Source organism: Aphelocoma coerulescens, chromosome 3, assembly GCF_041296385.1.
Source record: "Aphelocoma coerulescens isolate FSJ_1873_10779 chromosome 3, UR_Acoe_1.0, whole genome shotgun sequence".
Lineage (NCBI taxonomy): Eukaryota > Metazoa > Chordata > Aves > Passeriformes > Corvidae > Aphelocoma > Aphelocoma coerulescens.
The window spans coordinates 79,202,012-79,478,314 of NC_091016.1; the positions used below are offsets into that span (position 1 = coordinate 79,202,012).

A 276,303-nucleotide genomic window follows, 5' to 3' on the forward strand; every position below is an offset into this window, starting at 1 on the left:
AAACCACAAAAGATTAGCTCTTGAACTAGGGTAGAACTTTTCTTCTTTTTTCTAATTTAGCTCAAGTTTGGCAAAAAATGCCTTAAATTCTGATATTCAAGGTCAACATATTTTTAAAGCCTTCTTGGCTAAGTTCCACTTGCAAGATTTAGAGATAAGCTCATGCAACACAAGGACTTTAGCCCTAATTAAAAGCAACACTCCTTGACTGGTGTCCCAAATTGCTGTGACATCAGAACTTGTTCAGTAGAATAGTTTAACAAGGACCTTATTTTTCTAAAAAAAAACCATCAGCATGTTTAAGAGAGAGTCGTCTACCTTGGCAGTGAGTCATTGGTTAGGTTGGTAACACCCCAGGCAAGAATCAGTACTGAAGTCAGCAGAAGTGGTGCTCATTTTGAAGAGATTCTGTTTCTTGACAAGGAGTGCCACAAAGAGAATTACATACATACATCTCTGGGTGTATAATTACTGAAGTTAATCTTCCAGTATAAACACACACTTGGTATAGGGGTATAGCCATGGAAATATTTTTAATGGTTCATGTAAGAATCTAGCAAGCAAATGCAAGGTCTTAGCTTTCTGCTGGTTTTGCTATTTCCTGGTGTGTAATGAATGTGCCTTTGTTCTCCCTTCAGTGCCGAATAATGATGCACGATGTACTGGGACTTCCTTTTTTCACTGGCTGTCCTAACATCTGCCTTGACAGAATCTCCAGTGCTACCCAGGTGTCTCAAATTCGGTTCGAACAAAGGATGGAGAAAAGGAAAAGCTATTTGCTTAAGTCATTGAAATCTTAGTAAAATTTAAATGTGCTGGGAAGAACAGTTTGCCAGCTTCACAGATCTATGCAGAATCAGAATTCATTATTTACCACAAAGTTTATGAGACACCCCTGAAAAACGTTCAGCTAATTTGAACATCATGTTGGATCAGCCTGGTCAGATTCTTCTCCTTTTTTTGATACAGTTGTCTGCACTCTGTTCTTTCCTTATTCTTCTGAACAGACTGTTTCACTTCTCTTAATAATGGGGTGCAGAATTTGCTAAAGGTTAAATCAAAGTCCTTTACAGAAGAACTAAATTCAACTTGATTGAGGTAAATAACTGAGCAAATGCTGGGCTGACTTCACCATAGCACATAGAAGAGGTTTTTGATTGCATTTTTAAACAACTTTATGGAGAACATTTATTGAAATATTTCTACTTTCAAGATCTCAACTTATTTTTTTGGCTGTTCTTGCTCTTAGTCCTAAACATCTCAATCAAGACTACTGCACTTTGCAAAAGGGGTGTGTGACTACAAAACTAGAGAGCTCTTGGAAAAAAAAAAAAGAAGAAGAAGAAGAAATGAAGACTTTCTCCCTGTTGTGCTTGTTTTGGGAGTCATATTTTAAAGAGACTACCCAAGCCTTCTAAATACTACTTATGCCTATAAAAAACATTAGTACCCAGTTATGTATTTTAGCAGCAAATCAAGTAACTGGATGTTTGTGTGATGCTTTTTGACTCCAGGTTTTGGGTTTTCTCCTCTCATTCTACTCAGGTTTACTGGGGCTTAATAAATCTCTTCTGGGTTATAAAGCAACACTTATGCACCTACATGTATCTTACCTACTTTCTTCCAAGCTGAATTTCAAAGTGCAACAGAAAATAGTTTTAATGAAATGTAATTAATTCATTCGTAGGGCCTTCTGTCATTGTAACTCACACCTCTGCTCATCCCAAGCAGTCTGCTAGGGAGGGTGCAACGCCAACTCAGTCTCAGTTTCAGAGAGATTGTGTGCTGAGCTGTCACACTGGCTCACAGCTTACAGTGTGGAGGGATTCATAACACAGGTACCCTTCCAATTCTGAGCATTGATTAAATGATAACATATTTAAGAAACAGTGCCATACGTTTTGTGTTTATGGCACATGCTAGCTACATGTCAGGTAGGTTTCAAGTAGCTTGCCAGTAAATTGGCTTTCCTGTTGTTTCAGTTCTTGAAAGGCAGTCTGTGCAGTATATTAAAAAAAACCAAAACAAACGAAACGCATTAGAGACTGTTGTTAAGGAAATAGTGTTGCCTTTGCTTCTAAATTCTGCCAAATAAACTGTAATCAGATTAGTAAATATTTATTTAGGCTTTAGTTGAAGTTCAAGGGTATATTTCCATATCCATGTATTAGTCCAGGGGAAAGACAGGCCCCTGTGCAATAATGTTGCTCTCATTGTGAGGGCTCTCTGAAGTATTTCACAGGTAATCTCCAGATCAGAAACTGCATACATGGAAAGTCAGAACTGATCTTTGCATCATTTCTTCTGCCACTGAAAAAAAGTGGAATGAAAACAAAGGTATATAATCTAGAATTCAGATTTTGTCCCAGTGCCTGCTCCCTGGAAAGCTGACACCTCCCAAAAGCAAAAAATTTTCAATTATTTTTTTATGACTTGAAAATTTGAAGATGCTGGAGCACTCAGTTCAACATTTCCTTAGTGGAAAAATACAATTTTCTAGTTCCAAGTATCTTTCATTTTGGAATTTTTAGTGATTACATTTTTAAAGGATAAATGTGATCATATTAGAAGTAAAAGTAAAGATATCTTAAAAATATCATCAACTCCATGTCTGTTCCCTGCATTTTATTTTCAAAGAAGTTTAGGATTTTTCCCGTTTCGGGATGAAGGTGGTATGGGTTTTTTTTGTTTTGGTTTGGGATTTTTTTGGTTTTTTTTTGGTTTTTTTTTTTTTGGTTGTTTAGTTGGTTGGTTGGTTGGTTGGTTTGATTTTTTTGGTTTTGGGGCTTTTTTCCTTGTTTTTTTTTTTTTTTCTGGGGAGTGGGTAGAGTGTTTGAAGTCTTAACAAAAGCAAAAAATGGGGGCTGGAAGCCTACTTCCTTTTTGGTTATAGCCACAGTTCTTCTGTATGTGTGTTTACTTCTATGTGTTTCTATGAAGAAAAACACACAAACAAGTTTCCAGTAAATAAGAAATAAATGTGAGTTCAAAATGCTGAAAAAAATCCTTGTAGAATATTATCATGCTTCTTCAGGTTTTCTACGTGAGAACTTCAGGATGAGTGTTAAGTAGCAGAAATTCTACAGCTCAAAAGACAAAATACTATATATCTCACATCAAACCACTAATATCAGCATGAGATACTGATTCTGTTCAGGATATTTCACAAAAAAAGTTGGAAAGTCAAAGTTTGATAAGCCTTAGGAATTACATTTGTAGTTATTTTTTCAAATCTGTGAAGTAAATGTACAAATTATCTCACTTTGGCCACATTCCCTCATCCAGGATTAAAAACCAGTAAGTCCTAAGGTCTACCTAAATTTAATAATACATTTTAGAATTCATTAGGAGTTACTTAAACAAGCTTTTTCATAAATTGCAGGATGCCTCTGATTTTTCAGGAACATCTATGCTGTATGATAGTCCCACACTTACAAAGCTTGTAGTTTAAGCACAGCTAGCAGCACCTGTCTAAGCTAATGTTTATCTGGCAGTCATTATTCACATTGTACTTCTACATGCCCCAAGTTTCTCAGGTTTGTTACAGACCACTGGTAAATACAAGCTTTAGTTGGTTGGGCAAGACGTGGTTCTGAGGAATAGGTTACCTTGAATCCCTCAGATCATTCGACAATAGATCACAACACAGTTGGCATGGAGAGTACCAGAGCACTGGATAGGGTACTCCTGGTGAAGAACATGTTTTGGAAGACTCAGGTGGTACCTCCCCTTGCAGTCATCTGATGTGTACTGAACATGTGGCTGAGCACTCAGGCCACCAGAAACCCCAGTGCCTCCTTTGGCAGCATCTTCTGTGCTGGGATTTAGGCAACTGGCCTTGAAGAAGTGGCCAGCAGCACTGATGGTCAGGCATCTCTCCATGGACCTGAAATACTTAAGGATCCTGAGACACATTCACTGGAGCAAGCAGACAGTTGCATTTTCAGTTGGATGACAGCTCCCCTCTTAAAAAAATTAACTCTGATCTCTGCAGATTTTATGTCCATTTCTTTTACCATTAGCTCACAGACTCCTCAGGGGACATAAGAAAAGAAGGGACAAGCAGGCTCTTCTCCTCACCACGTTTTCCCTGTGGGCAGTGGCTGTGCCCTCTTCTAGCCCGAGCAGCTGCAAGCTGCCTGTGTAACTATCCCTTTTTCCAGACAGGAGAAATGTAATTAGTTTTTTTTTTACTATTCAAGGAGATTTCTGAACCTCTCCAAAGCAGAGAGTTTAGCTATGTCTGTTGTCTAAAAGAAGACTGGTGCTGCCTACAGAACTGAAAGTCATGGAAACCTGCAGTATGGAATAATGGAAAAGGATGGCACTATTGCTTCTGTCAATATGTTGGTATAATTGTTCTTCTTTCTTTTGGGCTTTATTAAATATATACATACATATATAGTTTTACACAGTGGCTTTATCATAGTAAAAAGAAAAGGGAAGGAAGTTCCATACTGGATGAAATTCATAATCCAGCCAGCAGTGAAATTATCACAGCATATAAACTCTACAATATTTGATTCCTTTCCAGTCCCTAGTGGTTTGTCCTTGGGCTGTATGAAAGAGCTGTCCCTGTTTCAAAGACAAAATTGCAGCAAGGGTCAGAACAAGGAAATTTTCCAAAGAAATTCAGAACATCTGTTCCACTAAAACCTCAGCACAGCTACAGCTAGTGACATGTCTGACCTCCTAGTTCATCCTCTTTCTTCCAGACATAAAAGAAAAACTGATTTCTGGGCTCCAGAAGGTCATAGGATGAGCATGGGGTAAGATCATAGCATGGAACAAAGAAGTAACATCAGAAGATGCTGTAGGAAAGTTTTACTGTGACATATACACAACACCCCCAAAACAAGCATATATTAAATGCTCTATCCAACATTCTATAAAATTAAACTAAATGCTTGGTTTGGGGTTTTTTTCTCATTTCTTTCTAGCACATTCAACACTGTAGTAAAAGAATAGCAGAAGAACAGCAAGCAGGAAAACAGCTACACCTGCCTTGGTATCAATTCCAAGGCCTTCTTGCAAATATCAGGAGTTGCTCCACCAGTATCAGTGGAATTAAACTGGCATTAGTATCAGTGTAAATGAGAAGATCACTGTGAGTAACACAGTAATTATTAATTGGGGATCATTATGGACAGTGATTTACTTGGCATTATCCATTTAATTGCCTCAGACAATCAAGTAGGTAAGAAAAATTCTTATGTCTTCTCTAACCAAATTTATTTGGATGGCATAAATTGGAATTCTGTTCAGTGTGCTAAAGGTTTTATAGCATTGATCTTGGCCTTGGTTTTTCTGATTACAGAAAATTGTTTTAATGTATCTTTACAAATTGGTGCTTGACAAATTTATCCTGCTCAACATGAGACATTCTAACAAAGCTTTTAATAGAAGTAGCACAGATAAACTTAGGACTACATTGGCAGTTCTGTAAATTTGCAAGTTGACATGACTGTATTCTCTCCAAGAATTCCTTCAAGCCAAGCAAATCATGATGACAAACTGTCAAGCAATGAATTCTTTACACAATCCTTGCAATGACAGATTATCTGTGAACCAATTTCTCTATCTTACTTAGTATGATCATCCTCACTCATCGTGTTCTCATTGACTCTAAAGGTCTGATTTCTTAAATTTGGGAAACTCTTGGTCCTTCCTTCTCTATTACTTAAAATAGTGGGAGGTCAAATAGTATTAAAATATGTTTTCCTGAATCAATAGCATTAATTGTACATCTCTGTTAAATATCACAGTAAATATATGGAATAAGCATGGGATAAAGCATTTCCATTTAAAATTTCCACTCCAAAACAACCAACAATGCTGTCTGAAAAATGTGAGTGACATGAGGAAAAAAGTGATGGCATATTTTTGGATAGCAGCTAAAGTTTTATTTTAAAAGCATAGAGACCTGGACAGCACCTTTTTCTTTCTGTCTTTGTGGAGGATCTAATTCTAGTTTTTCAATAACCTTGATGACTAGACTCTTTTAAAATTGAAGTAAGTCACATTCCTTGCATTGCCCTCAAACAGGTACTCTTTCAACCCAGTTGTGAATTTAGTGCATTTGAGAAAAGATGTACAGTGCAAACCTGTTTTGTTTCTTTCTTTTTTTGTTGTTTTTTAATTAAATGTCATGTTGCTTGCATGAGTCAACCCAATGTTTAGCAGTTTTTCCTGAAGTTTTCATTTAGGAATCAAATATTTCCTGGTCTGGGTCAGCCTGAGGTAGGAAGACCTTCAGTATTTTTTCACACGTGGGAAATTTTCCTGTCAAAAAAAAAGTGGTTATATTTTTTAAGACAGAGTTGGTACCAAGCTTGGGACAGATTAATCAGCAGGAAAGAGGGAATGGGTGAGGCTAAATGCTCTCTCTCTGTTTCTCTCTGTTCCCTTTTACCTGCTCCTGTATTACTGCCATGCTTGATCCTGGCCAAGTGCATGGGCACAAGACCTTCTCATTAACATTAAGGCTGCATCCAGCTCCAATAGCTGAGACCTTTCTCTTTAAAAAACAGCGGCAAAGCAAGGAGATTTTTCACTTTTTTCTTACCTTGCCATCAGGGCCCACTGGTGCAGGCATGGGTAGAGTGAGCCAAATCAAACATTGGGCTGTAGATACAAAAACCTCTGGGGTGTAACCCTTCTGTGCATAATGCAACAGCTGTAGGGCTTCTGAGTCCGAAGGACAATGAAGAAATAGGGAATCAAAGTCCATCTGCATCAAAGGGATAGCTGCACGTTCAGAGAATTAGTCATAGAGCTTGCCACACAGATACTGTAACTTCCCCAGATGCCAGAGAAGTAGGTCCTACTTCTCATTCACTACCCTCACAGTGAGGCCATTTGGGCTTTTTCCCCTCCTCTCCAAAATGTGGAGATCTCTTGCGTTTTCAGAGCCTCTGTGAGGCAATGTCCACAGATGCCACTTCCTCCTTAAAAGGAGGAACTTGTTATCACACCTGCCCCTGCACAAAGCAGGCATTTGCTCTCAGTTCCCAGGTGCTGAGCTGCTGGATGGCTTCCAGCACGCAGGGCATGCCCTTGTCCTTCCTCCCCTCTCCCCCATACACACATGCTAACCCATTCTCTGAGACCATTACCCTTCAGTAAGTACTAGGGCACACTTCTTCTGGCTAAATCCACACCCCAGCCCTGCTACAGGCACATCCCCATGTTATTTTTACAGAGGTGCAGTCTCACGCTGCTTGTGCTGTACTGGAGCTCGTGAGCACAAGGAGCAGAGGACACTTTGGCACAGCACCATACACTGCAGCTGGGCAGCTCCTGCTCAGCAGCAGTAGCAGGAGACTGAATTTTGAAAAAAGGGAAGGCTGGTGTCCAAACAGGAATCTGTTGGAGAAGCCCTCTAACAAAGCTGACAAACGCCTGCTAGATGTGTTAATTGACCATTATCCATAATTTCTACCATTCTAGGTATCTGGTGGAACTCCTCCCAGACATGATCATAGCTCTGCTGTCCAGCAGCATGAAAAGAAGTGGTAGAATTTGACCACACAGGATGTGTTTCTGACACTGCTGACGCGTGCTGGAGATCCTCCATCACTCTCACACCAAATACAAACAAAAGATTCATAAGGCCAATGAGTCAGCATGCCAGACCCCATCCCACAGTGAGTCAAGATCAGTTTAGAGCATCTGGCCTCTGCAGCACTGCTCCTGACTGCTTCTTCTGTATTTGAGAAAGTTCTCTGCTGCCCCCTCTCCAAGGTGAAAATGTAGAATGGATTTGCCTGTTACAGCATATGGAGGAAATATACAAGATTGGAAAGAATACGAAAGTGGTTTTTTTCCTAAGATTTATGGAGGGGAGTGACTGCCTCCCTTGTTTCCTGTTACCTCTCATCCTTAAGGAGTGATGATCAAAATCAAACATATCGTATTTGGTGAGCAAATTGCTATAGAAAAAACAAGGAGAATTATGTTTTTATTTCATTGTCTCAATGAGCAGCAAAGCCAGTTTTACTTCTGTTAGCGGTGATGATGGCTTGCATCCGAGCTTTCCAGAAAAATTACCTGCTGTGGGAAGATTTGAGAGAATGGTTTCTTTGTGAAGTATCTGGCATGGGGAAAAGGTCTGAAAACAGGGATCATGAAAAAAAAACTTATTTCAGTCCCAAATTTTTTTTAAAAAAACCATAATCATCGAATCTTTCTAAGAGTATAATCAAAATCAAATCCATTACATTAGTTAAAATATCGTAAAGCCAAATTCAGCTGTAAAGCCTATACATCCAGTTTCTGAATTCTGTAATTTAAGTCCTCTCTCAAGTGCTTTGTGAGACCCACAAAAGTAATAATGAACGTTAAATAGGAACCAGGGAGAATAATAATACACAGAGTACTGCCAAACCCTAGGTTAAATAAAATTAATAGCAGTACAAAAGGAGTTTTAAAAAATACACATCTCACCTTGCAGGAGATTTTTTAATTGCCACTTCTATCAAAAGTATAATTTGAAGAACATAGTCATGTTTTAGCAGTTATTAGTACCCATAAAATTTTCTTGACACAACTTGTAGCAAAGCATTTATAGGAATTTCAATGATATTCAGAATAGGAGTTTCATAGGACTCTGTCATTTGTTTTGAACAAACAGAACCATGCTTAAAACAGGAGAAAAAAATTTAAAAGGCGGGGCAGAGGACCAAGAAACTGTTAATAAAAATATAAATTAAATATCAGATTCTATGGAAATTACATTTCCATTTATTTCCCAAGTATTTACTTTATTCACTTTCTTACTGGTTGGGAGTCAACAATTTCTGACCCATTACTGCTTCTCTGCTAAACAGCTACCAGCCAACAAGGGTCCCAAATGAATGTTTGCCCACAACTCAAACACATCCACAGCATCATCTGTGGCTCTTTGACAAGCTCACTACACCCTTTCTAGACAGCAAGGATCTTCAAGCCTGAGCACAGAGGTATTTGGATGGACTGCAGCAGTGGTTCTTTGGCAATAGAAACCTCAGGAGCTCAGTGACATTTCCGGGCTGAAACAGCCTCACGTGAGCTGGAGTAATAAAAGAAGAGACAGTGCACCAAAGACTTTCCATTTTTCAGGAATGTGATTATTGATAGAAGAGGGCACATTAGGGGCACAACTCCTCCACAGCTTCAGAGAAGATATTTATTTTCTGTGAAACTGGGAGATGAGTTATAAGGTCTTCTTGTTTTCATAGTGCTTCCGGCTCATCCAGGGGATGAGAGGCAGTAACCTCATCCTCTGACGCCAGATCAGTGTTACTGGATGAGATATTTATATTGATCCATCTCTATGTAGCAGTTCACCATCTTAACTGCATTAGTTTTCCTCATGTTTCAGAGGCAGAGCACTCCTGTTATTCCAGTTTTACAGATGAGGATATCTCGGACCTGCTCCAATTTCACTGGTAAAATGTGGCAAGACCCCAGCACACTTGAGCAGCCTGTCACACCCCACAGCTCCTTCAAGCATCAGCAGCAGGGGTAAATGAACAGAACTTGCTGGACAGGTGCAGGTCAGCCCTGAAGGATACACATAGTCAATAAGATGCAATTAGGACAAATGAATGGGAGGTGTTAGAGATGCCTCAGGCTCCCTGTGGATGCAAAACTGGCCTGATCTGTGAAGACACATTGCCATTTTTCCAAGGAGGCTGGGTGGCAGGTAGCATATCCTCCAAATGTCCCAAAATGGCATTATATCACCAGAATCAAGAGACCCTGTGAAGCTAGAACCAAAATAAAGACACTCAGTAGCTGCTCCCTGGGGCACATTGTGCCCCACCGACTTCTACCTTATTATTAGAGCATCTCTCCTTGTCTTTTGAGCACAGGTCTGAACCTTGGTCACATTACAAAAAGAGCTGTTCTGAGCAATCCCTTTGACACGAATTCCAGGGCTGATTTTGACTTGACTTAGGTGAACTTCAGAACTTTTGAATATTTATGCAGGTGTTTGAGCTGCCTTTTGAAATTGCTGAACTGAGAAAGAGGGGAAAAATATCTCTGTAGTGCCTTAGTAATGGATCTTTCATGAATTCAAGCATAAGTACATGATACCTAAACCTGAGGCAACCTTTCTCTAGAGATTTCAATTTCCCTGGAAGTGTCCAATAAATAAATTAAAATAACTTTAAATTAAATTACTGTGACTTCTATTACCTCTACAGATTTTGAATGAAGGTCCATCAGCTTATCTCCTTTTTTCTATTGTTGCAGTTTCATCAAAAGCTTTTGCTGCCAGGGATCTACTTGAGGATTAATCTGGTTGACATAAAAGTAACCACAAAACTTATGAATATTGCTACATGTTTTTATATAGGACGCAATATATAGTAAAGCAAGAGCAACACATTCAGTTTGTATTTTAAGCAGATATGAATAGGGGCTCTTGACTATGGAAATATTGTAGTTTGATAAGGCCTGAATTATTTAAAAAATCATCCCTCCATTTGTCAAAAGAAAGATTTTAGACTTTAATCACTGAAATGTATCTTGGTACATCCTGAAGACTGGTTAGGACTAACACAACTGAAAAAGGAAAGTTCCTCATAATTACCTTTAAATAAGGAATCCTGTAGTCTCTCTTTTCCAAAGTCCTGGCTGCATCTAGCACGCCCTAGCTCTCTGACTGAGAAACCTCTGCATCATAAACTAGAAATGTTCTCATTGTCTGCTGTTTGCAGAAGATGCTTCTAAAGTTTTGCAGAACCTAAAGCACAAAAGGAGATGGTACTGATATAAATTTCCTAAGATGGATAAGAAATCCTCGAGTAAAGCAATACTGCATATATAGATATCAGGGAAAAAAAAAAAAAAGAAAATAGGTGGAGTGGTAAAGGGACAAAGGAGACATTCTGGTCCTGTGTTTCCCTTTTTTTTTTTTTTTTCCAGCAGACACAATGAAACTCCCTGCTGTTAATTCTGGTGCCTCCAAATACAAGACCAGGATTTTTAAAACCACTGTTTTTCAACCAAAGTTAATGGCAAATTTCTTATCACTGGCTTTGGTAAGAATACCATTAGCCCAGAAGATGTACTTTGAAAGTCCTGTTCAAAAACTAAGAAGCCATAAACTAAGCCAGCCTACGGTGAAGGCAGTGTACATCATTGCCTAGCTGGGTAAACATGTCTGCCTGTGCTTATCTCTGATAACTCAGTGAGATCAGCTGGACTAGTCAAATGTTAATTTGAGGAAAGGCTTACAGATCAGTTTATGCAACCAAACCTTTGTCCTTTTGAGCTGATCACCTGAGCTCATACAAGGTACAGTTTATAAGGCAAGTCATGCATTAAAAAGCAGTCTGTTATTTCTGTTTAACAGCTACATATCTCTTTTGGACCCTGGGCACGTGGTAGAGATTTTCGGTTGGTTTTGCCTTTTGGATGACAATAAAAACAAAACTGAGAGTTTTCCTGCTGGTATCCCGAAAACTCTGGAGGCTGGCGAGTCCCTGGGCGATGGTGTGCTGCAGCTGACCTCTAGTGGAAGGACCACAGCTCAGGGAGACGCCAAACAAAAGCAGGAAAACTCGAGAAAATGCACAGAAAACGCTAGTGAGAGCTGAGAGAACAAAGGCACGGCCTCGGAACCAAGATACTGAAAATATGAACGTGAGCAGATATTAGAGCTTAGTGGGCGTGCGCTGAGCCTTCCTGCTGCTTTCTGTCAAGAGCAAAAATAACACAATCGTATTTTCCGTGATGCAAAACACTGACTCATAGTAGATGGAACTTTCTTCCATGCTTTTCAAGATTTTTTTTTTTACTATTTTTTTACCATTGAGAAGTACATTTCAGTTACCAGGGAAAAGAGGTCCAATCTCATCAGTGAGTTATTGAGATTCTTAAGGTTATAGTCAATATCAAAGTGAGAAAGCAGAAGTTGGAACTGAGGCTTCAGCTCCTTGGTTTCAGTGCTGTGCCAGGGCAGAGTGAAACCATTGTCCTTGTGGCAGAATTCTGGAAAAAACCATCATCAGACCAGTTGGAGAACAGCAATACTTTAAACAACATGACTGCAAGATGTCTGAAAGCAATGCTGTCGGCGCCCTTTACGTTTCATCCACTCAGTGATGTAACTCCTTGGGTTTTTTCATCCTGAAGCAGAAATATGTCAGAGAATGGAATATGATGGCAGGGGAAACCCATGTTGTGTGGATTTTTATTGTTTTCATATCTCTTTTAAGAAAGACAAACAGCTGTAGTGGGTCAAGGCCCCTCCACAGTCCTTGGAGGAGTGCCTATCCTCTAGGAAAGGACATCAGCTAACAAATCCTTCTGCCCGAACAGAGTGCTGCTCAGGCATATACAACATTCTTCTCACACGCACACCTCCTGAATCTTCACATTCCATAAGAACTTCAAGTACGTTACTATTTCAGGGTTATCACTCCTCCATTATCTGATGCTGGCATGATGCTGCTATCATCAGCTTCTGAAACAACAAGGGTGTACTAGGGATGGCTGAGTCTGGCCTGGTATCAGTGTTGAAGAGTCTGTTGGCATCATAACACCCATTTTTAGAAGAAAACTGTTTTCTCCTTCTTCTTTTACATCGTCTCAGGCTTGCTCAAGGCTTTGAAGGATACCAGTGTTACTTTATCCTTGAAGAGCCAAAACTACTGTGTTCCTGTAAGTTTTGTCATATTTTCTTGCCTTTTTCAGCTCTTTGACAGGTATATTTAACACTGGGGGTTTGGTTGGTTGGTTGGCTGCTTTTTGTCTTAGGCCAAACCATAACAAATAGCAGCACTTTTTCTGCTACTACTTTTCCAGAGACTTTTGAAAGACTAGGTGTTAGCTGATTCTTCTTTATCCAGTATTGGTGAATGTTGCTTATAGGTGCAAAGATCCTAACAGGTAAGACAGAATTTGCTAAAGTTAGCAAAACTCTTGGGGTTTACTGGAACTACATGTAATACAATTTTTATCTCATTGTTTCAGCAATAAAGGACCATCTGTTCCATGCTTTATTTCAGCTTTGTTTTTAATGTCTTGTCTAATCATTCAGTTGTTTCATCTATGATGCTCAGATCTAGATAGCAGATGAATGACACTTATGATTGTAAGATGAAACTGTTCCTCAAATATTAGATAACCAGATACTGAAGATCAAAATGATCCAGAGCACATCTGAGTTGCTTTTAATACTAATAAGGGTTTACTCCACAGAGTGGCTCAGGTGAACTTTGTAATGTTGTAGGTCTTGCTCCCTTCTCTGTGCATTATTAGCTCATTGTATCCAAGATCATGGATCATTCCTCCTTCTATCCTGCTAATGTAAGAGAAATGTGGCAGGTTCAAGAGGCTGCATTTGGAACGAAGAGTTTAACCCTGCTCTTCCTGCACTCATACCACCATACTCCTGGGGCAGTGCTGCCGTGTCTCCCCATCGTGGGACCCCTTTGGACTAAGGGGTGAAAAACGGCGGCACCAGCACCCCAAATTAGATCAATCAGAGCTTGGTTCGACCACTAACTAAATGCTACATATCTGTACTTTCCTTAGCACTGTTCCCAATCAATTGTCACTGGTTGGACAGTGCCACTCTGGCCAAGGGCTGTGTCTTCCTCCCCTGTGCCAATCCACAGGTACATCCCATAGGGATTTTCAGTGGAGAAAGGAGACAGGGAGAACAAGTCACAGTACCTTTTCTTTCCTCCACCCCAGGCAGCCCACTCCTCACCTGCAAGGACGAGGCATATGCCAGCCTAGTTCCCAGGAGAGAGGGGTTATACTTTTCCTGTGAGACAATCCTGCGAGCTGTTACAGTTCCACACCATCCCCACTCTGTAACAGCATGAGTTAAATCATAGGTTTTAAACACTCTGCAACAGGAATGCTGCCTTGCTTGCTAAGTACCACTCACACAAGTAACTCAATATGAACAACTCCCTCCCTTCTTTCAAAAGGAAAGAAAACTTGAGAATAACCACAAGCAGATACTCCTTGATACGCAGTCCCAATAGTGAATCTTGCTGGGCAGCTAATTCTGATCATAAGCAGACAGCTTAGAGTGAAAGTCTAGAGACTAGAGGCACTTCAGCATAACCCTTTAAACAAGAATTTTCTTCTCTTAGTATATCCAGAAACAGAAATATTTTAAATAATATTGTTGCAGAAAATTGGAAGGGTGAGTTTTGGGGTTTGGCATAATTGAGACAACATCTTGGCTTCTCCATCAAGTTGATCCCACAAATATCCTTCTGAACTGCCTGTTTCTGCAGTCCAAGGCACAGTAAGGCCAGAGGAGCAACCACTGCAGATTCAAGGCTCCAGACCCTGGAATTTGAGCACCAGATTTCCAGGATTCCTGCTGACTTTAAAAGCCACACTCCAGATTTCTCAAGTATGCAAACCAAGGATGGCAATGTTTGCAGTGTTGACCTTTCTCAGAAAATACATATCAACAAATGCGTTATCTGTAGGACTGTGGTTTTAAAGGAAAGCTGGTAATTCCTCACAATTTTTTCTTAAAACTCTTGAACAGGGAAACACGTCAGTGTTAAAAATAGCTGAATTCCTGTCTAAAGCACTTCTTAATTTTTCCCAGTTGTCTTGAACCACACCAGGATATTTCTCATCAGCCACATTCATTCTATAAGAAATAGGCAAATGCTGGAGAATTGGAGTTAAGAACATATCAGTTATTTTTCTTAGTCATTTAGAAAGCATAAAAAGTGTTCAGTAGCAAATTCAGTAACAAAATGAAACACAAAAGAAAAAAACAAACTGTAGCTATCAATTATATATAATTCCAGAAGTTTATTCACTGTCAATGACACATAGCACTGATAAAATAAAATTATTGAAGAAATTGGATAAAACAAGGAAGCATTCAAAACTATTTTCAAAAGGTGATGCTTAAACAAATACTCCCCAAGTCTGCAGACTTCATTGAGATGTCTCAGTCTCCAACAGTGTCCTGCTCTATCAAAACATCATCACAGTGATAATACAGAAAAAAGTCTCTCCAAGCTTTCTCCTCATCCTAGATCTCCTCAAATCCAAGCAGCTCAATACTACCTACACTGCATGCAGGAAGCTCATTAATTACCTAAATAATTTTTATCATTGTAACATTTCCTTGCTAGTAAAATCAATCTGCTATTAAAGTCACATTTACGCAGCCTAGTTCATTACTTACAAACGTATAGATTTCTTACATTGAATTTTATCTTTCTCTGTTTACTTTTTTGAGTGCTTCATAGTTACCCTTCACTGTTCAAAGAATGCTCATCTTACCTGGAGAAAATTACTTTCAGAGTGTAGGTGACACACTGTAACTACTGGGTATAAATCAACAATCATCCTGTGTCACTATATTCACTGGATTTTTCTTTCATGTTAGGAAAGCCTTGCAGCTCTCTGAACTGCATTGCTGTGTTCCTTCTTGATACGATTAAATTGCTTGTGCTTACATATAGAAGAGAGACTATATATATAGAAGAGAGACTGTTACTTTTGCATTTCTGAATCTTCTTACAGCATTAGCAGTAGAAGGCCATTGCATTCCCACTACATGAAGAATCCTAGCCTCAGAGTAATCTCAAAGGTTTATTTTCTTCCTAAGTGCTTACAAATGTTATTTCCAACCCAATGAGGAAAAGGGAATTTCAGTCCCAATGGTGAATCTTGCTGAGCAGCTAATTCTGATCATAAGTAGACAGCTGAGAGTGAAAGACTAGAGATAAATGATCCTCAATGTTAACAGCTTTTTATTTGGGTGGGAAAAAAGCCATTGCTGACACACTGTTTTTCATGAACAGCTGCTGTGCTACATGTATACATGATAGATCCTAGGTTTGGTTCCCTCCTGATAAAGGGGATAAAACTATCCGATACCACTGCTGTGCATACAAAATCTCTTCCATCTTAGTACATGCAAATATTTACTCTGGACTAGCTGAGTAATTCTGTCTGCAAAAAACTTGAATAAAATCAGAAATAACCAGCAAGTCACACATTCATAAACAATAGCAGCTTGACATAATAGGAAACTTAAATAGCCTATATGTCATCATTAGCACTAAAACAACAGCTAATCAGCCACCAAAGACTACTGTGCTATTAGACTTATTCATCAAGTGTACTTCCCTTAAGTTGACCCAGGGGTATTACAGGTATAAATCCCCACCCCCCTCACCCCCCCAGTCAATACAAGGAGAATGGCAGAATTCAGACCACTGAACCTAAAAATTTGAAACTCACTTAAAAATTGAAAATAAAAACATCCTGCAGGACAGATGTCATAGAACAGCACAAAACCATCAGGGAATTAAGAGAACCTTGGCCCAGCCCATCTGGTCTGGCACAGATTCCTGTCTTTTCAAGAAACAGAAGAAGAGAAAAATTTCATATTATACAAGGGAACTGCAATTACTGGCATTTTCATGCCTGTTTTCAGGAAGGAGTTTCACACTGGTTTTATTTTCAAATGTGCACAGTGCAACCTGCTGGGCCAGAGAGGGCTCCTGGGTCCCCGCAGTCAACGGGAGCCCTACCTGGAGCAGCAGCAGGCTCCTCATTGTGTGCGCCCTTCTCCGGGTTATTCTCAGCTCTCTAACTCCCTCTGCATGACAGCAGCCTGAATAACAAGGGCATTTGCTTCTGGCACCTGCAAAAGGAGCATACGCTGAATAATAAAAAAAAAAAAATTAAAAATTCTAAAGAAGTGGTAAACACGGAAAAATTATTAGGCATTGAATTTAACTGGGAGCTGTCACCTAAATAAACGCTGCAGAGCCAGGTCCACATTACTACTTAAATAAAACAAGGTTAGCTCTGTTACTCCTGTGAAAACAGCATTATGCCCCCTCCTATTCTGTTTTTACAGGCCCAGATTTAAAAAATCTTATTACTTTCTCTGGTTTTAATTTTCAGTTACTTCTTGGCAAAGATTTAAGACTTTTTTTTAAACCACTGTACATTTTATCTACCTGCCCATAAGTCTTTCTTCAGTATTAACTCCCTTTCTTTTCTGAAACATGATGCATCATTTGGAATTCCAACAGAACCATAGACAAAAAAATGTTCAACAGGATGCTACATACAAGCTGGTATAATCCAAACACTCGTCAGGCTCAACACAGCTCAGATGGTAAATTTATGAGTAGGCAAGTTTAGTGATATGAAAAGACTATATTGAAACAGTAGAATTTACTTAATTAGAAGACATTTTTTGGCAAACTCTTGTCTTCCACCTCTTTTTTTTTTTTTGTGTGTGTCAAAGCCCTTAAAAAGCCCATCTGGATACTCGTCAATCCTATAAACACATATTACAATGCACATCTATGCAGTGGAGTTCCTTGACAAGCCTCCTTCACAATTCTGTCACCTTCGTAGTATGCCTGTATCACAGACAGGAGAGCTGAGAAACCTTCTGGAGGAGAACTGGTTTTTAATTCTCATGTATCAACACCGGACACTAGGAAAAGGACCTTCAGCCAGAGGGTGGTCTGTCACTGGACCAAGCTCACAGGGGAATGGTCACAGCACCAAACCTGCCTGAGTTCAAGGAGCATCTGGATGATGCTCTTGGTCATTTGGTTTAGCTTTAGGTAGCCCTGCAAGGAGCAGGGAGTTGGATTCATTGGTTCTTATGGCTCCCTTCCATCCTGAGATATTCTAAGGTTCTACGATGACTTTACTTACAAGAAGCATACATTACATAATTTTTATCCATTCAGTAAAATGAATGCATGAAAATCAAAAACATAGGTGAAAAACTGTGGACCATTAAAAAAGGCCCCCTAGATCTCACCCAAAAGCAAAACATGGCAAACTGCTGAAACACTTCAGAGCCCTAAAGAGGTAGGGCCAGGGAGAGGTTTTATGATCCATCTACTACTTTCACTGCTCTTGGGCAGGAAAAAGTAAATCTGTTCCCTAAAGGTATTTGTTTATCCTGTTCTTAAAAATGGATGGTCATTACAGATGGTCAACAGACTCCTAGCCTAGATGTCAGTGTTTTAACTTACACTACCTTTGGAAAGCTTGAATTTTAGCCCACTATTTTATGTCCTATTCAGAAGTGCAAACAGAATTTTATTCTCTCCACCTTTACAACAATGTCCCATGTTTCTTAAGATTTGTAACCTAGAGAAAATAGAGTAGAGACATAAGTCCAGCTCCTTTCTTTTCTGTCTCAAGTGTCCTAGGGGGAAGTGTTCTTCACCTCTGTTTTTCCTCCACTTATTGTCCAAGTAGTCTGCAGCTTCCTTGAAGTGTAATGCTAAACTTGGATACACCATCTTAGCTTTCACCTCATCATCATGGAGGAAAGTCTCCTATGTGACCACTCTGTTTATACATTGCAGCATTATGTCTGAAGCTGCTTCCTCTTCACTGTAAGAAGGACACACTTGACCTGCCAGGGAAATAAAAAGTTTTGCTTACAATATGCAACATGAAATGAATTTAGTTTATGTTTGGACATTCCATTCCATTTCAACCCTAATTCTGTGGTAAACACACAATGAAAAAGCTGGTATTTCTGGATCCCATGTGTGTATTCAGGTCTCAAAACTGAACAGTTGACACAATCATGACCCAAAAAAAAAAGACACGGGTGCAGCTAAGCCAAAAGTCAGGGCTGGGAAGCCCAAACTAAAGCAAGAAACACCAGCTAAATTAAAAATTGCTAAGGAAAATAAAGAGCAGGCAGTTCTTCAGCTGTATAAATAAGAAGGAACCAAGAGAAAAGAAATGATGCCACTATATAGCCAGTGGAGTTCAGATAAAAATAACACAGATATGGCTGTAAGACTAATGACTAGGCATTTGGGATAAGATTCATCTGACCTGTTCCAGCTGTTCCCTCAGAGTAACACTTTCAGCAATGCTTGTTTCTCTCCTCTCATCTAAGACAGACAGCAGCACTCACATGGGATCCCTTGGAGACTTTCAGGTAAGCACCAGAGCCACAGCCCAAGCAACTTGCAGAAGCTTCAGTAGGGTCCAGCAGAGGACACAGTAGAGGCAGCATTGACCACTTCGGTGCACGCAAGCAGAGGGAAAGAGAACATGCTTCATCAAAAGTAAGAGTGCTTGTTTTATTATCCTCACTTCCTTGGCTTTTTTTTCCCTGCTATAAAATCATCATCTGTTTGTACAATATTCTTATTCTGGGAATGTATTTCAGTCCACATAAACATCTGCACTTAGTTACGTTAGCCAGTGTCCAAATCCCAGCAAGATCCTGCCCTGATTATGTAGCTCTGAGTGTTTTTGCCAGCTTCTATTCCCAGAACACACTGGATTTATAGCTATGTCCAACCTCCAGTTTTGCCGGTTAGAAGATTGTAACACACATGCTCAAACTGAATGTCTTTTGTACTAGGACAAACTCTTTCCAGCAGGCTCAAGTAACAAGCCATTAAATTGTGCTAGCATATTCCACTAGCAGTGGGAAAGTGAACTATTGTTGGATGCAATTTGTTGGTCTGTGTTTTTAATCATACTGTTTGACCTACATCTTTTGTCTACTTTCCTTTATATCTAACCATAAAATATGACCTTTGATTCAAATACCAATAAAATCTGTTGTCGCAATTTTGCATAACTTAGCGTAAAAGAGCCCAGATTTCAAAGTAAATAAACCAGTAAGTCTTTTTTTTTGGGATCGCTGTGTGTTTTTGTCTGCTGCCCTTCAGAGCTAGATCCAAACCATTAATAAAAAAGAGATATATACAGTTTCATCTGAGAAGACAAACAAAAACATGCAGGATATAAATCAAAACAAGGATTTGCAAAAGAATAGAGTAAGCACTTACTAAGCCAAAAACATATTGTTCTTGTGAAGAAGCCTGCTCTGACCACTGTGCCTTCTCCAAATGTACGTTTATGGAGTTCCAGGCCAGAACATTTTTGGAGCATAAAGACAAGAAGCATTTGGATCCCAGCAAAATTCACTGTGATCTGCCTAATTCTCATGGAACTGAACTTCACCACTGTTGTGCACAAGCTTACCTTCCCAATGCAGTTTCTAGAGAATTATTCACTGATGGATATTTCTTTGAAGACTTATTTTACATGACTGACAATTGCCTCAAACTGTGAATATGCTAATAAATAAATACATAAGCTGACCTCCTACCCTACCCCTCCCTCCCAAAATACAACTGGAAAACAAATTTTGTGCCTTTCTTTAAGCAAGAAAACTGGTTTGGGATACACTTTCTTTGTATCTGGTTTGAATCTCTCAGCCAATGCTGAAATGCATCTGCTTTGCTTTGGTATGTGAAAACACATGCACTACAGAAATAAAAGCTTCAGAAAGAAAAAGCAGAAAAGAAGAGAATTATTAAACTGTTTTTAAATCTTTTGAGTTGAAATACAAGTGATGTAACCAGTCAGCCAATGTAAGCTGACATATCATTCATCACTGTTTTCCCCTCTCGAATCCCAGCTTCTGGCTCTGGGCTAGACAGCTTTTTCAGCTCCTCGCCCTACTCTGAAGCAGGCAGAGATGAGAAACACCCAGCCACCAGCAGGACCAGGTTCAGCTGTTTCCCTTTCCCTCCAGCCACTCATCCCACAGAAGGGCAAACACAAGTTTTTTTCTGGGACTGGACAGCCCCTGTCAGCACATACATTTTGGAGACTGACTATTCAATGCTGCCATCATTTAAACTCTGCCCCATCCAATACCTGGTTGATGGACCCAAAGTTGCAGCCCTCCGCCACAGCTCTTGCCCAAGTGGGGAGCCAGGGCCCTACTTCTCCAGAATAACCCCCTCTCCCCAGGATTCTGTAGTCAACAAAAATACCAGGGCAAGGCACAGAGGGAGCCAGAGGTATTTATGTACTGTATCCCTACCAGTATCAGTGATTCCAGTATCCAGAAATGCATAAACCTATCTCAGAAAAGCCATCTGCACCACAGAAAAATACCATGCTTCAAATTTTGTCTAAGCAGCTTTAAGCATACAGTGTGCTTTTCTAAGCCAGAAATAATCTGTAAATAAGAAGATTGGTAACAGGTACACAGCTGAAGGTGTCCTCTATGACAGCTCAGTCACTGCATACTGTGCTAGAAGCAGGTTCTGTTAAAAGAGAAGACAAGCACTCAAGTATTTGGCAGTGTCCCCTCCCATGCACGTATCAAAAACACTCCCATATTATTGTGGCTAAACCAAGTCATGGGTTCTGCATCCAGACCCCAGCTGTCCCTAATGCTAAGACTGTCAATAGAGTTTATAAAGTAATAATATTAATAATAATGAAAACATACATACATACATAATGTGAAAATACCTCTTCTGGCTTATTCACAGTGATCTGAATCTTCAGTTATTAGAGAAAAGGAAGGCTTTTGTTTTAATTTGTACAGAAGCACTAGCCCAAGTCATTCTGGAAAAGCAAGCTCTAAATATCTCCTTGGCAGCCGGGGAAATAGGACACCAAAGATCACATACTATTTTAAGTGTAAAAAAAGTATAAAATTTTATTTGACAAGTTAGCAAATAATAACATTTCATTATTCCATTACAAGGAAGTGTAGTTGAGTTATAACTACACTACATGAAAGTTAATTCTAAGGTGAACAATCTGACCTACTAGAGAGTTTAGAATGTACATGTCTACTGTATCTAGTTTATTTTTAAAAGGTATTTTGTACAACTAAAAGTCTACTAAGTGTCAGACAACTTCAAAAACATCTAACATAGCAAACTTCAGAACTGTTCTTTTCAGATGACATCATCTTTTTTCAGAGATAACTGAAGTTTCCTCACAGCTTTTAGCAGCTGAAGAGAGCTTCGGCTTTTCTGCCCAGGACAAGGTTTAGACATACTTTCTTTTACAGTGACTGCAACCTCCTTTGTTTCCTTTTGTTCACCACACTTTAGTTTGATGTGAGTTGCCCCTTGCTTCAATTTCTCAGTTTTTCTCTTTAATTTCTGCACCTAAGAAAAAAAAAATTACTAATTAGCATGTTACATACTCCAAAGACCCACAGCTGTAGAGCTGACTGGACTTCTACTGAACTCCAAACTACAGGTGTCTAAGGGACATTAAAAAAAAGAGAAAATTTTAAATTTAGTAACCTTGCACAGTTGTCTCACTGTAACAGAAAACTGACCTCGCCCATACAGAAACCTCAGAAAACTGACCTCACTCACACTCAATTGATTTTTGAATCCCATTGCTCCCTAACATAAAAATGCTTGCTTGAGAGAGATGGACTATCATCTCTTAATAGTCTATACTTACAACAGTCTCTTTCCATTTCAGATTGTACTACCCTAATAAAAAAACCAAAGAACAAATAAACCTCTAAAGTGTATACTGTTAATTATTGGTTACTGGATCTAAGCAGCTTATTTTGAAGCCTCCTTAACAGAAATGGAAAACAGAATAAATAGGGTTAATTGCTAAAGAATGTTTTTTAAAATGTCAAATAGTGAGTCTTGACTTGCACTTAGCATGAAAAGGTCACTTCCCAATGACAAAATTAGGCTGGAAGCATTCCAAATGCCAATGTAGGCTTTAAGTCCATTTCTAAAAATAATTAACTTTAATTGCATTCTAGAACATATTATTAACTGTGAAACACAGAGATTAGCATTACACTTTTAGTGTGGCAAGTTCTAGAAAGAGAAATATGCATTAGAAATATTAAGATTGGTCTGTAGAAAATACAAATAGAAATGTCTCTGTGCAAAAGCACCAGAAAAAAACAATATAGGCCAAGGAATTAGAGGAATGGCCTGTATGGATAACCAGGGCATGATGGACAGTAATCATACAGACACTATTTTCAGCATGACCCTAAGGGGTGTGCTCTGACCAGGCTGTACCGGAGCACAGAGGACTTGCCAGAAGATCTGCACTCTGATAAAAGGCAAAGACGATAACAAGGTTGTAGCACATTGTATGTGCTACTCCTCATCATCTCAAAACAAAGGCAAGCTGTAGCCATAAAGATATGCAAAAGAAAGAAACAAAGGTGCAGTTGTTGTCTACTGTCTTAGGTTCCTTAGGATGAAGTCAGCAAGACTTTGAGGCAAGGAGTAACACTGTAATTGTTGGCTCTTCAAGAATAAGAGTTTTATCAAAAAAACCAGTAGACGTTGCCAAGAGATGCAGTGAGGACTTAGCAGTCAACGTCCTTTTGTCCATATTGCTAACGTGCAAGTCTGACACATCTGCTATGACATAAAGCACCTCTATGCTTGCAATTACATGGACAATTAAAAGTTTAAGTGAATAAACTCTATCAAAAAATGACTGGGAATAAAATTGGTCAGATTTAAATTAACTATCACCTCCCCGTTTCATAAAGTCTTACACTGAGTTTTATTTTGTCTCCTGCATAAGCAAAGTTCTCAGGTAAGTCTATTTGTCTTGAAACATAGGATGAAAAAACAGAAAACAATCAGAACTATGGACTGAATGTTTAATCATATGCTCCAAACCAAATTGCTACAAAAGAGTTAAGTGGTTCAGCTACAGAAGAGTGATTTTATGTAGGCATGTCTGAAAAGTTGTTATCTATGGCTCTAAACTAAATACTGACAGAATGAGGACAGTTCAAGGGTTAAACAAAACTGAAAGGCTTGTCCAGCTATTATTTTTGGAGAAGCTCTGGTCAACAGACTAATTAATAAAAAAGCTTCAATGTTTCAGTAATATAAAAGACACTTAATCCAGTCTGTAAAGGAAATACAGCTTCTTTTTTCTCACTCCCCTGAAGGACAAGATACAAAGGAATGAAATTTCAACAGTTTGTCTTAACACAGTGAGCAGAAGTGACAGACAGAGCAACCCAGCTCTGTATTGCAGAACTGCCACAGGGCAAGAAGCTTTCCCACCAGAATACATTCCTAACTGCCAGTTGTAAGCACTTTTTCTTGATTAAATGAAGGAATTGGAGGTACAAGAATATGAGACAGCATTCTAATTATAATCACCCATACTGGAACACGGTGGCTTTAAACCGTTCAGTGACATTCTAGCTGATGACAACAGGAGGCAGAGTTGTGGCAGCCTTTCAACTGGAATGTTACTAGCTAGAGACTTTACATTTCATTCTTACAGTAGCCTGATGCTTTTTCAGCTTGGATATTTGTTTTCTTTTGCTCTCCATTTGTTTTACAAGGCAATCCAGCTCCTGTTTCAGGTCTTCACAAGCTTGGAAGTTTTGAGTCTCCTGTATCTGCTTCAGAAGTTCTTGATGCTCACTATTAAAGACAAGAATGGCAATCTAAGTATTCATGATATGATATCTAGGATTTCTTCCTGCAAGAGTTGCTTCTTCCTGCAAGAGCCATTTTGTGCAGAGTACAGAAATTTAGCATTATTTCTACTCTCACACAATACATATTAATCTGGAATTTATTAACTTGAGAAAAGGAAAAGGTTTTCCTGTGAGTCTGATTTTCTCATTCCAAACTTTTAGCTGATGTCCATCTTACTTCTCCCTCTTCCTACAGGCGTAACAACTACATGTGTAATAGTGTGCAAAATGAGATTTTTGAAAGTGAACGGCACCTGTGCAGTACAACATTTTCACTTCCTGCACAATTTAGCGTAGACTTTGAAGGCTTAGTGTAATACACAAGTATTTTTTAAACTAGTACATTCAAGTTACAATTTTTCTGAAAAATTATTCAAATTAAAATATTCTACTCAAAAAGTTTTACAGCAAAGTGGGCTGCTTAATTAAACTAATCAGATTAAGTAAAAGAAATTGTGTAGATCTTGATACCCAGATACTTGAACAAGTTGAAGCCAGAGACCCCCTCTTAGATAAGTAATCCCTTTACAAAAGACAGAGCTTCTTTTCTGACCTCTGAGTAACTGCTTCTCATTGACAGTTTAATTGAAGAAACTGGTTGTTGCTATAAAAAAAAAAGCCTGTCCTTGAACTGCCATGAGTAAGACAGACATTGCTTTTTGAACATGCGATTGCTTGCCAGTTTAAATTTTGCCACATCAAGGATTTTGAATCAGTGTCAACATCCTAACTGGTTTAATCAGTACATCCTCCTCTGTTCAAACCACAGCTCATCGTGTTGGCATGTCTGCTACAGCCAGCTACAGAGCTTTGGTCCACAGTCCCACAAGCCTGCATTAATGGAAGATGCCTAAGAACACAACAGGTTGTAATCCACATTTACCTGCATGGCTAGAAAGATACATACACTCCCACCTAAAGTGTTAGCTTCTTCCACACCCTGCCCATTTTCTGGCAGGAAACTGTCCCTCTTTCACAACCCCCTTACAGGACCAGCAGGTTCTCCTGCTATCAACAAGCAGAGGGTATGAGCACCAGACTGACTCAGCACAAAGACCCAGCAGGTACACTGGTAAGGACAGATGTTGTGACAGGACTATTCATGCCAGACCTGTACTAACCCATTCCACCACCCAGGCTGACTGCATGCTGCAGGCCTACTCAATATTAGCACCACCTTTGCAGCCTTCTCCAGGAGAAAAATTTTGGTTTACTCTGTATATCTCACAATATGTTTAAAATTTCTAAAAAGCACAGGTCTGAAAGGCTTTTCACTTGCTGCAGCTGTTACTTTAGTAGGAGCCTGTTTAAATACGGGATGTGGAAGCAGAAAAACAAAACCAGTGAAGCACCAGGACAGAAAGAATTTTTTGAAAGAGAAAAATCCTACCAGTCCAGCCTGCTCAGGTCATTCTGTCAACAAGAAGTCCTACAGCTAAAACAGGCTAGGCTTGACTGCAGCACCCCTGTCGCTTCTCAGGGCTACCACTGAAGTCATGGTTACACACAACACCAGGGATGGGTACTCACGAGCTCATTTGGCCCAGCTTGTCTTCTAAGGCCAACAGAAGGTCTGAAAAGCTCCTGGTGACAGTGGGTGATGTGGAACAAGAGGATTTTGAAAGTGCACTGTGTCCTGAGACCCCAGATGTAGCTCCTCCTTGTCTTCGTGACGAGATACATGGATTGCGATGCTTCATAATATGCAACACACTTTGTACATTTGCACTGACAGAATGGCTGGAGCTGACAGACTTAAAGAAGACTTATTAGTGGCTTACAGAAGTAATTAACAACTACAGAGCCTTACTCAAACTGTAGATGCCACTTTAGTGAGAACAGTGGTTTTCACCTACCTTCCCAGCCACAAAAGGTAGTTCACCAGCCTTTACATGTAATTGTGAAAGCTGAATTTTCTTCATTGTAGGATTTCTCTGCCGTAAGCAAATATAAGACAAGAAATTCCAATCTGCTGACCCAAGAGTACAATCTTAAACTTTTTTTTAGTAAGTAAAATTCAAGTAAATACACAGTGAAATGCATCACCTCAGTTTTCTTCTGGTTTCAAAAAAAAATTTTCCCTCCTGTATGTGTAACAAGTAAGAATTTCCAATAGCTGACACATGTAAATTTTATTCCATATGCATGTAGGAGATTGTTTAACAATTAGGCTAATATTAAAGGAATCGAACCTTGTTTACTTAGGTTTTCAAAATCACAGTTGCAAAATTTTGACTGATCTGTAACATGTGTTGCAAAATAAATTCTCTGGATTTCAGCTATCCCCCCAAAACACACCATCTTAAGATGCTGAGCTAAAACTTTGGAAACTAATTTTTCCAGATAAACTGAAAGGCAGCTAAGACAGGACGTGGGGAACGGCAGTAAGACTTTAACAGAGATAATTGTAAAGCTGGTAAGGAAAGGTTTCCAGTGATGTCCTACCAGCCCCAGTACCATTTTAATTAATGAAGGAAAGAAAAAAAAAACGGGGAAAATGAGTTATTTAGCACTGTTTGTCACTTTAGAAGTGGAGTAAAGTGCAGCAGATTAATCAAGTGCCTCTTACATCACCATTTTTCACAAATTCCAGTCTCTGTGCGAGTCAGATGCTATCAGCAACAGTATGCTAATAAAAATTTCCACGTTACCTTCCTAGGTTTTTTGTTCTTCCCATTTTCCTTTTCAGGTTCACATTGAGATGTTACTGAAGACATCAAAATTCTGTTTATATCAAATCCATTTTGAAGCTGTGGCAATAAGCAAAAGAGAAAACAACCATTTAATGTAATATTGGCAGTATGGAATAGCAAGGTTTAATTAATTCTCTCTTTCATGCTTGGGTAAGAACCAATTAAGGGCACTATTAACTGTCCTGCTTGGAAGGCATAAGCTACTCTTAAAAACTAAACAGATTACTAGGAAGGCAGGGTATCAGGCAGATCTTGCAGCTCTTTAGTATTCCTCATTTTCGTATTCAGCTGCACTAGCAGCTGTATTTTTCCACTGTGACAACCAGCAACTGAGATAAACCAATCCTGCCACATGTTGAGGATCTGATAATAAAATCCAAATTATATGAATATTTGGCTCTTACAATCTGGGGACAGAGAGAACTAAGCCTGTCTGTGTAACACTGAGGTCAAACCTGCTGGACAATCCTCAGATTGCTCAGTGGTTCAAAGTTGATATCAAGGCCCATGATAAACAGGATGATAATCATTCCCAATTAAATGTAGGACAAGGACTTTGTTTTGGCATGTACTACAGTTCTGACTAAACAATGCTGGAGTTCCACCACTAAAGTGAGAATATTCTGGCTTTTGTGTCATCAAGGGGAAGTGAACCACACCACACCCTGTGCTTCCCAGCCCAGATCCAACAGACCGAAATGCATCCCACAGTGTACTAAGATGGTACCAACACTAGTTTAGCACTCAGTTTACTGCACCAACGTCCTTTCTTGAGCAAACGTTTAGACCATCTGCTCTGTCATTCATGGTAAGTCATTCTTACCATGTTTTGCAGAAGATAAAATCTCTGTACTAGGGCTTTTGCTCTGCAGCAGCAAGCAGTCTAAGCAAGAAACCAAAAAACCTACCAGTTTTCAACTGTGTCATTCTTCTGGATTCTGGAAGTGGTCAGACATCTGGGCTACAAATCTGCATGTTATTTAAAGCTTCCTGGACTGATGAAAACCCATCATCCTTGGATGAGGTATAAAAGCTGACAGCAGTGATGAATTAAATTAAGGCATCAGCTTTGCTTAGGTTCTTCCAATACTTCTCTTCAGCACTGCACCCCCCACCCCACCTCAAGAGAATTCCCCCACAGCTGGTCTCTCTCTCAAACTGGCTGCTACTTATGCACAAAGTGAGCTTTGGAATATGACTACTTTGCCCCTTTAATAAAAGATTTCTTTGATTTTGCTCTCTTTGGCAAATAGTCCTCTCTCGGATGGTGGCCCAGCAAACTGATTATGTTCACAGAATATTATGGCTTCACAGAATAATGAATTGTACAAGATCTCATTTGATTAACAGCATTTCACTGATTAAGGTTTTTTCAAGTATAACCCTATGGATTAGATTTCTACAGGTCTTAACAAAGGGAGGAAAATAAACATAATAAACAACCGCACTTGGGATATAAGGTTTCATATGTGACCACTTTCGAGTTACTGTAAATTAAGTTTACCTGATTCAGTTACAGATTTTCTAGAAATTAATTTTCTACCTGGGTCACTTAGAGCAGTGTTAAGGCTGATGAACTGTATCACTAATACAAACCCAAGCAGAATCTTTCTTCATTGAGATTTGCAACACACCAGGCAAACATTCTAATAAGTAGTTTATAACTGGTCTAGGTAGTGTTCCAGGAGTTCTGCCTGGGTAGTAAACATGTGGAGTTAAAATGTAATGAAAAAAAGAAGGGTATTTTGAACAAAGAGAATAGCTTTCTTCAGTACTAAAAAATAAGGTAAGATAAAATCTTTTCAGTCTACCTGAGCAGTTTTATCTTGTATTAGCTTATGCTGATGCTCTTCTTTACAAAGCTTTTCTTCTAAGTGTTTGATCTTGTCCTGAATTTGAAGGCAAGAATGATTAGTCCCACTTCAATTTGTCACGCTGAATCAGAAGTCTGAAGGAGCTCGCAATTGTAATGTGGGGATAAAACTGGACTGCAGGAATTTTTAAAGCCCAGATTGAAAAAAGACTCATGCATACAAAGCCAGGGTGGCATTCAGTCAGGTATGCTTTAACAGAGGTAACTTTTGCAAAACTTAGTACTGCTAATAGTATGCCATAAAATTATACCAAATGACTTTCAGACCGTCATTCCATGCATGCTTACTTCGGCAATTCTCTGAGTAGCAGTAAGTTTAAGACATTCTTTTTCTAGCATTTCAAGCTTTTCAAGTTTTGCATGCAGTTCCAACCGGTTCTGATCTTCCTCTTTCTGAAGCTGAGCCTGGAAAAAATAAGCAAGAATGGAGTTGGCAACTGACTGAAATTGTTTCAGACAGCAAAAAAACCCACCAAACCACCCCACACCACAGTAAAGGTGTTTAATTAGTTTAAATTCCATATTTTTTAAATTGCTAAGTGATGAAAAATACCAGGCAGATAAAGACAACTTAAGTTTCCAGCAGCTTTTTTGTCTACCAAGTATGCAAGTAGTAGCATGGTTTTGCTCATTAGGAGTTCCACCCAGGGAGCTTTTCATACAATTCATTGAATGGTTGTCATCAGTCAGAGTAAATTGCTTCTGTTTGCTAGCAGCCTGAGCAGAGCTGAGGAAAAACAATGGCCACAAAAAACTTCGGATCCCGCACATTTCTATACTTTTGAACTACGTTGCTACTTTGTTATTATGCTAAAGGACTTCACCTGTTGTTGTAAAATCATTTTCTTTTCCAGTTCTGCGCTAGAAACCATTTTTCTCATGTAATCCAGCTGTTTCTCCAGCAGGGAGCAGCGGGATTGTGCTGCACTTAACTGCACACTTGCATCTACAGAGAGAAACAAGACATTCAGTACAGCAAAGGGAGCTACACATTTAGCCAGACTGTCATTTCATTGAGGAATTCTGTCTTTGAAACAGGCAAGAATAGTTCTGTTAGTCTGAGCAAGTCATGTGGTTAAAATGTATTTTATATATAATCACAATGTTTTTTCAAACCTAATTTGAATTCCAAAGGGATGAGCACTGCAGTTACTTTGATTTGTATCAGCAGATACCTAACCAGAATCTGGTTTCTTCTCTTCTCCTATCTTTTCTCAAGTTAGCAGTGTTGTGTAAGCATCTGCTTGCTTATTGTAAGAGTTAAACATACCACCTGAAACATGCTTAGTCTTTAAAATTGCTTTATGGCCTATGCAATACTTGGTTTATATATGTAAGAAATATCTCAACTTGATTCACAATTATCAAGCTCCTGTTCCTCCTCAGTTCTGAAGCAAAAAATGAAAGGGGGCTGCATTAATTAGCAGTTTTTCAAAACAAAACACTCCTTAGATTATACAGTCTTAGTGTTGCTGTGGCTACACCTTATCTCTCAAAAGAAATACCTTTCCTCTGTTGCATCAGCTCTTGATGGGCTGTGTTCTTCTCGTAGGATCCGTGCTCTAAGACCTTCTTGTACTGAGCAGCTGCTCTGGAGAGGCTGCACAGGTTATCTTCAGCCTGTGACTTCTCCAGCTCTAGACGGTGGATTTTTTCTTGCAGAGTTTTCAGGGCTGCCACTACAGCTAGCAAACAATGCAACAGCTACACCATAAGTAACAGTTCCTATTTTGATGATGATCATTATTATTAGAAAACACTTCAAATTACAATATACTACCTAAATTTTCTTCCTAGGATCACTCCCAAAATTAATTATATTCCCCAGCTGTACACTAACATATGCAGAGCATACATGGGAGAAAATGGATGTGTTTCCTGCATAACTGAGGTATGAAGCTCTGGCCCTATGAGCAAAACTATTTTCCAAATGGCCCCAAGCACAAAGAAATCATGGCAAATAGAATGTAGTAAACCCTGAGGCTTCTCTTTAAATACAAGGAGAGAACACAGGTATCTAAGTGAAGTCACAAGTTCTGATGTAATGCAACTGGTCTGAACAGATTAAAAAGAGAAAATGTGCTCAGAACAGGGGGAGAAATTAGATACAAAGGGACAATTTAGAAAAGGGTACATTGTTAAATACTTTATTGTTTCCAAAGGTAATGTTTCAACATCTAGTATCTTGTATTTGATGATTCTTTAAACCATAGGAACAAGTCTGCAAGATTTTGCTTTCAGCCTCAAATCAGTATGTGTCAAATTACACCAAAAATAAGAGCTGCAATAATAATTTCAGCTATAAGAAAAAGTTTGCTAGCTCTCCATAAGGTATATACACTTTTGGAAGCTTAAGACATGTTCTGTAACAAGTCAAGCTTATTTTCTGACGTTTTATAATTTATAGCTTCTCTATTCCAAACTCTCTCATCAAAAGAATACCATCAAATATTGCTACCTCCTTAATAACCTTTACCACCTTATCACAGACCTATTAAAAACCAAAAAAAACCCCAAGCCAAACAAAACCACACAACAGCAAAAGACAAACAGCAAACAAAAACTCAAAAAAACCCAAAAAGCAAATACCAGATAGCAGAAAGACGAAGTGGGACCACCTTTTCCATCTTTCTGTTGGTATGCCAAATATTTCCTTAACCACTTAGCTACATAACACTAAACTGATCACTGTAATCCAAAAAGCCCAAGCTCTGTATGACATAAAATTACTACAGAAATCATAGATTTTCCAAGTGAAGAACAATGATCACGTGCACACTCATAGGCTATGTCTGTGCAATGTTGCAAAGTTGTCCATGATAGTAAGTCTGAGTATGGGTATTCTCATGATTCCCCAGGCTCTCCAGACATGTTAAGCCACTGAGCATTTGCCTTGTGAGCTCCAGAGAGCAGTCACCCACTAAAGCACATGAGAACCATATTTCATAGGGACTAACTTTCATGCTGCTAATTTTTGTGGGAGTCTGAATTGTTCAAAAGTTCTCCCAAGGAAACATACCACGCAAAAAAACCCCTTAAAGTGATTTTAAGCTGGAAGGAGTCAAATTTTGCACTATGCAAAGCCTATTTCAAGTCAGGGTACTGTACTAATGATCTTTTTTTTTACTGTATTTGAAATAATGAACGGCTTCTACTAAGTTTGAAGCATTCTCCTTTGCTTTCAGAGGAAGTCTGACTATTTTAATTTAAACAAATTTCAAAGCCATAGTTTACAAGGATGTTAGAAGACTTGCAGAGGTTTCCATTCTAGACGTATGACTTCAGGGAGACTACTCCCTCAGGACACATATACATCCTGTCTCAATGTGAGACTGATAACTGCAGCAAGTCATTGAACTCAGTAGAATAGGATAAGGAGTTTGCTCAAGAGATTTCACATGGAACAATTAAAAAGACCATTTTAAGGACATATTTTGGCTATACCTTGGTTATTTGGGAGAGAAGGCCTGTCACCAGCAGCAGCTGCCAACTTCTTTGATTCTGTATAAACAAAGGCTGCAGGAAGCATCTGATCTGGTGGCTGAAGAAAGCTTCCTATGAAACTGTTCTTTGATTCAAAATCCATAGCCTGTACAAAGAGAGCTATTTAATGCTATTATTTCTTTAACAGTCTCTTTTTCAAAAGTATGTCACTGGGCAGTCCCTGGCTCTGTTTATATCAAACCAGATCATGTGCACCAATATAATAATAATAACAGTAGTAATAACAATAATAATAATAGATAACAACAACAACATCAACAATAATAATAATACCCACACCCCACCAGAAGAATCCTGTCTTTTAATGCAATTCCAAAACAATGTCTTTCATAACACTAAACATAGCTTCCTTTGACTGACCAAAATTTTCCAAGGTTTTTCTAGGTGCTTTCTAATAACTTAGGCTGATTTTTGTCCTTTTAAAACCCAAGTATTAACAGCATTTTCTACCAACTGTTTTACAGACTTCAATGTCTTTAAGTGCTCCCTCCAGAGCAAGCATTCCAAGTTTTACAGCTGGTTTCCATTTGCAGCCTCCTTAGTGCTCTTCCCCCCATCTTTTTTGATGTAAAATCAAATTACATATGGTAAATAATGTATCATTATTACATAACAAAGACATAATTTTCCACATTTAGTGTTGAGATAACAGGAGGATATTTAATATGCAGTATCTCCAGCATTATCTCCATTATTAGGTGCATGTTTTAAGTCCTGTTTCTTCACTCCCTTTCTGTTCCACCCTTTCACATTCTTTATTTTATGAGTAGCACATTTGAGGACAGTTCACACCCTGTCAAATAGCAATTTTTCTTGATACGTGAGACATGGACAGTAAAATGTGCAGAAAGGGGTTTAGGCTAATTCAACCCCTAGGAAGTTAAAGCAAGTTTGAAATCATCCTGCAGCTACCTATCAAAGTAGTATCAAGCATTTCACTTGATACAGTGTAAGTAGTGAAGAGTCTATACAGCTTCAGCTAATAAAAAACCAGCTTATTTGAAGGTTCAGTGATATAACAATTATGATATCACCTGTGTTTAAAATACAAGGCATGCAACTGGAACAGCCTTCCTGCTTGGTAAGGCTATTTACAGATGTTAGTCCCCAAGAAAATCACCCAAAGGAGGTATCTAGTAACAGGAAGAAGAAACAGACAAAGACTGGAGCCTGCTGATGAAGCACACCCCACGAAAAGCCATTCACACTGGGTGGCAAGCAGAGAAAAAAGTTTTCAATAACAAAAAAAGTTTCCAGGAACACTGCTCTTACAGCCTATTTCAAAGCCCATATAAAAAAAACCAAAAAAAATCATCTTCCAGCCACACTGCCTCTTCAAGGTATGCACTAAACTGAAGGCAAGCAGAAATCCGTCCTTCTTCCTCCAAGTTGTCATCACAGAGACATCAACAAGAGCACCTCTTTGCCAGGGCTTGCTTGACTTGGGGCCTCCCAAGCACCACCACTTTTGTGTGCTAACAACCCTGAGGTCCCACCATTCACAGCAGCCCTGGTCCCAAAGAGGGGGGTCTATCCAGGCTACCCTTGTGCCACAGGTTTTTTCCATGGGGTCCCGCCGGCATCCTACCCAAGGCTCTCAGTGCTGTGTCGGCAGCAGCAGCCAGCCAGGCACTCCACCATCTCTTGCAAGACATCCCATCTTGTGACCCCACTGTGTTTATGGCCACAAAAGCTGTTTATGGGCCTCCCTACCTCTGTCCTAAAGGACTGGGAAAGACCATCCAGGGACACCTGACCTTAACAGCTGGCCAGATCTATTGACCATGTCCAACAGCACAAGGGGTAACGGCAGTGAAAGACACAAAGCAGGGAGCAGCAGAAACCTCAGCAGAAAGTCCTGTGGCCACAGAGGTGGTCAGGGCCAAGACAGGAGAGGAGATGGTCCTGGCACGGCACAGTGATCAGCATGGAGTTCCACAAAATAAGAGACAAGCAAGACTTAAAAATTTTCCTGCTGCTATTCAACCCCTTCGCATTGGTGATAAAAAAGACTAGCAAAAAAAAGTCCATAAAAATGAGCATATGCACAGGCAAGAAGTTTCCTACCACTGCTGTGAATAAAGGAAGGCAACTTCAGAAACAGCAGAGGAAGAAGGTGGTTTTTGCTCACACCATCCAACTTTCTGGCAGTCAGCATAAGTGGAGACTTGCTTTTCCAACATCCTCCAGTGGAACGTGGCTCCCCCACATGCCTGCACAGCTATACATCAATTACTTTCCTTATTACTTTCACATAAACAAGTTTTGCTGTTTCCAAGGAGATGGGTCTGTGGACAGTTGTAAGGAGGGCAGTGATCCGAAGCAAATAATGAATAAAGGAGGGAATAAAGCAGCAGAAAATTTGAGAGTTTGTGGACAAGCTCAGTAATACAAAGGTGGGGGGGGGGGGTCACGGGGGACACCTATTTGGCAGAAAGGGAAATAAAAACCCTTTTAGTTCTGCAAGTGAAACCAAAGGGAAGTGAAAAAGGCCAGCTCACCTGCCTGGTGGTGGTGATTCAGCTGATCCGGTGTGGGCTTCAGCACAAAACCCCACAACTTTGCCAGCACAGCAGAGGGTAATACAAACCCTCCAGCTGGAGGGGGGAGCTCCCCAAGCTGCTCCTAAGAGCACAGGCTCAGCAAAGGGTGTGAAAGGAAACACCACAGAACCGAGATACCTGTGTTTGCAGAAACTCTGCTGCAGACACAGTTACAGACACCTTGCTTTACCACAGCTTCCTCGGATACAAAGGCTGTGTGAAGCAGCTGAGGGAATGGTTGCTATAGTGCTTTGAGGCTGTGTCAGCATAAGTACTCTGGTAGAGTTGCTCTGATGTAGATGAGTCCTAATATCTTAGCAGGTAAATAGCAACCATATTGCACAGGAGAAAAGTCTACAACACTGCAGACCTCAGGCAAGGAGATGCACTCCAGGAAAAGGATCAGGTCACTCTACATCAGCATCACTAAACATCCTGGCCTCTTCCAGCCCACTGCAACAAGAAACATATCAGGAAATAATGAAGTAGCTTGACGTCTGTTTGAACGTCAACTGTCCTACCATCAACTTCTTCCCCCTCAAGTATTTAAGCTTCTATAAAACCATCACAACCAGGTTTGCTTTTTAAAGTCTTATACAGCAAGCTTAAACCACTCTCTTATTCCATGCTGCTGCTGCCGTGGACACCTGGTACACAGCCCTAGAGAGGTGCTTTAAAGCAGATATTGCTTCCCAAACAGCAACGTTTGTACTAATGTAACTCCACAAGGCTTAGGGGGATTTAGCACTTGAACAACACTCGTTAAAGCAGCCAGAACATCGTTGTTTAGACAAGCCCTTGGTTGAGGAAAGCAGTGCACTCCTTCAAGTCTGGGCAAGAGCCAAGGGAGAAGTATGCATATTAAACAGAGGCTGACAAAATATCCCAGTTACATGCAGAGGGGAGGGGAAGAAGGAAGAAATGCCGCACTCCCACCTCAGCAGCCTGCACCACTGCGGTGAGCAGGGTGAAGCACTTGTGTTGTGCAGGTCATATCTGGAATCAACACTGGCCCTTTGGGTTTTTTAAAGAGAAATGGCCCAGCCTCTGTTGGTGGATGCAGTAGTGATGCTCAGATACCCGGTGTTATTTTATCCAGAAAAATACAAAGTAACTGGTTCCAACAGTGGCTGCATCAAGCATGGGGCAACTTAGTTATGCCCTTGGGCTTGCCATGCATCTCTTCCAACTTGGAATATTCTGTAATTAAACATCAGCCTCGGCAAGCCAGCTATGTTTTTCTCCAGGTCTGAGCTAGGAGGCTCATGGAGTTCTGTGCCACACATCTGCAACCCTGTGCATGGTGCATGATGCCAGGCACAGCACATTAGATCTGGGACAGCACTGCATTAATGCAAATACTCTGCCTACCTCTTGCCTTGCTGCAGCTGGAGTGCTCATCCCTGGGGTGTGAGCACAAGAAAAGCTGGTCCCTTCAGTGGGACCACTTCTGCCTCTTGGCTCACCACCACATGCAGGCTGAGAGTGAGCTTGCACAAAGCATGCTGGGGAGCAATCCCACCATCAGGTCCATCCCTGTATATGTGACTTTCATGCCTCAGAAGAGAGCAAGCAAACTGGAGTTTGGTACCTAAAGACAAACAGAGAATTTCCCATTTCATCAGAGGCATCTAAGCACTAATATGATTTACCTGTTTACTGTTTCTATTTACTTTTGCTGAATATGGCCTGCACTAAATGCTAGAGTACTGGATTGGGGTGCTGTAAAAATCAACTGACATTTTAGTTACTGCTGTCTGGCCCAAGTAAGCATACCAACAGTGGAGAATTACTGAACACAACTGAATCCCAAGTGTTACAGAAAGACCACTTATGAGTTCTTCATCACCCTTCTCCCCTCCTTTCTGTTTCTCTCCTCCAATGCAAGCCACACCATTACAAAGTTTTAAAAAAATGTCTCCTGAAGTGAAAAGTCCAGAAACATTTTGCCACATATACATCTCATACTGTAAAGCAACATATGGAAAAGCTTTTTCCACATGCAAACTATAGCAGGCTCAGGGAATAATGCTGGCTTAACAGTCTCCCAAAAGATATACACTAAATGAATAATGTGATAATGTAAGGGATACTTCCACTAAATTCTCTGATGTTTGTTATCTCATATGGACACTGGTTCATTCAAATTGCTGTGAGGACAGCCTTTTAGAACCAAAGAAAGAGGTGCTGTCAGAACACCTTCAAAGAGGAAAAAGAAAAAGCAGATCAAAGCATTTTTCAGAAAGAAATACAAAGATGTCGATCTTCTGGCCTGACCTAGTGGGCATGCACAATTTATAGCAGTTTTTTTTGATAACTGAAAACAAAGTCTCAGATGAACCAAAGACTGATTCAGTGTTTATGTGACATAAGAGAAGTTCTAAAGAACTGCCTCAACACGGCTATACCAAGAAGCTCCCAAAATTCTGGCTGCTGCCTTGTCTACTTGAGCCAAGCCTTGCTGGCTAAAGGTTATGTGAGAGGCCATTTTTGTGACACAATCCAAATTGGTCTATTTTTTTCCCCTTTCACTTTCCTTTGTGAACGGGGAGAAAAGCTTGGTCAGCTGTACTAGCTGTGCTGCAACACTCAGCCTTATTCCCAACAGACAAAGAACAGCCCTTCTACAGAGAAAAAAAGAAATAAATAATGTTGTGGGCAAACTGCATCATTGTTTTAGGAACACCCAGTCTCTAGCATCCTGACACAATCACTTTAATCAGCCTGAAACACATGACATCACTCAGAACATATCGGAGTAACTGATACTCCCGTGTCTCCTCTAATCTAAGTGGGTTAGACACAAAATGGTGGCAGCTGCAAAACTAATAGGAAGGGAAACCTCACTGAATCAATAAAGCATTTCAACGTGGTTTTAAAGTTATGTCAAGTTCCACTTTACATAAGTTTAGAGCAAATGGCAAAAATTTATTAGAGAAATTAAGGAACCTGGGAGTGTTGTGAAAAACTGACACAGACAAATCCATGGGAGGCAGCTTGTTGTACAAACTGCGAGAATACACATTGGCAGTCTCAGAACTGGATACATAAAGGTTAAGTTCCCAGCTCCTTCTTTGATACTACTGTAGCAAAGCCCATCCATTCCTGAATATCAAGTCTTCTGCAGAACTTTCATACAATCATTGTTTTTCAAGGAAAAGAAAAAGCATTCTCTGTTTTCTCATGACCGTATGTACTGTCAAGTAGGATAAAACCTGGCATTTTAATGAAAAGCCAAACCACAAACAACCCAACACATGCCCAAAACTCCTAAGACTTTTCACTGTGTCAGCATTTCACTTCTAAGCATTCACACGGATATTTCTCTAGTTCCTGTTTGCTAGAGAAAAAAGAGACAACAAAAAAAAGAGGAAGAAAGAAAACGGAATGAGTTACATGAGTATTTTGTGAACAAGGCAAAGAAACAACCTGGTGGAGAAAAAAACTGTGATTTTTTTAACAATTTTTTGGGGAATAGATTCTAACCTGGCAGTGTATCAAGCATGCAAACTTGGGTCAAAATGTTATTAGAGTTTTGCTGCTTTTTCAATGAGTACAGCAGACCAAATTCCTCATTCAATTGAGCCTTCATCCAAAAGTACATGATACACCCACAATCAACACTTTGTGGGGAAATCAAGTTGGTACAAACTGCTTTAACCTGTACTTGCAGATAATAACTGAACTAGGCATTTAGAGGAGAAAGACTGCAAATTCCTATCTAGTAATAAATAATTCCTGTCTTAGCATGAAAACATCTACCCTGTAATACAATGCTATCAAAATAATTACATTTATAGATCTTTAATCAGTCCAAAGTAATTAAACATAATCTTTTTGTAATAAGCATCAAACAAAACCCAAATACTATAAATGGTCACTAATATACTTCCTCACTTCACCCATAGTTCTGTTCTTATTCTGTCATGTACCTTCTGTTACATTTGGGTTTTGTCCCTCAACTCCTCTCTCTTTATTGTATTTAAATGATCCTATAGCTTTGTTCCTTGCCCTTTGCCATTTGGTATTCTTTTTCTCCCACTCCCTCTTCTAGCATAAAAAGCTAGGATTTTTTTAAAGTAAAAATACCCATTTTCCACCCCTCCCCCCCACTCCCCACTCCAACAAGAGTAACTATCAAGTTCCTTCCCTTTATACTTAAGATCAGGTTCCAACAGACGCTGCTTGCTCTTAGTACACTGACTGATGTGGAAATTGAAGGTGTTCTCCTCAGTATTCCATATGAAGAATGTAAAAACCTACTTTTTATGTCCACTGTTATTTCCTGCTGATGCCATCACACTGTCTTCCATATGTAGTTTGTTTAGCTTAGTGTGTCCTGATAGATTGGAAGGCAGGAAGAAATTACTAGCTTTGGCTATAGATCCTTGACAAAAAAAAAGGAAGGCTTTGCTGTTGTGGAAAGGGAAGGTTTTCAAGGGCAACTGACTCCAGTATTAAAGACTGCATCTGTGCATAGGCACAATAATTAGATATTAGAAAGGCAAATGCAAAAAGGAAAAGGCATATTAGGGTAGGGCAGAGCAAATATAAGGGTGGGTTGAAATGACAATCATAGTGAAGAAATGTAAGAGGTAGGGGATTATTATTGCAGGTGTTGACTCATTCACAGTAACCCCTTTTACTGCATGATAATTTTCACCTTTTATGTCTCAAATATTTATTGGTATCATTGAAAGATGGTTTTGAATGTTGCAACTTGCCCTCTAGGCAGATGAAACACACAGACTGTGTCCCCACCGTTGCCTTGGAATTAATTTTTAAAGTAAACTTCTGTTTTTACCAATATTTTCTCAGGGAAAGTGTCAGTCTCTTCATCCAACATCCTTTAACCTAGCCTGAAGATGGAGTAGGAGGTAGATTTTTAGACAGATAACCGTAAAAGCTTGACATGGATGAGCAGAGAAACACAAAGAGGGTAATTATTCATAGGATTTGTCTCTTCTCACCAACTACCACACCTACATTTTTTCATATATTCCTGTGCTACCAATAGCTAGGCACCTGGCAAGGAACAAAAACTTTATTCTGCATTTGTACATCAGGCAGCCTAAGAAACAGAATGAGAAGGAAAAAAAAAATGTTAGCAAGGAAAAGATAAGTTTTACTCCAGGCAAGAAATTATTCCCAAAATCATATTTTGTCAGAAATAGTTGTCTTTTAATATGCAGAAAAATTGCAAGCAGATCTGAGTTAGAGCAACTCCTCAATCTTATTTTGGAGACCTATTTTGTTGAAGAATAATTTAAAAAAATATCATCTGTTTATATGACTCAAAATAATCATAGCAATTCCAACACATCCACATTGCACATCCTGAACAAGCACAATATCCTAGGTATTAATGACAAGTAGTTTGTATATCATATGGTATAAAGAGTATTCAAAAATGCAGAAATGGTTTTATCACTATTTTTGCCCCGAGTTGCCTGGAGAGACTTAAAACATTCAAAGCCATTACTTGTTTCAAATAATCTGTATATTTAAACTTGCATGACTTCAGAGATACAGAAAATCTGAGTAAGATGCTACAAAATCCTGCACAATGTTGCAGGTAGAAAACTAACTTCAATTGATTATTAAGTTTTTAATAGGCATTTCTTCCCTATTAACTATATGCCATTTCTGAATGCAAGGAAATTTAGTGGATCTCTAGGTTCTTGACTTCAATTCTTGCCGTTGTGTGTGACCTTAATAAATCAGAGGGATGGGACTGATAAGGGACTGATGCTGCTTTCAGCCTCGGGGCTGCGTGTGGTAACGACAGGCTTACATTCCCTGCATGTAAAAGAAATGCAGGTATAGATCCAAAACAAGCAGCCCGCTCAGTGAGGAGCTAACAAGAGCTCCAGTTTGAGGTAAAGAAACTCTATGAACATAGAGGTGTGTGAAGTCCCACCCTGGTGCTTGCCACCTTTATCTTCTTTGGACTCAGAATTTGGAGTCCTCTTCTGGCAGTGAATGCCAAAATCTGTTCTTTAAAACAATGAATAAAGAGTCCCTGTAGCTTTTCTGGTCTGTGACTTCATTTCATGTGGCTGCTGGTCACAGCATTTTTCTTTGTGTTATTGCTGGAAAACACCAAGGTCGATGTTAACAGCCTGCCAAAGGTGCTTAAAGGGCCTTTTGGGCTGTCAGCAGATATAAAATTCCCAATGAGCAACGTTCCTTTTCTTTTAAAGTGCAGCTGGAGGAAACAGTGTCCACCTTCTCTGTGCTGCTACCCAGTGGTCAGAGCATTGGCCGGGAAGTGAGAGTTCCTGAGGAGCGTTCATGCCTCATCCCTGACCAGCATGCTAGACTGGGAGGAGGAAGAGCAGGAAGGAAACAGGGAGTCACCACCTTTTTGTTTGAAGTTATGACCCTGTTCCAAAAAGCATGTAAGTCTCGAACAAGGACAAGGCAGCTGAGGCAAAATGCAGAGTATAACAAGGAGGTGTCTCTCTCATCTAGTTCAATCATCAAAACATAGTCCTGGGGTTAATTTATGCATTTTTGTAGTAAATAGTTCCTGGATATAAAACAGCACTGGCTTGGGAAAGTTATCAGAAACCATGAATAAGTGCCTACAGCTCCCTGTGTCACCTTCCTTCTCATTCACACTAGTGCCACACATTTGCCATCCTTTCCAACAGGGCACAAATTCAACAACTGAGGTGATGGATGCTTCCCTTCCATTTTGCAATCCTCCTGAGCACCTGGGACACTCTCCTGGTAGTTAGGAGGTGATGATGTAAATGCCTTTGAGCTAAAAGGCAACTTGTTAATTCCTGGGTTACTGTACTGAAGGTGAGCACTCTACCAAATACTGCCAGGCACTGAAGCCATCTGTGGCTACAACAGAAAAACCGGACTTGTTGGGCTTGGAGAGGTTCCACTCAGCAGGACCTCTCTTGGAGCTGCTTCACCTACTTCCTAGATCACAAATGGGAACAAAGGGAAGACAGGTTCCAAGATGCACAGTCTTGGGCACTTCTGAACACTTCTATCCAGAAACAGATTAACAAGAGTTCAAGTGGCTGCTCAGAGGAGTTTTTCAGAACTGCACTTGTAGTTTATCCATACTGTTTTCCTAGTCCTCAGTGCTTCAGTTTACATTTATACAGTTAAGTGGAGCGTAGTCAGAGAGTTGGCAAAGCACACCAGGACTTTAAGAGGCCTGTAGTTCTGGTACATCATAGCCCAGCTCTTCTCAAAGCAACCCACTCTCCAGCATAAACTATTCCACAGACTTTCTGCATGGAAGATTTGGTCTTCTAAGAACAAAATGGTGTCTAATTTACCCACCCCTACTGTGTTTGTGACCTCTAAGGAGGCAGGGTGGCAGGGTTTGGTGCATATGTACACCTGCAAGACATAATAGGCCAGAACACATTAGATGTAAAAACACATGCTCAGAAGAAAAAAAAGGCCCCATCTTCTCCCAAACAGAATGGTTTGGGCTTGACACAAAGCTTGAGCCTGGGTTCAAAGGCAGTAGAGGAGTAGCCTCTGGCTTTCTGGTGTCTCTTTGCAAAACAGGAGTTACAGAACTTTGTTTTCTCAGAGGGTAGCTGTGAAGAAAAATGCATTTTACTGTGGAGTACCATTTATTGTGGCAACATGCCAAAACCCAGATCTAAAAAGGGAGGGTAAGCTTTTAGAAGAGAGTCATCCCATCCTAGCTATTTAGCAATTGGAATGAAGTAAGGTGTAAAGGAGAGCAGTTGAAGGAATGTAATTTACAATGCAGTTACTTCTAGACTGCACAAGTTTTACTGTGTTATTATTAGTTCTCCAGTATATCGACTAAATGCATTCTGGAATAAAGTGCTCTTTTGCGACATACAGAAACTGGAACACACTTTTAAAAGTAAATATAATATATTTTAGATCTTAGAAAAGACACTAATACAATTACTAGATATTGTATTTTCAAACATAATTCTGCTGTTAGATGTCATGGCTATAGAAGTCCTTATCTAGTTAAAAAAAAAAAGGAAGTTGATAAATCATGAAGGAAGGAAATACTGAGGTTTAAAACAGCCACAAATTTGTTTTTCTTCAGCTTATCATTTTGAAAACTCAACTGCTGTAATTCTGGATGAGTTGCCAGATTGTTTCCTTCATAATTCTGCGTCTCTCTTATCCGTTCTTCAGGGATCAAAAACAAGCATATTAACTTCAGTCCGTGAACACGCAAATCAAACAAACACATTCCCCTAACTTCGGGCTCTGATTAATTCCACTGGTAGCCTTTGACCTTGATTTCCACGATGTCTTGCAGTGCATAAAGAGGCCTGACCTGGTATCAGAAAACTGCAGAGATTTGGTCTGGAAAAAAATAAAGCCATCCTCATCACTATTCCCTAAGTACTACATTAAAATCTATAAAACAAAGGGCTGAAATCTGAAGTTTAGGCCTTGGAGCCAGTTTCACAATCTGTTTCCTGTAGCCAGAGTTCATTTGGAGCCAGTGGAAAAAACAGCTTCTAAAAGATAAAAGGCAGTACTGTGACTTTCAATCAATCTTAGCGTTCAGTGCATGAATATAGCTGTACCAAAGTCTAAAACACCAAAGCTCCAGTTCTGATTCTGGTTCAGTCTACTGATCTTGGATGTATGTAGTCATTGTCAGAGACACCCAACAACTCATGATGAGAAAAATAAGATCTAGCCAACTTCTGGAGATCAAAATTTAGATAGAAATAAAGCAAACAGATGTGACATGCCCATTCACAGGAAAATGGGAGACCATAATGAGTGACAACAGAATGGGATGGGAAGCTGAAGTGGTAGCTAATGTAAAAACAAAACAAACAAAAAAACCCTCCAACAACATAAAAGGCACTGGCAGAACTATTTTCTTTGAACCCATCAGTTATGATGGGTGGAGGCCTCGAATGCTTAGAGAAGTCAAGACTCATATTTATTACAGGTAGTGATGATTTCAGCAGATACATTGTTCACGAGGGTGCCAAGGGCCTGGAGGAAGCAGCTGTGTGAAGCAGCCCAGGCCTGTCCACCCTACCAAACAATGGCAATGCAGTCTCCTTGCAGAAAGGATTTTATGGGAAAAAAGAGACTGGTCTTCCTTGAAAGGTACAGGTAAATGCAAGTTTTAAAGAAACAGTTCCAGAAAACAAAGGGATGTCAGATGAAGAAACCAGATTCTTTACAAATAAGAGAGCTGTTGATGGATGGTGTTGGGGAAGCCAGCCCAAGCTCTGCTCCTGGACTCAGAAGTGGGTTCTGCATCTTTCTGTGGCATAAGAGTAGCTTGTTCTGCATTGACCTTCAGTTTTGAGATCTGAATTTTAAAATGGGAAATGTGTATGTGAGAAGCTAAAAATAATTGTGCAAGACCCTATGTAGGCCCAGTGTCCTGTTTCTAATTAACTCCTAAGTATTCTTTTGCCTTTCCGTATATTCAAAATGGTAGTTTCATGATTGCTTCAATGTGACAGCTGCAAACAGTTCTGCCCTTGTTTTCCTCTTTTCTCTGCCAAGAGGTGAACTGGATCAAGGAACTGACTTGGCTAAAAATTAAAATTTATCAAAAACAGCACCTTTTTTTTTTCCCTGCAGGAAAAGCAAGGAAAACAGCAATACCAGCCTCTTTAGTGGCAGATTACACTTAATCACAGAACGGCTGAGGTTGGCAGGGACCTTTGGAGACCATCTGGTCCAACCCCTCCACTCAAGCAGGGCCACCTAGGGACAGCTACCCAGGACCGTGTCCAGGCAGCTCTTGAATATCCCCAAAGATAGCAAGTCCACAACCTCCCTGGGCAACCTGTGCCAGGCTGTGGTCACCCTCACAGTAAAAAACGTGCTTCCTGATGTTCAGAGGGAACCCCCGGTGTTTCAATTTGAGCCCCTTGCCCCTGTCATTGGGCACCACCGAGAACACCCTGGCTCCATCCTCATCTCACCTTCCCTCCAGGGACGTATAAATGTACGGATATATACACGGGTAAGATTTCCCCCCGAGCCCTCTCTTCTCCAGCTTCATCAGCCCCTGCACAACTGGGATTTAAAAAAAAAATCCCCTTGGATTAACTTGAATAAAAATACCGCGGAACTGTTGCTCAATGTGAATATTCCGGGGATTTCCCCCCGCCAACTCCTCTTTTATCCCAAGTGATGACGAGACTGCGTTTCCCTAGCACCGGCAGTTTTTCCCTTCCCGCTGACGCGCTAATTTAGGCTACATCCCAGGCTCCGCCTCTGGCACGCTTACGCGGTCGTTCACTACACGTGCGTGCTTAAGTGCTTGCCGGTGCAGGGCTCTGAGGCAAACCCGCTACGGGGACTGCTTCACCCCAGCTGCCGCCAGCCATCGGCGCTCCACAACCTGTCGCGACAGATCGCAAGCCCCCCCAAAAGCCTAACGAACAGGATAACGGGAGTACCGTGCGCACATCCCGCAGCGAACGCTCTCCCTTCCCCTTCCCCGGCAGGATCCTGGCCGTACGCCGCGCTGCCTGCCGGGACACGTAGTCTTCCCCCGCGAGGGCCGCAGGACCGCCTTTCGGCCGGACTACATATCCCAGCACCCCCTCCCGGCACTGCCGCTCCCCGCTGGACTCGGCCTCCCGGCTGCGAGCGCCGAAAGGCGATTGGCTAACCGGCGTGTCTGTCATCCGGGCTCCCCGTGCTGGGCGGGGCTATTTTCCCCCAACCCTGAGTGAGGGGACTGCCGGGGGTCGGTGGCGGTCCCGGCGGGGACGGCTGAGGGGCCGCCCTGGGAGAGGCAGGGTCGGGGCCGCCCCTTCCCTCCATGCCCGGGGCAGGGAGGAGGAGCCGCCGGTGCCGCGGGGTGGTAGCCGCCCCTCTCGCCGCCGGGAAAGGCGAAGCCGCAGCGGCGCCGCTCGCTCGGCAGCCCCGGCGCGGGAGGGCAGGGGCGGCGGCTGTCCGGGGTACCGGCCTGCGCTGCCCCCCATGCAGCGCGGGCAGCGGGCTCTGCGCTCGCCGCGGCCGCGCTCGTCGTCGTCTGTGTGGGCGGGCTGGCTTCTGCCGGGAGCCCGCCATGGGGCGGCCGCGCCGGGGCTGCTGAGGAGAAGGAGGCGGGGGAGCTGCGGCCGGGCGGCCCCATGGAGGAGCGGGAGGGCGAGGTGCGCTGGGACGGGCTGTGCAGCCGCGACGCCGCCGCCCGCGCCGCCGCCCTGGACACCATCGGGCAAGCCGTGCTCCGCCGCGCCGAGAGCATCGCCTCTGGGGCGGCCGCCGAAGGGCTGCCGGTGCCCGCCGCCCGCGACGGGCTGGGCGAGGTGCTGGCCCGCCTGCTCATGCTGTCCAAGAGGTGCCCCTTCCCCGACGTGAGGGAGCAGAGCGAGGCGATCCTCAGCGGGGTGCAGGTGAGCGCGGCAGAACACCCCCTTTGGCTTCGGGACCGGGCCGGGGGCTCTCCCGGCACCGTCCCACGCAGGGCACCTTCGGGTTTCATCTGTGCGACGAAGTGGGCGTCTGATCCACTCTGTCAGATGTATTTGTGCAATTAGTGCGTGCTAAGTGCTCTCCACCCCTACGGCTCTCTCCCCGAAGAAACATTTAGAAAAGAGTTATTAAAAGGCGGCGGGGGCGGGGGGGAGGGGGAATATCTCATTGGAGGCACTCAAAAAACACCTGGGTGCGTTCTTGTATCCCCTGCTCTAGGTGACCCTGCCTTGGCAGTGAGGTTAAACTGGATGATCTCCAGAGGTCCCTTCCAACCCTAACCATTCTGTGAAAAAGCATGAAATCTTTCAGTGTAATCCAGCAGAGAGGATTTGGCACTGAATGGCTGGAAAGTTGGGGCATCCCCAAGGAAGCGCTAAAATGACAACTAACGCTCTAGTTTCAGTCTGTATGACCAGTGCTGTGGTGTTACCGGGTTGGTTTTAATAGAAAAGCAGGAAGGATTTGAGTATTAACATTAGTGGTTGCCAATTGAAAATATAAATGGGAAGTTGTGGAGCTTTTAAAAGCCATATGAGCTGAAATGTTATTAAGCCAGAGCCTGTCAAAGTTCCCTTCGTGTTGTTTATTGGAATCGATAGGATCCAAACTATTTTTTTTTCCTTAGCTCATAGGCAGCCTAGCCAATAGAGGGTTACGTTTACTGACCTAATGCTAACAAAAATAAATGTTACTTTGTACTCTTCCACTCTTACAGTCTAATTATAGTTACTTGCATTGCTATTCTCTTGCTCACCTCAGGTTTTTGCGCAGGTTTTGGAATTCTTGTATCAACGGGTCCATCAGCACTGCTAAAAATACTGCTTGCTGCGGAGTAGGAAAAGGAAATTCGGGTATTTCTTTTAAACACAAGTGAACACATAGAGCTGTGCTTGGAGATAGCTGCCTGATTCTCACTATTGTACTTTTTCTCCCTGAACTTTACAGGTTGAGTATAGGGAAATCCAGGGAAAAAAAATAATAATATATGAAAGTATTACAGACATAATAATTTATACATTATATACATAATTATGAATAACATAAAAAAACATTATATGCTACCGTACATATAGAAACACATTCTGGGCTTGAGTTATTGGAGCTGAAAGAGTGTCTTTATTTTGTCTAACTTCTCAGTAGTCTGCAGCGTGATAAGTACAGTATAACTTATTTTACACAGTTTGGGCTGTGTGGGGTGTTATTCTCAAAGAAGATTTTATCAGAGCCGATGGCTTCACATGGTCTAAGTGAAAAGCTTGACAACTTTTCTGTAAAAACTGAAGCCAGTGAAACAAAGAACCACTCCAAACTTGACTATTAAGTTGAAAACTTAATCTGGCTTCTTCCCTGTTAAAGGTTCACATGAGCAGTGAGTCTGTTACCAGTGACAATGATGAGTCACTGGAACAGACTGCTAAGGGAGGACTTCTTTTTGTCAGGTTCAAGATATCAGAGTCTATTCAAAGGCCAAACAGATGGTGGTCTCTCACCTAAATTTTGAGGGGAGGTCAGAATACAGGACCTGATGACTCCCTTTTGTGTTTTTATGTGTTTGAAGTTAGTGGCATGTTCAAGTCTTAGTCTGGTTTAGAAACTTTGTTACTAGCCTTTTTTTTTTTTTTTTTTAACTAGGCCAAAAGTTCTGGCAGAAAATGTCCGTCTTCATACAGCAAATTCAAGTTCAAATACCCTGGTCATTGGTGGCTTGATTAATAAACATGGATGTGAAAGGTTTAATAGCTGTGAAACCCATTGTATACACACAAGCTGCAGTAAAAATAAAATCCAACAGAACATTATTTTAAGAAAATCTTTAAAAGCTGCTTTTGTAACTTTTCCTTTTCAGGAGCACAGATTTAGGGGAGAAATATTCTATATTTTATGAATTTATAGTGGCACATCTTAGTTCTTGTGTCTGTACTCATAAATGAAAATTTTCATTGTAATCTTTGGCTCTGCATTTGTTGGAGAAATAATCCAATCCAAGTATTCTGTTTTGCATGCTGAGGACTACGGTCAAGCATGAAATCGTTTTCTGTTGATTACATGACCAAGAAAAGTTTTGTTCAGGTCTCTTCAGTGAAGATGGCAGATAAAGCAAACTATTAAATTAAATATTATCACTCCATACAACTTGTGGCTTTCAGCAGTTCTTCCAAAGGTAAATAGCTTAGTGACATAAAGATGTGAAATCCCATTCAGAACAGCATCAGCACTTGTATGACTTTATCTCCCTGTTTTGGGATCTGAAACAATACTGAGGTCCACAGCAATATGTACCATAATGCTGTCTAAAGTTATTAAATGACATATAGAGCCCAGGGCAGGAGAGGCAACTTGGAGCCTAAAAGTTCTCCTGTGAACTGGGGCTCCCTTCTTTTTCTATCCCTTAGGATGGTCCAATCCAGACTAGAAGTCTGAGCCTGGACTGATACATTTCTTTTTATCCCTCCCCACCCCAGCTGCCTCAATGTGGAGAACTGTAAAATGTACTTTATTAATCTTTCAGACTTGCTTCAAGCATAAATCAGTGAGGAAATAAAAGATTAGAAATTTCCATGTGGTCTGATTGCTATTTCTTTCTTTGAGTTAGTGCCCTCTTGCCTGTTGGGGCACTCAGCAAATATTTAGGCATGAGCACCTGTGCTCCTGGTGTTTTTGTAGCTTTGTGTCTGGAGCAGGTTGGTAGAGTGCATTATATGGCTGGTGTAAGCTGCAAGTTTGGCAGCAGCCTGTGTCAGTATGGCATCCCTCTAAGCCTGCCTTTGCTATGTTTTGGGGGTTTTCTTCCCTGGATAAAAATCCCTCTGATAATTGGTGGAATGCTAAGTGTGCAGCTTTCTTCTTTGGTATTAACGAATGGCATTGTTAATAAATAATATTGCTTGTATCAGAATCTATAAAATTAATTATTGCTTAACATAAATTCCTGTTGATTTGACTTATATTCAGGATAATGAGTTTCTCATAGTAGGATATATATTCTTATATAATAATACATACTTTTTCACCTAAGAGAATATATCTATTTTTCCCATTTAGAATACAAGTTGTTTTTGTAAGAGTTATTACAAAGACAGTGTCAGCAAACTACTCCCTTTTTTTCTAATTGAAACGTTTTTGCTTTTATTAGTAAAAGCAAGTTCCTAAAGCCACTTTGACCTCAACAGATAATTTAAAAAGTATTTTAAAGATATTTCAATTGCAATGCTTTAACCAAGTGAAAGCAGTTTCAATGTTTGACTTTGAAAACGTTAGATGAATAGTTTTTGAGGTAAAACTGCAAATATTTATCATAGGTTTTTGATAAATTCTTGTTCATAGGGTATTTTGCATGTATTTATAGCATAGTGCCTGTGACCTTGCAGAATAGAGTGTCATTCCTCCCAGCGTGCTGGGTGTCTGCGCACCAACACAAATATATTGGGAAAGAACAGCAGTGGAATGTCTAAACACATGCTCATTAAAAGTCTTCTGCCAGCCTCAGCTGGATCAATTAGATGTATATGACTGGAATGTAAGTACAAGGTGTCTGTCTGTAGCTGGAGAAGAATCACTGAAAGGATGAGATTGGATAATTAAAATCTCTTGTAACCATCCAATGGAGAAAACTCAGTCAAACAAACAGCTCTCCATGGGTATGTAGATTCATAAAAATAATTTTTTATATTAATGATGAGAATACATAGATGGAGGGCAGGTTCTACAGGTGCAACAAGATGCTAGTCTACATAGGATAAAAGATAACAGCAGCAGAATAAAACCCATAAATGTTAAAAAGCATAGAATTTGGCATGCAGAGCTTGACTGGGGGCAAATATAAGGAAGAAAGAAACAATTTCAACCTCTCTGAGAAGTAATCTAATGATACCAAACACTTGCATTGAAGGGGAAAATTAGTAATGAAAAAAGAACTCCGCTCTTTGTTGATCTTTTCATTGATGTAAACAAAAGAAAGATACAGAAAATTGGAAAGAGTCTGTTGCTGACAATGTAAAGTGCAGAAAGATATATGAGTAAAGCTAGGATGGGCAAAAACATAAGGAGGTGTAGCTAAAATGAATATTGGAAGAAAGCAAGAAATAAAAGATCCACAGATTAATGGATTAACAGATAATGCTGAGGTGATTGAAATGTTTTCTGAAATGGTTAATCCATCCTGTGTAGTTAGTAGCCATGATAAAAGCATAAATAGTACCTTCCTAGGCAGGAGGGTGGGGGGGAAATCTGTAGGTTGCTTGGATAAGCACCAGATTTTCAATCTGGTAGGGCCTGATGAAATTAATTCCAAGGTGCTTAAAAAAACCAATTAGCTGAAGCAATCTCATATAGTGGATTGCAATTTTGAGATAGTGGAGGGAAGTAGCAGACTTAGATTAATTGGTACATACCTCTTCAGTGTGGGCTAAAGGGGATGGAATGAAGAGGAAGCTGATGGATTTTAACTGTAGCTCAAAGAAAAAATACTGGACTAGTGTTGGAACACATTTTTAGTGCCTACGAAAAGAAGTTGAGCAACAGTCAAAGCAGACTTATCCAGGATAAATTCTTTCAAATCCAGCATTGCTACTACTTCTGTGTTGAAGTAACAGGCCTTGTGGTGCAGAGAGATTTATAATGTTAATAGATTGATGTACTGGAGTCTTCAATGTTCACATGAGTGTCTCATTAACAAGCTAGGGAATTGTGATCTATAAACTACACTTTAGTGAGTAAAATTAGCTGGAAAACCATCCCCAGAGTGCAAGCACAGTCAGGTAACAAGTGCTTGGTACGGGCTCTACAAGGTCCTGTCCGGCAAAGTCTTGATTAACAAATTTCTATGCTTTGTTGAATTGCAGATTACAAGATGGGAGGCAGAGTAAGAATACTGGAGAGCAGCCATGTAATTTAAAGTTATGTTAATGTTTAATGTGAGCTTGTATCATATCTTCTAGTCCTTTGGGCTTTTTTGTTAAGAAAGTTTGAAGTACTTAGTGGTGGTATGGTTGGCTAAAACAAGGCTTAAGATAATATGTTCCCAAAGAAGTGGGGATGAAAAGACTGCTGCAAAAACAAATAAAACATGAGCTAGAATGAACAATGGATCTAAATTACAGAAAGACTTGGGATGGACATTTGGGGAAAATTTCAATATTAGGATAGACTATCCAGTCATCTTCATCACTAGATCTCAAACATCAGGCAGGAGCAAGGTGCTTATTTGATCTCTCCCTGGGGAAGGCAGACATTGCTAACTGGATGATTTTTTCTTTCCAGCCTCTTTTTCTGTGTTTTGTATTGGTAAGTGCTTGGAGGGACTTCAAGCACCATATAAGTCCTTTGCCTTTGATCTTCAAGACTGTATTTACCAGACAAATAGTGCTCAAACTTGTGGTCTGAAACCTGTCTCATATGTAAAACCATCAGGTGGTTTGAGGACTTGAGGGGGCAATTATGATTACCCCTTCTTTTCTCAGGCCTTCTGCTTTAGTGGAGAAATGTATCATAATTCCATACTTTGCCAAGGGCTGTTATGGCACATAACATATTTGTCAGCAGCCAAACATATCTTCTTGTCTTAAAACCTTGAGGCACTGATTGGGATCTAGCCTTGCTTAGTAGAGGACATGGAATGGAATATCCTTCCTTTCCAAATCCTGGCAAAACACTTGTATGGTTTAAATTAAATGAGCATCCAGAAGGGATGGGAAGACTTCTACTCACAGCCACAGCAGACATTGTGTCCTCTTCCTTTGCCACTGTGGTAGGACAGATAAAGCCCCTGCCGGGAGAGGAGGTGATAATTCCCGTGTGTGCATCCATAAAGGATAAAACAGGAAGAGTTACTTTTCTGTTTCATTGCTGTATTTGTTCTAGCAATGTGAACTCACATCAGAATTCACTGTTTGCTTTATGAGTGCTCCATGCCTGAGCTCTGTGGTGCATGCTTCTTAAGAGTGATAAGGGTGAAAATTACGCTCATTGCTCCCAAATGGTTTATCCTATGGAAGACTAGCTAACTTTGCAAATCTTTATAATCTTCTTTGGTGTAATCTTCAGTAAATGACTTTATAACTTGTCTAAAGTCTTTTTTAGCCTTCCTGTACAACACAAGTAATTTTCTTTAGTGAACTTTGAGATCTGTAGCTAGGCAGATAGATCTGTTAGGTTGTGGGATTTCTTTTGTCCAGGTTAATTTGACTGTGTCCTGCTGCATGATAGGGATGTTCCCCTGCAATGCTTACTGTTGGTCAGCCACCATGGAAAGGTGTCTCAGTTGAAATTTAAAGTCTGTTCAAGCTTAAGAATTTAAGTATGGTATCCTCACTGGTGGTGGTGGATCTGATCCATCTGGAAGCTGATCAGTCTCTGCACAATGCCAATACCCAAATCAGTCCTGTTTCTCATAGCACTCTTGTATAAAGTGAATTAAAACATCCTTTTCTGTGAGTTCACTTCATAGCAAAAGTAAGTTCTGTCTCTTCCTGCCACTGGATGGAATGGATTTAATTATTCATTGTAGGTTCCTCCCATCAAAATCTACGTGTTGCTTTACCAGATCACTAGTTTAGAAAACATCTATCTGTTAGGAGCTTTTTTGGTGGTGTTCTATACTCTTGCGTTTCTCAATATTGAGAGAGAATACTGAACTAATGACATGATGTTTTTAAATGATTTGTCTTATTTACAGCTTCTGCTGCCTCTGCAGTATTTATTGTAAACATATTCTGATGATGGGTCTGTACCATGTGTGTGGGGCAAGGCTGGCTGGAGATGTTAAGGGTGAAGAATTAATCTTGACATGTCAGGGAATATTCTGAGCAGCGGCGTGAACATATTTTTTAAAAACTTAAATTGTCAATAAAATTTAGATGCCCTTATCTGCCTCTTCCCTCATTCAGCCTACTTGCCTCCTTTCTTAAGGCTTCAGTCTGTTGAGAGAGACGAAGGGAAATTTTCTCTTGTTGAGCTTGTCAGCTGCAGAATTGCCTGACCTTGGGAATGTCTTTGGTTGAAATAAGGAGTTGCTTGAAAACAGTGGAGGTTCTCAAAGTGATGCAAAATAGGGTATCTGGGGTACTTCTAATGCCGTTTCTGTGTTTGGAGCCTCTCCATAATTTTCCATGCTAACAATATGCCATTCTTCTTGTATGGAAATGAGCTTTGCTTAGTCAACTTTTTCTTATAATTGTTCAAAATGACTTGATCTGTAAATTTATAAGTTTATGTGATTCTGCTGAATTGATTTTCAGGACATCATAACTAGAATTTTTATTTTCGAAAGAAGTGAAGCATGAAGCACACATTTGATAATATCTTGGTTGATATTTATTTTTTGTCTGCATTGAAGTGCTTTAAAACTGAAAAAATCAAACACAAATGTTTCCTTATCTCTTACTGTTTAGTAATGAGGTAAGCAATTATAGGATGTACACTGGTGGCTTAGTTAAAAAAGGTTTGCTTCCTGTCTTTTTTTTTTTAATAGGAGCTAATACCAAGAGATCTGCAGAAACCAGAAATGCTTCAGCTTGAATGCATTTTGTAAATAACAGCATCTGTTCTCCTGATCTAGCAGTTGCTAAGTCACACGAGCTCTTTTTTAGACTTTTTTAAACTTTCTTTTGATTTCTGCTTCTCTTTCTAGAGGTAATTTTAGAAGTTGGCTGTTCATTTCAACTCATAACTGGATACGATCCTTTCCAGTCTACACTCATTTTCTAGTGTCAACTTAGGGCACTATCTGAAATAGTTTTTCTTGCTCTGACACTAATAGTGTATGGGTAGCAGTGATCCTTCCCCTCTCTGTGTTGATTTTTCTTGAAGTTCTCTCTAAGTTTCCAAAAAGCCAATTTATTTATCTTTTTTTGGGGTTTTTTTAATCATATATTTTGTTTGTCCTTTTTATTATGTAAATAACTGTCTTCATTTTGGGCTCTTGGCATACGTTTGGATGCTTTTTGTTCACAAATGGGGAAATTTTATGTATCTTGAGGAGATGTTCAAGCAAAGGGAAAAGTTAAGATTTTGGAATATTTTGTAAATTAGCATACAATATTAAGTAAAAAAAAGAAAAAGTATGGACATCTAGGTTATGTAAAATAATGTATCTTCTGTTACCCTAACCTAAGTATATGACTTTAAAGAAAATGACATTGTCTTACTGTGACAAGTGCAAAGCGAGCACTGAAGAAATACTTGCTGTTTTGTCATCTTACTCTTGACTTTTTCTTCAGGTCAGGGTTTCTCCTTTTGAAATAAACATAGTGGAAAAGTACTGAATATACCATTGTGGGCCAGAAAAAATAGTTTTGAAAGCTTGATTATATTTTCCTGTGGATACTGAGTGTTTAAATTTCCAAAAATATGGTTTGCTGTCAGTATGGTTTTCTATTCCAGTAAATTGTTTACAGTTTAAGAGGGATTGGAGGGTGGGAAAACTTAGGTCTCTCTCCAGAAATCAAGTGAAACATGGAAATCTTCACTTGAAGCTACATTAATTAATTAAATACAAAAAGCTAAGTGGTGGCATTTTTTCTTGTTTACTGCTTTCCTGATGTTTTCAGTGACTTAGACTTTTTTTTCTCCCTTTGTCTTTTTTTTTTTTTTCTGGAAAGCTTAGGTTAGATTACTGCCAAAAGTTGGTTTGGGAAGGTGAACTGGTTGAGTTCTATTTAAACCCAGTAAACAATTAACCATTTTCCTTACTTCAGCTTTATGTAGAAACCAAGCTTATTCTTTCATGTAATTTTGAGTTGAAAGTATCACCCAGTGTTGTGTTCTAGTGCAAGAATATTACCCCAAAATACACTGGGCTGGTATTTTAAAAATAGAGGTGATGCTACTTATGTAATCTGATAATGTGTCCCTTCTGTGCAACTGCAAGAACTTACTTTCAATTCAGGCCCTGTGCTATAGAAAAGCACTGAAAACTGCTTCTGAAAGCATGTGGGGTTTTTTCCCCTGTAAATTAGTTAGAAATTGTAACTTTTTTTCACTACTCTATGCCTTCTGGAGTCAGTAATAAAGTTTTCTTGGTTGCAGGTTCCTGGCAAATCCTTTGTCTGCCTAAATAGCTGACTGGCTTTGTGGGCCTTCGCTTTGAGACTCAAGGTGTAACCACCTCTTCACCAAATTTCCCTCCCTGGGATATTCCTGCTTGCTATTGAATTGTTTTTAAACAGTTTTCTTCTGAGACAAATCTTTTTGTCAGGGATTCCTTAACTCCTAGTGAGTAAACATGGAAGAATATGACATTTATTCAAAGGAGGAACAAACTTGAAAATGCAAACTTATTTAAAGCTCTAAAGCCTTTCCTGTGTGCCTTTTTTTTTTTTTTTTTTTTTGGAAGGGGGGATGGTGTTTGTTTTTGGGAGGAGGAGAACCTCTTTTCTGAAAGATTTTTTTCCATTGCAGCTTGTTGCTGGTGTTTTGGTGCAACAAAACTTTAAGCTTTAAATGCAGCCTGTTTGCCAACAGTACATTCCACTCAGATTAAACCGCTTGTTTGGATTTTCCATGTATTTAAATATTAGTTCTAAACTAGTTTCACACTGATATCCACGTAGAAGAAAGACTGAGGAAAGGAAAAAGTTTAAGAAAAACTTTCTATTTCTGTGAATCTCGAGTCAGTTCTGAGTGCAAACTTGGGTCCCTTTAACAGTACTAAATATTTGGCAACTGCTGTGCACAAAATGTTTTCTGGAGCTCATCATGTTATGAAGATAAGTCCTTACCAGGATAAGATTGCTTTTGATATTTGCTGTAACTTCCTTTGTGTCCATTCTGTCCTTCCTACTTGTGTTACAGAAAAGGTTTTGGAAACCTTGTAACTTCACCTAGATTACTTTTTTTTTTTTTTTTAAGAGTTATGTTTGTAATGGTTGCTTATATTTACTCAGAAAGAAATTGATATATAAATAGTGTTCTGTAAGAGAAGTTTAATTCTGGCATTTTTATTACTATTGTTCTGTTCCACGAGGCAGGAAAATAAGCCAAATGGAAATGTTTTTGTCTGGGTTTTAGAAGACATATTGGTATCTTGGCTTGTAGTGTTCTGCTTTTCTAACTATTCAGAACATGGCAGCTCTGCTTGGCTGATACTGTCTGTAATCTGTCAGAAGAGTGTGTGTAAACTGGGAATGTCAAATGTTGCTTCTCTTTCCTTCATTATTTGGTGTCAGGCCTTTCTGTTAAAGGATTCAAGGTTTTGAGTAAGGTTTCACTAGGAATGAAAGTATTTTTTAATGCAGAAGATACCATTTGTATTGCACAATGTAAAATATCTCAATTTTAGATTCTAAAGGTAGTAGTTAACTCTTTGTAGCTTATGCATTAAGTGAATATCTGAGATTGAAGCATAGACTGTTTTGTGTTCTTTCTACTTTTTAGAGTTTTCTGTATGTTTTTGTATAATGATAAAAGACTTGGGAAAAGTGCTGGTTTTATACACTCGGAATTTGGTGTGCAGATCATTACTCCTAGGGGTGGTGGAAAATATGGCTTCTTTATGGTGCTTCCAGTGCAAAAATCAATTTTGTAGTGGTGAGCTGTGGTATGCTTCCCATATATGTGGCTTCCACCTATGATCCTCCTCTTGGAGCCCAAGGTCTGCGGTGCAGTGTGTCACACATCCGTGTGTTTTGGGGAGAGGTACAGTTCTTTTATATTAGATCTCTGGGGTAGGGTAGCCACATGGCTCAAAAGTAATTTCCAGTTGCAATAGATCTTCATGCATCTGCATAAAAACATGCTAAGATGATTGCAAAGTTCTGCTGAAAATCTCACACGGAAACTAGATTTGCTGTCTGTTCCCTGAAAAAAATAGTTGCTAAAAAATACTTGGGAAGATGTCCTGAGGTTAAAAAACCTAAAGCACTTTACAAAGAATAAAATCAGATTTTAATACTATCTTCTAAACCTTTTCTTGATTGTGTTGGGGAACTGAGAATTTCTCCAGATACACATTCACAAATTCCCTGTTTAAAGATGACTTCAGGAATAAACATGTCTTTTGAGGAATAAAATGTCTTCTAAGATATAATCTCAAGAGTTTATGCCAGGGATGCCAGTGTGGGAGGGCTAAAGCTCTAAGTTTTGATGAAATTCTATGGCTTTACTGCAAACTTATCCCAGGTTATCCTTTGCTAATATAACCTGTCTGGTTCTGGCCTGTGTGATGATCTGGTGTGAGAATTTTCTTTTCATATGTAGCTGTTTTAGACAGCTGTAAGGAGACACCTTCTTGATTCCATAACAGAAACAAACATACAAGTCTATCATCATGTGTTTTCAAAACTTCAGCAGAAAAATGAATACTAATTTTTAAAATATTTGCTCTATGTACTTGTTGTGGGTAGAGTGACAAGCCCTGCTGCTGAGCCACAAGGAGCAGAAAGGAACCCCTTGCTTTCTAAACTCCTTCTCAGAGAGGGGTCCAGGTGTGGCTGGATCCAATCTTAGCCCCAGAATTCTTTACTTGGCAGTATTAAAGCTGAAACTACTAGCAATGTATGCATAGGATAGTATAGTGTGCTACTGCAAAGCCTAGCAAGAAGGAATAATTAAGTAGACATGGATGTAACTCACCATACCAATGCTCATGGGCAGATCTCGTAACCTTGAGGAGTATCAAGAAGGAATATGTTAGAGGAACCTAACCATGTGAAAATGGACTGGACTTTCATAGTATAAAGTGATTGACTGCCAGTTGTATGTCTGCCAGGTCAGCTTAGCAGCTTGTCTGCCAAATCTTTGCCTCACTATCAGGATGCTGATTTGGGGTTAGTTAGCCAGACTGGTTTTAGCCTAGTTCAACAGCAAAACCAGCACATGGCTTGAGCTTGGCCCACCACTGATAGTTTTGCAAATAGGACATTGTCCAAGTTGCTTGACCACATTACAGGGCAGAGTATCCTGCTTCAGTACTATTTGAATATTTGTTGAAAAATAAGAGTGGACAATCCAACTAGGCAGGACTTGTAAAAAGCATTTGAGTTCCTTTGTTGTCTAAAACTGCCAAGAAATGTGCAAATCAAATTGGAAAGAGCATGTGATGTAAGTTTTTATTATGTATATACAATATAAGAGACAGGCAATCTAACAAAGAACTAACTCTAAATTTTTAAGCCAAGCATAATTAATTTTGAAATAGAATTAAGTTATTTTCCTAGGGATAGTATCATGTGAAATATCTTCTCCTTCTGTACGTAACAGAAGTTGGGGATAATATAATTTAATAGCTTTATTTGAGATTTGATTCCTTTATCTGGTGCAACACTAGATTCTGATGCTTATTGAAATCAAGCCCTCCATCTCCAACAGACTAAGACAGTATTCACATGGATAATAGTCTGTAAACTCCTTTCTTTTCAAAATGAGCCGTACGTCTTACATAGTTTGTGCTTCTGAATATTGAGCTCTCTTTGAGAAGTCTTGAACCCTGAGACTTTGAAATGGCAAGGGGAAGCTTCTTCTAAGAAGTTGCGTTCTTAACAATTCTGAAGATTATAGAATGATAAAGAATTGAAGCAGCATGCTGTATAATATTCTGTTGCAACAATCTGATTATTATAAGCAAATATAGAAGAGAAACTGCTATTATGTCCTTGAGGCAGTTGCTTTCCTTCACTTAATTAGATGGGATAATGACTCTTCACAGAGTATGGTCTGATTTGGAAATCCAGCATCATCTGCAGGAGAGCATCCTAAAGGGAATGCTCTCATTATTGATGCAAATTCTAAATCTGTAGAAGGATCTGTCTACACTCTCTTGTAGTGGAAATGAAGTCCAGGAAATGAGTGGGGCAGATTATTTAATAAAGAATGAATTTTATATTTTTACCCCCTTGCCTCTGTATTTGTATTGGATTTGCATGGCAAGGTTTTGATTGCAGAGCAGCTACAGGGATGACTTCTGTGAAAAGCTGCTGAAAACTTCCCCTGTGTCCCATTGGCTCCAAGATGGGCCTATCACTGGCTGAGGCTGAGCCCGAGCCCATCAGTGACAGTGGTAGTACCTCTGGGATAATGTCTTTTAAGAAAGGGGAAAAAAACCTGGGCAACAGCAACTGCAATGTGAGAAGAGAGGAGTGAGACTATGTGGTAGAAACATCTCTGCAGACAAGGGCACTGAAGGAGGGAGGGGAAGTGGTGTTTCAGGCACTGGAGCCAAGATCCTGTTGCAGCCCGTGGTCCAGACCATGGTGAGGTGGGATGTCCCAGTAGAGCTATGTGGTGGAGCAGATCTCCGCCTACAGCCTGTGGAGGATCCCACCCCAGGGCAGATGGATGCCTGAGGAAGTCTGGGAGCCTGTGCTGTAGCAGGCTCCTGGCAGGACCTGTGGCCCTGTGGAGAGAGGAGCTGTAGAGGGTTTGCTGGCAGGATTTGTGACCCTGAGGGGGATCCATGCTGGAGCAGTCTGTTCCTGAATGGCTGCACCACACTGGAAGGGACCCAAGCTGGAGCAGTTCATGAAGAACTGCAGCCCCGAGGAGAAGGATGCACTTTGGAGAAGTTCCTGGAGAACTGCCTCCCGTGGGAGGGACCCCTGGAGCAGGGGAGGAAGGAACCGCAGAGACAATGTATCTGACCACAACCCCATTCCCTGTTCTTCTGCATTGCTAGGGAAGAAGAAGTAGAGAAAATTGTGAGGGAAGTTAAGCCAAGGAAGAAGGTGGGGTTGAGAGTATAAGATCTTTGAAAATTTGGGTTTATTTCTCATTACCTTACTCTGATTTGTTAATAATTTAAATTAATTTCCCCAAATCGAGTATGTTTTGCCTGTGATGGTAACTGGTGAGTGAGTGATCTCTCCCTGTCCTTACCTTGACCCATGAGCTTTTTTTGTTACATTCTGTCTCCCTGTGTAGCTGAGGAAGGGAGGGATAGAGCAGCTTTGGTGAGGACCTGGCATACAGCCAGCATCAACCCACCACAATATTGGAACTAGTCCTCTGCTGGTTTTTTTTGAGAGTGAAATTTAAAATTTGCTGGAATAGCAGTGTTTATTTGGTTGTTACAAAGTTGAATGGTGTCTCAAAAAAAAACTTTTTGTGAAAATGTGCTGCTTTTGACAAAGTGCTTGCAGGGAAAGGCTTCCTCAGTAATGAGTGAAAGTCCCATGAAGGATAGGAAGAAAAATACACTAAAAATAGCCAAAAACTATGAGCATGAAGGTCTCATATTGCAGTCTCTGGTTTGCCTCTCTCAGGTAAGCGACTTGAGAAGGCAGTTGAACAGACAAAGTAGATCTTCTCAAGCAGTAGAAATTTAATGTTTTCATTTAAGGTAGTAAAAAACTTAGGGCATTTGCCTTGGGTGTATGAGTATCTCATTCAAGCATGAGTGGGATCTGTACTTAACTGGAATTTTAAACTTGCTCTGCCTCATCTCAAAACTTAACTTGGTCCTAAAGGTCTTTTTTATTGACAAGATGTCACATTAAGAAATAAGTACCTGAGGTCTTAAAACTTCATCACATTAGGAAAAATTCACATTTTGTCCAGATGCGGTGACATTTCTTTACCTCAGTCCAAAAGTGTTTTATATTAAAGCCAAAGTAGTGAGGAAGCTTTGAAGGCCCTGTGAGGTGGGTGAAGGATTTAACTTGAATAGTGGTAATCCAGTTAGAGTAATGAGGTGAGTTGAGCAAAAATTTTGGTGAAGACTGAAATATTCTAAAATACTTTTCCCAATCATAACATTCTGTATTCTGTTTCTTTTTAGAACACCTGTAAATATGTTGACTTTAGAAAACTAGGATGAAGTACATGTCTGTATAGCTTTTTTTAAAGTTCAGCTTCTGGGATCTTTTTTTGAAGAGGGGAAAAGAGTATTTTGTGCTACAGAATTAGGACACATTTTTTTTTGTACCACTAGAGGAAAGAAAACATTTTTTCTTTATTCAGATGAAGCTTATTGTTATATTAAACACATCTTTTTAATTAGATTGTTGTGGATGGATTTGGCAGTTTGGGGTTTTTTCCCTTGATTTTTTTTTCTGAAAATTTTCATTTTGAACTGGACTATTTATTGTCTCAGCAGTAGTATTTTGGCCCTTTACTCTCACATTTGGAGGGAACTGCTTTACTGAGGGTAGTTATATTAATACCATCACATGATATAAAAATTATAGATTCAAAATAAACCAGCAGGTACTTCACTAAAAGTGTTGTGTACCACAGACATCCTGAAGAAAATCACGACTGCTTATTATTCCTGGGAGCACCCCATAACTGCCAGAATGGCTGCTCCCGTGTGGCAGAGTGAAGCATACATGTGCTTGCAGGGTTGAGGCCCTGCACTGGTTGGTCTGTCTGGGAGCATCTTGAAACCTTGCTGCAGGAGCCTGTTTCAGAACTCTCTTAGTACTTCCATTTATTATGAATTTATTATGTGTGTCTCCTTTTACAGGTTTCAGGTTTCCTGGAGCTTCAGTTGCCTTAAGGTTTGTGATCTGTGCCACAAACACTCATGCTTGTCTCTTAAGCAAGTATCTCTACTGTGAGTAGATAGATGCAGGAAGCAAGTTTTGGATGGGCCAAATGGAGCCTGGAAGCACAGTGTCTCTATTTTTTGTGGTGTTGTACCTTTCAGCAGGGCCTGAGAGGTTAAATGTAATGTCACATGAATGCAGCTGCAGTATTTTCAGGACTAAATTGGCTCTGTGTGGGCTACCAGGTGTGCCAGTTACCACAGCAGTAAATAGACTTTCCTCACTTGTACATGCTTCACAGAATTCCACGTGGAATGAACTTAAGCTGGTGCACCTGCTCAAGGAAGATGTAATGAATTTGAAGGAACACTTGGGGGAGACTTCATGTCTCATGTTTGTTTCCAGTTTTTGATTTGTTTGAAGTAACATCAATATGAATTGAGATGTATTGCTCTAAAACTCTTGAAAAATGAAACTTTTGTCCTTTTTGTCTCATGCTATTTCAGGCTGCAGAATAGTAACATGAAAACTTCTTGAGATGGGGCATATTTTTAGGTATTTTTTTGTTGGTGATGATATCTTGCTAATTTTCTTTGGAAATAATGTAATTGTAACTGACTTTAAGGTATGAAAGCAGTGATAATTGACACAGTTATAGGAAAGAGAAAAGAGGAGCATGCATGAATAAGAAGTTTGTGATAGTAGCTGAATCAGCACTTTTTGTATAAATTATGAATGCTTACCACTATATTCAAGTTTTATGCCTATTTCTATTTTAATTCATGATTGTCACTGTTTCAGTTTTGTAAGGCATTTCTCTCCAACTGAAACTTCCCTAATTTTACCTCTGTAGTGTTAATGAAGACTTTACATCAATGTCTTTTAAAAAAACAAAACTGAAAGAAGGAAAGAAGGCACTAACTGCAAGAAGACACCTCTTCTGAACAGAGGAGGCATACGTTCCCACATATTAAAAAAAAAAAAGCCAAAACAACAGAAAAAAACCCTTACCCAACCACAGTGATGTTTAAATAATTGAAAGAGTTGGGGTCAAAAAGCTGAGGTTTGTGAAGAAAATCTGTCCTGAGCATGTATGATGCTGTCTTCTGTTGCTCGGCATAGATGGTGTAGACTTGCCCTGATCTAACTAGAAAATACTAGTATAGGTACTAAGTGAAAATAATAGCCATAATCAGTCTATTTTCTGAAGGATCTAGCAAGGGATCTATATGAAGGACTTTAAGGGAAATGAAATTGTTAGAAAACTTCAGTGAATAACTCTCAACTTTAATTTTGAGCTTACCAGTGAAGAATTTTAAACTAGCACCTGGCAGCTAACCAGTTTTCTAAGAACAGGTCCAACAAAAGAGTAGATTCTAGCTGGGAAGAGAGGGCTGACATTTAATGTTTAGGACTTTTTAGTTCCCATTAAACAAAATTAACCAATAAACATGTTTAAGCTGTCTCTGGAATAAAATAAATTTTTCTGCTGAACTGTATTATCTTAAGTAAAATATTGTGTGGTAGTGTCGCTATTTTCTTTTTTTATTTTTCTATTTCAAGCAGAATAAAACTACTGCATTGTCAAGGCTAAAATCTATTTATATACTGCTAATTGTCCACTGTTATAAAGAGAGATAGTGGAAAATAGAATTCTTTGCTAGAAGAAACTATATTATTTCTTCTATGGTGGTGCATTACACAGGAGTTGCTGGTGTGTGCTCAAAGGAACCCTTCATGGTAAAACTTCCTGGCTGCATTTTAGCTTTTATCCTGCTGTATGGCAAGGCCTCATCCAGTGGGAAAGGTGCTCAACCATGGCTGTAGCAATGACCCAGCAGACTGCGTGTGTCCCCAAAGATTTACTACCAGTGTCTAATGCAGCAGAACATAGGTGGTATTTTTAATGAAAGAAGCAGGGCTGGAGCTTGTGGCCTCTTAGATGCAAATACTTTTCAAATTGTTTCAACTCCCTTACTATATGTATGCAACTGAAGGAGTTAGCTTGTATCTTGGAAGTGTTTTCAGATGCAATGTTCTACTGTTTCTTACATTTTGTTATTTACTGTTTCTTACAGCCTCCTACAGGTGAATGGCAATTCAGCCCCTTAGGGTACATTTAGGTCATGATTGTGACAGATCTTACAATGCAGTATTTTTATTGACCAGTTTGTCCCTGCTTTATCATTGATGTATCATTGACAATAACAATAAAAGAGATGAGGTTCTGCAACAGATGGCACTATAGGAGAAGGTAACCCTAACTATCTATAGTAGAATGTAAACTTAAAAATTGAAAATTGAAATAATGTCAGTAGACTCAACTTCTGGGCGTTGCTAGCATCAGAATGCTTTGCTTTTCAAACCTAATGTTTTTTATAGTACAGCTGGTGGGGTTTTTTGGTTGGTTGGGTTTTGAGGGTTTGTTTGTTTAAAATGGAATAAGATACCTTCAGATTTCTGCACTTACAGCCACCAACATGGGGATTCCTCTGTCCTGTGTTATAATTATTTGTCAAGACAAATGTTCTGGTTTTCACTGAGTCACTGAAAGACAATTATGCAGCCTAAAGACAGGAGCTGAGTTCAGGAAGCTTGTGTTTATGACCCAACTCAGAGCTTCAAAACTCAGGATCCTTCTAACCGTATACCTAAAGTCAGTGAGCATCTAGGCAGAACCTCATCAGATGCTCAGCCATGCTTAAGGGTGTTTCAGGTTTGGAAGTGGGCAGTAGTTTCATGCCTGTGCTAGAGCAAGCTCACTCTGGATCCAGAGATTAAATGTTTCCTTCTATCTCCTCTTGGGTCTTGCAGAACATGGTGTTCTTGGAGCATGTTTACTGAAGACCTATCAGATGGGCTTTGCACAAAACAAACCAGAACTACCCCTCCCACTCCTGAGTAATAGCTTAGTGGTTAGAGCATTCCCAAAGAGTGAGGACTCTGGGTTCAGCACCTTTTCTCCCTGAGGGGGTTCAAAGTCATACCCCTTACATGCCTAGGCACCCAAGGTGAGAGAACTGAACTAGCTTTTGCTCTCATTTCTGGGCCTGTGAACAACTTAAGAATTGCATGTAAAGCAAGACTAATGCAGTTGGAAGTGCTGGCTGTGTTGCCATCATCAAACAACTTAACTTTGTTTAGAGAGGAGGTGAAATCACCTTGGGCCCTTTAATGATTTGGACTTGGCCTCTATCTTGTTAAAGTGATCTCACTGCTGAGGTGAGAGTGCCAGTCTCTGGGCTTGAGGTGGTGGTCATGAGGAGATGCAGTTGCTTTTTTGTGGTGGGCAGAAAGCTCTAGCACAGTGAGAGATGAGACTGATAAGGCACTCCTGTCTTTGATGCTTCCTCTTGGCTAATTTAGGTCACTTCCAACTTGACCTACAGGTTTTGTGAATGCTAGTTAAGGTGCAATACCCTCCTCAATTTCTGTATAATTGTAGTAAATATAACTTTTGTGCTCCTGGGTAATAGAGTGAAGCATGGTCTTTGCTAAGAGATTCAGACACTTAAGAAATGTTGTCTTCAACATCATTGGACTTGTCTGTACAGTGTAAAATTTGACCTTCCACTAAGGTGGTACTTCCTTGAAATACTATTTAGAGGCTTCTACACTAGATTACTAAACTGCCTTTGTTATGTTTCTGTGGTGAGAATGCACATGAAACTTCCAGCTGACAAGCATTTGAAAAGGCAGTTGAAAGTGGAGATGTTTTGTCACTTGTTTCTTGCACACATTTATAGTACACAGTCTGTCCTAATGCATAAGGGCAGTCATCCCCACATGCTGCTAAGCATCTTTTTCTTCAGTGAGGGTCTTTCCTGAATGCTTGAGAACTTCTCTCTCCCTTCCTGTATCTCCAGACTTCTTCTAATTCATATCCCCTCATACTTGTGGGCACCGTAGGTTCATTCTTCCTTTGTAACTGACTGGTGCTAGAAGCCCTTGGTGGAGGTTTGAACCAAAACTGGGTGTCTCTTGGTATTTTTTGTGAGTTTTCTATTTATCTTTAGTTTTGAAGAAAAATGTTTGCATATAGAAGTGTCCATTAAGGGAAAAGAAGAACAGTTCTTTAAAATATCAATCGGTATTTGTATAAGACTTCATAGAACAGTTTGGCACCTAGAAGGGAAATAATTGGTCTCTAGTGGATTTGCAACTTGCTTTCAAAATCCAAGTGCAACAAGTTGTGAGTAACCTGCACTACTGCAGCTAAGTGGCTGAAACAGGGTTACAGAACCAGCAGGACAGTCTGGAAGAAGAGCGAAACAGTGTCAACAAGTATTGTACACTGGTTTGAGTTGAATAGAGGGTGAAGCTGAAATTCTTCTTGAAGAGAACTGTGTATTCTTGTTGCTATTTAAGTTTTCTCATGTCAAGCTTTTTCACTTGACTGTACTATGCAGGAACTAGATCATTAGCATTTAAAGAACCTGAAGTTCTTCCAAGTTTATATTCAGGCCAAATGAAGTAAGCCTCAAGCAAACATGCAACTAGATGACATAATAGCATATATTAAATATGCAGAGGCCTTTTTGTTTCCCCATCTCCTAGCTATATCGAACAATAGGAGATGAAATACATGTCTCTTTAGTGACACTGGGCTTCAAATCTGCTTAATGGACCTTTTTTCAAACATAGATCTGTGCACAGTTGAATCTTGCTCATAGTGGATGGTTGTGGGCATTCTGAAATGCTAGAGGTTTTGTGAACAGTACCATGAAAATCTCACCTTCTGATTTTAGGGTAACTTCCCATGATTGGACATGAACTAAATTACCATTAACTTTGGAGTAGCTCATCTATAAAAACTGACTTGTCTGATTTTCTGTGTAAAATGCATCTACTGGGGAGCGTGCTGTCAATTGCTGTGGCTCAAGTGACAAGATTTAACTCACAAGATGGTGGTAAATTGATTGTTTGCAGTTGTGTGAACTTATTATAGTAACAGCTCTTATTAATGTTTACTTTTCCTTCTGTGTTAAAGCATGCCTGCATGCTAAAGCATATATTCCAGCATCTTCAAAACTTTTTCTTAAAGGATTTTGGAAAGGAAGGAAATGTAGCAAATGCCAAACATCAAGTGGTGCTGTAGACAATTATTGGTTTAATCTATTGGCAGTAGATTAAAGAAGGTGGCTGATGATGGCCTCTTCTTCCTTGTTTTCCCACAAGACTGGGCTAATAGCTTTCACCCTACCTTCCCCAAGTGACATGAATTAGTTATACGATACCTGGGGTGACGTCCTGGTTGTAAAAGCTGTTATGAACATCAGAAACCTAGAGTTATAAATATGGAACTTCAAAATAGTCTGGGATTTCTTTGTTTGGTTCATTGTTGTTTCTGGAATAGCTAGCATAAAACCAAAGGCTGGCCCATTGTCAGGTTAGCAGACTTCCTTTTTGGCGATTCCTTCCCTCTTCTGTGAAGTTTTAATCTTCAAAATATCAAATGGAGAAAGAAGCAACAAAACCAAAGAAAACAAAAACCCCATAGCTTTCCTTTTAAGATTAAGTTATCAATGTCCTTGAAAAGATGGAGTCAGCCCTTTATTGTAGATCATTACATTTTGGGTGTGGAAGCAGGGAAAGTAGCAGTTTGTGCAAAATGGAAGCTGGTAAGGCTGTGCTTGTGTAATGGTCTGCTTGATTTCTCCCTGCTGGAAATCTGGGAATGTCCCTGGCCTAAATGGTGGACATCTGTTAATTTAATCTATGCCAAGTGACTTGCTTCTTGTGGACCCCTTATGCATTGTTAGACCCAATAGTTGGTTGGGAAGGGGGTGGTTTATAGAGGCTTTAGTGACTGTAGTTAGACCTGTACCTGGACCAGATTTCAGGAGTAGCATTGAGCTCCTACAGTTTACATTGTCCGAGTGCTGGTATGTGAGTTTTACCTTTTAGACAAACCACTCTATAAACTGAAGGGGGAAAACAGGTGCTGAACTCTGGCATTAGGCTTTCCTGGAACGAGGACACAGTCCAGGCTCAAATAATGCCATTTCTTCTGGTGATTTCTTTTCTTCCTTCTTAGAGTAGTAGAATTTGAGATGTGTTTTTCAGCAGATGACAGTCTAGCAGGTTGCACCTCTGGCTCAAGATATCAGCCTGTTGAATAGAGGCTTTGGGGCTCACTGCTTCGGGTGAGTTTGGAGCCAGGCAGAGCCTTGTGCAGCCATGCTGGGAGCAGCGCTCAGAGCTGAGCAGTTGTTGTAATGCTTGCTGCTTGCTGGCTTATTTGGAGACAGAGCTGAAACAAGAGATGAAGTCTTGTTACTGTTTCTGGAGTGGGAAAGACAGAAGTACAGGTTGGGGAGGGAGAGCAACACAGTAGCTTGTGACATTAGGAAGACTTTTCTAACAGTTGGTCAGTGTTATCTTCCCTTCACTGGTTCACTCTGGGAAAGGAAAATTCTGTAGTCCGTGAAGGCTGTGAGAACATAAAGCTTTGAGAATATTTTCAAAGCTAAGCAGTATTTTTCAGTAAGAGCTTTGTGTGAGTGTTTATATGGGGCAGTAGAGAAAGGTATTAGGAGAAAGCATAGCTAATAGTAACACAATAAATATTGCTTTAGAATTTATGCACCTCTGGCTGACTGTTAAGTGTTCTTGTCCTTGAAAAGTGCCATGTGAAATATGAAGATTTCTGTAGAAAAAAAGTTTTAGAAACCTTTTTGCCTGTTTTAACCTTTTAATAGTCTGATTACCAAATGGTAGGGAAATAAAAGTTCATTTAGCATTAGATTGTTGAGACAACCAAGTACTGAATCATAACTCTGACGCCTGTTCTGTGCCAACTGCCAAATAAAATCATGTTATTGGAATGAAGTGCATATATCCTGCTAAGGCACAAGAATACTTGGCAGTTAGCAGCCAATCACTTCACTAAACTCCACAGCCTGGGATTGTAAGGAAAGAGCAGAACTTGCAAGTATTAGATTGGCAGAATTTGAAAATGAAAGCAACATGAATGGTAAAATCCATTCAATAAATGTCTTTATTCCCAGGCTAATAAAGATTTTTGACTCTTAGTGTTTTTGGGCAAATTCTCAATTTTCATGTTAATTAAATAATTTTAAGTTAATTGAGTTAATTAAAAGCTGTGGCTTTTTTTACACTTACTCTGCACCATCAAACTCATCCATGTTTTCCCTATTAATTTTCTTAGAGGTAGACCATCTCTGTTCTCTGATTTTCAGATTCCATTTTCTGTCTCAGCTGTCTGGGCATAGATCATATTCATGTCTGATGACTTGATGACTACCTTAGTATATCCTAAACTGAACTCCTTTCAGCTTTTTCCTTCCCTGTTCTGTCATCGTCATCTCACTGATCTTGCTTCCTACTTTGCCATCATCTTACTATTTTCCTACAGTGTCATGTGATGCTAACTTTCATGTTGTGTCATGAAATCAAAACTTTGTTTTTAAAGATCTGTTCAGTTCCACTGGTGCTTACCACATAAAAGTATTGATTTCTGTATTGACTGTACAGCCAGGCCCTGCCCAACTTTGTGTGCCCATAAGGCACATAGGTTGTTTGGACTGTATCAATAACAGCCCTTCCAGATTGCACATTCTTGCATCATGCAGGATGCAGAGCTGCAGGAATGCGTCCCACTGACGCATAACAGAAGGTACTGCTGTGGCAGGACATGGGGGTGGGGAGGTGAGGAAATAAAGCAAACCAAGTTCAGCTGTCTGAAATCTCAAATGAAAGAAAAACTGTCAACCTGGGGGAGGTCACAGTTTAGTGTTGCGGCTTCTTGACAGAGTATGACAATTGAGGATTATCTGCATAAATCCAAGATACTGCTGAAAGCAGGTAAGCATAGTAGACTCTTTCTGGTTTGTTTGGCGTTTTGTTGGTTACTTTGACATGTTTTTTTCATGCTGGTTGTGCAAAGGTTTTTTGCACAATTTTTCCAGTCCTTACTGGTAAACCAAAAGAAAACACCTTGGTAGCGTGACTTAACTGTGTGTGATTCAAAATGTCTACTTTAGGTCTGTGTGAATACAGAAAATTACAGTCCCTGTCCTGAAATTCTCCTTAAAGGTGCTAAGTTTCTCTAACAGCCTTAAAACTGATTTAAATATTAAAATCTTCTGTAAAATGAAACTTATGAAATAATAGAAACTGTACAGACAGTTCTCTAATATAATAATTTTGATTTCTTCTTAAAGGATTAACACTGGGATTGTGATCATTTTGTTGTTCGGTCATTGTATTTGCAAAGTTTTACAGTGAATCTATAAACTTGTCAGCTTTCAATTCTGCTAATCAAAAGATACTGTAGTTAGCCTTTAAGATCATATCTTCACTTCTGAAGCCTTTGCCAACTTGGTGTCACATTCACATTCATGTGTCCTGCTCTTGAAAGGTACTTTCAACAAGTTGCCTTATTGCAAGGAGGGGACAGAAATATAATCGAGACTTTGATCTCTCAAGGACTTGGCACATGAGTGTTCTCTCTGACTCCTTACTAAAAAATCTGCTGGCATTTCTCCCCAAAATGTACCTTCTCATGCTTCAGCAAAAATGAAATGGGCTTAACAGTTCTAGGAACGGCCTAGGAGATGAGTTCTGTTCCTGGCCTTGTCACTCTCTGATTTGCTGTGTGATCTGGGATGAGTTACAGCCCCATTTCAGTTTGCTTATCTGTAAAATGTAAATAATGCTCATGGAACTTCACAATAATTTTGAGTTATGTGAAAAGCTGATAGGATGAAGTTATAGAAATATATTTGGTTAAAGCTGAAATACTTTCAGCTAACTTATATACTACTGCACTTCAGAAAACTTCTAGCGCGTGACATATTAAGGTGCAGAAAATTATGTATAGACAGAATATAGTGGAAATTGTCTAAGAGATGTTGTAATTTCTTTTGAGACTTTGAAAAGGCAACCTACAGTGCTGCTATTTTCAATTTCATTTTATTGCCATCTCACTTCACTTTTCATTTACTTTAATTCAGAAGTGGCTAAACATGTTCAAACTTTCAAAAAAACTGAATTTAAGGTGAGGGAGAGAAACAGAGTAATAGGAAAAGAACCACGTTATGGTCTTTGCATCTACATGTGCTAGCATTCTCCTTCCTTAGAATCCTAAAACATTTCAGTTCAGGGGTAGGGCAGATATTCTTTTCAAGACACATTTGAAATGTAGCTAGCTTTGAGAAGTGCTGCACAGTATGTCAGGAGATAAAGAACAACCCCATGAAAGTGTAAGAGAAAGCAGCATTCGGCCACACTGGAATCTGACCAGTCAAGAATGGTGTTTATAACCAAAGGAAAAAAACACCCAAAGCCATTGCTTGTCTCAGTATGTTTACCAGTCTTTTTAGCTTAAAATCAGTAATGGGCTTTATTGAAAGCATTCCTTTAAAATGGTGACCTTTGCAGCTAGGCTGGATTGGCATACCTTACGTTAGCACAACCTCAGCACAGTTACAAGTAAGGCTTGTAGGTTAAGGCTTTTGTATATTTGAATTGCATATTCTAATAAATATGCTCTGTTTGCATATCACTTCTCCTGCCATCTTACAAGTTGTATTGCAAAGTGGAGCTAGGCAGGAGGAAGAAAGGTGGAGAACACCATCATCTTGAAACCAGCTACGGCTGCAAAGTAGACCTTGTAAAAGCCATAAAATTGAGCTGTGGTTATCTTTTCTGGAAGGCAGATACAAAATAACAGTAAATTTCTGCAGCTGTCTGCAGAAGTTGCAGTGTTCAGTTTGAGAAAGGTTTGTCCTCCCTATGTCATGTTTTCACTTACAGAAATGTTTTCTCTTACGAAATTCACATGTACTTGATGTAGGGTGCCAGGCTGATCACTGCAGCTGTTTAAAATAGAAAAAGCAGATGGAACAAATAGAAAGATTTACCACACAGCTTGATCTCTTCCCCTGAAGCAGCCATTCATCATCAGCACGCTGAGACAAACTGCAAAAACGAGTTTCCTTCACGGCTGTGATTGGGCTCAGAGAGGTGGCAGAGCTGCACAACAGCCTCGGGATTGGCTGGGTGGGAACACACCTCTGGAATCTGTTTATTTCCCAAAAATAAGATACAATCTTTTACATTTAGCCTAGAGATCTTGTATCTTGCATTTAATATCCAAATAAACTAGAGCAAACACAGTTAACCTCTTTGGAACAGATGTAGTACTTTAGATGGGTGGAATAATTCAAGTTTTTGGGGTTTTATTTTTTGGTGTTTTTTTGTTTTTTTCCTCATTTTCTTCTGAGAAAATTATGCCTGTGTGAGTTGTCTAGATCTGTTTTTTGTATTTTTCTGGGTGACTATATATGATATTTGAGAGCTTTCTTGAATCTTAATTAGAGCTGAAAGTTGTTTTCACATTTTATAATGTATTGACTTCAGCTTATACTAAAGGCAGTCATTCTTTTAAAGCTGTTTCTATGCACAGTAAAATGTTTACACTTCCAGTACTGTCTTTCATTATTTTTGTAAATATCAAGTTGCTATTTCTGATCATGTTTTAGTGAGCTATGGCTTCTTTTTATTGTGTTAATCAATTTAAATAGATCTGGAATTTTCTTGGAATTTTTTTTTAAATTAAGGACTTAAACTATTGTGATGCCCTATGTAAAATAACTCCAGACCACAACTGAATTAGAGATTTGATCATCTGCAGTGAATGTTCCAGCTGAGTAAGTATCTGGCATAACTGAATACATCAGAACTCATTAACCTACTTCCTCTCTCTCTCAAAAAAAAAAAAAAAAGGTAGAAAATGATATGGAAAACACATATTACTTTTGTTGTGGTTCTGATGGGATGCATACAGAAGCAGAAGGCTGTGAAAGGCTAGTTTGTGAAGCAGGAACTTGTGGTTGTTACCAAGTAACAAGGGTTTGGACAAGCACCAAACACAGGAATATTGACTCTAGGAGTTATTGCCTTTAGAAGAAGAGGCAAAGATACAGAGGAGAATGAGAATGGAAATGGATGAGAAGGAAGATTAAAGGCAAGAGAGGCTGACTACCAAAAGCTGTTAAAAGCCAAGGTCAGCTTTTTTTCTCCTCCCTGAATTGGCTTTGCTTCTGTTATATTTAAATATGGATAAAGGCAGTAATTAGTAATACCTAAATTGCCAGTCAGCTTTTGAAAAAGCACCTTTATTTTCCTGGTCTATATAGAATTAAGCATTGAGATTTTTAAAAGAATAGCCACTATACCTTATTGGTGTTGCTTAACTAATATTAGACATTCCCTTAAATCTTTGCACGCTCAGTGATGGTTTTATAAGCTTTCACATTATCCTATTAAAATTCCTTGTTCTTCGGAGCAAAGGGATGAGGAAATAACACATGCACTTATGGAGGAATTACCAGCAAAAAATACTTTAAATTCCCTGATGCACAGGTCTCTAATTGTTTGTTTAAAATCTTAACCCAGAAAAGTGACTGAGAAAAGCCTTCTTCAGAAGCTTAAAAAAAACAAGTATGGAATTCAACAGCTGCAGATGGAGGAGTGGGATGGTAATGGTATTGTTGATTTCTAATTTTTTTGTTACTTATCAGCTGGATAACAAGCAAAAGTAACTTTTGCCCTAAAGAAAACTTTCTTCCTGTTGGATAGGAATGGGAGAGCTACCAGCCTCATTTCTTTTATGCTTACTTTCTAGCTGTTAATTGGAGTATTTTAAAATTAGGGTATTTAAGGGTAGCTATGTAAAGGAGGGAATCTTGTTCAGTGCTGCAGGGAATTCTGAAGACTTGCTTTAAGAAAGGGCTTCTCTGGCTGCTTCCCTTTTGTAAGCTGTAGGAAGTCCTGAAAAGAACCTTTTATATCTGTGCCTTAGGGCTGATACAACAAGTTAGGGTTTCTTTGGTTTACCAGCATTATGTTTGCATATCCTGAGACTTAGTGAGACTGAAGGATGAACCTATGCTTTCAGATCAAAATTTGAAAGGAAGTTTCATTATTGTATTATTATACTCTTCTGTGTTGCATATGAAAATGTTGAACTGTGCTCTCCCCTTTACATGAATTTTGCTGCTGTTTAGTCACTTTTGTAGAACGAAGGATGTGTCTCTTCCCTTTCTCCATAGGGGTAAAAGAGCTAGTGAGGCAATTCTGAGAGTTCTTGTTTTGTTATCTTAATTGACACTCTTTTAACCTCCTAAAATATTTGCTGATACTAAGTTGGTTAGTAAAATGGGAAGCTGGTAGCAGAGAGCTTCAAAAAGTGTGATTGAATAGCAGATGACATTTCAGACTGACAACTGCAAGATATGCGTGTAAGGGGAAGCAAATTCTCATTTTCAAGCTTTGCTCTATGTGTTTACTATTCAGAGAATAATGAAATTACAATAGAGCTGTCTGTTCATATTAGAAAATTCTAATTCCTGTTAGAGAGTGGGAACAGTATTTTGCTATTTCCTCCTTATATAAAAGAATAAAAAGCTTTCAATGTCCCTGTTGGGTGGTAGTTTGCAAGCAAAATGAGATGGCTTCTTTTTTTATTATTTTTCTTAAATAAGATGCAGCTAACCTTTGAAACTTTGTTTCTGTAGGCTAATATGTCTCCCAGTAGCTTATACTGATTCACACAACTGCATAGAAACTGGGAGAGGTTTTTGGAAGGGTGTTAAAATGCGCTACCCAACTCAGGCTCTCTCTGAGTGGCAGGTTGCTGGAGGCAGGCAAAGAGTGCCTTAGCAAGGCAAGTGGGCTGTGAGACTTCTACCTCACCTTGTTTTCTGGGCCTCTGGTATTGGTTGCTGTTGTTAGCACTAACCGATGTTATTGTCCCAAAAATAGGAGTATCCCTCCCTCAAAAACACAGTGAGCCATGCTGTTGGGAGAGGATTGCACTTGCAAGGAGAAAGAAGGCCAAGTGTCAAAGATCTACATGAGGGGACAGAGTGAAGCACCTGTTTCACAGGCTGTACCTTGCTGAAGGTGTCCTAAGGACGGTTGTTAGTGGCCACGTCCTTTTTCTCAGTCCTCTGTTTAACATACATGAAATGAGAAGGAGGCAACAAAAAGCAAACCCCTGAGTGGCTGGGATAGCTGTGGCTGTTCAGGAGAACCGTTTCCCCCAATGTTTTAAGTCCTCATGTGTGGAGGATTATAAATAAAAAGAGAAAGGGCGAAGTGAAAAATGTCAAAATTATATTTTAAGGAATTGCTAGGAGATTTGGCTTCTGTTCCCCTCTCAACCTCAAAAAGTCTGGACCAGTATTTATCTGCAGAGGTGAGTATGTTACTCAAACAACATTTTACGATTCTTGGACAAATCGGCAAAGTAAGAAGTTAGTTTTAGCAATTTAGAAACTGGATGATAGATATCTAGAGACACTGATAGGAAAGAGTTTAGTGTTGGTGTGTTTGTTCTTTATTCAGGGAGGCTGTCGCCTCACAGTGACCTAAACAGTGTCACATCTCTGGTTTTAACTGCTTAACTTTGTAATTTTTTTCTTTTCAGTTTGTAGAGTAGTCCTGGATTTTGTCAGATCACCAGTTGTTTCCAATTCTTAAAAGAAGCACAAGGCTTAGCATTGTAAAAGGAGTCCTCGGATGGCAAAAGACTCAAACCCCAAGACTGTGATTGAAAACATAGCAGGGACTTTGGAAGGATAGTGTTATTTATTTTGCAGGTGAGTGTTTGTAGATTATGAATTGAATGCCCATGGGGAAATAAGTATGATCAAGGACATTCCCAGCTGTTGTTTTCCCCGTAAGTGTAAAAAGAAGACATTTAACCTGCTGCTTCTAATTTAAAAAATAAATCAAAAGTTTTATGAGAAGAGAATATTGCATAAAGTAGTATTCCTCTTCCTGGAAAAAGGGTTAAAGAGGAATGTGGACTACTATTAACTAAATTTCATGATACTTTGCATACTGCTGTAAGGCAGTGATGTGCTGGTAATGGCAAAAGAGGACCTTGCACAAAGCAGAACTGAAAGTCTGTGTAGAAATGGTTTAACATCATTGTTTGAGTCAAGTCAGTATGGAATTAGCTGTTGGTATGAGATTTATAGTTCCAGTTGCTCACTGGAACATTCCAATAATAACAAAAAATTCCCAAGAAATACACTAGAATACTTTAGAGTTTGCTCATGTACATTAGTTGCGAGAAAACCAGGAATTACTTAATTTTTTTTTTTACTGTAGTTTAAGAAAATTCTTTTAGGTCTTTCATTTTAATGTAGATCAATATGATAAAATGGTGGGGTGGTTTGGTTTTGAAGCTGCTGAGTCTGCAGTTGGGAAAATTCTGTTCCTCAGTCTGATCTACTGATCCATTCTTGGCTCCTAGCAACTCTCAAAACAGTGAAACTTACAGAAATAGGTTGTAGGCTTTGTTTACTGCCCTCTGGCTCTTCAGCCTGTGGGACTCAGGCACTACTGATTTGTTTTATTTTTAATTTAAGATTCTTATGTTTACAGGTTTGTATAGCCTGGACAATACATGTTGACTAAAATGTCTTATGAATTGACGACTTTGGCTACTGTAGCATCTCATCACACTTACTTTATTAAATACGATGGAAACAGCCTATTGGGTAACACTGCACACAGGCAAAACCAAGTAAATGTTTAACAGTAGTTACAGTGGTTTGTAGGAATGTGCTTGTGTTACTTTTAAATGGCCTTCTTCCTAGTCTGCTTTAAAACAAGTGTTTATACCTACACATATGTACATATAAATGAGGCCTTGCTCTTGGCTTGTCTTTGCATTTGTCTTACTATTTTTTCATATCTTAATCTTGGAAAAACTGGCATGGAGAGTTACTGAGAATAAAACAAAATAAATTTTAAAGTGAAGGAGATGAGCTTTTGCTAGTGGTGTTTCTTCTTATCACCTCAGGTTAGTGAAGGGGAAAAGATGGAGTGATAGAAAAGACAGAAGGCAACCTCATTCAGGAGAGCACCAATCTATTGTCTAGTGAAACTGAAAAGGAAGTTGCTGTGATTGAGGTGGTAAACTAACTCCACAACAAGAACAGCAGATGGGGAAGGCAAGTGCAGATGTTTGGCTAGGAAAATGGGAAAGCTCAGAGAAGAACTGATTAATTCCTTGTGCTGAGAGGATGCAGGAGTTTACAAATAATAAAGATAAACTTGAGGAAAAAAGTTCAAAATCCCCATGTGTAAGTTTCTTCTTTTAAATCTTAAAGGAAAAGGTGAAGTTAAAAAAAAAAACCTTTGGATTTCTTTTGCATGATAAAGGCCAAAATTTTATTCTTGAATGCTGGAAATGTTTAACTTCAATTATGCTCACTTGTCCAGGAGCTTTCATCATGCAGCCCAGGGAATAGGCAGAGCACAAACATTTTAATGAATTCTGGAATTTACTTACATGTTTCCTGGAGGAAGTGGGAACATATCTCTTGTGTTGGCAAAAAAAAATCAAGTCTATAGTGACTTTGAACTTACTGTGAACTTTGTACCAGTTTCAAAGCTCAACCAAAGTAATAGCTCCATCAGCTGGTGCTAATTGTTCCTCACAATGAAGAATCTTAATCTAGAAATGAAGGTAAAAGTGTTCATTTGTTCAGACTAGTTTTTGCAACAGCATATGCACCCCTTTGAGAAGGTGAGACCTGACAGAAGAAAAACCTGGCATTTTAGTAGTATGGTGCAGAGTATACGTGTGTGCATATGTGTGGGTTTGTGTGCATATGCAGCTGGTGTTATATATCAATTGTTCATAATACTGTGGGCAGTCTAACTGGGGGGAATGAGCAGCGGGCAGTAATTCCTGAATACATCAGCAGTCTGTACAATGCTGTGACTAAACATGCATTAACAGTGCTTGCTTTGGCAGGAGAATATTCAGCATTGGAACCCTGTCTTGGTGGCTGTTAGAATTACTTTCCCTTTACTGTGGGGCATCGCTTTCTGTGATATTCTTTTTATCTTGTGTTTCTTGTTAAAATAAATTATAAGCCTGCTGTGATAAATGGCTGAGCAGGAAACACCTTGGTACCCTCAGTGCTTTAAAATAAGAGGTGAAAGAATTCTTTGCCAAAAGGAAGCTGATAAATAATTGCCTTCCACACAGAGGGATTGGACTGAGTTACACCATCCTGCTTCAAGTGGAAGCTAAGGCAAAATATATAAACAGTCTGTTCAATCATTGTAAAAGCCCCAGATATTGTAGCTTAAACCCCCTGCTCTCTGTCTTTACTTTTGCAGATAGGTGTCTATAACCTCTCTGTATTGAACGACTGAAGGAAAAGAATGAAATGCCACAAAGTAATTGTACTTAAGAATAACTAATCTAATGTTTTTGGCACTAAATCAGAGCTGGATTAGATGCTGAATATGGTTTGATTTGGGAGGAAGAAGTGCATGGGTCAATAGTTTTGGTTTGTTGGTTTATAGATCAAATACATTATGGAAATCACCCTTCATCAAGATGAGTTTCAGTATTGCACCTTCAGAGCTTTTTTTTTCCTGTTTCATAGTGCTACTGCTCAGAAATATTTCTATCAGTCTAAAATTTCCACACTACAAACTATTCTCCATTTTATCCACAGCTATAAACTGTAGCAGTAGAAGTGCTTTTGTTTGTCATTAGTATTACTTCATTTGAGAGTTTTATAGCTATACCCTACCCATATATCTTTCTAAACTAGTATTGGTTTGAATTACTGAGACATTACCATGTGCAAAACCTGCATAGATATGCCCTGACTTTTCCTTGGAAAGAGTTGTTATGACCTTTTCTTTGAGAGAGTCTATCCATTTTTTTGCAGCAGATCATCTGATATTTGACAGGAGCACTTGAACTACACAGGAGGCATTTTCTTTTCCCCCATGGCTACCACTCAGATTTGTCAAGCCTATAAGTGTTAAATAGAAGGATTTGTGTTTGTGTAGTTATGAGCCTCTGAAAACTTGGCAGCAGTTGCAGGCATTGCTTTAGGAGTTGAAGAGAGCTGTCAAATCAGTAGTGAGAGTGGAGGTGTAAGGGTAAAACTGGGCTCTGTTGTCAAATCTGCAGTCTAGTCATGTAGATGTGGTAGATTTTCCCTTTCCTTGGAGTTGCAGTGGGGTGCAAATATTACAGTTGGACCATGGATATAATTGTTGCTGTTCACTGGAATTTCTGGACTCTAACAGTCTGCTAAGTGTAAAGAAACTTCTTCTTGTGAATAAAGTTATCCCTGTACCCTGGGGCACCACCAGCAGCAGCATTATGCCACAGTGCCAAAGTGTGCAGGCTTGAAGCTTAGTGGGAGTTTATGCAGGTGCTGTTTGTGTTCAAAATCATTCATGCAACCTGAATTCTTCCCCCGAGTGTTGACATTCTCTTCAACTGCATAGAAATGCAACTCTCACCACAGTCACTGTCCAATTAAATTCTGAGAATATAAACTCAAATTTCAGTCAAGGACAAATTTACCACTTTCCTATGTCCAACTGTATATTATATAAACTTTATGATATAGGATATTCTGTGAATCAGGGACTACCAAGAGTTGAAAAAGGGAAGTTCCTGTGTTTGCACACATTGTCTCAGATCTCTGGTGGAGCTCTGTTTCATTGTTGTAGTCTATTTATGCTTTCCTCCAAGTTCTGGAAATGCTGAAACTGCAGAAAGCAACAGTATGGTTCTGAGCAACTGTACAGCAAGTTCTATTTTAAAAGTTTTCATCAACTTTATCCTACAGTGAAAGCTCTGTACTATATCTCTTCATCATGGGGGGAGGAAGGGGAATTTAATTTGTAATTAAGGCCTATTCTAATATCTGATTTACATATGGAAATAATGAAAATAAATATGTTAAACATTTCCTAGGACTTCCAGAGCCTTGTGAATCAATAAATGGTTGACTGAATAGTTTTGTACCAGCAACTAAAATACAAGCCTATTAGTAATGTTTCTTTGCCCATGGATTCAGGGCATGGTAAAAAGATAAAAAATGTTAGTTTGCTTCTTAGAATAACAGCATTACAACATGAATTTGATGTTAAGTAGAACATTCAAACCTGATTCTGGGGGTCTGAGTATATAATCTCCCACAAATTTTTCTACTGGCTGGTTAAGGTAGTTTGATTAAGAAACAATTATACACTGTTGGTAAAAAATAAACCTATATCCTGTCCGTTTTGCCAAGTTTAGGGCTGTTTTTCCTAGGTAGGTGCACATGTTCTTAGCTTTCATGTGGAAATTAAGTATTGACTGAAACAGCTTGTTCAGCTGACAGATACTTTCCTTTAATACATGTACAGCCTAACTCAGTAAGGAGGTACTGCTGCTAATGTGTCCCTTGGGTAACACATAAGAAAGAATTTCAGATTTAATTTCTGGCTTAAAAACAAACAAAAACGTTTACAACATTTAACTGGAGCTCAATATATACAAACTAATGTTAAATATCTACATTAAATGCAGTTTTCCAAAATAGAGAAGGCTTCTGTTGTAATGTACTGGGCTTTACTGTCATTTAGGCTTCTGCTTTAGTGATACTGTGTTGTACTTCTGTATAGGAAGTACTGTTTATAAGACAGATGAAGTCTAATTCCAGTGTTAAGAACATTTAAAATCAGATTTTTAGATGATTTGATAATCTTAGCAGTTTTAGAAGATCATAGTATTAACTGGCCAGATGTTTAAGCAGCTATAAAGTAGCCAACATTGCAAAGAGGAGCCAAACCTACCTTACAATACTGAAAAAAAAAATCCCCCATCTCCTAAACAAACAGTTTGTCTCAGTACACTTTGTGGAGCATTTTATCTCTCAGAATGTTTCCCGTGTTTGTAAGATGGTTCAGCTCCAGAAGAGCTTTAACATAATCAGCCTGCCCTTTTCTTGTATGCTTTGCTGATGATGTTTTCCTGCTCTTCATTATTCAGGTCTGTAATGAATGCTATATTATAATTACTTCTTCCCTGCATATACCTGATACATGTATATTTCTTCCCATATCTCAATTCTTCTGTGTTCTGTTGTTTCCATATGATATAGAACAAGGTTTTGTCTTTCTGTCCCTGGAAGTCAAAATTTCATTCAGTCAGAAAAGGGACTTCAGGACTGAGCTGCTCTAGGACTGATTTTTAAAGGGCACCTTTCCATGTCACCCTCTGTTCCATAGGTGCCTGGACATACTATTCAGTCAACCATTCATTCATAATGAACCATTTTAGATTCATAATGATCTGAAAGTCCTAGGAAATGTTTAACATATTTATTTATCTAATCTAGTGATTCAAGAATATAGAGTATAAGTGTATTCTGTATCCCTTTAAAGTTAACTTATTCTGACATGTCTTCCAAAAAATGTCTTATGGTTCTCGTGCTCTGTTAGAGTAAATATCTTGGCTCCTCTGGAATCCTGTATGTGTTGGTAGCATAATAAACCTTTCTCATTATTAAATTTTTAAGAATCCTTTCTACATTAATGTCTTAATTTAAAAAGAATAGATATATTTAATTAGGTTCTGTTTTCTAACCACTCTATAAATTACTCTGATATTCAAAATGTCATTGTTACTACTTATTTGGGACACCATTTTGACAGAAATACTGAGACCTTAAGCCTGGGAGTTGTAAGTTATGAGCATGTCAAATACATTTTTTGGCTGTCCCAGAAAAGATCCTGCCTGAACTGGCAATGTTAAATTTTCTTTAGCAGACAGATAGCATGAATTAGTTACATTGCTGAAGTCTTCTGCTGAGCATCCAGTGGCAGCCTTGACAGTATTTTGGAGTACGACTTGATGCATTGCCGGCCAAAGGGAGAATTTGTTCTAGCAATGGCTGCTAGGATGGACTGGAGGTTAAATTGTTATGATAATAACCACACTTGGAGACATAATCTATTATTGGAAATTTCTTTTCCTGGTTGTTACTATAGGGAAGGGAAAGGTTCCTTTGGAACAACTTGTACAGTAATAGAAGTGTAAACAAAGACAGTATGTAATGTACAGGGTAGGTTTAGACATGGATTAATCAGTACAGCAATAACAGTAAAATGCATGCTTGCTTTTTGTAATGTCCCTGACTTTGGAACTGCTTTGTCAGGCAAGTCTGAGTCTATGGAGGGACAGCAGAAAACCTGAGGTGCTATTAACTTGAAATGTGTCAGCCCAGGCTATGGGAGCAGATGGGTTTTACTTCTCTCTGCAGGTGTTTTAAGCCCAGAGCCTTTTCAAGAGGCAACTCACCATTTCTTCTCTGATGGATAGCAGTTATCTTCCTTCTAATATGTTGATTTTTCTCCTTGCGTCTTTCCCTAGGGCTCTTTGAGTTCTCCACTTGCCAAGTCTTAAAACTCCTTTCTTACTTTGTGGAATTTAAGGAGTTATTTTTATATGGCTGTTGCTTTTGAGGTACCTGAAAGAGTATTCTTTCTGCCTGTCTTTGCATCAGGTCACTTTTGTATTCAGTCCCTTCTGCTGCAAAATGCACAGACTAGGAAGCATCTCATAGAAGCTGAGAGAAAGAAGTGTTCAGACTTCTAGGCCAGGATAGAGAATTGTGGTCATCTGATTCAATCTTGTGTATGTAGGTCAGAGAGTTTTGTTTCTCTCCCAGAAGCTGAATATAAGTTATGTTTCTGAAAGGTATCTAAAGTTACTTAAAAATTAAAGCAGTTATGTCCATTTCCTGTAGTAAGAGCTTTCAGAGAGTAATTTTCTTGTTGCTAGGAAGTTATACCTTTGCAAGACACATTTGTGTAATGTCCATTTCTATTCATTGCAGTTTTCTGTGAGTTAATTTATAAATCTGAAAAGATCTTAATTTTTTTCCCCAATCTTTTCTTTCTTCTTAGACATCTTAATGAGTCTTAAAGGTGTGTATATATATAAATATATATGTGTATATGCAAAAATATCAAGTCATCTCTCAACTTTCATTAATTTCCCTATAGTGAGGTTTTTAAGGTGTGTACTGAGAGGCTCCTTTTCTTTAACAAATCAACAGGGGCCTTAAAAATCCTTCCAGTATTTTCAAGTAAATTCTGACACTGGGAAAGTCACCATATTCTTAAACAATCAGATTGGCATAGTGTATGCAGGAAAGGGAGTTGTTTGTTTTACCTGATATTTCTACTTTTATATATTTTAGCTCAAATTAGCCTTCTAGGCAGCTGAACCACAGTAAAAAATACACAGTGGAGCCTGAGCTGCAGTTCCCCATGTCCTTTCTGGAGACAGTGCTTTCCAAATTACTTTCCCAGGTGTGGATGTTGATTATTTCCTTTGTTGTTATGTGTTGGATAGCTAAATTAAAATGTGTTTTCACAGAACCACAAAATAGGGAAGGTAGGGAAGGTGCTGAAGAGAGCTGTTAGGTCTGTTGAGATGCCCCAGGGAAGAAACAGTTATTATATCTAGGCTGTGCGTGAGAAGTTTATCTGACTGTTTTAAAGACTACCAGCAGCATGTGCCTTCCCTTGTTCAAACCTATTGTCTGTTGGGGAAGGCAACTAGAAAGGTTTTAGGATCTGTCCTCAACATTCATGTCAAACTGAATTTTGCCTTTCACTCCATTGCATTTATTGTCTAGGCACTTACAAACTGCATTGCCAAATTTTTTTTCCCCCTTTTTTTTTTAAGAATTGAAATTCAGCTGGCTGAACTGGTTCCTTTTTTGTTTTCTTCTTTAAATGAAAGCATTATTTCTTGTTTCTCTGGGTTTTAGTACTTTGCCCATCCTCCATAAAATCTTGAAAACAACACTAGCCATTTTAGTCAATTCTGTATATATTTAAAGTGAAATGTAAGTAATTTTTTAATTGGCTAAGCTTCTTACTTTTCTCTAGACTGACTTTCTGTCTTCTGTGTTGATGTTGATCTTTGAGGATTAAAAAAGGAAATTCAGATGGTTTTGCATGAGTTATGTTGCCTTTTTGTTGTTTTCCATTCACTTATCCCATAATTTCAAAATTTTTCGTTTTAATAGATGCTGAAATTCTGAGGTTTTAACAATTTTTTTTCTTTCAGTAAGAAAGTAAGTCTGTATTCCATGATATAGCCACGTGACCTGTGTTACAACATCCTATCAGGTCTTAATTGCATATGCTAGTGGAAATAGAAGCTGTACCAAATAATTAAAGTTATTTTTGACCAGTAAGAGTATAGACAAAATACAGTAAGCAAGGAAGGATAATGTTATTTCTAAGAGGAATATGGACAGAAGATCCAGACAAGAATTTCTAAGATAATATCAGATTACCTTAACCTTGATACTTGAACTCTTTAACTGGATGTTAGATGGGTTGTACTAATGTTTTCCTGGAGAAGCAGAAATGTGCACACTTTTTTTTATTTGCCTTGACTTATTATTTAGAAACAGCAGGAAGTCAGCCATGGCTTTTGTAACCAGGTCCTGTTTCCTTGTCAGGAAAATCCTTCTTTTAAAAAATACATGTTGTTCACACATGTTCACGAATTTCGTTGTGGTTAACACAAACACTTGAAAAACAGATTTCTGAAATACAAGCATTTTAGACATTTTTATGAAAGTAAGTCTTCTCAATTTATGACTAGCATTTAAGTAGTGTAGTAGTACCTATATTTTATCAAATAGCTGTGAATTTTTTGCCAAAGTAATTTTACAATCAGATGAATTATAGAAATCTTGAAAGATAATTAATGATTTAGATATTTTTGTTTATGCAGGTATACAGGCACATTTAAAAAGGTGAATCTTTGGATTTTAAAAATCAATTTAATTTTCTTGGTAACAGACTTTGACAATTTTTGTCTGATTAAGTAGAAAATGAAAAGAGAAACATTCAAAGTGAGTATAAAAGTTATATTATAAAGGTATGATTGCATCATGTTAATTTAAACTATGAATAAAACTGTAAATATATTTAACTTTTTGAGATATCACTCCATATTTTGCCTCTAATCTGTCATGTATTTCTATTTATTAAGTAAAAAAAGAACATATCTTTTCTTAAAAGAAGATGAGTGAAGCCTAACAGTGGTTCTTTCCTTACTCATTTTCTGTAAGTCCCCTTCTCATTCAGAATTAATTCTTTTTATAGTCAATCTTTGTTGTAATTGTCTCCTTTTGCTTGCCCAGATGAGTATTATTCTCCAGCAGTGAAGTCGTGTGCCCTAAGACTGGACCAGAGGACCAAAGAGTCTGGAGGAAAGTGCCTTGTCAACAAGGCTGACACGTAAACCAGGGACGCTTGTACTTGCATGCCTTTGTCACAGCTGGGCACATCTGGTCTTGGGAGGCAGGACCTGAGCTACTACTGGGGCTTCCCTCATCAAAAACAAAAGCCTGGAATTCTACTTGTGATCCATTAGGCAGGTGTGCAAAAAAGATGATATTCCTGGAAATAGGCTGATGAGCAGGGCCTTTTAGATGTTAAAGCACAGTTGCAAAAGGAATGAGTCATGCCAGCTGAGCTGTATCCACTGTAATTTATGGCCAGAGCTGAACTTGCTGAAAATTGCCATGTAGCTGTGCTGGTTCTCTAGAGTCTTGGGTGAACATACCTGAATTTCTAAGATTTTAAAATAAAACTTCCTTTACCTCTCCTATTTCTTTTTTTTTTTTTGGACAGGGAAAGAGCAGCACATCACACGGGATTTCTTGGCTACTTTAAAGACTAGTGCAGATATATTTAAACTTTTGTGCTAGACTCATAGAGCAATGAAGCATATGTTTTTGCAATAATATGACCAATGTCTCCATTGGTTGCTTTGAATTGGTTGTCTCCAACTGATGTTTTCAAAAAGTATATGTATTAAAGTATTCTTATTAGATAAGTATTTATCATAGGAGAAATATCCAAAGGTTAATTACAGAGTATACCAAAATTTACTGGTTTGAGCTCTTATCACACAGACTATACAACAAGCAGGTTTCTTTGGTTTTGAGGTTTACGATTTGTCAGTTTGAGAACTTCCTGATTGAACCTGAAGATACCTGAAGCAGAGAGAGCCATTTTCTCTTCATGCTCTGATTGCACATCTCTCTGAAACCATGTTACTACAGTTCAGGTAAAAATTCTGGTTTAGAAGGTGTATTACCATATTTGAGAAATAAACGAGGCTGTTTCTTCAATATGTAGACTTTTTGGATGTCCACGTAATGGCTGAGTGATTCTTGTGAGAGGACAGAAAAGAAACTCATTTATACTCATTGTTTGAAATTAGCATTTCGATGCTAAATTGACATCAGTAATCCAGTACAATCTTTGGAGACCAGTTACAGAGAACTGTATGCTACTTTTGAATTACAAGTAAACAACACTCAGATATTTGGATTATGTGTATTTAACTTTGCTATTTTGGAAGCTAAGTTTTTCATAAATTTCTTTTTTGAAGCTGAAAAGGGGACACAGTTTGAAACCTTGTTTGGCTCATCCAGTATTGATAGGTAGCATCAAGTGCAACTACTTAAGCTTCAAACCTGTAGTTTTCATGTTTAAAGCCCAGAATTACTTGCACCTGTGTCACATGGGGCTTTTGTTACCCTAGTGAATTTATGAGGATGAAGAATTGGAACTGAAATTCTGTCTTTATTATAATATACTCCTACAGTGTCTCTTATCAGATCATAAAGTGCTTATACTTTCACAAGGAAACCACACCAGTAGCTCTTCCCAAGCTGACTTGACAGTACTGCAAGAACAGTGTTTGCATAGTTTTGTCAGTAGTCTGTTTTGCAAATGCTGTTCCATACATAACCATCAGTAAAATGTAAGCTGGTTTGAGTCCTAATGTAAATAAATGTACACTGGGTTATAAAAGCTTCATTTTCATTTTCATTTTCTTGTTTAAGCCATTTGTAAACAGTGTTTAAAAAGGTATGGACATAGCTTGTGGCACTTCAACCAAACCCATTTTAAATAATCAGTAGCAGTTTAGCTACAAATACTGCATATAGCTAAGGCCGTGGAAAGACTGCTTTCTCAGCAGATCTTGTCTCACAATACAGCTATCTGCTGAGCATATCTGCAGGAATGCTCACTGCTTTTGAATCCTGTTAAGTCAATGAACTCTCCAATAGAGTAAGAAGGAATCATCCAGGATTGAGCAGCATCAGCAAAGCCATTTTAGCTGCTTGAAATCTGATAACATTTCTAGTTTTGTATGGTTGTTAATGACGTGAACAGAGTGAAATTACAGTCTGGGGTATAACTTGACCTTCATTACAGCTGAATGTCTTCCAGGAAGTATTAGACCTGTTTCTCACTTTAAGAGGCAGAGTTCATTAGCTCTGAAATGGTGAAAACAGTGTCACAGTTACGTGGTTTCTGCACTGAAGCTGGCTTGTGTTCAGACACCTTCTTGCACGGACGGTCTGTAGAAGTGCACTTTGTACTTTTGGACCTGGATGAATTTGCAAGCTCAGCTGTACAGCTGTAGAAAACTTGTTTTAAAAAACCTTTGTTTATGGACTAAGTATATTTCCTATAGAATCATTCTGATATAGTGCAAGGGCAAAGAAATAATACTGATGGAACTCAACTACATTTTTAAGCAGAAGAGAACTCTTTGAGACATAAACTGTAGGAAAAGAATTACCTCTCTTGATGGTAAGCTTTCAGTTTCAGATAAGTACAGCGGTTGAATAAATAAGATCAATGTATTTAAAGATGACAATAAATAATAAGTATCAGATATCTGTAGATAGGGATTTCACATTGAATTTGATCACGTATGTAGGCTCTTTTTCCTTCATGGATTGCTATACTAATTCGTATTATAATTCAACAAACAGCGGGTTTTAGTCTTTTTCCTTAGCTATTAATTTATTGTTACTATGTTGTGACAGTTCCCAGACATCGCAGTCATTGACTGTTTCCACTGTGGTAACTGCTCTATCATGATGTTTTCTTTTTGCTGCTCTCCAATGAGATTGTAAGTTTTAAAGTAGGAAAAAGTGTCTAAGTCTTTTCATATAGACTGAAGTGCCTGATCATTGCCTCAAACTGAGCCATAATGGTGAATAAGACGCCAGTTTAACAGAGAAGAAAATCTAGCACTGATTGACAAATAGAAGTGGAAATAGGGCTTGTGTGCATGACTACAGGCAAAATGTTTTTATTTAAGGAGTTCTTGAAAGGAGACAGGGAGTCCTAGGTTACATGTAGGATAAAAGGAAAGGGATATTGGATGTTAAGAGACCAACAGTTTTCCAGCCATCTTCTTTCTGTCTTACTGTGCCATTGTATACACACATGTCTAAATGTTCACAAATTAGGGTAGTCCAAGGCTCCAGTGGAGAGAAGGGTGCTCATACCAGCTACACCACTGTCTTTCAGAGCTGCACTCAGCATTGTTTACTCCTTTTTGTCCTGTAAGTTTGATTTTTGTTGTTGTGTAATTTAAAGTGTCCTTTAGCCCTTCTACCATGAATTTCCTTTATAGTAGCATTAGACATATCCTTTCCACTGACTCTGTAAAACTCCTGCAAAAACCTACTGTTATCCATCCATCACCTACATCTTACCCTAGCTGTGGTCTGGACTTCCATACTTTTGTTTCACCTTTACCCATGAAAACTTGAAAAGAGTTTCCATGCATTCAACTGTGACTAGTTTTTTGAAATCTGACCATCATGCACTTGGGAGAAGTCTTGTGTGGAGACTGACTGATTCTGCTTTGGTGTGAATTTTTGTAAGTATACTGAGGGTCCTCAACAAGACTTTTATTAAACAGCTGTGTGGTTTTGTTTCCCTTTGTGTGTGCCTTGAGAGGCTTGCTGATAATCATCTCTGTTCTTTGATGTCATGACATCTGTTGTGTGAGGGAAAAACTACATGGGCCTTCCAGGATGTAGGATAGGATTGCTTTCTGTTGGCAGAGTTCGTGTGAGCAGGGAATAGGGATATAATTGTAGTAAATTGCCACTGAAAGAAACAATAGAGGAGTGCACAGGCAGAAAGTTCCTTTTGAACTTAAGGCACTGCTAAGGAAGTGCAGAGAGGGATCTCTCACTGGGCCAACCAGGCAAGGGAGGAGATTGTCCCGCTTTACTCGGTGCTGGTGCGGCCTCTCCTAGAGTCCTGTGTGCAGTTTTGGGCACCACAATACAAGAAGGATATAAAGCTATAAGAGAGCATCTGGAGGAGGGCCATTAGGATGGTGAAGGGCCTGGAGGGGAAGCCTTACGAGAGCTGAGATCATTTGGCTTGTTTAGCCTGGAGAAGACAGCAGTACATTAGCCACTACTTGTTTTCTTCAGTAACAAAGGTTGCACAGAACAAGTAGAAGGTTTTGTCCCCATCTTCTGAGGCAAAGATGAAGTAACAAACTTGCTGTCCAAGGTCATTACTCACCTGTCTCTGAAGAGGTAACCGCTCCCTGCTAGAGTAATTAATAGTGGGGCTGCTGGAGAAGAACAAGAAATTCTCAAAAATTAGCAAGAGCTGGTGCAAAAGTGGGGTTGAATAGAGATGGCATCTAAGGCTTTTGAACCACCCTTGCCAATGGTGTACTGCAACTGATTTTATCATAGAGTAGGAATAGACCTCTCTTAATCCCCCATCCTCTGCAAAGCATTGTTCTAAGGTGCAGTAAGATTGTGTACTACTGCACTTCCTAGGAGTTTCATTCCCCTGCTCTGAAAAGTTTATCACAAAACAATTCTTTAGAATTTTTAAATCACCCTATTCTTTATCCTTGTCCCTCTGTTTCTCAGTCACAAATCGACTGTAGCCATAAAAGAATTGAGAACAACAAAGAACAACAATGCCTTGAGCCACACTTAAGTTGAAATACCTGCTGTCAGCTCTGCTCTGTCATGCACTGTATTTGATGCTGTTTGCTTCTAGGCTTGAGTTTGTTTTGCTTTATATCTAAAGCAAAAAGACAAGGAGCAGCTGAGTGACTGCAAGAACATAGTAAAAGTTTTTCTTAGCAATATGGTCTTTGAGAACTGGTGGTGTGTTAAATTATTCAGCAGTTAGAGAAGATTTTTTTTTTTTATGTAACACTGGAGAGTCATTCTATGTTCACAGATTAATTCAGATAATGGTACCAGGTAAAATACAGATCTTAATAAGGTTACTTGAGCACTCCTTTACTCAAGAACTTCTGTCACTAGAAGCCTTCAAACAGGTTAGGCAAACATCTGTCAGGATGACAAAGCTGTAGTTGATTCTGCTGAAACAGGGGGTTGGTCTTGAGTAGGCTTTCAAAGGTCCCATCTGTCCTTTTTCTACAGCTGGGATAATTTTGTAATTTCCTTGTGACTGTTTCCTAAGTATTTTGCATGGTGTGCTGTACAACTTTCTTTCAGGTGTATTTCTCTTAGTGGTCATTAAGATTAAAACATTGAAGAATATGTAATAATTTTCTGCCACTTGTCCATTAGTTTTTGCACCCATCAGGTAAGCCAGGCGAGTTCAATACTATATATTGAAAATAAATAGCTGCTCATTTTACAAAGTTGCATGAAAAAACATCAAAGCTGTTGGCTAAACCTCTCTATCATACAATTTTTCTTTGAAATCCCACATAATGCAGAGTATATATATCTCTAAAATAAGCTGTCTGACCACTATTTCTTCTCCTGGTATTTGTAGCAGTGGAGCTTTTAAGAAAATAATTATTTGCTGTTTAGATAGGTAGGAAAAAACCCAATTAAAAACATTTAGCAAGTTTTATAAACTTGTTCTTTCCTTTTTGAATAAAAATAGTGTTGTAGCTGTTGTAACAGCAAATCAGACTTGTTGGAAGAGGTGCTTGCTTTTCTTAGATGAGCTCATACAATTGATAAAAGTAGATAAGCTTCTAAGCCTGATCTGAAGTAGATCTTGCCCCCTGTAGTTTTCCAACAGGTTTAGTTGATATAATGAAATATGTTATTTAAAAATAAACTTTATTTTCTTACAGGATTATTTGGTAAATATTTTGCAAACCAGAAATTTCATATAAAGTGATATTCATATTTACTCTGGAATTTCTGTTCTATAACACTGCTCCACGTGAAATAGAGTTCTGTTTTTAAGTATTAATAATGGAAGATGTAGTGTAGAGGAGATTAAATGCTGATAAATAGGATTTACCCTCTTCTAATCTGGACAGAACTGGGGTTTAGCTCTTTCTCCGTGAGACCATAAAACAGTTGAATCTACCCATTCTTGGTTTTAAATGGTAGATCTTGTGAATAACCAAAGACTTACTTTTCCTACCAGTTTGCCAATAAGTAAGTAACATCAGTTGATTTAAGGTAGAAGGTAACAGATATTTACAGCTTCTTTCAAAGGGTTTGGACGTTTTTATCTTTCAGAATTTAAATTTAGCTTCACTGTCATGTCCAGGAAGCTTTGAAAAGTACTTTTCCAAAATGCATTTATGGGAAGAAGTGGTCTTAATTCTAGCAGTGTGCATTTGTTCACACAGGCCACTGGAAGTGCCCTCAGTTCTTGGCTGTAACAGCAGAATACTTTCTAATGGAAATAGGCGTTCAGAAAAGAAGATTGCTGGGTTTGGAAATGCTGTTTAGAAAAGTTGATCTTCAGAATATGGTACGCTAAATTACCACAATAGCAAGCCCCTTCTTTGAAGGAATTCTTGGTCTAAATTTTCTTCATAAAAAATTGGGGGGGAGCTCCCAAAAGCCCTATTTATGTGTTTCCAGGCAACACAGTAAACAGTCTTCATGGAATAACCTTAAGCATGCTCAGAGGCTTGTCATATTTCTGTGGCTGTGCTGTGTTTACACAAGCTGCCTAGGTGAGGTCACTTGCTTTGCAGTGTGATTGGTACGTGCCATGCAGCTCAGCCCAAATAACATCGTGAGGTTACAGTGAAGGAGCCAAATTGCACATTTTTAGATCCTAATCCTCTGAGGTACATGCATTGAGGCAGGGGACCTGTGACTGATACTCTTGATGTTTCAATGAGGCAGCTGCCTGACTACGTTCAGATGCAAGGTGGTTTTTAAACTTTTAAGGTTCACCTCATCTTTCACAGCCCTTACAGAATGGCAATCCAGTCCTTTTTAGTGTCATATTAAGATGGTAGGAACCCTAACAAATAGGGAAACCTGGCTATCTTACCTATGCTGACTTTGCAGCCCAAACAGAAGAAAGTACCAAGAAACCCTCCTTTTTTCAGTAGGAACTACATAAAAGGGTGATGAGATTTAACAAGGAATTGGTGTTGCTAAGTTTATTTCTATCTCCTCAATGAGGATTCCTTGGGTATGTCATTCAGAGTAAGGACTGAACAATGAAAACATTGCTGCAAAATGAATAGTCACAAATGTATTTTGAATGACAATATACTTCTTACTCTAAAGTATAAAACTATACTTATTAAATAAAAAAGTGTATTTCCTACAGGATTTTTTATACAGGTTTATACAAATACAGCTGATTGAATATAAGCTCATTGAATCTCCCTAGGGCAATTGTATATTGATGATCTTCATTTCCACCCTAGATTTGCATGGAGGCAGTGTACTCACACGTATCTGTGGCTTGTTTGTTTGTTTCTTAAATATTACTTCCCAGTGGAATAACTGTCCCCTTCTGCAAGTAATATTCTGGTTATGTTTACATAATGGTTTCTGCAATGCCTTGGAAAAAACATAGGCTGATAAATATCACAGATAAGTAATTGGAATATGTTTACATCATGTTTTGTGGTGCAGTGTTGGACACACCTGTACTAGCTCTGACAGGCCTGTACAAAGAGGTGAAGAACTGTGCTAGGAGATAACCTCAGGTCCCAGAAGCTGCCCAGCTTTGCTGCTGAGCACTGCACTCCTGTTAAGAGCCCTGTGCTGAAGGGGCAATGCTGCTTCCAGAGCTGGCATGTTGAGCAGCTCTCTTTGGTGCTGTGTGTCATGGCTAAATAGTCCTTGTTCAAATCAATGGCCCAGATTCTTACAGAGCTTTTTCATAAAGCTCTTATTGTATCCTGGACAAGACCAAAGGAAGCAAATCAAATGTTAGGCTATGTTACAGGCAAGGGAAACCAAGACAAGACGTGGCATTGTACATTTTCACCTTAAATGCTCTGTGGCTTTGGCCGTTTTACAAAAGGCACGTCAGAAATAGGCAACTTATGTTACCAGAATAGGCTGGATTTTGGATGGGATGAGAAGGTGATAGGGGAGGGATTAAGGACTGAAAAGAGCTAGGTTTGTGTTCCTGTCTGTTGTCTTATTCTAAGAAGTGATAACATAAATTAAAAACTATATTAAGTTTTGTGTAAAGCAGGATTTACAGGATATTCTGGAGGCAAGAGGAAAAAACCCTTAAAAACAAATTCTCATCTCCCTCCTTCTTCTCCCAGAAATCCCCACTTGCCAATCTCCATTGTCAATATTTACACTAGTTTATATTGAAGGTGTATGGTTATAAAAGTCTAACAGAGAATAGCAAGATCATCAATTACATAAAGGAAGGAAAAACCTAATCATTATAGCATGCCTGGACAGACTGTTGCAATTTATGTGTTTCTTTGGTATCTGTTAAAGGTAACTGGTGGGATGGTAAATGATGATTTTTAGTATACAGTTTGAAGAAATGGGGAGGGGGAGAGTGAAGGGACAGTACAGCTCAAAGCACTGTACAAACATTAAATAGCCCTAATGCAAAGCCCACCTCACCAGCTATGCATAAGGCAGCCTGTTTTACCCCTGCTGTGTGCCAGGAGACGAAGATAAGGTTAATCACTGTGTACAGAATTCAAGGGCACAGTTTCTTTTTGCTTTCTTATCTGTACAGACTTTTCAATTGACTTTTAATCCTTCTTACACAGGCTGTTTAAATCCCATCAACACTGTTTATAAATGGAGATTTCGTTAATAACTCAGCCTTACCCAAGCAGACAGTTTTCAAATTGCTGCTGAATGCTGTTGTATTCATTAAATCTCTTAGTGTTGCCAGCTGGCCACTATTTCTTGTAGTCTGAAAGGCTTTGAATCCCTCTTTGCTTTGGGACTTGACTGGTTTTGTTAAATTGTGTTAACAGGTACTCCTACATCGTTTGTCACTGGCCTGTAGTGTTAATTGCAAAGTCGATGATAATTTGATGTCTCTGAAAATCCGTGTGATAATTAGATGCTCTGTGGAACTTTGATTTATTGAATTTGTTCTGAAGATGAAAAATAAAAGCATCTCAATTTTCTTTTTCAGATGCTATGGATATAATAACATACAAGGTTGTCTCTAATGCTGGAGATTTTAGAAGGAAATTCTAATAAAGTCCATAGAGTAATATGAAGACTAGGTTTTGTCTGTAACTATTGCTGTATGAACTGCTGATGTAACCATCTGGAATTGTCCCAAGTTTGGGTGAGTGTTTGTCCAAAGAGAAAAAACAAATACAGTAGCCACAGTGGAAGGAATAGATAGGCTACCATTTTATTTTCACATCAGATTTGTGTGTTTCTGTTTGCTAGCAGCTGTGCTTAATAATAAAACTTCAATTCTACAAACTGAATCCATCTGAACAGGTTATATAGCAAAGCTCCCAGGCCATTAGGAAGGATTTAGTTGCATTTTGGTCACAGATAAATCCATGTTTTCCATTAAGTCCCTGCCCTGTCTTAAACTTCCACTGTTGGAAACTTTAATGAAGTTGAATCACACCAAATTTCACTCCCAAAAGCTGCTTTTAGTCTGAGAGACATGGTTCCCACTTGTTGCTGATATACTATGCAGCAATTTATGAGGCTGCTGCCCTGGGTGAGTCCCCACCAAGGTGGGGCTGTCCCTAAACCAGACAAGTAGAGGAATGCCTTTCCCTAGTAGTCCTTGGGCCTGGATGCTCTTTCTTGCTCTTCTCACCTAAGCCTCTGGTTTGCCATCCTTCATTTCCAGAAACTGCCTTTTCTGGCTTTGCTTTCTCCCCTGTTTTTAATGATCAGTGGATCCAGCTGTCAGGCACTGGGGAGGGGTGCAGCCTGTTTTCTTCTACTTTTACATTTGTACTTTGTACAGGGAGTGTTCAACCTCTACCTTCCTAGTTTTTCCAAGGCAGAAGGAAGTTGTGGTGTGATACTAGCTGAGACAAAGCCTGTATTTCTAGAACTTGTGCAAGTTTCAGCTTCATAACAACAAGCTCAAATTTAGATAAATTCTCCTAGACTTTGTTTTTCCTGGGGCAGACCAGACATTTTCAATCTGCAGGTGGCTTTGATAAAGAGACATCAGCAAAGTAATAATGAGCTCTTGCAGAGCTAGAATTTTTTTTTTTAAACAGCAGCAACCTATAGCAGAGCAGAGATGAGATTCTTCCATACCATGAAAGAAAGTCTTTGCAGGCGGACATTTAGAGGAGTACTGGGGGCCTGCTTTGGTTGTGGGGCGTTGTCCTGGAACCTTAGTACATTGCTCTAGCTCCTTGTAGTTCTCATGTCATTGAAAAGCTGAGCTAGTTTGGGAAGCAGTAGGGTCAGGAGAGACTGAAAACAATAAAGCAGCAGTAAACTGGCTTTTGTGTTCTGAATTTTGAGCCTCTATTTGTTGAAGGGGCTTCCGGAAGAACTTGGTGTACAAGCCTTACTGGCACATAAGAGAGCCACACATAGGTTGATAGCATCTCAGTGTGAAGAGTTCTTATATCTCCATTAGAATCATATTTAAGCAGATTTCCATTACATAAAATAGGTCATGAACCCAGGGTTCTGCTGAAATGTCTTTCACTGTGCACTCTTCTGAGTTGCCTAGATGTGCTTGGCTGTACTAGTCAGTTTGGAAAAATACTGGGCAAAGGAAACAGTTGGAAAACGAATTCACAGTATGGAACAGACGTGCCGATTCTTGGAAGTGCCACTTGGAAGTTAATTGAAAACCTTTGAAGCTTTTTTCTCTGGGTCTTTCTCCACCTACTTTTCACATAATTGCAATGCTGCTTTAATAAGTTTTCAAATTGGTTTAAGGGCATCTAACCCAAGACACTGTTTGATGTAAACTGTTTTTTGTAAGCAGCAAACCGTGGAGGTCAAGTGCCCTTCTACCACAAGAACTGTAGGCTTTCCAGGGTGATGTACAAATACACTTATGTAATGTTTGAGGTTGTTACCAGACTAGAAATTTGCTGTTTCTTCAGGCACTTTGCTTAAAATATTCATATCCAGTTTGTTGACTTTAGTTCCCTCCACATTACTTTCACAATGTTCTGTTAGTTACAAACTTTCTGAGTAGCTGCCCTACTCTCTTTGCCTCCTGAGACAACTGGGATAAAGGTTGTAGACAGTCTGATGAGGAAATTCATATTAGTGTCAAATGCAGTTGGGGAACTTCTCAGTTGGTGGAAGTTTTGTATGGTGAGAGGAAGAAAACATTTAGGGAGACACTGGTGTAAAACATATGGGAAAAATGGATGCAGCTGTATTCCTTCAAATCTGATGGTGACCAAAATAGCAGGATAAATGCCATTTAGTTGATACTTTGCTAGTTGACAGAGAAAACATGAAATACATTTGCTTTTAGAGACTTTACTGTTTGAAAACTATAATGTAAATGCTGTTGCTCTAGTCTGTCAACAAACTTCATGAAAAAAGTTACTATATTCTTGTATTTTATAAAAAGTTTTAACCATACCTAGCTCAGTTAAGAATTTAATAGGATGCCCAAATGCAAAATTCAATTCCTTTAAAATAGACAACTTCCGTCAAGGAAGTTTGTCTAAAAAGGAGTGGAAAAGGCATTTACTTGCCAAGTTCAGACTTCTGTTTCTGCTGCAGCTTTTTGATATTCCTGACTTTTAAATAGACCACAGTCTTTCCCATGCTCTAGGTGCTTGGAATTGAATGTTTTTAGCTACTGTTGACTGAGAATTGTTAGCCAGTAACTCTCAATGTGAGGCTGATTGCTTTAAGACTAGCTTGGATACCTCTGTGTCCAATGTTCCTTAACATTGTACTTGTAGAAAAAAGTTTTGCATAGTGTCTTTTTTGTGGTTGTTCTCTCTTTTTTTAATAGCCACATAAATGTCAACAAGCTGGCACGCAAGGCAGCATAGCAGGATTGTAGGATAACTGTTTCCAGTACTTTTCTGCCATTCTTGTATCCAGATACCTTCTTAACTTAAACTCTCTCTTGGCCAGTATTCTTGTGATTCCTCTATACTCAGACCTGGATTTGTGCCATCTATCCCATACATGCTGGTTACTTATTACCAGGCAGGCCTGTCAGTGCCTGAGGATGTAGTGTCCCTCTCTTGGGAAACTTGTGGCTGGTAAGGCTTTCTCAGAACAAAGGATCGTTTGTTGATATGCAGAGCAACAATTCAGAGACAAGAATATTGAGCCAAAAATCTAAATGTGTGTTTTGTTTTATGTGAACGTCTGTCTTGTTATGAGGCAGAGCAGGCAGTTGTGGGTTGGTTTTTTTCATCAGTGAGTACCCATGCAGAGAGTTTGTCTGTTTTTAGGACTTCATAAATAGTGCTGCCATTACCCACACACATTCCTGTCCCTTCCACCCCTGCCATCCCCTCCCCTCCTGGAAGATTGCATAGACAAGGGAAAAAAGGAATTTGGTCATTTGGGGCTTCTGGTAGCTGGTTACAGTCTGTAAAATGATGACTGTGTGCATATGCACAGCTGTCTGATGTACTTGGAGCAGGTTCAGACCTGTTACACAAATGATACCTGGGAGGTCACTGGCAGTACCCACTGAACTAAGATGGTTCTGGATGCACTGCAATTGCATTTCATGTTTTTTCAAAATTTGTTGATTTAACATCATGTATGCTGCCCACCTGGGCTGTGCCCACATTGCCATGCACAAACATCGTAACCCTGTCCTGTCATTTCTTTTATGGAGTTTCTCCCTGGGAACCAGCTCCCCAGCTTGCCCCTAGCTAATTTCTTCTTCCCTCTGAACCTCTGTTAGGAGAATTATCCAGTTGCTGTATCATGTGAAACAGGGCAAAGTCCTCCACTCCTAACCTACTTGCTGTACAAGCTTATATGGGGGTTATCTTTCTTTCCTCTTCAGGTCAGCTTAGGCGTGGTCAGATGATTAATTTTGGTTGCTTATACAAGACCATTTCCCTTAGCAGGGCAATGTGTTGCCAGAAACAACCTGAAGTCTCAAGTGATTCCAGTTTAAAACATTCCCTCCCAGCAATGTCTTGATTGTATTTCAACAAAATAATTAGTGCAGGACAGCTGTTAAGAAAGTGCCTGCCTGTGTGTGTAATGCTGTGTTATTGTTCTATAGCCTCGAGAATGAATTCATTGAAGAAAATGTGGCCCTTGCATGTGGAAGGAAGAATATAGATAATAGTGCAGTGTGAATTCAGGTACACAGGGTTTTATTTATTTATTCTTTAAGAGCAAAGAATCAGCCTCTTGTTGTTACAAGAGGGGACACAGGAAGTCCTCTCATTTGCCACAATTGAACCTCCCTTTCTCAATCCTGGTTAGAACAAGTTCTACACTTCAGCTACTGGTTGTGGATGTGCAAACACCTTGCCTTAGCAAAATGACTCCCACTAGGCTTGTTTAAATCTAGAGATGATGCTCAGGAGTTCTCTCTTTCCGTAGCCCAAAGCCTGAATTCTGCCTTGCCAGTCTTTGGTGGTTCAAATCCTAATGCTGATCCTGACTCTGGTTTCTCCTGGTGAACCCCTGGTGTAAGCTCACCAAAATTATTTCTCTGGGACTCATCTCAGTCTTGTTTGTTTTAGGCATTGTGCAGTGATCCTTGACATCTCCAGACTTATGCTTTGCCAAGTAATTCCTTATTTGCTGCAGCTCTAAAGAGTTGGCATCTGGACTTTGTTTGCTACAATCCAAATTTGGTTTAGTCTCATCCCTACTAGCTTCAGAGGAGTTTGATGGGACATGTAAATTTCTTTCAAGTCACATTTCACATTAAGTTATAACTTGTTACTTGTATGAAATTTACATTTACAGAAATAATAGAATGCATTATTTTTGCGGCAGTCTTTCTCAAGAGGACTTCTCAGGAAGATGACAAACGCACCCTGATAAAGAGAAATCATCCTCTCTGCTGTTGTGAGTAATATGGGCAAGTTAGCAAATGAACCAGAGTTTTTTGCTAGCATTTTAGTTTACAGGCTTCAGTGATCATTGTTGCATCTTCATCAGTAGTGAAAATGTGGTCCAGTTCTGCCTGAGTTTTCATTTGCTCTATTTTGCTGGTTTGGAATCCCTGCTGAGTGTCCAGAGGGCTGGTGAGGAGCAGAGGGACAGGTATGGATTTGTAGCTTTACTGACAAAATGAGAAGGAGTTTGAATGCTTAGAGCTTCATATCCAGATTTATAAGCTCCTATTTTAATACTATCTTAGTAAAATTGTGTATGTTTAGTACGGCATGTGTGCGTTTTCATTTACTTACTTGTACTTTATTTACTTACTTTTCATTTGAAAATTGCTATTAATCAGGCTTCAATGGTAGCTTGATTACAAGATACTGATTCTGATAAGGAAATCTGAGAGCATTGTGTCTCCTACAGCACATCTGCTGTATGTATTTTGTGTGTGGTTTCAGCATGTGTGAATCTGAGAGACTACACAGTCAGTGCTGGCCTTTCCCAGGACTTTGGCAGAATCTATCGTGGGTTTAAAATGCTGTATAGAAAGTAGGCAGGTAGGCAGTAGTAGGTGGCCTTTCCTCTCTCACAACAGCAAGTGGTGGTTGATCTAAAATTATGATTGTAACAAACAGTGGACTTAAGGCTAAGTTCCAATACTGTGGTTAACTTAAAAAAAAAGATACTTAACAGTATTTGAACAGAAAGTGCTAGAATTGGTTTCAAGCCTGTTCCAACTCGGTTGCCCTAAAAAATATGCTTTTGAGAAGGTAGGTGGGGGAAGGTATTAACAGTTGCATGGTTTAGATGTCACTATTGCAGACAGCAGTGTTACAAAGTCCAGAAGAGTATGTAGGTTTATTCAGATCCTGAGCAGCTCAGTTGCAGAAATCTCCTGTGACTTTATAGTTGTCCTGCAGGGACCCAAAACCTTTGTGGCCAGTGGAAAAGTGCCAAGGTGGCAGTGGCAGTAGGAGGATGGTAGTCCTGCAGGAGCTTGGTGCCAGGCCAGTTTGTCCCAGGGGTCTTGAGGGAGCTCTCCAACCTCTGAAGTTATCCAGGACTTAGAAGGATGCAGAAGTCGTGCTGTGTTAAACAGGGGCACGTGTACTGTGTCCTTGAAGCATGTGTTGGCAGGGGCAGTGCAGTTTGCTGGGGCTCATCAGAGTGGATGTTGGCTGGCGCTAGTCACAGGGCAGGGGTGGCTCCTGATGGGCTGGGAGGCTTCTGCTCCCTGCTGTACCCCGGCAAGTGTCAGTGACCTCTTAACTCGCTGTAAGAGGAAAAGGTGGCATATTGCTGCAAGTGGCAACATAGTCAGACTCACTGTAGGAAATGGTATCAATTCCTGAGTAGGAGACAGGCCAGATCTTTTAGGATTTGTATCAGCAGGAAAGCAGTGCTTTTCTCAGTTCTTCTGTTTTAGAAAGCAAAGGCCAAAAAAATTATCTGTTTCAAAAATCTTAGCCATGTCATCTTCTGAAAATGGGAAGAATGAAGACTAAAGTGCTGTCTGAATTTAACAAAACACCAATAAAAATTGACAAAAATGACAAGAAATACATGATTCATCTTGGTATTTTGTATGATTCTCCTCAAGCAGAGGTCTTAATGGGTTTCTAAGTACAGAAGCAAAAAGAAACAGATCTGTTATGAAAATGACAGATGTGGCATTATCTCCTTAGCTTATAAAAATCAGTTGTTGAGTAGTACCTAGAGGATGATCTGTTTTCTTAATGGCTATCATTAAATCAGTTATGTGGGTTGCTCTTCTATGATGATGCTGTTAACTGTTGTACTTAGCTTTTTGCCAAGATAATGTTCTAAAGGAGTTGACAAATCCTATATTATAGTATTGTACTTGGCTCCATATATTAGGTAAATAAGGAGAGAGATTCACTATTGAGGAACTTGCAACCCTCCTGTCAAGATAGATCATTACAGACAATGCAAGGGGAATACAGCTTTATAGTCATTTGGATATTCTCAAGATCTAAACTTCAGCAGGGATTCCAAACCAGAAAAATAGAGCAAATGAAAACACGGGCAGAACTGGTCCAGCTGGGTCTGGAGGGACTTGTTAACCAGAGTATTCTTGTGTGGTGCATGGGCCTGGAGCCACCTCAGAACAGCAGCAGAAGAACCCACAGCCAGCCAGCCAAACAACTTCTATAGTTCAGCTGCTTTCTATCAGCCTAGGAGGAGCTGCATACCCTCACAAAAAAGGGGAAGGATAATCTGGTAAGACACTCTTTGAATCTTCTAAGCTTTAGATATGCATCTTTAATGTACCTATTTGCAGTAGTCTTAGAAACCATACTTCTGTTTTCGTGTCCTTGCTAAATCATAAATAATCTCAAGATCTAGACTTCTTATAGTTCCCTAAATTAAACTTTGTATTTCTGCTACCTAATAACTGCAGAACAGAATGTTAAATTTGGACAAGCCATGCTGACATTAAAAACAAAGCAACTTGTGGCTTAGAGGTGGGGGTGAGCTGTAGAAATCTTAAAGGCAGAAATTACCAGAACGAGGACTCTTTGGGGGGAGTAAGAGTCCTAAGTGATGAACCAAATAGTTCAGGGAACAAATAAAGCCACTGGAGTTCTTGCAACTTGGTGAGTTCAAGTTAGTCAATTGTGAGAACAGCTCAGGTGAAACAAAGGAGACTCACGGCCTCTGGCACCTCTGAGAGAAAAGATGGTGTCTTTGGTGGGAAATACAGTGGGCTAGGAATGACCTGATTTATAATTACTCACAAACCAGCATGATCATGTGCAAGTCATTTGCCCATTAAAGCTGAAGATGTGGCCTTTGAGAAAGCAGCATGTAAGCACGATCTAGAAATAGAAAAATAGCATTTGAAGGACAGATAAGGTTTGAAGAAAAGACAATAAATCTAATGTATGAATAGGGTAAAATGTTCAGTCTTAGCCAACCTTACAATCCTAAGGACCACAAAAGGAAAGCTTCTGTATATTGGTCTTAACTTATCTCCTGATGTGGCCAATTGTCAGCCCTCCATTCTAATAGACAACTTGTTTTTGTTATTACTATAAAAGTATCAAGTGTAGTGACATTCCTAAAGGGCTGATCCTTTTTGACACATACAGCAAGAATTTAGATTGTACAAAGAATACAGTTTATTCTCCTCCCTAGAACTGTGTACCAATTCTAAGAATAGAATGAGTTTTTGAAGATGGACAATCAGATTAAGGTTAAATCAAGAGGAATGCTTTGACATACTGGCCATTTTACTTGATGTTATGATGATATGTTCTTTTTAATTCAAATTCTTGCATCACTGTAATGAATGGTTTGATTGCTGTGCCATATAGTTATCATGATAAAGATTTTTTGTTGTTTGAGAAATAACAAATGTATAATCAAAGGATAGAAGAGATTAATAGACACATATGAAATTTGTTATGAAAAAGATAGTGGCTGTGGACAGCAAGGAACGAGAGGAATTCACAGGAAAATGTTCAGTGGCCAGCGTAGGACTGCTTAGTTGTTACTGAAACACCTGGTAACTTCCTTGAGGCATCGTATTAGTTGCAGCTAAAACTAATACAAATCAGCTCAGAGCCCCAAAGAATTACCTGGTTTTATTTGTAAATGTTCCTGGGAAAGGATCATTTGATCATCCTCTGAGATACTAATTTGATGTCCAGGGCATTGCAGTAAGAGGTGTTTCAAGTGCTCCTGCCTGGCTAGCTTTTCTATGGAAAAAAATTAAGATTTAGGTTTGCCAGTTCTTTGGAGTCATATGTTTGTGCTGAACTTGACTCAAAAAGTTGCCCTATTGGACTGAAAGGGAACTGTTTCAACTTAAAGCAGCGAAGTGCAGACATTTTTGTTTGCAGGATCAGGATTTTCTCTCTGTAGCTGGTTGGTCTCCTTTTAGCTTCCCCAGGACACTTCCTTTAAATGTAGCAATAAAGAAAAATTGCATTTCTGATAACTTAGAGTGCACAGATGTTAAATGCCATTTATGCAAGCAACTTTTATGGAAGTGCTTGCTATGAAGGAGTATGCTCCCATGCTTTAGCTGGTGTTTGCCTTGAGTATCTCTCATGCACTGGGTGAAAGGAACTTGGTATCTATCGATATTTTCATGTTAAACATCTGTTGCTGTGTTTTCCCATAGGAGCATTTCACTAGATCTCTGTTTACTTGCATCAGTACACGGTCAAACACACTGTTGTGTTTCCCCAGGGGAACACTCCAGTTATGCAAACCAAACCATGATCTGTCCCCGTGTTCCCCACCTGTGCTGTGGTTTGCACTCATTAATACCCCAGTGAGCTCTGTACCAGTCTCAAACCATATTCTCTCATGAAATTGCTCGTGTAAGTGATCATATGAGCTCACAAATAGGAATAATTTCAGTCTGCAATTGTGTACTGATTTATAGATGAGCAGATGGCTCAGGTTTGTTGTGCTCTTTAGTTTGGAGGAGTTAGGAAATACTTGTGTGAGGGCTGGGATGGAGAAAGGGCTTGCCGCAAGCTGGGGTGATGGGATTCTGCTAAGGCAGAGGCATACCTGGGGCCTGAGCAGGGCTTGTGTACTCTGGCCATATGGGAGAGCTTTTAAGTCCATTATTATTTGTTTGCTGTGGCTGTGCAACTTCCTCTTCCCCTTTGTACACAGTTTTTCTGACATGCTGTCATTGTCTCCATCTCTCCTGATAGAGAAAGTGAAGAATACGATACAATTTCCTACCTTCTGTTGTTGAGTTGGTTGTTTAAAGAGAGAGAATTTCCCTTGGATGATGCCAGAAAATAATCTGTATCTGCCAAGGTTCTTTGTACAGGAACAACTGTTAATATAAACAGGCTTCCTCACAAATACCCAGGCAGAACAAATGCCCACAGCGGGACAAAAACACTTTGGAAGTGAGGGAGTGCTGCCCTTCCTCCCTCAACCCTTCTTCCAAGGGTGTTAACAAATTCGTGGAAGGGGATGACCATTCATCTATCATCCAGGGAGACTTTTTATGGTGAGGTATCTTCTTGCATTTTTGCTTTCAGGTAATTACTCTCCTTTTCAACAGTTTTTCTGAGCGCAGGCCAGTTCTTTGCCTGTGTTGAAAGAGCAGCCCATGCCACCTTTTTGTTATACCTTGGGCTGAAGTAAGGAAGTAAGCAGTGGGAATTAAACACTGTTCTTCATTAGTTTATTTTATTAGCTCACAAAATGCAACCTTCCTTGCCAGTATTGCATTATTCTTTCTCCATGCTTCTATTGAGAATTTTATAAAGTTCAAGTAAGTAGTAACAACACTCAGTTTCTTCTGGAGAAACTTACCAGCTTCAAGCCAAGGCCCCAAATAAGGATGGAGCTGTGATACTTGGGCATCTCTAGGTAATTTAACCTTATGACTGCTGCTAAGCCTTCAGCAGTAGAGTATCCCTTGGTTCTCCAGAGTTAATTGTGTGACCTAGAGAGAGGCATGGTGGTATTTGAAAAGTGGAGACGACAGGAAGCCTTTAAGGCTCAAGAATCAAGAGATGTGCAGAACTGCTGCCTTGCATCATGTTGCCATGTTTCCCTGACAGCACTGTCCTCAGTGTTTTCTGCATTTAGCTGCAAGGTTTGATAACAGGAACAGGCTGTGAGCAATTTTGCAGCGTTCAGTTTTACATTTAACAGAAGTTTAAAGTTCAGTGTCATGGAATTTCCCTGCTTGGTTGTTAAGATAACTTGGTACGGCTCAAAACCACACAGCCTGAATTACAGGCAGAAGCCTTCCTCCCCCAGGTATGTTCAGGAGTTCAGGAGTTCAGAGCTGCCCTGGTCCTCCTCCCATGAAAACTGCAACAGAAGTTCTCCTCTTGGGGTCTACCGTATTTTATTTTAATTCAAATTATTTGAAGGAAAACAATCTAACAGAATGTAACTTTATGGATCTTATATTGTTGTGAAAGAAAAAAAAAAAAAAAAGTAAAAATCACGTGGGCCAGCTCAGGGACTTGTTTCTTTTAAAATAATCGATGATGTAAAATCCCAGACCAAAAGAGGTGGGAGATGGAAGGCATCTGGCAGAGTTTACAGCCCTGGGGGGTCGGCAGGCACAGCACAGCCTGCTGCAAACAAAGGCCGAGTGTTTTGCTGATGCGATTGCAAAACATATGTTTGCCCAGGACTGTTATGATCTTGGGAATAGGCAGGAGGCCAGATTTCTGCAGCAGCAGCGCACTTAGTCACACAAATATCTGCAAAATGTGAACCTCCTGCGATTTCTCGGTTTAAAAGCCGTAATTACTTTGTTGCTTAAAGAGAAGGTAAAAACTCTTGCATAAGGAAGAGGAGAGGGGGGCGGAAAGCATTGTCCAAGGAGCGTCTCTGTGCCGGGGAGGAGAGCGGAACGGAGCCGAGGGGTCCGGGGCTCGAGGCTGTCCTGCCGAGCCGGGGGCTACTGCCCCTTGTGCCCCGCCCGGGGCATTTGCTGGCACTCCCAGGGTTAGGGAGCAGCCGTGGGGTCGCGGCGAGCGCCGGTGCCCCGGCGGGGCAGCACTCCCGCAGCTCCGCCCCTGCGCCGGGCGGGCCGGGCCTGGGACCGCCCCGGCGGTGCTGGGGCAGAGCCCAGCGGGCTGCGAGAGCGGCGAGCCCGGCCCCAGCTCCGCAGCGAAGCCGGGCCGGCAGCACCAGGTACTCGCGGGTGGCCGGGGTGCCCCCGCCGCTTGTCCCCGCGGCGCTGAGCCTCCCCACGGGCGGGGGTCTCTCTCCCCGGGCGCATCACCCAGAGAAATCCCTGCTGGAGGGAGGGGCGGGGGCCCGGGCAGCCCCCTGCGGACCATCCGCGGGGCTGCGAAGGCAGCAGCGGCGTTTCCCTGCGGGCTCCTCTCTCGGGGGGTGTCGTTCCGGGGTTCGCGGGATATGTGGCTGCTGCCTGCGGTGACAGTGCAGATGCTGTCGCGGTCCTCCCCGACGCCTCTGGTTCCAGAAGGGCTGTGTTCCGCTGGTGTGTGTGGTAACCGGGTGCCTCTGCAGGGTTCTCAGGCTCGCTTAGGTGGTTTTTGCCCGGCGTTTACGTCGTTCTTGCATAGGTTTGGATTATCCTTTTGAAACAGTAAGGCTGTTCTTGTGTTTCTCATGGAGAAGAGCAGGCTATAATTATAAACAAGTGCAAGTCGAGTATTATTTTGGGCAGGAGTAAACTTGCTGATTTGGATCCCTCTTACAAATTCCTTAGTGTCACCACGTTAAGATTCTTCTTCTAAAGGAAATTTTTAAATCCTCAGAACTGCTGCAGGTAGTTAAATCCTCAGTACTGCGCAACCTGTTTTGTATTTGTCTGATTTAGAGTAATCCAGTGTTTCATGGATACATATACATAGATATATGCTTTGCTTTGACATAATCTAGTAGTACAGTCTATGTAATGCAGTACTGTCACATTTAGACTGTTTCCTTCTGTGTCACCAATTTATTGGTATTTAAATAGTGTTTACAGTAGGGAAATTGCCGGGTTGCATTCCAAATCCTTTGCCCTTTACTGCTTTCTGTTTCATTACAGAAGTGCCATATAAAAAAAAGCTAGGCACTAATCATTGAAACTCAGCCTCAGTTTCAGTGAGCTCATATCAAAAGTAAATTGGGTTGTGGACTCTAGGCAGTTGTGTCACAAAACCACTTCAGGAAGAGCTGTTAATGCTGAGGAAGAGTAGGTAGCACATAGGCACCTTGAGACCACTGCAGTTGGACCTGCTTGTCCTGCTCAGTCCTAGAAAATGACCAGAGAAGAGGTCCTAGAGATGGAGACAGAGGAGTTTGGGCTTTGCTTTTATTCCTGCTGTTGTGAACAAGGTGTGTGATCTTGGGCACATTTTCCCTTGCCTTGATTTCTGTCTTGAATCAAGTCGGATAAACTAGATAGGGTTGTTTTTAAAATCAGGTATTTCAAAGGACTTTGAGACATTCAGAGAAATGATATTGAAATTAAAGTAATTTACATCTTTAAATTCATATAAGAATAACATACTCTATATGAAAAGAGAAACAGTTCAGCATTTGCCATGCTCTAATTCCAGTGAAGAGTGGTAGGTCTGTGTAACAAAGTGCTTTGTAACAGAAGGGGAGTCCTTGTTCTCAGTTCTTTAAATCCATACAAGTGGAGACATGTCTGTTGCTTCAGCTGAATGACAGTCTGACATACCCAGCAAATGGAACCAGTGCAAACATTTAAAGTACATGAGCATTTCTAGGATAATTTTTTTCTGTCATTTTAATGGGAATCATGGTTTGTTTGAGAAAGCCACAACAATTGCAGCTACATCAGGATTGAGTAAACAAATAAAATAGGCCAGTTCTGCATAGCCCCACGTTTAGAAAAGATGCAGGATTTCTGTGTGTGTAGGAAAAGAAATATATTTAATCACTAGTCTTTGTTTTTAATTCCCTCCTTCCTAAAAGTTCTCTGTCCGATATGGAAACTACAGTAGCTACTGCATTTAGCAGAACTGAAAATACAGCTTTTAAGCTGAGTATGTATTAGTTGGGGACAGCCTGTCCTGTGGGGCCAGTTGTGCCTGTCCTTGTTTTTAAGGTCCTAAACAAGGAAACTCCATTTGCAGCCTCAGTGTCACCACCAGTGAGGTTTTGCTGTCGGTGGCCTTTAAAGGGGAAGTAGGAACCAGACAGTTCACAGTGAGCGAAGGAGCAGCAGCAGCATGAAGCCTCTTAAACTGGTAAGTGCCAAGTCTCCCTTGGAAATGCAGCACAGCCTTCTTGGACACTCATGTGCTTAGGGGCATTTCATCCTATAAGCTTATAAAGCCCTAAATGAGTATTTTTGATGCCCATGCGTCAAATGCTCATTATATTCTACTACGCTGAATTTTCAGCACTGGCATGCTGGAGGAGTTAATTCTACTGGGAGATTGTGTTGAAGAGTTTTTAACTCACAGCTCATGCCTTTCTTCACCCTAAGCTTGGGCAGGAGTGCACTTAGATTATGTAAAATGATGACTAGTTGTCTAGGAAAATGTTACCTCCAAAAAATTCACCTCAATCTCATTTCCCTTTTTTGGTTCTTTACATTAGATTATTTTATATTGTATTATGGGGTGTGGTTTTCATATAACTTTGTTTGAGTCTAGCAGCACTTAGTGCTTAATCAGGACATAGATGATTCAGATAAAGAAGTTAATTCAAATGTAGTTTACTGAAGTAAATTGATAATTATAATTTTACTTCGCCTGTGGCTTGTCTATGATAAAATGTTCCCTTTGCCATTTAGAGAAGGCCTAAGGAAGTATGTAAATAAGTCTTTCTGGTAGATACAGCATTTGATAGTGGTACTGACTGTACTTGAGTGGAGCAAAATGGCTCACTGTGCTAACACCAGAGAAGCAGTCTGAGTGAGCATTGTGGATCATAGCTCATGAATCCTGTATGACTGAACATTAGCAGTTTGGTAACAGTCCCCAGATTCATGGGACAAAACTAGCATTGAGTTTTGGGAGAGGTTTTGTGGTAAGAGACAGAGCTCTAGCTGCAAGGAGCCAGTAGTGAGAGACCAACAAGGAGCTGAAAAAGCATTTTAGGCACACAATGGAGGAAGAACTGTAGCTTAGCTTAGATAGCTGTTCCTGTTCCAGAGGCTCTGGGACCTGGTGTGTAGTTTAGTTCTGTTTTCAGTGTTTCTAGGTGAAATTTCTGATACTGGGTGGCTGTTTAGCCTGTGACTTCTTTTTTTTTCTAATTTACAATTTAAAGAGATTCAGAACCAAAGTGGATAATGTTTTATTACTAGCAGATAATGTGTGTTGTACTTTTAAGTATTTACAAACCTCTTCTACACAAGTGCAGTTCGATTTTTTATCCCAGGCTTTTACATAAATTTGACAGGAATAATGTTCCTGTCTAGAGGCTTAAAAAAGCTACCTAAAAGTTAGGCTGGATTGACATCTGTGAGATACAGAAAAGCTCTAAGTTGTATGAGTTTACACATGTTTGAGGCTTTAGAGTGATCTTCCCTGAGCTTGTATGTACAGGCAGTACAGACTTTTTGGTCTGGTTGTCCTTGTGGAGTTGGATGTGCTAAGTGAGCCAGACTGGTGAGAGAGAGTGGTAACTGGGAAGTATATAATTAAGCTTGCAGACTTGTCTCATTAACTTTTCTGTCTCAGCTCTGTAGTGCTGTTTCTTGGTGTAAATTTGCATAAAGCATTTCCTGGCTGAGAAGTCTCTGAACAGGCACACAGTCTGATGGTTAGGGCATTAACCTGTGACTTGAGAGATCTCAGCTGAAGCCACCAGTCTTCTAAGATGTGTAGCTTTTCCATTTCTCTGGGATTTTTTTTTCCTAGATGGGAGATAATATCCTACCTCACAGGAATCTTGCAGTATCTAAATCCATGAGATGTGATGCTGGGCTGATATGGCAGTGGTGAGGGATGTGTAGATTGAGAAATGATAGGTACCTGGGTAAGCATAGTTCCCATGGAAATAATAATAGTGGCTGTACAGAAATACAAGTTATGTTACATAAGGGGGAAGAGGAGGCTTTTCTGTGATTTCCGAGGTTGTCTCTGCCAGCATAGCAATACAGCATTTATATGGCTAAAGTCTTATGTCTCTGTCAAGGTATGTCTGGAAGGTGTGCAGTGGAGTGGATTGCCACCCAGCAAGGCCCACCTCCGTCCATTAGCTTGAGCTTCTGGGTGTTGAGGGTGAAATCTTTTCCACCCTTGGTGCTCAGCTTTGCAGCCACCCAAGTTTTATGTTCTGGCTTTGAAGATGGAGTGCCTCTGATGCATCATCATCAACATCATTATTGTTATTATTGTTACTGTTATTATTTATTTACACCTAAAGCCTCAGTTGTGGTTGGCTTTCTGCTGAGCTTTGAGCTGTATTCAGCTGCAGAGTTTCTGGACTGAATGAAAGTGGTGTGGTGAGGTTGACAAACAGGAGGAAAGGAGCCAGGAGAAGTTAGATGCAGAGAATGTGTCACTAAGTAGGTCACTTTGGTGCGCAATTCTGTGGCCGGGAATCACATGAAAGTTGCTTATACTTTTGTAATAATCAAAAGCAATACAGGCTTTTTCCAGCTGCTGCTTGTCCTAGACAGAGCTGCTTCACCAAGTGCTTGTTGGTGCTTCAGGTGAGATGGTGCTTTAAGAGAAAGGTGCAGGAGATAGATATAGTGGTATGTCTGCTCAGGATGCAGGTCTTGCCTTTGAAAAGGGAGAGTGTTGCTCCCTGAGTTGAGTGTATTTGGAAGATGGAGGTTTAGTGAACGATATCGTGAAGCATAGAATTACACTCAGGACAAAGGAAAGATTCACTAGGACTGTTTTGAGAATTATTACTGTGTTATTGAGTATTTGAAATGCTGGGATGCTGGAAGCACATGGCTATTTCTGAAGTACTAGGAGAATTTGATTAACTGGTGCTTCCAAAAAAGAGAGGAAGATAGTTTTTAAACGGTCTGCCACGGCTTGTAACTGAAGAACAAGTTTTCAAAAGGCTTCTAATGGGTCAGATTTTACCCAACTCTCATGATGGTGTTAAGTGTACCTCTCATGGCAAGCTGCTTCTGTTCTCAGCGCCATCTGGAAGAAACCCCCATTTTGCAGATGGGAAAGGGGCTCATCTTCACAAATCTTTGTTACATCTCTGTCACATCAGAGCCTTGACCCTAGGCTTCTCAAGTACTGGGCTGGTGCTATGATATCAGGGGGGTGGTCCTTCTCCTGATGGAAAACAAAGGAACTTATTCAATCATTAAAAAAACCTTTTAAGTCACTTTGCAGTGAGGGTTTGTATAGTTGAGTAATGTGCTGTGTAATCCTAAGTTTGACCTCTGCGTGCTTTAAGAAACAGTAGTGTATTGATTGTAATGTATTTTAGATTGTGAAGCAGAATACATTAGCAGCCTGCTGATCTCAGGTTCTTAAATCTGGGTTTGGTTTTTTTTTTTCTTCTTCTAACTGTTCTGGGAAAAGGAAAGACTGAAAAATATTTGTTCAAGAATTAAACTTCAAGGTATTTGTCTTGGAGTGCTTGATCTGGCAAACTGCAGACATCTGCTAAATTAAATGCTGCTTACAATTTAAAGGATCTCTCTTTTCGCTTGCTGTTGTTTGGCTGTAAGATGTTTCTCTAGTGTAGCTGTAGCCAAGATGAGAAGCTGTGCTGGAGTTTTAAAGAGAGATGCTGATAAATTCCATCCTACAAGTGGCATTGCTTGACTGACAGGCAAAATTTGCTTGTGTATGTTGGGACCCATAGCAGGAAAAAGCTACACTGAGGAGAAAAAGTGAAAAGACTAGTAGTAAGAGGTGCCCTTTGATCTTACTTTATCCAAGTAGGACTTGAGAAATGAAGGCATCTGACTTAAGGATTTAAGGAGACTCTCATAGTCTGAAGGGTTTGGTAGTTGCCACTTAGGCCTGCACTCATTGTTTCCAGCTCTCTGAAGCTGTGTTTTAATCTTAGGGGAAAGTTCAGGAAACTGTAACTGATTAATAAAATTGCTTCTCATACAGTGAACTCATACAAATAGAAACCTCAGCTAAAGAGAGAAAAAGTGCAATAGTGAGTGCAACCAGTATTGCATGTTTATAAGAGCCCTTCTCTATGTGGGGAAAATGTGGTGAAGTTAACAACTGCATTTGGCAGGCAGCTCTTGGGGCATCATCTGCTCTTGAGGCTTAAACCAGCTGAAGGTGCCCCTCTGCTCTGTGTGGCCTGAACTGGCTCAGTGCATGGTATTTATTCATCTAAACCTAGTTGGTATCGTCACAAAATGGTTGGGTTTGGCTATGCAACAGAGGCAATGGATATGTTCTAAAAGATGACTGGGAAAGAGGGCACAGATAAGTAGCCCAAACCTTTAGTTTTTATATAGCCTAGTGTTTAGCACTCAGCTCCATCCTCAGCTTTAATCCCAGGCCTCCCTCTGTATATAAGAGCGCCGTGCCATCAGCTGGCAGGGCTCCCACCTTTCCTGGGGAAGCCAAGCTGCTCACTGGGGAGTAATCCCCTCAGGAGAGCTGGTTTGCAGTGAGTGCCGCACGCACAGCAGAGGGAGCCTCTGAAGCAATGGGATTGGGGGGCATGTGTGAAGGTGTGAGGTGAAGCCATGTCCTGCTTTGGTACCTGCCCCTGGAACCTGGTGTGCCTTCTCAGGGGGCTGCTCTGTGCCAAATGGAGAGACTGCCCTGGAGCACATGGCTTTCTGCCTTCCAAAGGGAACCGTGTTAAACAGGCAGGACACAAATGCACCCAAGTCTTCTATGTATTTGCTCCTTGGCTGCAGGAAGGGCCCAGGATGCCACAGGCCTGTCAGAAAGCTTCATCCAGCTGAAGGAGAGGGCAAGTAGTGAACTGCCAAGGGGTATCCAGCCTCCACTTTACCTGCAAGGCAACACATCCACACAAATGGGTGCAAGGACGTGGCTGCTGCTGTTCTGATGGAGCAAATTCTCCTCCCTCCCTCCTTCCCTGCAAATGTGAATAGCTTTTATCCTATCTTGAAAAGAAAGTAGATGCAAATGTAGATCAGGTACTTTCAGCAGTTTAAGTGATCTTTGAGGTTGGGAAGAAGAAATCTGATTAGGGTTACAGCTGTTTCATTTCCTGACAGATGCACAGGGTGTTGTGTGCTGGCGAACTGCGGATGTACACACACACAGCAGCCTCGTTTTGTATCAGTGGCATAACCACACAGCAGCCAGCATGTTCGGAACTCCTTGTCCTGGACACCCTGCCAAAATATGCTGTATGCAGAATTTTCTGTGAACCAGGCTGTAGTGTGTCTGTGTGTGTGTGTGTGTGTGCATATAAATTTGTGTGTGTTTTCTTTGGTTGACAGGGCCTTTGTTGTTGAACTTTTTGTTGCTGGAGTGGGGCAGTGTGCTGTAAACAAGCACAGCTAATTATAAAGCACTTGTATAAAAAAATGATTTGCATTTGTACAAACAGTACTAGTAAAAGTGCCCGTGTAAGAGTACCACAAGTACCCAAATAAGTCCAGCTCTGAACGGAGAACTCTTTTCTTTCTTGCAACCACAGCTAAAAAGCTGTTTATAACTAAATGCTGAGGTGGTGTAATTTTCTTTTCTAGGAACTTGGAATAAGAATTCCTAGACCACTGGGACACGGACCAAGCAGATTCATCCCTGAGAAGGAGGTGTGGTAGTGTTTTCAAGTACATAGTGAACTTTACGCTTTTAAGGAACATCCTTTTAGCAGTAGCCCACATTTGGTTTCAGGACAGCTGCTGAACTGCAAAACATTTTCAGTCCTGATCACATTCAGTCCTGAGACTTTGGACACAGTTCTAGTGTACAGAACAGTGAGAGCCTTGGGGAGCTTTGTAATAGTTATGACCCCTCCCATGCTGCTATCTAGCATGAGAGAAACCCAATACTGTTTCCTTGTGAACATCCGGATGTAATTTCCTACTGGTCCACAAGGTACCTGCCCCTCTGCTCTGGGATTGCTTTTTCTTGAGCTGCCTCTAGCACTCTGCAGAATCTGAGAAGCTTCAGAGTGCTGTGGATGAGCATTTCTGGTGCTTCTCGCCTGAGCATCTGGTAAGAGAATTTGGAGCAGAGAAAAAGTTATGCCTGTGGTTTTCTAGGAATTTTAGAGTCTTTTTCAATTTCCTTTTTTTTCTCTCTTGTCATCTTAGCTAGCCTTTTACTTCTTTCCCTCTTTTTCCCTTAGTAAAAGTGATGATTCAATTAGCTTTTAATTATAATAAACTATGATCAACCTGGGGTATTCAAGAAAAGTGAAGGTGAGAGTTAAAAATGAGAAGTCAGTGTTGTATTAGAGAGACTAAAGCCAAAAATCTCCTTTTACTGACATAACCACTTGTGATCTCCTAAATGAGAGGTATTACAGGGATTTAATGTGCCTCATGTGCACTGATTTAATGCCATTAATAGATTTATAATATAATTCCTTTCACTTGGGGCCTCTGGGTGCTGTGGTAATATATTTATTTGCTATTTTATTGGTGGTACTTGGACAATATTGCTCATTGCTCTTCCTCTTCAATCAGACAATTCAGGTGGGAAAGGAGGACGCCACGATGCACACGCTGTTTGCAGAGTCTTTTGCCACGCTGGGCCGGCTGGACAATGTCACCTTGGTGATGGTTTTCCACCCGCAGTATCTCGAAAGCTTTCTAAAAACTCAGCACTATCTCCTGCAAATGGATGGTCCTCTCCCGCTCCATTACCGGCACTACATCGGGATAATGGTACGCACCAGGCAGAAACAGCCACGCTGGCAGCGCCTCGGGCCCTGTCTGAGAGCAGCTATTGCTGTGCTTTGCAGTTTCTAGGTGGAAAGGCATTTCACCAGCAGCTAAGGGAAGAGCAGAGTATGTTTGTTGGTGTCTGCTTTACAGATGGCTTCAGAAGATTAGCACTTCACGTTCGTAGATTCAGTAGGACTGTGAGAAAAAGGGGGAAAACCTGCTATAGAAATGAGACAATTGTTATTGGCTTCCTTAGTATCTCAGAAACTGTGTCTCAAGAAAATTTGTTTCCGTGTGTGTGTCCTGTCACATACATCTCCCTCCAACTCAATAGTTGGTCCCATCATGCATTTCTGAATATGTAAATTCTAAGCCAATTTTCTGCCAAAAGTGGTTGATTTCTAATTTTTAATCTGCCAGTTCAGTGATCTTTGCTTGCTGAAGTTGAATTAAAGTTTTGGGCTGTGTCTTAATTTGATGCAGAAAGTATTAGTGTTCAAGTAAATGATACTGGGCTTTCTTTGCTGAGAAGCTGCCTGTAGTCTCTCTTGCCATATGCAATTTAAAACCTGCTTTCGATTGTTGCTGGTAAAGATGCAGTTAGAGACAGCTTCTTCCCCCCTGGGGAGTATGAGGCAGTATGGATTACTTGCTTCAGGACATGTAATAATTCCATGCCTGTACTTCTCCCTGGGTATAGGCATGTTGCACCTGTAGCCAGCATAATGAACAAGGGATATTTATGTATTCATATGTGTTCATACATATTTATATATGTATGAACAAGGGATATTTATGTTGTGAGAACAATAATCAGAACAAGCTGATGTGTTAATCTCAGAAATGTTTATTTACTTGAGTCTTTGATCAGTGCAAGTCATATTCTTGGGTGTTTTGAGGAAATGATGACTTACGGTATTTGTCATAAAGTACTAACTTTCTGTAATTGTTTTCTGTATCACATTGTTTTCCTTTCTAGGCTGCAGCACGACATCAGTGCTCTTACCTTGTTAACCTCCATGTGAATGACTTCCTTCATGTCGGTGGAGACCCTAAATGGTTGAATGGTCTGGAAAATGCACCTCAAAAACTGCAAAATTTAGGAGAACTGAACAAAATGTTGGCTCACCGACCCTGGCTTATCACCAAGGAACATATCGAGGTAGGTCTTTCATGCAGTAATGTGAATGTCCCCTTTTTTCAGTAAAGCAATCTCAGCTTCTTGGGTGAAAGATGTTCTGTGGTAATGACTTTAATTTCAGTGCTACTTCACTGCATGATACAGTATCACTTGTGCCCTTGTAAAACTAACAGGATCATAACTGCTCTTAAATGAGTGACAAGTTTAATTTACAACGTACTGAAATTTCCGTGTCATGTTGGAATTCTGTTGGTGCGATGACAATGTGCTCAGGTGTGCACCTCCCTCCTCAAGCTGTGTGCTTTCAGTTTCTGAGATGCTGCCAGAGGTCAGGCAGATCACTAGCCATCACATTTTTGTATGGCTTGCTGCCAGTTCAAATGCTGAGTTTTCAGGCTGGGATGGAGGGAGCAGGCTGGCAGAGCTGCCCAGGGGAGCGATGGTGGTACAGGACAGCCAAGACTGCAGCACCAACAAACCACCAAGGGGCTGCTTCTTTCACCCCTTCTGCTCTCCTCTGCGCTCCTAGCGAGGAGCACGTGGGTACTGGGACTTCCCTCGGTGCTGCCTCGCCTGGTGAGAGGTGGTGGCAGGTCCAGCTGGGAGACAGGATGCTGTGCTGTGGGGGAGGGCACATGCTCTGCCAGAAGGCCCCAAACCTCCCACACTTTCCTGCCTGAAGGGGAAGTTGGGGTTTAAAGCTTCTTGTCAAATCTAGAGCATTCCATCCACAGGGACAAGATGGAGGGAGCCTGGTGCCAGGTTTTTACACAGTTGATCTGCAAGGAGTTGCCTGAGTTTTCTGATACTGTAAAAACTGTTTGAACAAACATGGAACAGTTGTGGTTGCATCTTCGTCAGAGGTGTGAAATTTCAATGCAAGTCAGTCTGGCCTCGATAGAAACCACATGGTGCAAAAGAGAAACCCCAACTTACTCAATTGCTTAGGGACAGAGAGGGGAGAGAAGCTGCCTCCTTTGTGGCTTAACCACGCAAGTCTGTGTCTGGCAGGTCACCTGGTAACAGGTCACTGAGCACACTAATGGCAGCAGAAAGTTAGGAAGCACATTTGGATGTTGGAAAAATAATTTTACCTGGCAAAGAAATGTGTTGATAAACTGCATTAAGGTGGGTCAAGTGAATTACTTTCATATTTTTGTCTTGTGTTATTTTTAAAGCAACTTTTGAAGACTGAAGAGAACAGCTGGTCCCTGGCAGAGCTGATCCATGCAGTCGTCCTCCTTACACACTACCACTCCCTTGCTTCCTTCACGTTTGGCTGTGGGATCAGCCCAGAGATCGACTGTGAAGGGGGTCACACCTTCAGGCCCCCCTCCGTCAGTAACTATTGCATATGTGATATTACAAATGGTTACCATGGGGTGGATGAAATCCATGCCAGCCCAGCTGGGAGTATTCCAGTAAGTGTCTGTCTGAACAATCGATCTCTTTCAGATGCAGTCATTTCTTTGTAAACTTAGTATGTGGAGGGTGCCTGTTTCTTTTCATTCATTCAGAGTGGGATTGACAAGCCTAATCCAGATGTGGGTATTGAAAAAGTGCATTTAGGAGGAGCTGAAATGATACTGATAAGCTGGGGAAAGCTACCAAAGGGAGAAACAGGCACAATCTCTATTTGTTTTTTCTGCCTGTCATTCATAAAGGTGAACTGAGATGAGTCCCAGCCTCAGCTAGTTCATGATATGTGTCCTGAGCAGCAGTGGCCAGGAATGCTTTTTTCAAGGGTGCAGTGGAAAGTTGGCTCTTCCTTTGATTCCAAGCTCTGACTTTTTTGCCTTGAGGTGTTTGTGATGCATCACACAACAGATGATTCTTAACAGATCATTCACAACTTTGTGCCTGTCTATAAAAAACACTCTCTCCTGCCTGCAGCAGTTATGGTGATCTGGACTTGTTTTCCCTTGGTGAAAAGCATGATGTGAACTAAGTGTTGGTTTAAGAACAGCCATGAGGGTGTTCCCACTGCAGGATCCTTGCCTTCGAGATTTTACTGCAGTGGTGTGGGTGGCATTTAAATTTGTTTGATGGAGCTTGCTGGCTCTCTGAAGGAGGAAACTGCAAAAGGCAGGGAGGAAAGGGGCAAAACTGTATCAATTAAAGATAATTTTACTTTCCTTCGTGCTGATGAAGTTTTACAAGACCGATTACTGAATTAATACTGTCTTGTGGTGTTAAAACAGCTCTTGTGAAAGACTATTATCTTGCACAGGCTTTCTTTTGAGGCTTCATTAAATCTGCATTTACACTCACTCTTCCTTTTTCCTTCAATGTTTCTTCTCTGTGAGCAGAGGAGGGGAAAAATACAGTTGCGTGGTAAATTGTGGTTACTTCCTCTATCAGAATTTCTGTTACAGCTCCTTGTTTTTCAGTTGCTGAACATTTAGACTAAGAGAAACTAATTTTAGTGTGAGAACAACTTGTTCCAAAATGCTGTGATTTTTAAATCATGCTAAAAATACCAGGGATCTAATTGAGAAAAGATGATGACTAAATGTAAGCCATTGGGTCAGTACAGGTTTCTTTCAAAAACTGTGTTCCTTGAAAAATCTGTATTTAAAGATGTAAAGGACTTAAGTTGTGTTTAAACTTTCTGGCTTGGCCATTTCTGCCATCCTTGTCAGTTCCTGTTGCATGAAAATGAAATGTCTTTCTCTTCTTTTTAGTCTACAGAGTCTGTCTGTGAAGTTGAAGCTCTTATGGAGAAAATGAAGCAGCTGCAGGAGTGCAGAGATGAAGAGGAAGCTAGCCAAGAAGAGATGGCCACGCGTTTTGAAAGAGAGAAGAGAGAAAGCATGTTCGTGTGTTCTTCAGGTAGTGCAGATGTGGTCTGTATATGTATTTATTAAGACTTTCCCAAATTATTTGAAGAAATACTACTGCAAAAGGGGAAAGAAGTGCTATTAGCTCTCTCACAAACATTACCATTTCTTTGAAGGAAGCAAGATTAGGGATGCCTTGTTTTCTTCCAGGAACACTTAAAAGCCAAGTAGTGCCAAGATTTGTGGCTGCTCACAAGCACTCTCTGACCAATATTGTGTTTAATAGAAATCTCCAGAAGAAATGGAATCTCTCTCTTGAGAGTTTTAGAAATTTCACAAGTGACTTAAGCATCTTGCAAGATGCTGTAAAACCAAGATACTTGACATGCTTTGCTATTTAGGTGTATGAAACATTACTTTTCAGATGACTGAGAGACAATACTTAATCTCTTGTAAGTTTAGGGTTGTCACGGGCTCTTCAATACAATTTCTTCTAAAACAAACTTGGCATGGAAGTCTCAGAAGTCTCTTTTTTAATAAGCTCTCTATTCCAAAGCAGGTTTTTCCCCTGACATTTTTACAGACCTCTTGAGTTAGGGGGAAAATGTCCCCTGCATTCAGGGGATAGGGTGAAGACTGCAGCACAGCAGAAGGGAGAAAAATATGTTTGTCTGTAAGAAAAAACCTGAGTGTTTTTCATGGAGTTGCCTCTGAACACCATAGCTGCAGTCACAGAGCTGTACTAGAGAATCTTAATACAGGTAGTCCAGTGAAAATGTGTTTCCTTAAAAAGCACAGAGACCCATTCTTGTGCAGGAGTTCTGCTCATACACCTCCAATTTGTTCTTACCAAAATTGTGTGAAATTCTGTTTGACATTAACAGAAGATGAAGAATCTGCAGCAACACGAGATGTGTCTCGTCACTTTGAGGATACCAGCTATGGTTACAAAGACTTCTCCAGACATGGAATGCATGTGCCCACCTTTCGTGTTCAGGTAAAAGGCTGGGGGCTGGGAGCTTAGGGAACAACCTGTTCATTGTGCCAGATACCAAACCTGGAAATGGCTGTGCCCTCACTGCCCTGTGAGTGAGGCTTAAAGCCAGCAAATGAACAACCCCCACCCCCCAGTGGATTATCTGCCCTGGGATCTATTACTGCATTAAAGCTCTGGGTTGTCACAAGTTCATTTCTGAAATGCTCCATTCTGCATTTTTACTTATTCTAAGGATTATTCCTGGGAAGACCATGGCTATTCCTTGGTTAATCGTCTTTATCCAGATGTGGGACAACTACTTGATGAGAAGTTCCATATTGCTTATAATCTGACTTACAACACAATGGCCATGCACAAAGATGTGGATACCTCAATGCTGAGACGAGCTATTTGGAACTATATCCATTGTATGTTTGGAATAAGGTCAGTTTCACTGTTTCCGTTCTAAACACATTGGCTTTTCTTTGTCAGGTTGAACCAGAACTGTTTGTTAGGCAAACACACATGTGTTTTTTAAACATGTTTTTGTTTATGGGGGAGGGCAACTAGTGCTACAATTACCCAATAATTTATTTTGCCATAGGAGCTTAGAAACAATGCAAGTGAAATAACTGCTGCTTGAAAATGAAAGTGTCTTTTCTCTCAATCCCACACAGATACGATGATTATGACTATGGTGAAATTAATCAGTTGTTGGACCGCAGCTTTAAAGTTTATATCAAGACTGTGGTTTGCACTCCTGAAAAGACCACAAAAAGAATGTATGATAGCTTCTGGAGGCAGTTTGAACACTCTGAGAAGGTACAGTTGGCATGCGTGCTGAGGGACAGCCACAGCCACCCAGCTTAAGCTTTACCCGATGCTACTGGGGTTCTGCTCACACTCAGTCAAGTCATTAGGAAGTGTCATGTTTCCAGGCTGAAATAATTTCCCCTTTCCTCCTGCATATTTGCTGGCTAACAGCTGACATGGATTGGGCAAGCTTTGACAAGTTTGGGGCGTTAGACAGGACAATGGTACAGCTTCACCTCAACTGCAGTCAGTACTGCCTGGATCCCAGAGAGGCAGGGAAGTGGTGCCAAATCATCCATTCCTTGCCAGCAGACCTGGAACAGCTCTGTGGCTGGCCCAGGGTCTTTACAGTCCCCTGGTCCTTCTGGCATGGATAGCCCCAAAGCAGTTTCTTTGTGAAAGCCTCAAGCTTTGCTGCTGGGTTACAATCTGAATTGCACCTCCCAGTCACATTGCCTGTTGTTAATAACTCTCAGATACCAAATCCATTAAGTCTATATCCTTCAGTTTTTCTTTGGAAAGGTATTTCTTGGCCTCACTTAATGCTGAAACATAAAGATGCAGAAATCATTAGTGTTCGTATCATTAGAGGCTCTAGTTGTTGATTAAACCCCTTAAACCAGGGTCCTGTAACTACAATGATTTAAGATGGTTCAAGTAAAACACTGCCTATGTTTTGGCTGGACTAACTGTAATAGATGAGCTTTTCAAGCACACAAATCCTTCTTTAAAGCCCAAAACTTTGCAACTCCATAGCCATCAAAATCCACGACTCATTCACATACGTGTCACTGAATGCAATAACTGTACATCCTCATGGAGATCATGCAAATGAAACCACACGCAGCCCTTACATGCCAGAGCAAACTTACAGCAACCTGCTGTCAGTGAGAAAATACTTTCACACCCTCCCCCCGCTTTGAGGATCTCACCCTCAAAGAAATGCAGTAAAGGCATTGAGAAGATGAGCTGGAGAACTAAAATTCTTACCTCTAGTAGCTACTGAACACCTGTGTCTCAGTAGAGATAGTAGGTTTATGGCACTTGAGAGTTTTTCCGGTGCTTCACCTTGGCCAACCACTCTTTGTTGTTCAGGTGGTAGCTGCCTGTGTGTTTTCTCTCTCAGTCCCAGGGGCAAATGGCCTTGTCACTTTTGCCTTTGCTAACACCCTCCTCTGCTCTGCAGGTGCCCACTGCCCTTTAATCATTAGCCTCATTAAACTAAACTTCAACAAGCTGTGCATAGTATTGCTGAAGAAGGGCTTGTGTGCTTGAAAGCTTCTCTTGTTTTACCCAGCTAAACCAGCTGGTCTGCTGAAGGATGATTTCCCCTTCCTATGGACCTGGCCCTGCCTAAGTGTGCCTGTGTGCCAGTGCCACGCTGTGCTGCAGTACGGGGTGTGGTGTTGGTTCCTCTGCCCCGCTCAGTGAGCTCCACAGCGAGATCTGGTGGGCTGTGTGGTGACACGGGCAGTGCTCCCCTGCTGCTGCTGCTGCTGCACCAGCGTGACACCCGCAGCCCCGTGGCTTCCTCTGGCTGCAGCCTGTGGTGGTGAGCACAGTGCTGAAGTGTAACTTCTTCTCTCTCCTGAAGGTCCATGTAAATTTGCTTCTGGTAGAAGCTCGGATGCAAGCCGAACTACTTTATGCTCTGAGAGCTATTACTCGCTATATGACCTGATGTCTCTGGCTGCCTGTCGATGTCGGAATGTTCTGCAGCTGCAGTATGGCAGAGGAAGATACGAAGCCTCAGGACCAACAGTAGCTATAAGTTAAGATGCCCATTGTGCCATAACTCCTTTAGTTTCAGCTATTTCCATGTTTGGAATATCACTGCTGCCACTGGGCAGCAACGCTTGGCAGTTGACAGACAGGGTTGTGCGGAAGTGCTGCCTGCTCATGGTATTTTGGCTTTAGACAGCCCGGGACATTCTCTGAACTTGTGGCAATATAGCAAACGATAGATAAATAGATCTTGTGATAAGGCAAATACTGCGGGAGTCGGAGTGCAAAAAGAACTGGGACTTGATGACATTTGCTTTCCCTATGAGAATAATTTTAGAAAATCTTGATGCTGCTATTTGTGCAGGTGGAGTGAACAGACCCAGGCTGTTCCAGTTGAGCTAGAAGTGAAAGTGAGCACTGCTATTGTCTGAGCCTTTACTCTGTGTGGTTTCAAAAAAGCCTTGTTATTTAGATTCCCTGTTTAATCAGAACTAAACCTCTTCTGTCCACACTGATAATTCAAAAGGTAGCAGTCAATTTTCTCAACTAGTTTAGCCTTAAAAACAGGATGTTTGTTCAGCATTATTTCGTGAGCTCCAAAGTGCAATGGTCTTCCTATGGAAAGAAGGGGACTGAAGTCCTCAGACCTTCTTAAGAGATCTACCTACACAAAGTGTCAAGTAGCTTCTTGTCCTCCTTTTCACGGATGAACCAAGAAGGAGCTAGGACAAGGTGTGGGAATGTTGTTCTAGACTGCCAAACAGTCCTACTGTATTACATACCCAACGCTGGTCTTAATGATTTTTGCAGTTGCTTAAATAACTAGGCTAAAAAACATCTATTTTTAGTAAATCAAAACGTGATTAAAATGCTGACGTTTAATATACAGTGGTTTTGGAGAACACATGAATACTTTTGTATGAGTGTGAATTGCTTTTTAAATTTGTCAGTATTACTGGTATTTTTGAAATAAAGGTAACAACTTTTTCTCTTCGTGCTTCTGTGTGGTTTTAACTTGAAGCTTCTGTTCTTACTGGTTCGAAGACCATTTAAAAATGTTTGAAACAGTAACTGAGCAAACATATTTAAAATCACCACCTGTGAATTTTCTGACTGAGTCTAAAATGATGGGAGAAAAAAATTTAAAAACACAGATCTGGAGCTTCACTAATACTGTCATGGGAACACCTCTTCTGTACTGCTGCTATTCTCACCCATTTGGACAAAGCTCTCAGGCACAAGGTGTGATTCTTGGGGTGTCTGGTGCAGGGCTGGGAGTTAGACTCGATGATGCTGATGGTCCTTTCCACCTCAGCTGATTCTATGAAAAGGATTGTCTGAAGCCCACAAGCAGAATTTAATTTCTGTCTCCTGGCCTGGGTCTCAGCTCAGACTGGTTTCTCTTTCTACAGAACCTTCTGAGAACAGTTTTAAGTTTACAGTCCAAGAAGCTAAAATATCTAAAAAGATCTAGGGGAGAAAGATTAATAAACTGTCAAAAATTGTGACTAACAGGAAGCATCTGGTGCTTCCTCTTAACTGAAAATACAGGATTTTTAATGTTCCAAAAACAGAGCAAAACTTTCCTGTCTTAAGGGCATTGTACAGCTGAGCTGTGCCTTTCCAGTCTGTGAATGGAGTTTCTGCAGTGCTTGAGTCGCCTGCTGCTTTCTGAGGTCAAAGGTAGACATGAATTTTTCCAAGAAACCTAAACTGGCCATTTCCATCCTATGCTCTCCGGCCACATCCATGTCCCCTCTCACTTTTCAAGCAGTAAACACTGAAGCATATCAGTGTGTGAGTGGCATCATCTGGTCACAGCTGCCATCAGAGCACAAGCAATCCTGACTACCTCTCCTGTACTCCTGGGCAGCTCCGGCAGAGCCCCAGCCCGTGGCTGTGAAGTGCAGCATCCTCTCGTGTAGCTCAGCTGCAGTGCTGGCAGCTCTCCCCAAGGAGAACAGGAATGGGCTCCTGGACATGAGAGAGCTGCTGCACTGAGGGCTGTGGCTGGGATACTCAAATGGTAAACGATGCTGTAAGAACACCTGAAATCCAGCATTCTGGGGCTGCTTCTTACTACCCGCAAGTTTTTCTCCAGAGAAATACAGAGGCTGGTGTAGCTCAGCTGGAGGGGTGAAGTCCTGTACCGTCCTCTCTTCCCAATCCAGCTCATCTGAACGTGCCTCTTCCTGCACAAAGACCACAGCTCACACACAGTGAGTGGCTGCCCCGGGATCCCCAGCTGTGCCCTGTGCTGCAGGACACAGTGCCTCAGGCCCTTGGTTACAGCTTGACCAGTAATAACTGACATAATTAGTGTTGTATTTGAACAAATCTTAAACTGCCCAAGCACCACCTCGAGTTGAGCCAGCCATCAGTTTCAGTTGCCTTCTGACTCAGCCCTTGTCCATTCTGATTAGTCCTGCTGACCACAGGGCCTTTTCCAGTGCCCCCACCCTGCCCTGCACAGCTGGCTGTTTGCCTGCCTTGCCATGACACAAATGCCAGGAACAAATGCCTCCAGCTCCCTCCCCACAGGGACTACTAACCCATCATCCTTTCTCTAATACTCTCCCGAAGCAAATCCTTTCTTTTCTCCCAGGAACAAATGGGACATTGAGGCCATTTATCTTCCCTTCAACTTCAGCTACAATTAAAATGGCAAAAGAAGGGATGATAATTGAGATATTTTTGAGCACAGCTCTTGTTGGAGTCAAACCACACTGAACTGCTGAGCAGTTCTCTCCTGTGGATTGCAGTGACAGAGGCTGCCACCACACAAGCTCCCAGAGCCACTCACTGCAGGGCTGAGCCTTGCTGGGCTCAAGTAACACCTGAACTGCTGAGACACAAAGAATGGAGCAAATTTTACCACTTTCACTGAAGTTTCCTTCTCACCACTCCCAAAACCTGGACTATGAAATCTCCCCTCCCCGCCGCATAAAAGCAGGGATCTAAACTAGGAAAAAATCTCGCTGCCCTTCTACTCTGTCTCTACTTCTGGGCCTCCTCACTGCCACTCCTCACCTGGAAGCAGAGGTCTGGGCACTACCAAAGGCACAGAGAACGGTGCCACTGAGGGAGCTCTGAATCGCTGCCTCCGAACAAATTCCTGCAGCCTCTCCCAGGATTGCCATGCTGGAGCCGCTCCTGCTGTGCAGAGCACAGCACGATGCCGCTGACCTGCAGGAGCAGGAGCCCGGCAGCCCCTGCACAGCAGTTTATTCTTAGTAATCTGAGGTCAGGAAAGAGAGAAATAGGTCAGGTCTGTAAAGCTCGCTGTGGCCAACTGGGCTGTTAATGCTCAAGGCCAGCAAAGCGCCTGCTGGGCTAATCCATGGGCTACAAGCAGGGACTTTCACATGCTGGAAGGATGAAAAGGGAGCAGTAAACAAGGCAGCAGCAGTCAGGAGGAACAGGGCAAAAGAGGCCTGTTTCGGCCCCATGGATGGAGTCACAGGTTCAGGGGAGACAGCTGGCCAAGAAGTCTGAGAAGCAGAGGCACACAGGTGGCTCTTGGGAGTGTGGGACCAACTGAAAGAAGGTAAAATCTTCTCTGACATCAGGGATATGCGTGTTCTGCCTTAAGATGTGAAGTCCCAATTCAGGAAAGACCAGCACAGCTGGACTTAGATCCCACAAGTGTCAAGGCAGCAGCTGGGTTAGCTGGGATACCCCAGACCCTAGCCCACAGTGTCAGAAGAAGGAAGGGGGATCGCCCAAGGAAAGAGGGGTGACTTTCCCCTGACCACTGACAGCTTTAAATCTGAAAAGTGAGGCTCATGAAGGAACACAGGTCAATGGCCCAACAGCACCTGGGTTACTCTGTCACAGAAGTTCCTTAAGGTAAAAGTGTGTCAGAGTCTGTAGGTGAGATGTGGCTCCTGTCACGTAACATTCTTTTGGACTGCACAGCATTTTTGGTACCACAGAGGTCCAAGTACTCACTCATAACTTACCTGTTAAAAATCAGAAGTTCAACAAATACTTTTGTTTCATTTTTCCAGTCAAGAAACGATGCAATTACTAGACAAGTCACATGGAAGCTGCTTCATCAGCTCAAGTACATTGTAAAAAGTAATTACAAAAATTTCATACAAGCTCTTCAAAAGATAGCAACCATAAATGCCAGACTTTTCTGAATTTTTTTTAAAGAGTCATGCTCTCCAACAAGCTTACCAATGGCGATGTGCAGGTATATTAGAAATATAAAGCTATACAATTTACACCACAAAAGAAACCCAACTCATTAAAGTGGAGTGATGGGCTCAGCTGGAAGAGTGATGACTTTGAATTCTGTCAAGAAGTTTTTCTGCCACGGGTTTGAACTCTCTTTCCCAATATAGTCTTTGGCAGTCCTTTATATCTCTGTCAAGGCTGCACTCCAACTCTACCTCTTCATCTGTAATCAAGAAAAATATCATCATCAGTTCCAAATAAAAATATACTCACCTACATATTTTGTGACACATACAGCTTACCAGCTGTGTATGCTGATGGCTTAAAAACAACTGCACCTGAGGTAAGTTAAGCATCACTGTCTGAGGGTCTTAGATTTAATTGAAAATAAAGGACGGTAAGGTCAGTAAAACAGTGAAAATGGTACTGCAGGTTCTTTTATTCTCACACCTCAGAGGTGTCTTTGAGACAAAAACTGTCTCTGAGATTGAGCATTTACTGTGTCTGTCAGTCTGGAAAGCCCCCAAGGTTTAACATTACCGACAGCAATTCTGATAAGGTAAGCAATCCATTCATCTAACTACAACTATGTTTTTCCTGTCACAAATTGCTCTGCTAATCTGGAGACTCTTCCAAACTATCTACTCTCATATACTGAAGGAACTTGAACCACACTAGTTATTGTATTACTAATGCCCTCCCTTCCTTGCAAATTTCAAAAATAAAACAGGACAGTCTGTATTAAAGACAAGCAATGTTAGGAATGAAAGGAAGCCATCATTCATTATTCCCTCTCCATTTTGCTTGGCAGTGGATGTGGCAAAGAGACAAACTCTTAGAGAAAATAGCAATCAGTCTGCAATCAGAAGCATTCTCCTGAATCAGGACTCCACAAACACAACTGATAATGCTGAACAAATGTTTTCACACAGTTTAACAGAAGGATATTTGACAGCCTTTAGGCCATAAACAGACCTAAAATGAAGGTGGAATCCTGCTCCAAATGGGCAATACTTAACCCTTGGCCTACACTACGAAAAAGCACCAGACTCACAGCGTGTTCAAGAAGTAACTCTGTAAGGGAGCTTATTGCACAGTCCCCAGCAGGTAAAGGCAACTTGGGGCTGAAGAGAAACTTCAGTTACCCACATTTTGAGTCAAACTTTGTGCAGAAAAGAGATGTTCCAACAGCACTTATGCCCATCCAAAAGCATGCCAAGGTGCCTGTGCAGAGCAGATGGCCTGAGCTGAGACAGGTACGAAGGAGGAAACGACATTCCTGTGTGTGGAGATGGGCTCCAGCTCATACAAAGTTACCAGCAACTGCAAACAGTACTTGGCTCCTGTGCCACTACACTGTAACTACCAAAATTAAAGAGAGGCTGATTGTGAGAGGTTCCAATCGGGGTTCTTCATAAGGAGATGTCATTTAGAGTCTTTCTGTAATAAAATAAAGAGGACAAGAACACCCACTCTTTCAGAAAGGATGTCATATCTGCAGGAAGAAAACCTGTAATCAGAGATAAAATCTAGCGTCTGACATCAGATCTATATTTGATGATGTCACAGGATAATTTAGGTTGGAAAAAACCTCTGGAGCAAAGTCACCATGTAACAGTTTGCTCTGGTCCATGTACTGTTGAGTATTGAACACCTTCTAGGAAAGCAGCCTGTTCCAGTGCTTAACCCTTGCCATGATGGAAATCTCTTTTCCTAATGTTTAATTGGAATTTTGTCTTACTGCAGCCTGTGCCCATTAGCTCTTATCCTATCAATGGCACAGTAACGCAACATACCTAAAATCAATCTCAGCAGCAGAGAAGCCAGAGACCCTGAAGTGGAAAATAAGGGATTGTGGGGTTTGTTTTCAAGGAGGATTGCTTTGCCTACTCCTGTTTTTTTCTACCCAAATTAACTCTGTTTTAACACAGAGCGAGAGACATTTCTCCCTTTTATTAGACAGCTGTGCTCCCCAGAAGTCGACTGAATATTTACGGAATCACTGAGGCTGAGAATTCCAGCCTACAAGAACAAGGGTCAGAAGCAGTTCAAAGCTGAAGTGTTGAACTGAAACAGTAAACTTCCCAAAGCAGAACGTGAGTAACGCTGTGGATCAGCGAGGATCAGTGTTCCGCATGCAAGCTGTGCATCCTCAGATAATTTAATTTTCCCACGACTCTCCTCAAAAACTAGCAATATTGGGTCCTGGCCAAAGAGCATATGTGCTGGCTGCAAGCCCAGGAACAAGACAAACACACTGGGCCTGGATACTGTGGGGGAAACTGGAGACTGGAGTGCAGACTCCTGCAGTCTGCAAGGGCTGCCCATCCTTGAAACACTGGCAGGACGGGGGCTGGGAGCCCTGGAAGCTCCTGTTGTGTCATGTAAGGGTTCATACAGAATGAGGTTCCAAAATAACCTCACTGAATGACAGTGGAGGTGAAAGTCAGCACAAGAAAAAGTCCAGAGAAAGAGGGAGAAAAGATTTCACTGGAAGACCAAACAGAAGAATGCTCCCAAGACAGAAGCTCATCTCCACTGCTGCTCCTGAGGGCCTGGGCCAAGGCAAAGCTGCTGCCAGGGGCCTGGGGACAGCATCCTCCAGAAGCTCTGAGCCAGCAGAGTGACGTGAAACTCAAGAGCAGCTGAAAGAAGGTGAATGACAAGTGCATTGGAAAGCAGGGCCACTGCATCCCAGGCTGCTGGGATCAGGCAGGGAAAAAGAAAAACACATAGTGCCCTTTGTCCAGCCTTTCTCTTGGACACAGCATCTTTTCAGGCCATTTCCATTCCCTTTTGGCTTCCTCGTATCTTTTGTCATCTTGTGCCAGATAGGGGAGGGAAAAATAAGGGGAGGAGGCCAAGCACAGCAGGTGAAGCGAGGTGTCTGCTGTGCCATGCTCCACTTTTTCCGCTTCCTGAGGGTGTGCTGACGCTCAAGTACAGTTCACAGGCTGTCAGCAGTTGCCTCCTGCTTCCTGAATGATAGAATCAGAGCAATGACGGTTCAAGGCTGTTACTGGACACAATGGGAGGAGGAAGATGTAGGACAATATTAACCAGCTGCTATTACTAAGACTTGTTGGCTCTCTGCACACAGAGGAACCAGATCCAATGAGTAAGATGTGCTTTTTCTACAGCTCCTCTTCTGACTGCAGTGTGAAGAATGACTGGCCTTCTGATTTAATTCTAACCTATTCCTAATTAATTACCATTACAGCTGCATTACAATCACAATTGGAAATGCAATTGCAATTGTACATGAACTTCCAGTTAATGAAAGTTATACTGTTTAATGAGAGTTACAATTGCTATCCTGGACTCTGCAGTCAATTGCTTCAACAAGCAGTGTTAAATGCAGAGGAAAAAATAAGCATGTACTCTCTAAAACAAAGGCACATATCCCTTGCTGTGTGTCAGAAAATTCAAGCATGATTGTGGCTGTAAAGTTCGCAGGTCTCTTGCAGAATGTTAAAAAGTGCAGTAATAACCTTGAAACACTGCTATTTTCGGATAAATAGATGGAATTACTGCTCACATTAAGATGCAGTCCATCATAGCAAGGAATGTAACACAGAGAATTATTACAGCAGCGAATATTGGTAATTCTGCTGTAACTGGAAAAAAAATCCCCACAAATCCACCCACTTTTCAGATTGTCTACAACAAAAGAGACCACCAGGATTACATGTCCTGTCTGAATCTGACAGTAAGTATACATCTTTAATCAATTTTCAATTAAAACCATATCATCCATAGTTAGTTTCCTTCAATTTAATTTATATTTTAATTTTTTTTTCAAAGATTGCAAGTGACCTACCAAAAAAAAATCCTAAGCAAAGCAGTGCTCAAAAAATAAAAGGACAAAAATTACATATATTGACTACAGGACTACTACAGAGCCACTAAACTCTGTAAAATTTGAAGCAAAAGTAAATGTCTAGATGAAAAGGTCCCACTGGGTAAGCAAATCAGGGTCCTAACATTCACCTTTCAGCCTTTGTGGAGCAATGAGCACACCCTTCCTGGTTTTAGGGAGCAGACGAGAAATTGTCAGGATGTTGTCCTTGCCCACAAGAAGACCATGGAGAGAAAAGAAGGGTGGCCAGGCAGCAAGGTCAGCCCGCTACACCCCAGGAATGCCAGGATCCCCAGGGGGCCCAGTGTGTGCTGCACAGGAACCACTGTGCTGCTGGACGGTGCACACTGACCAACCACTCAAAGCTGCAGGACAGACCTCCCACCCAAACTAATCCTGCTTTGATTTTGTTCCTTCCATTTCTTTTATTGAGGAAAAGACACCAAGACTACGAGTCTCACCTAGAAGTGATGTGAGCAGCACCAGCAGCGCGTCGGTGTCTCCTCCAAAGCAGGAGGCCGCGCTTGTGATGTCCTCGCTGTAGTTCCACAGGGTTTTGCAGATCAAACATGAGAGCTGCCAGTCTGCCGGCCCAAAGTCTTGTAAGCAGTCAACCAACCTGCCAGTACCAAACAAAATCAGTTGTTTGTTCCATGGAATTTTCTCCTGAGCTCTACAAAATCTGGCAGTCTAGAAATGTGAGCAAGCTCCACAGAAGTTTGCAGGAAAATTCAACGTTAATAAAATTCAGGTGCTACTTTCTTCCTCATAACTTCCCCCTTTTCATTTAGTGTAGCTCCCCAAGGATGTGAACATGCCTTTTGTCTACATTAAATGTGTGTGTGCCTGCCTGCAGCTGCCCATCCCCTGTAACTTTCTAACCCAACTGACCAATTTCACTCACATACTTTGCAAATGTAACCATTTCAAAGACACTAAAATTCCATCTAATTTCATTACAATCTGTGACTATCCCAAATCTGTGGCTGCCACTAAAGCAGAAATTGCAATCCAAGTCAAACTTTATCAGGCACCAATGATTCATCTGGAAAAGGTGGTGGGAATGCAGAAAAAAGCTTCAGTCAGAATATTCATCTTACTATGTATCAGATGATCTCACCAAAAAAACAAATCTAAAGGAATTTGCTACTTCCATGATCAAAAAATTACCTTTTATACATTCAATTGTGAGACGAATCTCATGGGTGAATCTCACCCATTCTTGTATTTCCTCAGCCTGTATTCCCAAGGGACTCCTCTCAGAAATGCCAGTTTTATTAAGGACCATTAGATTCCACACCTTTCTCCCCATCTCCCTTCCTTGCAGACACCAAATGCAAGCTGGATCTCAAACAGGCCTCTGAAATGAAGCTGTAACTTTTCTGCCTGCACTAGCTTACATACAGTAGCTATCCAGAGCTCCCATTTCCAAACTGCAGTGTTCCCAGGTCCTGGGGCTGCAGAAATAAATGTTGTTTTCACCTGCTGCCCCATGTGACCTCTCCAATAAAAATCTTTCACTGCTGTTCTCTTCTTCAGCCGTATCACCCCTTCCTTCCCTCACTTCTCCACTTCACAGAGAGATTTGTAATCTGGTGATTAGTAAAGGATAACTTCTATATTCAGGTATGGCTGAAAATAACAGTCACTGAGACCACCCAAAAAGAGGCTTGATTTTCTTCTCCTCTCTGAAGGCAGTCATTGTGGAACAACAGGAGGCATCTAATGAAAAGCCAGAAGAACTTGCCCTAATTTGTTTTAAGTTTAACTCTCTGATAAGACTAATTCCTTATTTTCCGAGGGCTACTATATATTGATACAATAACATCAATTCCAAAAATCCATAGAGCTGGTTTGGCACAGTCAGGATGATCTCCTTAACAACCACTTCCAAATTCTCTAGATTCATTCCATGCTGTTACTGTTTTTTGTTCCTTCCCTCACAAATTTTCAGATACAGTATAGAAAATTCTGAGTTTATAAAATTCTATAGGCTACTGAATATTCTATACAATAGAAATTTCTCACATTTATTATTCAATTTGCAGCAACTTATTTTTATTCTCCTTTTTCAGCTTTGTATTTTAAGTTAAGTAGAACATGGGAAGGAAGGATGAGAAGACTATGCATTCTTAACAGTGCATAAAAAAGTAATTATATGATGTATGAACAGGAAAGCATTTCAAAGTGAGGCATATTGTTTCATAACTGTGGGCTGTACCAACTGCTTTACAAGCACAGGAACATGATCTTTCATGTTGCTCCAATTAAGCTGGATCCACTATTATCTGAACATCAAAGCCACAAGTGTTACATCCACAGTGGTTTTTCCAGGTCTAATATCCCTTACAGTGTGAGTGCCTTAAACTTGGAACTCCCGGAGAGAGGAGACTCAGGAGCTGTTCTTGGCCAAGCATGGCTACATCAGGTAATTTCCCCTGCAGTACCAAGTGGTTACAAAAACTGCAAGGGACCATGTGGGATATTGGCTCTGGAATTATCTTCACATTTGCACCAGATACCCACCCACGGCACTGTTAACTGTAGCCCACCCAGGATCCAGTTAAGCCGAGCACAAGCAGCTGCTGCAGAGCCATGCCTTAGTTGCTTTCTTCTATGGCACACTCTGCTGTGCACATCAAGGAGGGTCTTTGGGAGATTATTCTGTGGGGTTTGGCTCATGTGAAAGGCTTGTTCGGAAAGAACTTTAGACACCAAGTATCTACTATGCTGGCATCTTCATTACAAGCTACTGGCCCCAGTAAAACGGAATCCAATTGAAACTTCTTGTCCAAGCCACTCAAAATTGCCTTTTGTCAAGCACAGTCAGGAACTTACTTTCCAATTCCTCCTTCCTCCAACAGAAAAGCTCGTTTGTTCTTATCTACTGTAAGATTGAGCAGAACTCCACATGCAGGAAAACAGACATCTCGGTTCTTGGAATCGAGCAAAGCAATCATGAACTTGTATACTGGATTGTAAAGAAGGAAACAATATTACTAGGAAGATGGATTTACCATACAAGGGGCACTTCAACATACTTCTTAAAAATGTGTACTTAGAAAGCACTCAAATGCAGGATACCCTATCCAAAAATTCACCATTGTAGCGTATTACTGTGACATTTGTAGAGGAGGCACATGACAGAGTAACATCATGCTGGACACCAGCTTCCTTTAAAACAAACCAGAAATTCTAGTAATAAAAATACACCAAAGAAATGTGAAAATCCCATCAGAAGAGGCTAAGTTGACCAAACTGAATTGCAACTTACTTCTTGAAAGTATCACCCCCCTTTCAATCCCAGAGTCAGCAGAAACTGCAAGGATTTGGCATCTGGCACTCAGAGGGGGAAGTTGCCCCAGACTGCACCAAGTCCAACTGGAAGTACAGCAGCCTGGGGCTCCTGCAGGAACCAGGCACGGAGCAGGTGCAGCATCCCACAGCACCTGCTGGCACTGACTCCGGAGCTGTGGAGCCAACCCCAGCCAGGGACCTGGGCTGGCCTCACTGGGAGGGAGCCTCTCAGCAATTCTTGAGCGTGGCACAGCGACATCACCGTCTCTCCCAGCTGGAAAATTCAGTCCTTTGACTGATATTGTTCACCAGCAACCAGCTACTAAGGGTCACTTCTCCGTTTTCCCCCAAACACAGTGCTGTGCCACTCTTGGAATAAAGGGTTGCATATTGTAGCATGATCACCTCACTTTCAGCACCAACAGGCAGACCAAAAAAAAAAAAAAAAAACCAACAACTTTACAGTGAACTGGTGTCTAATTAAGCTGATGACACACGTTCTGTGGATAGCAAGGAGTTGCCATTTTTCCCAAAGCTCTTTAGATACCCAAAGCAAAAGGACTTGAGAAGACTTGCATCCTGCTTCACCCCAAGGCAAATGGGAGGTCTTTGCTGAGGCAGTCAAACATCCTAACTGCATGTTACAAAGTGCTAACAAGCTGTCGAATATGGGAATCAAAACTCTCAGATTATGAACCTAAATGAGAACTTAGTTGGACTTTCATTTTATATCATATCGCTACTAACCTGCAGGATCTGAAAAGCTATTTGAGTAAAGGGAAATTTCAAATTTGAAACCTTAGGAAAAATAGAGTTTTTGTAGCGTTTACCTTTGTGAAAGTACCACAGCATATTTTTCCTACTCCAATATTTCCATTTTAATGAAACTGAAATAAAATGGTGTTTATAATGACTATTACTGGATTCTAATGTTTGCCTAATTTGCAAAACATCAGGGAAGATTGCTTCTACCCTTTTAACTGAGACAGCTTATTAACAATCTTTTCTTTTTTAAAGTGTGGACATTTAAAAATAGAACTTCTACAAATGCAAAAGTAACTCACTCTTTTTCTGCATGATGAAGTCACGGATCTCATGATGCTGGGAAAGATTGCCAAAGACTCTGACAGCCTCCACAACTACATCCATATTGTCACTCATTAACAGCTTTAAAAGCACTATTGTTTTGCAGAGAAATTAAATAAAAATAATTACTTTTAAATCACAAATACATGGTTGGTTTTTTATCAGTAAATATCAGAATTTAAACAGAAACAGCAATAAATGTAATAAATGGGAGCAGTTGTCTGTCTGTCTGGTGGCAGCAAAGGGGGTGAGCTGATGGTAGAACAAGAATTAAATTGTGTAGGGCTTTGAAGATAAGACAAAGAGCTCCAATACGGGACAAAATGCAAAGGAACAAACGAGGAGTTATGGAGACAGTCTAAGCACATTTGTAATAATGGGAGCCAGTTTTGCTATGAGTGGGCTCATGTGAAAATCCAGAAAGACATAATAAAAAAAAAGTTTTAATATATAAAAGAATTTATTTAGATTCTGAACAAATGGTCTTAGGGTGGGATGTCTCCTAAAGCTCAAATTATTTTCTGACATTAGCTCTGTTTTCTCAGTGCTGCTATAACAAGCAAACATTTTCTCTGAACAACTACTTAATATTGTCCCAATCTGAAGCATTCACTTCCTTGCTGCTTTCCTGCTTAGTAGTTGCACATATGATCAGTGTGTACTTCAGCAGTAGGAATGGGACCTTCAGCACTTCCTAGGAAGAGCTACTATCATGGAGGATTTTGGTGCACGGCAGAGGAGTGATGTTACAGAAGTTACATTTATCAGTCTTCTGTAAGTATGAAGCAAAGCTCTGAAATCAGTCCATCATACAGAAGATTCAAATAAGTCAACCCTTAACATCACAGAAGAATGAGAGAAAAAAAATACAGAAGAGAGATTGGCTTTGCTCCCATTACTTCTGCCTCTGGATGTTGCAATACCGACACACCTTGAACTTGTCTTAAAGAGACATCTGAAGGGATTTTGTCCACCACTCGTATCAAACAGCAAGTATTCTCAAAATGTCTGCTGGAGCAGAAAGCCTGCTGGTTTTCCATCTAAAGGTTTCTTCTTTCCTCAGTTCAGGAAGGTGATGGGACTAGTTCCACATGCCAACAAAGAGGACAGGAAAGAAGTAATTTGTTTCCACACTTTTCCAACCAGCAACAAGAGGCAGCTGGCTTATAGGTGATAAAATGAATCGTGACAGAACAGCAGAGCTGTTACCTAGAGAGAATATGATGTCTATCAGTCCCAGCACTGGGCTGACAGCCAGGACATGTTTTCCTATTCCTCATTCTACCTGTTGTGAGAACTTCAGGTTCTGTCTCTCCCCAATGTCTTGTCTATTTAGGCAGAAAGATGTGCAAGACACAGACTCTCTACCTTTTGTACAACATTAACACAACAGTTGCAGAAATCAGTGCAGTTCCTACACATGACTGACTGTTGTCCATAATGTCAGGGGAGAGAATCACACAATACAATATTGCCAATGGATTTATAAGCCAGAAACAGACAGAAATCAAACTTTGCATGTACAGAAAGTAAAAAGAGGAAAAAAACCCTCTTGCCATATTCTGATTAGAAGTAAAAAGCAACATGATTATTTTGGCTCAGGTATATGGATTTTGAACAAATCTAGCAAAAACTGCTGAACAGAAAACAATATGCCAAAACCCTTTGTGGAGAAAAAGAAGGGGTTCTATGAACAATCCAGCTATTTTCAAAAAAGACAACAGAGTTATTTTCCAAAAGAATGGGAAATCATTATTGAAAGAATTTAGCCCTATGAACAATATACTCCTGCAATATAATACAACAAAATGTTATCAGTGTCTTTACTTTCTGTAGTGTCAGAATATTTCTACGTTCTAGAAGCTATACAGAAAGTACTAGTTTAAAAGTCCTTACTTTCAGCAATGTGTAGCTTCTTGTCTTGAACTGCAGAATTCTTCACTTGGTAGTAGGACAAATTGTTGATTGTTGTTGCAGCATTGATGACCAACTCTTCACAGTCATCTACTGACTTGTATTCTGAGAGTAAAAAAAACCCCAAAACATATGCATATGTAGATACACAAACACACATCTAATTTTGCAGTGCATTCAATCCCAGAAGCAAACTGGGTAATAGTTTACATGGCCACTACTACAGTCAACCCTTCTGCTGTTCAGTAACATGGCAGAAGCTACCAGGAACACCTGATCCAAAAATGGCAATACAAAACCACTCTTTCCCATTATTAATTTTCAGAAATCATTGTGACTCAGGCAACATGGTTTAAAATCTACTTAGTTAATACATTTTACAAATCCTGTTTGCTGCTTTAAGATGGCACTGAGGAGAGTCTGCATGCAGAAACAGGGCTGTGTGATAGACATGGAGAAATGCCAAGGACTATTATACTGAACTGTCAGGTATCTAGGAAAAAAAATGGGAAAAAAAACCCCTTCAACAATATTTGAAAGATTTTTCTCTTAGAGTTCCTGACAGAATGTTAACCCATGTGTAAGTCTGAAAGGCTTATTTGACTGAGGTTTCTGGTCTCAGAAGCCAAGAGTGAAGGAAATAGAAGAGGGGTAAGTTCATAGGTAGAGAGAACATTTTGTAGTAAACTGACTGATACAGTGCTCAGGAAGAGGGGGGGTAGCAGAGAGAAGCTCTGATGGCCAAAAGCACCTACACAATCATTAAGACATTAAGACAGTTTCAACCCATGAGACAGAACCAAGTTGTGAGTGTGACTTGTCTCATCCCCCATGACTGGTAAGACAGTGTACAATCAGGTTGATTATCTTAACATAATATTTAATGTTCTCATTACACATACTCATTACACATTACACATACTGAGCTGTTTAAGATGTATCTTGTCACAGCTAAACTCTGTTATGGGGAGAACAGACCAGCCCTGGTCTGTAATTAGATTTGCAAGGGTTTCAGTAAGTGGTAAAGGAATTGCAGTCCTAATCCTCCATTTGGAGGGAGACACTCTCTTCCATCTGAAAGAGATAAAAAGGTTGGAAGACTGAAAAAGAAGAAAAAAGTGAGAAAAAATTCTTTGAAGAGGCCAAAAGTTATGGGTGCAGAGAACAGAAAGAATACTTAATCCAAAACAGTCACAAAAAATGCAAACCTTAAAAAACACCAAACCACCACCAAACACATCTATACAGCACCTGATAAGAACAAACTTTCCTTATATATTAACTCTCAATGAGATGTGTTTAAAAAAAAATTTGTTTTCTTATCTTTAATGATCCTATCTGCAAATCTGATCACTGAATGAAAGACTTCTACAACATCTTTCCCCGGATACTGAAAAGTCAGTACCAAAGCAGCAATGCTTCCACTGTCTCAAACAGGCCTTCTACATAAAACAGTTTATGAATATCAGCCAATTGACTTTGGGGTTTTTTTGCAGTGGAAAGTCCTAAACTCTCCTTACAGGGTGAACGAAGATAACAAACACAACATAAATTTTATTACCTAGTACTGTAACAAGTAATCCTATAACAGGATGGGCAGCTGCCAGAGCTGCTCCTATGCTAGGGTGAATGGAAAGGTTGGCCAGCACTCTTATCAGTTTTATCAGAACATCTTCTTCTTCTGAAGGATGCTGTAGGTGTTTTTTTCCTTTTCTATCACGGTACCATGTCTGTGCATTCAAATCAAGTTCATAGTAGGTTTGGAATAATGATGTCAAGGTGTTAATACTTTCTTTTTCTTTAAAAAATTGCTCCCGGGACTGGTCATTCTTTGCTGTTAAATTACCAAGAATGAAGATGATACGGATAACCAAATCCTGCAACAAAATAAACAAACCATGTTACACGGAAAACATCAGAAGGTGGTAGCTGCTTAAAAAGAAGATAATACTTCATTTGCTTCCCAATTCAGATAGTAGCACATCCAAAATAACAGAAGGAATGCCAAACACAGCAACCAGAAATAATTTTTTATGCTACCAATTTTCATAACCCAATTTACAGAAGAAATCAAAAACACCTAACAGAACTAGTATAGCACTGGAGTAATTACTAATGAGATATACTTAGTACAGGTCATCTATTTTTACCAAGCCCACAGTAATCTTAAAACATCTTAAAACTGCACTTTATATAACTAGAATAATCATGTGGGCCAGAATTCAGTAACCTTTCAAGTAAGCAAATGTCAGCTGCGATGGGCAGAGACCACAACCTTTCCTTTTCTAGGCCTGGTACCCATTGTAGAGGTTAAACTCCTTCCCCTTGATTTGTTACTGTTAACCCAAATTAGGTTTTATTAATTTCGTTGTTAATTCCAATTGCTTACAGATAGCTGAATTATTTGTTCCAGATTTTTACCAGAAATATAATCTAAATTGACTGGTCTGTAATTCCTCAGTTCCTCCTTTTTCTCCTTTTCAAAACAGGCACCTCACAACCTTGCAATTCTTCATAACTTTTCAAGAAACCCAGGGATTGGGATCCCCCTTCTCTTCTTTTGTAAACACCAAAAGGTAAATTTCATCAGCTGGTTTGACAACATTAAATATGCTTCAGCTTGTTTTTCAGTGATAAAAGAATCCAGGCTGAAGTAGAGATTATTCATGTGGTCATACATAACCCTTTCAGAAAAAGAAGCCAACAAAAAGGCATTTCCCACTTCACTATTCACAGTGGTATCTGTCAGTAATGCTCACCTTCTTCTGAACACCAGAGCAATTATTTCCTTGTTGTCTTCTCACCATAGTATAAAAGCTTTTGTTTCTCTTTATGTCACTTTGTAGGCGCACCTCATATTGTGCTTTGTTTTGGTTTTTTTTTATTTTATATGCTCTTCCTACCCTTTTATTTTTATCATTGCTGAATGAGACCTACTTTCTGTTTCTGTAAGATATCTTGAGATCTCATTAACCAAGTTGCTCACCTACAGCACTTTCTAGCCTGACCTTCATTTTGTACATACTGAGATACAGCCTTTTTGTGGCAAGACCAGTGGATCCTAACTGAACAGCATTCAACAACATCCCCATCTTTTTTTACCCACCAGTATGTGATAAGCAAAAACTAAATTCTGAAAGTCTGAAGTAACTCAAATTTAATTTTTTTAAGTCTGTAGCTTTATCTTAACAGTGAAGGTAAAGTAACAGCATTTCTTCAAGTACATCAGAACCATCAACCCTTAGCTGCTAACCTGCTGTACTTGCACTAACCTAGAATTTTGCTAATCAATTCATATGCTGTTTTTCTTCAAATATCATAATTATATTTACACATATTCTAACCCTCCCTGGTATTAGTAACCTAAGTTAACCAGGCACAGTCCAACTTGTTAAAGTATACACACTAAAACTGAAGGAAAAAAGACGTTTCGGCAGCAGCTCCTTCTTGGATACATGCCTTCATCAGTAAGTTTCAGGTTTTAAGCCTCTGCCACAAGACACTGGCAATAACATCCTCTCAGGAAGATGAGTGCTATCTCTGAACATGAGAAGCAGCAGTCTCCTAAGTGAGGAAATGGTTTTCACATCCATGTATTTAATAATATCACTCTGTAGGACCCACTTCCATGTTTTTTTTAACTAGGCATCATATTTTTCTTAGCATCTAAATGTCATCAAGACAATTTTTAATGAATATTCTTACTGACTAACCACTAAGAGCTTCCACCTTTGCTGGCACAACACCCAACTCACAAAGGCTGTAAAAATTTGAAACAAACAACTGATGAATCAGAAGAGAGAACTGAAAAAAGCAGGCAGTCTAGTTTGACTCGTTTATATTGACTTTCTAATTTTGGTCAGAATGCTATCAGCCCAGCAACAGCTCTACCCAATCAGAAAAGAGACAAACAGGTACCTCACAGCAATCAACTGGTATTTTGAGAAGTGTGATCTCAGCTGTGCTTTCCACCTACAGCCCAGCAAAACAAACTTATAAAATACTTCTTTTTTAGCTAAGCACATCCGGCTTTAATAGAATAGTACTGAAGTTTCATTATCTTTGACTGAAAATTTAACTAGCAAAGTCAGAGGAAAGCTGTACAACTTCTCCTGAGTCGTACAATGCTCAAGAGTTTGTATTATTTTTGGCTGTATTTCTTTAAATGCTCATGGGTAAGGACTGCAGGCATAAGAAACACCACCTTAGAATGGCTGTGTAAAAAAATACATGCAAAGCTACACGATATTTTGAAACTGCTTGCAAAATTAAACCCATGCAAGGCCCATGGGCCTTTCTGTACATAGCAAAAAATCAATATAATAAATGGGATTACTGTGCATTTCTATATCTTTGAAGTATTAACTGCATATGGAATTTCAGACATTCTTTCACACTTACAGAAAAATTACATTTATCATATCAATGTATATAATATGCATGTTTTAACATGTATTGCACTAAAGACAAATTAGATTAAAGATAGGAATTACACTCAGTTATTTCATCTTTTTATAGTGAGGCATTCATGTGAGACATGATGAACACAGAGTGTACTCAAACCTGGGTGGAAGGCTATATAGGAGAGCATACAGCTTCACTTACACAAATAAATTTGAACAAACAAATCAAGAAAAGCTTGAGAAGATGTTTTTCTTTGCTTCCTATCTGGGAAGAAACGGTGGTATTTTGGGTTTTAAGGTGGTAATGGCACCACATACTCCATCAGCATTTAACTCTTATTCTTCTGGCAACTGGAACATAAACATCTGATCATCACGGATATAAATGACTTTTTTGCTTATCCACTTGTGAAACGCTCTTCTCTGCACTGCCCTAGTAGCAAAGGTATCTCATGTACCTGCTGAGTCACAGGACCTGACAACAGTTTATCTTGGCAATTAAAAGTACACCTGCCTTTCAGTGTAAGCATGACGAGCACAGGTACACACTGCACAGGCTTACGTATCAGTAGGAAAGGAAAGCAAATTAGGTCAGTAGTTTCTAACTAAAACAAGGTCAACAAGGAAGGACAGTCCAATCTAGAACATGTGAACCGGGCCAAGTACCTGTTGTTACTGTATCTGGTTACTTTATTGGGCCTTCAGAATGGGGAGGATACTACAAAACAAAAGGTCAGATGCCAGCGGCTGAGTTCCTATTGAATCATCAGCTGTAAATGAAATCTGCTTTCCATGTTACACAAATTTCAGGGGAGTTAGTCAAAATTCTACCACCTGCCCTGCTTCTCATTCAAATCTAATTTACACTTCACTTCCAAATTTGTATTTTGGCTTTATTGTGCACCTTGGAAAGAAAATTTGGGAGACTCTGATAGTCTACTTATAGGAAAAATTACTGTAGTTATACTAACCCGGAGCTAAGCTCTTCCAAATACAGTAAAGATTCATCTCAAAGTGACATTCTACCTGTGAAAATTTCTGTTTAAACCCAGAAATGACAACTGTCACAAAATGAAACTCAATTTAAGGAATAAAAAAATGGGGAGAGGGCAGTGGTGTAGAACACCCTGGAAGTATCAAAAGCAAATGGAGAATGTCTTGACCGAGGAACGTGAAATAAGGAGCACAGCGGAGCAGTTTTGCCACAGTGACAGCAGGGAGTACTTTGTCAGTAAAGAGAACCTCCTTGCCCCCAAAATATTAATGCATTTGAGGAGAAGGAGAGGCCATCAGAAAAATGTAATTATACTTCTGTGTATCCACACCATAGGACTCTACCAAATAATTTCTACCCCCCCCAAATCTGATCTTTTCAGCTGACTTTTCTGAAAAGGGTTCATTTGCACTTAGTGACTTTCAGCGATCAAGAGCTCATGCTTAGGTTTGTTTGTGGACACCTGGAGACCTGGGAAAGGTAAAGAAAAGCAAGCACACTGTCACCAGAGCATCTGACAAAAAGCTGTGTTTGCTCCCCAAAAAAGGAAAAGTTCAGAAACTAAATGAGTTGAAAAAAAAAGTTGAAAACCATATCCCACATGGTATTGCTCTAATGACTGCTGATCTCTCTGGTTAAAATCTTTATTCTTATTACTAGGTTAAATTTGTACAGCTTTAGCCCCTATTTCTTAGTAACCCTTTTTTTCCTAGATTAAAGACTGGCCTACTAACAAAAATGTCTTCCTTGCGCAGATTCTATTAACAGGCAGCTTGCTAATGGTCTGACCTTTGTCATTGAAAAATTAATTTCCTTGGGGGATTTTAACTCTAATAATTCTTTTAGTTTTTTTCAGAAGTATTCCCAAGCTTAAAGCATCGTTTAAAGAAACTAAATCAAAAACTACAACAACATATTTTAATAACAGTGTGTCTCACCAAGCAGTAATATCTTATTGTTACTATTTGATATTCTATTGCTTCCCTATCTAGTCATTACATACATTCACTTGTATCTTTTGATACACCAGCACAGCAGGTTTCTATACAATACATGCCAATGAAGACTGGCTCATTATAAACTTTGAACACTGTATTTCTGATAATTTTATACTCAGTGTACAGATCACATATTCTGCACTTTTCATAACACTTCTGCTTTTTCTTTCAGACAAAAAAAGAAAAAGAAAAAAAATCACAACTAAAGCATTAGGAAGATGCACATACACTTATCAGGTCAGCACTCTGTCAGAAATCATACTATAGGGAAAGAGTGACCTTCTGTAGTTATTCACGTTTATCAGCAGGGAAATTCCTTCAGAGCCGTCAGAATACCTATCCTAGAATTGCTACTTCCTTCTTGACAAAAGAAAGCTAATTTAGATTGATCAGTTATGAATATGCAAGTATAAACACAAAAGACAGGAGAAAAATCTTGTATTTTTTGCTCTTTAATGATCAATAACTATATTCCGTTTTTAAAATTGTCCTAGTCACTATTATAATGTTGGGCTACAACTGAAAATATGCACTAGTAAATGTATGAGAAAAGAACCACATTATTGATGCAAGTTCTTTGTAGGGTTACCTTGACAAGCACTTCAGCAGAAGTAGTAGCATAAACAGCACTCAATCTCCACTCAGTTTGTTTCCTCTGCCATATTGCTGCCTTAGTATTTGTGATTAAGGAAGTATTTGTGTGGCTGTTCAACAAACTAGATGGGAAAGCAATGCAGATGATAATCAGGAAAGGACTGGGGTTCTTTTCTTCTGTTTTAGGGTTATTGGAAGCTGGGTCGGTTCTCTGACATGGTGTATCGTGCTGTCACACAGACAACTGTCCTCAGCCCAAACAAGGGATGGCACAGAGGAAAAAGTGAGTAACCAAAACACAAAGAACTCGTGGGTCAGCACTGATAACCATTTATTTAGAAGCAGGCAATACACGTAGAAACACACCACTGCCCCCAATAACAATGTGAAAAAAAAACCCCTTTGGTATCTCATAAGACTGTGATGTCACTGAGCAGAATACCAATAACACTCTCAAAGCACTTAAAAGGCAAACGTGAATCTGAACTAAACACAGGTGCAGCACTACACTACCTAGGGAAGAGCCTGTGGTTGGTTTTGGGCAGTACACAACTTATGTTACATGACTGACTGAAACAGAGAGATGGTGGGGGCCTGGGAGCTCATCACAGAACTCTCCATAAACCAGCCAAAATACAGCCAGAAGGACAAGTCACTGCATGCAAATAAGCCTTTGCCTAATCAATAAAGCCAGAAACAAAGTGGAAAAGTTCCCTGCAGTTACAGGCCTCACCTGTGACAACCTTCCCCATGGCAGCACTCCTAAGAGCAAAAAGGACATTAATAGCCCTGAAACAAAGTTTTTTTTTCTTTGGGAGAGACAAGAGAAAATCTCACAAGCAAAAGCCTGCTTGCTCACAGAAGACAGTAAGCTGATTTGGGAGCCACTACCTGGTAGATACATTTGGGAAGGAAGCTGGTCAGACTCAGGCACAGTGAACCTGATAAATGTGGACATGTCCTTAAGAGGATGACAAGGCAACATCTCTTTATTCAATAAATTGCTTCTGACAAACTGATTGCTAAATCAGCCAGGTAACGCAGTGTGCAAATTATAATTGAAAATGAGTGCAGTTCTTCTAGCTGATGCAAGAGACACAGAAATAATAACAAATCTTTTCACATGTACCAGGACTGGGAAGTTTGCCAGAATCTGCAGAACTAATTGATGATCAGGATAAAACAGGAGCATTGAGAGAAGACAAGGTCATTGCAGAGAAGCTAAATGAGTTCTTTGCATTGATTCACGCCCACTCTAGAAGCAAGTGGGAGATCCCAATGCTACACCATTCGCCAGGGAAGGCTCATCAGAACATCTGTCCAAAACTGAAGCAATCACAAACAACTTTAAGGAACAAACTGACAAAACAAAGAGTAACCAATCAGCAGGACTGGATAACTATCCAACAGTTCTAAAAGAACTAATTAATTAAATAGCTTAATTACTAACAGCACTATGCAACCTCCTAAAACTGTAACAAATATGAAAAGATTCCAAGTGAGAATCAAGCCTGGTGTCTGGACCAGATAAATTAGCAGAGACCACAAAAAAAGAACAAAAAAATGAGTGGACAGCCACATAAACACAATCAGCTTTAAGACTTCTAACTTCTGACTTACCCAATTACTGAGTTCTTTGAAGGGATTAATAAACATGCACAAAAAAGACCCATCTTATATCACCCATGTGACTTTCCAGGAGACTTTTAACAAAGCCACTCACCAAAATCCTAGTGAAACTAATGAGTCATGATGTAAGGGAGAATGTCTTGGTATAGATAAATGATTAGAGGATGTAAAACAGAGTAAATTAACAGCTCCTGCAATGGTGGAAGATGACCAGTGGAATTCCCAAGGTTTTGTGCTGGGATCTGTTGCATTCAGTTTGTCCAAAAACACAGAAAATGAGCAGCAGCAGTGATATGGAAGAATGTACTGATTTCACTACGATATTCAAAGTACCACAGATGAAGGCTGAATGAAGAGCAGAAGAAGAATTGTAGTCAGTTAGTAATAAAATAGCAGATGAAATTTAAATGCATGAATTTAAACATGAAAGGATGTGTGGAAAGGAACAAAGCAAACATACTGTCATGTATAAAACTACAGCCTTTGAACCAACCATAACCACCTACAGAGCAATCTTGGAGTTAATGACAGAGTTTAATGATCACAGGTCAAGAAAGCAAACAAAGGATTGGGAATTTTTGGGAAATAAATTTATGCAGGCATGCAAATCTATGATATGGCCACATCTTAAGTGCAGTGTTCTGGTTTCCTCCTCTCAAAAAATGAGACAGGAATCAGGATTGGAAAATGTTCTGAGAAAAGCAACATGGATACATCATGACATGGAACAGTCTCTCTATCAGAAAGGGCTAAGTAAGCAAGAACTTCAGCATGGAAAAGAGGTAACTCAAAGAGGGTAGGGATAACCATCTAGAAAATCAAGGGAGGTGTGAAATGAACAATGGGCTTAACCTCATTCACAATACAAGAACCAGAAGGCATCAAATAAAGACAGTAAAGGCCAAATTCAAAATAAGCTAGAAGAATTATTTGCTGTACAACTCTTTGTCAATGGATCTTTAACACGTTAAAAGTTTACAGGAGGTAGAAGAGAGACTGTAGAATTTCACAGAAAAGAAGTCAACTGAGGTTTATTTCGTACACAGCTGGCTGAGGGTGTTTCCAAACTGGAAAGAGCTGGAGGTTTGGTAAGTATGCACAGGAAGTATCATACATGCCTGCTCCATTTTTACTGTTCTCTAGACATCTGAATCTCACCACTGCAGAGTATGAAGGGCAGACTGGATGAACTGTTCATGTGATCCAATGTAACTATTATTCTGCTGAATAGGCAATTACTGCATCCCGTGATGTCAGATTCTTAAACACATCCTTCCCAATTTAAAAAGTAAGCTACACTAAAGTGTAAGGGGACCTTTCTATACAACAGGCCTAAGATTGCTTCTATACAAATTTTAGTATCACACCCTGTGTTTGTGCTCTTAGGTTTGAAAATAGACTCCAAACTGATACAAGATTACACAGAAGCTGGCAGGGCCCCAAAATGCCACCTAAGCTCAGGTAGTGCCTGACTTATTGACAGAAGCTATTGTCCTATTTAGGCAATGTCCCTGTTCCAAAAGCATGGCCTCTGTGACTTACGACATTAACCACAGCCCGAGAAAGTCACCGTTTATGTAGTTTATCTGGAAAGCTTAGAGACGATAATGATGTGGGAAAGTGGAACAGAAACCTGCTAAAACATTTCCTGAGATGGGCAAAAGTCTACAATGCTGACTAGAAACAGAATCATGCAAAGCTTATCCTGCAAGACAGAGGCTCTACACAAACACTTCTGAAAGTTTTGACAGCATGTGGCAACCACCAAGGATGTTTTTTGTTACTCCACACAAGTAAGTTCCAAAGCCAACCATGAACACATACTTTAGATGTCTGCAAAAGCACAGTTGACTTCCCCAGGCCTACCCTGAAGATTCACCTTTTCCAGTCTTCTGTGTTCCCTACCTAAGACTATGACACATGGTATTATCAAGTCTTGCCAACTCAATTTCCCCAAAAGTCTTTCTCATAGAGTTGAATCATTACTTTTCCATTCCTTCTGACTCTTTCACCCAAGAGAAAATGAGCTGAGAAAAAAGGGAAAAGAGCTGTAAGTGCAGTGTGGAAAGAAGAACAGAGAATATTTGGGTTGCAACCGTGGAATTCAGTGTGTGGTATGGGTGCAAGTCATTAATCCTATTTTCAGTGCTCACATTTTAACTTTCACAGTACTTAATACTTATCTTTAAATTCACAAATATGATAGCCCTTGAGAAAGTCTAAATGCTGGTTTTCCTCTATTTTTTCCCCTTTATGTTTCTACCTGCTATGACTGCCAGTAAAAAACTTGATCCCACAAACTTTGCAACCGGAAAACTCAGAAAAACACACATACACACACACACACACACCTCCTTTCTTCATATCAGTTTTAAGTCCTGAAGATTTTTAATACTTTAATAATGATTTTTCCTTCTCTTTGCTTCTTCCCATAGTAGACAATTTTACTCACACTGCTGTTACTTCATTTCTTTTCAACACATACCAACTCATGCTGTAACTCACTAGCTGTCAGCATTTTAAAACAAAGATCAGCAGTGCCAACTACACCTCAGGAAAAACATTTGCACTCCTCACAGCTCAAGTGTTTATTGTATATTACAGAAAAAGTGGTGCATTACATTATCTATGTCGTTCTTTTTGTTTCTCCAGGGCTTCACTAAGCTGACAACTGACAATTGCATGCTTGTTTCAAAACTGCAGTAAGAAATAATTATTCTGAAGACATTGCATATATAATCAGCAAAATGTAATAGCTAAGTTTTTTTAATACACAAGCTACTTCTTTACTCATTTGCATTTGGATAAAACAACTGACAATTTAACATAAAATGCAATGCTAACCTTGTGAAGAAAGATGTATTTTAGGACCACTTAATAGACAAATGAGAAACTAAATTCTGAATACAAAATAATAACAAACAATTTGAGGTAGATATGAGCCTACAATTCATTATGACACAAAGCTATTATCTCAGGAACCTAGAAAAGCTACTCTTAAAATGACAGATTAAGTTTAGGAGAAAGGTGTTACTGAATTAAAGATCCTTATTCTCGGTTCCATAATTTGTTGAGTTTTTAATACAGTGGTCACAAGGAAGAACAACTATAAATCTAGAAAAATATCATGCCTTTGACATTTCTCATGTTATTTGCTTAATATTTACATAGTATTTTACTAAAGTGTCTTTGAGGACTAAATTATGTAAGAGCAGCCTGAACCTAGAAATACTCAGATATGCTACAGAAGTGTAAATCAGCAGACATTTAGAAGAAAAGAAACAACTTAATCTTTGTTCCTCTTCCATGTGCATTATCACAGAAAAGAGGGATGCTGGTAAACAGGAAAGGAACACATTATTTTTGTATTTGGCAGGAGAAAGAATATTGTTCAGCACAGCCAATCTAGTTACCTTCATTAATTCCCTCCAATGATAGCAGCATAAAAGACCTCCTTCCAACAAATCTCCAAGAATTAATAACCCTGGCATAAATTGTATAGGATAACTAAATGATCTCAAACTAGTTCAGATGCTGGACTAGCCATGAAAGTTCCTTACTTTTAAGAATGATCTTAATGTAATTTAATATTCTATGCTTTGAAACCTTGGTCCACCTTTGAACATCTATGCTTTAGATAAAAATTACTTTCTTCTTAAAACTTACCTGGCAACAGAGCCGAGTAATTTGCTCTACATAGGACATTCCACTCTTACCAATGCATCAATCTGTAAGACTGGGATCCTGCACCAAACTCTTGAGAATCCAGTGCTCCAGTAAATGTAGGAAAGATCACTATGATACAGCAGGACAATAGAGCAACACCCTTGGAGTTCCAATAAAGTTGGCAGCAACTATACTCAGAATTTTACTTCATGATATGAGACATTTTGACAAAGTTTAAACATTTATTTCTACATGAACATCCCAAATGTGGTACTCCAGGCATGTGGTTTTCTCTAGTAAAGGAGAGATACATTTTGGTATCTTACATAGAGAGTACAGGAAGATGGCTGAGGGTAAAAAGATAATGGTATGGAAGTTACAGGGAAAATAGTTGTACTCCCTGAATGAAACATGGTCAGCACATCTGACCTCCCACAGACAGTGCAATCTAGGCAGGACTCAAGGGAGGGTGGAGTGGAGACACCACGGCCAGGCACTATGTTGAAACCCTTGCAGAGGAGGGAACTCAGTGGTACTTTCTAGTTGATAAGCCCCATAGCAGCTGAAAAGCAAGGGAGATAAAGGAAAATATCCTGCTCTTGGATCGGCAGTTGTTACGAAATCACTCTCCTTGGACTAACACCATGTCCCCATCTCAAGGTTATCTAGGGTACTATCCTGAGATATCAACCCCCTAGAACAACCACCCCTCACTGAGTAAGATGTATGATCAAAGTCACTCAAGCTCCACCTAAAGAAATAGTATGAATATGAGTTAAGAATGGGGAGAAATGGTGGAAGACTCCACTGTAACTTCTGGGATCAGTCAACAAGCTGAACCTGTCTTCACCCCCATAGGGACACCTGCTTTGAAAGAACTGTGATCTCTGCATGCTGAATGATTGTCTCAGGCCAGCTTTTATTGGGGATTAGAGCTTGTTAGTACATTGCTTTAAATTAGTGCATTGCTTTGAATAGATTTTTGCAGTCAGATACTACCACTGGCAAGTCTCAAACCCTAACCTATTAACCGAATTCTATTAATAAAGAGTGTTATTCTGCAAACTGTTAATGCGAGTCCTTCAAGGGCGCTGCCCATTGCCTGCAGCAGGTAAAGGTGGAGACCCAAGAACAGTTTCTCTGTTTGGTGTGTGACCCTGAATAAGTCAGTGGAACTGCCCTCAGATCCAGTGGGACTGCTTAGTGAAGGGTCCCATAATGGGACACTGACAGACTGGTCGGACACAAGGGTCATGGCTTTCCTGGGGCTCTCACAGACTATCAAACACAAAGGGTTTGAGTAAATCTCCCCTTTTTACATGACAGCAAGGAACATGTTTTCCTCTGCTTTAACATTGCTTATCTCTAGAAAAGTCACATTTCTTTTGAAGGTGAGGAGGACAGGAAAAAGCCCAACAATTTCCTACAATTAAATATTCAAATAACTTCTTGCTTAAGAAGTATTTTTTAAAACTAAGAAAGAAAGTGGGTACTCAAAGGACTGCTTCTACACATGCAAAGAACAGACAAGTTAATCAACTGTCCTCTGTATTGCTTTGAATTTTTAATCTGAATTATTTCATTACAATTATTTACTGCTTAGAAATGCTGTCAACCATTTGGTAAATGCATACAAGTAGGTCACTGAAAACAAGCTTATACACAGTAATACACAGACACATCAGAGGATTAATACATAAAAATCAAGAGATGAAAAACTGACCTGCTGCTTCTGGTGTTTGTTTAGTAGGGCTAAAAATAAGAAGTAACATCTGGAGCAGTCTGCCAAAGCTGCACAGAAGTCATTGTAGGAAGAAAGTTTGCTACAAAGAGAAAAAATAAAATATAAATGAATAAAAGGATTTTTTTCCACAAAACATTTTTTAAAAAGTCACATTTGACTCTCAGAACTGTTTTCCAACAAATGAAGTGAATGCCAATATTCTGACTTCTAGCAGAGGCATGTGCAGTTCTGTTAGCACAACAGAAGTCTAGCTATCCTTGCCACAGTGAATTATGGGAAGAAGCAAACGTAAGGAGCTTCCCAACCTGCCTGCCATATGGGCACAGTATGCTAACACCAGCACGTCTTAGTGCTAAACGGGAGAACTGGAATTTCAGGATGATGTGGGAAGTCAGATGGGAGGAAATAAGGGGTCCCTTCCTAGTGCACATCCAGTAGAGCCCAGCAACAGCACTAAGAGAACACATCTCTCACCAGCAAATATGAAGAACGTGCCTCCTTGCAGGCAAGGATTTTATCTCTGCACATTCCCTAACAGCTGCTCCAGTTCTACACTGCTCACCTTGACCATTCCCAAAACAGAGAACTGGACATGCTTTGGTCACACCAGAAAAATGCAATAGCAGAACAAGCTAGGATAGCATCTTAGGCCTCGTGTAGTCAAAATCAGAAAAGATCTGTGTTGATGTTCAATTACAACGACTTACAGGAAGATTTACAGACTTACAGAAATTAATAATCTGAATAGATTGAACATATTGTCTACAAAGAAACTGCCTAAAGTTGATTGAGAGAAAAGAATAAACATTCTGTGTTAACCAGAAGACAAAACACAATTAAAATCTGGGCTTTGTACTGCATAGTGTATTTTTTTTGGTGACTGCAATTTCCAGAAAGCTAATTAAATTGATTTTATGCTAATTTGTATTCTTGGAGCATGTAGTTCTAAACTTAAGGAAAAAAATTGAAGCAGTAGGAGACTTTAAGTAAGATAAATTATTTTTTCTCCATATTGAATTCTAAATCAAGTAAACGTCCTTATCAGAATTACAGTGTAAGTATCAATCACACTTAATTACAAACCCATTATCCCACTTTTCATGGCATTTTCCAAATAAAAGAAATGCTCCCTCCTCAGAAGAAGTAAATATGCTCAAAGTGCTGTAATCATTGCTACAGCTCATTTTTAGGAACAAAGCTAGAGACAGACATGAACAAGGTAGCATGGAATAGGGGAAGCCATTCACATGCTTTAGAGGTAGCACAAACAGCAAAGAAGTAGATTTGCCTGCTTTTAGCTGTGGGGAGGAAGGAATGCCAGCCCCTTACGGAGCTGCTGCTCAAAGCACAGCCAAGTCTCATCCAGAAAGGAGAATGTGATGGATAATTTGGAGTGGCTGAACAGGAAGAGGAGTCTGTAACAGAATCTCAAGGAATGTGGAGCCACAGGCATGATGACTCAATACAGTAACAAAGCAGCAACGGCAAATACTTCATCCAGCACATCATTCATAGACTGTGTTTATAATCCAACTACTCCTGAAATTACCAACAGCCAATTTCATAACTTCTTCAAAATCCTTACATGGTTTGCAAGTCCCTTTCGCACTGAGTATTGCAAGCTGATGCTTGGTAAAATACTGTAAGCTGATGGTGGAAGACTTTTGACTGAGCAACAATTCAGACTGTAAAATAATTTTTTTGGTGACTAACTGATACTGATCTCCCTCTAAAAAGCACAACTGGGGAAGCAGCCACTGGCTGCTCATAAAACTGAGATTCTTTCAGCACTTCCATCTGCACGCTCAAGCTCTGATCCCAGAGATTAATCTCCTCAAACACTCTGTAACAGCTCAAAACAATGAACACTGGTCACATTTTCTCTCTTCTGTATTTTATTTCACAATACAGAGTCCCTTGTGCAATTTCTCTCATTAGTTTTTTGAAAACATGGCCTAAACCAGGATTAATAAATACCTAATAATTTATGCAGCTTTAAAATGTAAGAAATGGTACTTTAAAAAACTCAATCAGAATCTGTGGGATCAAAGGATGACACAATGCAACACAATATTTTTCACAGGGATGATGAATCCAAATTTGTATGGCGACAATTCAACAATTCTGTAATTACTAATAAAGACACAACTAGCATCGATACTATTCAAAGCTACACAGAGCTTTTTAAAAAAGATTCAATGTGTATCTTTCAATCTTAGTGCTTGATCCTGCTTCCTTTGTGGTCTCTCAAGCAGGAAGAGGGACCTGCCTGCATGCACAACTGTGTCCATACGTACCTGAGGATCCTGACAATGCAGGTGCACACGTCCTTGTCGCTGCCGCGCTGCTCCAGCGCCACGAAGAGCTCGGAGACGGCAGCGCTGCAGCGGAGCCGGCGCCGCGCCAGGGGGAAGTCGGCCAGGGTGCGCAGAGTGGCTGCCAGCTGCACAGGAGTATTGAAACACCTATTAACCACAGCTGCCCACAGCAGGATGCACTGCGGGGGAAATCCAGTAAAGCTCAGGTCTCACTTATAGCATCTCAGGCAGTCTGCATGCCCCGTTAACATTCTGCAGATATGTACAAACCAGTTAATAACAACAGGAAACGTGCAGGCAGCAAGATGGTGTATTTGGGATAACTGTTTGAAAATGAAAGATTGATACTGCTCTTTGCCTGCATGTAACCTCCTTCTATGAGGGACACGTGATCTTTCATATGTTTTAAAATCTTGCACATATACAGCCATGTAACAATTGGAAATTAGGTGAAATGCTGTAGATGGTTAAAGTAATTTTTTGCATAATTCTTCAATAAATCTTTGTTTTGAAAATTTAAGTCTTGAAAATACTGATATATATTTTGATGATAACTGTAAACTGCAAACTAAAATGAACTGATGTAAAAATACAATCACATTTCAATTTAAAAATTGAAAGTTAATCAAGATCAAGAGAAATTCACTGTTTGAACAACACAAAAATGAAAAGCTTAAGTGCTTAAGTTTATTTGGAGAAACCAAAATATTTTCAGATTATACTGTTCTATTTCAAGGAGCTTAAAGCATAAGAAAATCTAACACTTGTAGATATACAAAATGAATCAGCTATTGCATATTTTGAAATATTCTGGTTCTCTTCCAAGGTAAGAGTACTCTAATAACAAGGTCAGACATGCAGTGACACGTAAATTAATTTTGATTTGATCCAGAACTTACTATAAAATGAATGTGAAGTCATTCAATCTTACGTGAATATGGGAATTCTTCCAATTTTTCTTATTCAGAGTGAAGTCATTAACTTCAATTTGGTTTTGAATGTAGTTTGATAAGGCACAAAACCTATCTGTTCAAATTGTCTCTTATCACAAAAAACTCTGGAAATTAAGCATTTTATCACTAAATTGGACTGCTTATCCAGTGATAGGTAATTGCTCATTTTAAACAAAAACTCTTGACAAAGAGCAGGTTAAGATGTTGTGTTTGAGCTTTTGCACATAGGACTCTATGCATATTCTGTCCACTCTCCAGCAGCTTTCAAGTTTCTGTCCTACTTCAACAAATTTGACAGCAGAGTACAAATCTTCAGCAACCCCATGATGTTCTGTAATGGAGCAACAGGAGATGCAACATGTCAAAATGGAGAAGCAAGGCACAGAGGGAAAAAAATGTGATCATGTGATATGTGAATGGATTTAACTTCAGCACTAAACATAAAATTTATACTATATGCATAATACAGATAATCTGAACTTACAGAAGCCTTTTGCTTCATATTACTCATATTTTAAGAAGACACCTGGAGTTTTTTATTATTTTAAATGAACAACTGCAAAAAAAATTTCCAGGTGCACATTCCTTCTCAAGTCATGATGCTTCAAAAATCAACATAATACTGGAGATATAATAAATATATTCTGATCAAATACCTTGCTTTTCAAAAGTTTTGGTAGAAAAATTGCTATTACATGGAATAGAGACAGAAGACCCCATTCAGTGCTTACATACAAGATGTTCACAGTCAGCCTAGGATGGTATTTGTTGAATTCTAGTTAAACTTCAATAGAGACAATAAAGGAAATTAAGAGTAAACCACATATTATAAGTGTTGTTCAAACCCAGACAAGAGCTTTCACTGCAGCTAAGAGACTTACATATTGGAAAATGGAAAAAAAAATTATCAACAGACAACGGTGCACAGGTCTCCAAAAGGAGAGCAAAATTTTCCAATGTCTGATACAATTAGATGGTTCAAAATCCTCAAGCAGTAAATTCTATGAAGAGCCATCCTCAGACAAAGACAGGTTGGAAAGAAAAAGCAATGCAAAATAACATATATACTTAAATGTACAAAAACAACAGCATTCAGCAGTTCATAGAAGTATATCTCCACAAAACACAGTTAATGTGCAACTGAAATAAGAAGTACAATTAAAAAAATTATAGAAGCTAGCTAGACAGCAGCTGAATTCCAGAGAGAATGTGATTGCTTCAAGCAGACCTTATGTTTCAGGGAGAAATGCATAAAAATTGTCTTTAGCAATCCCCACCAGCCCCAATCCTTATGTTGCCACGTGAAAGATCAAATTCAACCAAACAGAAAATTTAACTGCTGACAAATGCCATTTTTAAAGGAGAAGACATTTAAGTGCTTTTCAACTAAGGAATGCGAAGTACTTGTTAAGTCTTGTCAGTGACTCTTTAAAATCCTGGTTTTTGAATAAGCATTACCATATTTTGTATAAATATAATCAGATTGTTAGGTTAAGCAACAAAATAATCAAAGATGACCCTAGTTTAATGTCCTCTGCTAAGGAAAAAAGTAATTATTACAAACATTTTTATTCTTGTATTGTAGGACTTCCGCACAAAATCCATTGTGGAAGAATGAAGAAATCAGATAGGGACTTTATTCCCACAAAAAGGATCTAGCAAGATTATGTATAACACTGCCATCTGGTGATTGTGCAATTATACAGTTAAAGAATGAAGAGCTGGTCCCAATTAAATGGGATACCTCGGTTACCAAGGTTAAGAGATAGCAGAGCTTCCTTCAGAGACCACTGTGACTATGTAAAGTATATTTCTCCTCCAATATAATTTGCTTTCTATAACTGAAGACATTATTTCTGTACATCACTGGCTATTTGATCTGTTGCTACAAGATACAGTATGCTACAAAAACTTTATTCTGAAGACATCAAGCACAGAAGAAACTTTCTTCAATCATCCCTCTAAACAGAACTACTTCTTCATCTGTCTGTGATGACTGATCAATTAACTCACACGGAAGAAGCAGCGCCCATAGTTTTGTTGAAGGAACAGATATGAGAAAGTCACACAGGAATTCCATAGCAGTAGGAATCACTACTTTTCTCACAAGAGGAAGAAAAGCGAACTATCTGTACTACTATAGAAGAGAACACAAACAAGTGAAAGAGCAATCTCAGTAAGAGACAGCTGTCAGTACTGACTTCCCCACAAAACACTCCAGAAGTTCTTAGAAACAGCCAGTCTATTCAAACGGTACAAAGTAGTTTTGCTACACTTCCATTTGAACTAAAAAGAGCAGAGACATGAGAGATTTTTTTAAAGAAAGCATAAAATATAACATTTTCCTTGCACACATTCACAAACTAAACCTTTGATTAAAAAAACCCCTGTATTTATCCACAGGCAAATAATGGAAGAAAAACATTCCTGGAAAGCTGTCGGGAAGTTCAGACAACTAGTCAAAATCCTGGAAATAAACTGATCCATTAGTTTTATTACCAAGATTAAAAAAAAACCAGACAAGAATCATCAATAGTAATGTGATGATGTAAGATTCAAGAAGTATAAAATGCCTAGCTTGTATATTAGTAGAAATTAAAGAAATCTGGCATAATTAGCAGACAAACCTAGTGCAAACACTACCTCAGAAAATTATCCAGTGTATTTTCCTATGAAGTCCCCGAAAGTTTACAATTAAACCATCTGCTAATCATTACATCAGTAACTTCCAAACAAATGCCAGGAATCTCCCTGGCAAATCCTTGATAAACACAACACCCCCCCACCAGTGTTTCTAGAACACAAGGGTTTAAACAGTTTTAGGGCCAAAGATTAGTTTTCAGAGCCACCACTTATCAAAGTGCTTTGTATGTGAAAATAGTTTTGAGCCTGCTGCCTTCAAAAGATTCAAAAAGTGTTTGCTTTTGCAACTACTTTTTCCTTACATTACAGTTCTTCGAAAACACGCTGTCAAAGAAACACAGCTGTATTTTCCTACGTTTTTAAAATGCATTATTCTTGTAATAAAAAGCTCTTTATAACCTCCTAGAGTATTGCAGAACCAGTTTGTGTTTATTATTTTAGATTCAAGAATTTCTATAGAGAACACATTTTTATCTGTTTACTACACTATCCAGAACATTGTCAGCACAATAAAGCAGTAATGAGAAACTGATTTATTAGGTACCTAAAAATATTTCTATTAACTTCAGAATTTCTAAAGCCTTTAAAATGGACTACACACAAACATCTATGGTAATTAAATTTAGGTCCTGAACAACTTCAATAAGCTTCTTAAAAAGAAGTCTATTGAAATATAGGTACAACTCAGTCAGTGGCGCACAGGGTTAGCTTATCTCCTCTAATTACATTTTTAATTTGTCCTTGAAGTACGTACTTCTAGAAATAAAAGTAAATCTAACCTGGACTAATAAGTGGCCCAAGTTGGAGAAATATGTGTCATGTTCTTTTATGTTATTAATCTGCTTCATTAATTGCAGCAACATTTCAACAGCTCCTTTGTTGACCATTTCATTAAGGAGTACTGCATTTCCAGACATAAATTTTATAGCTCCCATGCAATAGGCGAGAGCTTCGCTGTTTTCTTGTAGATCTTCATTCCTCAGAACCTCCAACAAATAATCTAAAAGGAAAATCATTATTCAGAAAGTCTAATATTAAAATTTACATTTGATACAGTCCAGTCATTAAAGAGATTAACAATTGGAAAACACCCTCAGAGTGAACTCCCACATTTCTAGTAAGTGGGCTAGAAAAATTGGATATTTGGACTGAAACCAAGAAACAATTATTGATGAATAAGAGAATGGGCCTGACTTTTTTTCTCCTAGGCTTCAAGAACCAGTGTAAGTTGTAAACACATAGCAGCAATCATTGAAATCCTCAGTCAAGATTTGCAAAAGTGATTGTGCCTGGAATTTTGTGTACTAATTCCCACTACTTCCTTAAAAATCAAATGTCTTAAAGCATCTCAAATGGAGCACTAAAAGGCACAGGGGCCTAATTCAACTCTCACATTTGAAATCTGTTCATAGCTTTTGCAGATCTACTTTTTATGTAAGTAAAGTTGATGTAGAAGTTTTGTTTTGTGCAACCACTGTCAGACATCTGAAATGTTAAAATTTACAGTTGTTTAACACAAGCCCAATGTATCTTTTGCAGTCAAATTGTGAAATTCTGAATTTAGTGGGGGTATCTTAAACAACTGAGTAATCCTAACCAACTTTATACTTTTGAATTTCTAGTAACTGATTACAAGACATGTTTATTGCTGCTTCCTATGTTCCATTCAGTTGCAGTTGAATAAAAACCTTTTCCTATATCATTAAACTGAAGAGATTTTAAAATTTTTTTCTGTCTCAACTGAAGCTGAAAGTCTCTTCAAGTATATGTGTATATGAATGAAGTACACACACTCTAGGCTCTTGTCCAAACTCTCACCCTCACCAATTAAATCACTTGTGTTGTGGCAATGTGAAAAATCAGTTTCAGGTTCTTGCTCTGCTTAGAATCAAAGAGGGTCTTGAACAGTAGTTGTCTATTCTGGGATGAAGGATTAACTTATTTCTTCTACTGGAGCTGCTGCAGTCAACATAAATAGTTCACAGGGACAGAGGAGGAAAAATAAATTGAATCTATAACCCAGTGACTGCAACAGGGATCTGGGCAATTATGACGGTAAGTCAGAGTCACGTCTTCTGCCAGGACAAGGTGGGTCCAAAATATAAAGAGTGAATAAACAAATAAAATTACCCCCACCAAGAAAGTTCTTTCCTTCACTAGTTTTTAAAATACAGGGAAAGAAGAGCAAGTGAAAGCAAAGTGAATGAGGATGGAAAGGAAAGCAAAATGTGACTTGTTCAAGTGCTGTGTATGATACTGATCTCTACAAAACGGTACTTTTCAGTATCCAAAGTCAACTGAGCAACCCCAGGTGTTCTGTTTCCTGTGAGTCCTTTCCTTACCACTTGAAAGGCTTGTCTTTATTTCTGACAACAATTGTGTACTCAACTTCAAGCCCATGAATGCTCTCATCTGTTTAAGCAAATGCTTAAATACACATATGTGTAAAAATACACATATGCCTTAACCTATACACATGCAATAACTGCTTGCAAGATTGAAGCCTACATTAATAAAACATACTGAAGTTTTAATGAAAGGAATGACTATCAATCAATACTATCATTCACACACTGTCATTTTCTTCATATTTCTTGTATTTGCAAGGTGGGGGGTGTCTGCATGACACAAATACTATTAAAATCACAGAAGAGATCTTAGAGCCATTGCTGACAGTTCTCCAAAATCACTGGCTCAGTATGCAGCAGCAGCAGCTATAAAACATAAAAAAAAGCCAGTGATTGTTCTCAAGATCCTCCCTGATGATGTCCAACACCACAGTCAGCACTATTTCATTTCTGTAAAATTTGGTGCAGACACAGCTTGAATTCTATAGACAGTTTTGTTCCATAAATCTCAAGAAGGATCCACTGGAATTTGAGAAGGTCTTATAAAGGAGGACTTATAAAACAACGGAATGACACAATATCCATTCAAAGAGCTAAAAGGCTGAGATGCCTCCATCTTGAAAAGGAGAAGACAGAGATATGTGATAAGACTGCATTTTAAAAAATCACGAAGGTGAAAGATAAGCTGACTGTACAAACTCTTACAAATCCTGCAAAACTACAAGCAGGGAGATAAAGAAAAATATATAGATTTAAAACAGCACACAGAGAATTTCTGGAATTTGTTCTATGGCATCACAGACGCAGACAAAATCAGAAAATCCAAAAAGGAATTAGGCAAATTAATGAACAAAAGATGTATAAACAGAGACTAAAAAGGGATTAGGCAGGGATGCACCATCCAATGTCCCTAACAGAATAGAACAGTTCTGGATGCTGGAGTAGTACTGGGGAAACAGATCACAGAATACACACAGGCTCCTGTGCTCCCCCTAAACAGCATTCCCCATCCCCATCGTCACTTAGAACACTGGACTAGATAAATCAGTCTGGCCTAGGCAAGCAATTTTTAGTCTTATTTAACTTAGTCTAAGTTAACTCTGAAAATGTTTTTTCAAAGATGAACATTTTAACTGTTGAATTTCAGCATCTAACTTACAGACAAGAACAGAATACATACCCAATAATGTATCATTTTGAAGGATGAAATCATTTTCTTTGTTCCTACAAATTTTAAATGCTAGCTTGCAAACACTAAGAAGATTTCTTCCATCTACTTTCATCTGCCAAGAAAGTAAAAGACATAAAATCACAACTAAAATCTACATGCAAAAATGCACCGTAACATTCTACAAGTTCAGACACCATGGCAAACTTGTATTCTCATGGAACTATTAAATTACAGCTGAAACCCTAACAATACACTAAAACAAACTGAAAATGTTTACAGAATTAAAGGACTCTGAAACTTGGGTATTTTAAACTCTATTTAGCAAACTGTGCTGGCTTTAAAATAACGGTTTTAACTTTTAATGTAGTAATATAAACAGGTAGCATACCAATAACTTGAAGGATTTTTTCTCCAATTCACTTACAAAGAAATCCTGTATAGAAATCAGTGGTTTGGCATGTATGGCCATACCACAAAGACCTTGAGTACAACAGTACATGTCATAATGAAATTTACTCTCAGCTATCAGAAAACACAATCTTACGATGTACTAGATGTACTTATGGTCATGGAGAGATTGTGAAAGGGAAGTAAAGGTGGTAAAAATACAGTGACATATCTCTTCCTTTCCTCTGCATTTCAAGGGCAACTTCTTGTAGGTTCATGCTTTTTAAAAGATTACACAGAAAAATGTCTGCAAAGGAACCCTTCTTTTTAATAAGGGCCACTTAGCATCTGTGGTATCTGAGTATATAACTGTATCTTCTGAATAAAATAGCTTACACTACCTTGAAGGAGAACACACAACTCCCCCAAAACACACACACAAATTACTAAAATGTCTATAGCACAATGTTAGCTGGCATCCTTTCACCAGTGACTGTCCATATATACTTTGCGGAACACGAACGAAGAAATTTTGAAGCACAAAATTTAAGAGTTTTAACCAGAAATACTAAAGCAAAAGATTAACTATGCTTACTCCCTTTAAAAAAAAAAAACCCAACCATTTTGGTATTTTCAGATAAAGGTGTTTAACAAGGTCAGGATACTGTTCAAAAACTAAGCTTCATTTCCATGTGTACATTTTATAATCATTGGGGTTTTTAAATCCCTGCATAGGTATCCCAGCTTAGGACACAGTGTCTTTTCCATGCCTATACAATATTCTTGTCACCATACACCAACTATCCTATTTTGTGCCCCTCCTTCCTGGCCCAGATATAAGTTCTCTGCAGAAAATAAGCTGCAAGCGCTGATCTAGAATGGGTGGTAGACTAGTATCTCTGTGGTAGTAAACTGTACTTAGGAAAGGGTTAGACAGTTTAAAAGTATGAAATGAAAAATTAAATGCAAGGTGTAATTCATGATTTTGAGCTTCACATTCTACCAATGAGCATTTCAAAACACTTACAGCCAGAATAATCTTTGTCAGCTTCAGGGAAAGTGGATCTGAATCAATGTCTACAAGTTTGTATAATGTCTTCAGAAGCACTCTTCTTCTTTTACATCTTTTTCCCAGCATATTTCCTTCGTTCAATGCTTGATAGAGCTTGGTACAAGCTAGACAAAGGTCTTCTATATTGTCTTCTACTTGAAGGGTGTAGGAAGGGAGAGAAAAATAAAAAATAATTATCAGTGCCACTTTATCCAGAGCATCTCAATACATAAAGACACAGAAGAACAAATAAAGAACAGGCTGCACAACAACAAAAATAAGACATCAAATAAATGTCTTCATATGATAATGCAATCCCCAGAAATAATTTTATTCTGCTTTTTCAAAAAAGGAGACTCAAGCCAAGAAATCATTGAGCCAAATAATACCTACAAGCTAAAAAAACTCACCTTTGATGCTTAATAATCAGATTGACCAAATGTCTACCACGAAACTGTGTCTCTGAAAACGTTCTTTAAAGCACTCCACCAAACATTACATGTGAAAAAGGGATCAAACCTTACTGGGATTTAAAAAAAGTGAATATAAAAACTTGCTAGAACTCTTCAGTGTAGACATACAAGATATATTTGAGTGGAATGTCAGCCTATTGACTAAAAAGTGATCTACTTCCTCACCGGAGTCCCTGAGACACTGTTTAAAATACACAAAATAAAACCTAGAGTAAATTATTACAAAAACTGCATCTCAACACAATGGAATCATGTACATGTTTACTTTAGAGAGAAAAGGAAAAGTCTTGCCTATTTTTAAAATTCCACAGTGAGATTTTTTAAAAATTTTCTTACATTTGCTTTTGTCCATAAGGTGACACTTACAAAGCCCCACGTAAATCCACCTGAAGTGCCAGCATAAACTCTGCATTTACGCAGGGTGTAGTTCACAGCTGAAATAGAGTCATATTCAAGGAGGCAAAGCATTTGTGATGAAATACGTATGGACAGGAAATTACAACAAAAACCATGTCTGAGGCCCCAAACCTGCAAGCAGATTCAAGGACCAATCTCTCAGGCTGAGAAGTGCCTGGAAGCTCTCAATCTGCAATCATTGCACCTGAGGAACAGCAATGACTATTCCATTTCTACTCCCATCGTGACAGAAAATTTAACAAAATTTAGCATGATTCTAAATGCTCTGCTCCAGTAAGCTGTGAAACAGGAGTGGCAAGAAACCAAAACTGAAAGGTCTTACACTCCATTTCATCAAAATTAACAACAAAAGAAATGATTCATCACTCATCCCATGGGGCGTTTTGAAGCTTAACCTCCTGAGTACTGCAATGTAAGAAAATAAATTATTTGTTCCTCTAGAAAAAGAGACTTTGGGGTTCTATTAGCTTTTGTCATATTACAAACATCTCAAGCACATCATATTCAGAAGATGCTAGACGATAAGTAAGTTGCAGGTTAACTTCAGATTTGTTTTTGAATGGAAAGGTTTCTGCAAATATTTTTGCACGAGAAAGTTGAAAAAAAAGGCTTCTCTATTAATATATGAAAAACTAAATGTGGCTTAAGTTCATGTGGAGGGAATTAGCTACAAAGTATGAAGCAAAAGACTACACACAAAATTTTAAAATATTAAATTACCAACAGACCCACTCAAAACATTTAAATAATGGAAGTCTAATATTCATTTTTATAAGAATTGTGCAGTAAATAGCCTAAAGAAAGCAATACATCACAGAGTTGCAGGAGGCAATGAGGCAATTCAGTTACAGTTTGTGTTAATATTCAAGAAGTAGCAAAATTCAGGTTTTAAAGTTTTTGTAGTACTACATTCAATCAACTGGTGAGAAAGTAGCATTAGATAATGTCATCTATTATTAGAAAAACTAAGGGTTTTAAAACTAATCGAGTTTTTAAAAAAGCTAAAAAAACCCCAATACACTAACCAAATCAAGTAAAGACTGAGGAAAAGAGGCATGAAAATTGATTTTTCTTAGCTACATTCATGACAAAGGAAAGACATGATTAGATTTACCTCTAAATTTTATTTTGCTTGTGAATAAAGAACATCTCACTATGCAAAACCATAACTCAGTGGCTGGTATCTGACAATCTTGGCATTAAGCAAGGAAAATGTGAAGTAATATAGCTGTTTTCTAATTTCCTGATCACTGTTTTTCTACACGCCAGTGACAGATGCGGTGATGAGAATCCCGTCTTTTTAAAATAATTACATATATTGGGAATCACTTAGCACTTTACAGGTGTTTCACACTCATCAACATCTGCAAAAGTACGCAAAAAAAAGTTCTAATCTATACCATGCTATCACAAACACTGCTGAAGATCCTGTAAAACAGACCTACTTGTAAAAACAAACCTACTTTCTATACTCCCACCATTCAAATAAATATAGTGTCTACAGAAGGCAAATGAACAACTTTTTCAATGAAAAATGGATTCTGGAGTTTAATCTTTCAAGTTATACTTAATTTACTCAATTTTGCTTCAGTATTCTGAGTCTTTACACACTTTTCTGACACATCTAACACTTTAAGCACAAATAGAAATTTTCATTAACATTTCCTTTGTTTTCTAAAATGAACTGACACCTTCAATACAGTCTATGGTTAAAGCAGTGAATCTGTGCAGTATTTTATTCTAAAAATGATTAGCTCTACACTGACTGCTAAGCTGGCAGAGCTATGATGTCTAAAATAAGGTAATTTAATCAGACAAGGTAAGATCTTCTCTAAATCAATTCTGGGATTTTTTACAGAATCACAGAATGGGTAAGGTTGGAAATGACCTCTGAAAGTCATCTGGTACAACCCCTGTGCTCAAGCAGGGCCATCGAGACTGCCCAGGCCAGTTTTACTGTGAAGTCACTGAACATATAAAAACATAAAAGGCCACATACTCCAATTACTGTTATTATTTTGTAGTAAACACAAATGAGTCCCATGCTTCCTGCAAGAAACAGAACAGAAAATATACCCTTTCAGAAGTGTTACCCACTTTTTTCCAGTTCACGCAGAATTGGTAAAATCTTTATATGCCAAAAGAAATCTTCCTCTTCCCACTGATTTATTCTTCTTTCATCCTTTAGGCCTTCAAAATACATTCAGAACAAAAGCACACATTCAATGAGGGTTTCACTTTCTACAATATTAAATAGCTACAAATACTTTATTCATTAGTCAGAAAAAAAAAATCTAAAAATGTCACCTTTTGCTACGTTCGGGGTTATTCTACAAATTCAAGCTTTTCTTTTTATTAACATATTCTCAGAACCAAAAGTTTCAAACAAAACTAGATGGATAAGTGCTTTAATATGTAAAGCTGTACTGTAAAGCTTTTGTTTGCTGACATTCATGTTTCATTTGACTGCTGAATTGGAAGGCAATGACTACTTAAACATCAAAGTGTCCTACTATTTTTCAGCTCTGTATTCACGTGACAGCTTATTCTTTGTTAAAAAAAAATCCACACTACAGACAATCCTCTAGGATTGTAGAATTTTATCTACTACATATGCATGATATTACAGTAAGCTTAATTAACTGACTGGTCAGTTAGGGAAAAGTCCTGCTAGTTATTACATCCTACATCCTGTTAGCAATTCTAACTACTCCATCCAATTAGTTTTGAGAACTTCATTACTGAACTTTTATAAAATGCTTCTTTCTCTCCTATTCTTTATTGCATTCAGCAGTTTTTCATACAGCAACCTGGGAAATGAATAGTAAACCACAGATACGTGAAAGATATTTTGCCTCCAATAATCATGTCAGAAATCTTGAAGGCAACCAATTCCCAGTGTTCTTGGCCACCCTCAGCCAAATCCCTGTGACTGAGAAAAAGCTACTCTTCACTATCAGAAACCTTGAACACTTCAAGAAGAGAGTTTTAAAAAATATTTAAGATTTTTTCTTCTCAGCTTCAAAAAGAAAAAAAAAAAAACTATCAGCAGACACCAAGTCAAAAACTGGTAGACGAAAAAATCAGTGGACTATAACTTTTCTGGAAACAAGACTGGGGGCATGGATCTGTTTTCAGATTGGACAAGAAGTTGGTGAAAACACTTTATTAAAAAATGGAATCCAGGATTCACCTTCATATGGATTCAGTATCACTGGGAATTACTCTGACTTGCTGAACAGCCTTTACACCTTCACCTAGTATTTTGTGATGGGACAAAATTCTGGCCTTGACCACTTGGGTCACTACAGATGCAGACCCAGAGTTTCTGCAAAACTTAAGGTGTGAAGGATCTAACAACAGCTGCTCACAAGGTGCATGTAGGCCGATGTTTGGGGTTCAAGTTTGGGTTAAGGTCTTTATCTTGCAGGCAAGCAAGTTGTTATAAAGACAGGGTCTGGTCTGTTTTGTTGTGTTGTGTTTGAGTTTCTTTTAATAGGGAAATAAAGGCAACACAACTCTACTAAATAACATGATGAAAGTCAATAAGACTGGAATATATAAATTTCTTTAAGTGACAGATTTGTCTGAAAATGTCGCCTGCTGTTCATTACTAGCTCTTGCATTTAAAGGACAATGTGAATTCTTAACATAAACATGAATGAACACAATAAATACTATACTACCTGAGAACACTAATAATAAGAGGTTTGCATCAAGGGAACAGTATCTCAGTCCTTAAAACAGTGACTGTCCACTGGCATTACTTGGAACAGTAAAACAATTAAAAACTTCCTATTTTAAAAGCTTGCTCTTTAGAAAACAATCCAGATTCTTTTTTTGGTCTGTATTAACTGTCTACCTACATTTTACACACAATTAATCTATCAAATATACCTAGTTCAACAGATTATAAAAAAATGCTGCTATTTCATAAGTAATACACTATACTTGTTATTACAGTAACTATGTACTGTTGTTGCTTGCATATATATAAAAGTACGTTATTAGCAAATATTATTATTTTGCATACCATTTTTATTTTCTAGATCAAATGATTTGATAATCTTATTTAAATTGATGTGTTTGCAACGAAGTGAAAGTTCTGCTCCAGATAATGTGAAAGTACAGCTGAAATGAGAACACTAGAATAGTTTGCACTGTTCCTTCCTGCCACAAAACCCACATATTGACTCAATTGTTTCTTTTCTTTCCGATCTGTAGCTACCTCTCTTAAACTGAAAGATGGGACCGACTTTTTAACTATACATATACTTAACTTCATTAGGCAAGGAATAGAAAACTTCAGGCATGCATTTGTAGATTGAGCCAAATTTCTCACCAAAAAAAAAATTACTAAAGCCATTTAATTTTCAGTTCAGAATGAAAAGAACAGATTTTTTTTGTACTACTCTGCTTTACTTGCCTCATATTCATCAGAAGAATACAGCAAACTGAAAGTCATAATGGCATTTTTTTTTGAGAAAGTATCTCTTATAACTAAGTAAAAAGAAGATAATCAGCTTTTACTAAACAGTATTAATCCTAGCAATAAGAATGACCAGAAAATACATGACTATAAGGAAAACCAACATTACTAAATTGTGTGTGTCCCAGTCCAGCGAGATTTTTTTAAGCTGATGAAAAGGTATGGTCCTAGCTGTATTTAAAATATTGCAGAATTTGTCCTGAACTTTCTAATGGAGCAAATCACAAGGGGACAGAAAAAATACTCAAGCAAAAAAATGCAGGAAGTATAAGTTGGTTGTCTCAGTTTTTCATAGGTCTTAACCACTGCTTTGCATTCTGGTCAAAAAAAAAAAAAAATCACTAATCAGTCTACATTTATTGGTTGCTGTTTTTAGCACGTAAATACAAGAGCCTTAGCAACACGGAGCTTTCAAAAGCTGAGTACTGCCTGACTTATAATGTTTAGCCTTTTCACTGAATACTGAGTGGCCACAAATAGATCAATATTAAAACAGTCTACCTCCTCTCTAAAATGTCAAAGCACAATTTATATCAGAAAATAATTTGTAAATGAGCACTCCACCCAGAATCCCATTGTAGAGAAGAAATGATGGAGAATTTGTACTGCTGCCCCACTCTTTATTGTGGGATTAAAGATGAAGCATGTACGGACTAAGGAAGCTACATAATGTTAAGAAAAGTAGATATAAAAAGAAACAATCCTAAAAATACACTTTACATTTGCAATAACACCAATCAAATAGCACAAACAAATTAAAAGGCTTGTAAGTATACTAACTCCCATGACATGGTAAAGACTCTCCGCTCTTTGTAAGGAAATGAAAGCAGAGCACATTACAGCCTTTGCCAGAATGATCTGGAATAACAGAATTTCTCAGTTCTAGAAAAATAGTATTAAAGCATAGTAATAGAACAGTAGAAACTTCAGGTTTCCATACCAGAGTCTCAAATACACACTTGAGATGTATGAAATGTGCCAGCTATGAGGAAATATTATTAAAATCCTTTATGTAAAATTAGCAAAATACATCCCTACACAGCAATCCAAAATCTCTATCTTCAGGTAATACAGGCTGGCATAATTGTATTGGTTTCTGTGCAACTATGACAGATTACAAAAAATGATGGGCAATTAAGGTGTTAATGGATTGGCAAATTCTTAAGCCTAGATACGGGAAAAGCAAGAGAGAAAATACTGACAGATTTTTAGAGTGAAGATCTCTTGAATATTGTTTCTCTTTACTAAGAACAGTAAAAAAACCCAATATATCTAGAAAACCAAAATTATTGTTCAGCGAATAGTAAAGAACAATATTGTCAAATCACAAAAATTAGATTATTTCCACTTGACTGCATTTCACATTTTTTGAATGGAGACGGAAATTCCTTGTACCTGTTACTCTTCTCTTCCAGCCTGGACTCCTTGGCTGTGATGACTTTTTGCCAGGCTCTTTCATCTGGTTGCTAAAAGATACCATATGGACACAAAAAAGTATTATCAGAAGACAATGCTCAAAATGCTTGTTCTTTCTCATGCATTGAGTTGTGCATATTAATAACTAATTAGAAAAGATGATGTTATTTTACTAAGTTAGTAAGTTAGCTGCTCATTAATACTTACATGTAAATACAACCTCCTCCTGTATGTATTACAGAAAGTTCCTTCAGAAATACTGACATATTCACACCACAAGAGGTCACCATTATGGAACACAAAACCTAAAGCATTTCTGCTTGCTCAATAAAACTGAAAGATGAACCAAACTAAATTCAGAAAGAGACTATTTCTATTTTACCATCAGTTTCATTAAATGAATATAAACTCAACTTGTTGCCCACCGACCACAAACACAAACCAACAGAGAGTCAGTTTATGCGGTGCTTTATTCAGGGCCCGGGGACCTGGGGACTAGTGTCCCAAATCAGGCTTCCCAAAGGCCTATCGTTTCACTCAGCTCTTTATACAGTTTCAAACATTGGCACACATACAAGATTTAATCTTCAAAGTAAAACATACATCACAAGGATTAACAATTGATAATCATACCCTACGCCATATCTCTCTATGGTTGTCTAGTCTTAGATAATGCTCAACGAGCTCCTACCACTGAAATCCCCCTTGCATGCAACATATATCAACCCAGAACAATTTACTTTTAGACAGGTTCACCGTGCCCAGCTAATTCACTAACGGGTTCACCATGCCCAGCTAATTCACTAACGGGTTCACCATGCCCAGCTAATTCACTATTCCTAACCTCCCCACCCAGTACATTCTATTCCTGTTTCCCCAGAGAACTATTTCTACACCTGAGGCCTTACAGCCTAGCAGAGCCTTAGCCTTACTACTTCTAAAATCCAATATCCTATCCTTTTTGTAACAAGTCCCCCCTTTTGAGCATCCTTCGAGCTTCTTCTGGGTTCGCAAGGATGCTCAATAATTCATGTCGCTGTTTCGCGATAAGCAGGAGGTGGAACGGCTGGTTCTGCCAGGACTTCTCTTCGCATTATCGCCTTCATTATTCGCCGAGTATGTTGACCTTCCTTGACAATCATTCCTAAAAGACACTTATATACTATTAAGGCAACTAAAATGATTATAACAATCATGATTCCATATTGTACAATTGAGGATATCCATCCGGACATCCGAATTCCCAGGGAGCTGAACAGTTCTCCAACCCAATTGTGTTCTGCCTCTTTCTGAATATCATTCACCTTTCCTTCAATCCGTTCTAATTGACTTATATCTTTTTCTACTTCTTGTGTAACATTCGGGATGTGAATGCAGCAATGGTCGTCTCTACCATGCAGATATCCACATACGCCATGCTCCTTCAACAATATCATATCTAGAGCCATCCGATTTTGAATTGTCATTCTAGACGTAGCTTGTAACTGCAGATTTAAGTCCTTGAATCCCTTCTTAGTCACAGCCGCTAACCTTTCTGTTTGTCCCAACAATTTGTACAACATTTCCCTGTTTCGATATGACGATATTTGTGCAAAGAGAGATTCTAATACCCACCCAAATTTAATTCCTGAAGAAGGTTCATGCCAATCTTCCCCTTCTTCTAACCCTATGTCCCCAATTTCCTGACTTATATCTCGCTTATGTCTTATTTGTATTTCTGAAGCCGTCAATTTTGTCGATTTCCAGAAAGGACAAAGAGTTGGAACTCCTAAAGTAATTTGTGTAGTTGGACCATCTACCGGCATATGAGTGGTCCAATGTCCATGACCCATTACCCAAACTAAATTTCCTGGAGCTCGGATTGATGTAGTTTTACAGTTTAACTCTCCTTCTGTATTTTTGTCTGTTATCGTGTGGTTATATCCCCTACATTCACAGCCAAATCTCAAAAGTACCTTTACCGGCAGTAGACTCACAGACTCACTTGGGCTGTCACAAGTGAAGACCTCAGTGCAATTCCAATCGGTCATCCTAGGTGCATCTTTCCTCCAACTATCCTGTTCTTGATAGGTCTTTGAGTAAGTTTGATTTTTCCGTCCCTTCCAATGAATACACCATTGAACTGTTCCTATATAACTATAAGTTTCCAACAAACTGGGTCCCCAGATTGTCTGCCATTGTTCCATGGTAGTTGTGTTTGTAACATTCTGGCATGTTATTTCAAAATATTGTTCAGTTGCCGGGACTTCTCGTGTTTGCCTCTCATCGTATTCACACCATCCTACTCCCTGGAATCTTCCGATTCTGGTAAATACAGCATTCGGAAGCTTATAACAATCTGCTCGAGTCCTCGGGGTTTTCCTCCTTATCACATTTGTCCGATTAACCAATTTAGTTCGGCTCCTAATCTCCTGGGTACAACTTAAGGTAACTGTTCGATTAGATACAGGCATGTCTGGAGCTGGTATAATTCCCCATGGTATAGGGTCTCCTGCCGCATGGGGCAAAGGCAGACATGCAGTGATTGCTGATACATTTTGTGTTTGCCCAAAATCCCTAATTAAACCCACAATCAGATTCTCTGGTTTGGTTTGGATTTCATCCTCTAGTACCTGCCGAGTCACCCTTGTTCTTTCAACATAAACACTAATCATCCCGGCTGCCCACCAATCATCTCGAGCAACCCAACACCAGTATTGTCCATTATCTTGCTGTTCTAGGACTTCTTTAATTACTAACACTATTTCTTGGGGTTTTCTTTTAATTTGATATTTCCCTTGAGCCACCAAGCTTTGTCCTCCAAACCACCATTCATACTCAGTGTAGCTTTCGGTTGGTATCCTACATCTTAAAACCAAATCCTGCCCTTCCTTTGCGTTATATATTTCCTGTTCAGGCTTGATTCCTCGCTCCTGTTGTAATACCACTTCTACCTTCCTAACCCCATAACCTCCACTATTACCACAAATGATAACACAAAGGTATTTACCCTCTGATCTACCAATCTCTGAGTTCGTTATATTCAACCATCCCCTGCTCTCATTTCCCAGCGTCCACCAACTTGTCCCTTGTACCTGTGGATTCCACATTTCCTGTGTCGTGTTCCATTTCCACCATTTCATTCTAATCTGTTTCTGACACCCTGTCTTAAACCTATGAGTACATTTTATTCTGAGGGGAGGTCCGTCCCACATATCTACTTTCCCATTTGGGAGATTCACCTGGACCTTATTTTCTGATTCTGTTTGGGAGATATTTAAAATGTCAAGATTTACGAATCCATAATCATAAGTCCCTTTTATCCAAACCACACAAGCGTATTTTCCTGTTCTGGCTTTTGTTATATTGGATATCTGCAGGGTAATCCTACCTTTTTGCTGCTTCTCATCCCAGACCGTTTCTACTCCTTTATCGGGAATTTGATCCTTGGTGATCCATTTCCATTGTGCCCTGACTCTGTCCCGTCCAGCTCCCTGATCATCGACAAACAAACATGTAAGATTTACATTTGAATTCTCCGGTACCCACACCCTTGATTCAGGTATTGTGATTTTAACAAAGGTTTCAACAATTATTATTTTACTCAAGAGTAACAACAACAGCATTAATTTTTGGCTTTGAACACCATTCTGGTGGGAGATAGGGGTTCCACCGACCATCGGGAGGGGACCTTTTTGACCCGTGTGTAATGGATCCAGCTGTTGATCCCGTCGACCTTGACGGCGGTGTAAGTTGTCATTATCACTTGATGGGGGCCGTCCCATGTTTCCTTCAGAGGTTCCACTGACCAGTTCTTCACGTAAACTTGATCTCCTGGGTGAATATCGTGAGCAGGAGTGTCCAGAGGTAACGGTCGATTCCACTCCAGCGTGGATCTCAGTGCTGCAAGGGTCTTATTTAAAGACAGAACATAATTTACAATCATCTGATCCCCAATTACATGTGGGTCCCCTTGATAGGTTACAGCATGATATGGTTTGCCGTACAAAATTTCATACGGACTTACCCCTATCCTTTCTCGTGGTTTAATCCTAATCCTCAGAAGGGCTAGAGGCAATGCTTGGGGCCACTGTATTTTAGCTTCTTGACAAATCTTTTTAATTTGATTTTTCAGAGTTTGATTCATTCGTTCCACCTGACCACTAGATTGAGGTCTCCAGGGGGTGTGTAAGTGCCACTGAATTCCCAGAATAGTAGAAACTTCCTGCACGATCCCTGCAGTAAAATGTGGTCCTCTATCTGATGATATTCCTAAAGGAACCCCAAACCTTGGAATAATTTCCTTGAGAAGGGTTTTCACTACCTCCTTGGCCTGATTCGTCCTGCAAGGGAAGGCTTCGGGCCATCCCGAAAAGGTGCACACATAAACTAGTAAGTACTTGTATGCCTGAGATTTTGGTAACTCGGAAAAATCTATTTGCCAATAATCCCCTGGTTGTGGCCCTACACGTATTTTCCCCATTTGGACCTGTCTTCTAACCAACGGGTTATTTTTAATGCAGATCGGGCAGGTGGCATTTATTCTTTTGGCCATTGTTATCATCGAATTAGAGAGTACTATTTTCTTTAGATATTCTACCAATGCTTCTGCACCACAGTGGAGTTTGTTATGTTCAGTTTCCATGACTACTTTCATCAATCCTACTGGCAGTATAACTTGTCCGACCGGTGTTACATACCATCCTACAACATTCCTTCTTGCTCCAGTGATTTGTGCCAACCGTTCATCCTCCGGAGAGTAGCACGGTTTCTCTTCTAAATAAGGTGCAGCGGGATTTTCTCTTGTCGGTATCAGAGCCATTTGAGTCCAGACCAATCTGGCTGCCCTTTTCGCAGCTTCATCTGCCATCCGATTCCCCTGAAATTCTTTCCCGGAGTCTGCTTGATGACCTCGGACATGCATGATCGCTACTGCTTTAGGTAAGTGTACAGCTTCCAGCAACTGAATTATTACTTCCTTATGTTTGATCTGTGAGCCTTGAGAGGTCAAAAGTCCTCTTTCTTTCCACAAAGCCCCATGGATGTGAACCACACCAAATGCATACTTTGAATCAGTCCAAATGTTTACTTTCCTGTCTCTACTAAGGACCAATGCCCTTACCAACGCCCATACTTCTGCTTTTTGCGCTGAAGTTTCTGGAGGCAGTGCTTTAGCTTCCACTATTTCTTGGAGTGTCACCACAGCATACCCTGCATACCTGGTTCCATGCTCCATAAAACTGGATCCGTCCGTGAACAGCTCCACATCGGGATCTGCCATCGGGACATCTTTCAGATCCTCACGGCTGGCATACACTTGTTCGATCACCTCCACGCAGTTATGCTCCAGTTCTCCTTCCTCTTGGGTGGACCTGAGGAATTCTGCTGGATTGAGATGGTTGGTTATTTTTAATTCAACATCATCTTGTTCCCGCAACTGAGCCTGGTACTGCATCATTCTGCTGGAGGAGAGCCAATGCCCCCCTTTTTGTTCCAAGACGGCTATGACCATGTGAGGTACATATACCGTGATGTGTTTTCCCAGCGTCAGTTTCCGTGCTTCCTGAATTAGGATTACCGTAGCAGCCACTGCTCGCAAGCACCCCGGCCACCCTCCGCTCACCATGTCCAGCTGTTTCGAGAAGTACCCCACGGGCCTCTTCCATGACCCCAATCGCTGTGTGAGTACTCCTAAAGCTAATCTCTGCCTTTCATGCACATACAATTGAAAGTCTTTTGTCAGGTCTGGCAGACCCAGGGCGGGGGCCTCTTTGAGTGCTTGCTTTAATTCCTGGAAAGCCTTGTGCTGTGTCTTACCCCACTTGAATTCGGGTTCCTTGATTGTTTCGTACAGTGGTTTGGCCATGAGTCCGAAATTCGGAATCCACAGGCGACACCAGCCGACCATCCCTAGGAAAGATCTTAATTCCTGATTATTTCGTGGTACAGGGATTGCACAGATGGCTTGTATGCGATTCACCCCTATTCTCCTGACTCCTTGTGATATTTCACATCCCAGATAAATTACCTTCTGTCGCACCAGCTGCGCTTTTTCCTTGGATACTCGGTATCCTGCCTGACCCAACATGTTTAATAGTTCAATTGTTAACTTTAAGCACAGTCCCCGCTCCTCTGTTCCCAGGAGTATGTCATCCACATATTGTAAAACAACATAAGAAAAAGGAGACTCTTTTACCTTGGTAGTTTTCCATTCCTCTAACTCCTTTGCTAGCTGGTTTCCAAAAATGGTGGGTGAACACTTAAATCCTTGTGGCAACCTGGTCCATGTTAACTGTCGCTTGCGGCGAGTGTCTGGGCTTTCCCATTCAAAGGCAAAAATGTATTGACTCTCGGGGGCCAGTGGGATGCAGAAGAAGGCGTCTTTTAGATCAATCACTGTGAACCACTGAAAATTCTCAGAAATCGATGTTAACAATGTATATGGATTGGCCACCACCGGGTGTATATCTTTGGCAATTGCATTTACTGCTCTCAGGTCCTGCACCAACCTGTATTTCCCATTTGGTTTCCTTACCGGAAAGATTGGAGTATTAAATTCTGATTCGCATTCTTGTAAAATCCCTAATGCTATAAATTGTGTGATCATTGGGGCAATTCCTTTCCTGGCTTCCAAACTAATAGGGTACTGTCGAACTCTTACCGGGTGTGCCCCTTCCTTTAGTTCAATTTTTACAGGAACGGCTACCCTGGATCTGCCCGGGGTCCCTGTTTCCCATACCCACGGGACTACTGCCTGCTCTATTTCCTGGGGTATCTCCTCTGTCTTTGTCTCTTTAATCACAAAAAGTTTTGCCAGATTCCCCTCCGGGATTTCTAGTTTAGCACGCCCTTTCTCGAATATGATTTTTGCATCCAGTGCCGATAATAAATCTCGCCCCAACAAGCATTCCGGGCTGCTTGGCATATATAAAAACTGGTGATCCAATTCTTTGTTTCCAAATTTGATTTCCAGTGGCCGCAAGAATGACCTCTCCACCACCTCCCCCGACACCCCTACTACTTTCACAACTGAATCACTTAACGGTCCTATTTGTTCATTGATTGCAGAGAAAGTGGCTCCTGTATCTACCCTAAATTCTCTGGGCCCCCCGTCAACTTCCAGGACCACTTTTAGATCTTTATCTAGTCAGCTCTGATTTTGATAGTTCCCCATCATAAAGGCTTGAGCAACACCTTGTGGTCCTGGCGCGAAAGGGTTTAACCCATCATTCGCGTTCATTCCCTGATTTATGAGATTCCTTCCTGGAAAGTTACTCATCGGTGTCCCCATCCCCAAATTGAGGGGGCACTCATTCTTCCAATGACCTTCGGCGAAGCATCGGGCGCACTGATTGGGCCCCAATTTACCTCTACCCCTACCCATCATCTGATTCCCTACATTCTGATTCACAAAACCTCCGAAACCACCTCTTCCCATGCCCCCGTTTCCTCTGCCTCGTCCCCTCCCCCGGCCTCTCACATTCATCTGACTTGCCTGTTGTAACACTGCCAACATGCTTGCTTGTTGCTTCTTTACTGCCTCTTTTTCTCTATTATTATACACTTTCCATGCTACTTCAAGCATTTTCTCCAAGTCCCGAGTGTCATTCCCTTCTAGCTTTTGTAGCTTCCTCCTAATATCCTCCTGTGACTGTCCCATAAATATCAAGGCCATTTGTAGTTTTCCTGCCTCCGATTCCACGTCTAAGTCTGTATACCTCCGTGCTATTTCTTTCAGCCTCTCCAAGAACGCAGATGGTGACTCTGCCTTATCCTGTCTTACCGCATACAACTTAGACCAATTTAAAGTCTTTGGGATTCCCCTCTGAATTCCTTCCACCAACAGCTCCTGATAAACCTGCAACCTATGATACTCTTCTGCCAAATTAGGGTTCCATTCTGGATCTTCCCTTGGTACTATTTCATTCACATTCCCTATTCCTTGTAGTGCTGGTGCTTGCAACTGAATCATGTCCCTTGCCCGATTAGACATAGCTTTAAATACCATCTCCTTTTCCGTAGAATCCATTATCGAGTCTAGCAACACCTGTAGGTCATTCCAGTCCGGATTCTGTGTCTTTATTACCATTTTCACCACCCGAGCCACCTTTTCAGGATTTTCTCTATAAGCTCCAGCAGATTGCTTCCAAATTATTAAATCATTGGGGGAAAACGGAACTTTCACTCTGACCCGATCCCCTGTTGGTCCAACTGCTTCTCGCAATGGGGCCATTAGATGTGCTCGAGAAGCGCTTTTTCCCCTGTCCAGACGCCCTCTGCGAGTACGCTGGGAGAGTGGAGTTCGGGATTGTTCCCTCCCTCTCTCCCTGGGTTCGGGAGTTCGGGATCGTTCCCTCTCTCCTTCCTCGGAGTCAGATTCCTCTTCCGAAGAATCTGAGTCCGGGAGGGGGAGGTTGATTGGGTCGGATGGTGATACCAACAAAGACACATCCTCCTCAGGCTCAGAGAACCGTACCCTTCGCTCTTTACAACCCACGCATTCTTCTGGTTCCGTTTCTAACACCATCATTCCACATTTCCTCTGCCAATCCTTTTTTCCTATTAGCTGATAGAACAAATCCAAATAGGGTATCTCATCCCACTTCTCATTTTCCCGTAGGTACCGCATCATGGAGGTTATAATTTCAGAATTAATAGTGCCATTCCACGGCCACTGCATCCCCCCAGTTTCATATTCAGGCCATACCTTATTACAATAATCAATCAATTCCCTTTTCCGCAGCTCCCGTCCCAATTTACCCTCCTTCCAATGACTTAGCAAACACCCGAGGGGAGAATCCTCCGGAATATCCTTATCTGAACTTGACAAAGCCCGAAACACCCGCAACGGCATCATTCCAGAGGTATGCAACCACACAATAACACACACACACCTAGTAACACACAGACTAATACCAATACCAATTACCACAATATCCAATTCCCTCCTTGCTTATCTCGTCGCCGCGAGAAGCAAGGGCTGGCTCTGCAAAGCTTTCGCTCTGTCTGACGGCCAGCGCCTAGGCTTTATAATCCAACCCAATGCCCCAACCCTGCGAGTAGAGACTCGTCTTACCGGGCAGGCTACCACCACCGGTTTAAAAGGAATAAAGCACCTTATGGGCTTACCTCACAGTTGTCCGTCGGACGCGGGGTCGGGCACGGGCTGATGTCTCCCCAGAAATCACCTGGTGCCGGCACGGAGCAGATCACCCCGCGAACCGCCCCTACGACCCCCGGAGTCCTGCCGCGGTCGCCAGAAAACTGTTGCCCACCGACCACAAACACAAACCAACAGAGAGTCAGTTTATGCGGTGCTTTATTCAGGGCCCGGGGACCTGGGGACTAGTGTCCCAAATCAGGCTTCCCAAAGGCCTATCGTTTCACTCAGCTCTTTATACAGTTTCAAACATTGGCACACATACAAGATTTAATCTTCAAAGTAAAACATACATCACAAGGATTAACAATTGATAATCATACCCTACGCCATATCTCTCTATGGTTGTCTAGTCTTAGATAATGCTCAACGAGCTCCTACCACTGAAATCCCCCTTGCATGCAACATATATCAACCCAGAACAATTTACTTTTAGACAGGTTCACCGTGCCCAGCTAATTCACTAACGGGTTCACCATGCCCAGCTAATTCACTAACGGGTTCACCATGCCCAGCTAATTCACTATTCCTAACCTCCCCACCCAGTACATTCTATTCCTGTTTCCCCAGAGAACTATTTCTACACCTGAGGCCTTACAGCCTAGCAGAGCCTTAGCCTTACTACTTCTAAAATCCAATATCCTATCCTTTTTGTAACAAACTGGCTTTAAACTGTAAGTTCATCCATTCACAAGGACAGGGTTTTTTTTCTGGCAGGATCAACACTTTTAAAAAGTTTAATGAGAAGACCTTTCAAAGAAGCAAACAGCAGAGTATCCTTTCAAGTATATATTAGAATTTCTAGGTCTGCCAATGAACTATTGCTAACTGCATAGTGGTCACTAGTTCTGTTAGTACAAGAAACAGGAATGTTGCCATTTCTATTGTTTTACAAAGTAATGCCATAATTCCTGCTGATTTTATGGTCAGTCTTTCTTTGGACAGAGGAAACTACTACATACATCAATAATAGATTCATTTATTTATTCTGTTTGCCTAGCTACACTCTCAAGCAACACTGATCTAAAAGAAATATACAAGATGTTGACACTCTGCTATCAAACTGGAATCTTTCCTCCTGTACTAAAGAGAAAGTCTTAATCTATGTTTTCTATTCTCAGTGTTTAACACTTCTTACTCCATTTAAGGTTCCAATACAACCTAATCTCCTGAATTCCCTTCTAAAGATGACAGTAGTGTGTTAGCAACGTTATTTCAATTTTTTTTAACCAGTTAATTTAGTTACTCCAAGATTTAAAGCTAAACTGTTAAGTAGTTTGCTGGATTGGTGCCTAAATCCTGTCTGTCAGTCCAGACAGAAGATGTAAGTCATCCTATCAACAGATGGAGACGGAATAAAAGACAAAGCTCTTGCAAGATCAGTTCCCTACAAAAGGGACTGGACAGCTCACTGTGATCAGTCAAAAATTTCCCAAGCAATCACATTACAGAGGAACAGTTGCTTCATTATGGCTAACAGTGAATAATGCTTTATCTTTCCAACATGAGGATTTAAGTGCTCCAAAATCCAAATGCTTACACAAACTATCTTGAAATTACTTCAGCTCATATACAGCAATTTCTACTCCTGTGAGGAAGCAATACTTCATAAAGAAAAAAAGACAAGTGCTTGCATCTCTAAAATTGTCTGACATCTCAAAGAAAGAGGGGTTTTAGAGCACACATTACAGACAGTACAGTGTACTGGTAGAAATAAAAATTTGGTTCCATTTCTGTAAATACCTTGTCCTATACACTTTAAAAGTTTCAGAAATGTTTCTGCAAGTTTCAGCCATCCCTGAAATCAAGACTACAACCTGAAATGTCACTGGATAAGCAAGAGAACAACTTCAGTCACCTTATACTAACATAGCTGTATTCAGAAATCAGTACAGAACTGTGTGTAGGCATGATGATTCTACATGCCTATATGAATATGGATGTTTGAATTCACTTTCCTCAGAGAAAGAGTTTTGTAACTATATCCTGTCTGTGTCTCTTCCCTGAAAATGTAAATCCAGGATTAATCCAAGAAACCTCAGCAAAGACAATCCTATGAGTTTTGTTGAAAGCAAAAGCAGATTAATAAAAAAAGACACTGAAGTGAAGGATGAGTTAACTTACCAGACAGAAACACAATATATGTGAGGTAGAGAGTAAGGCCATGCCAACTGTGCATGAAAAGAAGTTGGGCTGGAATCCATTGTTTTTTAAACATCAGTATCAACCAGTTTAGAGACTTAAATGAGTAGGAAAGCAGATTGTTCTGTGAATACCAGCAGTACAACAATCTGTGCTTTTGGGAAACATTGTCCTAAGTCACTCGAACTTCCATTATTTTCAGAAAAAGAATACACTGAATACCTACATAAATGGGAATGACTGGTGGGCAGGCTTATATTTAGGGAATATGTACAATTTATGAATTCTGTGAGAGATTATAAAATCCCTTTATGCAGCTTTACCACTCTGTTGACTTCATTTTAGTCACACAGACTTTCGTTATCTTTACATTTTCATTTAGGACTGAAACTTAAATAGAAGTATCTCATTAAGAACAATGCAGTTAAAATATAATCAACCTATTCTAAAAGATAAGTTACCTACTATTGAAGGGAACTGGCTTGTCAAGAAAGTGGTTGCCTTGGAAACAAAGTCAATTGGCAGAAATCTGATTGTCTGGTAAGGGGCTCATCAAGAAATCTACTGACAGAGGCTCTGATGATTTACAGAAGAAAAGGAACTTAGCAAGTGGATCATTCTTATCCTTCTCACATACAAGAAATCATAGTAGCCTCAATGAAGAACACTGCTTTCCTGAATGTACATAGAGTGTGAGGACTTCCAAAAGGAAAGTGAGCCAGTACTGGAGTAGTGTGGTGTGGTGGGTTGACCTTGGACAGCTGCTGGATGCCAGATCACACCACTCTTTTTACTCCCCTCCTCAGCAGGACTGAGGGTAGAAACAAGATGGAGAAAAACTCATGGGTCAAGACAAAAACAGTTTAATAAAGCAAAAGCAAAGGCCGCTTGCAGAAGCAAAGTAAAACCAAAGATTTATGCTCAACTTCCCACCAGTAGGCAATGTCCAGCCACTTCCAAGGAAGCAGGGCTTGAGTACGCACAGTGATTGCTCTGGAGGACAAAACTCTTAACAATAAATGCCCCTTCACTTCCTTTGTCTTCGCTTTTATTGCTGAGCAGACATCATACAGTATGGAATCCCTTTAGTCAGTCTGGTCCAGCTGTCCTGGTTATGTCCCCTCAAAAGACCTTGCCTAGCCCGAGCCTACTGGTGACAGGCACATGTTGGAGAGACAGCACTGATGCTGTGGAGCACTGCTCAGCAGTAGCCAAAATGCTGGTGTGTCATCAACATCATCCTTCTAGCTACCAATGCAAAGCACAGCACTGTGAGTGCTGCTCGAGGGAAAGTAAACTCCATCTCAGCCAGACCCAGTACATGCTCAGTATTCTTCCCTGGTGAAAGAATGGATAATTAAGTGAAAGCTGCATTTATTCAGAAATTCTGCATGTTTAGACATTTACTTGATTGTTCTTGCCATGAGACTCTTGTTAATAGTAAATCTGCAAACTCTCACCCTTCCATGGTATTCCAGGGAAAACTACATTTCTACAAACCATATCCCAGAGGCCAAGAATTGAACTAGTAATCTCCAAAGAAGCTGCACACAACAGCTAGGTTTGAATCAGAAATGTGAATGTAAGATCCCAGTGGAGGAATAGGGCTTGGGCTCCTTCCTCATACTGCACCTTAAATATCTGACAATCTGGCTACCTCTTTACCTGCAAACCAGTCTGGCAATGGGTCTGAATTTTGGTTCACACTGTCCCATAGATTTAGGCCCTTAGCAACGCCCCTGCTACACCTTTGTAGTAACCCAAGAAAAGTGTTAACTTTCCTTGACAAACACCTGGGCACGGAGGTAGGGACATTCCCAGACAGTACCTTGTGTGTGGTATTAAAAAGAGGGAGGGAATTAAAAATAGTTTCATTGTATTAACATAATGTATGACACTGCAGATAGCTACCAAGCTAGAAACTAACTCCCTTGTTCAATTTTTATTAATTATTAGTAGAGATGTATCCCTGGTGCCCCTGATTATTTAGTTACCAGTTAAGAGAGACATTTGGCCTAATACTAACAATTTAATGCTTCTCTACAGAATTGTATCTATCAAGCACCTGTGTTCAGCAAGGTAGCAAAGCTTAACTAGAACAAAAAGAGAACATGCCCATCTTCTCTGAATTGTCCAGCTTCAAGGCATTCCCTCTTGACACTACCCTCTCCTCATGGTAAGGTTCCTTAACATCTCATGTATCCTTACAGCTTTGGGAGACAAAACTAGATAACATGAAGTGGGAGAAGAACAGAGAAGCACAGTAACTGAGACAGTGTAATAAAGAATGAAGAATATACAGGTTAGTTTTCAAACAGCAGAGTAGGAATAAAGGGAAATGAGAAAAAGACAAGGGCAGTGGGGATAGAAAGCATCATAAGCCCCACAGTATCTCCTTCTGCAAGTGCCAAGGCCTCACACAACTTTGCTCATGCAGAAGTTATGAGCATCTCCTTTTGCACCCATGTAAACTGGCTCCACGGACTCTCTCTTAAAGTAGAGACAGGAACGTGGACTATCCCATGTAAAGCAGAATCTGAACAGATTCTCAAAAAGGCAGAGAGCTACTAACACACAGACTGTGCACAGCATGCCCTGAGTAAATGCTGTAAGGAAGCCATAGACTGTAGACACGATCTGATGTCTGGAAACAGACTTCTTTTCCATTTTTAAACATGGCCTTTCTATTAATCCAAAAAACTCTCTAATTATGAGCACATGATTTCTACACATCTATATCTGCAGAGCCCTTTCTGTAACTATAGAACCACAATTCTTGTAAGTTCCTTCCTCAGAAGCAAATCTAAGCCCCAGATAGTTTAATTGTTTAACCTTAGAGCCCTTTTATTTTTGGTCTTTATTTTGGTAAGGTAAACAAACCTTTTTTATTCCATTTTCCCCTCATAGTCATCCAATTTCTCCCCAATGTATTCTCCTTCATTATATCCCCTTCCAGCCCCACAAAATTCCTTTTTCTAGTTTATTTAAAACCCAAAAATGTGACTGAAATTTTTACAAATTTTATTTTGGATCCTTGATGTATCCATGTTTTCAGGTCTGCAGAAGCCTAGGAGAGCAATTTCTAACTTTTCACAAAGCTCTAAAAACAGTCTAGGCACTGCAGTAGATGCAGACTGTTTATACATAAATACAAGCACTGAACATCTGATTCTACCAACATACGTTGTGTGCATTGGAAAGCCAGACATGGTGTATCTACACCCAAAAATCAAGACATTTCACTAAGCTTTAGGAAGAACAGATTTCTAGCAATGCTAAGAAGATCCTGGGGGCCTGTTCAGGCAAGCCAGATGTATCAAAATGACTACTAGGCACAAAGGTGTTCTTTCAGACTAGAGCAGAGTTCAGTCCCCTTGAATGTGGATAATCCTTATACAGATAGGCCAGTTAGAAAGAATGTTCTTTGAGATGTTACTGACACGTATATTCAGAGTGTGACTACACATCTACGCTGTAATCTGGGTTTATTTTTATTGTTAGTACTATCCAGGATGGCATGCCCTATATGGTTAAGAATAATTTGGCTATTTAAGCAGCTGAGCACTTTCTGTTCAACCCAAGATTCACAAATTCTATATGGACTACAAAGGGAAAAGCTGCAAGGAGGTGCTGTGGAAGTATATACAACCAATAAATCCTTAAAAAGAACCATCATGGGTAAATAGTTTTTCCTGTTTTGAGCACCTGCCATGGGGGAGAAGAAAGAGCTCCTGTCACACAATCAATGATGGTGTCACAATGCACCCCCCTTTCCAGGTATCAAAAAACATTGGTAAGAACCCCTGCCAAGCCTTCTCTTCTCCACGCTGAACAGTTCCAGCTCTCTCAGCCTTTCCTCATACAAAGGCTTCCTTTCTATCTCAGCAGCTGGATTTCCTCCAGCCATTTCATATCTCTATTGCACTAGGAAGCCTGGAACTGGTCCCAGCAGTCCAGGTGTAGCAGAGGTTTTCAAGACACAAATGAACAAAGTGCTGGATAATCTCATCTAGGCTCTCTTTTCCACAAAAGATTGGGCCAGATGATCTTTTGAGGTCTCTCGAATCCTGAGCTGTTCTATGAACTTGGTGTACACCAGGACCTCCAGGTCGTCTTCTGCAAAGCTGCCTCCCAGCTGGATCACCTCCAGTATATAATGGTACCCAGGGCTGTTCCTGCCCAGACGCAGGACTTGGCACTTCTCTTTGTTAAACTGCATCAGGTTCCTAGCAAACCATTCCTCCAGCCTGCTGAGGCTCCTCTGGACCAATGGGTTGCTTATCCACTTACTGCCAGTTACCACTTTTTCTAAATTATTCAGAACAGTGGTCTCATGAACAGCCCATCAGATCTCTTGGCAGGAGCACTGTGGAAAGATATGTAGGGCTCTAGACCAAGTTTATCAGGGCACAGCCAACCTCAGCAGCTTTGTCTCAAAAAGAACGATAGCAGCTCCTGGGAAAGTTAAAGGAGCTAATGGTGATCCTGGGAATTAAGGCACTAAGGACAAGGGAGCAAAGCCTGAGCCAGCAGCAAGGGACAAAGTGGTGCAAGGGCCCCAAGGCAAAGAAGGGGAGTCAGACACAGAGCTGCAGCAAGTGAGAGAAACTGCAACGGATCTTCTCAGAGCAGGTTCATTTACACAATACTTAGGAGCCACTGCTTCTGGAAACAAACCCCTGCTACCATGATTCTTCCACTCCAAGTGTTTAGTGATCAAGAAACAAGAATTCTAACTCTGAACCAAAATAACTGATGTTAACAACAGGACATTGCTCTGTAGACTTTGAAACGAAGTATAAACAACATCCCTGTATTTTTGCCAAAGCAACTAGTATGAAATGTTTTTAGCTTTTGGCAAAATGAGAAAAATTAGTATTTTGTTCTGCCATTTATTCTCACAGAAATTAATTTTCCCACATACCAATTAACAACTGCATTTCTCATTAATCCCTTTATTCCAATTTCATTATACTATCCAGACCTTTTATGTTGCCAGAAGGACATCAGAATTAGTTTTTGGTATTGCCTTTCATTAGTTGAATAGTAGGGAATATGTTTTTGTGGTTTTTATTGCAAACCAACTGATTTCTTCCTGACCCATAACTTAGCACTTGAAAAGCACCCTATCTTTTAGACAAAGAACTGACCTTCACTGAGCCTCTTAAGAGAATCTGTCCCGACTTTGCTCAGCTACCACAGAATCTTTCATTCTGTGATGTCATCTGAGGGACAAACAAGACAGATAAACACAATCTGGAAATAAGCCTCAAAGAAAAAAACCCTAGTGTTAACAGCTCAGTTTCTAAAGATTATTTTCCTTTTCAAAAAAACAATGGAGACAAAATTACTTGCAGACAGCTAAAAGAGATATAAAATAAAGTATTAAGCCAATTACACAAAACTCGAGTCAGTCTTGTTTTTCAACCACAAAACTTCTCAAAAGCATGAAAATAATTGAAAAACTGGTAATATAGATGTCCTGAAATTATTTCAGGAACTGTAGAGAATTATAAGGAACACCATTAAGAAGAGAAAAAAAAAAACAAAGGGAGTGAAAACTATAATCAAGTGTATAACCGATACCACGAATACAAGAAAAGATAACTAGCAGAAAGACAACATAATTTGCCAAAATATATTGACAAATAGATCAGCTACACTCTGAGTCATCCTAAAGATGAGCAAGTACCAATTCTTCTATAAACACAATCACGGGAATAGCTCATTTCTTATGACAACTCCAGCGATAAAAAAATACAGTATTTCTTATTTATACAGAAAAAGATACAGATGAAGAACCTCATGCACATGTTAAACACTATGACTTAACAGAATAATCAAGGTTGATGAAAAACCTCTATCCTTATCCTTTTTATTCTTCACAGTCCTTGCATTTCTGTCTAATACTGAAAACACTAACACTATCTATTTGTGGTATCTTTAGGCAAGCAGGTAACTGACAGTCTAATTCTAACCATAAAAAATACCTAAAACATCAGCCTAAACATATTTGAGTCTGAAAACCACACCACCATCATCTTCCTAACCTGAACCTTGCATAAGCATTGCATTTCTAAAAAGAAAATAAATTTAAATCCATTTTTACTATAGGTCTACCTAGACTGAATTAGCATTCTTTCTTTACCCTTTGCGTGGCACACTTACCCATTACAGAATTACAATTCAATCGGTAATAAAAACTAGATCTCCCAGATTTAGAGACCAATGATGTTGGCCTGAAACAAATCACTAGAGGGGAAAGACTCTTTGCAGTACACTGTAAAAATGAGCCTAAACTCCACTGTCTCTTCTGTGAGCTAAGAGACCAGAGATAAAGAGTTACCTCTTACCCTTTTCTTTAGAAGTCTATAACAAGTTCTGAAAAAAAAAAGAATTCCTCTTTCCCAGTGCTCCCTCAGTGTACCAAACCAGGCACAGTCTGGAAAACTTTGTAGAAAGCTCTACCTGAGGAAGATTTCCCACCACGCAATTTTTTCTCTCTTAATTAGTGGTCCAAATTGCCAGTGAAACTGAGGCAAAAATAGATAAAGATTAGTTGGGAGTACATCAATTTCCTGTTTCCCTGTCTTTATGAGAATTCACAAAGTTGTCCATATATGTAATAAAAAAAAAAAAAGGAGAAAAATACTGAAAAAAGTCTGGAGAATCAGCTAAACCATATAATAAACCAATATCCACCCCATGTCATTCATTTCAAAAAAATCATCCAAAGCAAAACAGAATGAGTGTTCCCCTTAGCAAAAAAAAATCTCTCTCTTCTGTGGGAATCTTTTGCTTTGAAGAGAAAAGGAATTTTGTGCATAGTGTATTTTGGGCACAGATGTGAAGGCTGTTTAGGCAACCAGAGACAAGTGATTTCCAGTAGCCCTCCCACCCATCCTATTCTATATGATTCACTTTATCATTTAATCCCCTGCTTCTATCATTTTCTATTGAAATATTCCAAAACTCTAAAAAAGTACAAGAAAGAGAAACTACTCTCATGGAAGAAGAATACATCTCAAGGATATTGTAAAACAGGCATTTAATAGAGACCAATGGTGGGAGAAAACAGGGCACAGTATATCTTCTTTACAGCACCTGCTAATCCTTTTGTAGCTCTTTATAAAACTCACTTATTAAAAAAAGAACAGGCCACCTGGCAATGAACTGTTTGCCTCCAAACTCTTCCTCACTGAAGGCACCTCTCCTTTTAAGGAGTCCTGGAATAACATCTAAGCTTTCAGAATACTGAGAAACTGGAGTAGGAAAAAAAAAATCATCATCTTTTCTCACCAGGGAAACTGCTGCTCTTCATCAGCAAATCTGCCATTACTGTTGACACTTCTGTTGAAACATACGAATGCAGAAAACATTTTAGAAGTTTCACTTCTATAGCAATCACAATAAATGGCAAGGCACAACGGCTGGAGGAAGATGTAAACAAAACTGAGCTTCCTTATGATTGCCAGAAATTGTTCCTAGCTTTCCTGAGGCAACATGTCAATAAATTCAATCTGCTTTAATTAATATACCTATTCTATTACAACTAGATTGCTATTTGCAAAACAGAATTGCAAACAAAATGGCAAACAACTTTTCCCCTCAAAAGGTCCTTTTCTCCTTTTTCCCCCCAGTACCTTTATAAACCAGTAGTGACTTCATTAGCACTGCTCATTCTTTTCTTCAGTCTTTGGAACGACAAAAGAACGTCAGATAGAAAGTGAGCAAGCCTCTTGTTGGAAAAGAATACCTCCCTCCCTTCTGCTCTCTTTAAAATAAATGTAACAGCATTAATGGCAGGAATCTGCCACGCTGTTTTGGCATGCTCTACTGTTTCCTCATTAGCAGAAAAACAGTTTCATTAGGAAAGTTATTTCAGTACATGTATAGGAACTGTAGGAAAAGGGGAGTAGGAAGTCCCATATACCTTCTCCTGTATAAAGTGTACTATTTCTACAATCCTCTTGCTTAATTCCTGCAAGGATTTTAAGTCACTGAGACACAGAATTGAGGCTGACACATGCTTCATAGAGAATGACAGGACTCTAGGTAATAAAAGATTTCACATTCCTTTATGCTTTCACCCTATTGCTCCTGAATGCAATATACTTTAAATAGAAAATATTTCGTAACCCCATACAAGATGCCTCAAGTATTTATGACACAGAACCGGAAGCAATCTAGCCTTACAATCATCTAGTACCTCTAAACATGTTCTACTGAGAAAGAATGCCGAATCTCTCACTGCAATGACCCCTCTGTGGCTCTGGAGCCTTTTACATACAACTATCACGAAGACCAAACCTCAACAAACCATATGGAAGGCTAGGTTTGTGGTACCTTTCAACTGCCTTGTCAGATGAAGAATGACATCTCTGAACTCACACAAGCACTAGAACCAGGTTTGCATGACTTGTGTAGTATCATACACAAAGACTGGACTAATGCGCTCTATGGTCTGACTCTTAGCAAGGAGTTAGAACGTGTAAGAGAGGCTGAGATTATCTACAGCCATCCCATCACGTGATGGCATGAACTGCTTGGGCTGATATAGATGAGAGACCTTTGTCTGTGGCTAAAGGGAAAGCATTTTGTATTATTCTTGTGCACCTTGCAGCACTGCAAATGTATGTGGTACTCTAAGCCATACAAGCACCTAAAGGGTGTCAGGAAGCCTCGCATAGGCAGCATTGGCAAAAACCATCTCTGACTTGAGTACCCAGCAAGCATCCACAACCCACAGGAGAGGTAAAAATGGGCCATTCAAAAATACAGATCTTGCACTCAAGACAGAAGGATGGAGGAATGTTATAGTCCTCTTCCATTTTGGAGAAAAATAGTCAGAACAATATAGGAAAGCAATTTTTTGTATTATCTTAAGGCCAGTAATTTGAGATCTAATTTAACTGACGTATGAGATTCATGATTGTAAAAAAGCACCAGTAACAAAAATGCAAAATCCAAAACTTGCAGAGCTCTCGTTCTTATAAAGAGATGTGTATAATTTTGAACAGACAGGAAGCGTGTCTAATGGGTTAGCTGTTCAATTATACATGCAAGTTTAAAATTATGACTGAGCAGGAAGGTCATTCTTTCCAATTAGCAAAAGTATCAACCGATCCTTTCCTATTAGAGGAACTTGGACATCATCAACTAAAACAACAACCCAAACTGAAAGCAGAACTGAGAATGGCAGGATGCATATTCCACAAAAGGAACTACCCATTTCCACTGCAACACTAAAGTACTTCACACCACACCTTTAGTCAATAAAATTCTAATCACAGTAATTTATGTGGTATGACTACCCAAATAGTCTTTGTCTAAGAAGTTATTAGACCACTGATTTTAAAGGGAGAAAATTATATTGCAGTGAAGCATTCTCCTTGGTGCTTTACTTCCCTTTTTTTCACCTACATTCTTCATCTCTGCTCTTATTTTCTCATTCTTCCTCCCTCCACACTCATGGAGTTTTTTTCTTTGCTACAAAAAGTCTTCACTCTTTCAGAATCTTTTTTAAAAATCCTGCTTACAGTTTAACATAAAAGAGTGCTATGATAGCTCTGTTATGTATCATTTCCTGTAAGAGTCTCAATGGACAACATTCTCTGAACTATTAACTGCTATCATCAAGTTAGTAAATGAAAGGCCTTTCATAATATAAAATTAAGACTATAATCTTTAATATCAAAGGTGCTTAAGAATATCCAGGGAAATAGCTCTTCCCTAAGCATACAAACACTCTAGAAAGAAGATACTGGCAAATATATATTTTTAAGAGTGAACAAGTTTTTAGAAGGATGTGTTTTGAAAATAAAGTGTTTTTCATTCTTTGTTGTTGAGATTGCCAGATCCATCAATGTTACTAGCACAAAACAGCTGTTCATCTGACTACTAATGCAGCAACTGATACACCAAGTACACATAGTGCCATGGGACTATTCCTCCTTGTGCAAGAATTCACATCTGAACCAGAAGAAAAACAAATTACTCGATTATGAATTAAAGAACAGATATGATATTCCAGGTTCAGTAAAAACAGACTGCAGGCAGGTCAGTCTTGTTAACGTCTTACACCTATTTGGTCATCCAAAAAAAAAAAAAAAAGAACTAAAAATTCAAAGTCACAAAAAATTCTGCTTCTATTGTCAATGAGTTTAAGCCTGGTTTTGGTGTATGATCACATACCAGAACTGAAAGTATGGCTCTACTCATCTGTCAAACTAAGTGAAGGCAATATAGCACCTTAAAACAACAGGACTAAACTGCAAAAGCAAGCACATCAAATTTGAACTTGAGGATTCTACATGCAATGATTAGAAGACTTAGTTTTGCAATGTTAATGATCAAACAAAAGTTATTTCATATAAAAAAAATTCCTACCAACAATTTTCTACAAATTAGTCTTTTGAACGTAGAAACTTTGTAAAAGAAGAAATGTAAGTTTTTCTAATAATCTAAACACAGTTTCATTTTAAAGCATATGTAATGTTATCTTCAAATTCCAATAATTTTAAGCATTTTGATACTTGCACAATTGAGTATCTAGGAAGAGGGTTGTGTGGAAGATGCACATGACCATATTTGACCAATGCTGACCTTTCTCCTCGCAGCTGAAGTGAAAATTTTCCTGGTGTCCCTTCCACGGAGTCTTCATTTCTTGATCTGGTGATATGCTCATTACAAATTAATTGTCCACTTTCATCATTAAATGATGTGCACAACTTTTCCTCTGCTAAGCAGTTATTATTACTTCTGTCAAGATTATTCATCATCATAGTTGGTTCTTCAAAATCTACCTTCTCTTCATCTGAAATAGTCAAAGAGAATAGATTTTGTTCAAGTGCTCTTATGAGTTACTGCTTGTCGTGCTACATTATCAAAATTTACTTGTATCAATTTAAAACCTGAGAAAGCTTAAGACTATTAATAGTAAGGTTGTCAATGTCTTCTTATGAACAGTATTTCTTAAAGTCTTTTGGGGTTGTGTTTTAAAGTTTTAATAGTCCATCTTCTTTTATTTCTCTCTTACCAATAAGTGGATTGTACCTTGAGAAAAAAGTGATTGTATTTCAGGACCTGAATATTATGAAGGAACACAGGAAAAAGGTAGCTGTTAATCCTGTAGCTTCTGTGTACACACAATAAGAACATCCACAAAAAAACCCCTCACATAAACATTTGCATGATCCCAAAAGGGGAGAAGAAATCAAGGCAGGTTACAACTACATTAGCTTCTCAACTTCTTCAATTAGTAACATCAACTTGTTAAGGCTACATGAAGGGGTACATTATATAAAGATATATTTATAGAATAAATACAAAATAATGAAGTAAAGTTTAGTACTTTTTACATATTTTGCAATAAGGTAAAAAGTGAGATATTCAGTTTATCATGTAAAGTAACAATCCTGGGCAATGTAAGAATTGTCATTATTACAATGAGTCTTCCTTCAATAAAGACAGAGTCCCAGCACACTTCATTATGAGCCAACATGCAGGAAGCCAAGATGCCATTTCCCATCAGCAAGAAAATTACTTTTAAATCCCACATTTAGTGACCTTTATTAAGTCTCCACTAATGAAACTCTTAACAACAAATACAATGTAGTTGGAAGCCTGTCAAGACATATCATTCCTTTTTATTTCTCCTTTTATGCTCAATAATCTGTCAGGGAATCTCCTCAGATGATGACATCTCATTATCTCTTAAAACATGTCAGCATTTAATGTTAATCTTACGCACTGAAGACAACTTTCAGTAAAATTCCATTACTTGGAAACCTATAGGAAAAAGGGGCATCTGAGTAGCTTTCAACTCACTTTCAGCAGTACAAGCCAGCATCATTTTGGGAAACCACAGTTTCAAAACTGCCTTAAACCCATTTAAATACTTCCAAAATTCACACTGAAAGGACATGGAGGTCCTTTCATATATTAATAATTCATGTAATTACCAATATTAAAACCCATCATGCAGTTGTTTTTCTAACAAACAAGCTGTATCAAAATGTTCTTACTCTGATCCAGAGGAACCGCTTGAGCAGAAAATAAATCTCCCAGAGAAGTTGTTCTAAATAAGTCTTTCCCAGCACTGCTGACTTTTCTAACCTCTGCAGCATCAGCAGGAGGTTTTGGAAGGAAAACAGAAGAATCTCCATCTTTTTCAGAAGTGATTAGTACTTGTTTCTGTGACAAAGATAAAGGAGACTTTTAAAACAAAGCACGGATAATTTAATTTTCATGTAAGCAAAAATTAAAAAAAAAAAAGAATCCCACATAATTTCTAACAAAGGGCTAAATTCAGAACGGAACAGAAGTTACATTGGCTTGCTCATTAAGAAATTTTCATATCCTGAATCTAATGATACCATTCCACCAAACAAACCAGATGTCTATACCATTATCCCCACAGAAAGCCATTTAAAAGCCAACATTCAGGGGTGCAGAAAACAAAAACTAGATTGAGTAGAACAACTCAGAATTATTTATTCCTCATAAATACTCATTTAACTACGTCTGCAGCAAGCTTATTTATCAAAGAAAATATTGTGCCAACAACTATTGCGAACAATTCTAGAGATATATCTATTCTTTGATTTGTTTTTGAGCATTAAAACAGCATTTCCAAAACACTTCAAATATGTTCACATCCTATGTGCTACTTCCTATCACACTGAGACAAATCATGCAGATCCAGAAACATCAAAGTCCTAGTTTTATGACAGTATTTTGCATCTTAGAGGATGCGAACAAGCCCCCAAATCTCTAGTACCAAGCACTTGTTCTGCCCTTGCCCTACATAAAAGCACTGACCTCTAAGATCGATAGCAATTTCCTTAAAATAAAGAATCCACTAGAAAGTCTCCAGCTGATCCTTCAGAGCTCTCCACAGTATTAGCTGAAGAAGCCAACAGATGAGACCAACTCCCCACAACCATCATGATTAACACAAGCTCTCAGTTTACAGTGTACTAACTTATCTCCATTGATAAAGCAAATCATTGATAAGATCCTCCCTGGTCTTCTCCAGGCTGAATGTTCTCCTTTCTCTCTGTCCCTTTATCACCTTTGCGGCCATTCATCAGATTCTCTCCAGTAGCTTCATGTCTTTCTTGTACTGTGGAGCCCAGAACTGGATACAGCACTCCAGGCGTGACCTTACCAGTGTCGAGTAGAGGAAAAGGATCATTTCCCTCAACCTGCTGGCAAAAGCCCTTCTAATGCAGCCCCAGATACCATCAGCCACTTTCCTAGCAGCAAGGGCACATTGTTGGCTCATGTTCACACTCATGAACTTCATCTATTTTAGTAAACTTACACAAGAAAGCTGACTCAAGTATCCGTCTTCTGATTCTTGTTAATGTCACTTAGAATCATAAAGCAATACAGCAATATTTAAGTAGCTTAAATTATTTTCAGGTCTCTTTTGGGGAAAAAAAGACAAAACTGACTTTATAAGTCTCAGACTGACATGACAATAAGTCTCCATTTCCTCCAAACGTCTTTAAATCTTTTCCTAACACTACTGAGACACTGTATGAGTACTGCATGAGTTATTTCCAGAGTACTTACATGAGCCAGTGGGCTCAGACGAACACCAGAAAGTGGTCTTGATTCAGCTAAATCAAAACTGGATGCATCAAGACTAACAAAGAAATGAAACACAGTTAGAATAAAGCAGACCCAGTGTTTTGCCATCAGCTGGGTTTTTTAATTGCAGGCTTCTTCCCTTTGCCAGCGAATATGGAGAAAGGGAAGAAAGGAAAAGTGACAAGAGCACTTCACGCTAACAAAACTCCACCTAGAAATAATTTTGAAGTAGTATAAGCTTTGTTTGAAAATGAGCATTTCAAACTTCAGGACCTAAAATTTTACATTTAGAAGATCCCAGAAGGCTCTGAAAAAAGATCTAGCATATAGGTTATAGGAAACAAGCAAGCTTTCACATGTTCTAGGAAAAAAGCTGAAGACTATCTCAATTAAAAGCATTCAAATGTCTCAAGAAAAGGTAAGTAACAGACTTATATTCTTATACTATTCTCCACATAGAAAACTAGTGTAATGACTGCCTCTGGTAGCTCTAATCCACAGGAACTTCCCTGGACAAGTAGATTAACACCAACAGTAAGGACCATTAGAAGAAGGCAAAGGATGTGATTAGGAATACAGATTAACACAGGGAAAATCATCACCGGAAGCATAATTACAGAATCAAATCTCTTGCTGCTAAAGGCTATTTGAAAAAATCTTAAAGCCACGGTACCTAAAAACTGAAGCGGGTCTATTTTGAGGACACCATGAGGATCGAGACCCAAAAAGTTTCCTTTGTTCATCTGTAGGTGTGAACGGTCTCTGAGTCCTTACTGTTCGGAGAGCATCTCTGGCTTCATTTACAATATCAGAACTGGTCATAGGCTTTGCCACTGACAGCTGGTAGAATGGCTCTGTTTTTTTTCTATTTTCAGTCTTTGAAGCTTGCATTCCTCTGCAGAGTACTGCACAGGAAGAACACTGGAAGACACATGTGAAAGGCACAAAATATTATTCTAGTTTTAAATTACAAACTATTAATTCATCACTGGCTATGCTACCACAATATAGTTTAAAAGGGTAACTAAATCCTAGACAGTGCTGAAATAGTGGGAAATAAGGTACATTGATATTGCATTTCCCTCTCTATTCCCCAGTTCTGTAAGAAAATACTCAAGAACAGAAAGCATCTGACATGAAGAACCTACCTTCAGTTTTTTTACAGGGAGCTAAAATACATCACTGTTCTTCATGGCCAAATGTGGTCACCTACAGTTCCATAGAAAATCTGTTTCTTGACACCTGATTACTTAGGAAACATCACAGCCAAAACAGGAATTCAATAATATGCTATAGAGAGACCAGTTCTTTCCAACTTAGGAAAAACCCAATATATATTATTGACCTTAGCAAGAGCAACTTCCTAATAGGTTCAAGAGGCATCATTATCAGTAACTTAAGCACAGTTATCAGTAATTGATAAGCAGAGACAAGGAAGAACAAGCAATCCATTTTTTTCCTCTGAAAGAAACGAGTCCCCAGCCCATCCCCAAGAACATGCAAAGAAAGACAACGCTAATGTAAGTCATCAACCCAAACTTCCAATCAGCGTTCTGTCCTGCTGCAGTTTCTGGGAAATGCAGTGGGCAGTGACAGACTTGCTCCATCACCCACCCCCTGGACCCTGCACAACCCATCACTATCATGGTGCAGTTCTCTGTAGGTATCATCCTTGTCATTTTACAGCAAACTCATTGTGAGTCTTACACCATCCAAAATTCCTCTTCTGCTTTTCAAACTTACCTAAAAAGAAAAATATGTTTCTGCACTGTGACTCAGACCATCTGGCAACTTGTATTCTCTCACACAGTTTATGACAATGAACTGACAGTGGATCAGACACCATCATCTTGGTTATTTCTAAACTATGGAGTGAAAAAAGTTCTTACATTCTTAGTTTGTTAGTTCAATTCTTCCTGTTCTGCAGTTTTCCAACTGCTTCTGCTTTCTTTAAGAGCCTGCACATTCTGGCACAGGCTCTTAAAGAACTACGCAACACAGAACTGGATGCTAAGGAGAAGTGCACCAACCTCTTTCACTAAATCATGCATAATTAAAAACCCCACAGGAACAGATCAGGAGCCTGAGACTATCAGTGTTTTTGATATTTCTGACTACCATCAATACATTACTTATCTTCACTGTGGCTGAATTTTGTTCTCTATGCTCCTTATTCTTCCCGCTATTACAATGTGATTAAAAAAAAAGTAAGGAGTTCCATTGCAGCTGTCTGTTTGGAGGAATTATACAGTCAGTCCTCACTAAAAAAGGAAGGTAGACTATCATTCCCTATTCCCCCAGCTACTGGGAGCCAGAATTTTGATCTTAAGTGGAAGGTCTTCTGTGTAGGCCTTATGTCTGATACAGTTGGGAACAGTCCTGTGCAGGGCTGGGAGTTGGAATTCATGATCCTTGTGAGTCCCTTCCAACTCAGCATATTGTGTGATTCTGTGATTTTGCTCTCCAATCCCAGCAGGTAGCAGACAGAGGGAATGCTGCAGTGCTGATGGAGACAGCATAACTGGTACACACAGATCTTGTCCCTCACTACTGTCACCATTTCCCAAGTAGCCTTTAACTTGCACAGCTGAAGAGCTGCTCTCTGACTCTCTGCTGAAAGGTAGAAGAGTATCACAGCAGTGTCTGAAAAGCCATACTTGGGCTCTTGTCTTTATTCCCCAGTTGTTTACTCCAGAAGTCTGGTCCTTTGCTGTACAGGAAGATTTTGAAGCAGTAGACAGCAGTACAAGATCCACACATTAGTCCAAGCAATGTCCAAAAGCGAGACAGCTGTACCCTCACAGCTCTTATCTCAGTTCAGTCAAGATGAGAGAAGCATGGCTGACTACACGAGATGTGGCACCACACTGGCTCTGCCATCCTCTTTCCCATCTCAAGACCAGTGTCATTTAATTGCCATGGTGCAGAGTGGGTATACCTGCAATCACTAAGTACAGTGAAGAGAAGCCCTGTACTCAAGCTGTGAACACTCTGCTCTCTGACATCTGAATCCATGTTCCGTCTGCCCTAGCAAATCTCTGGAATGGTTAGCACACAGGTACAAGTTTGGTAAGAATCCCACAATCATTGAGGTTGGAAGAAACCTTTAGGATCATCAAGTCCAACAGCCAACCCCGCACTACTCCTGTAACCCCTAAACCATATCATCCAGTGCCAGATCCAGCCGCCTCCTAAACACGTCCAAGGTTGGTAACTCCATCATCTTCCTGGCCAATCTATACCAATGCATGGCCATCCTTAGAGTGGTTTTTTTTTTTTCTAATATCTAATCTGCGTCTCCCCTGTCTCAGCTTAAGGCCATTTCCTCTTGTCCTTTCACCGCAGACACGTTAGAAGAGATGGGCTCCCCCTCACTACAACCTCCTTTCAGGAATATGCAAATAATAGCAATCATTAGACATAATTCTGAACAGCAGCAACTCACCAATCACAACTGATGCACTTTCACCCTGGTGAAATTCTGACGCAGAGAAATCGCTGTCAAAGAGAAACAAGAACAAAATTACGAGTTGAGTCCACAATCCTCAGCGGAGTAGGGTTTCCAGCGCAGCCGTGGGGACAACACGTCCAAGAGGAACTCCCCAAATAAGCAGCACCTGTGGAGTAAACCCTGTCCCAACCCAAACCTGGCAATCAAGCCTCTCTCCCGGGCACGTGAAAGCTGCCGGGAAGCGGCACTGGGCTTCTGTCTCTCCGGCCGCTTTCCAAAGCCTCCCGCCCCACTTACCGCACAGTCCGACCCCTCACCCCCGCCCGGCCAGGCGGCACCCCCAGGGACGTGCACTACGGTCGGGGGGTCACCGGGCGCTGCCGGGGGACTCGGTCGGGTCGGGACGCGCCCCCGCCTCCGCCTCGGCGGGGCCGCAGCCTCGCTCAGCCGCCCGCCGTTCCCACAGCAACCGCGCGCACCGCGGCGCCGGGACGGGGCAGCCGGGCACCCCCAGGCGCACGCGCGAGCACCTGCGGGCGCGTGCGCGGCGCGGCAGCCGCCTGCTCGTGATGGCGGCCCCAGAGTTAGGGGATGGCGGCTCCAAGTCCCAGGGATGGCGGCTCCAAGTCCCAGGGATGGCGGCCCCAAGTCCCAGGGATGGCGTCCGCAAAGCCCAGGGGCAGTGCCAGTGCCGGCCCCTGTCGCGGCGTTGGGCCGCAGGACGGTGGGTTCCTGGTGGAGGGCTCTCCTCCGTGGCCAGTCCTGGCCCACGTTTAGGGAGGGCGTGGTCGCGGCTGGCACAAGCCCACGGCACAGCTGGCAGAAGTCACTCGGTGTGACCTGCTGTTGTTGCCAGTTTAGGGACGCTAAACACAGACACGGGGCCCGGTATAGACAGGAGACGGTTTTTATTCTGTGCAGGGCGCAAGGTGGAAGTTTTACACAAATCAAGCATTCAGATTCTCAAAAATTTGCAGAATCACTGAATCGATTAGCTTGGAAAAGACCTTTGAAATGATCGAGTCCAACCTATGACTGAACACCACCATGTCAACTAAACCATGGCACTAAGTACCCCATCCAGTCTTTCCTTAAACACCTCCAAGGGACAGTGACTCCACCACCTCCATGGGCAGTCCATTTCAATTACACTAAATACACATCTTAGCAAACAACGAAATCACAGTTCCTTGGCGAATTCTCCTATTAATTAGTATTTTACCTTCTATTGGTTTAATGATTCTCTTGCTTCTTATGGTAATTAGTCCTCATGCTCAATCTTTCTCTTCTTTTGAGTTGGTGGGTTTCTTGAGTTGGCGGTCACTGGTGGTTGAGTCTCCGTGGTGGCTGGAATCAAGAGGCTGTGAACTGGCACTGATTTCCTGCATTATAAAGGGCACAGGACCTATGGCCAGACAGGTGACAAGAGATGTAGCAAGTGACAATAGACAGACAGATGATACAGCAGGAGCTGACAAGTCACAGGATGACCCCAGATGATTAGATGAAATCCCAGGTGATCCTTTATTCAGGGTCACTCCTTTAAAGCTATGGTGCCGGTTTCAATGATAAGGCAAGACTGTTTCCCAACCCCCTTCTCATTCTCTGTAACTCTCTGGGCGAATTGTTAGCTGTTTCTGACTCTTGGGGTGTCAGCATCATTGTGATACCTTCTCTGTGAGCTCAGATTTACAGGTTCAAAATGGAGACACTGAAAGTTTTCCACAATCAAAACTGGGCTCATACACAGTGCAGGAGCAGCCACAAACTGATGTCCTGTCCCTGGGTCACTCTGGTCAGGCAGTGAAGGTTAGATTGCTCACCTTAGTGGTTCCCTGGCAGGGCAGAAGTGCTGTTGCATCTCCCGCTTGCCTCCTGTTCTCTGGAAGGCCAAAAGACTAACATTTCCACATTGGCTGCAGCAGAGCTTCACACACATGGGCTCCACAGCCTACACGGCTTTGTTGGAGTGGCACAAAGGGGTCACTTGCAGTGACTTCCCCAGGCTGCCTCCTGGCAAGGTCCCACCAAAAATGCATCCACCTCCAGGTTTCAGGATCCCGTTGGCCAGGTGCACCGGATGCTCGCTGAATAGCTCCCTCGCGTGCCTCCTGCTATTGCAATGGGTAATGCGATCACAGCCTGTATCAGAAAATCTCCAGACATGTAGCAACAACAAAGACAGGCCTTTTGTGGCAAGTGGGTTGTTCGTGACTGACAAGGACAGTCTTTGTTCGCTATCTCTGAATGCATTTTGAAATTTATCTAAAAACTGCTATAGGAGGGTAGTTGTTACCTCTTTGTGAATAATACAAAAAGACAACAAATACAGCTCCATCTGACCAAGCTTCTTCCTTTGTTCTTTTATTACATACTTCAGATATATCTGAAAGCACAAATAAATGCATCTTGTATATATATTTATATGTAAATATATATATATATCTTACTAGCTTGAAGTTCCTTTTACTAATCGCTTGCTAATGTAACTTTTACTTTTTCATGTTTGCTACACAAGAACCCTATGGATATTTTAAATTTAATTTGTCTTTCTGATTTTTATTATAAGCTTTGTTATGCCCCGCTCTTCTAGAAAAATACCCTCTTCCAGTTCCTTTTTTGATTCTGACAGGCATTACAATAGCAGTAAAAAGATCTCAGTGTGTAACACTACCGGGTTTACATAACACATGCCATTATCTCTGCCAGCTTCTACTTTATCTCTAATTATTAGGCATCTAGTCCTCTTTCTTTTGCAGCCAAGTTCAACACCTCATAAGTAATGAAAACCTTGTTATTATTGTACCCTCTCTTCTTTGTATATTCTTCTTTAAAAGCCAAAAGAATGTGTGTGTGCACGTGCATGTATGCTATTTTCAGATCATTCACAGTTAGCTCATTTTCTGTTACTTTCTTCTGAATCTTTCTTTTATTGAAATAATACAAGGGAGGTATCACAGAAAAATGTGTAGATCTGTTTCCTGGTAAAGCCAGTTTGAATTTCTTTTTACTGTTATCTCATCATTCTTTAAACAATTTTTCAATCCACCCGGTTAAACCCACTAAGCCTCCTTTCTTGGCTTTTTTTTTAATCGTTTTCATATGCACATTATTTTTCCTCTCTATTTTCTAGGTCATCAAATTGAAAAGTTAAATTTTATTCATTTTCTGAGCTTTAGCAATTACAGCAAATATTTCTTTTGTGATCTCTCTGCTGTGTCTCAACTGGTACAACTTTCTCACTTAAACCCTTTCTCTCCTGTGCTTTTTATTGAACGAATTCTCTCAGCACCTCTTTTAAATGTAGGTACATAATTAAATCTTGTTTGCAGTAACAGTGCTTTAAGATGGAAATATCATCAAAACCTATAAACTGACTTGGTCTAGGTAAGCTAGTATTTGCTGAAGTGATTGCTAAGGTAAAAGCAGTGTGTTCTGAACATTTCTGCCTAACTAATGAAAAAATACAAAGTATTCAATTCTGTCATATTCATTCAAATTACTTTTTAAAAAAAATTTTGTTTGATTTGAAAATCACAAAATGGTTTTTGTGCTGGTATCCAGTCTCAGATTTTGGTCTGGCTAACTTAAATCTGTCTAGAGATGAAACTTACCTGAATATCCAAACATACCAGGGCTATATTTCAATGCAATTCAGAATTAGTTAACAGTGTTAAGCGCTTTGCCCAGCAAGTGTTCACTGATCACATTTGCTGCTTCTAGTTGCTGACCTGTAAAAGCAGCCTCCAGTGCCATTTGAGCAGCACAAGTGGCAATGCAGCCCCCATGTGTCCGTATTTCTTTCGTCTTTTTCAAAACAAAACAACAGTCGCACCCCCAGTCTGGACAAAAATCTTCCTGTCATATTCAGCCTTGCATAAACCATCTGACACGTGCTGGTTAACAAGCTCTATGTTTTGTATCACTTGTAGATCATTACAAAGGCAAGTGGAGCAGTTCATTTTACAGCAGTTAGGAGCAACCCCTATACCAAGCGGCCTAATAAGTTTTAATAAAACAAGTTTATGAAGATCTCCATTACATGCAGCAGGGAAATGTGTCACAGGAAAGAGTGCTGGGTATAGGATGAGATGACTAGTTGGTGGGTAAAGGGAGAGCAGTGTATGCTGTTTATCTTAAGTAAGGCTCTTGACTGTCTCCCATTACACCCTGACAGACAAACTGATGAAGCATGGGCTATTAGGATGGATATGGAGCTGCACTGAAATTTGGCAGAACTGCAGAGTTCAAGGGATTGAGATTGGCTGCACAAAATACAGCTGGGGACCACTCATCCTCAGGGTGTGCCCTCAGCAAGTTTACAGATGATGTAAAACTGGGTGGAGTGACTGGTACATCGGATGGTTGTGCTGCCATTCAGAGGGACCTGAACAAGCTGGAGACCTGGGCCAAGAGGGATCTCAAGAAGTACAACAAAGGGAAATGTGAAGTGAAGTCCTGCACCTAGAGAGGAATAACCCCATGCACCAGTACATGCCGGGGACCAACTGGCTGGAAAGGAGCTTGGCAGAAAAGAACGTGGGGATCCCAGCTGACGTTAGTTGAACCAGCAGTGTGCCCTTGCTGCACAGGTGGCCAACAGCCTCTTGGGCTGCATTAGGAAAAGCACTGCCAGCAGGTAGACAAAAGTGATGCTTTCCTTCTGCACAGCACCAGTGAGACCACAACTGCAGCACTGAGTCCAGTCATGGTGTTCCCAGTACAACAGTGACATACTGGAGTCTAGAGAAGGGCCACTAAGATGACTGAGGGACTGGAGCATCTTTAGTATGAGGAAAGGCTGAGACGGCTGGGACTGTTCAGCCTGGAGAAGAGAAGGCTCTGGTGGGTACTTATCCATGTGTATAAATATCTGAAGGAAGGGTGCAAAGAAGATGGAGACAGACTTCTTGGTGGTGCCCAGTGAAATAACAAGAGGAAGAAGGCACAAAATACAGGAAACTCCATTTAAACATAAAACCAAATTTCTGTGATGAGAGTGGTCAAACACTAAAACAGGCTGTTCATAGAGCTTGTATGGTCTCCATCTTTGGCAGTATTAAAAATCTGGTCGAAAAAATCCCCGATCAACCTACTCCAGTTAACTGCTTTGAGCAAGGGGGTTGGACTAGGTGGTCTCCAGGGTTTTTTTCAAACCTTAAATATTCTGTGATAGATGTACATTTTAAAAAATTTCTTAAAATCTTATTCAGATTTGGCTGAAATTTTAGATTTTGGAAATTGCCATGATCAGTCCCTAGCTTGCATTGCTTAGTGTAGTTTGACCACTGCATCCTCCAAACTCTGCCCCTTACCCTCTCTCTGACCAGCAACTGATTCCCTCCATGCTCAGTGCTCAACCCTCCAGCCAAAAGCTGAGATTTCCCAGTGAAGTTGCACTAGCTTCCCAGGTGAAATATCCTTCAGTTGTACCCATGTTTGTGCTGACACGCAGCATGCAAAGACTTCTTCTACCAGCTAACTAAGCATTGTGAGCAACCTACCAGCTGCACACCCACTACATAATTGTCCCTACATCAATGATTGCTTTCACTGATTTCCTGATATTTCTGCTGCCTCTGCCAGTGGCTGGAAATCCCTGGCATGTCAGTGAAATGCCTGCTTTTCCTCTGCCTTTTGACACAGCTAGATGGACAGAACTCCACATGACTTTGGTTTAAGACCCAAATTTCTTCAGGCCAGGCAGGAAGAAATATTGGAGAAACAGCCTTTTTTGAGGAATAAATAGATTTGGAAGAAAAATGTGAAGGTCATTGAAGGTTGCAATCCAACGCAGAGCCTATAAAACTGAGTTAAGAACCAGTGAAGGGTGAAAAAGAAAGGGCATTTTTTTTTCTCAGAAGATACAACCTTCAGTTTAGTAGTTCAAGGTATTTCTTTTATGAGCGTTTTGTTGTGCAAAACTTACGATGGCTGTGCATTCATTATGGAGCATACTGAGCTCGGACACTGCACTTAAAATTCACAGAAGCCTGTGGTGAAGAATACCAAGAACTGACTAAATTGGAAGGGATTTTTGGGCACAGAGATGTGGATAAAGTCAAAACTGTTGAGATACAGAACCCATTAGGGAGCTCACTGAATACACATAGCTGACTGAGTAAGGGGATTCACTGAATAGAGCTGGTGCATTAACAGGGTGATCTTATTTACTTTCTCAAGGTATCTACATCAGCATTCCTTGTGTTTCCACCAAACAGATTCTCCTGTCAAATTGTATCTGGTGGGAGGGCATATTAAGAGTACTGAATTGTTAGTTTTCAGCAAAAGTTCAAAAGTCATAGGATCATAGAATGGTTTGGGTTGGAAGGGACCTTAAACATCATACAGTTCCAACCCCGTGCAATGGACAGGGGCAACTTCCACTCGACCAGGTTGTTCCAAGCCCCATCCAACCTGGCCTTAAACACTGCCAGGGATGGGGCATCCACAACTTCTCTGGGCAACCTGTTCCAGGTCTCACCATCCTCACAGTAAAGATTTTTTTCCCAATATCTAATCTAAACCTTTCCTCTTCCAGTTTAAAGCCATTCCCCCTTATCCTGTCATGACATGCCCTTGTAAAAATACTCCCTATCCAGATTTCCTGTAGCCCCTTTTAGGCACTGGAAAGTGCTGTAAGGTCTCCCCAGAGCCTTCTCTTCTACTGGCTGAACAACCCCAACTCTCTTAGCCTGTTTTCATGTACACAGAGGCTGCCTGCAGACCACAGGTGCTGCAGGTCCATAACATGTCAGACTCATTGTTTGGAACTTGCCTTGCACATATGGTTATGCACAAGTCCAGCAGATTCTGTTCCTACATATGGTCTCTAAGCTCTGTGTGTCTTCCATACATCTGTATATTCTACATGTATGATAGCTATCTAAGGAATCCACTGGTCTCTAATATCTGGAAATGTCATAGAAAAATAAAAAGCACTGCCTCTGCCTCTGTGTTGAATTCAGGAAACAGGATGAAACGCCACTTAAGTGGAGAGACCCTATGAGACCCTTCATGTGTTTTGCAGGAGACTGCTAAATTAAAGTTTTGTGGGTTGGTGTTATTTTTTTCCTGTTAAGAGCATTTTTGTTTTCACAAACACCTTTCCAACCAGATCTGCCTTGTCTTTGCTGCCAGGGTTGGCTTTGTAGTTCTATTAATGACAACAGTTTAGATGGGAAGGAAAGCATGGGCTTTCTCACAAACAGCATTGATATACTCTCTGGAGAGATCACCACTGTCATACATGAAATCCCTATTTGTGCTTGGTCTTTGCATATTAAGTGCCTTAATTAATTTGAGCTTAATATTTTTAAATTGAATGTTAAAGCAATCCATCAGTCCAGGTACACTAATCAAGTTTTTATGATCTTCCTGTGTTTACTGTATACCTTTACAAGTGTTTTAAGATGTGTTGGATGTATTTTTTTTTTTATGTTTTACTTGTATCTTGGTTTCAAGGCAGATTTTAAAAACCCCAGTTGCAACAAACAGCCCAGCCCCCCATAAGCACATGACCCTTATCTCAACTAATATCACCCCTCTGACCAGGAGGAGCCATTGGTGGACGGAGATGGTCTGTCAAGGGAAAAACACCAATCACCTTGAACCAAAGGGGTGGGCTGTGGGCGGACTGTGGGCGGAGCAAAAGCTATAAAAGAAAGAAAAAGAAAGACACGTGGTCTCATTCTCCCATCCTCTCCAGCTTGCTGGAGAAGCCTACCCCTTTCTAGGGGCTTTTTAGAAATAGATTTCTTTTTGACCAGCCTAAACTGCAAGTTTATTTTTTTCTCTACCTGAGGTTCAGAGCTGTCTTAAGCCTAAAGTTCCTGAATCCCTGCGCTCCTGGGGCATATCTCTCGAGCCATCTGGATCCCAAATTTTTATATTTTGTTAGTTTTTTGCAATTTTTCAACTTTTTTTCTGTTTTAATAAATTGTTTTAATTTCTACAAAGAGTTGTCTCATTCCTCACAACCACAGAGAAGCACTGTTTTCATTTTATATATTCAAAACAAAATGAGACTGAATTGGACATAAACCTTATTTACTGTTCCACCACAATCAGCAAAGCTCATTGTATCAGGTTCATCTCTGATTTCCAGTACATTACCCAGCATGAAAAGACTGTGCAGCAGGAAATACTTAATTTTGTATAGCTTACTGAAGTCTGAGCACCTCAAATAATGCCAAAATTCCCAGATTGGCACAGCTTTCCAGAATGCTGGCACCACCTATTTCCCCAGTCTTCTCTTTAAGCAGCTCTTAACTCAGAGTGAATGTGCTGTGAGGATAACACAAACTTGACGTCCAACCCTGAAATTTTCCCTCATCCAGTGTTTACAGTATGTCTTGAAACTACAATTTGTTCTTGTGGTTTAGTAAACATTTACTGCAAATAGTTAGCTACCATTCGTTGTCTCTATGTCCCACTTGCCCACAGTACCCAACATTTTAAGCTCCTCTTTGGATATGAAAGAATCCTTTCATCTCCTCTGTATGAACAAGAGAACTCTGCTGTTGGGTACAGTCTGGTTTTCTGGCAGTGAGAAATCTGCAGTATGGAGAAACAACACATATAAAAATAGGTTATTGTACAAGATAGAAAAGCATTTTTAAATCCAACCCAATATTTACACAGATTTTAAGATGGGACATTGTACCTCACAGTATAGATTAAAGCTCCACAACATTCTGCAAAGAATGACCAGAAAGCAATCTACCAAATGTGGCACTAGATACTCTGGGTTAGCCTCCCATAGCGCCAGATTTCTCTTGCTGATAAAAGCCTGATGATCTGAGGACATACTGCATCTTCAAAAAACAGCCAAATGTGAGCACATCCTGCCAAAACAGCTATGTCAGTAGCACATGCCAGCAGAACTTCCGCCAGTAGAACTTTCTAGTTCAAACAAGGCCAGCAGCAGCAACAGCAGTGGTGTGCCCAGCCTCAGGATGCTTCATGAGCACAAATGTAGGGTTAGACACAGCTGAGATAGGTATGAGCTTCAATTTGGCTTCTGTAAGTGGGAATTTTCTTTAAAAATTTTGACAAAAGATCATGTACTTCAGTGACAATCCCTTTGCATATAAATACGAGCAGGAACAAAAGAAATATCACTGATAATTATTGAAAGATTTTCATTGATTTTTCTGACACTGAACTCTCCAGCTGGAAAGAAAAAAAAAGATAAAAAGTAGAGAAAGGCTACAAAGGTCATGAATCTGTCTAGGCCCGGTGTTTCCTAAAAGAAGAATGGTATGGCTGCTGAAAATGGAAACATGAGGAAATTTGGAATTTCAGACCCACAGAGAAAAGGAAATCATGGAGAATGTCATCTCAAGCCTGGAGATCATTTTCTCCAGGGAAGTTGTGACTTGCAGGAATAGAATGAAAGTGATAAGAGATTAAATATAAGGCTGGCTAAATGGTAAAATTGACTGCAAAGGCAACTATAATTTTAAAACAATTATTTTAAATACTAGAGTCAAATGCTTAGAAACAATCAAAGGGACCACTACATCGTGAGTACAATTGTTATACTCCAAACTTTTATAGCTGTAAAGAGGTATGTATGTGGATTTTATGAAAATTCTTATTCTATTATTTTAAGTAGATGTTATTAAATTTGTGGTAATTGCAGATATGAACTACTTTCAGGTGTTTGAAGATAAAAGTTTGGAAAGTTTAAATCCACTAGGATCTAAAAATTCATTTTCATTGAGCTGAATTGTATTTCCTGCAAATGTGAAATTGGAGAATTCAGTTCCTAATGTTGTGATAACTGACTTTGAGTGGTATTTTACCAAGAGTTCCTCAAGGATACATCTTCAGTCATATTTTTATTCATTACCTTAAAATCGGAATATGGAGTTTGTTAATAAAATTTGCTGATGACACGGAAGTGGGAGACATCATTAATAAGGAAAGGGATGGCAATATGATACAGGAAGACCTGAATAACCTTGAGAACTAGAGTAATAAAAGTGAAGTGAAACTTAATAGTGCAAATTGTAAGCTTGTGCCCTTCTGTACTAATACAAATTTCTGTCATAAGCTGCAAGGTCATCAGTTCAGAAACAGAAATATGCGAGTTGTGTCTGGGAGTGCAAGTTAACCCCTGGCTTCAGGTGTTAAGTGGATGTGGAAAAGGCAGATTAGATCCTTGGGTCTACTGGGTGAGATATTTCCAGTAGACATTGCGAGTGTGTGTCAGGAGGAGGCAGTGCTGGGAGCCCCTCTGTAGCTCAGTGCCATCCAGAGCACCAACATTCAGGAGAGAGAGACTGAGACTGGGATGAGTGTAGAGAAGGGTGGTGAGACGGATCCAGGACAAACCTATCATGCCATAAGGCTACAGTGGCACAGCTTGTTTATTCTGCCAAAGGGAAGGGTGAGAGACTCTGTTCATACCATCTCTTTAAGGAGCAAAAAAAGCAATTTATACTTTATTTATATTCAGGAACAAATGAGCATTATCCAACCTGGAAAAAACAGAATGCAAATTTTTTAAAAGGTTTAAAACTAGTGGAGAGGTAAGATTCTGGAGGAGTCAAAAACCAAACTATATTAAGAACTATATTAAAGCTGTACTAAAAGAATTAGGTGGGGTAGTTGCTGGAAATAGCTGGAGCTGAGACCCAGTTGTTTCATCCAGTATTACTCAGAAAAAATTTGAAGTTATTTAGTAGCCATTCATAAAAATACCCCACAAAAGTAAATAGCCTTCATTTCTAAATGAGCTCTGCATTAGCATGAATTAGATAATTTTTTAAATGGTGAGCCACTTTTTGTTTTTCTTGGTAATGTGAATAGCAGTACCACTACCAAGGACAAGATGAATACCCGTGGAATTTTGTACTTCTAGCTACAGAACTGAAAAACTAAATATTATTTCTCCTTTAGATAACATTGACGTTCTTAGAGCATTACTTTTCCCAGTAGATTGTTTGCTGTAAGGCCAGTTGTCTGCCTTCACTAAAAAGAAAAGCTCAGGGAAAAGGCAGCATAGCACTGCAAGCCTTGAAAAGAAAACAACTGTGTGTATGTGTGTGCTTTCTCTGTTATGGTTTGTTGTGCAACAGCAATAATCTCTATTGCTTTGTAGTATACTCACAATAAATGGCTTTTTAGATTGATTACATGCCTCCACTTTGCTTTGGCTATTAATCAATCTCAGCAGCTGTTTATTGCTTTGTACATTACAAAGCAATAAAGATTATCCCTTAAAGAGCTGTTAATGCCTCGTGGAAAAGTTTGGAAACCATTATTTTTAGAAATAGTACTGCTGATATATAATTTTCTGGCTACCATCTTTGTTGCTTCTTTGGGTTCCTTTCTGAGTGCATCACATTTCTTTCCTAAATTGCTAATCACAGTGCTTCATTGCTGACAGTGCTTTGTGTGAGGGTCCAGATTTGTCCAAAGAGGGCAATGGATTTTGCACACAAGGGTACCATCTCCAGAACACATCAGTATCAATATGGTTCCTGTTCTTCCTCAAAGGTTGGGGGGTTTTCCGTCAAGTAATAGTTTTAAGACTTGACTCACTGAAAAAATGAACCACTAAAAATCTTACAATATAATTGTGAATGTAAAGCTGCCTGTGTGGACACTTCTATTCCATGATAAATAAACTAAGGAAAAAGGCATTCTTTGTTATTTTAGAACACAAACTTTCCTGTGGGGATTGATAGTATCCTACATACAAAAATATATTTTTACCTGTAGAATTACATTGGAAGAAAAACCACCTTAATTTCTGGCAGCAGTTGCAGCTCAAATATTCATGGATACTTGAGTGATATTTGCATGACCTTGTGACTGTTGCAGATACACTCTTTTCATACTTGTACTAAACCCACCTCAATTTGCAGCCTTGCTGACCTGCTCAGCACCACCTCTGAAGAAAGGCTGGGCTGCTCTGTATTTTTGCAGCTGCTGTTTTTCATCACTTCTTGTATTCTACAACCTGCCTCTGAGCACAGAAAGGAAAGACTGGGTGAAAGACTTTATTTTTCCTTCTGTCTTTATTCCTATGCCCAGAAAATCACTATTTGTCCCATCCTTTCTGTTTTAGTTCACAGGACATTTATTGTCAATGTTAAACCAGGCTTAAATGTTAAGCCAATGTTAAACCTAAAGCTTAGGTTTTGCAAGCTTTTCTGTGGTCTCCTGTCTGTGCAGTTTTCAGTCGTGGTGTAAAGAAAACCATTCTAGTGGTGAGAAGCTGTTAAATTGAGTCATCTACTTTCTCTACTTGAAGTATCAACAAAAGCTCAAAATGTGAGCAAAATTTTACGATCATTACCCTCTCCTTCAAAATTTGACTGTTACCTGCTCATTTTTATCAGAAATACTAAAACCACTAATCAGCCATTAGTTGATGCTGAACTTGGTTCCAATCTCATTGTCATTCATAATAAAAGTACAGGAAATGCCTAGAAAGAAATAGAAATATTATCTCACACAGTAGTAGTGTAACCTAGAACATTGTCCCGGTTTCAGCTGAGATAGAGTTGGTTTTCTTCCTAGTAAGTGGCACAGAGCAGTGGTTCGGATTTAGGATGAGAATAATGTTGATAACACGGGGGTGTTTTAGTTGTTGCTACACAAGGTCAAGGAAGGCCTTTTCTGCTTCTCACACCACCCTACCTGCAAGCAGGCTGGAGGGCACAAGAGGTTGGGAGGAGACACAACTGCACAAGGTGACCTAAACTGGCAAAGGGGACATTCTATACCCCATAGTGTCATGCTCAGTATATAAACTAGGGGGAAAGGTGGTCAGGGGTTGCTACTCAGGAACTGGCCAGGCATCAGTCAGCTGGTAGTGAGCAATTGCATCATGCATTACTTGTTTTGCATATCCAGTTTTTTTTTTTTTTCTTTTTCTGTCCTGTGAAACCATCTTTATCTCAGCCCATGAATTTTATTTTTCTGAAGCAATTCCCTCCACCATCCCACTGGAGTGAGGAAGAGTGAGTGAGCGACCATGAGATGTTTAGCTGCCTGCCAGGTTAAACCACAACAAATATGCAAAAATAAAGAAGAGAAAAGAATAGACATACAACATGGCAAAACTGATTCGGTGACAGAAGGCTTATCTGAGGATAGACGCAATAAAAGGGAAACAACAGTGAAGAAGAGGAAATAAGCATGAAAGGGTGTATGGAATGTTTCCTCTTTCTTTTTCCTTTTAATTGACATGTATCCTAAGGAATTTTTAAATCATCAAAATATCCCTGGAGGATACAATTTCCATTTTGTGAGTAGGTGAATGCAGCCCATTCATCTTATGACTCTTCAGTTTTGTAAAATTAGCTACAGAATTAGATCCTGCAGACTGACACATGTGAGAGGGCAAGATTCACTCATCTAAGAACAGCTATTTTTAGTAGGTGTATCAAGTGGAATGGATAAATAAAGTAGGTAACATGCCATGATGAATTTTCCTGGTGAACCTCATGTACAACATCTAGAGAACTCACTGTAGACAGAGGGTATGTAGTGGAAGATTACTTATCTTTTGAGACATCACCTGTCATCATCCCTATTTCTGAGGAGAAGATATAGAATACAGGCAGTGGAATGAATTGCTCTTAAATGATACAAAAATTCCCATTCAGCAAGGCTCAATAGAATCAGAAAGGCCAGTTTTGACATGCTGTGAAATGTTAATAGCCAATGGAGCATAAAAAAACCCTGAAAAAAGCCCCACTGTAGGTTTAGTGAGATTTTTCAGGTGTGTTCAAGTCTAAATATGCTGGGAGCAGGGTAAGTACAAGTTGCTAAAACCAACACTACAACATGATCTAATTTACTTTAATTTCCACAATATGAATACTTAAAAAGTATATCCCTTATTTTGAAAGCTGAGGTTATGCTTCTGATGATAAGCCATGGACACAGATAATGTTTTTTAATTACATGAGGTGGCATGGCTATAGTACTGCTGGCTGCTGCTGCATCACTCAACCTTGTCCAGGCAGGATGTACTGAGGAATCAGATTAGGCTATCAACAAAGATCTGCACAGATACATTTTCTTTTGCTATTCCCATGGTCATTATGAATTTCTATTCCTTTACTGCAAAAATCAAGCAGGCATCTTGGCATCAAACAACTGAACCTTGTTTGTACTACATCACCAGTTTAGAAGTGATCGAGTCCTTCACGCATTAAAAGGATTTGGCATGGATTCAAGCAATGAAAATTTGCCCAAGATGTTTAATCTCTGCCAGGACCAGGAGGTCAGTTGGTAACAAGACTATCATTAAGTGTACTCCAGAGTCACGCTAGAAAAATGACCTTTACAGTTTAGCATATGTTTAAACATAATCGACAGGAGAAAGATAATCACACCCTATGGGGTCTTGCAGCTGCTAATACCTCCATCCAAAGCTGGAGTAATTTTGAAAGGTAGGGATATTTGGTAGGATAGATAGACTGTGAGAAGCAGATGAAACTGAAGGTACAAAACCCAGCATTGCTAAGTGCGAGTGGTTTAAAAGCTCCGGTATTTCTTTTAGCTGTCTTCTTTTATCACACCACTTTTTCAAACAGTTCTTTTCTACCTTTCAGCTCTCCACTTACTGCTCCTGGATCAAGCCCACACAAGGGAAAAACACAAGGAGTTTTGTTCAGTAGACTCACTTTCTAACATTCTCCAGCTGCAATGCAAGTAGAACAACATAATATTAATAAATGTAAGAAGCAAATAAGGATCTCTTATTGTACAGCTACAACCCTAAGGCTGCAAATATGTGACAAAAGATAACTTACTGCCAAGCTAAAGACAGCCTGTTGTGTTTTATGGTAGTGTACTGACCAATAATCCTCTTCCTTTCTCAGGTTTCCAGCCATCGTTAGGATTGTTTTCAACAACAATTGTCTCTGGAATAGAACATTATTTTGCTAGTGTGTTTATACACCATCTCACATTACAAAGACCCAGCTGGCCATGACTGGACACCAGAGTGTTATCAGTCTGCAAGTGATAGATGAACCAAACAAATGAAGCTGAACCACAGAGAATAGGTTCAAAGGGAAAAGTAAGGATGTATGGTCACGAAAAGAAAATTTTCTAATTCTGTGATTTTTAGAAAACAGCTGTTGGAAAATTCTGAGATATTGAGGTTTCACCTGACATCAAAGGATGTGAAAGGAAAGGCATTTATGAAGAACTGCTAGACTTCACTTCTGAAACAGCTGTGCCCTTCCCTTCAAAATCTAACCACTGGCTGATCAAAAGGGAATTTTGGAGTCATCAAGTTTGATGGAGACGTTCTCTCTTCATACTTGGCCAGCAATGTCAGGTGCTAATAAGAAAACACTTAGTGTGCAAGATACAATGATTTGTACCCCACGCTTCCATCACCAAGCCTGTGGGAAGCCCTTGACAGGATACTCAGAGATGGAACAGGAATGCTACAGCACCAGACTAGTTAAAGACATGTGCCAAGAGACTCAGCACTTGCAAAAAGCTGGAGCTGGGGCAAGGGTGAAAATTTTACCCAAAGAGTTCTCACACTCAGTTGAGTTCTTCAACTTCTTCTCTTTCAACTAGATCTTCCTTGCAGTAGTTGAAAGCTTGCTCAACTATCTCATGTTTTTGTTCCAGCATGTCACTATTTGGAACAAACTCTAACCAAAACGTTACTTCAGGCCTGGCCACTGATAGTCATTGCACAGCAAACCATAGCCAGTAGAACCCTCCCATATTTCATGTAAAATCTGGGTTCATTTTTAAAATAAAAATAAATGTGTTTAATTGATTGATGAGATACACTAGCCCTGAAGCAGGTCTTGAGGCCCATTTGGAAGGGCAGTTTGGTGCTGCGTGAACAGATGTGGCTTTTGTGGATCCACTTTGCAACAACAAATGTCAAATTACTGGTCAGTAAAATTCCAGGTCAGTAAAATTCCAACTGACTGAAATGAGATAACAGCCAGAAAGATCATAGTCTACAACATTGCATGGATTCTTCATCTTGACTTGATGGGATATATTTTTCTTTTGTAAGCAGCAGACAGTAAAATATTATCTCAAGTTTTAACACGTGGGAACAGCTCTTCAAATAATTAGTATTTGAAGATTGTTCCATTCCTTTTTCTATTGTCCATCCTAATCTTTTCTATCCCTGATTCAAAAGTCATGAATTCATCTCCCAGATCATAACATCAGATCAAAAACTCTTCATGTTTAGTGTCTTTTAATGATTTTTTAAGTATCATTCTACTTCCTAAGCCTTTGCACATTTGCATTTTTATCTTTTCTCCATAGGCACAAGGCTAGGGACACATTTTTCTTCAAATGAAAACTGAGATTCTCATGTGAGTCACTTGACCTTTTGAGCTGGTACATTAATAACTATGATAAATAAAGAAGTCAAATCCCTGATCATGGACTTAGCCACATTCTCCTTGGCCAGGAGTCCCTAACACAGAATTTCAATGACACTCCCCACTTGACCTTGCACATTGCTCCACCATGCAGCAACTCAAGATACTCCTGCTGAAAAGCCACAAGCAAGTGACAGAGCTGGAACCTGGGCTCACAGTGCTGCTACCATGCTCACAGTAACTTCCCTATTGCATGTTAATGTGAACCAATGAATAATGATCTGAAGTCCAATTTTCAATGCAGCTTATGTTTATTTTTCATATAGAACTTCTGACTTCCATTTTTCCTCTGTAGAAACTAGCAGTCCACGCTTATAGACAGGGATTTAATTTATATCAAAATGCAAACTGTTCCACAGTGGTAATTAGAGGTATTTGAAAAGTCATCTAACCTGGAACAATCCCAAACCAAAACTGCAGAGCTAACATGCCTGTCCTTCAGGGTCCTTAGACTATGTCACTTTGTAAGGGAAAGATAAAACAAACATCACCAGACAGGTTTTCTCTCTTAATATAAGGGGTAAAGATCATTACTTTGTCTCTCACTTCCATGAATATTTGTAATTAAAAGCAAAAGAAAGAAAGTACATGTAGTCTGGGAAAAATGAAAATAAGTCCTCATCTCAGTAAGAAACCATTTAAAATATTTTTTGTCAAATTATGGGTTGTCATCCCTAGCACATAGGGCAGATGCAATAAACGAACAACCTACAAAGACAGACAGCTAATTACAATAACATTGTGAGTCTCAGGGATTTACTTTGAGGGGCTTCTTGGTCTCACCTGTGCTACTTAATTACTTTCATAATTGCAGGTATACATGGTAAAAGATGTTCACCTGCTATACAATTTTTAAAGAAATGGTCAGACTGGTCAATCTTAGACCTCCTATTACAGTGTCCACTGAGATGTGGCTAAGTATCTGGAGATGATGCTGGACACAGCTGGATACTTTCTGATAATGGAGATAATTGTGTCCCTGGATTATTCTCATGTAACAGCATAAAGTTACAAACTTTACAGTGCTACCTGTATTTCTGTTCATCAAAAGGAGGGGATGGAGGTGTACAACCAAGGCCTAGTGCCTGCCTAAATTTGCTCCACATTTAGGAAGGTGAGCAATATTGCAATTTATGGGTGGCTGTTATCTCTGAGATAGTATTGATGTGAGCAGTAATATGGAGAGCCTTGTATAAAGGAGACTTCACATGTAATTTTAAAAAATTGCCTGTTTTTTCAAAAGTTCTGGGTTCTTAAAATTACCACCGGACAGTATACTGAAAATTGGGGCTTTTTACTGTACCCCAGAGGTTTCTTTTCTCTTTTTTTCTTTCCTGTATTTGAAGTATAGAAGTCTTCTGCAAACACTTTTTTGTTAAAATTTCTTATGATTTTACCTGGTATTGAACATTCTAAGGGTTGTTGTTAAAGGGGCATACTTAAAACTAGCTGGCAACCAGTCACCAGCAGTGTTCCTCCAGGTTCAATTCTAGGGCCAGTTCTGTTGAATATAATATGAGAAATATTTTCTTACCCCAAGATGTTGCTGCCCTAAAGTGGAAAAGCAGATTTAGCCTTTTCAGATACTGTACAGTTTCACAGAAACAGTATCACCCATTACCCAGATTTGTTATTTCTGCCATTTTTCTGCAGTTGGCCAGGTTCTTTTTCACCAGTTGGCCAGTTCTGTGAAATTCTGTGAAATTGTACAGTATCTGAAAAGGCTAAATCTGCCTGTGCACTTTAGGACAGCAACATCTGTTGGCTCTGTGGGACAGTTTCTATACTCTTAAACTACTCAGAAACAGGGCATTTAGTTTGGGTTCTGGCTTGCCACTATTCATTTTGTTAAAGTGTTAGACTGATACCTGCCACGACTTTGCTCAGACCCCAGCACTTATCAGGAAGGATTCCCACTGGACACCTTGGTGAGTTCTTACTGTAAGAAGCACAAAATGCAGCCATGCAGCACAGTTACAGGGACATCCATGGGCAGAGATTACAAAGCTAATCACCCAGTGCAATTTTTGGGGTAAATTTTACTTCCTTTTACCCAAAATTCTTGTGACTTCACTGAGCTGAAACACTTGTCAGGGATTTTGGCGAGACGGGGATTCAGCTGATGGACCTGGAGACATTTCAACCCATGGCTGCAACATACTCCATATTTCCCTTGTCTGCATCACAGACCCAACAAAAAATGTTCCTTCCATTCCTCTAACCTTTCTGCATTTCAAAGGAAGTTCTGATATTTTTCATTTCCAAATCCCAGAGGAATATGGCCTGCCGAGCAGTAATTCCATTTCGGTAGCTCATCCTAGCAATTTCCAGTAGCAGCATTTCTCGTGTAGTCATATTTATACCAAAGTAAAGAATTATCTAAATGCACCATATTTTAAATAATTTCAATTATGGTGCTGTCACTTTTTATAATGGATGGTAGCACAGGAAAACAATAGTCCATCAGTGTACCAATGTAAAAAATTAGTTGTGATAGGGTGAAAAATTGAGCATTTTTCCCTATGATTTAAGACATTGGAGACAAGTTTTTTTCATATAAAAAGTAAAATTTCACCCATAAATCAGGAAAAGCAGCTTTTAGACATGTGCTCTATACTTTCATCAATACACTTTTTTAGATTGGTTGAGTCTCTTTCTGTTTTGTAATTAACTTATCAAGGAGTAATGGTCTAATTTAAAAAATCTAACTGGATGACAGAAATACTATTTGTTCTAAATTGAAAATATTTCAGCATCTGCCAAGATAGATTTCTTTAAATTACCCTTTGAAAACATTGATTTCTAATACTGTATTTCCTTTTCAAATAGAAATATGTGTTCAGAGGAAGCTGTTCTTAAGGAGGCATTGCTGAGAAACAAAGCTATTCCAGTAATATTAATCCCTCTACAATGAGCTGCCAAAAATACAGTCTCCATTTAATGCTACAAGTTTGGTGGGTAGTCATTTTTTATTATCCACCAGACTGAAAATCTGAAATTAAATGTTTAGCAATATTTGTATAAATGAAGAAGCCCCCAGCTCTATACTTTGACATAACTAGGACACTCTAACATAACAACTTTATAAAGATTAATTCTCCCCCAAATTCGTGCCTGATAAAAACATATGGCATGGTGTTTACCAGGAGAAAGAGCTCTGGTCTCATATAGAGGCTTGTTGCATTCATGGCATAAGACCAGTGCCACTTGAATGATGCCCAATAATGCCCTTTGGATATTTCACAGCTGTTAGACAATATGGAGTTAGACGTAATACTTAAATATTGCCTACCTGTGCTAACCTCATATTATGTGGCTGATATTAGAAGCCTCATTAAAGTAATTTACTCTGTTTGGAAAGTAGAAGTTTAAGTGCCTGTACTTGGGCAGACCAAAGGTCATTGTAGCTCAGTTTCCTCTTCCCCACAGTGGCCAATTGTGGGTGCTTGTGAAAAGCTCATTAGACATATAAATCTATTCTTTCCAGGGCATATCCTGTAGCTCCCAATAATTCCAAGCTGGAGGTTTCTTTCTAGACCACTGCATAATAGTCTTCAATGAGCTTGTCTCTAAGATGGCTCTGATTCCTTTTTTAACCCATTCCAATTTTTTTACCATAATGACAAGTGTATTCTAGATTCAATTCTATTTTATGGAAAAAAATTACTTCCTTGTGTTTTGAACCTGCCAAATGACAATGTTATAGACTCCCATTCAGTTCTCTTATCGTGAGTTGTATGTGATTGCTCTTTATCTGCCCTAACACCAGTGACCATTTCATAGATTTCCTTCAGAGTATCCCCTCAATTATCCTTTCTCCAAATAGAAACATCTTGGTCTGTTTACTTTTCATTTACTATCTCCTCAGATGGAGAAGTTCCACACCTTTGATCATTCTTCTCGATCTTCCTTCTAACCTAGAAAAATAGGAGAGAGAGAAAAGTAGAGTGCTTTAACAATGTTTTTCTGCTTAATCTCAGTTTCTTTCCTTGTGGTTTACCTTTGAACTGAGACTATTTTAATCAAACCAGTCAAAATTATTCCATGGCCTCTTTCTTAAATGCTAGTGATGTTTAGAAACCATTAGTCTGTATTAAAAAGTTAAGATTTGCTGAAGTTTACCTAATTTTGTTAGCTTTTTTCTTATTCAGCAATTCGTGGTGTCCTCCAGCAACACCTTATAGCTGGCTTTTGATTTTAGTATCCTAAAGAACTTAGTATCATCAGTAAACCTCACCACTATATTGTATTCTTCACCTTTTCACTGAGTAATGAAAGATCAGTAACAGTGAACTTCGACAGATTTTGTTACTTGCTTCATCAGAAACCTATTTTTTAATGAGCCTTTACTGAGGGACCTGGTCAAAAGTATTTTGAAAGCCTAACTGGATTAACGCAGTGTTTGGTGCCCGAACAGGGACGAGCTCTGGCATGCCCCAGGTCAGAGACAGTCCAGCTGCGTTACCTCCACGCATCGCTGAAGCAACTTTGGAGTCAGGAAAAGAGCTGCTGGCTGGGCTAGCTAGCTGGCTTCTCGGCAGAGGGAGCATGGCAGGGCCAATGGGATCGGCTCATGTTAGCTCGGAGACAAAGGAAGAGAGAGGCTGTTTGAGTCTGACTTCTAACAGGTTTATTGTTAGAAGTTTTGCAACCCAAACAAGCTTGGAAGGCTGGAATCCGATGGGATGGGATGGGATGGGATGGGATGGGATGGGATGGGATGGGATGGGATGGGATGGGATACTGAGGCTTGTCCTCAGTTTTATAGGGAATTTGCAAACCCCGGTGAAAGGGGAAAACAACCAATGAGTTACAAGCCAGGGGGAGGATACAATGTAACAAGAACCACTTTGTTGGGGGAACCGAGAGGCGGGGGTTATAACAGAACCAATGAACGACCGAGTAACCGAGAATTTTCCCGAATCGGGGGAGGTGGCTTGTACCCGGGCTCCGCCCAGGGGGTGCATCTTAGGCTTCTGAGCCGCCCATCGACCCACCCTCTGAGTCAGCCTCTTCGGGAACTCGATCCAGGGGAGGGGCTGGGATTGATTGGCAACACGCTGCCCCAGCCCCGCAGTGGGCTGGGTCACACCGACACTGGATCCCCTCTCAGCTCCTTGTCTAATTTCATATGCTCAGCGTAAAGGAATCCAATAGATTTTTGAAATACAACTTCCCTGTGATAAAGTCATATTGACTCTTCATATTCTATCCACCTGCTGTATACACTAGTTCTAGTTTTGGTGACAGTTTTAGTTTATTTTCTTGGTACAGAAATCAGACATACTGGCTTATGCTTACCAAAAATATCCCAAACTCTCCACCTTCAATTCCTCCATGCAATTCAAGTGGTGCACCACAAAAAGCAATAGAGCAGTTTCATATTTTAACCATGCTGGAATTGAAAAATAGATACTGTCAAGTCCTGGCAATTTCTGCAATTCATTTTTATCAATCTGTTCTAATGCCTTTTCTAGTGGGAGCTTTTACCAACTTAAGTCATGTGCATTGCTAAAGATATGGACAACCTTATGTCCTGCCCCACATGACACATCCCCTTAATGTCCTGCCCCTGCCCCCTTTCTGTGTGTTGGTGCTGGCTCTCACAGGGCTGGGGGGGGAAAAGGGACTTGCCTAAGTGGAAAACAGACACTATCCCCTCTCCAAAATCAGCTGGCTTTGCCAAACAGGATGGCTGATCGGTCTGTATGTAATCGTAGGACCACTTTTGCTGCTGCCAGGTGTGGGGCACAGGGGAAGGATATGGCAAAATGGACTGAGAGCAGCGCAGGCTAATTGTGAATCTGCATCCTGATACTTCAGCTTGAGGCACTTTGCTGTCATTATCGTTCTACTCATTTATGTGCGTGAAGGATTTCCACAGAAACCCATGCCAGCACACAATTTAATGGTACTGTTGAGAAAGGAGATCGAGTGATGGTGTCCGAGAGGGTAGGAAACCTCTCTGACCAGCAACACGACATAGAGAATGGTTCCTTTGCTGTCACGGGTATGAAAGAAATACACTTATCCAAGAGATGAGAAAAGTGCAAACTCTGCCCATTCAGCTAACAGTTCAAGCAGGATCAGATGAGACATCTTGACTGTGATTTTTTTTTCTCTGTATTCTCCTGAAATCCAGAATGAGAACTGAAATTTACTTTAGCAGAACTTTCAAGGTTGTATGGATAGAGAATAGGCATTCAAGCAGAAGCCTCATTCTACTTTGTAAATGTTTCTGTGGTTTCAGTTATGAAAAGAAACACTACTGCTGCCTACACAAGAGCTCTGCATTAGGACTATCTGTAAATATCACTTCATCTCACATTTCCTCTTCTTATAAGCGTATATATATACATATATATATATATATTTCCTTTTAAATCAAGTATGCAAAAATTTATATTTTTAAATTGTGTACATAGAAATGTGAGAGGTGCTTAAAGAGAGGGAGCACTTTTGAGTATACTAACTAGTCTTTGATGGACAATACTGGGGGTACACAAGAATAAAGAGGGTCTTCCTTGGCAAAACAAGCTCATACACAGGTGGGCTGTAGCATATCTCAGACAGATGATGGAGTGTTGTAGATCACCTTAAATGTGCAGTAACACACAATAAGGCTTTAATGGAGCCTCAGATTCCTCTACACACTGAGCCCTTTTCTCATCTATTAGGGATGTCATTCTAAACCAGGCCCTGATAGAACGCAGGTACCCATACTTGGGCTGTGTCCTTTGGGCTTGCAGGATACTGGAAAGCCATAGTTCAGTAGAAAGAATATTTATGAGAAAACTCATCAGATCTACTGCTAGTAGTGCTCTTAATCTGGGAAACAAACAGAGTAGGACTTGGTCAGTTGTAAATATTTAACTTTTGTATCTTGCCCTGTTATCCCCACGGTACATTGAGAGATCTGTATTATCATTCTTGTCCGTAGTACAGGAAGAATGGTGTTCCTGAGTTGGAGGAACAAATGACAAACATTGCTCAAATTCCCCATCCTTGTCAGGTCAAGGGAGGAAAGTCCCCCAATCTGCTTTCTGAGTTTTGTTGATGCTCTTTCATCTTCAAAAACATTGTTAAATTTCTTGAATTGTGAAAATACATTCAACAGTTATGGTTAAAAAACATCTTGCATTTTTTGGGAGGGGGAGGGCATACTTGGACTTTTGTGATGGTACAGACAGATGGTGTCCTTTAAGAATCTGGTGAGATTATACAGCTTAGAAAATCTATTACTTAAAGTATCTAAAAGAATACACAGTTGCTGAGGTTTTGAAACTGCTCTGTCCTAATATCACTGCATTCCCACAGTGAAGGTTGATCCAGTTTATGGTCTTGTGGTGAGGGTCCAGATAAACACTAAAAGTGTTTAATATTGGCTTTACAAACAAGGTAAGAAGAAGGACTCCATGGCAGTTTGAGTGATGGAGAAACCATTTTATGGATAGAATCGTGAATCACTGACATTTTGTATTTTCAGAAATATTCCATGAAAATATCCTAAAATACTCCCTTAAAACACATGGTATTTTTGAATGAACAAATGATTAAAATTAAAAAAAAAAAAAAAAAAATCTGTATTTCTGTAACACCTAGGAATTCCAGTCATGAATGATAAGCCAATTGTAAATAGATGTCTCTCTAGATACAGTGCAATATGACAACGTTCTCAGTCACAAATATTTTGCAATTTAATTGTTAGGAAAAGGAGAGGTAGATGCAGAGGTAGAAAGAGATGGTATTTATGAAGTTGTGGCTACTGTGAGTATAAATCCTGGAATGTCTGCAACTAAACTCTGGCCATGATAGGCCTATCATGACAGATAGCTTTGGAGAGTGACTGGAACGATAACATTTAAAATGTTCTGCATTACTTGTAAAGGACTATTCAGACTTCAAGACTAGTGAAAAAGAAAGCATTCTGAAGCATGAGTTGAAACTCAGATAGACAAAGCACTGTGGAAGCATTCTGAGCAAAGATAGGAACCAGCTTCCTTGAAAACCAGGAAGGAGAACAAAGAGCTTCTCCAACCACTGAATCTCATCTTTCATTAATAAAGCTGTAAGTCCAGGTAGCTTTCTATTGTTCAAGAAGACTGAAGTATTTTAGGGATAACTTAGTAGGAAAATCATCCAGTTTTACACACTGCATAGTTATGAGGACCCTGAGAAGCCCAAAGGCAATACGTGAATGAAGAGGTGATTAGTCATTTAAGTCAGGGTAACTAGCAAGAAACACTTACAGCTGTGGTTTATTTGTGCTAGGAAACAGAGGACATCCATGAGGTGGATAGGTCATCTGGCCAAGATTTCAGTTTGGCTAGAAAACAGATCTGGAATGAAGAGGAAAATGTTTTCTTCCATCCATGCACATTCGAGTAGCAAGTGAACGTTGCCCATTTAAACTATATGCAAAGCTATATAAATGTAACCTCCACTTACACACAAAGGTGTAGAGACAAAAGAGGCTAGTGTGTCCATCAGGTCTCTTTCCACTGAGCCATGATCCTGATGTATCCAATAGCCACTGCTGCCTGACCACCACCGCTCTGGAAAACAGACTTCAAAGGCAAAGGTCAGGAAGTGGGACAGGAGCTTGCAGAGACTGTGCAGAAAACACCTACCATTAATTGATCCTGGTTTAGAAACCTACAAGACAGTCTTGAACTGACTCAAAAGACCTCAGCATCTTGTGGTTTAGGTCAGGATGGGCTAAATTGCACATTAATTATTGTGCAATAATTGGATATGTGGGAAGGAGTGTGGCTATTCATTACCTCTATGAAAGAGTGATTAATAATGCAAAGGACACTATAAAGTTATGGAAGAGTGGCTATCCGTACTTTCCCTCTCCTTACTGACAGGACCAGTGATTGTCAGAAGTCAGGAGGAGCAGCATTAATTGTGCTGGTTCCAGCTACACAGGCTTGGTCCCAGATATCCCTGAAGGTAGGGCTCTGTTACTGCCTTTCAGGTTGAGGTAGATGAGTTTAATGAGGTGGAGAGCACAATCCAGGTTGGCTGATTTTTACTGATTGGTGGTTTATCCTAAAGTGTTGCTTGATGATGGGTACATTGAGTCACTGGGCAAATATTCTTGTACTAGGTTAGTTCTGCTACTTCGACCGATCATATTTTCTTAGTAAGACTTGCCTGATCATGCTCAACAAAAATTAATCCCTGACAACTACATAGCAACATAATGAAGATTAAACTGTGAGCCCCTGACATCAGTGGGACTGCTTGAGTGTGGTCAGCCCAGTAGGGGCAGCTGAAGACTCTAAGGGACTTTGCCATTGCATTGGGATACAGAACCTGCTGTTCTGGCCTAAAAATCCCCGCTCACCTTCTGCCTCTTTGCTCTGTAACAGGAGCCACACCAGCATCCTCTTCTTTTCAGCAGAGAATAATTAGAGACTACAGCAAAGCCACAAGGAGGGTTTTTTCTAGGTACAATTGACTTGATAGAGGAAGACAGCTATAAGGTGGGAAGGAAACAGTTGTGGGCTTCAGAAAAAAAACTCCAATCTCCCAAGAGCATGAGTAGCCACCCCTGGGGAGGAAAAAATGAGAACATATTGAGAGAAGGGAAAGACACTGAGTACAGCCTCCTCCTCATTGCAGGTCTACCACGGACCCATGACATCCTGCTGGCTTCTCCCAGATTTCCTCCCCATCCCTACAGGCATCTCCCAGGTGTCTCACAAATACCTTCTGAGATTTCCCTTACCATTCCCAGGAACCTGCTCCACTGCTACAAAAGCTGAAAAATTGCAACTGCTGCCAAGGAGATTTAAGCAGCAAACTCCTAACAGCATTGTAGCTTGGAGGCTTGCCCCAGGCAAGTAGGCCTGAAGAGTTTTAACCCAAGCTGACTCCAAAACAAGAAGCACTATTGTTTGACAGCTGTAGCTGTTTGAACCATGGAACCAAGTGCACTATGACTCTTCTTTACTATGCTTCCTCCTCTCCTGCCAGGCACATACCAGATTATGAGGAACCTCAGGCATCAGCATCTACAGATCCCAGTAGATGAAGTGCCTTTAGTGCTTATCTCCACATTCCAATACAGCTTGCACATTACTTGTATTCTAGAAATACTACAGATGAAATTAGACAAGCAGGTCTGCCATGCTAAGCAAAGAGCACTCTTCATCTTCCCACAGGTCCAAGCAGCCCTAGGTAGCATCTGGAACTACCATAATGATACACCTCTGTTCATTCTTTGCACTCCATGCTTGTTCACTTTGGCTTCTCTCCATTGCCCTCTGCACTTCTCCTCCCCTGTGAATCCTCTTGCATCTTCCAGCAGTTGCTGGGTCCATTCCAGTGCCATATGCCATTCAAGCTGCCTTCTCCAGAGTCCTTCAAATAACCTCAAAATTGCCAGGAAACAGCACCATGTAGTCATAACAAGCAGGAAGTAGAGGTTAAGATGCTTACCAAGTGTTCCACGCTGGGTTTTTTTGGCTATCACACAAAGCCAGAGACTCTGCCACTGCTCAGTCTCTTCAGCATTTGAATTCTGCCTGATCAATAGCATGTGGCACAAGTTTATATACGATACTTCAGCCCTTATGAAGTCTCTCACAGGACTTTCCAGCAACACACTTCTCCACATACCCAACCAGCTTGTTTTGCTGTGCCTATTATTCCCACCCACACTTATAACCTGGTTATCCCTCTCTAAGATCTTATCATAGCTGATTTACTGATAAATTAAATTTACCTAAATTAATTTGAAGAGTAACACGCACCCTCAGCTGTCTGCAGCAGATCGCAACTTCTTGGCTCTCGTTTTTTAAGGATGCCATATAGAGTTTCACCCCTTTCTTTGAGCAGCAGCTCACTTGCCACTTGTTTAAAAGTCCCTGTTTTTCTTGCCCTGAAAAAAGTCATGCAAGATTCAGGCAAATGATTAAGTGGAACCGGGCTTTTTTTTTCTGTCTCCTGCAGTCTAGACTGTCACATTCTTTAATGACATCTTTATAAATGCTGTGTGCTTTGGTGCTGTATGATCAGATATTGAATGCAACACACAAAAGCAAGATACCAAAGCACTTGCAATACCGATGTGCCTATAATGACCTGTTTTCTTTTTGTTTTCCTTTTTTGATGTGGGTATTTGGATAACTTAGAAATTAAAATTATATCCTGCTCTGAGTGATCATTCTTATCAGACAGAATGAAAAGGGTACTCCTTATCCTTTCTACTACTGCATACTTTGCTGTCTCATGAGCACGTCTATTTTAATTTATCTGTTATAAATCCTGGTATGTGTATTCATTATGGACGAGGGATTGTTTGTGCAAATGAGTTATGATTCCCTTGGAAAAACAAAACCAAAACAAGACACCAATCAAACACATGGACACAGCTCCTAGATAAGTAATGCTGGATTCACTCCAGGGGCTTCTGCTCTGTGTTAGGACAAGTTAACCCAGTAGCTTCTCCGTGTTCTGTAGTGCTCAGGACAAGAAGCTTGCCAGGGTTGCCTTGTGAGTGGTTGATGATTTCATTTTGGTCCTTAAATTTGATGCGCACTTCTCCCGCATGCTGAATTGCATGAATTGAAAAGCACTGTGTGACTTAAAACTCCTAACAGAATAATTATTCAAAGGATGCAAGAGAAGTTGGTACCAGAGAATAGATGTATATTTTTTATCTTAGAAATTAAAGACCTATGGAAATAGCACTAGAGATATTCTTCTCTGTCTACTCAGGAGTCAGACAGAATTTCAGTTCTTGTGTTAAAGTTATCCCTTTCCTTACTAGAAACCACTGATTCCACAGAAACTAGAGTAGAATAGCATTTTAAGTGGTTATAGAAAGGAAAACAGTCCTGTGCAAGCATGGTAGAGAGTATAAATCAACTCTGAAAACCATGGAAGAGGATGTGTCATGATTCCACTCATGCCACTAAGGTGAGATCTATCATCTAGTAAGTGGGAATTATGGTCTGAGGGTGCTGAAAGTCTGATTTCCTCACCGAGTCCTCTATCCTCTAAATATATGACCATTAGGAAAGAGGTGGATGATAACCATCTTCACTGTTTTGCATTCTTGACTGGAAATAGCTCTGTGCTGAGCTCAGTAAGCTTCCATGTGTGCTAAAAATGCAGCTGCCTTCATGAAGCCATTCCACATAGGATTAAAACAGTGTCACAAAAATGGTAGGTGTCTGCATATGCTCAGATGATGAAGAGGTGATGAGTAGTTTACATGGCTTTGCTTTTTTGGAACATGGTGCTCAACCCCCAACTAGATCATCCTCTACTATCAATACATACATATGCATACCTATAGGATCTAAGATTTATCACAGATATTTTTAGGCAAGAATTTATATTAAATGTCACGCTGGTATTTACTGTAAGAGTCATCTCTGGACTTAAATTTTATGCTAGCGATTGAATAATCTGTTTTTCAGGATTGTGAGGAGAAGAAAGACAACAGTGAAATGTGACAGCTAACTTCTAAAAACAAAAAAAAATCCACGTATTGGGCAATTCAGCTGACAAGCTTCCCCCTTCATTATAGGGGATTGTAAAAGGACATTTCTCTCAAGTTCCCTACCCTTTATGGAAAATTATACAGAAGTTAATACTGCCCATTGACATGATATCACATCGTATTATACTTCATCCCAAATCTAAGAGTAGTTGCTCAAACAAGCCAATACTTAAAAACAGACTTTGTTATACACATGCTGGTTAAGTTTTGTGAAAGAATAAAGTAAAATTTTTCACTGCTTTAGGAACATTGTACCTAGGAAATATTACATAAAATTCCTCCTTATGCTATTTTGAACACACTCTTGCAGTCTTCTTTGGTGTCCCATGCCTTTTGGTATGTGGAGCCAATGCACTAACAAAGAACGTATGAAGATAGTAGTTGTTCAGCTTTATCACAACAGGAAAGCTACAGTTCAACACCATTTTAGAAATGCTGATCAGTAACATTAAAACAATCCTCTAAATCTCAGTGATGGTAAATAACCCCTGCAGTCTTCAAAAACAGATTGGTCTGTTCTATTCTGCTCCCTGCTTTTCAGCACACAGGAGTTCACCATACTTGAATTGCAAATGAGTGGAATAAACGTTAAAAAATGTTTCTGCCTGTTATTTTCACTGGCATCAGTCTCGGCAGTGTTTTGGAGATGGAAGAGATTTTGCAAGCTGCAGCAGGGCTGCAAGGAAACACGCATTTCCCCAGTCTGATTGCCAGAATGGAGAATCAGTTTTATTCAAGCCTTTGATTCTTCCCTGCAATCCTCACTGGCCTGACTAGGAATCTGGTCCTTAACAGGCCACTGAGTACCACTGCAACCACCCTCTTTATACTCCACGATGGTCGTCAGCATCCCATGTGTTCCAGCAAGCTGGAAGAGACTTTTCTAAAGGCTTCACAGGACACTTGTTGCAAGTGCTAACCAGGCAACACTGTGGAAGAAACTGATGTGGGCAAAATACATGACTGAGCTCCAGTGCGTGCAGAGACAGCATGCACAGGTGACTGCTTTCTGTACAACATAGCTTACAAAACAAACTGCAGCAGCCACCTAAGCAGTGGCTGTGAAATGAAGCAGAGGACTGCTAGAGACTTGAGCTATTGGTGCTGCAGCATGGGAGGAGACTGGCAAGTTAGCTTATACTCTTAGAGAACTTTTGTGCATTGTAGGCACATTTGATTAAATCACCATTTGTCTGTATTCTGTTATCTAGAGCAATTTCTTCAGGCTGAGGAACCCTCATCTGCATCTTCTGGCAGACTAAAGGCTCCCGCTGACTGCCAGGAGGGCTGCTAGGTCCAACACACATGAGGATTGAAGCATTTTTTCCCTTCAAGAATGGTGCTGCCAGTTGCAGTGCTGGGGATATAAAACTATCTCAGAATTCAAAGTTGGTCTTGAAGACAGGACAAAAAACTTTCTAGGAAAACAGATGTGACAGTTACCACTTTGTCACACCAAGGCCTGCTGGTATAGCCTAACAGCAGTGAGATGTACAGAAATGCCCACAGCAGAGCCAAGGCCCCACTTCTGACATAACCTCCCATTCAAAGAGCCTCAGCAACAGAGATCTGATCATCAAAATTACTTAAAAGGTAATCTTATCCTTCATTCCATTAAAAGAATCATTAGTAACTCCACTTCTGAGAGGAAAAGGTTAAATCTGAACAGCTTTTTATGCCAAATTCTTCATTTTAAGCACAATTAGTGTCCATAGTCCACTATGACTAATTCATGCAACAGCAACAATTTTTTTCTTTTTTTCTGCCTGAGGAAAATTTACACTAAAATGTGGAATAAGGCGATGTAAAAGGTAAAATAAGCCATCCAAGCCACTGCCTGCCAAGAAAATAGGATCCAGCACTGGAATTCTTTGTACTGTTGAACCACTCAGTCTCTGTTTTTCACATTTTCAGCTTGTGCAGATTTTTTTTTTTTGTAAACTCAAATGTCCCCTGCAACTGGGAACAGAAGAAAAGGTATGGCTAAACCCTTCTTCTGTCCAACCTCATTCCTTGAGTAACTAGATGTAAAAGAAATAAACTAAGAAGTCTCTCTCTTCCAGCAGTCAGAATATTACAAAATAAATTGCAGTTAATCTATAGCATCAGAACTGTCCATTTCTTCCAGGCAGATGAAATATAAAATATGCAGTAATGCTCAGAGCCCTTGCTAATTATTTAACAGACGGATTTTCCACACAAAACACATTTAAAAATTGAAAAGCTTCACTAGTCCAGACCAGAACATTTAAAATGAGACTTCTATCAGTGATGTTTTAAAGCAGAGGACTGCAGTGACCCCATCTTGTAGCCTGAATTCAGCTGAATCCTACACAGCATTACAGACCCTTCTGCAAAATGTGTTCTTAACAGGAAAAATGACAGTATTATATATCACTAGTCTGGAGCAGGAATGATTTTTAAAGATTGGCCAGGAAGAAGCAGTGTCGAGACTGGGAAAGGATTTCCAGATGCATTCTACCTCGTCTGAGCTTCAGTTACTCACATGCCTCCTGGTTTCACCATGTCTCTGTTTACCCAGCTTTAGCAGTGATCCTTGTACTCTCTGCAAAACTCTGAAGCTGAGGTGCTGCAGCACACCATAATGTCCAGTGAGTAACATTCACAGTAGTATTTTATTGCTTATCATTCAGCATCCCTTGCCTTAAGTACCCTAAAATTTGGGGGTTGTTGTTTTTTTTTTTTCTCCTTTTTCAATGGAGCTGCACTCAGCTGTCCCTATCTTTCTCTTTAGAGCTGATGTCATCACTTCAGCACTATCCATCCATCTTCCCCTGCAGTAGGTGCTCCTTTCCCAGGGGGTGCAAATTTCACCTGCCATTTATTTTAATTCACCATGCTTGTTTAGGAGGAAAAAAGATAAAACCATGAGGAAATGTTGACATAACTACTGGCCTTGTTTCTCCAGACCTTTCTTAAAAAGATGTGTAGAACTAAGTAAGGCAGAGTCAGGGATTGCAGTCTCTCAGGTAATAAAAGGAGAACTAGACTATCCTAAGCCAAGGAAAGCAGTGCACTCAAAGAGATGTGTGGGGAGATTATCAGGTTTCGTGCCTAAAGATATTTGCATAGTTTGGGTATTTACCAGGAAAGAGATGGGGAGATTGGATCCTGCTTTATGGTAGTATAATCACGGGACAGATGAGATGAACTCTTCACATTCCTTTCTGCCCTTGTAAGTTTATGCCACAGCTGTGAAGTCCAGAAAGATCCATTCATCTTCCACTTACATATATTAATCTCTTCCTCTCCACCCCCCACCAGCAGATTTAAGGTTTATACAGCTCCAGGGCAAGGGCTCTGTCCATTCCAGCAGTTCTTATCCCCAAAATACCCAAGTTCCTCTTACAAGATGAACCATATTCCATCTTACTGAATGGGGTGAATGCTTCCCTTTTTCAGTTCTTTTTTTTTTACCCCAAATTCAACAGCCCACATTAGAAACAAATTTCTTCTCAAGTCAAATCAGATCATTAATTCTAAGCATTTGAAAAAGATGCATGAGTCAGGAGCAGGACCACCATGAACATCTCTCCTCAGCTTTTCATCTCTTGCTAATGCTGATTTGATATTTTAGAGGAAGATAACACTTTCCCAAGTCACCCTGGAAGTAACAGAGCTGGGAATCATAGGGGAAAAGTTCAGTTAAAACCACAAAAAATATTTCTGAGCCTTGCTAGTAACTCACAGAAAATCTGGAGTATGGTGACATTGATGGACAAATACAATTCATAAACAACACACTGAGTATAGCGAGTTAATCTTTATTCCAAGCAGCTTCCTAAATAGGGAAAACAAGGAAATGCCCATGGGACTGAAAAGGCACATGGAGTCAGTTCCTGAAAGTGGCGCACATTCTTCCATCTGACTCTCAGTGGAAGAATGTCATTAAAATAAAATCAGATTCATCTTGAGGACCCGAAGTTATGCCATACCATCCCCTCCCCTGACAGAACCCACCTCCATGATCAGCCTTCTTCTGCTGTCCCCTCTGTTGCCATACTGTGCCATGGCAAAGAAACAAACATGCTTTCAGTGACAGCCTCCTTCCTCCTGGCTCTTGGTTGCAATTTCCTCATGATAAATCTTCTTTGGCACCAACAATGTTCAGCTCAGCGACCCCCTCTGCGTTCATCTTAACCCCACCACAGAACTGCTTTTGGGGAACCACTTCCACATGTCACCACACCGTAAGTCCTTTTGCAGCCACACAGCTGAACACACATTTTTGGGCAAACAAAGTGCCTTTAGTTATACAGGCCAAAATCCATGGTCACAGCACACATCCATCTGCAAACTGAGAAAATGTTGCAGTTGTGTGTTCCCATCACGGGTGACACACCTTTGTGTAAAGGAAGATGCCTGCATTTTGATCACAGCACGGGTAAGTTTGAATCACAAGTCCAGGAACAGTGATCCCACCGTGTCCCTAGGCAGTCCATTCCAATGTCTCGTCACCCTTTCTGTGAAGAAACGCCCCGTGCTGTTCGAGCCTCCCCTGGCACAGCTTGAGGCCATGTCCTCTTATCCTGCCACTAGTTGCCTGGGAGAAGAGACTGACCCCAGCTGGCTACACTCTCCTTTCAGATGGTTGTAGAGAGCAATACGGTCTCCCCGAGCTTCTTCTTCTGCAGGCTAAACAACCCCAGCTTCCTGGGCTGCTCCTTATAGGACTGATAATCCAGACCCTTCACCAGTTTCATTGCCCATCTCTGGACACGCTCCAGGCTCTCAATGTCCTTCCGGAACTGAGGGGCTCAGTGTCACAGAGGCCATAGGGAGGCACTGGGTGCAAATAAAGTACAGTTAGGGTACCTCTCCTCCTGAACAGTTGGCAGAAGTGTTTTTACCGCGGAGAGCCGCCCGTCTGCTTTCTCCGCGAGTGACGGCTTAGCGCGACACTCGCCCAACCACCGAGTGCACCCAGCACCCCGGGATTAACCCGCACCCTCCAGAAGCGGCACCGGCGCAAGTTAGCAGGCAGGGAAGCGGGGCGCTGCCAGGTCCCGTGAGGCGGGGCCGGCCGTGCAGGTGCGCCGGGCCGCTCCCGCTCCCCGCGGAGGGGGCGGCGGCCGCGCTGCTCCTAACGCGGGCTGACAGGCCGCCGCTCCCGCGCGCTCCCCCCGCGCCGCCCGCGCTGACATCACCGGGCAGGATTTAAATAGCTCCGCAGCCGCTGCATCCCGGATACAGCGCGCCCCATTGGCCGCCGCCGCAGCCAATGGCCGCGCCGCGCCGCTGCGCTCGGCCAATGGCGAGGCCGCGCCCGGCGCGCGCCTCCCCTGTCGCTAAGGGAGGGAAATACAGCGCGGCGCGGCGGGCTGTCAGGTGCGCCGGGATGCGCCGGGAACGGGGAGCGGCCGGGGGGCTGCCGGGCTGGGTGGGTGGGTTCTCCTGCCTTCTCCCCCCTTGTTCTCCATCCCTGCTAGGCGAGCTCCCGTAGCCAGCCGCGTTACTCGGCGCGGGGAGGGAAGGGAACAGTGTGGAAAGTGACTGGTCTCCGCTTTGTTTTAAGCGCTCCGGCGGCAACGTTTCCCGGGCGGTGAAATGCAGGACGAGCAGCCGCGCTGTGCTGTTTCCTCCTCGGGGAGAGCTTGAAACGAGAGAGAGAGCGAGAGGGGAGAGCGATCCGTGTTGACTCGGGGGCTGGCCGGGCTGCTGCTGGGGCTCGGCGGCCGCAGACGGTGGACTTGTGGGAAGAGGACGGGATGAGACATAAACGCACCTGGCCGGCGGTGTTTAAGGGAGCGGGGGCCGGGTGCCCCTGCTGGCTGCCGGAGCCCCTGGACTCCGGACGCGGACCCGCCGAGCTGCAATGGACGCTGCCCGCCGCTGGCCGCAGAGCGGAGCATCCCCGCCGCCGCCGCCGAGGAGGGAGAGCTGCCCGCTCGGAGCCGGCCCGCAGCGCGCCCCTCGCCCAAAGAGGGACCGGGGGTTTCCTCTTCGGCATCGCTCCGGTGAACGCGGGCTGTGCCAGCCGGCCGCCCAGATAGGTTGCGTGGCAGCCACGGCGCGAGCGAATAGGTAAACGCCACTGTGTTAGATGTGCTGTTTGGAGAGGAGGAAAAAAAAAATTAAAACATTAAAACATGCGAGGATGTGGTCGTTGGGCCTGGCACAGGGGACTGGAGCTGCACGGGGAGATAAAATAGCCTCCTCTCCCGTGCCTCGCGCGGCGGCGAGATGTAGCCTAACGAAAATGAAGTCCTTACGTAAGGCGGGCTGGCTGGATGGCTGGATACCTGCTGGGTCCTGCATCGCCAGCCGCTGCCCCGCCAGAATTACCTGGGCTTCTCCCTGCCATGCCGCAGCCTGTCACTGCGGGGCCTGTCCTAAAAGCAGACTTCATCCACAGGAGCTCGTACATTTAAGAGCTGCGTAGCACTGTGAAACAAACATAAATCAATTGCATTCCAAACTCAGGAGATTTAACCCATTTCACTTGTTACCAAGCTTACAAGGTTGAGAGGACATTGTATAAATCTACTCTGCTGTCATGCCTTACTAGCATTACGTAAAACATTACTGCTTGGTTACTGTTTACTGCTTCACACCCTACAAATATTTCTGACTTATTTCTTTCCCGTATCTACAGCGTGTTAATACGTTGCCTGAATATCCTAAAGATGTCGGCCTGCATACTCAAAAGGCAAATGCATGTGTAAGAACTGTAGGCAAAACACAGAACAAGGCTGAGACATTTTTTTTTTTCAAATTTGATTTCGGTTTCTGGTTCTCCCTACGTTTTCGAGTAGGGTGATAAACTTTCTGCTTTGCTGCTTTTCTTCCGCATTCATCATCAAATTAAGAACACAGCTTAAGTCACAGTTTTGTTGGAGAGTGTTTTTTTTATAAAATCAGAAATTCCTATGCAACATGCAACTTTAATTATTGCAGGAGAAGCTGCAAATTCTTGCCATAGAGGCCCCGGTAAAACTAAAAATCAAATGAATGCCTAATCTTTCCCTGAAACAAACCTACCAATTTATCAGAAATCTGAGGTGCCTACCTGTCTACATCTCTGTGATGTGATGAAGTTTGTTTCAAGGTTTCTTTCCCTTTGGAAAAGGGGAGCCTCTAAAAAGAAATCATTCCCCCTGTCCTCCCCCATGTTTCTGTATCCTTCTTCTCCTTACCTGTTATTTCTCTCAGTGAAAGATGAGGACTGTGAAGCCTTGTTTCCCCTTCTGTTGTTCCAGAACTCCTTGGATGCATCGGAAGTAAGCGCCAGGAGCATTTGGTGATCTTTATGGGAGGAAGGCACAAGCCACCCAGACCCTGTTCCCTCCATCTTGAGCCTTCTGTGGTGATTTGCAGCAGCAAGGGAAGTATGAAGCACTGAGGGACAGAAGTCAGTATTTAAACCTGACTTCACTTAAGCATAAACGACCATGCAAGTTTCAGATCAACAGAGGACCAGGGGTAGAATAGCAGAAGTACTTAAGGTGCCTCTTTTAAAAGTTCTCTTTTGTGTATCTAAAGATTAGGGAGCTGTTTAGAAAAGGTGGTTATACAAGTGTTTTTATTTACTGTCCTAACAGAAGATGATGATCTGCATTATCTCGCATCTTGGATGCATCTGTATCAGCCTACTGATTTCAGGGGAGCTGTATTGATTTAAGTTAGTAAAGAAACCCAGTGAAGTTTTAAATAATTGGAATAATATTCTCCCTCTCAGTCAGATTTGCCCTTCATGTTACTTGTGTTTCATAATCCTCCTAGCTCTCCATTTCGTCATTACAAGACCAGCATTTCTACTGTAAAAAAAAAAAAACAGAGAGAGGACCAACCCCCCTTCCCCCCCCCCCAAAAAAACCGAAGTCTTTTTACAATCTGCTATTTATATCAATGTTTAAATAAATTTAGGGCACAAACTGATCCTGTTTTTTTAGTAGGCCTATTTAGTTTCATTTACTTACCCAGGTATTTTTTAGAACCAGAAGCTCTCAGGAAGAGAATGTGTTCGATGCATCAGAACCCTTTAGGGTTTTGATAAAAGACATGATACCATGAGTATCATCTCCACTTCTGTTATTCTTCTTATATAGTAACGACAAGATTGAATCACCATTTTTAGCTATTCTTCAGCAGAACTCGTAATCTATCAATGTGTCAGCTCAACAGCAGTTTTTTCTTCACACTAATGTGAACCAGAAGGTCCAGCTATCACTGATTTTGACAATTTTATCTGAGATTGCATGTACTGCAGAAGTTTGAAGCGGATGAATTATAGGGCCTATTATATTTTCCTAAAGATGTACAAAACATAGAAAACATCACCTAAAACATTCCGAACTAATTTGTACCAGATAACATTCCTATGCTTGGTGTTTCATAAGCCTTACGCTAGAAGCACTATTAAATATTTGTGTGATAAATAACAAGAATAAGATCAAATGTGGGTCCCGTAGTTTTTTGAATGCCTCACATTGCCCTCTCTGTTGTTACATAATGCATCATAAAGAAATACGTGCCTTCATTCTCTTTAAATCACTCTGGCATGGATAGTATTAAGCCTTCCTTCAAGTCCTTGTTATGCAAGTCCTTCCTACTGCTAATAGCTGTCAGCTCTGCATGGTTACTTAAAAAACAAGGTAACTGCAGACTTTTTGTGAAGCTCCTTGCATCTCTGGAATTTTCAGTGAGGTAGTTACAGGTATATTGCTCTCTTTCTCAGCTATAAACTAAATTATTACGAACAAACAGGTTTTCCCCCATTAGAATAAAGTCCCATTCATTCCAGTACATCAAAAGGTAACCTGTTCTTTTGTTTAGTTGCCTCTATAAGCACATTATGAGTATCTGAATGCACTTCAGTGTCAAAACAGTGGAATAGACCAGAATGCAGTAATATTTTGAACGTCTGTTGGAGAATGCAGGCATGTAACTAAGTACTGAAAAAATACACAGCACAGTAAAAAATCCATGACCAATCTAGCAAAGCTATTAGGTAACAAAAAATCCATATGGGCATTAAGTACTATTATTTAAAGTAAAATCTGTGTTATACAGTATAAGCAGCATTCAAGTGAAATGGATGAGACATCTATATAGAACAGAAAGAATCATTTTTTAAAGCTATGATACGACGTTCTGTATTGCTTTACTTGGAAAGTGGAATTTTACTTGTCGTTTTGTAAAGGTATAAAATTAACAACAAGCACTTCAGAGAATTAGGAACACTGCCTGATTCGTGGGGGTTTTTTTTCCCCTCTGTAAAACACAGAGATCATTGGTGGCAAAAAATCAGGAAAAACCTGTGTAGGTTTTCCAGTATCATGTAGATCTTTTCGGGTACCCTGTCTTTAAGATGGCCTTGGTTTTAAAGAGACTGAAATAGGAATATCTCAAAATCCATCATACTGACCATACATAAAAAAATTTTGCTCTTTCTTTTTACTTGTAGAATATGCAAGTAGTAACCAGGAAAGGAGGGTTTGTTTCATATTTGGTTAGTAGATCTATTAGTTTAACAACGCTTTATTGCATTCCTACATTTTTTTACCTTTTTGTTGCTTTTGTAAATTTGAGGTACTAGCTTGTTTGTTTATTTCCACTTTCCCACTTCTAATTTTTTTAAAAGGTTCAACTATAATCTGTTCAGATTTTGGTATGGCACATGGAAAAAATATTTTTTTTAATTCCTCTTGCAAGCAGTAGGTTGGTGGGAGGAGGTCTGCACTGTAAAATGGTGTACCTAGGAAATTGTACTTCAGTGGGAGATTAAATAAGAAAGAGCAGGATGACTGAGACAAGTCATTTGTCACAGATGTTCATGCAGTTCTGGTGTTTAATTTTGAGCTGGATTCATCAAATGTGCTAAGGAGTAATTTCTGTCTGATATGAAGTTCCCATCAAAGGAGACTAAGTGGTTTAAGTTTAAAGCGTGGTTTGAAAATACAAGGAAATGTTACTGGGCTGGTGACAGTTTGATTTGGTAGCCAAAGGACACAAGGATGTAAATTGAAGAATGCTATTTTTGGCCTAAAATATGTCAGGAAAATACATCACTAATATATTACTGTGGAGCAGTGACTTTACCTACAAGATGGTTTTGTCTATGAAGCACAAAGATTTTACTGCAGGTGTCTGAATTATGTAGATTATAAAGGGTACCGATATCGTCGGAAAGCAAGCATGAAATGGTGATGTGTGGACCTCAGATATTTGAGCAACATTTACTGACCACTTTTACAGTATTTGGCAAGTTTATGACATAGGTTTAGTATTAGTTTTATTTAGTGAAAATGGAGGAGGTAAGCACTAGTGTAATATTGATTTCGGGTTTTTTAGATAGGCCAATTATCCTATTTAGCAAAGTACAATATGAATGAGAAGGCCCAAGACTAAGATTACTTTAAAAGGGAGATTTCTTTAAAAATCAATATTGGACTTATTCTTAGTTTTTATTAGTTGCTCTCTCTTTTAATATGATTTTTTCTTTTGTTAAGTTCTGTCTCTCTTCCTTCAGAAATACTTCAGAAAATGTGTCCCAGCCCCGAAAGTGAGAAATGTAATGGCTACAATTAGCTTCTGTTTACTGGAGCAAAATGATTTTTTTCCAAACTGAAATACATGTGTTAATTTGCTAGACTTCCAGCTATTTTTATGTATGGTATTTCTGAGAAGGAGATCGTAATGTCCATTTTAATGCAGCTTACTACAGTGTAGCAGCCGTAATCGAGCGTTTTTCCCTTTGGTAGTCAGATATATAGAATTGTCAGGCTGTTTGCTTTTAAGTACCTGAACAGTGAATCGAAAAAAAGTATTTTTGATACGATAACTTTGGCTTTCCAGTCTGTACTTTCTTTTGAGTTTTCTAGGTAAATGCTGCGCAGATTGATTATCAGAAAAATTGAGGCTTACGTAATCGGGACATACATTTTTCTACTGCCTCCCTTCCCCCACTTAGCTTTCATTTTACTATGAAAAATGAAAAATTTTGGAAAGAAAATTACTATGACATACTGGTTCTACACATATTTTCATGGAACTGCGCAGCTAAGCTATTTGTATGTATTTAGTAAAAGAAAGCAGCAAGCAAAATATTAAAACCTTGAGACGGCTAAACTTTAAAATTATAGTAGTCATTAAATACAGCTTTATCTAATATGCTGTACCTAGTTGTGTAGCAATGAGTCTTATTTCTTTGCATAGGGACTTAGACTACTTCTATGTAGTTTTTATTCAGAGTAAGAAAAATAAGAACGTCGTACCCCATTTTTTTGTTCGTCGTAAAGCTGATGCTCCTTTGTAAGGGAGTTGGTTTAATACCTGACTTTCAGATCATGAGCAGTGATTGTTGTTGACAAAATATAAGCAAATGAATCAGAACTCTGTCCTGGTAGATAATTACAAATTGAATTAACTAACAAGAATAATATTAAAATTTTATCTAAATATGTTAACATGAGCTCTTACCCATAGGTGGCAGTCATCTTTCACTGTAGCAGGGATGCCAAACTTTTGGTTCGTGGTATTCACGCTTATGCTGAAATAATTTTGATGAGGCATGCATATGGACATAAGAATATACATGTCTGCATTTTGGGAGAGGGGGAAGGAGGTAAAATTAACCATAAAATTAGTTAGTAATTACAAGGAATCTGAATTGCTGTGTATAGGCAATAAGACAAGGAATTATCGTATTCTGGAGAAATACTGGAGGTATTTTTAAAACCACAGAAACACATTTTTTATCGATCCACTGCTGACACTCATCAAAACTAAGTAGTGATAATTCAGAAAGCAGTAGTTAGCCCTACAAATTGAGCAGAAAGGCAAGTATCTTGCCAGCCTTAGTGAACACAACCCCTTATCGTGCCCAGTCCTCCAAAGCACATTTCTCTTTCGTCACCCTTTATCTGTAAATTACAGGAGCACGACAGTGATGATGTTGCCCTGGAAATCCTGGCAATAAGGTCCCTTAAATATTGGGCAAATACAGAAAAAGTGCTCTGGGTGAGGGTGTCCTTTCAGTGATGGAGAGCAAGCAAAACCTGCAGGCTGCTGTGCCATCCTCTGTCTCTTTGCAGGGCTGCCATCGACACCCATGGCAGCGCTGTGCAAGGGGAGAATGCTGCCTGCCCGAACAGAGATCTGCTCGGTTTTGCCGTCAGCTTTTTTAGGGATTTATGTGGTTTATGGGGATTTCCTTTTGCAATAACACTGAGGAGGCACTTGGGACCCCACCAAAACTGGAGGGGATAGAAGGACCTAATACGGCCAGGTCATTTCAGGCTAAAAGAAACAGAACTTGTGAAACTGCATGTGTCATAGTGAGATGATAACATTCTTCTGAGAAAAGAAGACCAAAACCTGAAATTCATGAGTAGGTGAAGTCATAGTCCTTTTTTCTATTACAGCTGCACTGGAACTCTTTTCAGTTAACATTAATCTAATATTGCGTCAAGGTAGGCCACTGTACACATTCAGCAGAGGTCAGGAACTAGCATTTTACAAAATAGAAAATTGGAAAAATAGACAATTATGTGTTGCTGTTACAGTGTTTCACTGTGATGCAAGATTAAGGGCTCAGAATTGAGTAGAATGGTGCAGTATTATTAAAACAGAAGGACTAATTCTCCTTATGCAAGAGTCGCAGCAACACACATCATTGTATAAGCCAAAGCAGGCAGTACGATTTCATAGTCACACAGGGTATTTCCACAGACAGACAACCACGACGTGACTAATTAGATATTTGCATATGCATGGCCCCATTTGCTCCCCAATTGTAATAATTAGGGGTATTGCACTCCACATTAATTTACACTCTTGTGTAACACTACTGAATATAAGATAGTGGGTGGTGATAAACTGGCCGGTGACAAATGTGTAAATTTGATACATGTTTTGAAAATCAGAGCTTTCATAGCCAGCTTTGTCCTTGACAGAGTGGGCAGGGCTGGAGAAGACCTGCTCTGCTGTGGGGCCTGATCCTCTCTATCGCAGGCAGCCGTGTGGCACTCTTCAACTTTACATGCAGAGACACTGGACTCCATCTTGAAGCTACCCCTGCCATCAGCTTGCCTCTGTTTTTCCGTGGCTCTGCATGGTTAAAGATTTCAGATCATATGTATCTTGACCAGCTGAACGTCTCACGTTCTGCAAGGTCTTTGACTTCAGTTTAAAGAGCATTTCTCTCGCCCAATATAAAGTCCATTCCGGTTTGTCCTCCCTTGAGTTTTTCAGTTTACTGCCAGAACCTGCTTGGCCTCGGTTCAGCCAAACCAGCCGTGCTGTACCTGTTGTAGAGAACGGTGCTTTTCCCTGACCGTTCTTCTAACCCTCCTTTGCACCTCCACTTCCAGTAAATCTCTTTTAATCTGCAGGGTTAGAAGTAAGCCCAGTGCTCCAGATGAGATGTTGCCAGAGCCTCTTATGGTGGCATTAATACCTTCCTATGCCTAGAGCTACCTGCTATCGACATCTCAAAAGCCTTGAGGATTGACTGAAACACCCAACTTACCCTTTTTTTGTGGATACTGGCAGCAAAACTTCTTCATTCCTAGCTTGTGACTTTGACCTTTGCACTGTCGTACTGGTATTGCATGACAAGGGTGTCAAAAGGCTTTTTTATGAAAGGGTGTCATTGCTTTCATCAAAGTCACAGGCTTCCTCTGAATTTCCCGGCATGTCCAGATTTGTTTGGGAATCTCTCCGCTCTGCACGACTACGGACGTGAGCTGGCACACACACACGACACAGCACAGGGCACTGCAGGTGAGCTAGCTTGGCTCATGAAACAGAGTTGTCTCTAGGATTAGGTTACCTCAGGCACATCACAGTGTGTTAGCTCAGGTAAGCCTTCCAGAATTTGTACAGCACTTCTGACTCGCTGTCCTGCACTGGCTTCGTTTGACAGCTCTGGGAGCAAGAGACGAACTTCTGAAATATTTTTACAGGATCAACAGAGGAGATGGACTTAGTGTCACATTATATTGTTTCTATTGATCTTATAGGTTAATCTCCAGTTTACAGGTGATGCCCGTGAAATTGAAGGGGGAACAGATGTACAAGACTTGTGTGGTGCTCTTGAATAACATCTAAAAATGAGAATTAATTCCTTCAAAATACAAGAATCTGGAGAATTTTGGTCATTGTATTTGTGGAAGTTAACTAACATTATCACTGTCTCTAATTAAACAAGCAAAAATCTGTTTTCCTTTTTTTCTTTTTTGCCTTCACTTGGAACTTGCTATATGGCAGTTTTATTGTGACATTTTTATATAGCAATTTTATTTGATATGTTTTACTTCTGTGCCTGCAGGACAGCTAAGAAACTTGACCACTTGGTTTCTCTTTATAGTGAAAATACCGTACTGAAGAATTTATTCGTAAGTTTGGTATAGGCCAGGGTACTGAGTCAAGCTCATCATGTAAAATGACTCTCATGCCCATTGTTATACAATATTCCAGCCCCATTTTGTGCAGGCACTACCCCAGCTTGTATCCTCAGTTGATCATTCCTAGTTTAAGGTAGTCAGTGACAATAACTAGAAGGATCTGTCTGAGATCATTCTTTAAGGAAGCCCACTATCAACTTTCTTCTAGCTTGAGACTTTCCTTTCCAAACTACTTTGCAAGCTTTTATTCATACTAAGAGTTAATTTAGCAACTGCTGTCTTCCTCAGTTTATTTTTTTTTTCAAGTAGCATACTAACAAATGTTTTCCTGAAATCCAGTCAGATTAGGTCAACTCACTTCCTTGATGTAGATAGTAGGGTTTGGTGGGTTTTTGTAAATGTCTGGCTAGTGTGCCATAACCTATTATTAGGAAAGCTTTGTAGCGTTTTTCTTATTATCTATTTACCCAATTTTATCCCACGCTTCCTTGCATCCAGATTCTTGATGGGCAGTCCCAATTGTTCCTCCTGTAAAACTCTCATTACTTCTGAAATCTTAGTTGAGCTGACTGTTCTTGTGCTTGGATTCAAGGACCAAGTTTTCCCACACAGAAACTAAGAAGCCCAGAACAAAACTTAAGTTTTTTGGCCATTTCACCTCCATCTAAAGGAGTCACAGAGGAGCTCACTCACAGAGATAGTAGTGAAGCATGGATTTTCTTGGAGTCTTCAGCATATAGCTGAGAAGACCATAGACATAAGAGCCTCTAAATCCTGCAGTTTACTCCTCCAGGACTTTCACGCTTCACTTCTAGTCCAGCCCAGGGCTGATCATATCTTGGAGGTTTTATAAAGTCTTAAAAAGCACGTGAACATACCTAAACAACTTGGTCATGGTTGCTACAAGTTAAAAAGCATCCTTTAAAAACCTGAAGTTATACCCAAATGAAGAAATCAGAAAAGAACATTCATCTGGCCTGTTACATATATAAAACCACTATTAACTGTATCAAAAAAGTATTTTGAAGAAAACCAGCATGACAGGGGAAGAAGCAGGCAGCTCTTGCAAAGGGAGGTGATGCTTCACAAATCCCTCTCTATGGGGTGGGGAGATCTGGTCGACACACTTAAAAGGAATTAAAGAAAGACATTTGACACCTTTTACCAGAGGCTCTCAAAAACGTTAAGCTGCATGGGCAAAGAGGCAGCTTCTCATATGGACAATGATCACATGAAAGAGAAGAACCAAAGGTCAGAAACAAATGGTCACTTTTTGTGGTGATGGGAGTTCAGTAGCAGAGCCCCTCCACCAGCATGTTCAGAAATGTTGTGTGAAGGAGCAAGAACAAAAGTTGCAGAGATTAATGTGAGCATGAAGGGAGGATGAGGGAAGAGGCCACGAAGCTGAGTGACTGAGCAAGAAAACAGCAGATGAGCTTTGCTGTGGATAAATGCCCTGTGAGACAGAGAGGGTCTTGGCTGGCTCCAACCCCTCCAGAGCAGCATCATGGGGCTCTAATAAATGCTGCCACAAAAACATCAATGCACAGCTTGGCAGTGGTTCAAAAAGCAAGCAAAATGTTAGGAATTGCAAAGAAAGGGACAGGGAATAAAGTTTTTAAAAAAATAAAATCTCATTATGGTGCTGCGTGAAACTCTTCTACCACTTTCCAAGTGATGCACGTGTTTCTTTGGTCTGTCTGCCTTTAGCGTAAAGGCATGGCAACATGTGTGTTTAAAAAACATTGCAAAATCAAAGCTAGGAAGCCAATATCAGACAAACAAAACTCACTGCACTAAAGGAAAACAACAGTTTGCTTTGCAGGCTTCTCCCCCACCTTCAGAAAAGCCAAAAGGAAAAGTATCCAACATAGGAGGAGATAGCTATGGCACTACTGGAAACATGCTAAGGGGTGATGAGAGTGAGTATGTAGAATAGTCTGGTCATAGTTTGACCCTCATTTGCACCTTTCTTCCCCTCTTTTATCCTCACAGATCAAATCTACTAATAATGGTAAAGCAGTTGTTCAATGTCATGCTAAAAATCATTGATAAGCAAGAGAGAGCATTGGATCCATTAACCTGTAGTTGGACAGGAAGGGCATAGTTTTTTGGAGGGCTTTTGTTCTCAGACTTCAACAGCCTTCCCTGTCACTGCTGCTCAGGGACACGAGGAAAACTGTAGGTGAGGAGAAGCAGGGTTGGATGCACTTGGCAGCTCCTCCACAAGGTATGGAGGGTGATTGCAGGAACTGGTGTTAAGCCAAGGGTTCTGCCATATGCATGATGGATAATAACATTTTTCACTGCTGTAAGGCAGCAACAAATATTTTTAAGTGTGGTGATCAATTTTGTTGTCTACCATCTAATTGAACATCAGTAAATATGTTATTAAGATAGTGTGCTTGACAGTGTGCTCTTTTGCAATCAAGGCCAAGATGTAGCCAGATACTCATCTTAATCTCTTGAGACACATTTCTAATGAATTTTTACAGTGCCTAGAGGTAAGGTCCTTGGTCTAAAGTGGGACACCTGGATGCTAAAAGCAAATTATAATTAATAATATATTGTTTATGATGTCAGAGTGTCATCTAAAGACAGTGGTAAAACCTTGTATAGGCTACTGCTGGAATCCTATTAATAAAATTGCTTACTTTAAATCACTCCCAGGGCGTAAGATAGGATGTTCCTTTGTTGACAGTACTTTTTCTTGAATATTTATATTTATGGTCTATCAAGGAACCACCCAGTACTGAGAGAAGCAGTATTTTGAAATAACTCCATTGTATTGCAATGTCTTTGTTATCATTCTGTCCTGTGAAGATATGGATAAACTTCCTTTCTGCTTACCAGAAATATGGCAGAAGGTTGAGGCTCTGTACCCACTGCAAAATGCAGGTAGGGAGGAAGCTATACCTACTTAAGATAAGTATATACTCTCTCCTTGATTACTCAGTCTACTATGAGTAATCAGTCCTCATTTCTACAATGGCAACTTTTTGATCTTCTTTTTTCTGCTGCACTGGAGAAACATTTTAACTCCAGTTTTTGGAATAAAATTTACAAATTTTACTCAAAAAGTCTGCTGAATTCTACCATATACGAAATCAAATCATTGCAGTGATTGCTGCAGAAATGGATTCTAGTTCTGATTTAAATTCACATTTCTAGTCAACATAATTTTACTGCAAGAGGATTTTGTTTTCCTTTTACCCCTAGGTTTTCTTATTATTTTTGAACCATTGAGAGAGGAAGGATAGAATCCTAGATCCATTGCAGTGCTGGAAAATATGCAGAGAACTACACTGAAATGAGAGCTCGAGGTGTTCAGAGCTCAAACAAAAGCAATTTGGGTACTGTAGTTGGTTTTGAGCAGTCTTCTCAACATTTTAGTTCCAAAAACTGCAGAACCAATAAAAAAAAAATCAATTTATCACCTTGTGCAGTAGCCACAAATGATTTCAGTAATAGTAATAATAAAGACTGAACCATGAATTTTAGTGGTCTGCTTTTTTTTTTTTCAATTATACTTTTTTACCATTGCTAGTTGACTCTTACATGTGTGAAGGTATATGTATGTTTTATTTTGGGGTGCACTGTGGTATTGCTTCTGAAAAAAAATAGGTGCAACAGTTTTTCAGGCAATTATCTAATATTTCACAATTTCCAAACAGCTCCTGGATGGCAGACCTGAATTAGAAGACATAAAAATTGCCTTCATTAGGGTATTTATCAGAAAGACTGAAGTAACATATGATGGAGTAATTTTTAGCAAATGCTTATTACCAGATATGAAGTAAATTTTCCATTAATTAATTAGTACAGTCTTTGGACATTCATCCTTGATCTATAGATTATAGATTTTTAGGAGACAGCACAATGTGAAACCTTTATTGTTGTAATCACATGGCAAAAAATAAAAAGGCAATAACATGGCAGAAAAACCCCACAGCTGTAATCAAGGTGGTAATAGGACAAGTTCTATCTGAGCTGGGAACACCCAGAAGAACACATCTTCTGTGCCATAAATGCAGGCAGAGGTCAAATGCATAAAAGCAGTTGCTGAACTAAAGCACACGGACCTCCTAAAAAAATGGGGTGATCACCTATCACAGAATCATAGAATGGGTCAGGGTGAAAAGGACCTTAGATAGTATCTAGTTCCAGCCTCCCTAGCTTCCAGGCTATGCCACCATCCTTCCCAGAAGGCTCTCTCAGAAGTTGTCCACTGTCACCAAGCAAGCCAGCAGCAGAGCAGGACTCTTGTCCCCCCAGCCCTGTCCCACCAGCCAGGAGCAGATGGAGTGCCTGGCGCTTTTGCCCAGGTGAAGGTGGGTGAGCACAATACAACTTAACTTCAAACTGAGCAGTGCAAGCTGTAAGAAAAGCACTTGTGATTTCCCTGTTCTGTCACCCTAATGAAACTCCCAACTGCAAAATCTGGAGGCCCGATTTGAACCTTTTTAACCCTGGGGCATGGCCATAGAGATAAAAGCACAGAGTGGCAGAGTATAGTAATCTTTAGGATGTGTGGCATCATTATATTCAGACGCTGTGTAAGTCTGATACAATAGCTCCTACTGCATCTTATTTGAACTTATACCTTATTTAGGGCAGAGAAACATTTTCAAAATTGCCTGGACATCATAGAATTTTTTAAAGGTATAATTTTCAGCTTTTCCATTGATCATTTTTTTTTCAAGTCTCTGGTCCACTTTCCTCTCATCTATTTGACTGCATCATAGGGATAGCTGTATTTGCCTGCTAGCGTGAAATGCTGGAGGGTCCTTCAATTTTTGTAGTTTCAGATTGTGGTTTATCTTGCCAAAAAATCTGGGTGTGGGGATGAATACAAATGTATCTTGTTCATCATATTTGCCTTCTGCTCAGGGATACAAGGAAGCTTTCACTGGATGCAGAACATACTGTATTAATTTCTTAGATTTGGTTTTGCATGTGGTACAAGTATTTGTTTTGCTGGATTCTCAAAACTTCTGGAGAAAAGAAGAGCAATGTTTCCATGTAAATGTCTTTCCAGAAAACAAGCAAGCAAACTGAAGAGCCAAGATCTCCATCGCGGCGCCGCTCAGCTGACCTCAGCCACTTTGCACGAGGAGGGAGCATAGCCTGTATCTGCTGTAGCTGTATCACTGCAGATGAAAAGCAAAGGCATTATTTCCTCCTACCAGGGTTTTGTCAGAAAGGGAGGTCTGCTTTCTGTACACACACTAGCAGTGCCTGAGGGATGGGGCAAGTTTTATTTCCTGGTGACATGCATGAAACACCCTTTAAGTGAAAGAAAATCGGGTAAGTTTGGAAGAAAAAAGACTAAGAGTAAAGCAGGGAGTATTAACTACAAATGAAGGGGACGGTCCTTAAGAGGATAATTTTCTGCTCTTAAATCTGGTGCCCGTATTAAAATTTCTCCCGGCAGCATGTGCATGACTGATACTTATTCAGCTGATAGCGCAAAGCAACAGTGACCCTGGCACCAATGCCGAGGCAATATTTACAAAAGGATGAACTATTTTCGAACAATGTCTTCAATGTACTAAGCACAAACAAGCTTTTCTTCAGCATCAGGCATGCATGTTGTCTCGTTCCAACGATTTTGTTCATGTACAAATGTATTCATTGTGGACAATGCAAGGAAAATGTCATTCTCTATTTATATCCCAGTTTCCCTTTGTCCTCTTTACAGTATCTTGGGGCAGTGATGCAGAGCAGAATCTTGTTCTAAACTCCTGCTATTTTCCTCTCCATCTTCTTCCGAAGCGCTCACAGTAGCAGACCCTCAGCGAGTTAAAAGGCTCCCTACAGCAGATTTTTTTTTTCTTTTGAGACACAAAAATCGGTCTCTCTCCCTCCACTTCCCAGCAGAGAAGATCTAAGTCCTGCCTCTTGCTCCATCACTCAGAGCACATAATGGTCTTGGCAGCAGAGGATGTGGTGGTAGCAGCGTTTTGAGCCATGTAAGTGGATGCACCTGGCACAGCAGTGTGAATAAGCGATGTTAAGGCAATTCTCTCCCAGCAATATATGAAACCATCCACTTCATGAACAGCCTCTCTGTGATAAAGGCTGCCTTTCTGTTGACTTGGATAAGTTCCCCAGTATGATCAAAACAGAATAATGGAGGACTTTGAAAGAAGGGCCCTTGTACAGAAAATAATTAATCTTGCAGCAGAGGGGCAGGGAGAAAGATTTAGTGACACTTGAAAACAAAAAACAAATCCCCAAGTCCTAGGACTAAACTAAAAAGCAAAAGTGCAGGCTCACACTGTGTTTTCATTGTAGAACACATCATCTGTCCTGAAAGCATCATTCTTGGGCAGGTTGGCCACCATTTCAGGTAGGAATTGGGAACATTATTTTAAAGGGCATTTCAGGAAAACTCTATTTTGCCTTTCAAGCATCATCTGATTTTCTTCAAGGTGGAAATGTCCCCTGCTCTCAACTGTGGCATTCCACTCTGGTAAGCTTCACTTTATTGGTAAAATGATATGCATTGTCTTAGTACTATAATCACATCTCTACAAAAAGTCAAGTGATAAAACTCCTTACTTCTACAATGAAAATAATTTAAATTGAAAGCTCAACATTAAATAGAGTTTGCCTTTAATAGATTCCTGCATTCTTTCCAACTATGTGTATACAAAGAAAATAGTCATGCATGCCTCAGATGCAACAGTGAAAGGAATATAATACATTCCACATGTTTAAGAAATTGAAAAACTTGAATTTCTGAAGGAAGAATGTGTTGCTGTTTTCCATTGTGAGACTCCTGAGGCCTGTGCACTCACTTGAATGGATCTCCCAGTAAAGAACATCCATTATACGCAGGATTCACACCCAATTCACTGTCAAGCATCAAAACATTCACTGATTATTATAGATTTTGTAAAAAAGTCACTCTTTTCTTTCCCCAGATAAAATACCTCAATCAGGTTGAAGCAATTTTGTTCTCAATTTTGTTGAAAGAAGAGTTTGAAACTTAATGAATATTACCAAATGAAAAAAATTTAACCACATAATGCATTTTAGATAAAGGGTATATATAGCACCAAATAAATGAACTCTTCTTGTAATTCATACTTCTAATAATGCATGATTTCATATACTTTAGCACATAAAAGATTAGATAGCTTGAAAATTAGAGCAGTCAAACTTTTAGCACAGTGTGAGATGAAGATAAGGAGTATTCAGTCGCTGAAAACATCTTTCCTTCAACACCATCTAAATCATCCTTAAGGAACTTTAAAATTACAATTGAGCAATTCATAACTACTGGAAAAAAATAACTTCTATTGGCTGGAAAACATTTCAAGATCTTTCAACTTTAGGGTATAGAGATAAACTGCCATGTGAAGGCTTGCCTTACCACTCCCATGAATTGAAGTTTGACAGAGGTTGGTAATTCTGACATTTGGAGAGATGATTAAGCCCCCTAAATGATTGAAAGCTAAGCATAACCCTCAAGATTAAATGAAGATTAAATGATCATCTATTATGGATGTATGCAATATATATGATTTCAACAGTTAGCTGGCAGCAATCATTCATTCTCATTTTTCATTAAATTTTTAGAAAGTAGCATCTCCCAGAGTTAATACTGACATCTGCAACTAAGGATAGTATTGAAATTCAAATAGTTTGGTTGTAATCTATCTTATTGTTTTATTTTTTTCAAAAAAATTCTGTCACTGCTGTATTACCATATTAAAATCACTCAGACAAATAACTGATCAGACTCTGTTCAAATAATGAAAACTTTTGGAAGTGTTTTAATACGATGGGAGTCTTTAATGAACAGCAGGAAAAATATGCTCTCTTCAGTAAAGTTTTTAAAACTGTTTTCTCAGTATGCAATACATGTCAATGCAGAAGACCTTTTCTGCCAAAACATAATTTTATCTAAGGGCAAGCCTTGGAAAATGCTACTTACCAGGTTCTTTTAATCAGATGATGTCTAATGAATGACTGCAGCTAACAGTATTTTACGCTTTCGTTGGTACTGCAGAAACTGGTGTTACTGCATTTTGTAATTTCGCATTTCTTAGCAACAAAAAGTTTAACTTCTGTTGTTGGAAGCTATGCTAGGATTATTTTATTATTTTCACAGTCTGCTCAATTTGCCTGCTCCTACATCTAACAATCCACCATAAGCAATTGAGAAATATTTTCTGTACAAGCTACATTAAGCCTCATAACCATTATTGCTATCTTGCCTGATCCACTCAAAACCATTCTCCACTTAATCCAAAAACCTAAAGCTCTCTCTTTTCAGGCAGCATATCCTGCCTCATGGAAGGCATGTTACCACAATAGTCATGGTCAGAATCTGGGTACAGATGCAATGTGAGTTATTAAAGTTATGTAGGCTCAATATTAGGTAATAATTCCTCTGATTATTCCCCTTCAGTGCTGGGTCCCACCCCTGGACACTGTGCTTGACCTACAGACAGTACTGAGCCCACAGTAAAACCATGTGGTCACCATTTTTTGAGGCAAAAGTTTGCATATGAGATGACAGTAGCAGCAGTTCTTCCGGTGTCACCACATCTAGTCTGGGCACATACTGAAAATGGATCTTTTTACATTCAGTGGTAGTTCAGTTTAGCAAAGAAATTTAGGATTCATTGGGTTTAAAGGTACAATATGAACATAAAGCCTGAAATGAGACGAGGGTTTGGGAAGTAAGAGAGACTTCAGCAGAGACATATGATGTTCAGCATCGGAGAAATCCTTTTGAGAGGGTGAATACTTAGCACTTTTCATAGTAGTTGTGAGATCTTTGTTTTGCTCTGAACAGATTCAGTAATTTTCAGGCTGTGGTGTCAGTTTAGTGTCTGAGCCACTGCCTTGAACCTGGAGCCATCCCTGTTATTTCTATTTGGAGCACAGTGCGTCTCCAGGTAACACAAATACCCAACACTTGGGAGACTCATTTGACACATCCACCCTGCACTGGCTGTGGGCTACAGGAACCCTTCCAGTCCTATGAAGGGCACAGGAGTCCCCCTGACCCAGGTGGAAGCAGGCAGCCAGCGTGGCAAGCCCAGCCTTGCATTCAGCCACCATATTCCCCTGCTGTCGCCGGCCAGGGCAGTTAAATAAATGGATGCTCTTTATTTCCTGGCCTTCATTGAATTGGAGACACATCCTGCAGTTGGCTGTTATTTGTATTTCCTTCAGCACCTGTAGTCTGTGGTATGCACTTGCCCACTGTGATGTGTGGGTGTATAAAAACTGGACATTATGGGAAACTTGAGCTCTTGGATGGGTGACATTTTTGATGCTGTGGAACAGTTGCAAACTCCCATAATACAAACTAAGTGATTGTTTTCACTGAGGGAATGAAGTGCAAACATTTGTTACTTATTTCATAATCCAACTTGTATTTTATACTTCAAAGTCAGATAACCACAGTGATTTTGCCAGAAAGAAACCTACTTTCTGAGCTGGCTGGCTCTACAGATGAATGCCACACAGCTGAATTCTCCATTCATAAACTGAAGGTTTTCTTCTACAGCTGTAAGTGCCAGAAGTGTTGTTTGAGATCTGTGGGAGAGGCTACATGACCCCAAGCAGGATCCATAGCTCAGTAGCCAAGAAGCTGGCAAGTTCCTGGCCAGGCTGTCTTTGCATGGGAGTTGCCTGCACGCCTCAGTCCCACCGCTCAACAAGCACTACATCTGCTTGGGTTTTATCACCCTGACACACATTCACAGGCCTGGGCCAAACATTTCTTAGACACATCTTAGAGAGATGGGGCCAGGCAGACCTCAGTCCTTCAGCCATTTGGGAGCATGTTCATGGGGTTGAACAGAAACGTTGCTCACTACTTCTAGTCTGGCAGAAGTTGAACAGCATCACTGACCTTCTGCTCAAGTCCTCAGGTGGGCAGTCCCACTCTCTCTAGGCAAAATGTTTGAAGAAGATGCTGGATGAATTTAAAGTTTTATTTACACCCAAGAAGCTAATAAAAAGGAGCAGAGTTTAGTTTTCATTTCAGTTTTGAGTGAAATTTGAAAGACATAACGTTTAAGCAGTAATAAACAAATGGCTGAAAGGGAGAATAAAATGCTGGTACAAACTTTGGAAGCCGGTAGTTTTCAGAAATTTGGCAACCATCTCCAATGTTACCATCTAATATGGGTCAAATGTCCTCATCCTGATCCTTTTTTTTTTCCTTGTAGCAAGATGATTTGTTCATTAAATTACTATTTATTTCAATGTATTCCTGGGAAATAAAGCCTCTAGTCTGTAACAATGACAGGTCACTGAAAGGTGGCTTTCATGTACTCAAGCACTTCACACCTTCTAGGTCAGGCACCCTTGATGTGTGTCCTTGTGCAAAAGCTCCTGTAGGATGTTTTGCTTCACTCCTTAGACAGTGGCATTAAATTTGACAGCAAAATTGTTTCCACCCTCTTTATATCAGTAACTACATAAAGGTAAGTTAGAGCACATGGTTTTAATTTAGCCTTTAGTGGTTTTATTTGGCACAGGAAAAAAACTGTTGAGCACTAACCTTGAATTAGAAGCTGACCTCCGAATTAGTCAGCCTTTTTCTTGTAAATGCATTTTGTAGAGTATAAACATGAACCATCTATTTACATAACGTTAGTGACAGCCAAATGATTTCTTAGGAGCATTAATGCTGGAAATCCCAAACACTCCTTCCTTGCTGGAGAATGGTTTATAACTCCTGAGAGTAATCTCTCCAGCAAGTAACTGAAAACAGAAAAGGCTGATCTTTTTCCAACCGAATTTAGGATTTCTCTAGTATTTCACTAAGAAACCCCAGATAATTATTATAAGCTGCTGTTAAATGAAATGCAGGTCACCTCCCAGGGTGCATGTGGAAAGCTCTGACAGTGCTGGTGGTGGTGCAGCCTGTTCCTGTACTACAGTGGCTTTACAGGAGACACCAAGAAAAAGCAAAGAACAGCCTGAATCCAGCTTGGCATTGGGAGCCCTGGTGCAGAGTACCAGTGATAGCCCTGAGGGATGTCAGAGGACAGCAACCCCGTGGTATGCCTAAGTTTTTCCACCTGTCCTGTTCCTGGTCTGCTGGGAAGCCAAGGGCAGTGAGGAGCAAGGAATTTCAGACCTCCTGGAGATCCTATTTCAACCCAAGGGTGCCTCCAGCAGGTCTGCAGCCCCCCTCTGCTTCCCCAGCTGGAGCAGCACAAGAAAGCAGCCTAGCAAACTGATGGGTCCTGCACCTGTGCTGCTGCCTCTGACATGTATGCAAGCACTGCTTCCTAACTGAGCTCATAGCAATGTCTTAGAGATTTAAGGTTGTTTCTCACATCCAGGTAAAATGAAAACCATGAAATGCCACCAGGTTTTGAAGTTCCTGTGTTTCTTTGAGTGTGAGCTTTACTGGTTTTAAGAATAAAATTTTACAAAATGGACATATTAACAATGATGAAAAACAAATCTGAAAAAGATTGAAATAATTTGTGTGAAATATTCTTCAGGCCTTGGGGGCATTTAAAAGGTTTTCAGAAGCAGAAAAGTAACTTGGCTCATTTTAGTTTATTTTTGCCCACTTTAAAGAGACAGTATTTTGTGGATGTCATAGTTTTTCTCTTTATTGTTTAATATACAGCAGAATGTCCTTTCTCTTTTTTTGAAACTGTATTTTCAGCAGGTGTTATTTTTATTTTTATTATTACTAATGCAATAAGAGTACATACAGTAGCATAGCACTTCTAGATTGCTCCACATTTGTTGGCATGCCCTGCCATAATATGCCATAATAAGTCTCTAAATTAAGATGGTCTTTTTCATGCTTTCAGCAACAGCAGCAAGGTACTCTGCTCTTTGCTGTGTGTTGTTATTATTAGCTCTCTCATGATCGAATTCCAGCCTCGGGCACTGGTTGTGTGATGGGGCCGAGCTCTGATGGCAGGTTTCAGCCCATGTTTTGTCTGACTATGTTTGCCCTACCTAATTCATGATAAGGGAACACAAAGACTGGGCTGAACAGAAGGGAAGTGCACAGCCATTTTAGGTATCCTCAAATTACTGCTTATGACTTGTCTCCGAACTAGAGTAAAGTGGACTCTGTTTAACATAACACGTGGGAAGGGTTTCACTCCAGGCAGAGGTTTATCAGTCCCAGCAACCTCTCTAGTAAGTGGGAATAAGAAAGGAAGCATCTGAAAGCTTCTCAGATAAGCAGCAGCAGACCACTTTACCCTGCCCAGCACTGCTTTTTGCTCACTGGCATCCTCCATGGGGGTGCCACTGGGCCAGTTGGGCTTGGCATTTGGGAGCCAGGCTGCAAGGGGCACAAGACAGCGTTTCTTTGTCAGTGTTGTGAAACAGTTCAGAGTGACCCTGCTGCCCTCTTGTGCAGCATAGAGCCTTTCCCAAAGGTTTGACAGAAATACTGTCACTCACTGCCAATGAAATAAGGCAAATACCTTCCTCTCCCACTGAGAGCAGGAACATCGACTCCTGCAGGTGTAGCTTGTCCTTTCTCATGCCTCCTTCCTCTGGTGGCCTGCAGTGTGCAGCAGAGTGAGTGAATAGACCAGCTCCCTCCAGGACAGGGGTGACATGCATTCATTATGCTCATTTAATAGAGTCATAGAACCACAGAATGGTTTGGGTTGGAAGGGACCTTAGAGATCATTTAGTTCCAGCCCCCCTGCTGTGGGCAGGGGCATCTTCCACTAGACCAAATTGCTCCCAGCCCCCTCCAATCTGTCCTTGAACACTTTGAGGAATGGGGCATCCACAGCTTCTCTGGGCAGCATGTTCCAATGTCTCACTACCCTCACAATAAGAATTTCTTCCTAATATCTAGCCTAAATTTATTCTTTTCAGTTAAAAGTCATTCCCCCTTATCTTGTCACTACACGCTCTTGTAAAAAGTCTCTCTCCATCTTTCCTGTAGGCTCCTTTCAGGTACTGCAAGGTCACAATTAGGTCATCCCAAAGCCTTCTCTTTTCCAGGCTGAACAATCCCAATTCTTTTAGCCTTTCCTCATAGGAGAGGTGCTCCATCCCTCTAATCACCTTGGTGGTCTTCCTCTGGACTCTCTCCAACAGGTTGATATCCTTCCAGTTGATATTAATTTTGCTCATTTTACTTGTTGTGTTCAGACATGAACACCGTGTCCCTTCAAAAGTGGAAGAAGCAGTTCCTCCATCTCATTTTACAGTGACTTTAGGGAATATAGCACTGTGTGGCTGAGGCATGTGTCCTGCTAAGGCAGGAGGATATTTCTCATCTTCAATAAAACCTGTAGGAGTTCCCTGTCTGCCTTCTGAACTGCCTGGTTCTGAGACTGGACACACCTGGGAAATGAAGTATTGCTGCCTTTTTCTCTTTAGCAGGTCAATCTTGAGCTACACCGGGAGTTTCACTGGCTGCAGGCTCCTCTTCTGCTGAAAGAGCGCCTTGTCCAAACAAAAAGGATTGAATGAAAATTTTAGTGTGATTAAAACATGGTTCTCATGGGAAAAGCCTTTGTCTGGCCAATCAAGGACATTTCTGTTCCAGAATAAATTAGAGATCATGGAAAAAAGAACTTTTCTAGGTAGTTACTGATATAAATAAACAGCAGGAAAAATTCTTGTCCTTTGCCTGGCTTGCTTTGTGTCCAAAATTGAAGTGTTCTGCTTGCTCTGCTTTCCAGTAAAATCTCTTGCACTAGCTATTTTCCTATGTAGGAGGGAAAAAGGAAGTGTTGGCAAGAATGTCTCAGTCTTTCTCATCAGCACCATCATTAATTGAGCATTTTTGGTAGTGGATCAGTTCTTCTAAGCTAAGGAAGTGAGGTATCTTTATTGTGGCCCACATGGTGAGCAGGAGCATGGCACAGTGGGGCTCAGGTGAGCTGGAATATCTGCTGCCATGTTTCTCTCTGTGGCTTTGGAGGGCAGTCGTTCCTCCCAAGGATCCCAGAGCCAGGCCATGGCTGCCACCAGGCTGTCCTTTGCTTTTCTGTTGCTCCTTCAGGTTACAAGGCTTTGAATTTTCTTCCAGCTCTGTGGTGGGCGACATGGATGGCAACTTATTTATGCTCCTGTTGTCTCTAGAAACCTCCAATTGGGTTCCTCCTGGCATAGTTTAACACGCCTACTGCCTGCCAAATATTTTTTTTTAATCCTAAAAGCCTTTCTGTTGCTAGGTTGAAATTTTTTCTGCCTTTCAGATATAAAGTGACTAATGGGATACATTTCATAATACATCAGCAAGCATAATACTTGTTATTATCATATTTTAGTGCCCTTTAAAAATTACCAACCTGTACTGGGAGGATGGGGTAGTATGTAAATTGTACATCATAAAGACAGTAGGGCAAATTCTTTGTTCTTTGACAATCACATTTTATAATTAGGGATTAGGGAGATGAAGTTAAAAAGTATTGGTGTGGGGTTTTTTAACCAATGTTTTTCAGGGGATGAACAAATGTCCAACAGTAAACATTAGGTGTTATGTGGAATTTAGATGCTGTAAACCTCATCCTGCTCTGGTACAAATCTCGCTCAGGTTTCAATGTTCACAGGCTGGGAACACAACTTCTCCTATCCTGTCTGGATAGCTGCTGTTTTTTCTCCTGCTGATGCTTACTCCTCTGATTCTGTATTTGTAGACAAGACAGAACCTCAACCCATTGGAGAGGAAATGAATGGAGAAGTCATGTGGACCAACAGGAGTAGTAGGCACTGACACTGGATTACATCTTGGGATAGCATTGAATGTACATTCAAAAGAAAAGTGATGAGGCCATTTAATCAATAAATGTAATTGCAATTTTTGTCCTTTAATCTTTTGATAACAACTCTTTATGCCTGAGACACAGAACCAGTCACTCTAGGTCACTCTTGGTCACAGGTGGGATAGTTCTAGCACCTGAAAACCCACAGGAGCCATACTAAAAGAAACAGACTAGGAAGACTGATCTGTGGCTTAAAAAACCAAACTATTTCCACTTATACAGGCTCATGGATTCTGGAATAAATAAGACTTGCGTCCTTCTCGACTCCTCTGGGGACTGTGTACCTGGAATGGTGCATTCCCTAAGTTACGGCAAAATGGAGAGCCCAGCTGTGTACCAGGGAGCCCACCTCGACCTGCTCTGCCACAGATCTCCCCTTTTTGTATCCTTAAATGTTCCATCAATTGATAATTTCAAGTGAGAAACTCACATTCCAGAGATCTCTCCGTGCGAGTACATTTAAAACAGCAGGCAATTTAAGTTAGCTACAGTGCAATGGTTTTGGGCAATAAAGACGAAAGGTTTTTGTTAGTATATTGAAATTGTTACAGAATAAAGCCTGGTTATAACATGATCTGAGATGTCTTGTGGGTTCTGTTTTGCCTTCTTAGACAGTAAGTGAATTAGCAAAATGGCCTGTGAAGATTCCTCTTGAACATTTCTTCACTCTTCTTAAAGTGATACCAAGAGGTCTCCTTGCAATTTTTAATTATTTTCTAGCCCTCCAGTTGAAGGTAACAGATTTATTTATTGTAACTGATAATAATGAAAAGATAAATGAACTCTGAGCCTAGTTTTGATTTTTTTAAAAAAGTGTTCCAATCTGGAAGAAGTCTAGATTCAAATAAGTCTAGAAAAATTATGCTAGAAATTGTGAAGTTAAAAAAAATTATTTCAGCAACATAAATCATTTGGGTTGGAAGGCACCTCTGGAGCTCTCTGATGGTACAACCCCCTGCTCATAACTGGACCAGCTTTTACACTAGCTCAGGCTCCATGGTGCCTTGTTCAACTGAGTTTGAATATAACTGAGTTGGGAGTTTTTATGCATTCTCTTACTCTAATAACTTGCAAAATAAAAATTCACTCTTAATGTCTGAAACAAGGATTGCCTGACAGTGTAGGAATTTTGCTTTCAATAGCAAAATTTTGTTTGCCTTTGAAATTCCTTGACACATCTCAATAGCAAAGAGAAATAAAAAAAAAAATCACCATTTATAATCCTGTAGAAATAAAAGCACAGAAAAAGTCAAATCTCATTATTTTTAAGGCAAAATTGAAGTTATGATGACATTCTTAGCTGTGAAAATTCATACATTTCTAAGTATGAATTTAGATACATGGAAAAGCTTCTATGCAAAGTCATTGGGAAAAAAAACGCAAACAAAAATCCTTAAAATATATTAAATTTATTGTGTACTTTCACAGGTTTATAATTTTCAATCTCACATGTGCGTGGCAAAACTGAGTGCCATTCAGTGGACTCATTATGATGACTCAAATCTGCCTTAGGAAGAGGACTACACAGAAGAAAGGTTACTTTTTTCTCTGTTTTAAAAAAATTTGCCAAACTTTTATAAAAAAAAGTGTTGTTGAAATTTTGAGGGTTTTTAGAAGACACCAACTATGTCAGACCTCTCTTCAATGCTGTTTAAAACAAAAGCATCTGAATAAGATTTTCCAGCCCTTTTGTTTGTTTTTATTCAAGTTCTGCAACTGTTAATATAAGTATTTTTTCTCTTCTAACTAAAATATTTTCAGTTTAGCTGAATGTCCTACTTCAACACTCCAATGCCATATGAATGAAAGGATATTTATCAGCCAGCTTGCACATTCTGGTCAAGGACACAGAAGCCTTATCCAATGCTCTGGTCTTACAACTGTCACTCACGTTATTCCTTATGCTTTCCTTCCTACCCTTGTCTGTAATAACTCCCATCTTTCATGGCACAGAAAATGTAAAGTAAATACTGCAAGGGAGATTCTTCATTTTTGTCTGTACCAGGTTGTCTTGCCCACACACATTTGGAAGGATGAATAAGTGAAAAATGTTTCAACTGTCCAGGCTTCCCATCACATATAGTAATGCCATTGCATTTATAGTATTGCCAAAAAGACATCTAACTTGTGTTTAACTTCTGAAAACCGAAATGTTGCAGCTTAAACCACCTTTCACAACATTTCTATACAATTCACTTCTTAGAAACCCATCCTCCACAAAAAACAGAGAGGAGTAAGTAGGTCTTGAACTGAAGACCTGTCCAAAACATTTTCAAGGCTAGAAAGAGAGAAGCGAGGCATGGGATCAGGGCCATCTCATGTGAGAGCTGAAGCTCAGTGTTGGACCAAATCCATGACAGCTACAAGTTGTCCCAGCTCCACTGGCTGTTTAAGCATGGCAGTTTCCACACAGTGAGAGTGCCGGTCATCAGCACTCTGGTTTGGGGGCTGCTAACCAAAATGCAGGCCCTGGACCAGATCATTTCAAGAAATTTAGGTGCACAGCTCACTGTACAGTTGGAAAGGTCTACGTGCCCACCTCCTGTTGTTTCTGCCACCTGTTTTGGCAGAAACAACTGAATAAGTTTTGTGTGTGTGCCTGTGTGTATTGCATAATTCACGATCCAGACTGAATCCAAAATATTTGGATGGCAGCCCGCCCCACATTTGCTTGGTGGAGCTGGAGATGCATGCCAACAGCTGGTGGCCCAGGATGCTCCGACCCCTGGGCTGGAGACACAGTCCAGAGACTGTGCAAGTAAAAAGGGTCCTGTTTTTTAAAATCAGTTCTGTTAGGCAGCTGAGGTTTGTGCCGGCGAAAGCAAAGCAAGGGGTCACTTTCAGCCCAGATACTGACCACCTCTGCTACCAAAGCTCTGCAGGTCATTCATTTCTTGCAGCATTTTATTTTGGTGGTGACTAGGAAGCATTTCACAAGTCACTGCTGTTGTACAGATGGAAGCTCAGCTCGACCACACCTGAGAGCAGCAAGGTAAGGACTTGCAGTGTTTTATGGACAACTGTAAATGTTCATTTGCCTTTCAGTGCTGCTTGCAACCCAAGATTTCATTTGAGCTGGTATAATGTGCACTTGCATCATTAACAATTACCAGTCATTGTTCCATTTGGATTTCTCTTGCTAATTAGATTCACTCCGACAATCTGTATGGCCCATAAACACTACCCCAAAAGGAGAATCTTGCCACAGTGAACAGAATGGAATATGAATAATCAGTTTAATAATTGTATTTGGCTTAGCTTCTCAACACCAACATGTTAATCAAGAGCCTGCCAGGGTGCTGCCTGCGGGAGAGTCCCGCTCTGCTCCTGACTGCTCTCGTGAGAGGAGCCAGAGCTTGCCTGACTGCTTTGCCAAGGCTGCAAATGCCGTGTGGGCCTTACACAAGCGTTAAGAGCCGCCACTTTCAATTCTTGAAGTTTTGCATGAGCATCCAGCTCTTCTCTGGCTTACTTACTCTTCTCTCACATTCTGCCTTTCTCTCTCACTCCTCTCTTTAGAAAAGCAGCAGTGATGGAGACAATTTTAACTCCTAGAGGAGCTGAAGAAATTCTGGCATGTAACTTTGCAGTCCCTCTGTAAAAGGCCCTGCAGCCCCAAACACTTCTGCTCCCCTTGCTGACCTGAGTATTTGGGCAACAAACCTGGGCTGGAAACCATTTATTGGCCACTTTCTGGGCCATATCTGACAGCCCACTACAACAGCCCCTCTCCCAGTGCATCTCCAACAAAGGCAGCAATGTAACTTCCAGACCCAGATTGCTCTATATCTGACTGGCCTGAGGCATAGCCAGAGGGTCAAGTTCTGCTCGTACCTGTTTGGTTAGACTTCACCTGGAGCCCTTCTGCAAATTCCCTTCTCCACAACACATGCATGAAAACTCTGGTAATTGCTAGGCAGAGCAAGATGTAGTTGGTTGCTCTGGCTATGAATCATGTAGACAGGCAGTTGTTTTTATTCATTTTCTCATTGCTTTTCCAAGCTTTAAGGGAAAATATTAAATGCAGTTGCATGCCACTGCAACTGCTCCTCTGTCACAGGAGTCAGACCCCTGATGCTACAGCTCAGCTGCCAGGGACTGGGAGTGGAAGATCTGGCAGCTCCTAGGACAGAGAGTTGAACATTGCTCCCAAGATCATTTGGTACCAAAGCACTGGGAGGCACCACTGAGCTTTTCTCCATCCCCCACCCTACCCCCACTTCTGCTTCTTGTTCCAGGGGCTGCTTTTGACCCTAATCCAAAGAAAATACATGTGGATATGCTAATGGCTGGCAACAATGGGGGCTGGCCTTAGGCTGGAGCAGGGAGCACTTAGATACATGAGACAGCAGGAGGGTGCCTGTTTTATCAAACTCCATCTCCATGACCACATGCATGTGCTCCAGTAACTTCTTGTGGCCTCCTGGAAAGAATGTCTCCGGTCTCCTGGTCTCCCTTGCAGGTCTTTGCTGCTCTGCTGTTAACACACCTTTCCCAAAAAGAGGGGTGGGAAGGGAGGAGAGTTGATCTAGGCACTAATACTTCCTTTCCTCAGCTGGAAATAGGTGCAACATCAGAATCAAGGTGGCAGCACACAACTCTGCTGAGTACCTAATGCTGATTTTTCTTTTTCCTCAGTCCTTTCCCAACTGATTCACTCTCAGTTAATAGCAAAAGCCACCTCTGACATCAGTTTTCACCTGCATGACTCTTTGTCTTTTACTTGAATGTCACCCTCCTTTTATTACAGCCATTCTCAAGGTGCCCTGCTCATCCTGCCTGGCCTGCAAACCACCTCCATGCCAGCAGTGCCTCATGGCTTTGTGCAGAACATTTCATCAGCACAGTGCTCACATGGGCCAGGAGCGTGCAATTAACGCAAACAGTGAAACAAAATTGGTCCCAAAACTCCTGTTTGAAGAACTCTCACAGATAACTCCTCCTGACCTGAGATTGCCAGCCTCAGCATTCATTGTCTCCTCCTCTTACCAACAACACAATTTCTCTAATAATCTATTTTGTCTCCACCAACATCAGTGGTTTCTCTCTTGACATCATAGAAAATACATTAAAGTAGTCTAGATAAAGGAAATCTGGCAGATATCACCTGTCTGGAAAAATAATTGTTTTATCAAAGAGAAACATCGGGTTAGTCTGGCAGGATGTGCCTTTAGTTGCATTTCATCCCATTTTTGATGTGCCTTTGCATTTTTAATTAACCTTTAAGGCATGTTCCAAAGCCCCGCATACCGGTGAGGTCAGAGTTACAAGGACGCCGAGGGTTGGCTGGATTATTTTTTAACACTGCACAACTGAACACATTGTAATGGATATCCTGCAGTCACGGGGTCCCTCTCTGACTTGGCAGATGTATAAAAACAGTTGCTAGTAGACGTGCCACCTCTCATGCTGGTCTTTCCAGAACTCCTCGACAGGCGTGACCTGCCTCCCCGAGAGGAACGCCACCTGCTCTTTGAGCACAGTAACAATTCTATTTCCATATCCCTGTTCCCATTAACCACCCTTCTTTTACCCCTAGGATTTGTCTTCCTTAAACCAGAGCAGAGGTAAAATACTCCTTTGATTGCAGGCCATGCCTAAATTATCTTTAATCTCATTTACTGCACAACAGTCTGACTTTGCTTTTTTTCCTTCCTTACATTGATTTTGAAGATGTTTTTCCCATTTTTTTCTGCAATGCTTTGCAAGTTTCAGCTCAGGTTTGCTTCTGATGCTTACACTAATATTTTTTGGCCTCTAAATGATAAAGTCTTCTTTCTGCAAGGCTCTCCAGGATTAACCAGAGAACTGAGCATCCCAGTCACGTGGAGTGAGCAGGCACGGTGCAGGATGCCTCACCTCCACACCTCAGTCTGTGCCTCCCCTGCACAGAAGCCTCCACCTTCTCCACTCGAGTCAGCTTTGCTGAGGAACATTGCCCCACTTGTCAGCTTGCCCGCTGGCAAACTGAGCCTCAGACGCACATGTATTTGTGTTTATTCTCCCCATTTGCTTCAAACAGGGAGAGCTACTTAGTTCAAAGCTCTGCTCTGTGAATAGATCTCTAGTAACTTAATTGCACATCAAAACAACATCGCCCTGTATGACTTCACTGATGAAGATGTTTGTTGGTTGTCATATCCAAGGATATCTGGGCCCTGCCATTGCTAGCTTGAAGCATCATTGAGTAATGGAGTCTCCTCAGATTGCCAAAGCACTGAACAAAGATATGAATAATTTCCAAGAGAGTTTTTATCTCAGCCAAAAACATGAACAGCAGCTAAAGGAGCAAAGAGAAAGTGTACTTGTGACCCCGCTGCTTTGCTCCTGCTGAGTTTCAGAGGCCATGGGACCATCAGAAGTGCAAAAGCAACAAAACATTGCCAGAAAATTCTTTGCTAGTAAGTTTGTGCTTATCATCCTGAGGTGTTCTAAGGCATGTCAGAAAATGCGCCTCGCTACCTGAAGAACAGCAGTAGGCCAAGTCCAAAGGGTGTCAGAGAAGGTTTTGCGTGACTGATCTCTGCGGTGCGTGTGTGTTTGCACCCTCTGCACAAAGGACTGTCTGGCCTTGCCTGCATGAGGTTGGGATAAGTGTCAAGAGTGATTCTTTCAAGATCTGCTCTTAATTTCATCTATCCTCATCAAACACCGCTGTCCTCCAAATCCTGCTGGATGTGTCAGCCTAGCAGTTAAAGAAACTATTTTCTCCTCCCAAGAGCAGACACACCACAAGTGCTGTCATGTAGGAGAATTTCATAGAATGGTTTGGGCTGCAAGGGGCCTTACAGATCATCTAGTTGCAACCCCCTGCTATGGGCAGGGACACCTTCCACTAGACCAGATGGCTCAAAGCTCCATCCAGCCTGGCCTTAAACACTGCCAGGAATGGGGCATCCACAACTTCTCTGGGCAACCTGTTCCAGTGTCTCACCACCTTCACAGCAAAGAGTTTCTCCCTGATATCTAATCTAAACCCATCCTCTTTCAATTTAAAGCCACTCCCCCTTGCCCTATCACTTCATGCCCTATCCAGATCTCTTGTAGCCCCTTTTAGGCACTGGAAGGTGCTGTAAGGTCTCTCCAGAGCCTTCTCTTCTCCAGACTGAATAACCCCAGCTCTCTCAGCCTGTCTCCATAGGAGAGGTGCTCCAGCCCTCTGGTCATCAAACTGTACAAGGACTGAAGAAGTGAAGTTCAGTCCATGCATCGTACAGCACACCCTATAGGGTGCTACAGGACACCAGTTACATAAAACATCTGAGATGTTCCCATCTGAACTTAAGCCTTAGCAGAGACACCCTGGCATGGCCAGTTCCACATCTCTTGTTCCACACTCAGCAGCCAGATGCGAAACAACAATTACATTGTGAAATGTCATGGGCCTACTGGGAAGCAAAAACACATCAATATTGTCTCCTGGTTGCATCGAGCCATGATGATTTTGCTTCACTGCATGCCTGGATGAAACAATAGAGAACACAAACAGAGATGGGGCCAGAGCTTGCCTGTGCACTACTTTTATCTTCCTGCCTTTCCAGTGCACCCATCGCAGCAGCGTCTAGGTGATAAGTCTGTCTCTTTGCAAAACAGGAAGACTGTGGGCTGGTTGGCTTCTCTGATGAGCTATAAATTACAGGGGTTTTACCTGGCTGCCAGCCTCGCTGTGCACTAGGTAAGGCAGGTGCTAATGCAGGGTGCTGAGGTGGCCGGCGATAGGATAATTACTGTTATTGCATTAGGAGAGAATAGCTGAGACTTAAGAGCCAGAGGGAAAATGAGTCCCAGAAATTGGAGCACTGAAGGCATTGCTTCATGCACACAAAGGCGACCGACCTATAAATAATCTGACCTCTTTGTTCCAGTAAAATGGCACAAGAATTAAGACCCCGGTTCAGGAAGAAACTTAAAATGCATGACTAAACTCGGCATAGCTGAGCAGACCTACTGACATGCCGGGGGCCTGAAGGCATTTCTGCTCTGTGAGCCTTTGTGCTCACCTTCAAGAGCGGCTGCCGGAGGTGTCCTGCTGGCAGAGCTGCTTTCCAGGGGCTGTGGGGGGCGAGCTTAATTACTGCAGGTAAAGAAGCAAAAGCCAAAATTCAAGTGGGACTTCTCAATAGTCTCTAGTCTTCCTCTGCTTTCTAAGTTACAGCTAAAGAAAGAGACCTCTGTTAACTTCAGTTACCTGATAGTAGCTAGCAATTTGAAGATGAAAAGCTGACATGTAGAGCAAAAATATGAAGTGTTAGAACATGAGCTTAACAAATGTACCCCAGAAATTTTCCAGTAAAACAAACCCAAAACAAATCAGGGACCAAAAAAAAAAAAAAAAAGAGATTAGCCAGCAGCAGGGCAGGTCATCTCTAGGTTAGCTTCACCCTGCATGTGTATCATCTCTCAACTTTTTGGAGAAAACCCACCCAAAAATGTGCTTGTTCAAATTAAAAGGCTTGTTGTTAGGCTCAGAAAGCCCTTGGCAGCCTTGATAAAGTAAAACTAGAACTACTTGTGAAAAGAAAGCTTTGATGGTTGCCTGAGGTGGGGAGTAGTACCATTTACAAATACTTTTCTCCTAGCTCTTGATCACAGAGACTTAGAAAAATTATACCTGAAAATTATTAGTAAATATAAATATATTATAAACCCTTCCCTGCTCTTTCTTTTTATCTTTGCAGCAGAGAGAGAGTAAATAACTATTTTCTTCATGCTGGAGGTGAGGAGTAAGCATGGAGAAGGTGCAAGACTGACTCAGCAGCACCCACCACCAGCCCCTGGCCTGGCCCCCTGTGTCTGGGATCCACAATAAATACACGTGTCCCAGGGAAGACATATGCAGGGTGGGTGTAGGAGCCATTCTGTTTCTTGGGAGGTGAGTAACAGGGTTTGGTAAGGAAACTTGAGTCCAGTGGGGTGTCAGACTTGATTGTGTGCTACTGGTTCAGCAACTTGGCTGTCAAAACAATAATCCAGCAGCCTTTTTCCCAGGTGAGGGGGAAACAACAGGAAATGCAAAGTGATCTGCCAGAAAGTTTGCAGTGGACATTTGGACAAATGCAGGAGGTCCAGCCACTCTCATTTGTGCTGTGAACACCTGGACAGGAAGGAGCTCTTGTGCACACCTGTTCCTTTTGCCTGCACTGTTTTTGTTGCATGGACAGTAAGGGTGAGGAAAGAGCCACATTCTTCTCTTATGACTGCTTATCCCGATCGCAGCACCTCTCCACCAGCCTTCCCCATGCCCCACACGTATACACAGCCCCTAAAGCAAGCATGTTAAGACTGGAAGTGTAATCCAAGCTTGCATTATAATTCTTCCTATGTATCTCAGTCATTAGTTACTGTGGAGCAATTAGGAACTAACAGGTCTAGCAGAGAGAGATGGTGTTTGCTGGTGGCTTTTTCCAAGCTCCCAGGACAATTCTGGCTGTTGTCCTGGGTGGCTCACAGCCCCGTCACGGTGTTATCTGTCAGAAACTCAGCAGCTCAAAGCTCTGCAGCCACAGAGGCGTGTGCCCTGTGTTTATACTATTTCCTGCTGGAGCCATGATGGTAAAGGCCGTACTGTCCGCCTGTTTCTCACGCTCCTCCTGTGTGCGTGGCCCCAGTGTCCCAAAGAGCTGTCGGGTTGCAGAAGAAGCCAAGAGGCAAAGTTCATCTTTTTGTTCTGAGGCAGCGCAGCGCCTGGCACAACTATTCCTGGTCCCTGACTCAGAGCACAACCATCTTTGAAATAAATAAAATGAAGAAGGAGAACGTCTCTGGGCCTATATTTGACACTTGTATTCCCAGACCACTTGGCTTTATATAAACATACAAATTGGTATGGTGGTTATTTTGACTCATCTGCTTAGCAATCGTTTTATTTTAATCAATATTTATTTAACTCACCAGCTAGACAAAAGCTCCCTAATTTCTTCATCTTACTTAATTGATGTTCCCTGACAGAATGAAGTTAGGCTGGATAAGACAGTACAAGCTGTGCCAGTCTTCTTTGGTTTGCATCCCTTTTAACAAGTCCTGTGACTGTCGCAGAGCCAAGGCACATCTTACATCTCGCAGAGGAATTGGGACCATACGTGGCTGTATACCCTGGGACAAGGAGCCAAGAAACACGCCAAAACAATAAGTGTTGACACAATAATTAGCATATTGATTCTCCATGCAAATTACCTCTTCATACATTGTACAACACTTTGCATTTTTTGAGGACTTCAGAGGAGCCTGGAGTTTCTTACAGGCACCACAGTAATTAAATATACGTCTTCAGTTGTAACATTAAAATACAATTCTGGGTGAAGGATCATAGAAAGAAACATGTACGTTGTGCAGATAAAAATGTGTGGGATACATCTACCTGATACCCCCACCCCCAAACATGCACCTTAAATTATATTCCTGAAGGAGCTTTCAGGCCATAGATATTTCAGGCCTTCTTAGAAGAACATTTTGCTTTTTATTTGAAGGAAATTATCTGTACCTTGTGTCACGTCACCTCAGCCTCATGCCAAGGGTGAGGAGTGGCTGCAAGTTGAAGGATTGAATCACAAAGCTCAATCTTAGCCCAGTACTCCACTTGCCTGGAAAGAAAGGTTCACTTTAGCAAATGCTGAAACAGACTGGCTTTCAGAGGAACTAATTTTTCAAGCTCAGTCACAAGTGCAGGGGGAAAAATGAGCTCTCACATTTACGTCAGTGGAGTCCCACAGAAACTATGAGTGTGAAGTCAACACGTGAAAAAGCTTACAGGAGCAACCTGTAACTTGCTGCCCAGATTGGTTCATGCCCAGATCTCTCTGCCAGCATTTAAAGTCTTTGTAAAATGCTGAAGTCTAAAGGGTAGCACTGTCTCTCAAGGCCAAAGTCAACTGATATTAGGAACGGGTACAGTAATTTTACAACCATTAACAGCATTAATGACCCTGTAAGCCAAGACAGAAAGCTGCCAGAAAGACCCAGAACTGCCTCTGCAATGAGGAAAAATTGCATTGCCTCCACAAGCATACTGCACTGTTGTAAAAATCAGCTAAATATCTCAACTGCAGGCTAAGAGGGCAGAGCGACAGTCTGCAGTGACAGAGACAGATCCCATCCAGAGACAAATGTGACACCATGAAGCACCCACCAGGACACCTAGATTTGAATGTAGGTCGAGATACATCAGAGCAGGGTGGTGAGTCCTACAAAGGGACGTGCTTCATCACTGCAAAGTTTTAGGAGCAGGTCACCATCCTCTAATGGAGGGTCCTGAGGTTCATCAAGAAGACCAGAGCTCATAGATGGTGCCTTTCCCTTTCCCTCTGGCAATGCCCTTTTTGTGCTCCTCACCTGTGTTGCCACCTGCTCCCACTGCCACAGCCTCTTGATGGAAAAACACCAGCTGCCAGCACATTCAAGTGCTTCAGGTAAGGCTTTGAGAGGGGACTTGGAAAAGGTCTTGGAAAAGATCCAGACCCCACTCCTAAGGGCTCCAGGAGACAAATGAAGAAATCTCACCTTCTCCAAAGGCACTCAGGTCTGCTCAAGATTTATTCAAGCTTGGTTTTCTACACAAGCAAGTCGTACAAGGTCAGATGCTCCCTGTACAGCAGCTCTTGAAACCATTGCCTGGTTTTGGTCAAGCATGGCAGGACCAAGGATCTCTGTGATCACCCAGCTCCTGGGAGTCTTCATGCAAACGTTACCATCTCCTGGTTTGCACAGGAAGGCATGACCAGAGGAGTTAGGGGTGCTGGCAGAGGACATGGAAGTGCATATGGATTCACTGGATGTCTGTTCCCCACAGCAGAGGAGCAACTGATTACAGCTGGAATCATGGGACATGCCTGCTCCAAGGCCAGATCCTGGCTTCCAAGTGTGCACATCCAGAAATGAGGGGAGGTCCCAGCCCTGGGGGGTTGAGTGGCACCGTATGAAATAGCTTTCATTCTGGTCGAAGTGCAATCCAGCTCCTCCACTCTGTGCCCCAACAAGTCCTGGCTGTTGGCAAAAGCTGCCATCCTTGAAAACTGCCCATAATTGCAGGCTTTCTGTGCTCAGAGGGAAAGGGGAGGGACTGGATAAAAAAAAAACCTCGAGTCTTTGAAAACATGTCCAAGTCGGTTCAATAGCCTTTCACGGACTCAATAAAAGATTAATCAAATCATCCACAATGAAAGCAAGTTTGGCATCCTTGTCCCTGGGCTAGTGGTAATGCAGAATCCTCACCTGCACAGTTTCTTACAGTTGATGCTATTATTCAGAAAAGGCCTCAAGTACTGTCCTGTGGGGGTAATAAAAAACCCACCCCAAACCCAAAAGGATGCATGGGCAGAATTGGGACAGAAATTTGCACTTTTTCTGCCTGTGAACAATAATTCATGCAGTTAGTGCTTTATCAGAACTAATTCAACCCAGTTTTTCATTTAAACTACAGGAAAGCAAGTTCAAGTAGGTTTCTCTAACATAAAGGACATCTTTTAACCCAGCTTTTGCTCCTGTTCACCCCACCCCCACCCAATGCTATTAAATGGCTTGAAACATGACACAAAAATACGTCTTATCGGTTGGCTTCTCTCACTATAGCAGCCCTTATCAACATTCAGCAGCCCTATTAATGCAGTCCCCTGCAATCAGCATGAAAAAGTAGCGCTCCACAGATCTCTGATCCTTCCCTTCCCAGTATCATAGACTGTTGCTGGATGCTGAATAAAGAGCAGGAGCTCTTTTTATGCCAGCAGTTTGCTCCTTTACATCTGGCCTGCATGCCCATGGTCCACAGCTCTCACAGCTTGCTCCATGGCAGACCCCTGAGCTGCCAGTCTCGCATGAAGCTGTCCTTCCCCGGATGCAGCTGCTGGAGCCCTGTCCCACTGGGTACCTCCCTGTGGCAAGGCTGGGAGAGCCCTGTGCTTATGCCCTGTGTCCAGCACATACTTTTAGGGGAAAGTTTACCTGTACAAGTATTACAGGTAAAGTAATATATTAAGTATATATTGCACTGCTAAATGCAAACTGCTCTGCAATATATCATAGATTTGCCTTAATCCTACACTGCATTCTTGAGAGATGTGATGGAATAAAGCGCTAGAAAACCATTCCTCATGAACTGACAGGATTTTTGTAGAAAAGAACTGTGGAGACCCAAACCTACAGAGCCTGCTGCAAGAAGCAGGGCTTAAGGAGTCAAACTGTTCAGGAACTGGGAACTGGACATCCTCAATGGGCACTAAATTTGACTCACAAACCAGAGAAACCCAGACTTTGGCAGCTACATCTCTGTTCTTTTTAGTGCAGTATGTTTACCATGTTTCAGTCCTCACTGGATATATTGACAAGCCCTTTACTAACTTTTTCCTTGGATTATTTTCATTTCATGGATGATTGTAATTCATTTAAGATTCCCGAGAAATTACAAAATAACGTAAACAAGTGTTTTCAAAATTGCTTGCATCTTTCCTTTTCCCCCATGAAACTGGGGTGTCCTTGGGATATTATACTGGACCTTAGCCAACAGACTGAGAAACAGGATTGGCAAAAACAGAGTAAGGATGTTGCAACATACCAGTTCAATCTTTTCTCTTGGGATTTTGAATTTGGTCTGGCCAGAGACGTTGGCAGGAGGTGAAGGGGACAACCTCTCCACTTTTGCTCCACGAGAAGGCAGGCTTGCGAGGAGGAAGCCTGTTTTCAGCAAATGCCTCTTGGGCAGAGTTTACACCAGGCTCAAGAGGTTATTTGGGGTCCACAGGATACCCCAGGGCCATGTTTTTCCCCTGAGGCTTCATGGCCCTCTTTCAGGGCATGCAGGTCAGGTAGGGAGACACAATCTCTGCAGACGACTTGTGTTGCAAGACAGAAACTGCAAGGCATGGTTGCTAGCTATGAAAAACTATCCAGGGAGAAGGTTTCTCTCTTACGAAATGCACCTCCTGATCACCCTACAGAAATCGTCCTTGCCCTTGCTCGTGCTGCCATCCCTCAGCTTTTCAGTTCTACCTTTGACTTCCTTACAAGCTTTCAGGAATGGCTCCACATGAGGCTGCTGAGCAGTGCCAGCTTTGCTGCCTTTCCTAAAATGTGCAGTTTCAGTTACAGGAAAAGAAACCCCAACACCTATCTCAGCTTCACAGTATTGGTGCAAATGGTTTAAGCTTTACTGGGGCTTATCACATAGAATTCTAGCTAATCTAAGGTCAATTTCTATAGCCAGAGTGTTAGTTTATTATTCTTTAGTGCACTGTTTGGTGGTGCTATTGACATATGAAATGGTGAAATGAATGGTGGAATGATCTTCCCCTCAAGTATTTAGTCATGTGCACAAAAGCAGAGAAGTTTGTACTTCCCTGACCATTTTGTTTCTCTATTTCCAACACCATTCTCCAGTGTCTGGAGAGTTACTACACATGAGAAAGAATAGTGCCACAGTTAAGTAAAAGTGTATGTGCTTTTTTTAAGAAAGAAGGAAAAAGCAGGTATTTTTATATTGCCTTTAAGAACTGTTACCAGTGTAGGAATGGACTAAATTTGGGCCAGTCACCTAGAGTCTAAACACATGTATTGCCAAACAATTCCCTTTTTCTAGACTTCCAGTTTGCATTAAGTTGGACATGAAAACAATTTCTTAACATTAAACTCCCCACTTGGTACAACTGCAATTCAAAAGGTGTAAACTGCTAAACAATCTGTGGAGAGGCACTTATTTGGCTGTTAATCTAGGTAATCATAGGTTCTCAGTGCCCTCTATGTGAAACTCTTCTGTTTCTTACCATCAGCACACATTGTCATCTTCAGGGCAATTAGTGGTGATAAAGAAAACTGTAAGAGAAAACTTCTTTCAGAACTTTTGGCTTCTTTGTATACAAGGCACTGTGTCTGTCACACGAGCATTCAGTCCACAAAACTTCACATTTACATGAGGTGAATACCATTTTCCTGGGGAAAAGGAACAAACTCCTCTTGCCAGTCAATTTATTAGGGTTTTGTCATTGTTTTCATGGAGTGATTTAGGCATGACTGCGGAGCAGGCTCTTCAGGAGCCACACACGCATGGATTACACAACACACAAAAATCTTGATAGTGTCATTACCACACCTCTGTTTTTTTAGATACACTTCCTCCTGCTTTTAGGTTGGGTCCAGTTATTCATAGGGAACACCTGGCTCTGCACAAGGAAGCGCTAAATCCTTTGCCTTCAAAGCACACAGACAGCAAGGAAGGTCAAGTATTACTCAGGGATTTCTCACCAGATCTTCAGATCAGATCTCTTGTTTTTTCAGTAAAATGCAGCACATCACTTTTGCATGTTCAGCTCGGGAGGAAAGGCCTTGATTAAAACCAGTGAAGCTAAACCACCTCCCTGAATGTCGCTGAAACAGGGAAGCATAAAAATCAACATTTAAATGTACCGTTGAGCAACTAATCCCAGTTAATCCCAACAGCCCCTGAAAGTCCCTTACGGCGCAGGACGGGCAGGGACCAGCCATCTCCTGCAGCCATGGATCATGCCAACAGCTTCACAGCCAGGAATGGCACCTCCTCATCTGGAGGCACAGGGTCTGCAGTCCCATGGCATGCCAGGAGTCCTCAGCACCCCACCACGGGGACCAAAGGAGGAGGCAGCCAGAGCGAAGTTCAGGATAGCCCTCTGCACCTTGTTTGTTTGCTCATTCTCTTCAGAGACTCTGAGCCGCCCACCCCTCAAAACACCAACACCAGCACAAGGGGGTAAGAGACTAATTTATCATTATTTGGAAGGAACTGCTCTAGTTTTACTCATAGGTAAGGGCAGTTGTAGATAAAAGAGCAACTAGGACAAGGACAGACCCCTGGCAGGTTTTTCTCCAGGTCTGTGCCCTGGGCAGGGCAGGCAGATAGGATCTGCAGCACCATAAATCACCTCATGGCAAAGGGAGAAGAGAAACGGATTGTGAAATGAACTGTAAAATAAACTTCTAATGTAAACATCGAACAGGCAGGGGGTTGGTTTTTTCTGTCTGGGAGCCCAAGTCTGGTATGATTTACTGGCTGACTATGCTGGGACCTTGTTGGGTGAGGTTACTGCTGGCCCTATTGCAGGGCAAGGAGGCAGCCATCACTCTTGTCTGCCAGCAGCAGAGGAGGCTGATGCTGCCATGAGCATCCTGCTGTCCTCTGGCGTCACTTGCTTGCTCAGGCACCGGATCTCTGCCCGCAGTTGCCATCACCAGCTGTCTGGCTCCTCCTGACCCAGAAAGACACCCTCCCAGACACCAGCCTTGGTGGCCTGGCAGCAGTGATGGGGACACCCCAAAAGGCTTCAGGCTGCATCTTTCAACAGGGCCCGGGTTTTCTGATAAGCAGGTGCTCTCCCAAAGCTGCCTTTCCCTGATATGTCTCCCAGGTCCCTGCCCACTCCAGTCCTGCTGCTCACAGTCAGTGGGGCTTTGCTGCTTGCGCCTTTTCCTGGTCTGGCCTGTTGTCCCTCCCAGGAGGGCCAACACGTGCCCTCAGAAGGGAAAGCAGGCCACCTCTGAAACAAACCTGACCCATGGCAGGAATATCTGTATTTTCACCTGTATTTATACTTCTGGTCCAGAAGGACTACAACTCGATGATCCTGAAGGGTCCCTTCCAACTCAGCACATTCTTGATTCTGTGGTTGTACTACATCTGTACCTCTCTGGGGTTGGGGGCGCACCCTGGCTCATGCGTCAGCACAGTGGGACAACATTACTCAATACCTGTTACAGTCAAACCAGCAGGAAAAATAACAGTTTGCTACTGTACATAGAGACCTGTGCCTCAGGTAGGAAAGGACAGAAGCTTTTTTTTTTTAGTCTTGTTTTAAAGCTGCTTTAACTCCTTAAGGCAAGTCATAGGAGCATGAAGTTAGAAGCGACCTCAGGAGATCATCCTCCTGCTCTGAGGCAGGGCCAAGAAAAATCCAGGCAAACATTCTGCTCCCAAAAAACACCCTTAATGAAGAAAAGTCCACACCTCTAGGAAATGTGTTAATTATCCTCGTAGCTAAGAGAACATAACCTACATTTCGTGCAGATGAAACCTGGCTATGTCCTCTCCTTAGTGGGTATGAAGGGTGGGGGTTTTTAAGTAATTTTCTACATGAAGTAATGCAAAGGTATTTTGTGTCCCCTCTCAACTTGTTCTAACAAATAACATCAGCCTTCTCCCACAGGTCTCCATTCTCACTGCCTCTGCTTGTTCTTGTTCAACCTGGCTCAAACATCCAATGGGGCCCCAGTGCCACATCTCCACAGCAGGAGCTCAGAGAGTTTCTGCCTAATTTTTGCCCTCAACAGCTTTTCTCCAGGGATGCTGCTTGTGCCCCACTTGGCATTTGGCAGCTGGTCTTTTTCCTCAGCACAGCACTTTGTCTGCTGAATCTCACCTGGCTGATTTTCCCTCCCAGTTCCTCATGCTGGTACGTGGTGGCACTCCTCATTCTGCACAAGGGCCTTGCTGGGTTTTGGGCACGTGTCCTCCAGCTGCTGGGCTGGCTGACACACCAGCACTCAGAGGCTGCTGCCAACTTTTGGGTTTCCAGGGCCCCAAGGCCATGGGCATCCAGCCAAGGCTGGGTGGGGTAGGTGGCAGGAGGACCAGGGGGACAAGTGTGGCACAAGATTAGGCTCACAGAAGGAGGATAGAAGGGACAGTTGGGAGGGGAGATGGCACGCAAGTCCTACTTTTGGAAATGCACACAAGTAAGCTGATAGTTATTGAAGTGTCTTGGTGAAAAAATAGTTGCTATCTCCAAATTCCTCTTCTGTGGTCAACCACCTGTAGTTTTTCTGCCAGGTGGAAGGTGGAGGGGCTGAAAACTGACAATTGGCCAAAAATTTTGTGGGACAAAGTGGAGAAATTCCCAGGGGATAGGGACTGGTCGTTGTTTCCCAGCACGAGAATCTGCATCGCATAATGGCCTACAAAAGAGTGTGGAGGGGATGCTGCTGAAGATACAGATTTTAACTGGGGAAAGTTATCCACCTCCCCTACTCATTTAACACTTTCACCTGTGCCTGCAGTTTTATCATACCTTGAAGTCCATACATGAGTTTTGTGTGAAGAAGCCGTGCAGTCCTATCACTGGCAGCTGCGCTCTGAGCAAGGCTTAGCACGTGCCCAGGTGTGGTTACAGGGCATCCTTTGCAGGTGACTGTCCCATGTGTGGGGGACAAGGTCTCCAGGGTTTGTTTTGGGTGCTGTTAGCGGCTGCTGCAGCACCTCTGCTGAACATGGCCATGTGCAGTGAGGTGTAGGGGTCTGAGCACGTTCTCTGGTGAGGCACAGCCCCATGTCTGCATACACAAAATTTGGGAGTAAACTGCTTAAACACAAAGTACTTCAGCAGTTTGTCATAATTCAGGTTTCAGATAAGAGTGGTCAGAACAATGTAATTCTGCTCCATCTTTCTCTTGCAACATTTCCTTTGTCAGACCCTTATTATTATCTTATATTTGAGGTGCCAGATTCAACCCACATCTAACATTTCTAGTACAGCTTTATCCTCACGCTCTCGGCACATAGGTCACGTCTGGGACAAGGCTAGACCGAAAAGAAATGTGTGTGAACTCTGAGCATGTGTGTGTGTGTAGATGTTAGACAAGTTACCTTTAGATGGTCTTTCCTCAAGCACGAGCTCATCCAATCTGCCCGTATGGTAAATTTGACCTTTAAGTTAGTCTTGAAATGCTGAACATGTGCCTACAGAGTACTGTCAATTATAGTGGAAAAGAAACAGATAAGCCTTTTGTTAGCTTATGGATGAGGTGATCAGCATAAAACGTTCAAATTCTGATAACCTTCAGTTGGAAAAGTTTGCAGATTCTTGATTCACTGAAGTATAGAAAATCAAAGTTTTTCAATTTTATTTTGCTGATTGTGGCCCAGGGAAGTATTGCAGGTCACAAGTGCCACCACTGCCAGAGGGCAGGCACCACTGACAACTCTGTAGCTGGTTGTTCTAGGCTGCACCTAAACTGTACAAAGCTAGTTCACAATATGCATTTCTCACAGAAAAACTTGGCAGAGCATGAACAAAGACACTTCTTAAAAGACCAAGGCATTAATCTCTTTCCCATTTTTTTGTCTGTAGGAGTTTGCTCTGAAGTGGTGAGCTCGTGTCCCTTTCAGCTGCCATACCTGGTAAGAGGTCCACAAACCATTTGGACTCTCAGCTCTACATCTCCTGACCTTAGTAGACCTTTGAATACAGCCACCAGACCACATTGCCTGCAAACTTACCATTCCAAGTGAAGCCGTGCTCAGGATTTAGCCTATGTTAGGCAAAGGTGGCTGATGCAGCTAGAGCAGCAAACTGTGTTCAGACTCAGGTGTAGCTGGAAGCAGCAAAACAAGGAGTGTTTCTTCCGAGTGTAGCTGGAATGGTGTGACTTGTGCTGGCAATGAGCTCTCACCAGGTAACTGTGTTACCTGGGCTTCTTGCTTAAATAAAAGCATCATAAAAAAATAATCATGTCCACAACTTACATAATTGACTCCACAAATGTTTTAATAACTGGCCTTCGAAAAACAGAGAATGTAAAAAAGTCATAGAATGAAGAAAAAAAAAAAGAAGAAGAAAAGAAATATTTATTTCCGAAGAAAGATTAATGGGGATTAAAAGATAGGAAGATCATTGCTGACAGCAATGGAAATCATTGGTGACTTTAGATACGGACTGAAGAATGATTGAAGGGAATGAAAAAGTGGTTCTGATGCCCCCATGGCATCGTTTCATTCAAAGTGTAGCATTTTCTTAAGCCCTTTCCACTTGTCGCTTTATTTTTCATTCCTGTGTGCGCACATCTCTTGACATTTTCTCTGCACACATGGAGAAGCCCCCTTGGATGCATGGTCCATGAGATCTGTAAGGTGGGAGCTGGCCACTCCCTGGCTTCTTACACATCCATTTGTGTGGGAAAACCAAACCTCGAGAGTCTCCTGCTAACAGCAACATCATGTTGTCATCCCAGAGGCCCTTTCTTACTAATGGAACAAAGCTTTGGCAAGGGAAGGTGAAGACATTGTAGAAAAGCAAAGATGTTTAGGTAGGAGATTTAAGAGGCTGGAAATGTAGCTGCAGTCTCAGCCACGTCCCCCAGGACCCAGCAATTCAGGGCACTTTCTGCAGGCAACTTGTCACCTTGACATCCTCTGGTGAAAAACTGAGTGAAATGGGCTCACCCTGAAGTGCTTGTTATGGGTGAGGAAAAGGGAAGAGAGGCTTTGCAATTGTGTTACTCCAGGGAAACTTCCCACGTGACCGCTCCTGTCCGTGTAACGTGGTTAGCGCTGACCCTTTGGTGACAACCACCTCACCCAGACTGCAGAGCAAACACAACTCCACTGCAAAGTGAAGACCCCCTGTACATCCACACCTGACCTTCCCCTCTGCTACCTTCTCCAGAGGCAGATGCTTCAGAGAAGACATCCAGAGGTAGCTGCCTTCCCCAAGAAGAGACTTAGATATCTCCCAGCTCCGAAAGCCACTATAATTTTATAACCGGTCAGGCACAGTAGAATTTTGATTTAAATTGTGGCTTTTCCATGGGAGTCTGCTAGGCTGAGTGACAGTGCATGGCAAAAACTTCTGTATAAACAAGACAGCCTCGCCATAAATTTTAGCTAACAGATGCACACTGAAGTTGATAACACAATTTGATACTGCAAATATGACTCTCCAGGGAAGTGTGAATGACAATGGGCTTCATTTAATGAGTAAAAGGACTTTTTTTTTTTTTGTATGTCTTTTATGAATTGCTTTATTGCTTTCTAAGCAGTGACTTTTCTCCAGGACATTCGTCCATGAATTAGTTAATGGTGTTCAAGGTTGGTTAGCCTTAAGTAAGAGGAACCTAATAGAGATTTAAGATAAAGTGCTGGTGAAATATGAGTTTTCTACTGAAACAACAAATGCAAAACAAATACCAGGCCAGTCATTCACAGCAGAGGCTTGGAAAGGCTGGGCCTCTCTCTCATGGAGGAGAAGGTGTCAGGAGCAGCTTCCTCTGCTGCTCTCCAGGGAGCACCTCTGAGGTGGCTCTGCCAATGCAGAGTTTTCCTCCATCTTTTGCTTTGGAGGTCAGAGGTAGAGTACACCTGTATTTCTTAACTAGCACTTCCTAACCAATGCCATCCTTTCCCAAGGTTGTTAGGAAGAGCAGAAGGAACCACTGTCCGTGCAGCAGGTGAATCCTCAGAGAGGGCAGCAGATACCAGAGCGAGGTGCTGGCACTCACTGTGCTTTTCTCCCCCTGATGTCCTCCCCATCCTCCCACCCTGGACCTCACTGCACCAGCCATGGGATCTTTCAGGGTTCAGAGTGGCTCTCAGAGCATGAAGTAGAGCCAAAGTCTGACATTCCTGCAGTGCCAGGGTCCACAGGTGCCAGCAGCAGCCTCAATGCCTCTTGCAGTGAGCACTGCTGGAAGGCTAATCCCCGGGGAAAGGCAACACTTGGGAATTGCTCTGTGCTTTAAATTTCAGCAAAAACAAAGTTTTAAGGTACTGCCTCAAAAAGAGTGAAAATTGAGGGCAAAGACTGCTGATCAGCATTATATTTGTCTTGGAAATTGGAAATATTTTTATGAGATGTCATACATTTTTACAGTTTTCCCCCATTTCACCACATGTCACTTGTAGGATATAGACATCTTTAAACCTGCATGGCATAATGTAACACTAAAAGAATGTTACAACAGTTACCCTCATTTAGGCCAGTTGTTCCTACTGAACTGGGACATTTTATCTCATTTTCTAGATTAAATCAGGTCCTTGGTATGTCATCAAACCATCAAAAAATAAAAGCAGGAGACGTTTTGTTCTAGTAAGTAAATGTTTTGACATATGCAAAACTGCTCATGTCATGAGTATGCAAAGAAAATCCAGGTGCAAAAATAAAAATTCCAAACTGGAGATTCTGAATTTTGTCAGACAATTCCAAAGTTTCTCAAAGATATAAACCACAGTTAAAAACAAAAAAGCATTTACCTGTTTTTTTTGTTGCTCTAGTGGAATTTTCTATGCTTTGTACTTATGTGATAAATATATTTTCATTGTAAAAAATTCCACAGGTGGAGCCAGTGGGAAAAAAAGCTCTGTGGGCTGGGTTGGGCAAACAGAGGTGCCATGAGACACTGCAGAAGCCGCAGGCAGTGGGATGAATCTGTGTAGCAGCAAGAGAAGTATCTGCTCCATCTGGCTTGGGCTCCACTTCATCCAAGACGTCTTCCTTTTGAACGGGGAGATTCCAGTCATGATGACTCCACCAGAAGAAGAGGTAGCCTCCCAGATTGACTTATCTCAGCCTTCTTGAAAGCACCCCTAACTTCCTTGGCAGCAGCAACCAAACAAGAGCTGTAAAATACTGTTTTCCCTGGTCTGGCTGAACTCACGACTCAGCATATGTGGTGGGGAGCTCCTAAAATAGCTCTCTATTGCCTCAACAGCCTCAGCAGCAACTTGAAAAGTCTTTTGCCTTCTGGGACAACTTGGAGAAGTTTTAAAATGTTTGGACTTATTTTGAAAGTACTGTGAAAGATAAGAATGATCTATTCCAAGGCTGGGTGAACTGAAGGTCACAG

The 276,303-nt window shown here is 40.5% G+C and overlaps 5 protein-coding genes across 18 annotated transcripts; 1 reads left to right on the forward strand and 4 right to left on the reverse strand.

The window, feature by feature from the left end:
* Positions 1–21,458: 21,458 nt before the first annotated feature.
* Positions 21,459–45,349, reverse strand: CEP57L1 (centrosomal protein 57 like 1). 2 transcript variants are annotated; one of them, XM_069011011.1, is made up of 11 exons: positions 45,291–45,349; positions 32,273–32,417; positions 30,334–30,513; positions 29,653–29,774; positions 29,117–29,233; positions 28,767–28,844; positions 26,914–27,012; positions 26,119–26,196; positions 25,793–26,016; positions 24,062–24,206; positions 21,459–21,929 (listed from the first exon to the last, which is right to left on the reverse strand). In XM_069011011.1, the coding sequence occupies exons 2-11, from the start codon at positions 32,412–32,414 to the stop codon at positions 21,714–21,716; spliced, it is 1,401 nt and encodes a 466-aa protein (XP_068867112.1). In that variant the 5' UTR covers positions 32,415–32,417; positions 45,291–45,349; the 3' UTR covers positions 21,459–21,713. The 2 variants fall into 2 exon arrangements, with proteins under 2 accessions (XP_068867112.1, XP_068867111.1); XM_069011010.1 differs by lacking the exon at positions 45,291–45,349 and adding an exon at positions 36,247–36,368.
* A 221-nt stretch (positions 45,350–45,570) lies between these two features.
* SESN1 (sestrin 1) lies at positions 45,571–122,322 on the forward strand. Of its 6 annotated transcripts, XM_069011005.1 has the most exons (11): positions 105,274–105,328; positions 107,254–107,367; positions 112,755–112,820; positions 113,700–113,900; positions 114,880–115,062; positions 116,220–116,462; positions 117,726–117,873; positions 118,706–118,818; positions 119,051–119,241; positions 119,475–119,619; positions 121,205–122,322. In XM_069011005.1, the coding sequence occupies exons 2-11, from the start codon at positions 107,350–107,352 to the stop codon at positions 121,289–121,291; spliced, it is 1,395 nt and encodes a 464-aa protein (XP_068867106.1). In that variant the 5' UTR covers positions 105,274–105,328; positions 107,254–107,349; the 3' UTR covers positions 121,292–122,322. The 6 variants fall into 6 exon arrangements, with proteins under 6 accessions (XP_068867105.1, XP_068867107.1, XP_068867108.1 ...); XM_069011004.1 differs by lacking the exons at positions 105,274–105,328; positions 107,254–107,367 and adding an exon at positions 45,571–46,235; XM_069011006.1 differs by lacking the exons at positions 105,274–105,328; positions 107,254–107,367 and adding an exon at positions 69,412–69,560.
* A 3,095-nt stretch (positions 122,323–125,417) lies between these two features.
* On the reverse strand, positions 125,418–196,457 carry ARMC2 (armadillo repeat containing 2). Of its 8 annotated transcripts, XM_069011015.1 has the most exons (20): positions 195,996–196,181; positions 195,693–195,745; positions 193,396–193,496; positions 192,921–193,168; positions 192,230–192,302; positions 190,675–190,843; positions 189,254–189,464; positions 167,347–167,417; positions 163,560–163,652; positions 160,549–160,727; positions 159,144–159,246; positions 156,395–156,615; positions 151,999–152,144; positions 149,681–149,780; positions 137,235–137,550; positions 135,656–135,778; positions 133,738–133,851; positions 132,215–132,347; positions 129,838–129,995; positions 125,418–125,740 (listed from the first exon to the last, which is right to left on the reverse strand). In XM_069011015.1, the coding sequence occupies exons 4-20, from the start codon at positions 193,136–193,138 to the stop codon at positions 125,607–125,609; spliced, it is 2,562 nt and encodes an 853-aa protein (XP_068867116.1). In that variant the 5' UTR covers positions 193,139–193,168; positions 193,396–193,496; positions 195,693–195,745; positions 195,996–196,181; the 3' UTR covers positions 125,418–125,606. The 8 variants fall into 8 exon arrangements, 7 of the variants coding, with proteins under 7 accessions (XP_068867116.1, XP_068867115.1, XP_068867117.1 ...); XM_069011014.1 differs by lacking the exons at positions 193,396–193,496; positions 195,996–196,181 and adding an exon at positions 196,229–196,457; XM_069011016.1 differs by lacking the exon at positions 193,396–193,496 and having other exon boundaries at positions 160,549–160,724.
* On the reverse strand, positions 168,396–176,577 carry LOC138108841 (uncharacterized). The gene is made up of 3 exons (XM_069012030.1): positions 176,476–176,577; positions 169,523–171,259; positions 168,396–168,541 (listed from the first exon to the last, which is right to left on the reverse strand). The coding sequence occupies exons 2-3, from the start codon at positions 171,129–171,131 to the stop codon at positions 168,396–168,398; spliced, it is 1,755 nt and encodes a 584-aa protein (XP_068868131.1). The 5' UTR covers positions 171,132–171,259; positions 176,476–176,577.
* Positions 196,458–230,070: 33,613 nt separating the features above from the next.
* On the reverse strand, positions 230,071–231,009 carry LOC138107319 (uncharacterized). The gene is made up of 2 exons (XM_069008587.1): positions 230,928–231,009; positions 230,071–230,690 (listed from the first exon to the last, which is right to left on the reverse strand). Exons 1-2 carry the CDS (start codon positions 231,007–231,009, stop codon positions 230,095–230,097), a joined length of 678 nt encoding a protein of 225 aa, XP_068864688.1. The 3' UTR covers positions 230,071–230,094.
* Positions 231,010–276,303: the final 45,294 nt, after the last annotated feature.

Bases quoted from the DNA above. Each gene is read 5' to 3' on its own strand.
- CEP57L1 (XM_069011010.1), bottom strand. From the start codon at position 36,276: ATGAGCACTCCAGCTGCAGCAAGGCAAGAG. The intron at 29,775-30,333 runs GTATTTCTTTTG...TTCTCTCTGTAG, and splicing joins GCTGATGCAACAGAGGAAAG to ATGCAAGTGTGCAGTTAAGT. The intron at 24,207-25,792 runs GTGAGTACCCAT...TGTCTTTAATAG, and splicing joins AAGCTGGGCCAAATGAGCTC to TGAGCATCAAGAACTTCTGA.
- SESN1 (XM_069011004.1), top strand. From the start codon at position 45,972: ATGGAGGAGCGGGAGGGCGAGGTGCGCTGGGACGGGCTGTGCAGCCGC. The intron at 117,874-118,705 runs GTAGTGCAGATG...TGACATTAACAG, and splicing joins CATGTTCGTGTGTTCTTCAG to AAGATGAAGAATCTGCAGCA. The intron at 119,242-119,474 runs GTCAGTTTCACT...AATCCCACACAG, and splicing joins CATTGTATGTTTGGAATAAG to ATACGATGATTATGACTATG.
- LOC138108841 (XM_069012030.1), bottom strand. From the start codon at position 171,131: ATGGGACGGCCCCCATCAAGTGATAATGACAACTTACACCGCCGTCAA. The intron at 168,542-169,522 runs GTTTGTTGGAAA...TAATCATTTTAG, and splicing joins GCAGACAATCTGGGGACCCA to TTGCCTTAATAGTATATAAG.
- ARMC2 (XM_069011014.1), bottom strand. From the start codon at position 193,138: ATGCAAGCTTCAAAGACTGAAAATAGAAAAAAAACAGAGCCATTCTAC. The intron at 190,844-192,229 runs GTAAGTACTCTG...TCTTTGTCACAG, and splicing joins GTCTGAGCCCACTGGCTCAT to AAACAAGTACTAATCACTTC. The intron at 163,653-167,346 runs GTACAAGGAATT...TGTATTTTGAAG, and splicing joins CTGGAAGAGAAGAGTAACAG to GCCTAAAGGATGAAAGAAGA.
- LOC138107319 (XM_069008587.1), bottom strand. From the start codon at position 231,009: ATGTACGAGCTCCTGTGGATGAAGTCTGCTTTTAGGACAGGCCCCGCA. The intron at 230,691-230,927 runs GTAATTCTGGCG...CTCTCCAAACAG, and splicing joins CATGGCAGGGAGAAGCCCAG to CACATCTAACACAGTGGCGT.